The sequence below is a fragment of the Falco punctatus genome, assembly GCF_963210335.1.
Source record: "Falco punctatus genome assembly, chromosome: 3".
Lineage (NCBI taxonomy): Eukaryota > Metazoa > Chordata > Aves > Falconiformes > Falconidae > Falco > Falco punctatus.
In genome coordinates, this window is record NC_137582.1 from 119,328,638 (window position 1) to 119,616,995 (window position 288,358).

General features: G+C 42.0%; 1 protein-coding gene across 1 annotated transcript; it reads right to left on the bottom strand.

The window, feature by feature from the left end:
• Nucleotides 1–1,013: 1,013 nt before the first annotated feature.
• On the bottom strand, nucleotides 1,014–179,473 carry POU3F1 (POU class 3 homeobox 1). The gene is made up of 4 exons (XM_080380702.1): nucleotides 148,671–179,473; nucleotides 133,719–139,802; nucleotides 12,441–12,615; nucleotides 1,014–11,179 (listed from the first exon to the last, which is right to left on the bottom strand). Exon 4 carries the CDS (start codon nucleotides 2,643–2,645, stop codon nucleotides 1,524–1,526), a length of 1,122 nt encoding a protein of 373 aa, XP_080236828.1. The 5' UTR covers nucleotides 2,646–11,179; nucleotides 12,441–12,615; nucleotides 133,719–139,802; nucleotides 148,671–179,473; the 3' UTR covers nucleotides 1,014–1,523.
• Between the last annotated feature and the right edge of the window lie 108,885 nt (nucleotides 179,474–288,358).

The window sequence follows — 288,358 nt, forward strand, 5'->3', positions numbered from 1 at the left end:
AGCTACATTTTAAGAGACATTGCAAATGAGATAATTTGTAACATTGTCTATTGCAAACATATTGTTGCTTAGGCAAGTTATACACCCCCCAAAAGGCACAGATCCCAACAAAAATCAAACCTCAGCGAGGACTAAAATTTTCATGTCTAAATTTTCAAGTGCAAGTCACATTTGATACGTTAAAAAATTGTATATAAATATATATATATAAAATTAATTCTCTAGGCATTCCTGTGCAGGATGCAGCGGGATCACCAGAAAAATCCCCTTTTCAGCCTGACCAAGAGTCAGGGAAGGAAAGCGGTGAGCGCCAAGATGCTCCAGAACACGGGTAAGTTATCTGCCAGAGAAAAAGAAAGAATCTGGGGCTTTACTACCAGATTTCGCCCAAGCCTTGCAGCAGTGCAGGGGCTCTGCACAGGCCACGTTTCCAAAGTTTTCCCAACGCACGGCAGGAGGCGAGGGACCCGCTCGGTCGGACGCAATCCTGACACGCGACTTTTCTCGACGTTTTGCTGAAAGAGAAGAGGTTTAGCGTGGAGATGCGCGCGGGTGCTCCCAGCAATAAAGACCGCAGCCCCTAAGTCTGCAGCCTTTCTTGGCCAAACGGCCAAGGATCGGGGCATGGAAGCGGGAAAGGGTAAAACCTGGTGCCACCTGACGGCCCGGGAGGTGGGCTGGGGGATGCGGGCCTCCCCGCGGCCGCGCTGCCCAGCGCACAGCGCGAACTGCGGACGGACGGCTGCGTTCAGAGCCGCTTCTGCTGGCGCTGCGGGCGGCAAAAAGTTCGGTTCGGAGCCGCGGAAGAACGCGGCGGCACCAGCACGGAGCCGCGCCGGGCCGCCCCCCCGGGCGCAGGGGCTGCGCAGCGCGGCGGCTCCGGGGAGCGCGGCCCGGGGCGGGGGGAGCACCGGCGGCCCCCGCCTGCCCCCGGGGACGGAGCGCGGCGGCGGGGGGCGCGGGGGGCCCGGGGAGGGAGCGCGCCCGGGCCCGCAAAGACGACACGAGACCGGTTCCTGGGTAAATGGTTTATGTAAGTAATAAAATATTTACTATAACATAAATAGAAACGTACCCTCGCAGTCTACATTGGTTTTGCAATAAAGATACAAACAAAAACCGAAACCCAAGGGGATGGACCGGACCGAACCCACCAGCGGGGGGGGTGGGGTGGGTGGGGGTGGGGGGAGAGCTCCGCGCACGGTTAGAAAATAAATAGAAACGGGCCGGGAAGCGGCGCCGCAGCGTCCCCCGGACGGGCCCGGGCCGGGCGGAGCGGGGCCGGGGGTCGCCGCCGCCCCGGCGGCCACGCGAGGAAGGGAATAAATTAGAATCGCAAACCTTTGGCTACTGCTGCTGCGGCCGCGGCGGCCCCGGCGCGCGGGGGGCCCGCGGCGGGCGAATAAATAGCGCGGGGCGCGGAGCGGCGCGGCCGGGCCAGTCTGAGGAATAAATTAAAGCGCGTCCCCCGCGCCCGCGCCCGCTGCGCCGCCGTCAGGGCCGCGGGCGGCGGGGCCCGGCAGTCACTGCACGGCGCCGGGCAGCGCGTGGTGCAGCGGCGACGTGTCCGCCTGTGCGTAAACGTCCTCCATGGGCGGGTGCGGGACCCCGGCCGGCGTCATGCGCTTCTCCTTCTGCCGCCGGTTGCAGAACCAGACCCGCACCACCTCCTTCTCCAGCTGCAGGGAGTCCGCCAGGGAGGTGATCTCGTGCGCCGAGGGCTTGGGGCACTTGAGGAAGTGGTTCTCCAGGGCGCCCTTGACGCCCACCTCGATGGAGGTGCGCTTCTTGCGCTTCCGGCCCTGCGCCGCGATCTTGTCCAGGTTGGTGGGGCTGCCCGTGCTGGAGTCCGTCTCCTCCAGCCACTTGTTGAGCAGCGGCTTCAGCTTGCACATGTTCTTGAAGCTCAGCTGCAGCGCCTCGAACCGGCAGATGGTCGTCTGCGAGAAGACGTTCCCGTAGAGGGTGCCCAGAGCCAGCCCCACGTCGGCCTGCGTGAAGCCCAGCTTGATCCGCCGCTGCTTGAACTGCTTGGCGAACTGCTCCAGGTCGTCGGAGCTGGGCGCGTCCTCGTCCGACGGCTCGGGCGGCCCCAGCGGCGGCGGCGAGGCCGCCAGCTCGTGGGCAGCGGCCTCCTCGGCGCCCAGCGGGTCGCGCAGCCCGTGGTGCAGCGCGGGCGCCGGCGGGCCCAGCATCCCGTTGAGGCCGGCGTAGGGCTGCGCGTAGAGCAGCGGCTGCCCCGACGGCGGCGACATGGGCGGCAGGTGGTGCGCGCCGCCCTGCGCCCAGCCGCCCGCCGCGCCGCCCGCCGCCGGCTGGTGCACCAGGTGCGGGCGGTGGTGGAAGGCGGCGGCGGCGGCCGACAGCTCCTCGCGGGGCCCCGGCGGGCCGCCCTTGGCGTGCTCGGCGGGCGGGAGGTGCGCGCCGCCGCCGCCCCCGCCGCTGCCCCAGTCCGTGCCGGCGCTGGGCAGCCACTGGTGGTGCGCCAGCCCGACGGCGTGCCCGGCGGCGGGGGCCAGCCCCTGCAGGTACTCGTGGTGCATCATCTTCTGCACCTCGCGGTACGTGGTGCCCTGGTGCAGCCGGTCCCCGTCGGGGTGCATCAGCGCGGCGCTGCGCGGCAGGTACTGCGCGGTGGCGGCCATGGCCGTCTGCGCCGCTCCGCGCCGCGCCGCGCTTTAGAGCCGCGCGCCGGGGCGCCCGGCCGCCGCGCGCCGGCCCCGCCCCGGCGCCCCATTGGCCCGCCCGCCGCCGCCGCCGGCCCGCGCCGCTCCGCCATAGGGCGCCGCCGGCGCGGGGCGCCGCCCCGCGCTTCCCGCCACCATTGGCCGGCGGCTGGCGGCCGCTGCCGGCGGATTGGCCCGCGGAGGCGCTCGGCGGGGGAGCCCGCGTGCGCCCGCCGGCGGGGCGGCCGCCGATTGGCGGAGGGCGGTTCATTCATACCGGGCTGCCAGCGGCCGCGTGGGCCGGCCCCGGGCGCGGGGGCGCGGGGGCGCGGGGGCGCGTGCCTCGGCGCGGCGGGGGCCCCGACGGCAGCGCGGCAGGGCACGGTCCTGGGCAGTGGTGGCACGGAACGGGTCTGCACCGTGCCATTGGCACGGCATGGCATGGTCTGACACGGCGGCATTGGCAGTGGTGGCACGGCACAGTGCCAGTGGCATGCCATGGCGCAGCATGGCACAGCGGCAGCCACAGCGGTGGCATGACATGGTGGCATTGGCAGCGGTGGCATGGCACAGGTCTGCATGGTGCCAGTGGCACGGCATGACATGGTCTGACATGGTGGCATTGGCAGCGGTGGCATGGCACAGGTCTGCATGGTCCCAGTGGCATGGCATGGCATGGCGTGGTGTGGCACAGCCCCACCTGGCACCAGCACGGGGCGGCCCGGCACACTGCAAACCCGGCGGACAGTGCGGGGCCCTGCCCTACGGTCTCTGCGCCGTGCAGACCCGCACGCGGGCACTGGGCTGATCTCCGGTGGCATCTCTGCCCCGTTGCCCAGGGGTAGCCACAGGTCCTTGGCCAACGAACCCTGGGGTAACCAAGAGCTGCTTGGATGCTGAAAGCCCTGATTTACCCTTTCATTAAACTTGGGCCCTGGACCCTGAGAAGTTGGGAGCTCCTTTCTCAACACCCCGTAGGATAAAGCAGGGAGGGCCAAGTGATGAAGATCTGAGCTCGTTTGGGTGTCACGGGAAATGTGGGTCTTGGAAGCAGCCTCAGAGGCAAGTCTCTGAGCCGGTTTGAGGGTTGGCACAGGATAAAGGGTGGAGAAGTTTGTGAGAAAAAAACAATGACAACAAGCAATGGATGTGTCTGGCAGCGCTGGGAGAGGGGCAAGGGACACCTTAATTAACCCAGCTCCAGACTTCATTTGGGGCTTGAGGCCCAAAGTGAATCGGGATGGGCACCAGGAACATTAATCACTTCTGAAAATTAATCTTCGCCTCTGTGCTCCCATCTTACAAATGGAAGCAGAGACAGTGACCTTTGCCAAGGGCTTAGGTGAACAATGAACCATCGGATCAATACGTGTACGAGTGTAACATGTCAATGGCCGTGCACAGATGCCCTGCTCCCTCCCGCTGGAGCGGAGGCGCCTGGGCAGTGTCTCTCCACTGTTAAGGACATTAACTGCTGCCTCCCAAAAGGCTTTCCCTGACAAGATGTGCCATGTCCCTTCCTTCTGCGTTGCAGGCACTTTGCCGTTTCGCTGCACCGAAGCCCTGATTTGGACTTCGGTGACTCCAGCCCTCTGTGCCGGGACTATGGAGCCAGCAGGCAGAAGAGCTGATCTTGGCTTCTGGGCTTGGGGGGGACCGAGCGGGGCTGCTGCAACGCCCCACACCCATGGGCTTGCAGCACGATGCGCTGCCCAGCGTGTACGCTGCTCACTGCCCACCTTGTGCCGGTGTGACGCTGGCCCTGCAGGCTGTGGTGAGTTGAGTCCCAGTGCTGCGGGGTGGCAGGGCCACCAAGGTGCCCGCTCGGTGGTCACCCCTGGACCCCTCTCCTGGCTGGCCCAGCCCCCGGCGCTGCTGGCTGTGCAGGATCAGCCCAGGCTGGCAAGGGCTGTCTCCTCCAGCGGGCTGGCAACACCCAGCCCAGCGGGAGCTGCTCCTGCCCTTTGCCAGCCAAGGGCCAAAGCGGCGGCTGCAGGATCCATGCCTGCCCGTGGCGGGGGCTCGGGCGTCGTGTCAGGGGCCTGGGGAGCTGCTGGCCCTTATTTTGCTGAATCACAGAATGAACAGCTACAGGAGTGATGTGCCTTGCTGCTGGCAGGCTCAGTTTTACACTGTCCTTGCCAAAACCGACAGGTTTGGGATTGAACACGTGCATTTTTGGCTGTGGAATGATGTGTGAACCCAGTCTCTGTTTTCAGGTATATACCGCTAGGAAGAGCCTGGACTTTGCAGGAGACATGGGTTTCATAGATCATGGAGCATATTTCATTAGGAGAATAATGGTCTTTTTTTTTCCTGAGGAATCCTTTGCAAACACTGCATACGTTTGTAATGAATATAACCCTTTCAGATGATTCAGTGACATGCTGTAAAATATCATACTTGGTTAAGCAATTTCTGTATATTTTTTTCTGACCTAGACTCATATTCATGTCAACTCTCCATGATGCAGTGCCATAATATTCAAATTTTTGGTAGCCAATTGCTTTTGATATTTATATCCATTTTTAAGGGAATCACAATGAATAAATGTGCCCAGCTTTAACTTTATGCAAAATAAGCTGTGTGTAAATCAGTAAATCATTAGTAGAAATGAATCATTTCCAAAGGCTGAGGACTGGATTGCATTTCAAACTTTCATCTATACGTATTTCAGAAGTCACTGAAGGAGGAAACACATTGTGTGTGATAACTTAGCTCCCCATCACAGACTGCACAGCAGTATTGGTTTATGCTTGATCAAATGATCTTTTCAAACCAAGGCATTGCGCACAGATTGTGCTCTGGGGTTGTTTTACTTTATAAAAGTTGAATTTAAAGACGAAACAGCAAAGAACAGAGGAATATGAGAAATTCTCATTTAACACCTTCCTCAGCGACTCCAACTCCAGAAGTGAGAGCAAAGTGGCAAAATTAACACTTTTGTAAAACAATGAGAAGGAGGTAAAAGCAGAGGAGAGTGCTGACCCTAAGTGAAGTGGATGGGAAGGGTTAAGATCTGTCCATACAAGCGCTAATTTCAAGAGCTGGACGTGCATATTTGTGCTGCTGTTGCTGCTGAGGTGAGCGACAGAGGTGTGCTGACCTTGTTCGAAAGACCCTGTCAATACTTCAGTGTTGGAAGTAACTTTCCTTTTTAAAAAATACTTCAATTGCAGGTATTATTTTTACATAGCTTTTCCAGTGCCATATCATCCAGCAAGTCCCTGTAGGAGAGCACCCAGGTTTCCTAGCAAAAGCTGGTTCCTTTGTTATGCCTAACCAGGAATATTGGCATGCAGTCCATTCCCTCTTCAAGGAATAAACAACCCCATGGGCAATGTTCGATATGATTCATTCTCTGTGTGACTGTGACGGCATCAAAACCTGCCTAATGCAGCTGGATCTGAGGCTGGTGGGAGGACTGAAATAACAAGGCAATCTCCGCACGTAGGGAAACAGAGCTGGAACCACTGCGCATGGCGAGGGGGATGCTGGCTATGCAGCGCGTGCTGCGCTCCCCTGGCTGGGTCCCGGTACCAGGGACTTGCTGTTGCCTGGGGACAAGCTGTGCTAAGGGGCAGTGTCATGTCAGGACATCACAGCTGGAAGCCTGTCTCACAGCTGGAGGAATCCTCCCCCTCAGTTTTCACTGGTCCCGCTCCGCTCTCCTCCCAGTTTAGGTTCAGCTCCTATGTGCAATGCCAAAAGCATCTGCAACACCTGACGCTGTGGTGCCATCAGGTGTAGTAGGAGAATCCATGCCCAGGAGCAGGAGGGGCTTGGGGGTGGGGGGAATCCCTCCAGCCTCCAGTTTTATCGGGGCTGAACAGCACCAGCTTTCTCTTCTGCACTGGTCCTGACTGGAAGGCTGTTCCAGAGTTAAGTTATGCTGCAGAAAGATGTATCTGCTAACACCCTGTGAGGTGAGCACGTAGTGTCATGTCCTCACTTACAGGACAAATCCCACCTGAGCCAGGGAACTCAGACACATTGCAGGGGCTTTACCCTGGCCTGGGGTTAGGACTGTTGTCTCTTCTAAGGCAAAACGACGAAGGTGTTGCTGCTTCTACCTCCAGGTCAACAAGGCTCCCACACAGAAGACAGAAAATCAGTTTGAGGTGAGCTGGATTCTGTGAGCTTTGGGTCCAGGAGATACAGCAAGTGCAAAGCAACAGGGTTGTGGGAGAGGGTCTTACCCTTACAGCTGTGCATGCTGGAAGCCACCTGTTTGGGAAAACGTGGTTGTGGTTGCCTTGACAATCTTCAGTCAAGACAGAAGGTCCTTTTCGGCTGCAGTCCCTCTTTGAACAGGATTAGGCTCAGTTCTTCAGGGGTCACCCAGTTCCAAGCAGCTGTGGGTGCTCTTGGGGAGCTGCTCTTCCCCCTGCAGCGTTTGCATGATAAGCGACCTTATCGCCCGAGGGCCACTGCAGGGAAGCAGCCACTGTGCCACGGTCCTCTGGCCATGCTGGAACTGTGCCTCGAACCTGAGTCTCCTGCAGCTCAGCACGGGGTGAAGCCACCTGGGCCTCATCTCAGACACCAGCTGAAACAACTCAATCGGACATCGGCCCGGTGGGTTTGCACCATTTCCGTGGCAAGGAGAGCTACCAGCATTAGCCGTCAGCTGAGGGGTGTCTGAAAGCCAGGTCTGAACTCTGCAAGTGTGACACTCCCCTAAGGAGAGGCAGCATTTCCCAAAAGTTTTGGCATTTTGTCTAAATATCCTTCATCTAGGACTAGAGCACAGATAATAAATTTTTACTTTTTGGATGGCTATGTCTTTTGGCAAAATGCTCTTTTTGTTTTGCTTATCTAAACTTGCAGAATTCTTAATGTAGTGACAATTAACAAGTTAGTGGCTGGGACAACAGTGATTTTAACCATAACCGTAGAGAGGAAGAGAGAGTGAATCGTGGAGAACAGTTAATACAGATGTACGAGGTGTGCTCACTATGATTAGCTTTAGTCATATACAGTCCTGTAATTATTTGAAAATTGTCCAGAAATGTGTTCTCACAGGGCCAAAATGAATGCAAAAAATGCTGTTGCAATCTTTTATTGAATCAATGAAATTTAGATTAGGCAGTCACTAAATTCCTATTTACACAACAGACCTTAATGGCTCCAAAGGAAGCACTCAAATGTATTCGACAAATAATCCCTATTTATGAAAGCCCCATAATATGCATTTACATAATCCCCACTTTAAAAAGCTGTATCAGCTCTAAAGTTCTTCAGCTCAGAGATATGCACCAGGGGATTAAAAGTACCAAACAAAACAAAGGGAAGTAAAATGTACACATGCACACATCCCCAGACACACACCGCAATCTTTAAGATTAACACGCAGAGAAGGAGGTAGGGATGCCACACTGGCTTTCCTCACCCCCCCCTCCACCTCCAGCAGTGTTTGTGCATGCGCACAGATGTGAACACACGCACGTGCACAACTCTACAAGTGGCGCAGCATCATTTTGAGCACGTGCACGGTACCGCAGTGCCCCTGTGCATCGAGTCCCTCCCAGCTTTCCTAGCCCTTTTTCCCAAATACAATATTGGTTAAGCATGTATGCCCGCTACCATAATGATGTTTTGGGACATACGCAGCAGCTTTAGAAAGCAGCTGACTTGGCATGAAGTCAGTGGGTCACGCGTTTTATTCCTACTCGAGATGATTGGACTCTTGCTAATATCCCCATGTGATGGATGCGGCATTTTGCTGTCGGAGGTGCTGTCCTTGAGATAAGAAGTATGACAGAGTATAGATCTGCACCAAGCATGTTAATGTTGCTGAAGGGTTTGAATTAAAAAAAAGCTGTTCTTTACTGTGGAAAACAAGCTGTCCCTGAAAAACTGATTCTCCAGAAGAAATGCAAATGTTGGATACTGATTCGTTACCTTCTTTATTTTTACCCTGTTTAGCAATTGTCTGTTGTTTAGGAACAAAATGCTATGACTCTCACCTGGTGAAGCACCAATTTCACAATTCTGATGGCTGGGTAAAGTATGTACTGGCTTCGGTCAAACTAAGAAAAGGAAAATACGGCAGAATTAATTTCCAGCTTCGGAGAAATGTCTTCACTCCCTGGACATTCTTAACCATGTGTGTGTCTTTTGTTTAAAACTCTTTCATTAACATTTATAATATAGATGAGAATGTGAAAGCACTGAGATGTTGGTATTTACCTTCAGGGAATGACAGCATTCAAGGGATGTTGAGTTCTGTCTGCAAAAGCTCAGCCTTTCCGGCAGCCCCTGGGTTGCCAGCAGCTCCCGAGGTGCTGCAGGCACCAAGCACCAAGCCACAGCGGGGACACTGGCCAGAGCGCAGCTCATGCCCAAGCCACCTTCCCACCGGGTGGGATTTTTCTGGTTTGCCAGGGTAGGGCAGGGGCCGGCGTCCCCTTGGTTTCTCTCTCACAGGGGCTGGGGCAGCTGCCTGCAGTGCTGCCAGGCACCCCTGCATCCCTGCACCCCTGCATCCCTGCACCCCTGCATCCCTGCCTGCCTCCCCCGTGGAGGTCGGCTCTCCTCTGCCTGGGAACTCTCCAGCCTAACGGCCAGCGAAACTCTCGGCCTTAAAGCCACACTCGTTCCCTGAGTGAGGCTGGGGGCAACAGAAGGGCTTAGCAGCGGACTGCACTGGGTGCCTGAGGCACCGAGCATTTCTTCCCAAAATAATACAAGAGAGCGGTAATTTTGCTCTGTGCGTTCCGAGCTCTGTTCCACGTAATAATGAAGCTTTTGAGTTAAGGTTTCCATTTAATGAGGCTCTTTGCAGTTTACATAAAACAACCACATGAATAAATACTCATTTTGGAAAAGATAAGACCTGAGGATGAGTTTGGCAGGGGTTCAGCAAGAAAGATTATGCATACAGCAGATAAAGGTGTCTACGGTTGTGCTGTCACTTGATCTTGTCAATCTAATATCAACTCGAACATGGAGGAGAAGCAGCCGTTACTTTTCCGGAGCGCAGTAACAGGCTCTCAGGAATCATCACACCTGGAGCTGATCAAATGCAGGAGCTCTCATGTGCTTGTCCCCCAAAGCCAGCCAGCGGTGATTACAGTCAGCACAGCAACCTGTGAAGTCTGATTGCGGAGGAAGGGGAATCGCGCAGAGTTATGGTTCATTTTTTCAGTTCCGAATGGATTTGGTGTAGGACATGTGTGTTCTTTCACTCTCCCCACTCCACATTGATTACTCTAACGATGCACTGTTCCAGAGCTGGTCTTTCAGTATTCACAAGTCACACTTCCCAGGTTGGCTACCCAAAAATGGGATGTTTTGAAAAATGTGCAGATGTAGAAGAATGGGGAGGCAGACGTTTTCTTTGTGGCAAGGTCGAAGTGTGAGGGTTGGGAGATGAAGGGATGAATCCCTGTAATTTTGTTGTTACTACAAATTATGCCTTGTTTAAACTTTCCACCTCAGGCTTTGATCTGTTATACTGGTGCTAATCCATATATTCATGCTTTGCTAGCCTGGATTTGAAGTGATATAGTCCAGCTCATTGTCAAGACCAAGAATCCTCCCTATCTTCTGCCTGCACTGCCACTCTGTCATAGGTGTTTTCACTTTTTGTGACTCGTCATCGGCTCTGTTGTTTTAACTGAGGCAGAGGACAAGAGTTCAGAAGGAAGGAAAACATCCCTTTCTAATGAAATTAACTTATTAGGTGAACACCTGCTTCTGGAGAACAGCAGTCAGGCATCAGCCTTCAGACTACTCATGCCTGCTCCTCCCTGCCTGCCCCCTGGCCCACCGAGCCCCCTGCCCACTGGGCTGGTGGTGGGACCAGGGACCTGGCAGCACGGGCTGAGACAGCAGCAGAAAGAGGTGATGCTGCGGGTGGCTCTTCACTGGTCTCAGTCTCTCTGGAGAGAGTGAAGCGCTGAGCCCCTGGAGTAGAGGGTCATGCCTGGGACATCGTGTCACTAAGCGTGGGCCATTTCGTAAGGATGATGCTAATAACACATTTCATTTCTCCACTCCTCTTTTTGAGCCAAGCACAATGATGAAAATATCATATCTGGTCAGTTCCAAGACTTCTCTTTGACCAGCCCATCCAGTGACTTCTTGTGTGTTTCTTCCCATCAGTCTCTCTCTTTCTGTCCTCCCTTTGGCTGTTTCCTTACTCATTTAAATTATTCTATTAACCTCTACTTCCTTCAGCCCTGTAGAGAGCCCTTATGAGATTACCGGGACATCCACACCATAGAAACAACATAACGCAGCTTGGTGTGTAAGGTCTTATCTGGCAGGCAACAGTTTCTTGTGCAAACAAATAGCATTGAACTGAGCGGGAAGAGCAGGTGCTGTAAGGGACAAACCTTTCCAGCCCCGCTGCTGGACCAGTTTGCACTGTTACTGTTGGGATAGGAGGAGCTGAGGATGAGGAGCCTGTTCCGTGCTTTGGCAGGATGTTCAATCTGTGAGTCATAGCTCTGCTGGAGCCGTACCAGCCCCTTGGCCAGACAAGCTTTGCCTTCATTAACTCTTTCCTGCAGGAGAAGCAGAAGCCAATTAATTACAACTTAGACTTTATTCCATTAAACTCCTCTAAGCTCCAGGGAAAGAGCCTTAAGACTCTACTCTGATCCTGTTGCCACTGACGCCAGTAAAAAGCTCTCCACAGACTTGGATGGGAGGAGGCATTAATTCCATGTCTGCTTTCAGCCTGGAGCATGGCCACACTCAGTGCCACTGCCAGGACGGCTGTGCCTCCGAACGCAGTCCCTCGTCCCCGTCAGCACCTGCTTGTTGTCTGCAGAGAGTGATTTCTGCCAGTCTGACCAAGTGGCCATACATTGTAGTCACCATCAAAACCTCGCTCCCGTATCTTAAACATTTGTTCTGGTGCTCCCTATAAAGAAAAACCCTGAGCCTTTCACCTTCCAAGCTGAACAGACTTTAATTAATTGGCTTTTCAAAGAGTGACCATCACATCTGAAACGACAGACTTCAGATCATTCCCAACGCTTGCAGTTTTGCTTCTAGAAATCTTCACAAGCAGGGACTAAGTCACAGCTCCAGAAGGCTGGTTTTAAGCGAGCAAATCGTAGCAAATTGTTCCTCAATCTCCTTTTCATAAACTATTTGTGTTTCAGAGAAGTCAGAGGACTGAATGCAGGTTGTCTGTGTCATACTGGACTGCACAGTTGATAAGGCAGGAGTGGACCCAGCATTGCTACAAGAACAGGTTAAATGCCATCACCTGGTGCGACACCACAAACATGTCTTTGCATGGGGTCTGATGCCATCGTGCCACAGAGCCTTCAATGTATAGGCAGCTGGTTTTTCATTCATGGGCAGATTGCTTAGGTATTTGGTGCAGAATAGGTACAAGGTGATAAAAGAAGTGTATTATTTATACAGCATATGAAAATGCAACTGGTCTTCTGGTTATGGGACAGCATAATTCAAAGTCAAACTTCTCTTTGTTCCTTTCGTGTTGCAAGTAGCTCACTGGCGAGGGCCCAGCACTTCTCAGACTGGTTACAGGACTGTCTCATCTGAGCTCTGATCTGGGCCATGGCTTGTATTTCTTGTATTTTGTTCAGCTGCACTGTGGGCCAATAAACTCCCACTGCAGTCAACAGGCCCTTGGGATCCAGTCTTCCTCTGGAGTCACGGTGCAATGATGTGTCACTTCTTCGCTCATACTACTCTTTTGAGCAGTTCTCTTCCTGGTCCCACTGATTTCAGTCAACATTTCCTAGAACCTCATCAACACAATTCTTAGCAGCAGCGCAGGGGACTTACTTTACTCTTTGCTGTGGTCCACAGAGGTAGTAATGCTCTGGTGGTCCGCAGGGGTGGTCATGTCAGGGAAATGCTCGGATGCAGGTCTGTCCGCCGATGCGTGCATCCCTCCTTCCTGAGGAAAGGGCAGTCGAGGGGGAGAGCCCGCGAGCCTCCGGCAGGCACTGCTTCAATCCTTCAAGGTGGAGACAAAAATAGAGAAGAGTTCTTGGTAAGAGGTTGGGTAAAGAAGCTAGAATACTTAGCAGAGTATGGAAGTGAAGAAAAAATAGGTTCATCAGACATCACACTTCACCTTCATTTCTTTTTCTGTCAATCTGTTTTCTATTGTGTAGTAAATTCTCTTTCAGGGCGCTGTGGTTTGGCAATTCAGAATTGTTTAAATCCCCTAGATGAACACTATGTCACAGGGGGGTTGTTTAATATCCAGGGTCCGATTTTCAACGGCTGCAGTGCCTCACCTCAGCTTCAGCTGTTTCTGCACAGCTATAAGCCCACAGAAAAAATTTTAAGCTGCACCGCCTGCTGCTCCTGGTCTGTGTTCAGTTTGTGCTTTTGCCATTTGTAGGTGCTAGCAGAACAGAGACCGTCCTTGCACAGGCATTTTTGTGTGCAGATTTCTACGTGAACAAAGAGAAATGGCACTTTGCAAACATGTCTCTGGGGAGCACATTCTTAAAAAAATGGAATTGATACCTGTGTAACCTCAAGTGGCCTAGGCACTTTTCTTCCTCCCCTCTTTGATTCAGTGTCACAGCATATCACACCCCTTTGTCTACAACTGCCCATTCAGAAATGCTGTGTTTCTTCAGTTCAGTGCTTAGAAACAGCTGCTCTGTGCTTCAGAATGAAGAATGTGTGTGAAGTTTGTCTGTTTTTTCTAGATGTCTGTGTCACTTCATATGTATACACAGCAGAGAAAACACAAACTTATTTAAGCTGGGCAAAATACAAGGTTGAGATTCATTGAAAGTAATCAAGAAAAATACATGAAAATTTATAGAAGTGAAGGAAATCTGAATGCTGAACAGCATTTTCCCTCTGTCCTCATTTAACCAATGTGATCATAAGCTATTATTTTAAACTCTTAATGCATCAGAAAGGCAGAAAGACTATTTTTTAGGTGGCAACATAAAAGCAACAGCAACCTGACAAGCTTACAGATGGTCAGCAAACCCAATGCCTTTTGGATTGTTCTGGACTTTCACTTAATTGAAAGTAAAATATGCAGCTGTACCGCGGGTGGTTTTCTCCCTTTCTCTGTGGGAGGGGGCAGCTCCTGCCTTGAGTTCCCAGGCTGGTGCTGCCCAGGCTCCCCTGTTCTCACTCGGGGGGGACTCACACCCACCCAGCTTGGTGCAGCGAGGCTAGGCTATGTCACAGTGCAAATGTCTGTGGGCATTGCTGGGCGTCTGCATCATCCTGAAAGTCCTGCAAGGCTGAGAGGCTGTGGTTGAGCGCGGTGCCAGGGGGACCCCAGTGAGGGAGAGCAGCCAGGCTCCTGCCTGCCAGAGAAGAGCCTGTGGCTGGGATATGGGGCAGGAGCCTCCTTGTGCCCACCTCCCACCTGTATGTTAGTGGGACCAAGTCTGCCCAAACTGGTGGGAAAGGAATGCAGGGGAAAGAGTTCTGGAGGTAAAAAAAGGGCAAAATCGTAATTTTGGGGTGCTGCCCACACTCCCCCAGTTACAAAGCTTTCAAGCTTTGTGGGTGGCCACACGGCCGCACATTTTACCTCCTTGTCCATCGGTGATCACTCGGGAAGGCTTGGCACTATCTGCAACGCATGTGTGCGCACATGCAAGGAGCCAATTAAAGCACCAGGGCCGGCGTTCCCTCCCGACTCCCCCATGGGTGCGTGCGGCTCGAACAGCTTAATGAGATGGGACAGCCAGAAATGCATCACTAGGCAACGTGGCACTGCTGGCCAGTCTGGCCCCACCGCAGAGGACTGGCCAGCCAGCAAGGGGGGCTGCACGCCGCGGCTGCACCAGGGGCTGGACCCCAGCAGTGGAAAGGAGAGAGCGCTGAGCTGTTGGGAAGGAATCAAGAGAGGAGAGCCTCATCTATGGAACGTACTAAACTGAGAGGGATGGGCAGGAGCCTGGAGTGAGCACTGCCAGCACAGGGAGGGGTGATCCTGCCTGAAGCCTTGTACCCCTCCCTGGAGACTGCATGGCTCCTAACAGGAGCCAAGCACACGGGAAAGGTCCTTATTAAGGACCCTTATGGATGCTCTTCTATACCCTTGATTGTATAAGGATCCTGCAAGCAAAATTATGACGACTGTTAGGAGTATCTGCTTTCAGTTAAAGGAATCAGCTCCTCTGCTTCTCAAGGCTGAGGCATTTGTCATACACCCCCCCCCCATCCTTTGGCTGTTTAACCCCATGCACTGGCTCCTGGTGCCAGCAACGCAGCCTGCCCAGGGGGAGTGACTCTCCACTTGCTTTTCAGACACTTGTGTATCACAAGAATCGTGGGTTCAGGGGCTCTGCCTGTCCCAGAGAGCACCCTGAGCACCCTTCCTGCAAGCCTGCAGAACGTGTGCTTTCCAGTTGTTAACAGCTGCACACCCACTGCCAGCTACACGCACAGAACAACTGGCAGGTTTTAGGCATCTGTTCCAGTTTTTACCTCGGTGAAGCAAGGCTAACAAAATGGTAACACTTAGAACTATCAGCTGCCTCAGACAAAACACAGCTGTTTGCTCCTATGTCAGCACCGTGGGTGGGTGAAGCATTGATGACATTTGTAGGACCAGGCAGTGAAACAAACTTTTACTAGACTGTGTTCTTTTCACATGTGATTTTTTTTCAAATTCCTATCCTGGGACCTTACCTAAAGCCATATAGAAACAAGGCAGAAGAGCATTAGAAATTGCACCAGTTTGAAAGCTTGCATCCTCCTCTGCTTGCCCTGCTTCAGAGCTACCACCTCTCTCTGCCACATTAGGTAGTATTTTCATTAGATACCCAACCTCTGGTTCTGATTAAATAACTTGTATAATTAGATTGAGACATCTGCTTATCCCTGGGGGAAGAAATCCTTTTCAGCACTGGACTAAGTCTGATTTGGTTAATTACCTTAGCAGTACTGTATTAATACATAGTTTCTCGATGGCAAGAAGCTGTTGTATTAGGTTTATTCCTCCTGGCTTTCATAATACTACAGTAAGACAGTTTAGGGATTAGGAATCAGGCATTGAGCCCAGTATTTCCCTCCTCTCTTCACTCATCTCAACACTCCCCTTGTTTTGCTGATTAACATACTCCCAGTTTTGCTTGCCTGTTGTATACTGTTTCCAGGTTCTTTGACATGTAAAGATAATACATTCCCAGTGCCTGCTACAGAACAAGGCATCCTGGTATACTTTGGAGTAATTAAAGTTCTCGGGGTTCCTTAGAGATGCGAATCTGTTTCAACAAACTACCATTACCGTTGGCACTGCTGGTTCTTCCATTCAGCCCCAGGAGCGCAGCAGTCCACCTGGAGAGCGGCCAAGTGGAGTGGACACCAGAGCAGGGCAGCACAGAGGGGCATGCAGGGCCGCATGCACTGCCCGCAAGTCTGAACTTCTGCCAACCTCTGCCCACACGTGTGCTGCAGAGCTCCCCGCAGCTGCAATGAAGGCTGGTGCTGTCCTGCGGACAAGCTCAACCAAAAGCTAACAAACCTGACCAGAAGCAAACAAACTTACATACACTGAAAAGAAGCAACTGAGATTTGAACAGGCTGGTCTGGGGGCCAAACGCCACTTCTGGCGATGGCAAGAGCTGAATCAGGAGCAAAGGAAACATTATGTAATACAGCATTTTTCTATCAACAGATGGAAATACCTAGTAAGATTTAAATTATCTGTTTGATAACCAAGCTGTTACAGAACTAGAGATTCAAGCTTCCCATGGAAACTTCAATTCTCCAAACCATGTATTTACTATTTATATGACTTGCCAGCCTATCTAAAGGCTTGTCCTTTTCAGAATGCTGTACAGGCAGCCAGAAGGCACTTTCACAAAGAATTGTTTGGACGCTTCTCAAAGCAAAAATATATTCAGTGCAGAACTTCATTGTTACATTAAATCTGTGAGTTTTAGAAAAAGGTGATGGGAGTGGAAATCATGGGGGAGGAGAAGCATAGGAACGTTAACATCAAATGCTTATAGGAGGTCAGAGCAAAGATACCCTGTCCAGCAACACAGGTGTAGGGCAGACTGTCAGAACAGCACAAGGCTTGCAGCAATGCCTCTCCAGAATATTGTCCCAGAGTCTGACAGTTTGCAGAGATTTCCCATGACAGAAGCGAGGTTTGATATTCAATAGCTGTTAGGGTTGGGTTTTTTTCCTTCCATGATTTTGTCCAGTTTATTTTTTTAAATTTATGTAAACCTTCAGCATCCACAACATTCTTCAGCAAAGATTTCTGCAGATTAGTGACACATTGTGCAAAGAACCACCTTCTTCTGTTTGAAGAACCAGAGCCAGTGAGCAAGTCACCTCTGGGTGACTTCTTCATGCTCATCACGATTTCAGTGACTGCTATCATTTTGTCCTGCAGTCACCTCTTTCCATGCTGAGGAATCAGTCTGTGGAGCTGTGCCTCCTATGGAGGCTGTTTGATACCCTTGATCAGCCTCATTGCACACTTCTGAATATTTTCCAGGTATATAGATGCTTCAACAACTAGAATGGAAAGAGAACAAAATAATTTCACCTGATTTCTATGGCCTGTGTTCCTGAGAATACTGGGCCACCCAAAGCATCTGTTAGGAGAGAGGCGCCTCCCAGGAGCTGAGACTGCTGTGAGGTGAATGTGTTCAGTTTAGAAAGATTTAAAAGCAGCACAACTTTGGAACAGTTTGGCTGTTGTTAACATCTAAAGTAGCCTTTTACTGGGCAAATGGTGTAAATAAGCTTTCTCACATTTCTTCTGAGGAAAATAAAAAAAACCAACAAAACACCCACAACAGAGGGGAGGGGGCTGTCACAGCACCAGCAAAACTCACCGGCTGCTACAAGGCTTTTACTATCCCACCCCAGATTAACTCCAACAGCAGTTCCCACACCTTGCCCCGGCACAGTCACCAATCCCCCACGAGGTTTCAACAGTTCATCTACTGCCCGTGCTGTTTCCTCATCCTCTTCAGGCCGGTCCACCCTGCTTCTTGCCTCTGCTGCATCCTTCTCCTTGTCTTTCCTACATCCAGAGCACTCTCTCTTCTGCTTCTTCCAGGTCTCTTCCTCCCATGCTCCTCTTCCATCCCCCTCAGCTATTTAACTACTCAGCAGAACGAGCCACAGCTGCACCTCATCCACATCAGCCAAGCCCCGACCCTGAAGCCAGACCACGGCTGTACATTGTCAATGTTAATTAACCTGCCTTCATTCCTCTACAGGGGGCAACCACTGCAAGGGCGGCAGAGGCAGGGGTGTTTCTCACAGCACCCCTCAGCACAGGTGAAGGCTAAGGGCTGGCTTCCTGGCAGGCCACTTCAGAAACATTTTCCCTCCATGCTTTTTCTAGGTTGGAACGTGAGTAAAGGTTGGATTTTGTCCTGGGTACTTTTCTTTCCCTGTAACTTTCACACAAGCATGAAATATAACGGGATATGTTTCAAGCAAGACAATGGATTACCTTGTACCGATGTGCAGGCCCAAGGTGTCTATTATTTATAGACCTCATTTTCTTGTAGAGAATTTGCATAGATGGACTCCTGGTGGCTGACAGGCCTGGAGCTGGGAGGCTCGCGAGCCAGCACTGGTACTGGTGAGCAGTGGGATTCAGCAGCCAGGTATCACTTTGGGTTATGTTGCATCGCCATCACCACCCCTGCGCTGCTGGACCGGACCAGCCTGGCCACAGACTGTGGCAGTGAGGCTGGAAACAGGGGGCAGGGGAGAATTTTGCCAGAAAAGTGAGACCGCTCAGCTCCGGAGGGGATATGTCATTATTCCTCACATCACTTTGGCACTATGACTGCTTAGCAGGTACAGGGGGAACCTCCAGATGTGGCTGTGCAGTGCAGCCCCAGCGCGTTTGGGGGGATTCAGGCTTCCGTCAGAGCTCCCACGCGTGTGTTGTCACTAGGTGTAACCTTCAGCCTGAGAGAAAGCAAAACCACTTTGGCAAAAGCTGAACAAACACTCCTACACCCGGCTTGAAACAGAGATGCTGCCCGGTGGCAGCTGGGCGGGTTGCTCCAATTGTCATCAGAGGAGCTGAAGTATTGATCTGCCAGGAGCCTGAGTGCGTGTTTAAGGGAGACTCGTCATTCCCTTGCTGGAGCCGTCTCAAAAGTGGTCTTCTAAGGATGAGACTTAGCAGGAGAAGGGTGCATGTGCTCCCGGGCTTCAGCTTAGCCCTAAAGACCCACTCCAGGAGCCACTGCTCTTTGAGTAAAGGGGAAGTGCAACATATAGCTGTTCCTTGGAAGAAGGTGTCACAGAAGCCACGTGTCGCTGGTGGCTGGTGAGACGGGGTCAGCAGCTCACCGGCAGAGAGCTCCTGCAAGGAGCAACACCGAATTAAGGCACCAGTGGGAGGGAAGCGCCTGGCTTGCATGAGCAGTGCTGCTCGCTGGTGTCTCTCCTGACACGGGTTACGGCTGTGGTGGTGGGACCCGTGGCTCCTCCAGGCCACCCGGGAGGTCCCCCCCACTCCCCTCAGGCCCCGGGGCCGCTGGTGACACGTGAGCAAGAAGGGCCTAAGCAAAGTTAGATCCAAGTGCGCAAAGCTGGATCAAGTTTCATAAAACCAGCTTTACGTAGTTAATCCTCTGATTGATTTTAAAGCCTCGCAGAAAGACTATTAAGAGATTTGCTTTGGCAGCGCTTCCCAGTGCCGGCGCGCCGCCGCCACCGCCGCTCACCTGACATTTGTGCAGCCACGGCCTGAGCCCCTTCCCAGGGCAGAGCAGCCCTTACACCCTCCACTTCAGTTGTATCAACTTTCTCTTTGCTGAAATTCCATCAGGAGGATTAACGCTCATACACAAGCAAAAGTGCCAACCCTGGTGTCAGGTCTCTGGGCACCGGCTGCGGCTGGGGACCCCACAGGGACCCCCAGTCCGGTGTGGGGTGCCCCTCCTTGCGTGCCCCCCGGTGCCGGCTGCAGCCCCTGCTGCCTCCCCAGTGGCACGCTCCTCTGTCGCTTCGTGTCTGGGTTTAGCTTTTTCTTTCCTGGGCAGGGTGGTGGGTCGGCTGTGTGGCTGGGCTGGCAGGTGGCTGTGACCCCCCCAAGGATGCCGGGGCCTGTGAGGAGCATTTTCCAGCAGGCACTGACCCGCAGGAGGGGTGGGCACCTCTCCCCCCAGCCCCTGCCGGGCATGCTAAACCGCTCTGGGGGAGGGGAGCCAAGGCAGCTCTTGGTATCAGCACGCTGGCACCGTGGGCCTCCGTCTTCATGCTTTGCCCTACACATTCCCGTAAAGCAGATGAATTAGAGCAACAACAGTCACAAAAACAACCCCGCTGAGGGACTGCCCTGCCTGCCTAACCTTCCCAGAAGTGCCGCCCACGGACATCTGCTCCAGGTACCACTGTCCTCCCTCACACCAGTCTGCTGAGACTTTTGCGTCCCCAGCAATGGGGCAAAAAGAGGGTCTCTCATCACAGCCCTCAGGAACTGCAGCCCAATATGCTTTCTTTTCTTCCATTATAATTTTCCTGTCTATCCTTGAATCTCACTGTAAGCAGTTCCCTTCCCCCGTCTCACCGAGCAGATGCTGACTTACTCCTGGTGCTCGGTCTGGCAGAAGGCCTGCACCACATCCCCAGTTGTTCCCTGTCTCACTTCTCCAACATCCCCAGCTCTGCTTGGATGGGATGCAATGTGCTGAGTGTGCAGACCTGAAACGCTTGCTCTTGCCTTTGACTGCTCATGTGCCTGCCTGTTTTCTCCAGCACCTGCCTCCTCATGTCCAGATTCAAACTCCAGATAATGTAACCCTGCTAGCCTCCTGGGCAGGGTTGTGTATGCTGGGAGAAATGCTGGCCTTGAAAATTGGGTGTGAGTCTGTGGGATTCTTCAGATACTTTCTGCTGCTGGGATTGTCTGGAAGAGGTTGAAGTCTGACCCTCAGTTCCAAGGATCTCAAGTTCACGCCAGAAACTATGCCCAGGTAGCTGCCTGGCAGGCCACTGTCCTAGACTATGGCAAACCATGTCACGAGCCGTGGTGTTTCCTCCAGCTGGTTCTCTTCTTTGTTGCAGCAGGTAGCAGCTTTTCAAGGAGGTGGTTCTAAGCAGCAGCTCGGATCTATGCTCCACTCTTCAGACTGTCCAGGGCACAGGCACCCTGCTGAGCTGAGCCCCCCCCCTAGGCGAGAAGAGCTGCTCAGCAGAGACCACAGACTGGTGCAGGCCATGGATGCTGCTGAGTGGGATCTGGACATGCTCAGCTGTGGTGGACTAATCCTGAGGCACACAGAAAAAGCAGACACCAGCCTCCTCCCTGGTGCTGGCAGACGGCTGCTCCGTGGCTCTGGCCCCAGGATGGCATCTGAGACCAGGCTGTAAGTGGTGCTGTTGTTCAGGGAGATGCAGCCTCCTGGATTTCCTCCCTTGGTTACGCTACAGCTGCAGATATGGAAGTCTTGGACTGCACCCAGTCTATGTTGCGCGTGACGTAAAATGCACTCCTGAGCCTTACTGCACAGCCTGCTGTACTGGAGACAAATGCTAGGTGCTGCGCAGAGCCATAATTCCAGCAGAGCAGGGCGCATGGCAGGTTGCTTACGTGATAAGAAACTTTCAGTCATTCAGATGCTGTTGCCAGCTCCACTCAGCTCTGTGGCACACCGTGGGGCAGCAGCTTCCCTGCAGCGTGTGCGCAAGATGAGTCTGGTGATGCTCAGTCCAGGTCTCAGGGCACGCATGTGCACAAGCAAGAGACCCACCACAGACTGCTGGCCGAGCCAACCGAAAAAGAGGTTTATTACAGCAGCTTGAAAGAGGATGAAAAACTCAGGGGGGGGGCTCTAAATGTGCCAGAGGCCTTCAAATGGAAAGATCCCAAACCAACAAGACTTGGTTTTAAAGCACCAGACTCCTTGCCTGGCTCTGATGCTGCTGCCAGTGCCTGCTACAGGGCTGAGAAGCGTTACAGTTCTGGTGCCTTCTGTTGGTGGGGCATACAGAGCAGCCCACATACCAAAAAGGAGAGCATAGGATGGCAACAAAGCTCTGGCAGGATTCCCAGCACTGGGAACAGTCCAGCATGAGTTTTGGAAGGTTTGCAGTGAGCACATGAAGCAACTTTGCTGCTTGTCAGGATGACCAGGAAAGGGAGAAGAAACGGCAAACCATTCAACCTGGTGTCAGCTCCACACAACACAGTGGAGTAAACAGTGTGAAACACTTGGAAATAAGGTCTGACAACTGCTGTGTAGCAGGGGCTTATTAAAAGTAGGTTGTGCCAAGGAAGTCCAAAAGAATTCTTCACTCAAGACACTGATTTTGCAGACAATAGAATCCACTGCTATTCCAATAAAGCACTTGATATAATCCTGCATAATGAACTTTTAAAGAAAACAGGTCTTTAAAAGCAAAAAAGCAAAAAAGTCTCCATAGGGCAGAGCAGGGGTGGAGGCTGGCAAGCAGGCAGGGCTCTGGGCTTGCAGCAAGGATCCCCTGATGGGCATGGGCATCAAGGGGGTGCCTGCCCCTCGGAGCTGCCTCTGCCATGCCAGGAGTGGGGTGCAGGCTGACTCCACAGAGGATCTAGTTTCCAGACCTGTTTCTTTTGGGGAACAGCGATGGACAGCAGGGTTCTGTGAGCTCTAACTTCAAAAGATCTGCAGCCATGCCAGGATGAGGATCTGCTGGGGCCGTGCAAGCTGCCTTGTTCCTGTTTTTTAAAATGGTATGAGAATTTTGAAGCTGCAAGACAGGAATGTGGGCAGAGACCTGACGGTTCCATGTTGTTCAGCTGAGCAAAGCTCTGGTAATAACTCACAACCCTCCGAGGGAGGGAGGGGGGGGCCGGTTCTGTTTTTGCTTAACCAGGGTCTCCTGCCATTACAACATTATAATATCAAAGAATTTTGTGCTCAGAGCTAGATACAACAGCAAAAGCAGCCCCAAAAGGACCAGACCTGAGGATCTCAGTGGGGTTTGCTGCAGGACGCTAGGATTTAAGGCATAGTCTGGAGAAACAAGGACTCAGTGGACAGGATGAGTCTCTAATTATCTTGCAGTTAATGTGAATTAGCAGCAGGACGAGGAGAGGGAGAGACAGGAGACACCAGCATGAGAAGCACTGACCTGCAGTTAGGGAAGGAAAAGTTTAGGCTAGATGCAAAAAAACCCCCAAACCTCCAAACCCCCAAAACTCCAAAAAATGACTGGCATAAACCAGACTTCTACAGGGAGAGGCTAAAAACTTAGTCGCAGGAAATACAAAGCAATGAGATGTGGTGTTAGCAGGAAGTTGCACCAAATGACTGCAGCAAAGGAGCCTGGCTCGGACCCTTTGGCAGGACTGAGTGGCCTTTCCCAGCCTTGCCTGCCGGTCAGTCTTCTGCTAGTGGTTCCCAAATGGCCCTGGTACCTCATACTTCTGCCTGGAAAATGAGTGGACATCAGTAATTTAACAGAGGCATCATTTTCAGCACGAACCGTTTGGACATTTAACATACTAATATTTCAAAAAGAACAGAGATGTGTTATTTAGAAAACACTCTAAAGGGGTAATGAAGGCTATTTCTAACTATCTCTTTTCCAGGAAAAATGTATTTGCAGCAAGTACCAGGTGCTGTTGTATTTTAATATAAGTTAAGTGACTCCTGTTCCTACTCCGGTACTGAATATGCAATTACTCTCAATAAATCATGCTCAATTCCACATCCCCTCAATCATATTAAAGCACCTCTCCATGAACACATCCCGTTAGACTTGCACTCAACTGATCGTGTTCCCTCAGACTTCCACTCAGCCGATCCCAAACAGCAAGGCTTCAGCTGCGTTGTTCTTCACTGTTCACAGAATTTTCCAGTTTCTATTCCCAAACCCCTTCACTGCAAACGGAAGGTGGTTCCTGGATAGGAAGGACTTGTCCAAAAGAGGTTTTCCAGAGGAGCGCTTCTCTGCCTCCAGCATTTCTCTTTTCATCCGTTTCCTTCATGTGCAAGGTGCCGTGTCTGCCCCGAGCGCCAGGCTCTGCTCGGGGGGAAGCCACGCGAGGGACGGTGATGGTCCATGCACGGACCAGCAGGGAGAACAGGCCCCTTCACCGGGTCTTCTCTGAAGATCCTGCCTGGCCCCTTGGCTCTGCCCGAGCCCTTCCAGGGGGATCCCCCCTTGCTGCAGATCCCTCACCCAACGCCGATGCCTTTGGGCTGTGCAGACCCCCAGCGCTGGAGCAGGATTGCTGCATGGCTTCCAGCACCCCAGCTGTGTGCAGCACCCCAGGGCGCTATCCTGAACATCTCGGTTCTCTTCAAGTGCCACCATGGCCCACGGTCTAAGTACTGGCTGGCGCTAGGTGGGAATGCTGGAAATGGGCATTTTCATGCAGAGCCTTCTGAGGGAAAAGAATGGTTGCAATGTTTCTTTTTCAGATTATCATTCTGAGGGCTCAGAATTTTTCCAAAAATATACTGACACAACCAAAGGAATATCAGTTCTTTGGCGTATGAATAGATTGTACAGTAATTTTAGTGTTTCATATTTAGACATTCTGACAACAGAAATGCAATCATGTAGAAAACCAATTCATATGACCTAAAACCCAAATAACAAGAAATGTGTTGAAATAGAAATGTTAATACAGATCCTTCTATGCAATTAGAATTAACCTCGCTAATACTTTGAATATTGTCCAATGATTTGTCTGGCATATCTCTCATGAGACTGAATAACTTCAAACAGTTGAGAATTAGAGCTTGGCTGCACTTGTTATGGATGGAGCCAGACAGCAAAAACAAGTAAACCAAATGGTAACGTAAGCTTCAATGAAAATATAATTCTACTCTGTTAGTTGACTAATGATTTTGGCTGAAAAGTTGCATTTACCAAACTGCCCCTTTGTATTGTAATGAGTCAAATCCAATTTCCTATCATCAAACTTGTAGATGGCAGCCAAGAAAATTATGTTTAATTGAGTTGAACTATAACAGTGAATTTGTACATTTGCAGAATGTGGATTGTCTCACTGTCCAGGTTTCTGACTTAGTTTGAGGTTTTACTTCTGCATATCAGGAATTAAGCAACAGGCACGTCTAGCAAACAGGTTCTTTTGAAGGAAACCAAGCAAAAACAGTTAAAGGAATTTGGACCTGGCCTAAGATCTCTGTGAGGCTGGAGCCTCTTGCCCCTGACAGGATCAGGGAAGCAGTGCTTCCACATCTATTTAACAGTGAGAATGTATCAGTTTGTTCAAAAATATGGAAGTCATAATAATCCCCAGGTTACACTTACAGTTGTGTTAGAACTTAGTATTAAACACTGTCTCCCATGGGAGATGAACTGGTGGTTTCAGCCACAGCAGCCTAACAAAAGTTCCCACTAATGATAAACACCTTATCTTTCCACCTGACCTTGTACTCGGCTATTTCCTAAAAGAACTGTCTAAGGTCAGGAGAAGAATTCCTGCTTTGGATTCGCAACTCGACCTTTGAGTTTCAGGAGTGGGCCTGTCCACAGCTGAGGAGAGCTTTCGGCTTTCTTCCCACCAAGAACTTGTTTATTGTAGCCTCAGATGAATCTTTCCTGTAACTGTGGTTAACCTCTTCCTATGGTTAGGCTCCTTATGATTCACCTATGCTAAGTATTTTGCAATTAAACTCCCCCATAGAGCAAAACAAGCCTTTATTATAGCTGCAGAAGGCCTCTCTGTCTGGCTGAACCGGGTCTTCTACTTTTGTTCCCATGACTTTTTCATAACAGGTTTGTGAGTTCTCATCCTTGGGTTGCATACTGCTGTGACCATGAGCTTTCATGGGATGGTTTTAAAATACAGACAGGAAAAGTGGCGGTGCTGGTGGTGGTGGGGTCTTTCAGTCTACTTCTTGTAGACCTCTGTTCTTTGAGGCTCATCTTTTGTTCTTTGGTGGAAAACATTTTTATGAGATAGGTGAATTGCATATTCCCCTCTAGCAAAATGAGCCCCCAAAAGAGAGAAAGGTCTGCATCTTGGGACATTCCTAAAATCACAAAAATAAGCAACTGGCAAAAAAAGGGTGTTTATCACAGTGAAAGAAATCTGCGCCAGGTAAACAGCTCCAAAAGCAAATGCACAAAAACAAGGTCGAAAAATTTATATCACAATGAAAGATGCTTTTGAGTGAAAAACAGTATTGGCAATATCTAATTATTGGTGAAATCTATTAGGAAAACCTTTTATGACCTGAAAGACTACTCACAGTTCAGTAACAATCCTTCAGGATTTCTTTATGAGGGTTTAAGAGCTTTTCAATAAATTCAGGGGAAGAAAAGAAAGGTTTAGTTCCAAGTCTGAGCCAAAGTTTGCTGTGTAGTTAAAAAAAGTAAATGAACTTGTGGATTTGACTCCTCTGTTTCCTTCTCACACAGTGTCTTCTACACTTGAACAACAGAGCACAGAGCCTGAACACGAAGGCTTAATGTTTTATTAATGGTGTCCAATTCATTTCCTGTTTTCATGCTGATAACCTACTGAGGGAGAGGAAGGGAATTCAGGTGGCAAGACCTCAGATCCATTTTTCTTATACCCATGAACAGTTCACAAGTGGGTATTTCACTAGGAAAATCTCTCTATTGCATGTATTACTGCAGTCTTTGGGAAGCTGAACTGGAATGGCTGGCTTCACAGCTGCTGGCATACACCTCTGAGAGCCTCAGTGTTTTCAAGGCAAGTTCTCTTCAAGGTGATAGCTTTTAGTTTTTTATTCAATCAATGCTCAGTAGCTATTTTCACTATTGTTCTTTCTACAGGACAAGCTTCATAATACACCAAATTATCACCCTGGCAGAAATCTCCTAGTCGAACAAAATTCGCATTAGCAATACCATTCAATGTTTGTAGAAATGCCGATTTATTCCCAGTTAAAGACAAACCAATGCAGTGTTCAGCCCAGTAGCGATTCCCAGAGATTTTATTTTTGACTGAAATAATGTTATCAGTCCTTCAAAATGGACCATTTTTTTAAAGCCTAATGCTTTCTTCAGATTTCCCATAGGTTTATTTTTAAAAAGCATAATTTCCTCTGTGTCTGTAATATTTACCATGAGTGAGCACGTCCTTTAAAAAAGGCCTTCGTCAATAAAGTGTTGGGAGTGGGTTCTTAGAAAAGGCTGAATTTTAAATATCTGTATTTATGAGCTGGAGAAGAAAAAGAATGTCACCTTACTATGTCAGATTGAAATCCTTTGCAGAAATGGTTTCAGTAGTTTATGGAAATGTTAAAAAGTGTCCCTTTTTATAAATAGGGACTTGGAAACTTGGATAAAAAGTATCCAAGACCTACTTACAATAACAGGATCCTTCCAGGCTCTTCCTTCACCATCTGCGCAGGCTGATCAGATGGGAACTTGCTGAGGAAGGATCAGTCTTGTCCAGTAAGTACTAAGTGCCCAGTTGAGAAAATCATTCCTCATTGCTACTAAGCAGAAGGAGAAAACATCCCCATCTAGACCATAACTGCTTGCCCCATTCCAAGGGAATCTATCTATACTTACAAGACACAGCTGCAGTGGGGTGGCTCTTACTGGGGGGTACTGCCCATGTGGGAGGTAAAATGTATTAGGAAATAAATATAAATGGTATCCTGGCACCTGGGAAGCTTTGGCTTGTTCAGTACCTGCCAAACCTCATCCATCGTCTGTGTTACCGGTGTTTGAAACACAGACAGACCTTGCTGGGCCAGTTGTTGGGAAAGTGGACTGAACCTCTGGTTTGACTCAGTAGCAGTTCTGAAGACCTATTAGTTACTTTCTTCTAAAGACATCAAACAGAAAAGGTGAATAAGCTGAAAACTTGACATCCCACTCAGAGCAGCAAGCTCTCACAGAGAGAAGGGCTACGGCACCTGGGAGGACATCTGGCTGTGGCAGATCCTGTGATTTGATTGTGGTCTGTCCTGTGCTTACAGCAGTGCATGAGAAAGAATTCCCATTTTCCTACCCCTCAAGCTGGTCATGTAACAAAGGGCTGGGTCTCATAAAACACTCCTGCAAATAACAGAATTTGTCAGAGAAAGAAAAAAAAAATGAAATTCCCCCTATGATTCTTGCACTGCCCAGAGATGCCCCAGTCTGCTCCAGTGCTTCACATTCCCTTAAAGCAGCAAACACTTTAACAACCATGGCTTGCCTCTAGCTGCTTCTTCCTATAAAACCTGTTGGCCGCTTTCCCAACAAGAAAAAAGCACTTCTCTTCCCAGCCCGTGTGCAGCTCCGTGTGGCCATGCTCCATGGCAGGGGGTGGGGTTGCACCACTGAGCTCTTGGGGTTTCTTTTAGGACATTCTTCTTTGAAAGATAACCAGAGCTGCGATGAGATCGGTAACCTCCTCTGTGTTGGCAGGCAGACATGCATGCCTGGAGGTGCAAGTGCAAGTGTGTGGTCTTGGGTGTGGGGAAAAAAGGAGAAGGGTGGTGACCTGAATGTTGGAATGGAGTTCAGAGCAGACTTTTTTTTTTTTTTTTTTGTGTGTGGTTTTTTTTTTTTTTTGTTTTGCCTTTTCTTGCGTTGGGAACCCCAAGCACAAAAAAGCTGGAGTTCCCTGCCTCACCGGTGATATTGAAAGTGTATCAGAGATGTGCCACCTTCTGCTTTCTTTCTGAGCCTCTTGGTTACAGCCACACTTTTATGCCTTCCTCTGGCACCAGGAGGACTAGAAATATTATTATTTTTATCAATGAGAATGGGGATTATCAGGTAAGGACAGGCCTGCAGAGCTGGGACGTACAGGAATATCCAAATGCTGCAGTAGCAGTTATAAAATATTAAGCTGGCAACCTCACGCTCCCTAACATGTTTCACATCAACATTGAGCCCGATATAGGCAGACCCATATGTCCTGCTTGAGACTCAGTGCTCAGCTTCTTTGTGTCTCAATTACTTAGCCCTGGACTGCCAGGGCTGGAAGAGAGACAGGACTGAGGTACTCTTAAAATAATTTCTTACAGACAATATTCACTTGATGTGTTGTTGATCTCCAGTGACAGAGATCCCACAGCCCCCCAGCAATCTGCTCTAAGTGACCTATCTCTACCATCAGAAGCATTTCCTTTTTTCCCCCCCTCTAGAGCCCAGTTGAAGCCATTATAAGAAACATATGGGGAGACGGAGTGCTCCCTCCTCTTTGCTGCAACATTTTACGTATACGATAGCTTCTCTGTTTCCCATTTGTCTTCTCTGGAACTGAACAAAACATACTTTTGTCAGTCACCTTTGCGCGTCATGTTTTCTATTTAGTCGTTCTTACTGTTCACTTCCAGACGCACATCAGCTGGAAAAAGTCCCACAGATTCCACTTAAGTCCTTACTGCTGCTCAACGGAGTGCAAGAATTCCTGTCTTCAAATGACACTCATGCTGGTACACCTTAGTACGATATTTGATTGGTTTTTTTGCAAAATCTGAACAGGAGTTTAGATTGTATTTTCAAGCAATGACAGTGAAGTGTGATGCAGTGCTGGCTGGTAAGGGAGCTGCCGCTACTGAAGGTCTGACAAGGCACAAAGATCAGAACTCTGTTCCCATCCCTAGCAGTGAGTAAAATATGTATTCCAAATAACACTTGGGAATCATCACGTGGCCCAGGTGGCGTTTTCTCTTTTAAAAAGTTTTATCTAACAATCACTGCCCTATAGGGGTGTATGGCGTCTTATTTAAATACACTGTAGACTCACAGCTATTGACATATATTCCCAGTATATTTTTTTATCCCTTTGCTTTAACACCAGAAAACTGTGAAGTCCTGTGTGGAGGAAGCTTTTTTCTTTCTTTTCCTTTTTTTTTTTTTTTTTTTTTTTTTTTTTTAACTGTCAATGCAATAATCAGTGCAAGAAGTTTTCTGACTGTGGGAGAAAATGAATCAATTTGAAATCACAGACCTTCCTTTATGGTCATCGGCCACTTTGAATGCTGGTTATTGTGATGTTGGGCTATAAGAGGAGGGATATTTACCAGTGAGAAGTGTATAGCTGCCAAGGCATTGAGGCACCACCAGGCTCTGCAGACAGGTATTGTCACAGGGTGGCACGTTATGTAACCACTCCTTAAATGCAAGTTACTCTACATTCTTGGCAGCAGACCACATGAAATTTCCCTTCAGATGTTGATGGGATTAAAAAAATAATAAATTATATATATGAAAATCACCTTATCATTTACAATGCAAATCTTGGAAGGAAAGTTAGTAAATTAAGTTAGAGATTCGCCTAAATTAAGCTGGCATTCTATTCTGGTGCTTCAAACTCTGAAAACATTGCTGGCTGACAAAACAAGCCCTGGAATGATTAGCAAAAACCCTCCTTCAGAGGCAGCAGATGAGCAATCCCTTTGAACCTTCACAGCACATCATAAACGCTCAGCAGACTTACAGTGTGGCAGTCCCAGTGCTATCAATTATTTACCCTTTTTCTGTTTACCTTCAGGCAGCAAGTAATTATTTTTAAATATTAATTTAGTTGTGTCATGTACAGTTTGTGGTTTAGCCCCGAGATCTGAGATATAGAAAAGCAAACTGCATCTCAAATCACATTTAGCTAGTGACGCATTGATAGTCAGATCCCCACTCCAGCTACTCAGCAGCTATACTCAACTTCTTCCATCATTATAAACAGAACTCTGTTCATTGCAGGAAAGTGAAACCAATTTTCTTAATAGGAAAAGGCACTTTTTTTAAGCCTAAAAGTCCCAGAAATTGGAAAATCTAAATAGGAGAATATTATTTTATTCTAAAAAGTTTCAGGTGTTTTTCAGATGAAAATTTTTTCTTCCACCCTTTTTGTTTCCCTCAGAATTTTTCCCAGAGTGTTTCACTTTCTTCATTCTCAGCTAATTTAGGCTAAAAAGAAGTTGGCTGTTGTTTCTGCAGCCCCGAGAGAAAGAGATCCTAGGAGACAAGAATTGCCTTCCTGCACCGAACACACCACTTCTTAGAACCTGAAAAGAGAGGATGGCTCTTGTCAGCTCACATGAACGTCTTTCCACAGGGGACTTGTTCTTTCTTTTTAAAAGTTTATGCTAGAAAAACTAATACTCATTTTGATGTATCTCAACGAAGATATAGATGTGTGCCCACAGAGAGGCTGATGCAGTACCAAGTTCAGGGCAAACTGGTGGTTTCACCAGTGCCAGCAAGATTGGTACCTTCCTAAGGAAAAACATTTTTGAATTTTGGAATCTTTTGGTGTTAATTTTTTTGCACTTTCAGCTTTTACTTAGCATGAGCTCTTGAAAGAAGCTTTGATTTTAGCTGTTTCTGAGACAGAATCAAGGAGAAACGGAACTCTGACAGTGAAACGTGGGTACCTTCACTGGTATTGCTGGTATTCTGGTGGCACTTGTAGGCCCCAGCCATCTGGTTCCCACCTGCTAGGCTCTGCATAGCTCTATAAACGCCAGGAGCATCTCCTGACAAAGAACACGCAGCCAGAGTTTGAACCGAGATGCTGCACTGGAAAACAAATATGAGAAAACCCAGAGGAAGTATCACAGCTCACAGGGTTGAGCTAAGGTGCAACACCGTCCCAGTGAAGGAACGTTTGTAAAATGACCTAGTAAGTAGCAGTGTTTTGTGAAGAGAAAACCCAAGAATTGCATTTGGTCAAGTCCGTGTCTGCTCCCTCCCTGCAGCCCTGTCCCATTACTGTTGCCGCTACAACCTTGACAATGTCCATTCATGTTTTCAGAGAGAGGGGGGCATGTAATGCATTTCCTTTCAATCTAAGGAAGAAATTGCAACCTCTGATTCACCTCCACCCTGTGCCATCCTCCTTGCCACCCCGCCTCCCTGCCATTGTAAAGACAGTAGCCTAGTTCATATGCATTGTGTGATTGGAGACCCAGTACCACCCATGAACTTGACTTTTTGTAGCCCAAAAGAAATACGCTATCCAACAGAGCAGGTCCTTGGGAAGAGCCAGAATCTTTGCTTTAGCTCTAATCAAAGGATGTTCTTGAACCAAAGCAATCAGAAGCCTCTCTCTTGTATTTCCCATTCTGAACTCCCATTAAACCCTGGAACAGTCAAACACTGGCGTGTGAATTTAACTATTATGCATTATGAAGCCATAAAGCCTCGTTGCTCTGGAATTCTCATGATACATGCTCACCTCTGATTCTAACATGGGAAGAAAAGACAAGGACATCTGAAAGGAGGTCAAGCAAAATGTCCAAAGGAAAGGCAGCATGGAACAGTAGCACAAAAGCAAAGATTTATTACTACCTTACTGTGACAGGGTTGAAAGCATCTATTCTCTTAAAAAAAAGAAAAGGGAGAAGTACAGAAAACTAGTTCCGTTATGAAAAACCTTCTGAGTAGCAGGTACCTGAACTGGACTTTTCCTCCCCATCACTGTTATCAGGGGCCCCACTGAAACAGATGTGTCACAAAAGCGATCACTAAACTTGCAGCAAAATTGGGAAAACAGAATCAGAAATTCAATGCTAGCCATTAAGGCAAATGTGTTTGAAACTGTTAGAAGATCGACCATAGAATTCAGTTCTTCAGACACAAGTGGTATAACAGCGTGGGCTTCTTTTGACCTGTGCTTTATTTTGCCTCTTTGTCTATGCCTCCTCAACAACATGACACAAACTGGAGCAACAGAGTGGGCCTCCTGCCTGTTATCAAAATGAACGAGCTTTAAAAACTTCTGATTCACAGGCAGCGTCAGCGTTAGCAAAAATCTCTAAGCTGAGGAAATAACCTCAATTTTGTTGGCTTGGCCCCCTTTTACCTTGGTAGCAACAGTGACCAAATGCTGCCTGGAGAGATGCCAATTTTCTCTTAATCTTGGTGACCAGATTAGATCACATTGTTTCACTAAGTCATTTTGTCCAAGGTGAATGAGGATAACAGCTGAAGAACCAATTCACGTATTAAGGGTGATGATGGTGACTCCACTCCAGGTGCTGGGCTGGCACACCCTGTTCCTGAAGCAAGGAGGCAGAAAGCCACAGACCCCAAAAGTGAAGCAGTACTTTCAAAAGTGTAAGTATAATACACACTGACAGTATGTAAAGTCTACCCTAGAGGGCCAATAATTTATTTTTTCAGGAAGTCTGTCTCACCTTCTGATACAGATTTTTATGGCCAAGTTATTTCTGAACTGAGCAACGAGTAGGTCAGTCCTATCTTTGGTCTGCTTTTGCTAGGTTGCCTTGTAGATGTTTGATGACAACAGTTTCAAACTGAACATGGGGGCAGGGGAACAGAATGAATCATAAAATGATGGGGAAGAAAGACATGTCAGCTGGGAAAATAAAGGCTTCTCTTTCTTATAAATCCACATTAATTCACTGTATTAATGCTAGTACAGCATAGCCTTTTTTCATGGCCAACTGCTGGTTCCTGTGAACAAAAATAATGACAAGGGCAAGAGTAACTGGAGCTAAACATTAATTTTGGGTCATTGTGAGTTAGAAACAAATCTAAAGTCTAAAACATTATCTGAATCAGCACTGAATCAGACCCGTACCAGAACATAAATCAGAGGTAATTTCAAGGGTAGTAATTCCATAGCCTCACATATTTAAGCATCTATAATAATGTTGCTAGAACTTATTTTTCAAACACATCACACAAGTAAAGCTGATACCCGTGGTATTGTCCATGATCCTATTTTTGGAAGGGAAAAAAAGAGAGGCAAAATGGCTGAGTTGAAAGGTTACTTTTTAAAAAAAAATGAACAGCCCCTCCTCCACTCAAGAAAGAAACCCACAACCAACCAGCAAAAACACAACTCCTGCCAACCCCCTCCCAAAACAGGGAAGAGACGCATACAGATCCAGTTCTGGTAATCCAAACAGATCTTCTTTTAGAATAAACTGATGCACAGTGTGCCATGCATATCATAGAGATCCACATATCCACAAACACCCTGTCTAACCATTAGCCATGACAGAGTGCATGAATGACAGAACAGAAGAGTTATAGCAACTAGACATGTAGGTGACTCATACAGATACAAACTGGCTTTGTCAATTACATTTTTTAATCAAGAGAACAGGCAGTCCTACTGAACATCATACTGTGGCTGTCACAACAGCAGGTTTTTTTTCAGACAGAATTTAAATGAGCAAAAACATAATGCAATGCTCCAGAAAGTATTCTGCCACACAGACTAAACGCAGGAGACACAACGGTGCAGTTAGTTCCTAGTCAAATGCTATCTGTTTGTATCTCCTGGAAAGCAACGTCCAAAAGTGTGAGCCAAACCTTAAAATCTTCTCTGAAGACAGTGGCTGTCTTGTGATGGATGCTTTCGTTTGATCTGAAGAGCAGACAACAGACATCCTCAACCCAGAGTTGCAGATTAGGTAGAATAACTTAAAAGGTAGGACTGAGGGCTTGGCTGTGGCACAACATTCCTTAATAGCATGGAAAACCAGTATAAAGAAGACAATGATGTAGTGTTTGTAGTAGCCCAGGCTGCAATATTATTTTTTAAGTTTCCAGAAGTCTAGTTGCTTTATGCCAGATGTAGAACACTGTTACTGTACAGCTGAAAGATGAAAATGGCACGGATTTCTAAGCCCAAGACAATGGTTTCTTTGATGAGGTAATCTCCATATCAGTCGAAGATGAAAAACATTATTGTGGATCTATTGTTCACACTGCTGTAAGACAGGAATGATACTGAAGGACCACAGACCAGGTCTGGAACCAGTAAGTATGAAATACCATTCCCGTATCACTCCTGAGCGTGACATGCCGTACTACATTGCACTGATGCCATACTACATTGTTTGCACTACGAGTGCAGCAGGCAGACTCTCTAATTTCAGGTAGAAAGCAGCCTGTTACAAGTTCAAGTTCTGTAACTGCTAGAGAAGACCCAAGCATCGCTAACATCTGACTCCAGGCTTCAGCCCGGCTCTTGTTTCTGCTACTTTTCACAGAAGTGGCTCTCACAATTAGCGATGTCACATCACCAAAAAAAAGCAATGTGAAGCAAATGGGAACGTCTGTGAGGGCTTACAAACTTTGTGTGGTAACCTGTTACTCTTCGACACAACTTTCTGCAGGCAATGAAGGAAACGGGTCGAAATTTTTTGTGCCTGGGTGCCCCTCAACTTCTTCATGCTTGAAGAGACCCGCGGCCTTGCAGGGCGCCTGAGGAGAGGAGGGCGGCGCGGGGCGCGGCGCTGTCTGCGGTGCTGAGCGCTCCGGCGGGCGCTGTCCGCGGTGCTGAACGCCCCAGCGGGCGCTGTCCGCGGTGCTGAGCGCTGCCGGGCCGGGGGCCGCGCCGGCTCCGCTCCGACCCCTTCCCGCCCCGCCAGGCCGCCGCGGGAGAGAGCCTCACCGAGCCGTCAGGAGAAGGGGACACCCGCAGCCACTGGCACCTGGGTGACAGGGAGCCCAGCCGCGGGTGAGGTAAATGTCAGCGCAGGCTGTTCGGCTTTCTGCTCAAGATGAATCCTGATTCCCACAGACGGTTTTCAGGGACAATCAGGGCAGCCAAGAAAACAGTGACATGCAGAAATGGCTGATAAAATTGCAATGAAACGTCTGTTGACATTGATTTTGAGCCTGCAGGCAGAGATGAATGATTGAAACACTAGGCTTGTTAAAGCTAGAATGCTTTTGATTTCACTTCTCTGTGCTGAACAAGATTTAGCTGGAGGGAAGTTAACAATCAGTTAATTGACATTGAATTAACCATGAAATGCAGTATAACTACTTTTCTTCTGAAGTACTCTTCAGCAATGCTTTAACAAGGCTTTTAATTATTGATTATTGCTTATAACACACAGTAGATCTCCTTTTATTTGTTTTAAAATCTTGTGTCCTTCAAAGGTGCCAGCTTGAGTACTCTCTGTCATTCACCTATCTGATAATGGAAGCCAAACAAATAATCAAAGAAAAACTGTATCTTCTTCCTCTGGCAAAGCATAATACATCATGTTTTCCACTATCTGGGTCAGGTTAAGAAACAGATACTCTATAAGAACAAGGTTAGGAAATCCACTGTATCCTTTGGCAAAGGTAGGGAAATTGAAGGAGAATTATGGTGCATTTTCAGATAATCCACTGAATTGACTATTGCCTTTGGGACATGTCGTGATTTAACCTCGGCAGGCAGCTCTGCACTACGCAGCTTCTTGCTCACTCCCCCACAGTGTGATGGGGGAAAGAATCAGAAAAGTAAAAGTGTGAAAACTCAAGAGTTGAGATAAAGGAAGTTTAAGATGTAAAGAAAAAGCTGCGTGTGCAAGTAAGGCAAAATAAGGAATTCATTCACTACTTCCCATTGGCAGGCAGATGTTTAACTATTTCCAGGAAAGCAGGCCTCCCTTATGTATAGTGGTTACTTGGGAAAACAAACACTGTAACTCTGAACAGCCCCAACTTCCTCCTCCTTCCCCACAGCTTTTATTGCTGAGCATGATGTCATGTGGTATGGAGTATTTCTTTGATCAGTTGGGGTCAGCTGTCCCAGCTGTATCCCCTCCCAGCTTCTCGCCCACCCCCAGACTACTCACTGGGTGGGGGAGCAGTGCGAGAGGCAAAAAAGGCCTTGCTGTTCAAGCACTGTTTGGCAATAAGTAAAACATCAGTGTGTTATCAACACTGTTTTCATCACAAATGCCAAAGGCAGTGCCATATGAGCTACTGTGAAGAAAATTAACTCTATCCCCACCAAAACCAGTATGGAACAGTAACAGCATCTGAAGAACTGTCATGTGCATGAGTAAAAAAGAAATGCCTGTTTGCTACACATCTGAGAACCAGGAATGGTACTGACAGCAGCAGGCACAATTACCATCAGTGCAGCTGCATATGCTGCATGTCAACTACAACAGGGTTACTGCTCAGCACATGCTGGGGAGATGGCAAAATCTATGTTGCTAACGGCTGTGGAGAGTGTGAGAGTAGAAGATTGCTCAGAGAATTGCGCTGAAAGCATCAGAACAGTGACCAGGGAAGTATCGGTAAAAATCAAATATAAGAGGAGACAGATTTTTGTGTGTTTAGGTTAGAGATTACTATTGTAGCAGTGGACGTTGCTCCTTAAGGTAACTGCTCTCTCACCTGTGAGATGTTCTCATTTCCTTGGAGCAGCACAGGGACTTGGGGAAACCAGCACCTTCTGAGAGATCGCTACACTGTGAGCAACTTTAAGATAGTGGTCCTTCTATCTCTGATGCTCTTGATTTGTCCAAGAAACTGCCTTGGCAATGAAAAATCATCCTAATCAAGTGTTCGTCACTGTAGGAGCATGCTTATCACCACTATCAATACTAGAACTTTTTGTAAAATAAAAATCCCAGAGCTTTCAAGATGATGGCAAGGCAGGGACATGCTGTCTGTAAAGAGGGGACTGCATGCCAGCAGGGCTGAGGCAGATGGGGCATTGTGGGATAAATCGTTACACTAAGCACATGAAGGTGGAGTGTGCACAGAACAGTAGGTAAAAAGCTTGTGGGAATTTCTCTCCCAATTCACTATAAATGGGGCAAAGAAAATTTTTCCAGTGGCTCACAGCACATCTAGGAGATTACACTGCCTAATGACTTCAGCTCTCCAAGGGGCAGTCTGTGACACTGTTCTCCTGTTCTCCACTGCTGCAGCACTTTCCTTCTACCATCATCAATAGCCAGGAAATAAGTTTTAGTTTTGTGGTTTTTTTTTTTTTTTAAAAACAAACCTAAGTTGTAGAGCACAATTTATCAAGCAAGCAACACTGCCTAGAGGGAGTGGAGTGCTGAAAAAGGGAGAGAGACAGTATCACTTAAAGCTTTGAGTTCACACAAAGCATTCCCATTCAGCAGGTGTAGACATCAAAATAAATAGCCCTCTGGCAATCTTCCAGATGGCCTAAATCTCCAGGCATATTCAGCCTGATTACCTTAGATTTTTTTCAGGTTTGCTGTCTCTGCATTTACTTGTTCTACATCCCTTGCCAGCTACAGAAAACAGCTGTGTCTGGCCTAGGGTGTGAACATCTGGTTCTGACTGTCATATCCAGCTGTGAGTCTTCTGCAACACAACTCCATTAGCTACTAGTATAGACAAGTGCAAACTAATGAACGTTGGAAGAAACAATTTTAAACTACTCATTCACGGGAAAGGGGTCTTCTCAGAAACATGTCCAAGTGTACATGAACAGAACAGGGAGAATATCGAGCAGGTACTCTAAACTGCAGAGGCCAGAAACGGTTCTCTACTGAAAGGATAGGGTGACTATTAATCCCTTGTCAAATGACTGTTTAATCTTTAATCTGCTTCAGCCCATATTGCTGGATGTCATCTGGGTGTACACTCTAATTTGCAGTAATTGCTATCAGCAATAATTAGTGGCATGATGCCTTCCTGAATCCTGAGACCAGATTCAGGCACTTTAATACAAAAGCAAGTCTCTAGGAAGCAGGTGAACGGCAAGGAGAGCTGGAGGATCAAGTTCATCTCCCACGGGCACTAGCAAGCCTGGAAAAGTCAGGCAGGCTGGGCAGGTGAGAAGTGCTACAAGTGCCTGTGCTAAGTGGCTGCTGCTGCCTGAGCCATGAGGGACAGCCCCAGGCCCTCTTCTGCAAGAGTTCTGTAGCAAAAGGAGGGGGATTTCACACATGTAGGTGCTAGTGGCATTACATGTGCTCGCTGGAATCATCAGGCTGGGCCAGCCTGTGCTCAGCTTTTCCCCAGTGAGGACAGGTAGGAATTTGGAAGGAAGAAGAGGAAAGAAGAGAGAAAGAATATTAACACTTTACTGCATGCCTTTGGCTCATGAAGGATCAACCAGTTTTACAAATACTCTCCGTCAGCTCACAGGTATATTTTGTGGCACACACAACCCACAGAAGAACTTATAAACTCTCCCCATGACAATATAAAACTGGAGCATTGAGGACTACCTCAGGATTAGACTGCAAGCTCTCAGAAATAAAAGGGAGGAGGCAAATGTTTGCCAAAGCAGCGCTGTAAGGCAGATAGAATGGGACTCCCTTGTGTGTCACATATCAATGCAACTGCTAACCACACAGTAGGACAAAGCCTCCACCAACCTGTGCAACTTCATTACAAGTGCTTAGTTTTATGCTACACCTCTATTTTAGCTACTGATCCTGGTACAATTACCATCATCTGTCTCTGCCAAGGGCATACCCATGGTATTGGTATAACTTGCATATTGTCTCAAAGCCAAATCACTGTGAGCTATACTATTACCTCCTCCACTCTCTCTTCAGATGAGAACACACTGTCATGTACATTATGGTGATGTTCAGCCTCGGTGTTCCCATGCAAGCTGTAGATTTGCAGTATGTTCAGACAGAGCTGGAGGCAGTGCTGCTTTTACCCTGTCCTTCCAGCTGTAGCACTATTTCTCTCCTGAGGAAAAATTACAGGTTCTTCTCAAAGAGGATTAGTTCTTGTCTCCCATGCATTTCTTGGCTAGTCAGCCAGGCTGCTGGTCTCACAGGGAAAGCGTTCCCAGTACACCACTCCTCGATGTTAGGTTTGGCTAGTGGAGCTATAGGTTCCACTGGTTCCTCCATCCCCCATTCTCTGATTTTGAATGCATTTACTTGTCAAGACCAGGGAGTGTAATTAGAGGGAACAGGTCCCAGGATGCCTCTCCCACTTTTGGCAGCTGACAGAAGGTGTGAGCTCAGCACTGCTGAATTCCATACCTCAGTCGCACCCTTTGGAAACTGCAACATATCCATCATACCAACAGATCACAGTGCCAGCCATGGTGACCACCTACAACACTGTGTCACAGAGTTGAAAAAATAGTTGTATTTTATTATCCTTGAAGAAGAATATTCCTCACTGAAAGCACTGGCACATTATTCCTAGCCTATTGCTCCACTTATGCTTTGTGCATTAGTGTCCCCCCACTTATTCTCCCATGTGTTTTCTTTTGGATGAGTGGGTATTAAACCAGGCTTGGACAGCTGGAGGCTTTCCCAGTCTTGATTTGTTAGCTGGCTTTTTTTGTTTCTGAAAGGAGCTCTCAGGCCATACCGAAATGGTCTCCACTAACCATTCTTCTTGGCCCAACAGGTTTCCATTATACTTGTTAATCTCAATGTTACTACTAGAAGTGTTATATACAATATACAAAAAACAATTACAGATGGATCTGAGAGCAGTATACGTTTCACTAGGTTACAATGTCATGAGTTGCTTTTGCTTTCATAGATTTTCTGCCAATTGGGAATTTTCCCCCAAGGAAGTTCCAAAAACCTTCTCAGCCTCTAGGAAACTATTTATTTGGCACAGTTAACTCAGGAGCTCTTAAAATTTTGTCAAACACATCAAACCAAATGGCCCCCAGGCGAAGATCTTGCATAGCAAGTTTCAACCCACACAAACTTCTAGTACTAGCTTGTGAACCCCTGGAAGCACAGTCTTACAAAGGACACTGCGCATAGAGAGGGACCGTCTCAGGCTTTGATTCTCCATTAAAAAAGGAACATGAGAAGTTTCTTTAATTTCACCAGATCTGGTGCACTGGTTGTATGGTACCTGTTTATTCATTTGTTTTGTATTTAACTGTAAGTCTTTGGGGCTAAGACCAGCACTCCAGGTTATAAAGCTCCTTATGAAATAGGGATCCAATCCTGGCTGGAGGCTGCTTTAAATACAGTTAATCATCATAATTAGCCTCAAGGCCTAGCTGTCTGTCCTTTTTCCCCCCCATACTTTACAAAGTGGGAAGCAATCTTTTCGCATGCACCTTTCCAGAACTCTACATTGTGGCATGATAATCACATACACTGTTTTTAACAGCCTCTTGTGGGAAGCTTCGAATAGAGAATGTCCAGTGCCAATGGAAAGAAGGCCAGCTTCCAAAGCATGCTGCTGCAGAAGGGTTTCTTGCACACCTGGCCTCTGCACCATCCCACATCAACACAAATTAGAATATTATGATCAAACTTGGTAAAATGAATTTCTATAGAAGCTACATATCCAAGATGTTCACTTTTATAATTGTGCAAAACAATGAAGCAAATGATGAATTACTCAACACACAAGTGTATCTTTATGTAGAATGGTGCCCTGCACACTTACAGCTCTGATTGTCTTATTTATAATCCAGTGTGAGCTCAGGTAACTCAAAGGACAAGGATCACGCAGAGATGCAGAGCACCATGTCACGGCCTCTCCACTGTTCACTTTTGTCTTTTCTTACTGTACTTAATAAAGCTCAAATGACAAAAGGTGACATACTGTATGTGTTTTATCTCATTATTAATTAAGCATATTTATCTCTTAAATCAGATGTGACTTGCACCACAACATCAGTAATTAAATGAAATATTGATGTGTGATGGTTGTGTGCCGAGGCTGCATGGGTAAATGGAATTGCCATATCTAATTAACATCTTGCAGGAGTAGCCCCATTAGGTTTGTTTGTTAAATTTCCAAATGGTAATACTAACAAAAGTGTAACTACCACTTAACAACCCTAATTAATAGGAACCTCATCAGATTTGATGAATATCTTCACCCTGGGTTTGGGGGCTGTTGACTAGACTTCTATTGTATTATTGTGAAGTTGCAAACTATTTAGAGCTGGTAACTCCACTGCGCTTTACCTTCAAGTGGTGGGGCAAGGCTGCTCATTTGCTCTTTTGAAGAAACATCCAGCATCATCATGAGGTTAAAGATCAGAAAAGCACTCAAAATGACCTTCCCTGTCATTATTTCAGCAAGGGCTCAGACTTCCCTCTTCTCACGGGCAGTACATTGCATGTGTATGAGAGAGTCTGTGCCTGTTTAGAGCCCACGTACCCTCTCTCAAACACGCAAGGTTGGCTGGTGCCCTAGGTCTTTAAGTGTTACCTTCTGCCTTACCGTATACAGCAATTTCTCCTTGGAGAAGACTACAAGGATTTTTTTTTTTTTTTAAATAGTCATTAAATTCCAGTTTCTTATAAGCAGTTCTGTGATACTATCATAATTCTGATTGCTGTTCTACTGTATGCTGAACTGAGAATACAAAATTACTTCATTTGGGATTAGATACAGATTTCAGCCAGGATTTCAGGATGCACTGCAACTGTATCACTCCATGAAAAATATAATTCAATAGTCTGGGTATGTTACATAATTTGAAGTGATTAATGCTCATGTTCATTTAACTACTACAGATGGTATTCTGACCTGTGACCAAGTGAGAAAAAAATAAAGTGCATTACAAAACTGCTCCCCAATTTGTGCTTTAGAAACTGTTTCAAAGCTAGCCATCCTTCCCAAGAGTCAGAGAAAATAATTCTCCATTGACAAGGCTCCTTGTGCTACTTTAAAAGTAAACGACAATACAGGGCATTGTGTCTGACCAACTGTCTCAGGGATGCTGCAATTCCACCTTGAGTATTGGCAAGAAGAAAAGCACTGAACACCAATTTTCTTCCCTTCTTTCTGATTACAGCTGATCTTGGCTGGGTTAAAGATGTTTGTTGTTCTCCACAATGAAATGGTACAAATGGTATTTCTTATTTTACTGTCACCATGTATTTCTGCCCTTCTTACTGCCGTTTCTCCCACAGATATCTGCCTCTCCCATTTTATTTACTTTCCCACTTGTGCACAGAATAAGTTACAATTTGGATTTTAAAATGCTGTAACAATTTGATTAGGAAACAACTAGATAGTTTGACTTAAACATGCTGGTCCAAGAGCACAGAACTGAGCCAGATAGCAACTAATCTGTTCTGACTGCAAAGTGGAAAAGCAAAAATGAAGAAACATACACCTGTATGCAGACAGACTAATCATTTAAAAATTAGCAAATATTACTGGTAATAGAATCAGTCAGCATTTGTCTTAAGCTTTGTATCTTCAAGTAATTTCTAGGATCAGCGGGTGAAGCAACCCTAGAGATGACCATTTGGCTGTGTAAGCAGCTGGTTAAAACATTAATCTCTCCTGGGAGCCCAGGTTCAGTTGGGCCATGGGTCCCCCACGGATAAAGTTGTACAAGGTACAGCTATTCCAAAACCAGCACCACGACAGGACACCTCAACGCTAACCACCAGCCAGCGGCAACAAGCATTGGCCCAGCAGCCTAGAGGTTTTATTTCTGTCACCCTCGCTGTGCTGCACACTTGCTGTCTCCCTCTGGTCACCCTGGCTGGTGACAGGGTGACCTCAGAACACCCTGCTCTTGTGACAACTGACATCAAGAAATACTGATATATCTCAGGAGCAGAGGCAGTCAGCTGGGTTGTTTCTCTCCTTCATACTCAGTTGGAGCAACAAGATGCAACAACACGACCACGTATTTTACCAGCTCTTCAGGCCTTCACAACATGGAGCAACGACTGAGATTTTATTTTGGTAACTACTCTGTAACAACAACTTAGGTTTTGAGCAGAAGCTTTCCCAGGCCCTACAGAGCATCTTAGGGATGCAGGGCACAGTAGTAAGAGACAAGCTAAGCACCTTGGATGCTTAGTGGTTGTTCCCAGCCACTGCTGTACTCAGTTATTCCTGCCATGGCAGCTGCTAATGGCTGCATTTCTTGTTTACTACACCAAAAGAGAAGCCTTGCACAGCATAACACACCTTGCCCTGCATAGAAACCACCTGCGCTACTAAATAAAAAATTCTTAGTAAAAAATCAGAGCTAAGGTCTCAAAGTCACCCTAAACCTGCTGCTGCAGCCACACAAACCCTCGGCACTAGTTCACTCCCCTATCTCCCCCCCCCCTTCCCCCAGTCATCATACATTAGGAGAAAGGTGCCATTGCCTTTATAAGCTGTTTTCCTCTTGCAGGTACCACCTGCCAGGATGACTCAGCAGTAATTAGTCAGTTAATCAAGACCAGGCTGCTTCAGCCCTTAAAAATAGCATGATTGCACAGAAAAGGCTTTTGGGTCCTTTCTAGAGTCTTGTTAGTGAGGAGAGTCTGAAAGGAAATAGAAAGTGCTAGACCTTGTTTCGGCAGATACTGCTCTACATGTAGTAGAGCACCTAGCCAGGGGGGAGAGACTTCTTTTGGTCAGACACAAACGCTACCTGTGCCTGTTTAGCCGGTATAAGCAAGCTTGGAAGTTCTCACCACGCAGATACTAAATGCAAATGTTAACTGTGACAAGTGCAAACATATTGCTCATGTTTTAGCAAAGCAGCAGAACAAGCTCTCACTTTTTTCCTACAGAGCAGAATCATAGCTGCTTATGGGATGAAGCTTTCCAAGCATTTTGGGATGCAACGTTGGCAGCACTTTTTCTGACACACCAAGGGCCAAATGAATTATCCCTTGTGCTAACCAGCTAAGCTGCCTCTCAGATTTACCGATATTCCAAGCAATACCTCAAATGAATTTTGAGAAGCATGTGCAGCAGCTATTTAGCAAACATTAACATCCTTTAAGTGCTTGTCTATGCTGCTTGAGGAACCTGACTCTTGTAATACTGCATTTAGGATTTTTTTTCTTCTTTTCTACTGAGCAATCATATTCTTGACTGAATGGTCACTCTGAATGTATTACAACATTTGAAATCTACCAACAGTTTTGTGATTAGTTCTCCTTGAAGGATGTACTTTCCTTTATTAAGACCCAGACAAATTACAAAACAGAGAGATAAAGGTGCATCCATTTGAAATAACCTGCTACCAGCCAAATCCTAAAACACATAAAATGAAACAACCTTCCCTAAATGTGTATGGAATCATATGGTTTTCCAGTTTCTCATATTTTACCCTTCATACTTTTATTATGAAGAACATTTTATTATGATGTTCTTCATATTTTTTATTATAAAGATGTGAGATATTTGATATTTTAAAGATACATTCTTTATGTTATGTTATGCGTTGATGCTGTTACCCTGCTCATCCAAATCCAAGTCACAATCCTACTCAACCCAAGTAACTTTTCTCCCTGCGTGCAAACAGACAGACATTTTCCACTGAGAGAATCTTCCTCCGAAGAACTCTCATTTTTGATTGATTTTGGCCAGGTGAGGCAGAATTGCCCTTTCCTCTGGGCTGCCAGTGGACGCCTGTCTCTTTGGACCTGCTGTCCTGCACTATCCTTTCCCATGCTTCGTTTCTTATGCCCATGGCCAGATGCTCACACCGACAGCATCGTGCACTGAGAGAAAGGTCCCACACAGGCACACACTTGTATGACTCTTCTGCCCATTGCAGGGATATCTGATGTGGAATACAGATTTTTTGTAAAGCCACTGATTAGATGGTATTACTCTCAGAGAGGGCACGAAAACAACCTAACAAAGAGAAGATACGCTGAGGAACAAGCCTTGTCCTTGAAGGAGGGGAGTTCGTGACAGACAAGCAGAGGAACAGCAGAGACAAAAGAAATTACTTTTAGTAAGATAAGTCACATTTCAGACTACTTTGGGACCTGAGTTATTGCTAGTCAGACAGCTTGCTCCCTGAGGACATCAGCCAGGTGCTCCTTCGGGTCACCCTGTTCCCATGCCCATTGCTCATTCCAGTAATGTTAGGCTCCCACTTCCTTCTCCAAGCCATACGAACTTTGATGGCAGTGGAACCATCCAGATTTCATGCTTTTAAATAGCACATGCTGGATTCAATGAATTTCAAAGACACGCTAAACCCAAATTACTGCTATCCATGGATCTTGAGAAGCTTTTATAAATGGCTGCATTACAGTGTAGTACAAAGCAGTGATTTCCATAATGCTTGTCTAATGTATAGAGCATTTTACATAGAACAGGCCCTGTTTCATCTTGAAATGCTTTTTAATTAATTCAATTCATTAATACTGCTTGTCATGGCTAAACTCTTGAGACTTAACAAAAACTTTACTTCAGCAGTTGTCAACACATTTCATTAAAACATATGTTTTTGAATGCTTTCTGATAACATCACTACTCTTCATATGCAGAGTGCAGTACTTAAACGTATTAAAGAGAGGAGGGTGAGCAAAGCCCTTTACTCCATACTGACAATGCTGCGTTTAGAGATGAGAGACGGGTGGGCCAGCCTGGGTGTCATTCTTCTCGTGACCCCTAAATTTACCAAAGTGAAACTCCTCCACATGTTATGTAGGGCCATCCTGTTCTCCCAGCACCATTCCACAAGGTCCTCACTTCTGTCACATGCATGTAAAGAAGGGAGACACAGAGCTCAGCTAGATCTGCAGTCAGACAGACCTTCCAGGTTTGCTGGACGACTGTATACTGGAAAAGGGTGGGATGGATTCTGTATCTTTTTCTGACAAGGCAAAAACCCTGAAGATTCCTCACAGTTGATATCAGATCACTAAGCAACCTCAAACTAGCAGTGAAATCTGTGCAAGACAAGCAAGGAGGGGGGCTCTACAGGTGACCTAAAGACACAGGCTGCACTCCTTGACCAGATATCAACTGTCCCATGTGGCAGCAAGTGGCACCTGAGAGGACTGTGCCCACTGGCTTGCACTGGAAATGGGAGGGCAGAATTCTTGCTTTGATCCAGACAGCCCAGACACAAGTCCCTCCCCAACTAAAAAATTAGGAACAACTCTTGCCATCTGCAAGGCAGCACCCTGGTTCGTAAGGTTTCTTTGATTTCACAGTGAAGGTGGAGGCTTGATGCTGAAGGCCCAGTTCATCAGTTCTCTGCCACTTCTTGCAGGATGGGTATAACTAACACTACTAAAGCATCATTCAAGAACTTATTCCTTGCCCCACTGTCACCCCAGCTCAGAAGACCCCACAGCCCTGTTGACAGCTCTCGGGTGCACTGCTGCAGCTTTCTGTCTCACCTTCTCACCACACAGATTTGTGTTCCCACTGACGGTTCCTGTAACAGCAGCTGTAGCTCTAAAGCTCTGTTCCTTGCTTTCAGCGCAAGCTCCTGGACCTGGGCTGGGGCAATCTGCATTGTCCATACAGACTGGAGGATGAACAGATTGAAAGCAGTGCTGCAGAGGAGGCCTTGGGATACTGGTAGATGAAAAACCAGACATGAGCTGGCAATGTGTGCTCACAGCCCAGAAAGCCAACCGTATCCTGGGCCGCATCAAAAGCAGCGTGGCCAGCAGGCTAAGGGACGTGATTCTCCCCCTGCGCTCTGGTGGGCCCCCACCTGCAGTGCTGCACCCAGCTCTGGGGTCCCCAGTACTGGACAGACACAGGCTGTTACAGTGGGTCCAGAGGAGGGACGTGAAAACAGTGAGAGGGTTGGAGGACTCTCCCATGAAGAGTCTGAGAGAGCTGGGGTAGTTCAGCCTGGAGAAGAGAAGGCTCCAGGGAGACCTTATTTTAGCCTTTCAATTTATAAAAAGGACTTATAAGAAAGATGGAGAGAGACTTTTTACCCGTAGTGACAGGACAAGGGACAATGCTTTTAAGCTGAAAGAGGGTAGGTTTAGATTGGACACAAGCAATATATTTTTTAAGGTAAGGGCGGTGAGACACTGGAATAGGGTGCCCAGAGAAGTTGTGGATGTTGCATCACTGGAAGTGTTCAGGGCGAGGTTGGATGGGGTTTTGAGAAACCTGGTCTAGTGAAAGATGTTCCTGCCCATGGCAGTGGAGTTTGACTACATGATATGCAAAGGCCCCTTCCAACCCAAACCATTCTATGATCCTATAAACGTCCAGTGAAGAATCTAAGAACATTATTATTCTGGAGCAAATTATTAAGAAAAGATCTTTGATTTCCATAGATGAGTCCTATCTGGACTTTTCTCGTATTAATCTATAACTGCGGGTTGTATTTGGACTGATCCAGGGATGTGTTCATCACCGGGGAAAGAAGTGTTCCCTTCATGATCCTACAAAGCAGCCTGTCTGCTTTCAAGCCTTCCTTCCACCTCGGAATCCATCCTCCTTCCCTTTTATCACCTCTGGGATACACACTGTCACTGCTGCTACTGCAGCACCGGGAGGAAAGTGCTGTTTTCCTCAGTGCAGCCAAAGTCTTCTAATGCTTGTAATGAATTACATAAAAGCAAATTCTCCAAGACAGGGTGACAGCCATATATTAATATTCAAGAGTTCAGAACATTTGACCTTTAAATTGCATACCTGGACAGAATGATGCCTTGTGCTCTGCATGTCATTAACCAGAGCATGGTACTGACCCATGATCATCCAGGAATACTCAGCTCTACATAAGGAACAGAGGAACAGGATCCTGTTGAACACTTATACGTCCTGGATTATAGACAATACCTCTTTCAATCAGATCAAACTGGTGGGGCAGAAAAAGCAAACCTGCCCTGTATCCCCTCCCAGTGTTCCACGCCTGTGTCTGCTCCACATAGAAACATACTGGTCAAGGAACAAGATTGAAAACTGGCCTTCTCTGAATATGTGAATTATAGAAAATACATTTATTTTAAACAATAGGAAAAAAAAAAAGTCTGGATACTGGTGATTTTTTTTTTAAAAGGAAAAATGGTGTCCCAGGAGAGATTTGTTAAATGGCTGAATAGTGTAAAATATTGAAAACACTTTCTGTAACATTTCCACTGATTATTTAGTGTGTCCTGCCTACATCCCAGGCCATGCTGTCAATCTGTATTTTAAGCCACCTTTCTGTCTTGCTGGCTATGGTCTCTAATGTTTTTTAATGTTGTCTCCTGTGTGTGTTTTGTGTAGTGGAATACTTTACAAATCAAAATGTTATTGGGGAATAAGCCCATGATCTCCTGTGTAACATTTCCTGGCTCTACTGCACACACATCTATTGTTCAAGATTGAATTGGTCCCAAGAAGCATCAGAGCATGTGAAAGCCGCTATGAATTTTGCAAAGTTGCTTCAGGGCAGTAAAGCACGTCAGAAGAATAAGGTGCAAAATCTGAAAGTCCAAATTTAGGAATCTCAGTCAATATTAAAGACCAAAAAAATAAGTCAATGCCCTTGGTTATAGCTTATGCACTTTTATCTTGTGACATTCCTAATACAGTTGAAAGCAGCATGCAGATCCAGCACACAAAATAAATCCAATTATTAAATAGGTTTATGTGCAATTAAACTGTTAGTCTTTGCTTAATACTACATGTGATTCACAAGACTGATTTCATTAGCTTTCCTCCCTCCCCCACCCCTAGTTGTTGCATTCCTCTTTTATTCAGCAGTTTTTACCTCTTTTACCATGTGCCTTCTATTCAGTCTTCAGGAAATTAGAGTCTTTTCGAAGGTGTAATGCAATTCTACTTGAGCTAGCTGAGTTGAAATCACTCATAGTCAACTTTTTGCCGCATTTTTTCATACAGATATCAAACCAAAACTGCCAAGAAGCGGCGTATTCCACTGAGAGAAGGAGACTGAGAGAACATGTCTTTATCACAACTAATTTACAAGATTTCCCTCGGAAATTCCAATAGAGCTTTCAATAAATTCCCACACAGGTGCTTCCCCAGAGACTGTTTTAGTCGTTAGGGTCCTCTGGCCAACTGGTGTTTGGCAAACATGCAAAGGGACCAATGTGCCATTGTCCCCAGCGTTAACTACCTTTGTTACAAATGGGCTTCAGCTCACACTGTTGGAAGCAGTAGTATCCTTTTCTACGTATGACTGCTCTTTTCTTGTTTTCTTTTTCCAAAGCTGCAGTGTACTATGAGATTGAATTGAAGGTTTGATTAAGGTGAATTAATTGTATACTTCTTATGATAATTATATATGAAAAACCCTATAGAGAATAGATATACTTCGGTATGTCTGTTTCACTGAAACCATTTTGTGTGAGAAAAATCACCTGTGTCGTCCCAATTTACTTAAGGTCTGTGTGAAACAGTAACAAGAAACCAAAAAGTAACCAAAAATTCTTTATTTAAAATTCCCTGAAATGAACTGAAGTTTCCGTGTTTACTGAGAGACAGAATTCCTCAAGGACACGGTTCAGAGAATTACCCTGATAAAATAGATTTGAATTATAGAGAGAAGCATATGCGCGGGGAAAAAAGAATATTTTATGTGTAACTAAGCACAAGAAATGGTCAAAAATAAAAACCAGTAACAAGAAACTATTTCCAAATTTGTTATGTATGCATACAACATATAGCCTAATGCAAAGTTATATGTTGCAGTTATTTAATATCTTTCTTCAAAGGTTTTGCTAATACATCAACAACTGAACATCTAAAGGGGGAAAAATATTTCTCTTTATAGTTTTAGATAATTGTCCCTGAAAAAACCCAAACCTTTAATTACAACTCAGATGAAGAAAGCTTGATTTGTGTGCTGTGCCCAAATGCTGAGGAGTCGGATGTAAAATATTTGTAATATTTAGGGAACCCTGAGTTTTACATAAAAGTAAACAGCATTGCCTGAAGGCACAATTTCCAGCAACACAATAAAATGTGCAGTGAATTTATGGCGGCCATCCATTAGCTCTTACCAAGGCAACGTCGCCCATATCTGTCGTCCATCATTATAATAGAGGGTTAATGCACCGAATTTACATAAAAAAGTCATATTGTCTGCATGAATTATTTACACTCTCAGCTGTTTTTACAGCTTGGTTTCAAGCTGGATTCTGGGAGAGATTCTGCCAGTAAATTACTCTGTGGAGACCTGACTATATAACTACAAACAGAGCTTGCAATGAAAAGAAAAGAAAATGGGAATGCACAAGTCAGTAGTTGGAACAGGAGCACAGGCTGTGGGCTTTTCTTTCCCAGGCACAGGAGGAAGAGGTAGGGCAGGCAAGAGGTAGAGCAGGAGGCTCACCTGAGAAGTTCTGCACATGCGACCGTGTTAGAATCTTTCTTTCCCACAGCTGCACACATCAATGCAAGCCTGCTGTAGATATACTTAATTGCTGGTCACATATTCATAGATCAGCATACTTAGTCTTTGTGAGTTCATACTCTGGTTAAAAAACCAAAACCAAAACAAAAGCGAAACCAAACAACACCCCCCCACACCAAAAAAAAATATCCATTTACCGTGCACCAACACCAAGCAAGCCACTTGCTGACTGCATTTGAATGCGGTTTTCCCCCCACTTTTCCTTTACATTAACATGTTCAATTTGAAAACATCAGGAAGCAACCCCCCAGCATTTTCTCTGGCATGGACTAAGCACTTTCTGTGTCCACCTTCACACCGGAAAGCCAACGTTCCTGTTGAAACGTACAGCAGAAAATCTTCAGAGATTTCAGTGAAATTTCATAGTTCTGCAGACGGTTGGACCTAACAATTTCAAACCTCTCCTTTTTTCCAGGTATGCTGAGAAGTGGGGTCCATTAACACACCCAAGATCTATGCCTACAGTGATGATATCTAAGTCAAAACTTCAATGTGCGAAAAGAGGTTCTTCTCAGTTTGGTCAGATTTTGGCACATATGCACAACCCTAGGGAAAGGCAAAAGAAAAAACAAACCCCAAACTTAAATCCTCAACAACTCTTTGAAAGCTTGGGAAACGAGTCCCTGGCAGAAGAGGCCGCTCACCGACACACAGTAGTCCCCCAGATGTTTCAGCGGAGTTCCTAAAGATAATTCCACTGAGCTACAGATCTGACTACAGAGCAGCAGGCTCCCTCCTGCTGAAGTTTATGGCAAGGACGATATGTTCTTTCACAACAGTGACAAGAAAACTCAAGGTCACTAGAGAAGCATGGTCATTTGCTATTAATTCTCTCAAGATTTTACCACCAAAACCTTTGTCCCCTACTCCACTGCAAATAGCCCATCTCTCATAAAAAACACCTTGCTAAGCACCCATCTTTTGAGGCACCACAAAGGTTCTGCTGTTTTTAAATTAAACCACTGATTTCCTGTTTTAAAAACAAAATCCAGCACTCCCCCTTCTCTCTCCTGGCAGGTCTGTGCCTTTTCCCGCTGCGGCCAGAGCTGCCAGCTCCCAGCCACTGCTCCAGCTCTTGCCCCAGGCTAAGGGACAGCCAAGGGTTCATTATCCTGCCAATTGCTCCTCAAGGGCAGGCACTGCAGGCGCCCAGGGGATCTGACAGCAGCCTGCGCTGGGAAGGTAGAGGACAGCAATTCTGTGGAGAAGTGTGGGCTGAGAAGCCCGAGAAACGTAAGGGGTCTGCCTGAGGATCCATTTGCATTGTGCAAAGAAACAAGTAAAGAATGTAACAGAGCTATCGCAGGTTTCCTGACCACCCAGTTTAGATGTGTTTTTAAGGGATCTATCCCTGTAGAACATCCCTGTCTCTGGGGCCTGCGGCTGCTTGCTCATGCTTGAGCAATTTTTACAGCAAAGACTTTTTCTTCCCATCCTAGACACCTCATCTCAGCTTTGGGCTGCAGCTTCCTGGCAGGTAACTCTGGACCTTGGACCCAACAGCCTTGGATCCTCTTTGCTTTCCTGCAGTTTGCCCCAGCAGCATGGGGACAGGACTGTGGCTGTTGCATCCTTCATGGACTGTTCCACACATGGAAGGCAGAACTTACTGTACTTTGTATCAAAGCCAACAAAGCTACAAGGACTGCACAGGATTTACTCTGCTGAGCCAAAAAGGGAACAGCAGCAGAACTTTCTTCATTCCCTGAGGTGATACACCCCTCCAGAGCGCACGATGGCCAATACAGCCAATGGCTTCGCAGGTCCTAGCAGACTCCTGCAGTACAAAATGGTCCTTGCCCATCCTCAGTTTGTTGATGCTTGCCTTTCCCTTCTGATTTGCTCCTACATATCTGTCACTTCCACCTTTTATCATATAATTAACTTGACAAGAGTGTACCTGAGACTCAGGTGTGCCTCCCTGATCACAGCAGGCTACCTACTTGGAAAACAAAGGGAACTCATGTTTTTAAGATAATATTTTTCTATTTTACAAAAGGGAGTGGACATAGGTTAAAAAAAAGGAACAGCTGTGCTGCTGCAAGGTATATTTTTGCTAAGATAAGAGGCCCCAGACTTCAGCTTGTGATGAAATGTAGTCATAAAAAGTAGAGGGGCTGCCCCAGGATATGGGAACACTCAGCACGGTCTTGCTACAAGAATGACCTAAAAGACGTGCCTGTTATGTTCATAGAATGACATGTGGAAAATGTCTTGAATAAACTGACATCCAGGAGGGTCTGGACCACCGTTATTTGATGGCAGTCAGTGAAAGTCACTTGAAACTATTAAAGCTACAGGTTCAAGGAGGGTTTATTATTATGAAATCCATTTTCTTCTTAGAAAATGGAATTTCAGGTGTTACTTTAGGATTTATTTGTGCTAGGTTGTTTCTAGTTCATTCTATGGTTGATCAAAACTGGGATTATCCAATCCAGATTTGCTAAGAATTTTCACAAGCTTTACCTGGCTTCTTGCTCTGCTATTCCATAATAATCAAATACCATAGTTACCATAGCAACGGACATTAATTTATGCAAGTGGCATTAACTACAAGTCTTCAATTTCCTCTACAGGGTATCACTCATTCAGCATGAGTCTGACTTCAGATCCTGCTGTTCCAGGTGAGGAACCACCCTCCAAGCTCATGCAAGGTAGAGTCCATGACCCCACTAAGTGAAACCCCTGCACACTCCCAGGTCCCAGCCCTGGCCCCAGAGGAGTATCCCTGCTGTCGTGGCACCCCAGTCCCATAGCTCCAATAGCCTTTTTTCCCCCTGAAGGACATTCAGAGGCAGGCTCTGTCGCCCAGCCATGCTGTGAGAAAGCTCTGTACAACAGCACGTGGCACCACCAAATTACAAATAAACTGGACCAGTATTGGTAATTCTTCCTCCTGATTGTTTACAACCTTTAAATATTTGCAGACCTATGCACCATCCTCAGCTGCAGGTGAGCCAAGCTATACATATTTATCTCACTTAATCTTCCCTCATAAATCAATCTCTCCAGTCAATCTCTCCACTCCCTAATTATTTTTGTTGCTCTTCTCTGAACTCCCTCCAATGTGTCAATCAATATCTTCCTGGTAATGAAGTGCTCTGTAAGGAGCACAGTATTCTAGAGGTAGCTGTTCTGAAGCTGTATACAGTGCAACGATGCAACCAATATGGATTTTCAGTCTTCACAGGAAGGATGATCTAATGGTAAGGATGCAAGCCTAGGGTTTTGGAGACCTGGGCTCATGTTCCTGCTCCAAGAGACTTTTTGTCTGACCTTGGTCAAGTCACTTAATCTGTTTTTTAGTTAAGCATCTATAAACACTGTGTGGTTTGGTACACAGAAGCAGTGAAATATATTGGTATGTGGGACAGGATAAGGATCTGGCTATCTAAACAGGAAACACTAATACTCAACCAAAGAGCAGTTTTCTAGTGTAGTTCATTTGCTGTGGCTACAGAACTATGCCTAGCTGTTCCCTGGTACAGTGCTGTTAAACACCACCTGACAGCAGTGTGCTGGCCACGTGGCTTGCCAGTTCCTGTACCTGTGACTTTTAGCATTTGCTGCATTGTGGCAACATCCTTATTTTACTTTTAGCTAGTCTCATTTATTGCATATTCATTTCAACATCCCAACAGGCTTCAGTTGCATCTTCCAAAAAAATGTCATTTGAAATCCCAGAACTTCTATTTTCTAACAAGTGAGTTGCAGACTTACTTCATAGGGTACAGTGGGATGCAAGATGCCGTGTCTTAATACAGCTTAATACATTGCTGTACCCCAACATCAGGACCACAGTGGGCTCTGGGGGTTAATCTGCTGCCTCAAGGCACCATGTGAGCAATATCACACAAGGGTGTGGAACTACTACATGCAGAAGCCCCTCATTTCCCACATTACACCTTGCACAGTCTACTTCCACAGAACAAGCACAGACATCTGCCTGGTTTGGTCACTCGGGTCTTACAGCAGTACAAAAGCAGCTCTTTGAAATGGTTCATGCTGTTACTTTTCCATAAACCACATAAACATTGTGTACCATGAAGTATATATAGAGATGTGCAATTAATGCACGATTAAGACTTCTCTACCTAAATTATTTCAAGTCTTTACTTTAAGAATCTCATGTTCTTTTCCTTTCTTTTTTAGAGGGGAAGGTTAGGAGTATCAGAATAACTGAAGAAAGCAAAGTAGTCTGAGGACTGCAGTTATGATTCATCAGGCTCCCAGAAATGCATTATAATGTACTATAGGCTGTAAGACTAAAAATTATTCCCCACTGAAATGGTATTCACACAGCTTCTGCTGTACTGAGGCGTACATCGTAATATAATCATAATAACTAAAGTAAGTTTCCCTTGGGGATTATACCTCTGTGTGATTTAATCCTTAAATTTGTTTTGCTTTCATCCCCAGGAGAAGAGAGATTTCAGTTATAAAGTATTCTTCCTAGAAATATCAGACACTGCACATGCATTCATAATCTACACTTACATTTACAAAGCCCAGGCCAGAGGGTAAGCAGAATTGGAAGCATAAGTGTTACCATTTTGTTTGAAGAAATGTGGTTTATTTTTTTTTTTAAAAAGAAGGGCATAGCAGGAGTCCTGCTCATCAAGGAAAGTTCCCCATATAACTCTCCCGTCATGAAACAGAGCAAATTATTTGCTTTCAAGAGAGCACTGTCACTCAGAATGTCTGATAGTAAAGATCAGAGAGAAAGGGGTTTGCGTGATAACAAATAAAGTGTGGAATGGAATGGATACAGTCTAAAAACGTCAAGAGTTTTTGTGTAATTTTGGGTCTTAATTCATATTTTAAAAGGTACTGCAGGCTCTTCAGAGGACACAGATATCTGAGGTCCAGGTGTACATTTTGCAGTCAAATTTTGAGGCAGACTTCCAGAACTATAGAGTTAAAGCCTCTGAAGCCTGAAGTAATTCACAAGAATGAAGCACAAGTTCCTAATTCACTTTGTCTTTGCAGTACTGATGGGTGTAACAGCTGAATGCCTGTAAAAAAAAAAAAAAAAAAAAAAAAAAAGTCTTGCACTAGGCTTCTTGATGATGTAGATACCTTGAAAATGTGTCCTTGGTGATCTTATTTCAACTAATTGACTTCTGCATACCTGGATCACAAAACAAATACCAGAATATGCCAGTAACATGTACTGTCCCACGATTATATAGACAGAAAGCAAACGGATGCTTCCATGTTCTTGCTTGTCCTTCTAATGCATATGAGAGACCAGGAAGGAGAAAGTATTTCTCAGACCCGTGGAACACCATTTTACACCATTTGTGATGGTGGTGCTGACACAAGCTGCATGTCTTCAGTTTTGGATATGCTAGCCATCCCCTTCGTGATCTTCTCTTTCACCTACAGAATAACTCCAGACTTTTGTCTTTAAAATTAAAGCTTTCAACTCTTTGTTCAAGGCAGTACCTACAACCTGGGATACCCAGGTGAGATGGGATGGCATTTCCAGCTCATACCTACACATGCCCATTATTTTCTGGGGTAACTACACCTGAGTTTCTGGGCTTCACAATGATCTATTAGCAACAAAGAGTCCAAAGCAACTTCAGCAGATTCTGACTTAAAGCCTCAGTCATAAAACCTAAAGACTGAACACCAAAAAGCTCTATAGCTGCAGAAGCTGCATAACAAAATCCATACTACAGAAACAGTTTGGAAATAGCAGCTTAAGGTGCATGATGCTCTAATAACAGTTACATCTGGTGAATGATATTCTAGCCCCATATGTAGTAATTGTTATCACAATGTGAAAAGAAAAGCAGCCAGCAGCATATTGATAATGCAAGTCAAACTATGATTTTATTCTACTGTTAAGACTGTTGTTAAACACAGTAGTCCTTTACTGAGTGTTTATACCCAATAATAGTGATTTTGTCATCACATTAATCATTATTCAGTCATCAGCATGCCATGCTTTTCTTCTGCACACAAATTTCTTCACAACACGTTTTCCTTACACTGAAATGGAATGTTTATTCTTCAGCTGGGATAGTGTGTGCTCACCTTTTTAAAAAAATTAATTCACAAGCCAGTTGCATTTGGGATATACAAACCAAAAGGAAAGTATAGCCAAGTGGAGAAAACTTAATTTGCATCACACTAATCTTTATTTATATAGTCATTTTCAAAAAGGTGCTCGGGAAGCACAGACAAATTAGATCACAAATCAAGGTTTGTCTGTCAGCAGCTTTCACCTATAGGAAAGTATAGGAAAAGTTTACATTCTTTTACAGCTTTATCACTTTCTGGAAAAATTACTAAAATAATTTTCTTCCCATGACAGTCTTCAGGGAAACTGCTCCAAATACTAATTTGAGAAATACAATTCTTAATTAGTCACTTTCAGCAGACAGTAAACCACTACGCTCCTTTTTCAAACATCTACTACGGAACAAAAAAATGTAGTCATCTAGTGGAAATAATGAATGCCCTGCCATTTGAGCAATTTAAAAATAGCCTGGGAAAAAAAAAAAAAAAAAAAAAAAGAAAAAGAAAGACAGCAAGACCCAGTTTGAGTCATAAATATACTATTAAAGATGAATTACACACGCAGCTGGTATGCATAGCTACATACAATCATCACTTGCAGCTGATATACAACACATCCAACACGGAATGCAGAGGTAACGTTTAACACACATGAATGACTTGTCTTGGATGATGCTTGTGGAAGGGGTAGCAGCAAGGCTTAGAGGATAAACGTCCCTTGATCTTGAAATGGTCGGTTGCTTACACTACTCCTTCAAAGCCATCGATCGCCAAGATATTCCCAGTTCTACTGGGAACAATGTGGAAGCAAAACCATTCTTGTAATCTCAGAAGTCAGGACATAGAGGGACTGCCCCCTGCCTTTTTCTTCCTTTAATTTTGCTGCATAGCAGCAGGAGCAAGGGCAAGCTCGAGAGCTCTGCAGTTGTTTTTGTCACTCTCAGAAGCACCCCTGACTCTTCAGATTGCATGCCAAAGCTGTGCCAGAAGCTTGTGAAGCTCTGGAAGAAAGAGGTCACAGCAGGAAAATAGGTCCTAGCCAGTTTCTCCAAGGCAGTTAATCAGATTGTGCTCTTAGGAACATCAAACCAAGCATGAGCTTCTACTTCCTCGTTGTGATGAGTTTAGAGTTATGTGAGTTGGAATGGGAGGAGAGCTTTTAACATGAAAATCACCTGGCAGGAAGTCAGAGTTGTGCACAAGGATCCACCGACTTCCCAGACCCACCTTTGGATGCAGTGCATTGCAGGGGAGCCGGACTGGGCGGGCAATCACAAGCTCCTATAGCGCCTCCAGCAGAGCTTAAAAGCTCAGACATACGTTGCTAAAACTTCACGGGACTGACTTCTCCAGGGAGTCAAAGCAAAGGACAAATGCCTTCTCTTTAGAGTATTTTCAACAAGTTTCTTACACAGATAGCTCACTGGCACCTACTGGCTTGATAGTAATGCATTTGTGTAATTGCAGGCACCATCATCTCCTGGTTTTAAGTATGACAGTCTGGGGGCACGCTGCCCAAGGTCTTGGGTCTAGCATCACTGTAAAAAGCTTTACAGCATTGTATTTTCACTTTTCTGTCTGAGCTGTCTTAGAATTCACTGCTCAGAGGATGTCATTTTGTGATACTGTCTCAGGGTACATATGTTTAATAACATAGATATGTCACACCAAGACAGCCTTTGGCAGTCTGCAAAAAATAACCTGAGCTGAGATGATATTATGTCACAGCTGCATAGTACCAGTCAATATGACAAGTAGCCCGAAACCATAGATCTGTTGTGGTAATGCTTTATTGGCCAAATGATAAGTACCTTCCCCAACTCATAGCTGCTGCTTCTTGTGGCCAAGTGACAGTGAAAACCACCCAGCTCATGGCCACGGGCTGCCCCCCTGCCCCAGCTACCAGGAGGACCACTTGGCAAGAGTCCTGCTGTAGCCTGCGGTATTCCTAGGGTACATGTGTGGCTACAGCAAGATTCACGTTAATATCCACCAAGGAAGAACGTCATGTTGCCAGCCACATGCAACCTTACGTTCTAAAGCACCAGAGTAAAACTGTTAATAAGCAAACAGTTACTACACTATTTATTTCAAACTGTTTTTCTTCAGTCAACACCTGTGTAGGAATTTTCAAAAAAACCTGCGCGTGAAACATTTGAGCAAACGTTGTAAATCTTTGCCACCTGAAAGACACCACAGAAATGTTAAAGTTGAGTCAAAGAACCTCGAAGAAGAAAATAAGGAAGCTTTTAAATAAATTGTGATGCAGTCTTATTGTGACTTGAGGAGAAAGTACCCTTAGCACTCCTGGCGTTTCTGGAATTCTTAAAGATCAAATCAATTTTGCCAGCACTGCACCCAGTCTGGTCGGACTTTGTGAGTAGGATTCTGAGGCACAACAAATACTTCAACAGAGAACTAAACCCCAGGTCTGGTTACAGCCATAGCTTTGAGGAAATTACTCTCCCTGTAGCAGGCTACGGGGCTATTCTAAGGTGATGTACAGTATGAAGTTACTACATTGTAGCTGCGTTATTTATTTATAGCACAGCTGTATTGATCCCATAAAGCTTTCTTTAAGTATAGGGTGATTTGAATTAATAGCTTTTACCTTGTGCTAGGGGCCATGCAGACACGCTATAAATCAGACAGTCCCTGCCCCAAAGTGCTCACAAACCAGATTAGAACAAGATGCAGCAGGTGGAGGAGACAAACTGGAGGGGAGGGAGGAGGAGGAAGTGGAAAAGCAAGCAGCATTATGCACATTAAGCAGAACTCTCTGCTCAGCAACAGCTAGGCATTGCCAGCTGGCAGGGATCTGCAGGCATCAAAGATGAGTCTTCAGAGGGCCTTAAAGAAGGTTAAGGAAGTGACTGCTTTAAGGGAGTTTCCCTTATATATGTATAAGAAATAGCCTGCAGGAAAGGCACATGGTGCTTGTGGGTGAAGTAGACTAGTAGCTCTATCTTCCAAAGGGCTGGGCGCTACCACTGGTCTCATGGCTCAACAAAATCGGCCTGTGAAGTATGCCTGATTTTCTTCCATTCACTCAGATACACCTCTCTGTCTCTGAATTTCTACCCAGAACATTTAGAAGATAGTGAAATAGACTTTAAAGGTGCTAATGATGTAATTATAAAAACACACAAAAGACATCTCAGCATTTCAAGATAAATTCAAGCCAAGTGCACTGCCAACGTGCCACACTGTGCTTCCCCTTTGAAATAAATGGCTTTATGCACTTCAAAGAGGGCTTTGTTTCACTTGTTTAGCACGAGATGCAAATACATTGTCAGACAGAGCAGAAGAGAAAACGCATTTTGCACCATGGGGAGCAAAAATACCCAACCACTACTCAAATGAGAATGATCTCAGGTTTGGGAGGCACAGCAGGCAGGGAAGACTCTAGATTTCTTCTACCTAGGTTTTACATTTTTAATTAGAATTATTTTTAAAATCAAATCTTGCAACAACAAGAGCAGTAGAGATTTTCTTAACAGAGCTTCCCTTGGACATGTTAAACCAGAGTAGGAGAACTGAACACAGAAATGGGAGCAGGGCCATGACGCAGTCTTCCATTTCACTGTGTAAGAGCTCAGGTAGTTTTGTTTTTCTAGGAAAAAACACTAACAATTTTTTAACAGCTTATACAACTGACACATGAGGGAGAATCTTCTAACACTCCCTGGGAAAAAGATCGATCACTAGATGCTTTTTTCCCCTCTGAGGTTGTTCCAGGAGAGGTAACATTTGGAGGGAGCCTCTGCCCTGAGCCTGGGATGAGCAGGTCTGGTAACGAGCTGGTTCCTGTGCTGCTGAGGGTGCTGGCACCGTTCAGGCCCCTTACACCCAGCGTCAAGTGGAAATATATCTCCCACCTCCTGGCCCTCTCTTCTTAATGTAGTATACAATCGAGGTGGATCACCTCAAATCCATGCCAGAGAGGAGGTCATTTTATCTGGCAGAAATTAACCATTACCTCAGAGCTCTACAATTACTTCAAGAAGCGTTTCTAAAAAGTAAATCAATCAGCTCGCTTATTAGCAAACTTTCTTGCCCCTCATCGGCTGTTACCTACTGAGCAAAGATGTCAGCCCTGACTACACTCACTTGGCAAATAAGCGTTTGCTTTGATGCTGACTGGAGCTGGGAGACATGCTGTGAAAGACCCTTTAAAGGACGTGATACATCTGAGGCTGCTCTGCCCTGAGCACTCTCACGGTGGGCTGCTGCAAGAGGCCAATGCAAAGGGGCTGGGAGGTAAAAAAACCCAAATTCACCTTCTTACCTCTCCCACTAAGAAATTGTCTTCCTTGAAAAAAAAAATCTTTCTGTTCTGATTGTGATCCTGTTTCAGAAGAGCTCATCTGAGATGGGAATTACAGCAGAATCATACAGTAGTGCGATAATATGGGAATTTCTAGGGAGGTTGCACAGTGGAGACTCTAGAGAAGGAGATATGGCTCTTAAATAGCAGCTGATGAATCTAATGCAGAAGAGAAAGAAAAGGTTTTGCACATCTGAGCAGGATATCCACTGACACAGAGAAAAAAAAGTCAGAGTTTGGCTTTTCCTTTTACTTGCCGGTTCTGCAGGGCATGCAAAAGAGATCCTGAAAGACACCTCATACTTGGAAGAAGTTATGCCATCCTGAAATTGGTTCATTCCTGATCTGGCATCTCTTTCCAACCACCTACTTCTGTCAGGGGTCCCTTTACCATAAGGCAGGTATTTGAAAATGTTATTAACTTTCCTGAGCAAAGCAGAGTAGCTTGCAGATTCCGAAAATTTTAATCTGGGGTTGTCTGAAGAGAGTCTGGAAGGGGGTTGAGGCCTTTCATCTTAAATTTAATAAGGTAGTGGCTAGGGTTGGCACTGCCTAGCCTCTCTGTGCTCTCCAGGCATTTCACTCCACACCTACAATTTACTGGAGTCTTTCCATGGGCTTTGCCTTTCCCAGGCACACAGGTGGTATAACTGAGAGGACAAAGGGAAAGAACTTGGTATTGTTTTGGAAACACTCCCAGTCCAAACACCAGTTTCATTCCCCAGCTGCCCTCCACATGATGTAATGGCCATTGCATAGGCACTACAATTGTGTCCAAAACCTCTCAGGAGCACCACGCCTGGGCTGCGCTCTCCTCACATGCACTCAGCCTCAGGAATGTTTTAACAGCAATAACTTTCCTCCACCTGCTCAAACTTGGCACCCCCCTCTCCTCTATCCCAAAACAGGACAGAGAAGCTCTCATGTGTTTCTTCCCAGACATTATCTGGCTCAGCACAGTGATGACAGAACTGACTAAAGCTTCATTATGAAATATGGAAACATTTCAAACCTTCTGCTCCAACTTTAATTTGTGCATTATAGCTGCTGCAAGTACTCCGTTTGTCATAATGAGTCCTTTATTTATTGGTTCATTCAAAAATAAAATTATGAAAATGGATTTAAAGAGAAAAATATGTTTAATGAGTAGAACTGTCTCTGCAGTCCTCTTCTGTGTGTTGGAAGGAATGGCTGAGATCCTGGCACAAGGTGGGAAGCTCAATAGCTGCACTTCAGTGCAGCTGCCAGAAAGAATGTACTCAAGAACAGAACAGAACCTTAACATTAAACCATATTCCTTCCAGCCAAAAGCTTCCCGTGCATAATCCTGTGTGGCAGGTAAATGCTGCAAGTCAAGTTCCTGAATCCATATCTACTGACTTACAAGACCCCACAGAAACTTGCATTTCCTATTTACAACATCCGTACGCCATGTTCCTAGCCTCAGAGGATAACCCAAAGCAAAACGGGAGCTAAACCCCACTGGGATGAAGCATCACTCGGCCGATGATCTGGATGAAACACAGCTTTTCCTCCTTGTTTCTTTTTATAAATTTTTAAGTCACTGTAATGGATGCTGAAAGGTGCATCAGGTGCCAGCCTGCCAACTCTGGATCTAAAATCGCCTCTCTGCCCACAGGGGAACAGGCAGCATGGACACACCGTGTGGTCACGTCCGTCTGTCCCAGGGGACAGGAACAAGCATGGTCTCCCTGGTCCTCACCCCTGCCAGGCTCCGTGGAGGCTGCCAGAAGCCAGCTGTGGTTGTGAGTGACGAAGCTGGTCATGAGCTCCCCTGAACAGCGGCAGCTTGGGCAATGCTGTTTTGACGGCCTCTGAAACCCCTTACCTGAAAACAGAATACACCTCGACTGAACAACCGAAAAATTCTTTGGCCGGAAAGAGGTGTCTGGATGACATGCCTGCATCAGCTGCTCTGACAGAGCTTTCATATCCATGTCATATTGCCTTACAAGCTAAAGGCCCTAATTTTGTGCCCATTCCTTCCATGACTTGTTAATAATTGCTTTCTTGAGAGGAAAACCAAGAATGGAAAACTCTGCCTTTTCTTTCTTCATTTTCTTATCTTCTGTTGTACTCAACAGAATTCTCAACCTTGGCTTCTGTGAACTATTTCTCAAAATTCATCCACTTACTTGCAATTCTAGACACTTTTGGTCTTGCAAATGTTCTGTAACACATTCAATCATCTTAAAGGAGTCTGGCTGAGACCTCCACATTTATAAAGTAGCAGTAGATGTGAAATTGGCATCAGAATGGTGAAAGGTTAACACTAGTGCTCACTTCCCCAAAGCCATGCCAGAAGGGTTTATAGAGATGACTAAAGCCTCCCTCATTCTCTGTATCGGTTGACCCGCCAGCTGAGCCCTAGTCCAGCAAGTCTGTGGTTTCTGCAAACAGGAGGGAACACAGACAGGGAGACTGCAGGACGCTCAGGCTCCCAACCCGAGCCTCCACTGCAGGAGACTGAGCCTAGCTACAAATTTGTCAACTGGATACTTACTTATAGCAAAAGGTAATTTATGAATATTTTTGGCTCCCTCATCTGCCTTGAATAAATAACATCGTGGCTTGTGTCACTGGGAATAAAAGGGAAAGTTCCTACTGTATATTCTGAAAGATAGCATGACCTTGAGGACAATTTATTTCAAGGGGAAAAGCGCAGTAAGACTTCTCACGGAGTGCTCAGAGAAGCAGACCCTGCTCATTCCCCAAATGTATTCAGAACGGAGGCAAACACTTCTCACTACAATTCAAGGCTGCCTGAGTTTTCACCTGTAGATACGCAGATAAACTTATATCATCGGCTTCCAGGTTTCTGTGGGCTGGTATGTCAGCAACAGCTACAGTGATTTAGTGCAACAGCTCCAAATGGATTAAATCACAGAGTCATTTGAATTTTACCCAGGCTTGTCACACAAATCTCAGAAACCACTGTCTTGCATAAAAACTTCCTCTTGATACTCCTGAGAAGTCATGACATGAACCAAAAATTAGGTCGAAAATGAGAAACAAAGATGTCTAGCATGGAAAAACAGAGGCAGCACAAACAGCACATTTGACTGAAAAATCTTAATTGCATTATGGTAGCAACCTCCTGTATTTTATTAAGTATATTTTACCCATTTTTGATACGTTATCATCACCTTATAGTTATTTTTTAAAAGTGAAGTCAGGTTTCATTTGATTCCCACTCAAATAGAATATTCATCCAATATTCCACTCTTCAAAGGAATATTACTGTATATTAAGCTCTGGAACATTTTAGCAAGTACAATACCACTAGAATGCTCCCTGTGTGCACAACCAAATACCTTTTTTATTTAAAAACTCCTTGAAGAGTGGCACAGCAAAAAGAAATTTGCTACTGACTTCACTGAAGCTAGATTTCACTTTCTATCTGGAGTGATAAAAATGATCTGTGATTCCCAAAAGTTTACTATATCTTGCATTTATTTCAGTGTTGCCTGGGTAAGGGTATTCAAATCAACTCAGTAAAAGGACAGTTGTCATTTCTTTAAAAATCTACTAAAATGATTCCTAACGAAGATGCATCTGATGCATGCACTTTTCTTCATCCCTTGTTTGTAGGGTTTAGAGAGAGAGACACACATCTACCTACAAACTGGTAAGTATCTCTAATGATGTTATGACACATAACATAGGACAGAATTATATTTACTCTCTGGTCCACAAGTAAAGTTGCCATTTGGATTACAGGAGCCATGTGACATCATTCCTGATCCCCTGTTCTCTATAAGTTACTGTGCATCAAAGGCTTTCAGGTTCAAATGCTTCCTGAAAAAGTATTTTAGCTTCACTTTTGCAGGTACTGAACAAGGAATAAAGACTTTTTAATGTAAAAATTCCTACTAAAAAAAAAGATTGCAAACATAACGTCAATATAAATCAAACACATCTAAGAAAGCCTTTTTTTTTTCCACACGCATCTGTGACTTTTTCCCCAATGTATTTGATCAACTTTCCATTTTTTTTTCTGATAAATTTAAAGGGGTTTTTTTTGTTTGTTTGTTTTGGGTTTTTTTGCTAAGCTAATTCTACAATTCACTCACTTTTGTATTCATACCAGGTCAGTGCCATAGTAGTTATGTTTGAGAAACAGATGCGAGTGTTCTAGGTTTCATTTCCTTTGACTTTCCTAGCAGGAACAACCAGATGAGAAAGCTGCTCCCAGCAGCCCCACGCCTCTGTCCTTCACAAGGAACTCAGCAGCGTGCTTCTGATGCCAGGATTCTCACAAGCACAGCAGAGGTAATGACCACCTCTCCCTGACCTTCTGTAGCAACTGGAAAGAGAGCAGAAACTAGCAGAACATAAACCAACAGCTATATAACTTTAGCCATACTACAAATCTATTCCTTATGTGAGTGCTCTCCACACACAGCCCTCTTCAGCCTGGATACCACCGCACGCAGTTTAGCTGATGTGCCTTAGCAGGAGACATGGGCTGAAGCTCGGCGAAGTACAATTTGTCATAGGCTGTTACAACCACTCCACCACACGCACACAGTCTAGGTCTGTTCACGTACCATCGTATTCTAGGCTTTTCTTCTGAGTCCTATCATGCATCCCAAAAGGACTAAGAAGAGTTAACAACAGCTCACAGAACAGCTTAGCCAGTCTCAGAACAAAGAATTAAAGCCACTAAATGCAGTTGCTTTTATTCCAGTGAGGTGAGCTGGGGAGAAGATACTCAGGTGCAGAGAGCTCGACTTAATTTCACAGTGAAGGCAAGTCCTCAAAGAAATGATGTACAGGTGCAGGCGTTTCTCTAATGTCACACTTTTCAGGAAGCTATTCAAAGGCTCTTTGCACTTAGACTGACTTTCAAAGATTAGCAGCACACAAGATATCAAATATTTGAATATTGAATATTGAATATAGTGCACGTACACTGGAAAAAACATGTAATCTCTTTTCTTTGGTTTTTGAGGCAGATATGACTGTACCTGAAGGAGATCCTGATCTGTCTACCTAACAATCACAAATACCTTATAAAATATGTCTGAAATTAATCCATTGTGAAGGCAAGAAGGCAAAACATAAATATCCTCATTAACTCATACATACATACACAAAACTTTACATAACATACGGAGCAGTTGGAAAGATGCCTGCAGACCTAATTGCATTTCTGTGTGAAGAGCATTTACACTCTCTCATCTCTGCTTTCCTCATTCATTTTAGTAATTACATGGAGAGAAGCAGCTAACATGCTTGTAATTAAAACCAGCAGTAAAGGATTTTTAGGTGTTTTGATACAAGAGAATTGACATGGAAAGCAAGCAGAGCTAGCAGGAGGGCATTACTACAGTCATATAAAACAACTCAGCCCCAGGAAAAGTCTGTGCCAGAGTGCCAACGTGGTGCTCCTGAGTGCAGTGTGTGGGTGCAGGCAATGGCAATAAAAGTCCAGATCATGCAAACTCTCCACATTCAGTGTTTGCTAAAAGATACTCTCATCACAAGACCTAGAGCTGCTTTTGGCTTCTGGAGACCTCTTGTTTCTGTCCACTAAATTCACAGACCGGAAAACAGCCGCTCCGCACAATCCACATTGCTTCATTTTCTATCCCTTTCATTTGGCATTTTATTGGCAAAGGCTGTAACAGTTACTTCAGTTTGGTGGGTGGAGTTGCGATGAAAACTCCAGGTCTTCTCATTTTGATGATGAATATTCATGACTCAAGCAATCTGTACCAGGCAGACTTTGTTGCCCTTTCTTTCCCTTCCCTACTACCCAAGTAGTTAGTGACTGTGCAGAATGTTCTATTTAATATGCAAATAATATTCTCTTTCATTCCAAAATGAAAACTGGACAATGTCTGGGCTTAATCTGGAAGGTCCTTGTATTGAACTGAAGTATGGCATGCTTGCGGCCCAATTATCAAGAAGTCACACAAAGAGCTAGATGGACGGCAGAAAGTGAGAACAGTAGTTGAGGTGTCAGATCTTTCCCTGGGAGCTTCTGCCTCAACATGGTCCAGAAACTATCTTTGAAAAATGTACTTTCTGGGGCAATCTACAAAAAAATCCCAAGATTTTTTCTCTAGGCTTTTTTTATGGTCATCTGAGCATCTTTGCAGCTTCCTGCCAACTAAACAGGCAGGGACAGACTTAAATCACATTAACACTTGGTGTTCTTTTAGCAAGAACAGAAGCATTCATTCCAGAAGAGACACACTTGACCAATACAAGCTTCAGTGATATTATGCAGATAGTAAGAGAAATATTATCCTGTGGTAAGTCACAACTGCAGGATGAACCCCATGACAGGTGAGGAATTCTTGAGTATTTTTTTAAAGTCTGCAAAATAATCTGTGAAACACCCAGTGTACACAAAGAACTGAATAGACAGAATTCCCCACTTTGTGTTCAGAGTTGCCATCATGAAGGGCAAGGGACCAACATTTCTCTAGTACACAACACCATTTCGTAGGGTGGATTTTAGAGTCCAAATATATTCTACTTGTAAAGGAAGAAGCATTCCACAGCACAACATCTCAAAGAAATGTGGGTGGCAGTTTGCATCCTATGAGACAATGCAATGTACTTGCCTGTTGGTCCTGCGAAGTTAAACCTCTCATATTCTTGCAGAGGAACTCCACACACCTCCTGATAGCTGTACAAAACTCTGAGATGTGGATCAGAGACTACATGCCAGGACAGAGTAACCAACAGGCTTTTCTTTCTATTGAAAGTGATCTTTGATAACCAGTTCTGTGGTTCTGTTGTGGCCTTGCAAAAAGTTTGAGTAAATGCCACAGCAGACTTACATAATTAAAATAGCTAATGACCTTTTTGCCTGTTTTTAAACATGAGCTCTCAGAAACAGGATTTCTGTGGATACAGAGCTGCATCATCCTGCTGAAGTAAAGATTTCACTTCACATAGTGAACCAGCTGACCTCCAAATCATAGCATAAAGTCCCGGTGGCTTCACCATGCCACTGATGAGAACATTCTCAAGTGAGTGTGCACCATACCCATCACTGAGCATGTTGGCAATGGGCAGCATGGACTGGAGCTCATACCTCAGAAAGAATGCATTGAACACACATTCTATGCAGCTACACAGGTGGCAACATTTAAGTGTAGCAAATATCTTCTAGCTGGTGAAGCAGCTCTTACATGGCCTCTGGTGGATTCAGTAAAAGATCAGAACAAAAATTTCCCATGTTCTTTAAGTCATTCCACCACTTTAGATTTATATCATAGCAGATGGCCAACAATCACTGAACTGCTTTTGCCATAGGCTTCCTCACAATGGTCCAGAGCTGCCAAAAGGGTCACAAATTAACATCTTGCAACAAGAACAATGACCTAGCCCTTCTCCGAGTTCCTTGCCCAACTCCCTGATCCATTTCTCCCTCAGGTCCTTACTTTCTTAGCTCTTCTTTGTCTGCTTTCTTAGCTCTTCTTGCAAAACTAATGCTGATAGGAACTGAGGAAAATATTTTGTGGCCAGGACCACAGCAAGCATGAGGAGAACAGGATCTGAGGATCTTGTGAGTCATGTGAGACCTTTTTTTGCAGACTACACTGTATGAGGCCCAGTGCCCACTCCCAGCTTTTTTCTTGCCAGTTCTTCAAGGTCAGAATAAATACTCCAACCAGCACTTGTTATCTGGATACACAGCAGGGCACTGCTGAGGTGCACCAGAGGTACTCAACAATTATTCCTTAGAGACCAGCTAAAGAGGTGTATTAGAAGGTCTGGCCAGGTGAGTGGAACAAATTGAAAGCAGGATAAGAATATGGGAATTCCCACAGCTGCAGTAGGCATAGAAAACCTATAGAAAGGCTTATAAACACCAGGGACAGATAACAAAAGGTAACATGCTTTAGCAAATGTGGCCTCAGTGACCACTTCCCTTCATCAGATTTGTGGCTTGTTTACCTCCAGTTCTTTCACTAAAATATATAATTGGCAGTTCAATTAAAAAGACAAGAAAAGTATATGCTATGGCAAAGCCTCAGGGTACTCTAGCCTGTGCACTAACAAGGTCAGGGAGCATATTTATTGTACTATTCAATAGAAAAAAACAGAGGGAAAACAACCCTACACCACATACAGCACATCAGACAAGGCACGGTGCCTCCTGACACACTCTTGTTCAGATGCACACACCCCAGCAGCAGCAGGTCACTGCAGACCTGTTTGTTCACCTACCTGCAAATTCACCGTTTGGAAAGAAGGGTGCACTGGGACACTTAAAGAGCAGTTCCAGCTTTTTAACTAACACTTTTCTGAAAGAACCTTGGAAACATTCACCAAAGAAAGGATTTTTATTCTTTGTTACCCTTTCTAGTGCTCTGCCCAGCACAGGGCAGCTGTCTGGTGGCAGGACTGGGAGAACAAACAGCCCTCTCACAAGCATGGCCTTCCAGCCCCAGGCCCACAGAAAATGGAGAGGCCAGCAGCTGCCGTGTTGTCCTGCTTCAGGAGCTTCACTCATCCTGTGCCCAGCCTGCACACCAAGCCATCGCTGCGGAGCTGTGAGAGAGGCAGGAAATATCAGCAACTGTGCTCTGTCCTCGCAGGCTCTGGGCTTCAACCCACATACGCCACCATCCAGGGATGTGTGAGAATATGTGAGAGCAAATCCAGGGGAGACAACGCATGCTGTGCTGTGCTCAGAATGCAGCTGCTGCGTACAGCCGAGCTGCCCAGCCCTGGAGCGGGACCGTACCAGCTATCATCCCAACAGAGTGGCTCCCCTTCGTCCCTGTCTCCCTTTGCGGCTGCTGCCCTGCTTGCCCTTAAATAAAACTGCCGGTGGGGACAAACTCGCCTGCGGTTCTCTGGAGTTGCTGGCAGAGTTTGAATCCTGGCCTCCAAGGAAGAAAGGTCAGATCACAGCTCAATACCACCTTGCCACTGAGACGAACGAGTGCATTTTTTCTGTTGCAGAATCCTGCTGCGCAGAAGTACTGTGCCAGTTTCCTTGGCCAACACAGAAGTCAGGCTGGTACAAGCTTATTTTGGCCTCTTGCCACTGCAGAGTGCGAAACAGTGACTGAAACAAGCAGCATGAAAGTCAAGTGTGGGAAACATGGGTCAGAGAAAAATCCTTGTTTGCATCACAGGCTGGTAGATGGACCCTAAGAAAACACATAAACCTTGAAATTAAATATTTTATTTGAAAGAAAGACTGTGCCTTGGGGCTGCAAGAGTAGCTGACCCTCCCAGGCACATGAGCCCTACCAACTCAGTCGACACAAAAGAGTGGTGCGGTTGTCATGTATGTGAAATGATGTTCTTTGTGCTGAGAAAGCTGAAGACACTGGGGAGAGGAGGACTTGTGATTTTATAATTTAGTCAATAAATACCCAGTAAAGAACTCCTGAGTTCGGTTTGAAAGAGACCACTACAGTGATGGAAAGGTGCTTCTTGGGCTCTCTTTGCCAAACAAATTTTAAATCAGAAATTCGGATTGTTGTTTATTTTTCTCCAACAGTGGAGGAAGAATTTTTTCATTCATTCTCAGTCTCTCTTCAGCCATGCTGTAGTTGTCTGTCTACACTGCTGAATTTTCCTTTCTTAAGAATTGTCCACTCAAGACTAGTACTGACCAGATAGGACAAAATTATTTATCCACTATTTACTTGACTATAAAGATCAGTTTTGCAAGAAGATCAAGTCTGTAGTTTTGAGGTGTATTTCTTTTCTGCAGATATCTGAGCCAAGATCTGCAAAAGAGGTTTTCCTATATTCCAATTGTGAATGCATGAGTAAGAGAATTCATTCGTGTCTTGTCACCAACTTCTGAGCTGAGGATTTGGCAAAGAACTGGCATTTGAGCTTCATATTGTGCTGCTGACTTGCATTCCTCTGTCCAGTCATTGAACAGGCGTAGTCTACAAAAGTTATATAATTAATTAATACAAAGTAAATTTCAAAAGTTTACATAAAAAAATTACTATGAAGCATTCACAACTGGTTTTATGATACAGAAATATCAAGTGAGAATCTCATGAATGAATCTAAATAATGAGGGCGTTGGAAATCTAATGTATTGTGTTTGCCTGGCAAGGTTTTGCTAGTGGGGGTGCTACAGGGGTGGATCCTGTGAGCAGCTGCTAGAAGCTTCCCTCCCCCATGTCTAATGAAGCCAGAGCTGGCCAAGGCTGAGCCCATCAGTGACGGTGGTAGCACCTCTGTGATAACATGTTTCAGAAGGAGGAAAAGACCTGTGCAAGCCAGAGAGAGGGATGAGAATATGTGAGAGCAAAAACTCTGCAGGAGGAGGCAGGGGGTGCTCCAGGCACCCGAGCAGAGGTGCCCTGACAGCCCGTGGGAAGGGCATGGCAAGGCAGGCTGTGCCCCCAGCCCGCCAAGCCCATGGGGGAGCAGATCCCCACCCGTAGCCCCAGGAGGGCCCCACACTGGGGCAGGGGTGCCTGCAGAAGGCTGTGACCCGTGGGCAGCCCATGCTGGGGCAGCTCCTGGCAGGGCCTGTGGCCCCGTGGGGAGAGGAGTCTGGGCTGGGGCAGAGCTGCGGACAGGGATGGGGACCCCGCGGGGACCCCCTGGGGCCGGCTGGGCCTGGGAGGCACCTGTGGGAGGGCCCCACGCTGGGGCAGGGGCAGAGTGTGAGGGGGAAGGAGCGGCGGGGACAGCGTGTGAGGGGCTGATGGCAGCCCCCATCCCCTGTGCCCTGCGCTGCTGCAGGGAGGAGGGAGAGGAATCAGGACTGAGCCCAGCAAGAAGGGAGGGGTGGTGGGAAGGTGTTTTTAAGATTTACTTTTTATCTCTCATTACCCAACTCTGTTTTGATTGGTAATAAACTATACTGATTTCCTCACTTGGAGTCTGATTTGCCCGTGACGGTAACTGCTGAGTGATCTCCCTGTCCTCGCCTCGACCCACGAGCCTGTCGATACATTCTGTCTCCCCGGCCCAACTGAGGTGGGGAGTGGTAGAGTGGCATGGTGGGCAGCTGGTGTCCAGCCATGGTCAGCCCACCACAAATACTTACTTGACAATATTTAAAATAAAGAGAAGAAAAGAGTGAGACAGAGAGAAAATATGGCAAAAAGGTGCATAGCTGTGATTACTTGTTTTGGTGCAGTGAAAACAAGTGCCCCACGGCTCCTGACTCGAGCTGTACATACACCGCTGCAGGCTGGCGTCTGCTCGGTGCGCACGCACTCGTACACGTAGAGGCAAGCTTCAGCGTTTCTCAGTGCTCGTTAGTTTCCCCGTCTCAGCAGCCAGATCTCAGCAGATTCCCTGATAGCACCATGGAAAACGCCAGCACCAAGGCAGCGGGCCTCATCGGTCCCCTGCACCCACCCTCCCGTGCAGGCCTGCTCCCCTTGGCCCCGACCATGCCTCAGGGGAACCGGCTGTGTCCCTGCCTCTGCCTCTGTTGCTGCTGCTGCCGCTACCTTTGCTGCTGCCGCTGCCCGCTGCCACCTCACCAGGCCAGGGTGGGAGGCCTGGGACAGAGCCGCCCGCTACAGTGGTGGGCAGGGCTGGCTGAAGGCATCATGGCAGCTGTGGCTGCCTCAGGAGCAGGAGCTTGACCACGGGTGAGAAGGAAACTTCCCTCGGTGGGGGACGAGCCCCTCAGGGTGGGCAGGAGGCACACTGGCCTAAGCCTGAGCAGCAAGTGGGTCGGCACCAGCCCTTAACAGGGAACTCCTCTGTAAACTGCACTAAGTCTTTACAGCTGAAACAGCCATAAGGGCTCTGGGGACAAGGGCCGCGCACCCCTGGGAGCTGCGCCTGGCCTGTGGGTCTCTGACCCCATTCTGGGCAGCCGGAGCTTCACACACTCTGGCTCCTGCCGTGGCAGCGGAGCGAACGGACCCCAGGCTTCCCACTGCTCACCAGGCCTAGAAACATCAGCTCTGTTATGACGACGTAGTTGCTGTTGAAAGAGAAATAATGTAAGAGTAGAGGACAGAGAAGAGCTCTGCCCAAGGCAGCATGAAAATAAGCAATAGCAGGTCTCTGATGAGTTTCTCCAGTGTGCCCTGCCCCTCTCAGGAGACACATCAAAGGGAGATGGGGAAGTCAGTCCGCGGCAGCGAGCCTGCTGGAGCCCGCTTGCTCAGCACAGGCAAAATTAATTAAGAGGGAGGGAGAAAAAGAGCCAATACGAGTCTGATTCTGTCAGGGAGCACAGCTCTGACAAACAGCAAATGCTGGTTCAGGAGTTTTCCATCTCTTTCACACCTGCCAAAGAGGGGAAGAGAAGCACAATTCAGATTTGAAACACACTGGATTGGCATACCTCTAACACATTGCATGACACCGCATCTACCGCTGCTTCCTGGAAGCCTACAAAAACTAAAGGTAGCTCAAGAGAAACTCAGCCCCTGCAGTACAAGGTTTAGGGAAAACACATCAATGTGCTGGTTATTGCTGTTACAGAAAACAAAGCAAAGGTGAGGCCTCGCACACAACAGGAGAAGCCACAAATAGGGACCTCTCACCCTGCTATCAGTGAGCATCTCAGAACAAACCAATCATAACCAACAAGCACTTCACAAGAAATTAATTCAGTCTTATTTGACATAATAAACACTAAGACTTATTAATAACTGCTTTTCTATGCACTGAACACTACAGGGTTGGAAACATGAGACCCACACTAGCAGGGGGAAATAAAATGTCAAATGGAAAACTCCTAAAATGCAGGATTTCCAGACATTCAGGTGCTGCAGTAGGGAGTCCCTGGGAATGCTCATAAATTAATTAGATTAAAGATGTAAAGCCATCACTCCAGGGGTATCATTGCTCCACTATATTTTCTTGCTTGTAATTCAGAAAGGAGATGAAGCATCTGAATCCAGTTGATGACTAACTGTTTCTAAATAAAAGATTAATATGTCAAGGTTCCATAAATAGAAAGGAGATCATGACACTATAAATAAGCTTTAATATTTGTTTTTGTTATAAAGTTTATCTGGCTGAGCTCCTGCCTTTTTCAGAATATTCCTATTAATATTATACATCCGAGAGCATTAAAAACTTCCACTGGAAAAGGGACTTGCTTTATGTCCCACAGAATTCCTGAACCACTGTTTGTGGTGTACTCTCTGCAGCCCTGCGGCACGGTTCCACTGAGCCAATTGCCTGTGAACATTTAGCAAACAGCCACCGTGCTGCATCTGTTCTGAGCAGTTTTTTGGACTACACAACAGGTGTGCTAAACTATGTGTGTTCTCGTCTTTTTTTTTTTTCTTTTTTTCCCCCGCTCATGGGTATTATGACCATCATCCTCAAATCTATACAATACAGTTAGTCTGAAGAGCTTCCGCGATACCTTCTGAACTCATGGCCAAAGATGAGTGAGAACGATCTCCCAACAGTTGGCAGTCCTTGACTACCAGGCACAAAAAGGCATTGCCCAAGAAACTAGTCCACTAGTGCTCTGCTTTCTAGGGGCAGACAAATGACTATCAGGCTACATCTGTCCAGCAGTTAATCAAAGGAATGTCTGTTTCATCTGGAGTGTAAAAGGTGCTTTGTTCAAGTCAAATAGAATCATATATCAGCAACATATATTAATAACTGATAACACATAAATATCCAGTGCATTTAATACTATCAAACTAATTAGGTGTTGGTTTGCCAGGAATAAAGGTGAGGTTTAAAAACCCAAGATGACATGATTACCACTGAGTAAGATATTCTTGCTCGTCCTGAACACAGGCTAAAAGCATAGGTGACTGAGAGAAGTCACCGGGCTCGAAGCCAGACTTATTTCATGCACTAAATTTGCAATGAAAATTCTAATGAAGCCATCTTGACATGCTAAAACAGTACTACTCTGGCCAGAGGTCTCCAGCTTACTCTGAGGTAGATCTGGAAGCATTAACTTGCTGAAGGGTCCCTCAGTGCATGGAGCACATGTTAATGCTAGAGCTAGTGTTGCAAAAAACGTCCAGTCTGCCATGGAAATTTGGCAGTCTAGATAAAAAATAATAATAATAAAAATCACTTCCACCCTTACTATAATTGTTCTGAGGAAAGTCTTATTAAACACATGTACCTGCTTTACTCAGGCAGAGAAGAAGTTCTATGAGCTTGAAACATTACATGTAGTAACCTTTCATTCTGTGTGAGAGCTGGTGTTAAATAGGGTCAGAACTACACTTGCTCTGGGGAGAAGAAAGGCTCACTTTGAAGACAGGCTGGTTACCCTGTTTTTCTTCCTACACCACAGCTTTCAGATTGCAGCTAGAACTTGAAGGGAGTTGTTCCCACAAGCTCTCCAGCCCAACGTCTCCACCCGAGAGACTTGAGTAAATAGCAGAAGCTCTGGATATGAATCAGATGGAAAAGATTCAGCCCTCTCTGCTAGGCCTGAGTTCAAAGGCATCCATGGCTGAACAGCTAAATCAAGATCACTATCTGCATGTGAGGGCAGAATGGAGCATTCAGGAATAATGAACTGCTCACCCTTACGTGCTCATTTCTAGATGCAGTGTAGCAGGTTGTAAGTGGAATCCAGCTGAAGAAGTCCATGTACCATTGTACATAACACTGAGAGAAGGGGGGACATCTGATTGTTTTAGGAGACCTTCTTTCCTCTGTTTCCTTTCTGTTCTTCTTCAACTGCCTCCAGCTGAAATCTTGGACCTGAGCTCTCAGTATCTGTGCTCAGCCTCACTGCCAGAGGAGGACCACAGATGCCGCAAGAATGTGTCACAGGGCAGAGAGCTCAGCCTACAGCACTCAGGCCCATGACAGACCTCCTCCTCCTTGTATTTGCAAAGACCCAGCACTGTCTGTCATCACAAACAGTGTGCATGATCCATTCCCCACATGCACACGTCAGACCTGGGTTTTGTAACATGACATTGTGCCCCAACACACAGGTTACATCTACACAGCTATTGGCACCTGAGCAGGTACAGTCAAGTAAATTTCATACCCATGCTGCAACCTCATCTCACTGAGTTAGACCTACAGACATTAAGTCGTGCCGTGATGAGCTTATGTATAGATGAGCAGAAGTCAGGGACAAAGAGGATGCACAAGGGGAAGGGGATGTATCTGCAGACAACAAAGCCACTCAGTGTCAGTGCTTGGCTGAGAACACAGGTGCCTCTGAAGACCTAGTGCTCACTGACAAATCTGTTCACCTGTGCCATTTCGGCATGTCACAGCATCCATGTCTGTGTTCCCCTGTGTATGCAGGCACAGCCCTAACTCCTCACCAGCATGGGTACCCCACTTGTTAGCTGACGCTGGAATACAGCCGGAGCCCACAGCTAGGGTGTGCCTGTACCTCCCTCTGTGAAGCTGCCTAGTTTATTATCTATAGAACAGCACACCTAGGAAGATGAGCCAAATAAGTATTAGATATAATCAGATACTTCAGGTGCCACCCATGTGCACACCTTCCCTACAAGCTGTGGAGTGAACCTGCTAACAATTCTATTAATAACGAGCAGTATAAGTAGGTGAACTGGATGAACTTGTGTGAAAGCAAAACCCCAGAGGTAGATCAGTTGCTCTGTTCAAAGCAAACAGATAACTATCCCAGGCTGCAGGCAACTCTCCCCCTCCCCCTTTCCCACCTCCTCCTTTGGGACATCTCCAGGCATGTCCAGGGTGGTGCAGCCTGCAAACAGACATTTAATCAGTGATTTATACATTTAAAGAAAAGAATCACAAAGCCACCAATGACCCTGGGAAACGCTGGGTGCCAGAATGTCCTCTGAGGACTCTGTATTCATCTTCACTGTGCATGGCACTGTTAACGTACGAAAATAAAATCATTTGTTCCTCAGGGACTTGTGTCCCCCTGCTTCTCATCTGTTATCTGAAGTCCCAGACTACCTGCAGTATCACAGCCAGCTGACTGCAATATCACTCAGAAGGGACTGACCGCAACTGAGAGAGCAGCAGGGGTGGTGAGCAATGCCTAACACACACGTAGCCTACTTGTGGGCAAAGCTAGTCATTGACCACAAGAGACAAATACTGGATCACACTGCAGTGTCCACTGCTCCCTTGGGCCCTTTTGCTTCTGATGCAAAGCCGGAGTTTTGTGTCAGTGCAGTGAAGAGCAAGGGACAGACTTTGGAGTGTTTGTCGGTTGGTGACTGTGCCATTTACAGGCAGCTCTTGTTGAGATCAAACCATGCACAACCACGTGCAAGCTGGCAGTCAGACTAATGGCAGATGGGAGGCTCTCAAGCAGACATTTTTGTGCCCTTGACATGAATTAAAATCTGCTGCCTTGGGGGTTTTGATTGTCAAGGGGCCACAGGCTTAGCATTAGTGTGATGAGTAGTGCACAAGAGATGGCCCCAGGACCACAAGGACCAATTTCAGGTCAGGCCCACAGCAAGATTTCAGGTAGCTTGAGCTATTGGTATGCTTCGGAAATGTATGTGCTTTGCCTGCCTCTCCTCCCTTCTTCAGATCTAAGGACGTGACTCAAAGGCACAGGCAGGGCTGCCTGAACAAAATGTGACATAACCTCTAGTACTGCTAGGAACATTTATGATGAGGTACCTGATCTGAAATTCACTTGTACAAAGACCCTGCAAAGAGCCTCTTATACAGGAACAAATTCAAGTGTTTGAAAGCTAGTAGAAACAAGAGGGGGGGGGGGGGGTAGTTTGTTCTCTGTTATTTAGAAGGCCTTTCTGTGCAGCTTTTTTGCTCAGTTGCATAAATCCTGCACAAAGTGCAAAGTTCTATAATACCCTATTGAAAGGGCCACTGCATTGACAAGAACTGGTCAAACATAATACTGGGAACATGTCAGAACATGAGAAAAGGTTTCAGAGCCAGCTGACATATTTACTCCTCATTCAACATAAACAAGGTTTCCCATTCCTCTTCCCCCTCATCTAGTGTTGATTAAAGTCTCCTTACAGTTTGTTTCTGAAGTCCTCTTGAAATGCTGATGCTACACCAGAGTCTCTCACAGAGATTCTTATGTCAAGCATGCTAAAAAATGGACAAATACTATACATGATGTATATAAAATAATTTAATAACATAGCTCTATTAATAAATGTCAGTGACAGTAACCTCTTCAAAATTACAAGAATATTTTTCTTTCCAAGCAGAAGAAAAAAACTGCTGCAGTACTGTATGCTGAGGCTGGGGCACTGAAATGAAAAGGATAAAAGATGCATCATCAGAGATACTGCTCTATTGAAAGGTGTTTTCATTCTCCAAATGGAGCTTTGTATTAAAATTCCAGATTCACCTGGTAATAAATTATGTTGTTTAAAGACAAATATTACACCTTTTGCACACTTTGGAAGGAAAGGAAGTAAGGCTGGACAGGCAGACCCCTACTGAGTGCTGCTCTGGCTCTGTGCCATTCGCTGACTTACAGCTGATAATTATCTTTGATTTAATGTCACTTTATGTTCTCCCTCCCTGCCCACACCCCACCCCTGCCAAACACCTTGGTTATTCTCCTCCTGTACTGACATATACTAAGAAAAGGGGGGTCTTGGAAGAAAAGACAAAAAGGCATATACCTCTTCAGTACGTTATGGAGAAAATGCCAATTTTATTTATTCCTTAGAAATGTTAAACAATCTGCCAGCTAAGAAAACTATAATTAAAGCTTTAAACTTCAGAGAAGAGTATGAAACATGGTTAAAATGACTATCCCTAGATATAAATGAATTTAGGCAGTTTTTTTTAATCTGCAGAGCAGTGGCACTGAGCATTCCTAAAGATATGTTCTGGAATCAAGAAAAAATTTTAAAAAGGGTTTTCTTAATTTTCAGTGTAAGGAACATCATTCATCTCATTGCCTGGAAAAAGTACTGAATAGAACTAAGCTTCCGGATAAAGGAAAAGGAATGAGGAAGGCAAAGGGTTTTCCTATTATCTTCTCAGAATGTGGAGTACTAGGACAGACCCCCACCCCCATTTTAGCTTTTTCTCCCCTTCTTCTCTGGAGTTCAGGTCTCTCCTTTTTGCCTTCTCCTATGTTTCCTCTAATGGGGGGTGTGTTTATAAGTTAATTTTCCTTATGCTGAAAATCAAGAAAAGCCTCAATTCTGCTTCCCATCTGACTCACAGAACAAACTGAAAGCAACCACCAGGGCACTGACTGTTGTAACTTGGCATCTGGTGGTGGCTCCCAGCCCCCAAACTCCCGTCTCTCTTCACGCGTGTGATAGCCTTCTTTTGGCAGACTAACTTTTGCCCTCATTGTTATTATTATTTTTTTTTTTTTTTACTTTTTGGCTTGTATTTCAGAAAATGCTTGTGTCTCATCCCAAACAGTCCAATTAGCTGTTTTGTGGGCTGTACAATAACTTTGAGATGTTACATACTTGTACTTGCAGAAGCTTCTCTGGAGGAAAAACAACCCCATCTACTTTACTGAATTTTTAGTATGCAGGTGTATTCTGGCCAAAAGGATCCCACAGCAAATTCAGTTGGGGTCTCAGAGGGAGTTTTTTATTTTGTATAGTTCTCTATGTGAAATAAGATAGTGTCCATTTCAGATTAACATCCGTATGGCAGTCTTTTTGATTCTGGAGTTTTATGCTGGTCATTATGGGTAAAAATTTCAACAGTTTTTTAAAAAAACCAGCAGCCTACAGCCTGTTTCAAGAGGATTTTCAGTCAACAGCAAGGATTTTTGCAAGCAGCTGTGCAAGGTAAAAGTGCAATTCCCATTGCTGTTCAGTGTGATTCAGGTCCTCTGCCACTTAGCTGGCTTCCCAGGTTCTATGCCAAAGTTACAGATAAGAAGTAATGAAAAATCTTAAAACAACGCAATAAATATTATTATTGTTGTTTAGTACATACATATCAGGGTAACCAGAGACAAGAGAGCAAAATTCATAGAAATGTAGCCTAAAAATAAGCTCCTTTGCTTTGGGAACTCTCAGAGAACACCAAGAAAATTAATGTAAAACCCGGGCTGTGTTTCCTCTCTGAAAAAGGGACAGATTAAGGCACCATTCAGAGTATTTATATACTATTGAGTGCATTAGGAAAGGAAAGCAGGAGAGACCACCGTAAAGCCACGTAGAGGGGTCCCTTAATACTACAGTAGAGCAAACTGTAACTTGGTTTCCCTCTTGGTATGCAAACCTCCTCCTCCTCCTCCTTCCTTTCCCAGTCTCCTACCCTTAACTAAGTTTCTTAGTTTCACCTGGGGAAATGTTTGTGTTACTGCAGCGAAGATGCTGAGCTCTTGCACTGTGAGGTGACACTCAATCAAGTTGACCAACCTCAGTCTTCACATACCTCGCTTATGGTACAGTTGGCAACAGCACTCACAGCGCTTTCTCCACCTCTACCAAGCTCTTCAAAATAGTGTTTCTTCTCAGTACAGGACTTAGCATTCCCCTCATATTGGGAAATGACAGCTTCTGGCTCCATTATCAGTGTTTTCCTGATCTCACCATCACACCACAACTATGTCTTCTTATGCCAAAGCCCACACGGTGCCATGGTGCTGTCCTATGGCCCATTTCTCTCTCACGCTATTCCAAAAAATGTCCAAAGGAGATTTTTTTTGTGCATCTGTGCGCCAATAGAAGTGGAAGGCACTCCTGATTCTTCCTTTGCATGAGGATATGTATTCACTGATGGCATCTTTTATAAACACATCATGTATTCCACCTAAAGGTGCTGTGTGCTCTGAAAGAGCCAAATATATTAGCATTCTTCAACCATAACTTTTGAAGTCGGCATTTGACTATTTTTGCATTTCTTCCAGGTTGTAGTTAGACAACTCCTAATTCTATGGGGAAAGCAAAGACTATAAAATGCCAGAGCTCCACTCTGCTGAAATAACATTAGCGAAATATCAAGTCCTTTATGATGTCATGAGGGATTCCTTAATGTGACTATAGCCTCCTAATGACATCATAAAAAACAACTGCAACATCAGAAAACAGCCAAGGGTCATCAATCAGCCCATCCTCTCTCCTACTCACCAGGGGCAGCAGCCCAACTTGCTCCTATCTGCTTTTTACGAGCAGTGCTGTCCGCTGAATAGCACACAGAGAAGAGACTAATAATCATACAAATATCAGGGAGAGCGGTCAATCATCACCTGAAATGTTCAGTACACCTGAGGGAAATTCGGGTGCTGCAGCCTGAAGAGTCTGCAAGTTTAGCATGTAGAGGAGACAACATCACTCCCTTAGAGGTGACCTGGTGTTCTCCGGGCAACAGGCAACACCAGGTAGCAGTTCAGACATTTTTAAAATGTGAGGAGAATGGGACTAAAAAATGAATTCTTTGGTTGCTCTCTTCATCCTCTAGCCGTAAGCAAAAGCTTCTTCCGTGTTGCCCAGATACCCATCTGCATGTCCTGTGTTACGAAGACCGCACTGAAAGAAGGCTTTGCATCCTCGGGTTGAAATGGGTGGTAGTCCCAACGAGATGCAGCGACTGCCAAATCCTCTGGCAAGAACGGCAACCACCTCCTCCACATTTGAAAATGCAATGCCTCAGAGTTAAAACCTGATTATACTCTCTTAGGAATACTTGGAAGTTGTCCAGGGTTGGGGATGCTTTGAGGAGTTTCCCAGACTCTCAGAAATAAAGTGACAGATACTGTGTGGTCTCTAGATGTTTCACCATCACTCTTGGAAGGTGCTTAAAAGGGAGCTTCTGCCAGCATGGGGCTGACCAAAGAAAAGGGTTTTTTTTGCCAGATGAGAAGGGAAAGGATCTGATTCCTCACCTTGTTCGTCACAATTTTACAAATGTTTATGCGGTCTGCTTTCGAGTGGGCAGATGTAGCCATGGTACTTTACAGTGGGCTCTAGAGAATCCTACTTGGGCTTCTTCAGGCCTCACTACTGTTAAGAAATTGTAACTTTTACAGGCACAGATCCTAAGAGGTAAGAAGAGGGACGCACTGTGCTAAGCAGTGAACAAACAGATCAACAGAGAGCACTACCTGAGTAGATATAAGAATTTCTATAGCTGGGAAAAGGGGTAAAATAGCCCAGAAGAACAGATAAGCAGCCATATAATATTGCCATCATTTAAGTAAGGGAGAAAATTCAGTGCAACATAAATAAATAGGAAGGGCAGGAAATGACCACCTAGAAAAAGTGTAAGAAGTGCACAAGTGGAATGAAACAGGTGCAGCGACCTATAGGGAAGGAGGAAGAGGAATGATGCAAAACCAACCAGCACAAAGTAGTAATAGTTCAATGTGCTGAAGATCTTCGAGATGACGACAAGTCCTACCTTTGCTTATGGCCTTGGAGCCCCTGACCTAGCTCTGCTCTCAAGTTTTCCAACAGGACCAAGGAGGCAGGAGAGGAAATAGCCCTCTGTACGTGCACATGCAACCTGGATAGATGACATCTTCCCAGCTTCATCTAGCAGGGATCAATGGTAGAGTCCTGCACACACAAGTTTCCCTCTCCTATACAGACTCCTGAGCCTTGTTCTCCACTACGAAGCAGAATTGCAACTCCCCAAAACAGTCCTGTTGACGTCCTCTATGTTTTACTCATGAGGGGAAAGTATGACTTTCAGCTGGATTACTGCCCTGTGCTCCTAGACAGGTTAAGAAAAAATGGTCAGGAAGTTTCTCATACTCTCAAAATCTTAAGTCTACTCAGATGACAACTGCACTCCATAGGAGTATTCCTGACCTGTTAACAAGGATTACCCATTACCGTAGCACGCACTGTATTGCAGATTTCTCTCCTGTAATCTCCTAGGCGATCTATGAGATAGAAACAGATTATAAGACACTAGAACATGGCTGATTTAATTCCCTTTCCAGCATTGCTGAAGATTCCAATGATTCAAAAAGAGTTTGGCATCACAATCCCCAAATTCGTTAACAACTACTGTGTTAAATTTTAAACTCAGCTACCTCAGCCCCTTAGCTCAGCCCCTTGGGCAACATTTTAGGGAATTATTTCCTGCCCTGTTTAGGACCACATCAATGATTTTTAACACCTCTCTCTGAAGCAACTGTGGCTGAATTATTTTAACAACATTTGTAAATTAGCAATACTTTAGTATTAGAATTATCTTCATGTGAGAGAGAAAGCAGTAATCTCGTAAAAGCAGCAAAATTCCTTCCTGCATCATATGGGGCACAAAAGACATTATACAAACTCCCTTGGTTAAAAGCAGTATGCCATTTCACATTCAATGCAATCATGACTATATCACATAGTACTTTGTCACTTCCATTCCCAAATCATCAGAATAATTAAAAAAAATTCTGCATGCTTATTTTAGCCAAAACTATATAGTACAAACCAACATCAGCTCAGAGGGCACTCTGCTGCTCAGAGCAGACTTGAACTACTCTGCGTCTGCTCTAAGGGTGTTCTGCAGTGCTGCTATAAAACTTCTTGCAAGGAGAATGATTCTGTGGTGGGCTGATGCAGGCTAACACATGCATGTGAAGAGACTGTTTCAGAATGTGCATTGATCTGCCTGATCTGTACCACTGTGATGCAAACTGAACTGACCTTTTTGATTCTAAAGTATAAGGTAGTGAAAAAATAACTGCTTTTTGTACAGTCTAACCCCTCCATAGTCCAGATTCTCTGTCCATTTGGCCTTGCTTTTTATTTTCTAATATTCAGCAGCTGCTCATACTGATACAAAGAAGCAACTTTTTTCTTTTCTGAAATATGTAGCTGCTATTTCAAGGAAAAGCCACAGAGCAGAACTGGTTTCAGAATGGAAAACCAAAATGATATGCAACTATGTGAAACAGTTAACCACCTTGGCAGTAATAGTAACAGAGAACACCAGACTCAGAAGGCATGAAAACTTTTCTCTGTCAGTCCCTACATTTGAAGCTATTGGGAAGAGGAATTTATTAGGGCTCTAAAATTAACTGAAACTGGAGATTGTCTCTTGGTTTAACAGCAAGAGTGCACTTGAGCCGTTTCTGACTCTGAACCCGTTTAAGGGCATGCAGGGTAGAACCATCACCAACTTTGTGTTTCATCTGCTCCTCTAAGCAGCTGCAGGAAGAAGCCTGTTTTCATAGCTGATTTCTGATCTGAAGGCTGTGTTTTGACTTAACTTCAGGGTTTCAGTGTCTCAAACCAGCCTACGGAGAAGCACACTGCACCCTTCTCCCCTCCTTTCTACATCCTTCAGTAGCTGCAGACATGATCTTAGGGACAAATAACAAGGCAACAGCACAAAGACTGGTCAGTCTGGGGGCCAAGCCAAATCAATAGAAATGAAAGTCATTGCATTAGCTGGTGAGGGAGCAGCAATGCCCCCCCCCGCCTTTTTCTAGGGCTTAGAAGTCTCAGTTGCTCTGAGAGGTTTGCATCACCCTTCTTGCTCCTTGTAGTGTTCAGCTGGATACCAACTGATGAGTCCCTGTTCATGCCAGTTCCCTGCCTTTGATGCGTGCTGGGTCAGTCATTTCTGTTTACTCATTAGCTAATAGATATTAGACACCCCCCCAACACCCCCCTTTTATTTGTTTAGTTCACAACACGAGGTAAGAACAATCTGTGTATCTTTTAAACACTGTTGAGAAGGTTGGAAGGAGCAAGCCTCTGACAGGGGTGTGCAGAATGGGACCGTGACAATGGCAGAGGCTTGGCTGATGCATGTTCACACCCTCACCAACGCAGCGATTCCTGAAAACAGCAGTTCAAGTCCAAATCATGCTTACACTACCCATCTGAGGGCAGCTGCTGTGACTTGCAGCCATAGTCTGCTCAGGATGTCCCATGTGGCATTTTCTGCAGCAGGCAGTAGACCATGCTCTCTGTGTCCCCTTTTTCATCCAAGCCAATTCTCTGTTCAGAAGGTCCCTAGCATGTGCCTTGGGAGAAAGTGGTCTCAATGCAGCCAGCTGAAGGAGGGCCAACTGCTGATTAGCCAAGCCCAAGGGACTGGCTGATCCCTGACCATAAATCTTGTCACTTCATTTCCTTATGCCTTGCCATTAGCATCCTCTTAGTTTCAGTCTTGTAGGACCAATGCAACCGCCAACCCAAAAAGCCTGATGAGGTCAAATACTTTCAGTATTGCTGCTGCATGAACGCTCTTCCTCAGGGTTTCTTTCAGTTTCTCTTTCTTTTGTTCCAAACAGCAGTCCTATACTGAACATTGCTCCCAGACACCTCATTAATTTAAGGACACCAGAGCTCAAGCAGATCATTTACAAGTCAGCATGAAGTACAGAGAAAAGGAGGCGGCAGTGCTGCTGGCATTTTGGATAAACAAGACATTCGATAATTTTAATCTCAGTGTAACTCTGCTACTTCCAGATTATATAATCCCACTCTTGAAAGAGGGTTATTTGAGCAGACTGTCACATTAAATGAACGCATTTGCCGCATATGTTAATTGCAGTAGAAAGCTGTTAAGCAAATAAGCTTGTTGCACCAAAATGTTATTCTTTTAGCAGGTCTGTTCCTTCCATGGATCTCCAATTCACAAGCCGTGCTCTTTCAGAATGCACATTTCAGTTTAAAGCAAAGAAATGTGTTCACTGAACTGATCAATTTTTTTATCACATTGACTTTTGGTTAAATTTTAAGGCATGCTGTGCCACAGAAGTAAATTCTTTTAAACAGGTTTATTTCTATAGCGAGATTTCAATGTAGAGATTTGAAACTATATGTGGAGAAGGACTGACAAAAAATTCATTTTCTTGACAGATATTAGCATTAATAAATCCTGCAGCATACTGCCTGACACACCCACTCTAATACTATCCATTTACTAAGTTCTTTTTATCACTTATGTCAGGTAAAAAGCACCTGTGTCACAATCTAAGCACTGATCATATTTATTATTAGTGTTTCTTATGTAATAAAATTCCCTTAGCTGCATGTTATTCTTAAAAAAAAAAATTGGGTTTTTGGTCACGTATTTCTGATTCAGTGAAAAGAGGAGTATATATTATATACAGGGAGGGAATACTGGTATCACGGTGCTTCTAAATTCACACGTTTTATTTTCTTTAGGCAAGTGAAGGAGACTGAAATGAAGAAGCCTATGCAAATCAGAATACACGCAATCGTTTGACAATCACTGTGTCTGCATCTTTCTTTTGAGAAATTTAGTAACAGCTGGTTCATTCCACATGCAAGTAGGAGCATCAGTGGTGGAAATGGTGAGCAGACTGGAAATGGACTGGTTCTGAAGTGGTCATCAGCCTCTCTTCCTTCACAGAGGTAGAAAATATCAGCTTTTCACGTACAAACCTAATTAACAATTCAAGTCATACATTTCCAAGCCAAGAGCCATTCTGGGGCAGCTAATGGCAGTTTTCAAGGGGAAAAGGAAGATCCCCTAATAAACTCTGATTTTTGAAAAGACAAATCTGATGTTCAGAAGCCTGAATTTGCATGTTCAAACTCGTGCCCAAATTTTTAAAATAAATACGAAATGTGGCCAAATGCATGTCCCTGGGATTCTTCACGGGATCAGAAAAAAATTCTGAGGTGTATGTATGTGCACCATGCATCCAGACACATAAGAAATGACATGGCATTCTTACCTGCAACGTGTGCCAAACCATTCTCAATCCATATTCACCAAAGTTTTGCTCCACCTGTCACCCCAGCAAAACTCCCTGAGTTCTGTTTTTGGCAAACATGTATCCATGTCATTTCACTTGCTTATCAGGACCTCAGTCACACTTGTGCAGTGCTGCCAACCGTATCCTGAAGGCACAAGGGTGCTTGAGGTATCCTGCCAATTAGAATTTACAGGGCAAAAAAATAATCTACTGATGATGTGTAAAATCTCAAATTTAATTTAGTCTCTCAGAGAGTAGCCAGGAAGACCATTCTGAGAACAGTAACCGCTCCGCTAATATCAGCAGACCTGACTCTCAGGGTGAAGATGAGCTAAGTGAGGCTAGGTCAAATTCACATAATTACTTTTCAGAGCGGAAACACATTTCAAAAAGCATATGCAAGCAGTTTTAATTTCTCCTTTTTTACCATTTCCATGTATTATCAAATGTACGTTTGCACTTCATATAAAAGTCAAGATAAACTGAATATAAAGAAACTACCTAAAGCAATCTCCTTTGACAAGCAACCAGCAGGAAAATTCTTCCTTAAAGTGCCTTTAAATGAACGACATCGAGAAAATAAAGAACATTATGATCTGCAAAAGCTGTGTGCTTGCAAGCCATATACTGCTTGAGCACAGCATTCATAAAAGTAAAGCATAAAAAAAACCCAAGCAGCTTTAGGGAGTGCTGGAGCCAAGATAGAGGGAATAAAAATGGACTAAACTTGCAGGTGAGGAAAAGAGAGGCTCAGGAAGGTATACGAGTTTCAGACATTCAGCAAAGTCTCTCAGCAGGACAGCACCATGTAGGCAACCTATATGATACCAGCCAAAGCACGAAATAAACTGAGACTCAGTTCTGTCAAGTGAGTTTCTCTGTAGCTGATCTTATCTTAGCTAAAAGTCTTCCTTTTACATAGAACTTGGCAAACGAGATGGCTAATCCTACTGCCATACCATGAGAAAGACTGGGAGATCGTTATCCATGATGAGCACTATCTACCTCAGGCTACAGAGCTTCATCTAAGTTCATCTTCTCACAGCTCCTGTCTGCTCTTTGCACCAAAACCATGGGTCAGTTATGCTTCCCTTGGCATCTTGCAATATAACCTAAGCAACCTGGTGAAACTTCAGAGTTGGTCCTGCTTTGGGGTGGGGGGTGTGTGGGTTTAAACCAAATGTATCTAGAAGTTCCTTCCAAGCTGAATTAACCTGTTTTTCCATGATTCCAAGGTGGTTGAACACAGATGTTCCCGAAAAAGGAAGGGACCGATTTGTGATGTTAGGATGCTCCTTGCTCAAGGGGCAGTTTCCTCATGAACCAAGCCAGTTGTCAACTCATATCCAAAGGAGATTTGATCATTAATATAATGTAATAATTTAACTGATACAATTACACGTGCAACTAGCATGATCTCTTCAGAATCTCTACTGTTCCAATAGTACACGGTTTTCTCCATACAGTCCCACAGCCACGGTCACATTCAGCATCGAGTGACTGCAGGGTTTAATTGCAAAACCCCCTTACTCTGCCTCAAGCAATACACTTAGAAATGTGCTAAAGCCTTGTCCTGCCCTGCCAACCACAGATAGCACTGGCAAGGTACCATCTCCACACGTAACACCACTGTCTGCTTCTCAGCCAAAGAGACATGAACTCTTACATGCATGCAGGAAGCTGAGGGAGACAAGTGAAGCAAGTTTCCTTGTAAACTGGTTGGAAGACCCCTGTTTCAGAACAAATGCTATCTGTATTTGACCTTGGAACACCAAACCAGATTGTGGGGCATGCTAGCTCAGTTCGGAAAGGATTTGCTGTACTCAGGGATGCCTGGGTACTAAGCTTCGTTATTTATTAGGTTTGGTAATATTTGTCAAGATGTCACCCTGTCTACCCTTCTCTCAGTCTTGCTTCAGCTGTGTTGATCATTGTTTCAAATGAATAATTTACAAATGAAAAATGCCAGGCAAGCTCCATGAAATAGTTTTCAGGAAGTTTTCCAAAACTTTCCACCTCCACCTTATCCTGTACTTTTAACTCCATATTGAACTCACTTTCAAATGCCTGCTGGGACTCTTCTCAATACCGTGTAGTAAACCCTACCATTTCGCAGAACAGTTCCCAGGAAATTGTTTTTTTGAGGTGATTCTTACACTATTTTTATTCCATATGTAGAACTGAAGTTACTGATATCTGGGTCTGTTGCTTTTGTCTTAACACAGCCCACTGACTCGGATCTTAGCTGGATGGTCCTTGAATTTTTGCTCATGTAAAAGACCCCACGTAAATGCATGTAGTTAGTACAGCAGACTATACAAAGTGCTGAGTTGAACTCATGTCTTGGGTACTACTTACATTAGAGCATTGTAGTAGCACATCTACTTGCAATAGAAGCAGTTGTGTAGAACCAAGCACCTGGTGCCGAGGACATTACAATAACATTATACAAATTTCAGGGTCATTTTGTCTGTTTGTTTTTTAGACTTTGGATGGGCTCTAGTGTGATTCCCCCATGGGCCAGATACCATTTGCAGCTGTAGCTCATCATGAACACTCCGGGAGTGCATCTTCCACTTCAGTGTTATCTGAAAGGAATCCAGGTCATGCACAGCAAGACCACCTCAAGATGACAGCAACTGTAGGCAGCGAGGACATCTCAGTTGGAAGCTCACCACTGATCCCAGCTAAAACACTAATGTTGATGCAGCATTAGAGACCAACAGCTTTTGTACCTAAATAAATTGCAAACATGGGTTTGCACACTTCTAGGGCTTGTCCTTTCACAGCACTTCAAAATCTGAAGCATCCAAAAAGGCTTCCATAGCTACAAACAGCTGAATGCCAGTGGTATGGCGCAGTGTCTCACTGTGGTCATTAAGGTGAGTAGCTTGCTACCTGAAGCTTTCTCATTGCAATATTTCCATCTTCCTGCTCAGATAATGTATTCATTACAGGTTGGAAAGGACTCATTACAACTTCATAAACAGAAGGAAACTAGGAAGAACCTTCACGCAAATCAATACGCTAAAATCCCACTGACAATACTGCTGCTTACAAGAGTTCACATGACACAGAGACATCTGAAAAAGCTAAAAGGACAATGAACAAGGGGTAATGCATATCCAGAAGGGAAAAAAACCCCACAATGCTAAAATGTGGAAGAGTATCTGAATATGAAATCCTGGTGAGAAATAATTTTTTATTTATAGAAATAATATGTTACAAAATCTTCCGTATTCTTCAGAGCTTGTTTCCAGAGCAGCATGTGAGGCTGAGGATCATTAAAAGTTTCTGCTGGCAGTGGGGCATCTCCTGCTGAGGCGCAAAATACAAATTGGTCTGTGACAGTAGGAGAGGCAGCAGGAGGTGAAACACACACTGCCTGGGTGTTAGAAATTCACGAGTCCTGCAGTTCTCGTCTGTTCTTGAGTTGTACCATCTTTTTAGGGTTTTTTTCCCCTCCGACTTCTCATTAGGTTAAGCTGTTGTTGGTGTTCAGAATCAAAGAAGGAAAACTGAATGATAAGAACACAAAATATTTTATGTTCTTGTGCATATGCAGGACTGCAGAGGGTGCACGCACCAGGTGAGCAGAACTAAGGTTGGACACAAGTTTCCTGAGATCTGACTTGCACCAGCCCTGCCAGCCTCTTCTGCTCTACCGATGAGCAAAAAGCACAGTCCTCCACTACACCAGAGAGCAGAGAAACCCAGCTATATGTGGTTAGACAAGATTGAAGGTCTACAAGTATATGTTAGTCAAATACGTATTTTGGGGATTTTTTCTCTCTGCTGCCACAAAAGGTTATTGCTGACAGCTGTATACAAGAAATTACAGCATGTGCAGCAATCTTAAGGACACCACATGAAATTGCATTACAGCTGTGATAGCAAACAAAGCAACTATTTTTTGGAGGGATGAAGCCTATTACACGGGACTTCAAGTCACATGAAAAAGTATTGGCAGTCTTAGATTTTCCTATTGCTTGAACTGGTAAAAATCTAGCCAAACTAAAGGAACCAAGATGACAACTGCAGTGATGCTGGAAGTCTGCTGTGAGAGGGAAAGTCGCATACCCTTGTAACGCCATTTCATACGCCCTAAACCCTCAGTTCGGCTTCTATGGTAGGTGAAAAAACAGGACACGTAAGAAGTTCTGGTTACCTCGCTTTTTGTTAAGTCAGGTCCTCGTGTATCTTGTTGACAGAACTGAATGACATGATCAAGAGGTGACACTCCCTACACCTCCACTGGGAATGTCTTATTCTTTAGAAAACTTCCATTAGAAAGATCAATATGTATTGTGGGTCAAGAGACAGATTCTACTCAGAAGAGCTGCGGGTTTTTCCAGCTCACATAAAGATTCTCTGTACGCTGTTGAGTAAGTCACTTGATCTCCAGGTGTCTCAGTTTCCCGTCCCTTGCTCACTTTGTCAAAACATGGCACCCACTTGACTTTGCCTCAAGGCACTACTGTAATAGAAAATAAATGTAATAACAATTAGGAGCGCTTGGACATGCAAAGCTAACTGTGGCCTGTCTCTGGCTGTCATGAATATGAACTTTGCAGATTTGTCCACAGAAACTAAGTTGTGTAAAACTGTGATAACCACCACACACTTTTATTGAAGACACAGCCACACAGCAGCAACTCCATTGCTTTTCCAGACTTGTAATTCTTGTCCCAGCTTTGCAAGGTGATTTCTTTTCATGCACTTTGTTTTATACATTAAAACAATGGCAAACGCTATAGTATAAAAGCTAATGGGAACATCTCTGTCAACATATTGGTGTATGTCAAACAAAAATCTCTGAATTCATGCCAAATATAGAGTCAAATGTTTTAGTGGAGATATGAATAATCTGTGCATACAAGTAAAAGCTAATGACATTTGCCTTTTATTGGTGTCAGTAATCAGTATTCTCTATATGCAGATGGCAAAACCCTGATAAGCCTTTATTTGATTATTATTGAATCTAGATCGGATATGGGCATCTTATTCAAAGGAGTATATAAAATTGTTGATACTGTCTGCCTTTTTCTCCCTATAAACATTTGTCAATTCACTCGCCATCTGCTGTTCTGTGTATACACAAGCCCAAGCTAATGTTAGCTGAGGTTGCAATATAGCTATGTTAAATAATTTTATCTGATTTGTTGGATGATGGTATTTCTAATGGAAAACAACATGGTAATTTCAGAATGTTACTGATTAGATGAAAATGATATTGCATCAAAGTTACTTCCTTAATTTATTCTGAAAAAAACAAGAAGGATTTCTCTATTAAGATGCTTAATTAAAATCTCTCTCTCTCCATACAAAATCTATACTTCAGGTCCTGCATGTCATGTCTGAAAAGAACAAAGGCTGATTAGCATCTTTTACACTCTGCCTTTCTTTTTGTCACTTACACATTCATTGCTGCAATTCCAGCCAGGTTTAGAAGGTCTGAGAGAAAAGGTGCTGTTGTACAGGCTGGCTGAGCACAGGCAGAACAGGAGAATGGAGCTGAACTTTTGAGGTTTATAAAGAAACTGGAGGGAGTGGTCGGAGCCCAGATGGGACGGGGTGTGGGGTGTGATGGGGAACAGTTCCTCCTTCAAGGGAATCGGTGAGAAACACGTCACATAAATAATGTCAGAGGAACTGCTCTGTCACTCTTCCAGAGTTTCAGGGTTCCCTCCCAAACTGAACAATAAAACAGGAAAACAGGCAATCTGAGCCCCAGCAATATGTCACACACACACACACTTAAACGTATGCACTCTCACAAACAGGCTGGTAAAAACCACGAGAGGAAAAAAAAAATAATATTCCATCTCTTCCTCAGTGAAGCAGTGAATTACATGTTGCTGAGTTGTATAAAAAAAAAAAAAAAAAAAGCGCCCTCCTAGGCTTTAGCACCTCTTTCTTTAATATATTACCTACAGACAACTCTGAAATCTCTGAATATGAGACCTTTCCATCTGTCCTGTTCCTGAAAAATGAAGTTTGCACCAGCTCAAATATCTGCCTCATTAGATGTGGCGCATCATTTAGCTGCAAACCAAGATGATGTTGGTTTAAAGTAAGAAAGGCATATACTATACAATTCTTAAAATATTCTTTTATATCTAAGCCTAAACATGAGAAGGAAGTCCTAGCAATGCTACATACTGTTATTTGCATGAATGGAAAGTAGTGAGCTAATTAATTAGTTGCAAACTGGGCAGAACATCTAGTGCAAACCTGACATTCACTCTTATAGAAAGTCTGATTCTGTCCTTGCTTACACTTGTCTGCAGTGGGAAAACTTTCCTGTAATCCATGGCATTTGCAGTGCTGTGCAGTGAGACCCATGATCAGCTTCTCTTTACTGCTACACCTCAGTAGATTCCAAGATACAATTGGTGGCTGGGTTTAGGAGCAGTGCACATGAAACCCACTCCTTCATAGCAATCCCTAGCAAATCTTCTGACAAGATGCCTCTTACTGGCCCCAGGGCGTCCTGAACATATTTGAGTACCACAGTCTCCCTTATCTGAGAAGCATGACTGCCAATCTCCAGCAGAGAATGTAGATGAATTTGGGGAATATTTTGGTATGTGGAGCAGAACTAGAAAAATGTGTATTTTGCTTGTCTGCCTGGGGTCAGCTGGCCTTCTCTCAAACCTGCTTCCAGCATTCCTGGCATGTCACACCAGAGCTGGGAGCACAGATTTTTCTCTTGAGTGTTGCAGGTGAACACTAAGAAATTACTTTCCTCTGCTGCCCCCATCAGAAACAGATTGGGGGTGGGGTGGAGAATAACAACGAAGTGGTGCCCCTCTTGCAGTGCACATTTTCTTTGGCTTTACTAGTCTAAATGTGCTCCGGAGTCAGCCGTCCTCAGAGGCAGGGCTCAACTCAGGCACGGTGCTGGATGCTGTTCTGACAGGTGCTTAGCCAGGCAGGGAAGACCCAAGACAGGAGAGGCAAGGAGTGGGATTAGCTTTTGCTAATTTGTGTCAGCATCACTTTGACCCAGAACAGCAATCAGCAGCCAAGCTATTCATAAATCCAGCCAAGCTCCATTTAGTAACTTTCTAAAGGCGCAGAAAATATCCTTGGTGTCCAGCTCTGTGTGTAACACACTGTCCCAAGCATCCATCAATCCACTTTATTAAGCAACAGCATCAGGCCATAGACATCAATTCTCTTTTTAGATCGAACTCACATGTATAAATGAGACGGTTCATTTAAGGTGTTACTTCTTGTTCTTCTCACTTAGCACTTGGGAGATGTGTGAAGAACAGCTGAGCAGGCTACAGAGCTGGTCCTAGGATTTGCAGGGGGCAGAAACCTCCCCACCACAGAGGAAACAAGTGCGTGGGGCTGCCTGAGGACAGGCAGGTGAGAAGAGTCAGCACAGAGCAAATAAGCTGCGAAGCAGGGAGGGCACAGGGTTTAGGTACAGACAATCGGACGGATGAGAACTAAACAGATGTCCAGAGGAATGGCAGAAGACAGGAGATGCTTTTCTGATGAACACTCCCTATGGACTGCCTGTTTTGAGACAAAAATCATAACCAGGGAAGTCCACATACACCTGAACGTGTAGGACCCAGTGTCAGCCCCAGGAATTGTGTTCTCCAAAGTCCTCTATCCTCAAAACATCTGCAAATAAACGATTAAAAACCACCTGGAAAAGTCAAACAGTCTGCAGTATGGTGTGCATTTGCTCACGTCCCATGTATTTCTTTCCGTTATAGATAGAATAAAATTTTCCCACACTACAAAACCCCATTGCCAAGTGCTGCTGTCACCACCGCTACAGGCAGGCTGAAGAGTTCCCCATCTCACAGACTACAGATCCAGTAGGAAACACACTGATGAGAAAAGAAACCAGTAAGAGACCATCAAGCCAAACTATACAACCTGCTCCTGATGGCTTATTGCCCCACGCAATACAATTGCCTACAGATACAGACTTCACAGGGGTCTGTATCACACTGTTCTGTGATTTTTCACTGTGGTGTGCATTTTGCCACAGTCCGTACACTTCCTGGAGAGAGGAATTTTTTTCAGAAGCACTGGAAAAAGCAACTTACTATTCCAGAGTTTTCCTAAACAGTTTGGGGTTTTGGGTTAGAGGATTCCCACCACCCCCCCTCCAGTTTTGGTCTTAAGCCCTTATTAACCCTCACAGCTCTGACAGGCTCGGCCTTCTCAGGAGTGATTTGCAACCAGCTGTGAATTAGGTTAGGCAAGGTAATTTTCTGAAACAAGCTAGAAATCATTGCTTATTTGGACACAGAGGACAATGTTAGCTTTGCCAAATCATCAGGGAGGCACGCATTTGCTCGAGGGTCCTTCTGAGTGTGTAAAGTGATTATTAATGAACAGCTGCCTACCTTTGGCAGATGTCATTTTACGTCTTCTCCCCTAACCTGATCATCAGCTCCTCCATCTTGCCCTTGCTCCTCAGTTTCTCTTTCATGTAATATTTGTGTGGCTCAGCCAGCAGTTTACTATTGATAGCCCAGTTAAAGTTATGTGCGTTACTTCCAGAAAGGTATCAGTCTTCACTGAATCCTAATTCCTAAAGTAATTCTATTCCATGTTAAAAATCAGGTGCCAAAACTTGCAGACCTTATCATTTCACCCAAGATGAGAGAACGTACGAAAAGATGGGGAGTTGCTCACTTATGTAAGCGTAACAACATTACAACACATGCCCAGTTTCCTGCACCTACAAAGAAGTGTTACAGTCTTGTGGGTAAATTTACTTCCATTTCCCTTCTGCTGGGGAGATGCTTCAGCTACCTTTCTTGAACACAGGCTACTATGCATTCCAACATTGTATTTATTCCTGTGCTATCACCTGGATGTCACATCTACAGCTGCTCTTGGAGCAACCACTGCCATCCATGAAGTCTCTCCTGCTCTTCTGCACGAAAAAGTTTTTCTACATCCTGAAGCACCCGCTGTGTTTCTAGGCCACACAGCAAAGATATGGAACAAAATACCTACAGGACTGTTAGGTTGGCTGTGAGGAGATATTAGCGAACTAGAATTTAATCTAAGCATCTAGAGCTGTCCATCATCCAGCTGTTCTTCTGGATTTACTTCAGTTGGACAAACTGCTCCTTTCAAAGAAAGAGGCTCCATTACCACCAAAACATGGCAAGATCTACTTCTTGTTAGGTGTTGAGGTTGGTGTTTGCAGATGATGTTCTGATGCAAGTGACTATTCCTAGAAATCCAGTGGCTCAAAACCAAGTGCAGCTGCCCGTTTCTTACCTTTGTAATGAAGAGAGTTGTGGACTGGGACATTGGTACTACTCATGGAGCTAAAGAAAGAAGATAAGAAACAGGAATCCACAACGCAGCTCTTCTGTGGGTGAATATACAGCTTAGGGTTTGGGGGTTTTTTTCTTTCTTTTTTTTTTTTCTGTTTGCTTTTGGTGGTTTTTTTACAGCAACTGTAATTTCAGGAATTAAATAATTGCATTTAAAACTGGACTAACATCTATGTAACTTGTAATTATATTCATACTTAATTACATGATAAAATAACTTCACAACACATTCAGCCATGCACTACTTTCATAAGAATAATCCATTTAATTTCTAATACAGGTACACAGGCCCTATAAATATATAAGTGTAGTAAAATAATAAAATCCCCAGCAACTGCACTGTGGTCATTCACAAAAAAACCACAAAGAGCTCCTAAACATTTCTAGAGACACGTTTCACTCCATGGAATTAACCACTTTGAGAGGCTGCACTGAAGATCGCACTTCTAATTCTGACATACGCTGACTCTGGTGGGGATTATAGAAATGTTAGCGTAGTCTTTGCAGTCTACTAACGTACAAACTGCCTTCTTTAAAGCCGTGATGGATACAGCACATGATGTATCACTCCTGTTCTCTGAAACTTAGATACCCTGAAAAGAATAAAACTGTGACAGCAACACAGTGTCAGCACACAGACAGGCTAGACCTTGCTGGTGTTCATGACCTTATCAGTGAAACACCACTACCAATTCACGCAGGATACAAAGGAAGGGGAAGGAGAGAAGCCGTCAGAGAACGCACGACTATCACCAGGCTGTTGGCACTTCTCTTCCCTTTTTACTTCTTTAAGACTCTGGCATCTTTACAAGGAGCCTGACTCCCAGAACTTGCGCACGTCTAATTTGAAATCAGGAAAGTGTGTTCAACAGACACAGCAGAGAGACAAGCTGCTGAATATTTTTTCTTTCATCACTGACGGATTCCCTGCTGGTTGTAATCAAGATCCATAAACTTGCAACTTAAGTCAGTCTGAATGCCGTGATCCCAGCCTCTTTTATTGCTGCTACATTCAACCATACGTACACATCCACTTGTGCTCTGATCTACTGTGCAGTTTAGATTTAGGTGAGTTTCACTTGGCTAACTTTTCAGGTTCAATGATGTGATGATACAAGGCAGGAGCTCTAACCCAAGAGACACAGAAAAACAAAAACCGGACAAAGCTCTACACAGAACAGGGCTTTGAAGAATGATCCTGAATTAGTCCCTGGGGAATGATCTGAAACAGTTCATAGATCTTTTTTGTCTCTTAACTTGCATGATGAAACTTCCAGTTTGTATTTGAGCAAAGTACAACAGTCGAAACCTTCCTCTGAAAAACAGGTACTCCAAAATTCAAGAAATGTACACAGCAATGTAAATGTAATTCTGTTTCTTAAAAAAGCAAAGTGAAAACAAAAAGAGTAAATGTTTTAAATCTGAAATAAATACAACACCAAGTTTATCTAACTGTACAGTCCCTTATAGACAATAATTTATCTAATATTGCTGCACTACATTTTTTCCACATACGCATGTAAAGATCAGAACATCTCCTGTGATAAGCCATTGCTCAATTAACTGGTCGCTGTTTCTCAGTGGGGAGTAAAAACACTCCAGCTATGAAGCTTAAAGTAAAACCATTTATTAACAGTAAAGAAACAATTTGTAAAGGCATCTTAAAGAATGCAAATCTTCATTAGAAACTGCTGAATGGAAACACACAAATAGAAAGGTGGGAGTAGGTGAAGTTTTCCTGCACAGAGAAGGAAAATAGGTACAAACTCAGCTTTCCTTCCACCTTCACAGCAGTAACAGTATATTGAAGAGACAGACTTCAGATTTTTTTCCCCTTTCATCACTAAGAAGGGTACCCTGCTGGGTGTAATCAAGATCCATAAACTCAGGGCTTCAGTCGGTATGAGCGCTGACATCCCAGGACTGGCCTGGCTTAGTGACACCGGCTTCAGACCTATGCTTGGCACCCCATGCCAAGGCACTGCGTGTCAGCCTGGCCTATTGATTCACATTTCTACTTTCATTTTTAATTTCATTAACTTCACACCAGCATAAAGCAGTGAAGCATTCAGCTAAATTTAAGCCTTTTATGTTACATTTCAGTAAATACAGAGTGGATGACTGAAAGCTGTGAGGCCAAGGTGTTGCACAAAGAAGTAGTGAGAAAAATACTCTTAAACCTCACAGCTTTCACTTCTCTTTATCCTCGTCTCTCACAGGCACTATCAGAAATTAAGCCTGTCTGACAGAACTCCCTAGCATCTGTAAAACTTTTCTTTATTATAAGCAATCAAGCTGAAATTTTCATGTTATCTGGCAATATTTTACCTGCATAGTTGCATTCTCTGAGAATTCAAGTTCCCTTCTTTATTTGCTACATACACATCACTGTGACAATTCCTCTTCTATATATTGATGGTTTTCTTTTACACATTTGTTGTTCATACGTTATATACATCAAAATGTCATTAAATGCCAGGGAAGGAGCAACAAGATGGTTATATGCACTTACTCTGTGTGATTAATACTGAATGTAATCTTGCTCATAATACACTTCTGTATAATTTTACCTGTAAGTTATTACAAATGGTCTGAATATTTTCACTTCAAATCACCCTGAAGATGTTATAGTGTTTGCTTACTTCTAACGTAAGTCTTATCTGTCACCATTTGTCAGTGGTGTCTAGGCCAGAAAACATCCAGCCATCCAAAGAGAATCCCCTTAAAACAGTAAATGCTTAGAATTTGAAACGGGGGTATTCAGGATGCTAACTTCAAGATCTCCAAGTGTGAGACTCTCTCTGAAATCAATACCAATTTCTTGGTGTCGAAGCATCAGACATGACTACGGAACAAGTAACACCTACGGAAAGAGCGCTGTATGCGAGCAATTCCCAACGTGTCCAGCTGCACGTGTTTTCATCACAAAGTGCCCACTGCCCTTACCGCAAGGAGCTCCTTTCCACCACGCTCTGGCTGCAGAGAGCTCTTCCAGATGCCACACCGGCTCATCTCCACGGCACCTACATACCAACTCGGTTGCTCTTGATTGTTTTTAAATGCACAGAGTAAGCTTGTTGAGGAAGGCGTCATGTTTTCTTTGTTTATAGCAAAAATTTAGCATAATCTGGCTTCTGAGGGAATTAAAGGAAATAAAACTTTGCCTGATTTAGTTTGCAAGTTACAGTGCTTTTCACAATACAATACTCTAAGCAGTGCTTTTGGGAAATACTTGTAAGTTTTCATTTTTCTGCTTTTGTATTTCTGGCTGGCTGCAGTCTGCAACACATCCCCTCTTCAGATGTAGTAAGGCTAGGGACTTCTGCTGGCTTTGTGCGGATTTATGTTTCAATACTCTGTGGTTTATTTGTTCATTTGGAAAACACCGAACAACCAAAAAAATTAAGAACACTTAAAAATAATATTAATTTTAAAAAGCTTACAATGTAGAAATTAATTCCATCTTGCTATTTGACTGCAAATGACACCAAGGATTACAGTTATGACATGAACTTTCTATGCCCACATAAGTCTTTCTCAGTGTTCGAATCATTTATGTGAATTTGTAGTTTGTGAAGTTGTGCTTAAAACAAAAAAAAAACAAACAACCAAAACCCAGAAGATCCACCAGTGGGACCTCTTCAGCTAGCACAGCCTGATCCTTCCCCTATTCTCTAAGATCATAACTCTTAGGCTTTTGATTCCCTTAGTCTTGAAACTATAAAAATCTTATTTCTATAAGCTCTTTTATTGTTACCCTCATAGTCAGTAGTGTCATTTTCATTCATATCATTCTGTAGGGAAGTAAGAGGAAATGAACCAGACGGAACAGAGCTATAAATAAGATTCAGCTACCCTGTTCCAAGTGCAGATTCAACAGCATTCCTTTAAAACCACAAAAATACAGCTTGGGAATTATGGGAAGGTTTCATCTTACTGGAGTTCTGAGATGAGCTTTCATGCGGTGGCCACCCTTTATTATTGACTTATGTGAATAAAAGATGCATTTGCTGAAAACTAGCTCTGTGGGTACAAACAACAGAGCAGGCTCACACTGCACGTACACATTAGCTCATGCTTATGGAGAAAAAGAACTTCAAGAATCATAGAATTGTTAAATACAAAGGATTCCACTTAGAATTACTTCTTAATCTAAAGAGTCTTTAGGCTGAAGAGGAAAATCTCACAGCAAATGGATTACCATCAGTTTCTTACTGGCTCGCTGTGCAATACCACGGATTGTTTGCTGTACAGCAAGATAATGATGTACAATACCCGTTACCTTTTTTGTGTGGAATTCTGAAAAAAACACAACTGTGCAAAGTCCACGGGCCATTTTGCTGGGCTGACAAAGCACTGCAAAGCCCGGCTTTATGTAAATCCTTGGGAACAAAATAAGTCTCCTGGTGCTCTGCCAGAGACACAGGGGCAGCAGCTTTTATCCTTCTCTCCAGCAGCCTGACACAGGAGAGCCCCTGTCACCCCAACTCAGCTGCTGGGGCTGTGGCGGTGAGGGGCTTATGCCCCAGCCTGACTAAGCCACTAGAGGAAACCGAGCAGCAGCAGGTTTTGGGAGAGGGAGCAGGAGAACCATGGGGAAAATCATGCAAGGAAACGCTGTGAGAGCTGCACGTCCAAGGAGGAAGCCAAGGAGCAGCGTCAGCGCTTTCATGACTGAGCACATGGTCTTTGGGAAGGTCCATCGATAAAATCGCACTTGACAAATGCTGGCAGCTGGCAAGCTTGGTAAGTTTTTATATATATATATAAATAAACCTATTGCTACACAAGGGTATGGATGACAGTTAGTTTTCCACAGGTTACTCTGAAACCTAGCAGCTCACCTTCATTTGCTAATGGTTGTGGAGCTCTCTTAATTTTATATTCACCATGCTATATAAAGGAGCAAGATAGCAATTAACACAAAAATACAGATAAACGTGACTAGAGAGGTGATACAGACAAAAGCTGGAAAAAGACAGTTGAAAATCTTCTCCAAAAATAGAAAATTTGTCAAAAAGAATCCTTTTGTTTCTGCCTACATACATACTTAGACACAAGAAGACAAGCACGGCCGTCTTGTGCCCAGCTGCAAGGCCACGCAGCCCGTGTCCTGCCCCGGCTGCTGGCCCCCACAGATACACGCCACAGCATCAAGGCATTCGTGGCACATGCGTCCTGTCTTAACTTTTGGCCATCAATATTATAGAGATTTTCAGAGGCAGCTTATAAAACACGCCAATACCTGTGAAAGCACCTGTATTTCATGAGTGTGTTTCAATCCCTTTTTGATCCTGTTCACAATTCTTCTATCTCTGATATCCAATTAATATACCATTAATAAAAAAACCCCAAACAAACCACTTATGGATGAAAACATAATTAGGCACCTCCAGTTCTAATATCCCAAGAAACAACGCAGAACACTTCACTAGTCACAACATCACACATGAGTTTTGAGAGTCTCTACATTGTATCTCCCCTCTTTTGTAATTCTTACTCTGTCACCATCCTGTACCAAGGCAGCCTGTATCTCTGACCATCCATGCCAGATCTCTCTGAAGCTTTTCTGGTTTTCTTCAAACTCTTTTTGAGATTGAATACAGTATTCAGGATGGGGGTACCACATGTTGATTTTTCCAGTGGCATAACTATTTTTTCTGTTTTCTCCCTGATACCTAATGTTTTATATCCCTTTAAAATGTTACTACTGTGTATGTGTAGTTAATGTGCGTGTAAAACCTCCAGCTATAACACTCTGGGGAAGATACAGAGCTAAGCATTTCGTGTATCGACTGCACCACCTAAGCGCAAAACCATCGCCTCACAGGCAGCCACGGCCACCGGAGGAAGGTAGGTAAATTATGTGCATCGTTGTTCTGAATGGCAAACAAACAGGTTCCTGCACTCCGAAAATCCTGTTGGAGAACTCTGCTCTCCAGAGCAGTACTGAACTTCTTGGCCACAAGCACATACACTGTGGCCGAAAGGCCACTGAACCACAGATCATTCACACCCAGCCTGTCAGAACCCTGGCACTGCAGGAGAGCCTTCAAAAACAGACGCGGGCTTAGTTCAGACAGCGTCTTCTTCCTTGGGGATCCCACTTGTGCCTTCAATCCTGCCTGACTCCCACACAGAAAGTAAGTTTCATGTGCAGATGCTTTGTTTTGCAGAAACGATCTGTGTCAGTGAGCATCAATCGAGAGGGACCCTTAGCAAAGCAAACCATTTTTAATAGTAAGACAGGAAACTACTAGCCAAATCCTCAAAACAAACTTCTGTATGGAAATCCTAAATGCAACATTAAGCCAGTTAATTTTTGATGAAATATCCATCTCCCTTCCATCTATTTCACAGTGACTAGATGATACCGAATGGAAAAAGAAGCAACCACAAAAAATTAAAGCTTGTGCAAAACCACCGTAAAAATGTTCAGAAAGCTGCACAGAAAAGTACATTTTGATTGCTGTCAGTCTCAAAGCTCTTAAAGATGTGGATGTCTGTATAGCTTGCGAGTGAATATTCCCTTAGAAATTTCTAAGTTTCATTGTGTTTCCAGCAGTGTGGCTCATTCTTTTTCTGTGTCTCCTTGCAGAATTTGATATTTTTAGCTGATGTCTCCGTAAAACAGAATTTATGAAGTATATGCAGAGTCTGTCCTGACAGTCCTATTCACATTTGTGAGGTGACGAGTTGGAGCCAAGTGCTGTGAAGACTCTGTGACTTGGTAATTAATGCAACCCGTGGATTTGCTAAAGTATAACTGATGCTATATTTTACTACTCTCTTCTAGCCATTCATCCTTCGAATTAGGGTAACCGGATAGATCTTTAAGTTATAAGGAATAGGTGGTGCTGAAATAAAGCATTAATGAAAATGAGAATTTAATGACCTAGAGAGAAACCTGACAGTACAGCTAAAACCACAGGGGAGCAACAATAAGTATCTCACCTGTAATTAAAGTGCTGATAAGCCCAGGTATATCTGCTCATTAATATTCAACAGTAAAAACAGCAGATGAAGAGGCAAACATAACAATACTGGTTCCATCCTCTCTCTAGACACACGTCTCATTTCCCATGTGGGACAGAGGCATCTCAGACCTAGGCCAAGCCAAGCGCTACGCTGCAAACTGACACATCCAAGCCGAAGTAGCCGTGCTTTGTGGAAGGTTAAGGGGGGGGGGAATTTTCTGCTTTTGCTAATTTATTCTATGCTGTGAAGTTGGTATCTAAGGATGAGTCTTTTGTCATATCATGCGTCACTGACAGACACTCCAGACATGAATAATACTAAAAAACCAAAAACTGCTCGTTGCCCAAGGCATGTGCTCGTTTGTTGCCAGTTTATGTTTCATGCATAATGGCTCTGTTAGCTCCAACAACCTAAAAATAAAGCAAGGAAACACACTCTGCAGATACCTTTGGGACCCTTGTAACACTCCAGGCATGGAGAACCTTTCTGAGACCCATCACTGGCAATACTCTGTGACCTGCTAAGGCACACATTCCCCCACTGCAGAGAGTGGTGCTGAGCCTTGGGGATGAGTGGAGGGTGGTTTCTACATTGTAAAGTTAGATTATACCAGGTGTCTGAGGCTGCAGTAGCCTTTGTATTAACAATAACCTTCCAGGGGTCACACTTGTGTATGTGTCTAGCTGTGGATGCAGAAGGCCAGCTTGAGGCGTTGGTCCCTCAGAACAGCATTGCTGACACTTTGTCCCAGTGTTGTGGCACTGCCAGCCTGCTCTGGTGCCACACTGCAACAGCTCCCAGCCTCTGCAGGCTTGGGCATATTTGCTTCACTTGAGTGAACCTCCTCACCTTGCCTGACCGCATGGCCCTGGCTAAAGCAAACAGAGAGCATGGTCTGAGCTGTGCTGTACTTGCTGTGAAGGAGAAGTGTGGCAGGTCTTCCCAGAAACGGGGGAGGAGACCTTGCAACCACTCACAAAGTATGTGAGCTGACCACATGGCTCAACACATCCAGAAAGCTCACACAAATGTCACACCCCTTTTCCCAAAAACATGCTTAGTCTTGAAAGAGAAACACAACTTGACTCCAACTCGGACAGGTGAGCCAAGACTTACAGCTCCTTAGACATCTGCCTCAGTCCACCTTTTCAAATAGAACCTGTCTTCTGGCGTTTATGGATCCAGCTATCACCTGACCCTTCCCTCTACAACACTGGTAGAGGAGATGATTAGTTAATGGTAGTGGCAGGTCTAACTATCTCAAAGAGATAATCATGCTGTTACTTGAACCCTAAGCCTATATACTTTTTCTATGCAACAATCAAGTATTAATTCAAGAAACTAGCATGACTAACTGCCTGGGGCAAAGTGCAATGATGTTCCTATTACCATGTTTTATGCAAGAAAGATTAGGAGAAAGGAATTTGAAGAATATGACGCTGCATATTCATCCATTTCTGACTGCTGAATGAATGTTTATCTAACTTTAAAACTTCCCCAATTCTGGCAAAACATACAAGCAGTATGCAAAACATTAATGAGAGAGGAAGCCCAATTAGAGTGAATAGACAGAATAAGATGGGGCAGAGCCAAGAGCCTTGCTCACACTCGGTACAATACACGTGGTAGCAGCCTACTTGGCAACGTCCCCCCGCGCACACCTTCAGCGTGTGATGCAGAGCACCAAACCCACCTTCCAGCAAGCGGCGGGGAGCACCCAGCAGCGGGTACAGGGAGATGCCGTACACTGCTCCAGGCTCTACCTGCGGATGTTGAAATTAAGCCCACCACTTCCCACAAAGACCTGGAGAGCACTCCACTGAGAAATGCTAGGGATATTTAGCAAAAAATGTGTCATCTTGTGTGGTATAAACAACTTTCTGGTTGTTTTATTTTTGACAGTAAAACCATTAGAGATGATGCTATGACTGGAAATCTAGACACCATTTAGTGTTCAAGGATTCTGAATTTTAGTACTTCTCCTATTGCCTCCTTTATGGGAACTATTAACTGTAATTTAAGCCCAAAATGTTAAAAGCAGTATACAGATTTAAGGATTCTTTCGCACCAATTAGAAATAATTTCTAGTGCACTTCAATGAATAAGCTTTTACCTTTTGTTACAGTGGAAAATCACTTATCCACTGTAGCACAGGACATCTGCATATATTTGTTTCTTATTATCTTTAATGGTATTGGCAAGCAGAGAGTTAACACATTTCTGCTAAATATATCTGCAGTTGTTGGAATACCAGCTTCTAAGAAAATTACAAGTTTAAGTATTCAGTTAAACCAAAGTTACAATTTAATTAACATACTAGTAGAATATTCAAAGATTATGTCACCTCATCATTCACACTGCACTTGGAGGCATAAAGGAAGATCCTCTGACTTGACTCCCAACCAGCCTAGAAGTATTGTGATTGCAATCTCTAACATGCTGGAAAATGCTAACATATGAAAGGCCAATCCGTGCTTTTAAAAGAGGTTTGTTTCTACTGCTTTTAAGTTCTGTTTTCACTCCTTTCCTGAATGTGTAACTGGTGGTGCATACATGGAATATATAAGCACTGATAAAAAAAGGCTTAATTATTTAATTCCAAAATGTTAACTGCCTATAAAGGAATAACCGAGAACAATGTCAGATATTCACTATCACACTATTTCATTGGTGGTCTTTGTCAAACAGTAAGTTTAACATAAAATGATATTTTATATGATATTAAACGATTAAATGATATTTTTTCCCCTGTGATTTCTCTACACTGTTGCCCCGAATTGTCTAATCAAGTCCCTTTGCGCGGGCTATGCCTTTCTAGCTCTCTGCAGGCCACAAGATCATGACCTTATGAAAATGGTTTCTCTTTTTTTCTGCCACTGTGAATCATATTCTTAGGTTAGTGGAGAAGAAATTCCATTTTTGGAAAAACGAATTCAACTATCAGAACAGAACAGAAAAAGCAATTTGCCTATCATTAGCTTGTAGATACACAATGTAAAGATCTTTTTCTGCATTAAATGGCAAACAAACAAAAAGCTAAATGTATGTTACCAGACAATTCTGCATATCATCTCATGTGGCAAGTGGCCACTGACGAAAGACAGCAGTAGTTTTGGATGTCGGCATCTAGAAGTTATCTACTAACACAGAAGACTAAATTGTTGAGAAATTCATCAAAGCACAAACAGCTCAAGTTGAAAAAGACCTTGAAAAATCATCTGGTTCAACCCTTCATGGGAGAGGAAGGCTAGATGAGATTATTTAGCACCCTGTTCAATTGCACCTTGAAAACCTCCAGTGATGGGGATTCCACCACATTCCTGGGGAGGTTGTTCCAGGGATTAATTGTTCTCACTGTAAAAAATGTATTTGTTATATCAAGATGAAACCTCTCAGAGTGCTACTTGTACCCATTACCACTTGTCCTCTCCATGTGGCTCCTTGTGAAGAGAAAGCCTCTATCCTCTCTGTAGCTGCTGTTTAAGTACTGGGATACCGTGATGAGGTCCTCTGAAGTCTTCTCTTCTATAGGTTGATAGGTTGAAAAGGTCTGACTCTCAAACTTTCCTCACAGGGCAAATTTTCTAGCCCTCTGCTCACTGTGAACTCTCCGTGGACCCTCTCCCATCTGTCCTTGTCTTTTTTGAATTGTGGGCACCAGAACTGGATGCAGTATTCGACGTGCAGCATAACAAGAGCTGAGTAGAGTGGAATGATTCCATCCCGCTTTCTGCTACTAACGGCCCTGAGGATGCAGCCCGGCATCTGATTTGCCTTCATTGCTGACTCCTGTCCACCAGGACACCCATGTCCCTTCCAGTGAGGCTGCTGGCCACGCAGACCTCAGCCTCCACTGGGCTCTTTGTTATTCCATCCCAGGAATTCCATCCCAACTTTGCACTTGTCTTTGTGAAACTTCCTAACTGTTCCTGCCAGCCCACTATGGAGAGATCAGGAGAAACATTTAGACCAAAGTTCTGCAATGACCAAAACTATGCATTTTTGAATCCTAGTGTCTTTCCTCCTCCTTCTCCCTCTTCTTAAACACTAGTAGCAATCTGAAGCAAAAACCAATCGCAAAAGCTATTTACAATTTGTGCAATCCTCAAGTTGTCTGCTGTTTTAAGCCACAAAATAAAGTTTTACATCCAACAATTCTCTAGCAAAAAACACCCGAGGCTCTCCATTAATGTTAATACAGCAATATTAAGAGGATTCACCCCAAAAGCCCTGACTATATTCTAAAGGGAAAACTGGTATTATCGAGCACTGTTTTTATCTTGATTAGCTTTTTCTTTACTAGCTCAACCCTCTTCTTTTTTTTTCAGCTCCACTTCAGTGACCATACATAATCACAGAAATTTATTTTACATTCAGCCTTCCTATAGCTCCCTGGTCCCTTTGGGCTGTTTCTAGTACCTCCCTACTTGCTGTTCCAGAATATATTATGAAAGCAATTTTGGCCAACTGCTCCCACAAGAGTGGGCCCTTGTCAATGCAATGTGTTGATCTAGCTGAACGAAGGAAAGGGACTCTATTTGTGTTTCCCTCATGCCTGATGCACGATGCCACCTCAAAGAAATTGCTTTCAAGTGCTTTATTTTGACTGTGGTAACACAGCTTCTATTTTGGGGAGGTTTCTTTGCCTTACAAAGTTAGAAATATTTCCTTTGGAAGATTAAAAAGTGAAGTCTGAAAGAATTAAATAGATCACAACTGGCTCTCAAACCATCTGGTAAGGGCTCTTCTACCTCAGATCTTACTTGCTGCGGTATCATCGGTTAATATGCAGAGTGTGGTTTCAGCTCATCCTCTCGTACACGCGATATATGCACACAGTTAGACAGTTGCACCAGGCATTAGAATGCACGTCCCTACAAATAACACAACACTTGTGCAGCACTTCAAGTCACTTAGGCTTATCCATGCATAAAGAACGCACTGACTGAATTTAGTTTGTTCTCTGTTGCACACAGGTTACCACACTGGTGACCAATTCAGTACTAGTACAGTTATTTTGTAAATAATTTTATACTGCATCCCACATTTAAGTGATTGATGAACTGTGATTTTGCAGTAGAAACCCAGAAATCACCTTAAAAAAAAGCCTTAAAACAAACATCTGGTATGACTGGGAAAAGGGCTGAAATATGCAGAAATTCACTGATGCCAAGTCAAGAGACTTAAGAACTGTGACACCACTTAATTAAATGTTAAGCTGAGTGGTAGTAATTTGTTTGGGGTTTTTTTTTCTTTCTTTTTGTTTCACAGGGCATCATTATTTTATTGCAGAAATGGTTTCCTTTTAGCCACCACCATTGTGTGCAGTAGGTTAGCCTCAAACTGGTTGACAAAATATTTCATAATTTATAAGGGGTTTCGGGTGTTTTTTTCCCACACGTTTATGGGGCTTTTATGCCACTACTTCCACCTTCCAGAAGCCAGGTACCTTCCTCATATTCCTCAGGGTGCCATAAAAACAAACTACACAGAAGGCAGGCTCCTAGCAAAAGCTGGATTGTAAAACATAATGTAGACAGGTTGGAAACACGCAGCTTGTAGTTATACCTATAGCAATAACTTACAACAGATATTGCAGAATACACAGAAATCAGTGATAATAATTGAGAGATTATCTTTATATGGGAAATTGTTACACGCATCTTTCTTTGTCCCCCAAACTGTTTCGAGCTGAAAATGCACTTAATAAGAAACATGGGATGTAGGATTAGAGTGTGTTACAACATGGTGACTGGATGTAGAATCCTCACAGCTGTGTTTCTCACATTCATTTTTAAAAATTTTGTGCTTGTTTTCATTCTTGCTTTACTTTCTCCAGTCCTGCATGCCAAACAATGATAAATCTCACCATTTCTGGGCTAAATGGATAATAGAGATGCACAGGAGTCATGAGCGTACTTCCAAACGTGCACTGTGCTGTCATCCCTTCGCGCTCTCATCCCTGCTAACGGCCGGGGCACGCCTGCAGCACAGGACTTGGTAAGAGCGTTGCCTCTGGCGTGTTCAACAGCAGTTGGTAGTGCCAAGGGAAGACGATTCTAGCAGGACAGGCAAGCCTGGCTCACTTCTCCGTTACAAATAAACGGTGAAATTGCACGGCAAGTTTTGCATTACTTTTACCAGACTGTCTTTGAGAGGACCGCTGAAATCAAGAAGGGCTATTGTCAGGATATTACAGGCGAGGTTCTGAATCAAGGGGGTTCTGGTTTGGTTAACGCACAAAAGGAGGCACCAGGGATTTCCTGTTAACAAGGAACAGAACCGCAGCGCTCAGAACGCCGCGCTAGTACTGCAAACATTGTCTCAGGCTTCCCACATGCTTTCATTTCCCCTCCCTTTGGCGTTTGGAAGCAAGAGAGAAGAAAGGCTCACAGATCGGTCTTCAGATGCCAGCAAAAGAATTGTGGGGCAGAGACATAAATACTTGCTCTGGGATAACTCCTCGGAGCTCCATGTTTCTTTCAATAACAACAAGGGAATTTTTCCTTATTGATTGCTTTTTGCAATCGAGCTTACCAAATAGAACTTCCCTCAAATGATTCTTCCAAATAATCTGATAGAAAACTAACCTTGTTATATTTATTGACAGAACATTGAAATAAATATTATAGGTCTAGAGGGGATGTTTCATTTCATTGATTTTTTTTTTTTAAGGAAATAACAAACGTACTTTATTCCCCTTGGCATATTATGCTGGGAATAATCTGAAAAAATGCTTACCTTGTTCAAAATGCATCTCAAAAACAACTTCTTGCAGTCCCCAAAGAGCAGGAACCCTTTTGAATAAACCTGATCTTGAGCAAACAAGCAATTTGCAATTTTAATTGTTTGCAGAATTCTCCTTCTGTGCTTGTTCAGGAAATTAAAAGAAACCAGTTCATGCTTTTATCTGCAGCACTGAGAAGACATGAAATTTGGGGGAATCTAATTTGTTTCTTAGGGAATGGGTAGGGCTTAGAATCAGCTATTGGTAGCTCAGTACATTTCACTGAATTTTTCAGTATCCTTCACTACTTGCTCCTAGTAAACTGCTTCTTCTGAGGCTTGTAGTCAAAACACCAGCCTAGCCAGCATCCTTACCGCTCATAACTCTGCTCTGGAACCTTAAAGCACATCATAGAATCATGGAATTGTTTAGGTTGCAAAAGACCTTTAATACCATCAAGTCCAACTGTTAACCCAGCACTGCCACATCCACCAGTGAACCATGTCCCCAGGTGCCACATCTTCACATCTTTTAAATACTTCCAGGGATGACAGTTAATATTATGCACGTTCAAGGACATAAACATAAGATCATTTATTTGGCAGAGAGTGGGATGAACGATAAGTAAATAAAGGAGTTTTGGGGCCAAGGAGTAGAAGGGTACAATGGAAAAGTGCTGAGGGCCCTTGAATGTAGGGGAAGAAACTATTTGAAAAATCATGCATCATATGCATAGATCTGAAGAAAAATATAGGAAGCTGAGAAGAGTTTTGCTCAGTTTTGCAAATATGGCACTTGGTATGAAAAAGCTTTTCATAAATAAGGCAACACTCAGATGCTTAAATGAGATTGTCTCTCTTCAACAGTGTGAATTGAAGAGCCATGACACACAAATAGCCGAATGACCTCTTTTGCAAGATTTATAGGCAACACACCAGTATTCAGTCAAATAACCTCCTAGGGCAGGTTCTCTGACTTCCTAAAGACAACAATTTGAAATAATATGAGATGATAAATGCAAATGTATTACAGTGCAATGCCACAAAGCTCCCCAAAACACTGTCACTTTCATTACCCAAACAGCCTGCTGTTACCTATGTGACTATGAGGACTTAAAAAGACACTAATTATTTTAGAGGTTTTAAAACCTGAAACTAGACCTCAGAACAGAAACAAGCAGAAAAAACCCAACCCAAACAACCACAGGATACCACAGCTGAGGTCTATACCACATGTGAAAGCACGCTACAGAAAGGCTACAAGCTGCATCTCAATTTTATTTACCTTGAGGGTCCCTCACCGAGTCAAAAGCATTGCTAAAATTGTGAGGAAGCTTTCTGTGATTAGAGACCAATGCCTAGTTTGACCAGAGACAGAATATGATTATACTGCTCCCACAGGACCAAGCATGAACCTCATCTGTACATGGCTTCCAGCTAAAGAGCGCTGCTACCGAAAGTAACTTATTCCTTGCCAGGGGTTATATCCCATGTCCTTTCTGTGGACATTATGCGTAGAGACTTTGTAGGCTACTGAAAAAAGAGACGTGTGAAGCCTTCTGGATAGGTTCTTTTCGTGAAGAACTACAGGATTCTTTTCAGCTCCGTTCACTGTTAGAGCTTTACTTACTTACTGAGCAGACAGACTCAGGATTCCTGCATAAAGAATTGTTTTGTACAAGTTTTGTAGCAAAAATTATTTCTTCCCAGTATACTGTGTTTTGACTAACCTCGGAGAGTATTCATGAATTCACATTGTCTATGACTGTGTTATATGTAGATATGTAGATTAAGCCACTACTTCTGATGCAGTTTTTCCTACTGTCATTGTACAGCTATTCAAAAGAATAAACACTTTACAAAGAAAGGAAAAGAAAAAGTACCTTTTGCTGGCATAGCTGGTGGCCAGTTGGTGCCTATGGCTCCTGGTTACCCACTATCTGTCCCTCACTGGAAATGCATACAGTTTTCCCAAACATTGGTGAAGGCTCTTTCAACGGTCCCAGTGACAACATTTGGAAACACACACACGCGTAGTTTTTTCTGCTGGCTGTCCTGTGTCTGTTTGCTCAGCGTGTGTGTACACATACACGGACAGGGGAATGCCCTGTATTTCTCGGACATTTCCATTTAAGACAGCAGAGTCTCTTTGCGCTGTGTTATTTGTACTTCAGAACATGGAGGGTTAGTACAGGAAGAAATGGAGAACAATGTGGTCACTGTTCCTGAACCCCTTTTCTGCTCCTGAAGCAAAGGACTGCAGTCCTTCTCACGAGCAGCACGCACACTTGCATCATACATGGACTTGAGCATGTGTTAACTATCAGTGTGTAACAGTCCAGAGTATCCTTTGTAAAAAAAGAAATCCTTCAGGATCTATGCATGACCTTTTAATATCTATGTTTACTGGAAAATATAGAATAGAATAGTTCCAGTTGGAAAGGACCTACAACATCACCTACTCCAACCGTTACACAGTCTGACAACAAACCTAGAAGCAAGAGCAAGGTGGTGTAACTGACACCCACTCCGGGCTTGCGCACTGCCACCTCGTGGTAATTCACACCCACGTTCCAGATTACATGAGCCCCAAACACTGAACACCCTCTTCAAACAACAGGAAAAGGCAAACATATTTCGTGGCATCGTCTCCTAGAAACATCAATAAGCCTAAACAAGCGTGTAAGTTACACAAACCCTAGTGGCACTGTCTGCTTTAAGGGAGCTGCTCTGGTTGCATCATGCAGTGGCTGCCTCAAAAGACCAGCTCACTGATTTCAGGCCTTTCCGTGCACAGACAGCATCTGTTACATTGAGGGTCTATAAATTCCTACAGCGCCATTCATGTCAGAGTCATTAAGAGGGCTGCATACTGAAAGGTAGATCATAATTTAAAATGCCATTTTATATAAAGCTAAATTGAAGTAAGGCAATCAAACGACTTTTCTGAACTCCCAGATGGGTAGAAATGGAAATAGGAACCACTGGAGCCGACTATGGCAACATTTACACTAGACCAAACCCGTGTTAGTTACAGTGAGTTTGAAATCTTCACACTGGAATAAGGACAAGACACTTGTAAGGCAAGAAAAGAGCAGGATTATATCCTTTATAATCCTTTAGGAGGCTGAAACCCCAAGCCTTGCCACATCTCCCTGCACGTGCCGGAGTGGTTCTGAGGTAGTGCTAACACCCTGCTGACATGCCCGTCGGTGCAAGCACTGTCACTACAGCAGCACTTGGGCTAGTCCAGTGGCTAGCCCGTGCAGCTGTGCTGTGCTGGCAGCGATACTGCAGGCAGGTGTGGTACAGGGGCATCTTCAGCATTTGTGCTGCATCCATAAGCTGAGGACCGGGGAAATAATGTTTTACCTGCACGACATCTTAGTGGTACCTTGGGGATGAGCTCTTAAAATCTGTGAAAATAGGAAATACAAAGATGAAAACTAATGAAGTAGGCTGGAGAACTGTTCAAAAGGGGTGTGTCCTACTACCAGTGATAGTAGACGTAACAGCAACATCAGGAAATATGTAAGAGTGAGTATATCAAGCCCAACTAACGCTGCATACAGCCCATGACTATGTGCCTAAGAGAGACTAACAGCACACACAAGAGAAAGGCTGCAATAACCAGAAACACTGCTTCCCCTAGACACTTCACAATCTCCCACAACCTGGTGCAATTCCTCTCGTTCAGGAATCATCCATTCATTTCTCAAAACACATGGACTTCGAGTGAATTGCCATAAATCCATGGCCTCCGTTGGAGATACACAGGTCTGCAAGCAGGCAGCGAACTGGATCCGTGTCTTCAACAAAGAGGATTTGCACTTCATGTGTTTAAGACCAACCAACACCCGGGTGACAATATCAATTGATGCATGAATTTACCCAAGTTTTTTTGGTAGTGTCTTGCTCCTCTGTATCTCAAAGGTAATTCACAAGAGTTGTTCAAATGATAAAGATGACAGCTATTTAGTCACTTTTTTATATTTTGAAAAAGCAGCATTGAGGACAAGTCAAATATTTGTAGTTTTGGGGTTTTGTGGATTTCTACTTGCACATGGACTTAATTACACTGCTGCACATTTTGCTTTCTAGAACCTCGAGTAATTGGCAGCACACAGCCACCCTTGCCAATGTAATACCTTATGCTAGGCCACCATACTGTGAGACCACAGAGTTGATAACCTACCAGGAGTTGACAGACTACACTGAAAATTGGAGGGGAAAAAAAAAAAAGACAGAAAGAAAGAGGGGAAGGGAGACAGAGAAATACATTTTTAAAGATAACCTGGAGGCAAATATAATATTTATACTTATTTATCCTCACAGCACAATCGTAAGCCCCAAAACATGTCTAATGAGGTGGAATTGCAAAATGGCCATGAGTCCTACTTACTTGGTTTCTCAGTGGTCTCTCAGCAGTCACATGGATCTGTATTTTTCAACTATGTGACTGCTGCAGGCAAAACTCCTATAAGTAATAGTGAGAGTCACAGCAAGTCCCTAACTCCCAGTGGTATTCATCCACAAAAATGCCAACCTAGGAAAAATGAGAAGACACAACAAAAAGTTGCAGGGGCAATTAAGCATTGCAGACAACTGTACTTAATGCTTGGTTCACTTTTGCAGGGCACCCTCTGCTCAAATGAACTTTGATTCACAGCTTTCCTCAACTCTTTGAATGGCCTTAACTTTTCAAGCTTTCATAAAGAATAAGAAATATGAAGGAAATCAAAACATGTCAGAGAGTTCTTCAATGTCATCACAGAGGAATGAGCCCCAGCCTGGTCAATCTTGTGTCTTCCACCTGTCATTTGGCAGATTCCAGCTTTATTTCAAGTCCAGTTAGAACATATCAGATACTTCATACAAATTCTGAATTTTTCTACTGATGTAATCTAATCTGCACATTCAAACAGCTGCTGAGTTAGAAGTGTTAGAGGTTCTAAGATGACCAGGGTAACCACCATAGTTTCCAAAAGATCATCCCGGATTCCTAATGTGCTGAAAACATTTCCTTTTGTCTGAATGTCCTGATTCATAGGACAGTTTGGGTTGGAAGGGATCTTTAAAGGCCATCTAGTCCAACCCCCCTGCAGTGAGCAGAGACATCTTCAACTACATCAGGTTGCTCAGGGCTTGGCCAACCTGACCTTGAATGTTTCCAGGGATGGGGCATCTACCACCTCTCTGGGTAACATGTGCCAGTGTTTCACCACCCTCACTATAAAAAATTTCTTCCTTACACCTAGTCTGAATCTCCTCTCTTTTAGTTTAAAACCATTATCCTTTGTTCTATTGCTACAGGTCCTACTAAAATGTTTGTCCCCATCTTTCTTATAGGCCCCTTTAAGTACTGAAAGGCTGCAGTAAGGTCTCCCTGGAGCCTTCTCTTCTCCAAGCTGAACAACCCTAAGCACTTCTTCACAGGAGAGGTGTTCCATTCCTTTTACCATTTTTGTTGTTTGTTTCTTAAAGAGAAATTTTTGAGATGTCAGATTTGCAGTACTTTAGAACCAAAAAAATTCCCCCCCAAAACAAATAAAAAAAATTTTAAAAAATCAAGCTACCTATAAGGCATCTCTGGCATTATAAAAGTATGAGGGTCTGAGCTGAGCCCCCTAAAAACCACTTACATACTTGGACAACAAAGCTTTTGCTGTGCCTTCTGGAGAAAGCAGAGAAAATTGCAGTTGCATTTGGAGGTATTGATGGACATGTCCAACTACGTCGACACAGGCACCAGAACCGGGGAAGTTTGGCACAAAGATTAGTTCTGTAGATCAGATTAGCTCTGTAGCGATTACTTCGATGACCTCCTAACAGCTAAAAAATTCTAAAAATTCTCACCTACTGTTAAATGAGCTTTCAGATGTGTTTTAACTTGGCCATGCAGCTACTCCATGCATAGGCACCACCCAGATGATCAAGTGAGGGGTACATACGTGTATTCACAAAATAAAATGTAGAATGAGGAAGCAGTCAGAAAAAAAGGGAAAGCAACTTTCAGGATGCTGTAATTTTGCTGTAGTAATGTCACTTACAATCCACCAAAACCACACATTGCAGGCTGAAATTAGAAGCGTACAGGAAAAATTTAGACCCACAGGTAGAGAAGTTACTGACAGTTTTAGTTGTTACTGTCTGAGCATCTTCAGAAGTGACTATCAAGTCTGATCCTGCCATGACACCTGAGACGTCCCAAGAGGCAAGAGTGCCGACAAACCGTCGGAGCCGTGCGCACCCGCGGTTCCAACTGAAGGACCACAGGTGCTAAGCACCGCCACACGCAGAAGAAGCCATTCTGCCCCCGCGCTGAAGGGTTTACAGGACTTATTTTTCTTACTGCATCGCAATCTTTGTGCAGGTGCAGATACAGAAACCCCAGAAATTAATACCTACCAAAAGCTGTCGAAGGCAGCGTGAATTTTCTTTTTAAACTATTATATGAATGACTCATTCATATTTACTTGGAACAGACAGCCTGAGATGATAGAACTAGATCCCCAAGAGGTATCACGTCATAATGCTGTGCACTGAAAAGACGCATTCTAATCTCCATTCATATTTGGTGTCACAATTAGATTTAGTAATCCTAAGATTAATATGTTTTAAACTTTCTCTGACATTGCAGATTTCTCTGTTTCCCATCCAATGTATCAGCATTTTTTTAAAAGACAGTAAGAATAAACTCTATCCTTTCTTTTTGGAAAGCAACAAGAAAATTCTCCTCCTCTTTGAACGTTATTTTTTAGACATTTATGTATCTGAACAATAAAGATAAGAGAGAACTTACATTATTCTGATACAGAGCTGGTTTGGTGTTGGCTTGAATTCCTGCGAGGTACCGGATGACCTGCTGTGTAATGTAACAGCCTGAAACTGGGTACCAGTTTATAATGTTTATAATTAAAAAAATACTTAACTGTTTCATGGGATATGACAAATCAGCCACGTACATTTATTTGTGATCTCCTGTAGAAGTTAGAGAACTACAACTCTGGAGCCAATAACTCAGCTTAATCTGCTTGATTCATTCACTGTGTCTTTCACTTCTAAGACAGAATTTCAAATCTAGCCCAGACCAAACTGACAGAAAATCTTTGTGATCTGAGTCACAGGAAAGGTCACAGTTAAAGAATTTCCTCAGCTTTAGTCTGATTTGAACCCCAGCAGCCCGTAACATGGAATAAGTAACAGCATCCCAACATCCAGAGCCATGAAATCTCCCGGCGCCCTTGATCTTCCCACACGTTACTGACTGGGATGCTAAAAATCTAACGAAGAAAACACGTGCATCTCTGCTACAGATGTGAGGCTGCCTCTGCTGCCGGCCCCGTGACAAGGGGCTGGTTCGGTGGGGTTAGCCGTTTCTCGTCTGCTGTCCCCGGTGCGCTCCCGAGGCCCCCGTGTACTTAACTGGTGACATTACCACCTGTGTCTGGGGAGCTGACCTTTTCAAGCCAGAATGGCTGGCAGCTGTGACACAGGTTACATCTCTTCAGTGCAAAGTCTGTGACAGTCACTTGACCCTCCTTAGCAGTGAGCGAACGCATTGTCTGCGGGCAGAAAGGGGAAAATGAAGCCTCTCGGCTTTATGGATTCCTCAGCCTATATGCACTGAGCCATTTATCTTCGCCTGCGCGCCCCACGTACAGTCATATTTATGTACCTGTGGGGGCTGTAAGGAGCTTATTTATTATTTGTTTTCATTTAATGATCTCTGTCATTCTCCCCTAGGAATACCCATACGCACTATGCAAATCATATTAAGCCCCTGGCAATAGTGAGAATGCCTTGAGCAGTAATATCTGGTACATTAGCTCTTTGAATGTAGGCAACTTGGTTACTGAACTAAGTCCTCCCCTGCACTTCCCCCCCACCCCCAGCCACCTTCATTTGCTGACAGTGTCATTCTCCTCCCTGACTTACAGTCTTTTCTAGGAACTAGTTAGGGCTTGCTCCAGGCTCCCCTTCCCCCTGACTGCAGCGCTGGGGCCAGTGGTTTCCAAACGGTGGTCCGTGACCCCCATCTCTACAGAGAGCTCGCAATGTCACCCCAGGAGAAGAAAAGCAAATCAAACCCTCTTCTAGCAACTATCTTTAATATAGGCAATGACTTTGACTGGACGATATGGGTGTCGCACGATCAAATAACTGAGGTAAGATGGTGAAAGAAGTGATCAACAAATCATAGTTAACCCCTGTGATAAAAGAACATCCATAATATGGAGAGAAGGTGTGAGAACTGACAAGCATTCCTCCTCTCTAATCACAGTGTTGCAGAAACTTAGGGACAGTGGATTGACCCTGAGACTTAGAGATGTCCGTTTCTTCGTACTGACTTCTCCTATAACCTTTGCTGATTCACTCAGCCTCTCTAAATCACATTTTCGTATCTGTGATACAGGAGTAAAAATCAGGGAGGTCTGAATTGCAAGCAAAACCACAGTCATAGTAAGAATCACTGCTTTTGTTCAGGGAAAAATTTGGCGTTTCTCCCAATCCCTTGTCAGAAGCTTTGTAGTGTGCAGAGTGTGACAGCCTTGCTAAAAGTCAGGTCTAAGAAGTCAAACTGCACTGTAAAATGCATTATTTTGAAAATACATACTACATTCCAACTTATCCTTCATTACCCTTATCCCTGTCTCCTTTTAGCTTTCTGCATTGCTGCTTTGCTATTCTAGTCCACATGATCTGCACTTTGATTAATTAATTTATTCTGATTATTTAACTCCTTTTTCATTTTTCCATATTCTTCTTCCTTGATTTTTCTTCCCTTATCTCCCTGTCAGTCTTTTCTTTGTATCTCTTTCTGTTTCTGCTTTCAAGTAATGGTTTTTCTTTTCATCTCTTCTTCTTCCATTTATTATCTTCATATATGGAAAAATATACACTAATACCTCCAGGGAAAACAATCCACAATGCAGACAGTGAGAGAGAGAGTAGATCCAAAAAAGCTGCAGTGCTGAAAGAGATCTAGCAGAGACAGCAAACTGAAGATTAGATATGGTTTTGCAAGAAGATACGGCTACAGAAAAGGCTAATGAAATCTTGTCAACATATGCAGAGGCATCACCTTGTGTTACAGACTAGACAGATTTAAATCCAAACTTACAGGGATTTCTTGCTAGCTCATATGGAATACTGCATTAGGTTGTTTGTAATATGTTGCCTTAGCAATACACCTGTCTACCAGGTATTTATATAGACTCTATCACTAATATTCACTACAGAACCAACAACAACCTAAAGGGAATTCAAAGAGGATCAACAGATAAACAAAAAGCTGAAAGCACAACTGCAAAAAATGATGGAAAATGTTGAATAGTGCTCTTAGCTTGGGCAGGAAGGGGTTAAGGAGCTTGCAAAAAAAGTGACAAATATAGAGCATATCTGATGATCAAGGAGAGAGAAATGCATTTTCACACTATGCACAAAGAGATAAAGTGAAAACAGGATAACCTAGGTTAAATTTAATGAAAAACTTGAGGCTGTGGAAGTCTCTCAGGTAAGAGGCTTGTAAGAGCCATCACCTGGGATTTTAATTACAAGATAGAGATGTTATTTGCTTTTAATTGTCCCCAGCCATGTGCTGAGATGCTATACTTCAACAAACATTTGTAGTAGAAACAGTAACCTTTAGTTTAACTTGCACCCAGATATTAGAATCTCTCTCTAAAATATTGAAGTCAACAAGCACCTTGTTTCAGTGACTTTCCCGATTCACAGAAATCAGCCCAGGATAAACCCATGGCAGTTATCTTCCCTTCAGCAGCGGTAATGTTGTTTGAGATGCACGTTGGACCTTGGAGCATAATGAGCTTTATCTGTTACTTGACCATGCTGTAAGTCATTGTTAATAAAAATATACTATAAATAATTAACCATAATTTAAATATTCATATGTTGTTGGGGGCAAGGCCTTTTTTCAGACAGTTGAAGATACATTAGTGAACCATGATATATTTCACCAAGGTTAACTTTATCCTAAAAATGCTACCCCAGTGCATAGCGTAATAAGACATCAGAACGGCCATCAGACAGTTTGCTAATATATAACTACAATATCCTTACTTGTTAAAATACAATTTTAGAAATGGTAGATTCATATGAGCAAGCTTTAAAAAATATTGGAAGCATTAATTTCATTTGACTAATGCTGATATTATGCATATATATTTTTTTTTTTTAAAAAAGCATTGTTTCTTCTCTAGGAAAGTGATTTTTCTTCCACAGCATTGGAAATGTCACCTCAAATTGTCACTTTAAGGTAGAATTGCTCCTGAGCCAAATGATACTGTATATAACCGCAAACATTGTCTCCCCCAGGTGACTTCAGGAGCTATGGTTTCCTTTTCTGTAAGTGTTCAAGCTATGTCGCTTTGCCTGCGGAGCTGAAGAGAAAGGCAACGCTGAGGGCATGCTCTCCTACCCATATGCACACGTAACTTGATATTAACATGATCCATACCCACACAGTGATAAAACTAAAAAAAAAAAAGTCTTAGTCTAAATATAGCAGTGATGCTGGAAAAAGCTCTACGAATCTCCCTCTGCATGTAGTCTAAGAGACTCCTCTCCCCGGGTGAGTGTGCAATGCTGACGATGAACCGGATTCAGTGGTGCTATTAACCCCCTACTATTAAAATGCAATACAAAAACTCTCCTAAGTGCTTCAGAAAACCCCACGAGCTAACAGTTTTGTTTGTTTTTTTTTTTTAAATCTAAAATACAGAATGCAAAATTTTATAAATGTGAAAAGTCAATGTTCCGATAGCATTGTTAGTTCATTTGCATTTCTCATCTGTAATACTGGCTACTCAAGCTTTTCTCGTTAAATGAACAGTCTGCTTCGTTTCAGTTTGTGTTAAATTTATTTACTAAAGTATACAAGACAGAGAGTAGTTAGAGAAAGGAGGCATGGTTAGCCAGGCCACCCTGCAGTACCACTGAATACTTGGCTTTTGCAAAAAAAAAAAAAAAAAACAACAAACAAAACCCAAATAAACAGAAAACCTAACTCAGTTACTGAAAGAAATCATTTAACTTACTGAAAAAAAATAATTTCTTCATAATATAGAGGATGAGCAGTACTAAGTGCCATCAGGTTTCCAACAAGGAAATTGATCATAAATGCCATCTCTAATTGATTTGGCATGAGTGGTCCAGTGCAGTTCAGCAGCACTGCTCCAGCTCTTGGTATTTGATGGTCATGTGTTCATGTCCTAGTCCCGTGCATAAGGACTTAGGACCAAATTAAAAAGTTTGCAGTTCTCACTTCCTTTCAGGAGGGACTTTACTCACCTCTTTACAGCACATCCTTTTTGCTTTAAGAAGAAGTTAATGTTAATGTTAATGCTGTTAATGCAGGTGTGGCTGCCCAGAATCCAAGAAGAGGTAAAATGTGAGTTGACATAGTTTATCCATCAGATGTTTTCAAAACAAAGGATTTGTGCTACACTTTTCAAAAGAGCTCATGTCAGAAAGTTTTGGGTTTGCTTCTACCTGGCAGTTTTGTCTGTGGTAAGACTCCAAGTGCTACAACCTTCTGCACAGAACACAACACATTGTTCTTGCAGTCCATTTGCAAGTGTGTGACTGACCAACAGCATTCAAAGCATCCTTCAGGAACTGGGTCTTTTTTTCCCATTATCCTGCAAGTAATCCGACAGAAGTGCTCATACAGAGCAGGCAGAAGGGAAAGCTCACTGCAGAACAGCTGTCTCCGCTCATGTGTACCTGGGTTCGTCCCAAGAATTTGGCATTGCTTCATTCAAACACTGACTAGGGACATCAGCTCCTATTCAGGAATGGAGACAAATCTTTTCCCCCTTTCATTCGTGTTCATATGTTTCTGTTGATATTTGCTCTGAATTAATCCACAGCTGGTCAACAACTTAACAAAGGAAAAACACACCCAACAGCAGGCTTTGCACTTCCTTCCAAATCCTTATTCTCTTTCTCATCAAATGTAATAAGTGTATATGCATTACATATTTAGAGTGAACAATTAGGCTACAGTTTGCACAAAGGAAAAAAGAGATAGAAATTCCAGATTTCAGCAGAAATCCTGAGTTTGCGACACTAGTGGCAAAGTACTGTCTGTCTCCAACAGCCCACCCATATAACGGGAATAATTAAACTACCAACTCACAAAACTGAGTTTGCAAAGTGTTTTAAGATCCCTGAATGACCACACTAGGTTAAAAAAAAAAAAAAAAAAAAAAAAAGCAGCATACTACTGCACAGTGAAAAATCACACCCCTGTGATAGAGGAACGTCATTTTTTTATTACAACCAAAAGCAAGAAAGGAGGATTACAACACTTCTCTTGAACGTTACAAGATATTTGTTACCAGAGTTTATGCTGGAAGGTCACAGCTATCCCCTGCTTTGCACTGAACTAGTTTTTAAGAAATAGGTGGGTTCGAGAATCGCTTTTTAGAATTGGGTAAGGAGTATTTCCAAGAGTCATCTCCTGAACCTGTGACACACCCTGTAAGTCACCTTCCTGGTATTCAACACCTCCATTAAGTCTGCCCTGTTGTAATTACCGGGCAGCCACTGCCTCAGGATAAATCTAATAGACTTTTTGGCAGTGTCAGATTAAAACTTACCTATCAACTCACTGCAGTGCTTTAGCTCTCCTTAAATCTGTACTTGGGAGAGAATTTATGGCCAGGAATTGCATTTTGCAAAATGATTAAAGTTACCAAACATCCATAAAAAGTTGCAGTTGTAGATATCATTTTTTTGAGAGTCTGCTTAATTTATGAGAGGTGGAAGGTTTATTGTCATTTAAAGTCCAGAGTGATGCAGCAATTTAGCATTCTGCTGAAGCTGTACACAGCTGCTGTCTCATTTATGATTTTTACATGTTTTTAAATTGCCATGTTTGTATCTGGGGTTGTCTGCATACTGGGAAGGGGGAGGGAGAAGCAGGCTCTCCTTACTGTCCCCTACCCTACCGTTAAAATGCGGAGCAGGTTACGTTCCTTCTAACAAGATTGTGAACTTTGCAGTTAGCTCCAGCACGGACTGCAAAGCCAGTGTCCCTCTCTCCTCTCCGCCTCCACCCAGCTCCCCGAGCTCTGCAGTACAATAAAATTACAATCAGATGTAGGCACCTCTGCTGCCTGCCCAGCACTGGAGGTCCTACAGGCGGCAAGGACAACAACCTGCCACAGGAACACGAATGGGAAGCGCTGTAGTCGTGTCCCAGCAAAGTAGGGTCCTTTCGCCCTGGAGGAAGGTTAACTTTGTCTTCCTAACAGAAGACAACCCCTAATGCTGCCCTGCATCAGTGCTCTTCCCCACACTAAAGGCAGTAGAAGAAAGGAAGGTTTCCATCCTCACCTTATGGGCATTGCCCATCATTTCCCAGGTAACAAACCAAGTGCTTCTCTGGATGTTAAGTCCACACTATGATGCCAGGTTCTCTGTGCAGGGGGAACCACAAGCTTCCCAAGATGACAACCGCTGTCTCTTTAAGAGCTACAGTATAGCATCAGAAGCCTTACGCAACTCTATAATTCTTTTAGTCATCCTGACAATCTTCCTCATGGCTCAAGACTTCTTCCCCTTAGATCCCTTCCTGCTTTCTTCTTCTGGACCTTGCATCGCTTACCTCTCAGTCCCCTTCCACCCAAGCATACACACTGTGAAGACTGTCAGAGGGAAGCGCTCCAAGAGGCTTATCACAGGATCAAAGAACGGCTGAGGTTGGAAGAGACCTCTGGAGGTCATCTGGTCCAGACAGCTTTTGAACATCCCCAAGAGTGGAGACTCCACGACCTCCCTGGGCACTCGGTGCCAGTGCCTGGCCGTTGTCACAGCAAAAGAAGTAGGCTCTCCCCAGTGATGCCCATTGAGAGGACAAGAGGCAACCTTGTCCTCTCAATGGGCATCACTGGGGAGAGCCTAGCCCAGTCTTCCTCACATCCTCCCTTCAGATCCTTACACATGGATAAGATGCCCCTCAGTATCTGCAGCGTAACAAAGGCTCCACGATGTCATCAGGGCAAAAGCTAACACTCGTGCTGTTCATTTGCACCTACTGCTTGGTGTGCACGGGCAGCCCCGTGTAGCACCAGGTGATGGAGCCGCATCTTTCCGTGTTTGGAGCCACGTGCCTCAAAAGCTAAGAAGCTCTTTGTACTGCTTACGGTTCAAGCCGCATGCAGGGTCGGTTCCTTCCCCACTGTGAGGCAAATTCACCCTGACCCTTCAATAAAATTTGACAGAGACCTGAAGAGTTTTGATTAAACAGCAATTAAAGCTACCAACACCGTGTTAAAGAAAAACAACAATGGAAATTGAGTCAGCATAAATGCTGGGCATGGGGAATTTGCAAATGCCCACTTGGAAAGTGTTTATTTATTAGCTGTTGCTTTTGAAGACCTACTCCCATTTGCACACTGAGCCAATTTTAGACATGAGATTGGACATAAGACATTTTGGTCACCGTCCACATCCTTCCAGCTGCTCTCCACACAGTTTGCAGCTTGCTAACAACTGAGGTTCTGACAAGCATCAGCCCTGCCATGTGCTCATCAAAACTGAACCTCTGAGATTTCCAAGGTCAAACTGGTGCAATGCACTGATCTCCAAGCGGAGAGGTGTGTAATGGGGTATAGGGATGCCTCACCTATCTGCCTATCCTGCTATTATCAATAATTCCTTTATTTTATTTTGTGTTAGTTCCTTTTTCCTATTTTCATTTTACCAAGCTAGACTTGTTTTTATAACTGAAAACTAATTAAAGACATTCTGATTTATCTCTGTAAGAAATCCAGTCTCTCCCCCTTGAGCATTATGATTTTCCAGCTTAATTGAATTCTACATTGTGTTTATGATGTAATTTTAAAAATCCCTAAAAACAAACTTGAAAGGCTCTTTTCATTACTTCTGAATTTCTTTTGCAATAGACAGTGTTTCATCTATGGAGAAGGCTGGAGTTCCTGTCAATTGTAATAAAATCCAAATGCTTCTTAATAACTGGAGTGAAGTCAAAAGGAGCCACAACAATGAGGAATTAGAGATTAGCAGCAGTAATCATGGACTAATTGAAACAATAACCTATTAACTGGTGTCTTGGCGGTCCTTGCAGACACAGGAAGCTATATGTAACTGAAGCTGGCATTACTAAGCATGTAGATGTGTCCTTCTTAATGAAATCTTTGTATTGCCAGGAAGAGACCTCACACTTTCCCTTTCCGCAAGAATATAAAACAGCAATCACTGACATTTAGTTAAGTTTCACAATCAGGACCACATTTCATGCTAAAGAACTACAAATTTGCTATTTTTTAATACACTTTAGCTCTGCAGCTTTGTCATTAGCAGTCACAGAGATGTAAACTCTTGCTCTGTAAGCAAATTATTGTGTTGTCTAACTTTGTTTCCAGAATCGGTAGATACCATATCATTAAGATATGGCATGTTTAAGTAATTAAATCAATATTAATAGAGTGAACATTAACATGTCAGCTTCAGCAAAGCAGCTAAAGGGAGTGTTTGGAACGGTCACCCCTTTCCAGGATGCCCACCAGTACCAGCCCCTTCCAGACCGTAGCACAGGGCAGTTTGCTGCGGGAGGGAAGCAGCTGCCACCGTGGAGTGTCCACTGCAATGCAGGGAATGTTCCTGTCCCTCCACTGAAACCCAGCACCTGCCCTTTTTCCACTCCCCAAGAAAGGAGAAGGCAGATGGCTGATGAACAGATGACGTGGCCAGTTCCCTTAGCCACAGCAACAGCCCACAGCCAAATCCTTCCCTGCAGAACTCTACCCACCCGTGCGAAATGCGGCGCTCGTTTGCTAATTCAGCTGGTACTGGTGAAGCCAGACCTGGCAGAATTTAATCCTGCAAAAATAAACAATGCTGGGAAACCAAAAGGGGGGGAAATCGTTAACATTTACTTCCAGAATTCTAGAAAGGGAGCCGGCATCAGCACAAGCTGTCCTGCAGAATATCTGTGCCAGAGCTGACAGCCTAGCAGCCTCAAATCTGTAGACCAGAGCAGTATATGATGTAAATGTTGTCCATCATAAAAATCAATGGTTCTTTTGCTAAGTGGTCAATATTTATTTAGCTTTAGTATTGTTTAATTCAATGCATCAATTAAAGATAGTGTAATGTCTGATTTGGTCCCAAGCTGCTGTTTCTGTTTGTCGTTACCTCATCTGTTTGATATCACTCATGTCTTTAAGTCTCTGCTCTTTTGTCCCCTTGCATAACTCAAGGACAGGAGTAATTGACGTGAAACTTTTAAAAATTAATTTCACCGCATATGCCACTAACAGAGAGTGCAAGTCCTCAGAATCATTTATAACTTCATGGTGATTGGCCCTGACAAAACAATACCTTAAAAACTCACAAAAGTAAATTATGGTCCAGGCAAATGGCTGGATGCGAGCTGGGCCCAAGGCTTGGAGCGCAGCCAGGCAAAAACAAAGTAATGCGCTTTTGATATTAATAACAGAGATGATATTGATCCGTAAGCCAGTGTCACTTCTGTGCTCAGGCAAGGAGATTGCTTCAGGCATTTAGTCCACTGAAAGCCATTTTCCATATAGGCCATTTAATTCTGGGAGTCTTTAATTATATGAAATGGAACCCAGTTAAAGGGCCAGATACCTATTTACTCATCTTAGATATGGGCTGTGATTCAGGAAGCTGTCAAAAAGGTATATAACTCAATTCTTAGATTTCAAAATGCAGCCATCTTTTTGTATGTTTATTTTATCTGTGTATTTCTTTGGCTCAGAGCCTGCTGGGAATTTGTAGGTACATGGACTCAAATTATACGATGATATTTTTCAAAAGACCTGAAGCTAATCTTCCTTTTTTTAAAAAAAAATATCTTCCTTTTTTTTTTTTTTTAATTCATGACAAAAGCAGCAACTCGGATAAGAGAGTCAACTTGTCTTACTAAAACATAGGTTGCACTAGAAAAGAGACAGTGTGGATCCACAGCTGGAAAATACCCTCCGTCACACATGCGTTTGCACACATCTGGAAATGTACTTGTTAACACTGAAACAAAAGTGTAAGATTTGCATAAATAATTTACTTGCCTTAAACCTGCTAGAAGAGGTTGTCCCTTAATTATCTTTTTTCCCCAGTGAGGGATACTAAGGAGTGGCAGGGATTGCTCGTATTCTTCTTAAGTCCTTATCTGCTCGGAGGACAGAATTTTCTAGGGCTCAGGGAAGGGGCAGTGGAGCACGTATGGGACCACACGAAGGGGAAACCAGGGTAACCAATGCTGACAAAGGTCTGCAGCGAAACTATACTTTTATTTGACTTCTACCTCTACATGTGATCCTAATCAAAGTTCCCTCTTTCTAAGGCTGGAGTACCTTGGTTTCTGTAGCATGAACTCATTACCAACAGACTGAAGTAACTGGTTTAGTACATCATTGTATGTCTTACACATAAGCTACCTGAGGTGTTCAGATTCTGTGCTTGTCTTCAAGGTAATTTTGGAAGTTAATGTTGTTCTCACTCTACTGTCCAGGGGGCAGGAGTACAGCTTTCCATGGTGATTTCCACCCTCATTTTTCATTCCTCGTGTCCCTCTTCGGAGAATTCTCCTACGACATGCTCCCTTGCAGCTCTGGCAGGACATCACTCTGACAGCATGTATGCACCAGTATCTAAACAGACAGCAGTGCAGGGACTAGGTGCTGCTTCTACAACATGAAAGGTATGTTTGTAACACAGCAGATACAGTTTGAAGGCACCTCTCCACATAAAGCAGCAGGATGAAGAAAAAACCAATAATCTCCCAGAGCCCTAGAAGGCAGCACGTGTGCCACCAGCACAGAGGACACAGAAGCTCGTTGTATTTCACCAGCCTCCAGAGAGGTTGGCTGCCCCAGAGGCAATTCTCAAAATGGATGGAAATGTCAGCTTTGCCCTAACAAGAGACTCCCCAGAACTTACAAGAGGCAGGTAAAGGGAGATGGTAATTTAGGAAAAGGGTTTTTATTGGCCACTCTGTCATCTCTGAATAAAAGGGATGGCACCGACACTAGAAAAGCCACGCTAGACCAGTCTAAGGATCCACATGGATAAATATTTAGTTTCCAACAGAGATCCACCATATTCACAAAGATGATTTTCCCAAGATGAGACACTTACACTCCAGGCGTGCTAACTCCTTCAGTTTCCCTGGATGCATGAGGCTGGCATGCCTTATTGGTCATAGCAGGGGACTGCACTCCCATCAACAGATAGGTATGTAAGAGTAAAAAAAAATAAATAAAAAAAAATTCACTTAGTAAAGACAATCGACGTTATTTCAACAGACCCAGTGCTTTTCAAAAAGATTTTATTTACACCTTTGCTGGCAGTGTCTAACATGTCTACTGCAAACATTTCCCTGAGAACCAGTAGGCAACACAGCATAGTAGAGCATATCTGCTCAGAGCCTCTACCAACTGCTTACTTCACTGGGCTTTGCCATTAGATTTTCTCCTCATTATAAAGTGGAAAACTGGCCCATGTTTTATTCTGCTCTCAATTTCCGTATTCCATCCCACCATTGAAACGCACCTGTACAAAGCCCAAATCTCTGTGCATTAAGCAAGGATTTAATTCTGCAGAAATAAGCAAGTGAAGTGTCTCAGATGAACCCAAGTACGGGGTGCAAAACTTCTGCCCATCAGCCAACCTCTTCTGTTCCAGCTACACCTTGCCCTTTTGTCACAACCAAATTTTAGCTTTAATTATCAATATCATTTACCTCAGAAGACTGAAGACTTGTGCTCCTATGAACAGACAGTTAAGCCCATCTCTAAACAGATGCTGATCTCCAAGCTCAAAAGAGGCAGCAATTTACATATTAAGTATACGACAGCGTTCCACAGAGGCAGGGGCAAGACAGAAAGGGAAGCAGGCAGCCAGCAGTGCTGACTCAGCATACTCCATCTGGAGATCCTGAATCAATACAAGGAAGTTAAAAGAGATCATGTGCTCAATGCCAAAGTGCAGCCAAGTTGACATGCTGTTAAATAATCCGTCAACTTCTGTAAAACACAACTTCTGCCTGGTTATGAGGAACAAGTTTGGGGTTTATTATGGTTTTCAAATCCATCCTAAAGGCAGTTGTAGCATTTTGCTGGTCCTATGCACAAAAATACGTAATATTGCAAAAGACACAGTCTTCACCATTCTTGTGTTTCCTGATGCCAACGTTTACGCCTGAGGATGTCAATAAACGGGGCACTTTATCCTCATCATTTTAGAGTCAGGGGTTTTTTTTAATCATGCATCACAAACCAGCTTAAAAGAGTAGGTGAAAAACTAATCTAAAACGTATGACGTTCATAGAGGTTTCAGATGCTGCATCAGCAGCAAAACATGAGAGTAGATGTAAACCACATCCAAGGTGACAAGCTGAGCTCTTAAAACTTGACAGACCCCTCTGATAGTGGGAAAAATAGTTTAATAAAAAATTATATTTCTGCTGACTTTCAGTGGATGACAATACTTTTGTTTAACAAGAAGAGAAAAAGAAAACACGCGCACACCCCCCACCCCCCATTGTGCTACTTTACACATCAGCTCCTCACTAAAAGGACAGAGTAAACCTAGAGAAGTACAACAAAGCGACAAAGATGTTCAAGTGGTATGGAATAACACCTCCCGTCTTTATGAGATAAAATAGATTAGGATGCTTAACTTGCAAAAATGAGAAACTGAGGACAATGATAGGAGCCTGTAAATCAGTTTGGGGAAAATGAGTGATTATTTACCATTACCCTAACACAAAAGCAAGTTGTCTTCCCCCCTACATGTCCAAAAGGTTAAGGAGAGCATTTGTGACAAAGAAAGAAGCATTTTTTTCCTGCAGCTTATAACTACTTTGTAAAGCTCATTGCCGCATGCTGTCATGGAGGCAGTAATTATAAAGAGCTACTAAGAAGGGATCGGACAAACTCACACTATTTTCCACATACAACGTCATGCCAGGGAATCCCCCGAACCAGAGCGTCTAAGAGGGAAAAGACCACTTTACAATTAAAATCATACCCCCATTTGGATTGGAAAGGATCTTTAGAGGTCACCTGGTCCCACTGCTCCTCAAAGCAGAGCCGATTTCAAAGACAGGTTGTTTTGCTCAGGGCTCACAGCAGGACAGCCTTGCCCAGCCTTGTCCTGCCTCTCACGCGCTTCCCCGGCATCTGCTCATTGCCGATGTCAGAAGTAAGATACCGGCTTAGCCGGAGCGTGCACCAGTCACACGTGGCAGAACCGACGGCCCCTGAATCCCAGCGCTCTACTAACCAGCGAGCAAGAGGAACGTGCGGTGGCCTCTAACAATTCAATACTGCTCATAACACGTCTTGAGGACAAAAAGATGAAAACTTTCTTGGTAATAATTCCAAGGCCCTCTCTGAATGTCATCATTTCAAAGACTTTCACACTTCTTATTGACACTTTGTGGTCTCAAAATGTCAAAAGATTACCAAAACTACTCACTTTAGACTGTAGAACTCATTAGCCTCACGAGTTCAAACTTCTTTTATGTCTCAAATGAGAAGAATTTAAGAAAAATCAGTATTATTGCTAGTCTCTGTATCACAAGAATACATTTCTTTCTGTTGCAAGCAGCTGCTGTAGCTCACACAGCTGACCCAGGAAGACTATGTTGCGCATAATATTTCTCCCGTGACTTTCAAGAGTTTGTCTGTTCTGATTCCAAGTGGAAAGCTTTTAGCTCCTCCATCAGTGTTGAGGGTAAGCCCAGCTCCTGAAGCTGGGGAAAATAAGGGTCCACCAGCTGACACATTAAAAGACTTAAAATTAAAATCTTGCCGTGTGGTGGTGGAATGTTATTCTCATTCTGTGTATACCTGGGGTCAGAGAGAAGACGACAGGAGCAAACAAGATCACCAAGAAATGACTAATTGCTTTGCTGGTAAATTCAGATGTTAGAGAGGCTGCAAGAAAGGGAGTTTGCTGATCTGTCTGGAGGGCACCCCTGCTGCATTTCTCAGATGGATATATTGGTACAAAATGAGCAAAACACCAAAAGACAAAATGTGCCTGAAAACACTGAAGAACAAAACCACTGTGTTGCAAATGCTACCAGCCAAGCATCCACAAATATACTGTCTGCAGTCAACATTCACTCAATTTAATAAGAGTAGTTGGGAAGGAGAAAGGTAAAAAGGATTTGGGGCTATGCCAGCATACATTTTTCCTCTGTAAATGTCATGTTTCTCTCCTAATTTCTGTAAATAAACAAGACTGGCCATCTGCCTAGTTTGGGTGAAGTGTTTGCCTGCCCTCTCACATTCTCTTCTGTTTTTTGACTGGAAACCTCCCAAACGAAAGAGTTAACTCACTCTCTATATTAAATATTTACATAAAAATGTTCAGGAAGGTGTGTGTAAATTATAAATAATGTAAGGCAGGACTGGTCTTGGTTAGAGCTAAGAGACCCAAATTGTATCATCATAATACATTATTCACATATAATGCATCTATTCTCCTCCATTAGTGTTACTAGAAAAAGCCCCTGAGTGCTTAACTTGAATTTGGAAGAGTGTAATAAATGTGAGATAAACAAATAGCAGTGGGGATGCATCTGTAGTTAAACAAGTGTAAATTAGAGCTTAGCCTAATTCCTCCAAACTACACGTAGGACTAACACGATGCTCTCCAGAAACAGGAGATCTGTTACAAACAGCAAAAAAAGAGACACAATAAATCCAAATTATTTGATATAGTTCCCCCCTACCCTTCCCCCATCAAAAAAAACCAAAAAAAGGTTTCCATGGAGAACAGCATTCTGCTACATATTCCCCAGCAAAGTTACACTTAAATAACCTTCATGTTGTGACAGAAAATAACAAATGTCAAAATACAAATTTAAAATCACACTTGCTCCTAATGCCCAGTATGTGTGCGCCTTACAGTGACACAAGAACAGAAATATGTTTTGAGTCCTTTTCTATGCAGGCCTAAGCTACACAGCTCATACTATATAAATGCATTTTAAAGTAAGTTGTTTACAAAAATGCTGTTAGTTCTCCTTTTTAATATAAACCACAAATATATGTATGAAAAGGTGAACGTACTGTGAGTGGGCTACAGTGCACAGGTATTTCCTCAGGACTGTATCTGCTCATGCCTAGTTTATAGCCATTTATCTTTGTATTCCTGTGTCCTGCAAGCTTTAATAGATGCCTTCTACCTCATTCCTACTCCCACTCTTGAGATGGACAGAAATTCTACTCTTCTTTCCTCCAGTGGGCTCTGTCCCTGCAGTTTCGAGTGTTTTGAGATCCTCAAAATTACCTGATAATTCTGACATCCTCCAACCTTGTGTGGTGTCAAGTGGGAGGCACACACAGGTGAGCGTGTGCCCACTGAAAAGGTCTGAGGTGCCACGTTCCCAGCAGAGAGGCACCCAGCATCTCTGGTCACCGCACTAAGTCTCAGTTAAAGAGAAGTCCCACCTGCATCAATCAGGGGAACAGATGTTCTCTGTTACAAATGATTTCTCGATGCAAATGATTTCAACACAGACGTCTTCCCATTTTTTATGTATTCTCCCACAATGTCCATCTCCTTCATTGAACTGCCCACAGAAGACCATAAAGCCAATGACGGACATCATTCAAAGTGTCCTCTATTTACACCCCATAGTTCCTTTAAATAGGTCTTCTACAAATCATGTCCGTATCTTTTTGTTGGAGTGGGCTGGGAGGAAGGAAGAGGATTCTGATAATATAAATCTGATCTGTGAAATATCTCCTTTGTTAGTGCAATTTAATCTACGACTAGTCTCAAACCATGCAACTTTTAATTTTTTTACAATTTAAATAGTCTACTCTGATGCAATCCTCTTATTCCAGTTTGTGGGGTTTTGTTGGTTTGTTTTGTTAATCTTTTGAACAGAACCAATGAGATGGAAATTTCCATTCTCTAAGCAGCACTCCGAACAGTGGGAATGGGTTTGGGAGTGAGACTGGAAGTGGGCAAAACCCAGAACACAGAGAGCAGGGGGATGAGAGGCTGAAGCAGCTGATGACGAATTGTTGCGTTTCCCCCTGCTGCTACTTGCAGCTTCAATAAACAGAGCGGGAATCGCATCATCACAACCCACCCAAAACTCTTAACCTTGGTCTTGACAAACATAAAGCCAAAACGCAGAATAAAACCCCCAAAACTGCAATGCAAAATCATATCTTGGAAAAACAAAGTGTGTTTAAAAGTTATTGGAAGAGAGCATTACTGCAGGAAAAACTCGGTGAAGAAGCACAGAGGTTAAGGAGTGACGTGTTCAGCAGCCCTATAAACGAGTAAATCTGCTGCTGAGCTGGGGGGTGCTGGGCACAACCACAGCCCTCCAGCACGCAAAGCCTTTAAATAGGCTCCCTGCTGCCAGGTGGCCAAATCCGGGCAAGGAGGGAACTGGAGCCTGAAACACGACGAATACTGGTCAAACACTGGACCCCTTGTGTTGGTCTATGGACCGGCCGGCAGCGGTGAGGGAAGCAGTCCCAGACACAGAAGAAAAGGCAAGAACAAATGGCAAGGTGCTCGCAGCAGCCTAAGGCGGAGAGGGAAAGCAGGCGGCAAACCCTTGGCAGAGGGATGCACCTCTGCAGACATGATTCCAGCCTCCTGCAGGCTCAGAAACACCATCCCTGTTCCTGTCCCATGTTTTCTCTTCAACTAAAGAGCTTCTTTTCCCCAGGCCCAGAAAAATATCATCAGCTGCTGATTACCGAGAGCTCGAGAAGTGATTTATTAATTTCCCACTTGCTTCCAGCTTTGGGACATGACTGTACTCAACAGCAGCCACCCAACTCCTTGGGCTAGTTCTGCCAGGTGTTTCCCAGTGCCTCAAGCCTCTGTTTCTTTTTCACACGGTTTTATATTTCTGCAACATACAGAACTGTTTCAGTAGTTCTTGGGGCAATTTTTTACTTTTTTCTGGTATATTCCTAGAAGTGAAATAAATGCCCCTTTCCCCTCAACAACACAAATATTTCTGCCTGTTCTGTTCCCACAATGTCCATCTCATTCATTGAGCTGCCCACAGAAGACTATGAAGCCAATGATGGACATCATTCAAGGTGTCCTCTACTTACACCCCACAGTTCCTTTAAATATGTCTTCTACAAATTATGTCTGTATCTTTTTGCTGGAGTAGGCTGGGAGGTAGGAAAAGGGTTCTGATAGATAAGCAATATTTTCCTCTGATAGACTAACTAATATTTTCTCTTTGCAATCACTGCTGGTCTAATAGCAGGGAGGCTGGCTGGTGGCACACACATTTGTTGCAAATGGTGACTCAAACATCTAACCTGAAAACTCAGTATGCATAGTACAGGTGAAAAACAAATGATCTGTCACCAAGCCTGAACAGCCACAGTGCTAGAGGGGGAAAACAAATAAATGTTGCTGGAGGCAAGCTTCTTGATTTGGCATAGGCCAAAGACCTGGGAAAAAACCCCACTTTTTGTAAGTGTGGCACAAAGAAAGTGGTGAGCAAACATTACTGCAGCAACATTACCCAGTGACTAGAAAAGGCTACGTTGGTGTCAGAAACAGAGATCTTGTTTCTGCCATTAGCCCACTATGGAATCTCAGGTGTCCTTTGTACTACTGTGTCCTTGGCTGTGAAGGAAGAAAGATCCCTAGGCCTGGGAAGTGTTTGGAAATCTTCAGGTGGAAAGTGTTCCTGTAAGCACACAGAACATTCTCATTACTAATTGTCAGTACACATAAGTGCAAGTGCAATGTGATATGTTCAGTCCAACAGGTCCTAGAACCCCACACTGGGCTGCACAGACACAAAGTTAATCTTTAGGCTTTAGTGCCTCTCAGAAAGGCTTCATAAACTGTACTCACTGAGATGAGAAATTCAGCCACTATGTGAATAGTGTTACTACTGTTCTGCAGGTTTGTTTTTTTTTTAAAACTATTTATTCCTGGTAACGATCAGTGTTTAAGTTCAAGAAGCAAGCGCCTTCTCCAAACTGCAACTCAAATACAGTTTGAATGACTTTTGTTTGGCAGGGAATTTTACTGTGAGGATGAGACGACAGTGGCACAGTCCTTTTGCTTCCTTCCTGCAGAGCTCAGAGACCTTTGCTAAAATAATCAAATTTATTATTAGCGCAAGTAGAACAGGGGTAAACTAGTTGTCTGCTTAGTGGTGTGTCTTGAACAAGTAACATTTCCAGCACAAGGGAATTTTCACCATCTGAACAGTGAGTTGGGGAAACACATTTAATAAAGAATCTTTGGTGGGAATATTTAATAGCATTTATAAATTGCATTGTAAGCAATTAATAGGTCTTGTGCCAACAAACTGTACAGCAATGAATGTGCAGTTGACCAAACAAGAATTTCCCAGGACTTTGGAAGAGTAGAAAATTCAATAAATAGGAAAAGCTACATGAGGAACACTCTGAATGCGTACTTTTGAGTATAAGAGGAGATTAAACCTGCACTCTTCCAACAGGGAAGGCTAGATAAACTGCTCTGGACATTTCAGGTAAGCTAAAGACAATTAAATCAGTTTCGTAATGGTTGATGGGAAGTCCCCCCAAACTGTTTCAAACTGTGAGCTGATGCCAAGAAGTTCCCAGGCTCTGATACAGTGACTGTACCTGAAATCTGTGAATGCTTCTACTGCAGATGTCCAGGGCACCAGAAGGCGAGTTACAGCTACACAACAGGAGACAATAAAAACACATATATACATCTATGCCTCTAGGTGAGACAGCACAGGTCACAATCTGCAGTTAGGTCCCATGGCAGGATTGTCTGGTTAACACGAATGTCCAGAGAACTCAGAATCAAGTGCAGCTTGAAGGTCATGAGTCTTGGGAACAGGATGAGTAAGACAACCACCACAGCATGCAACCAAAGAGGGCAGAAAGGAATTGCAGACGGGAATCATGAACAACCCAGCCGTAGGAACGCTGCTCTCCAAACTGGAAGCCAGAGAAGCTTCTAGCCACAAACCGCAGCAAGAGCTGACTGCACAGGCCTCTGAGAAGTGATGGCTGCAAGTGCAGACCCCAGGACAAAGGCCACAAAACTCATAAGGGTGCCAAGACAAAGACTCCAACAAAACTTTAAGAGGTTGCCAAGCAATTCTGACTCGCAGTAGAATAAAGAAATGTCAAAGAGAATGATTGCCATCTGCATCCAGAAACGGGGATGAAGATTTAACTTTATGTATACTTGGAGTCCTCCCCTTATCCCTGAAACAGAGAAGGGCACGCTTTCTGCTGTAACATACAAACGTGGCAGGGGTGCAAAGTATCAGCCAGGATTCCGGCAACAGACCCTGCAGCATTCCTTAGGAATCAAAGGTGAAGACCCAGCTGGGTGGCTCCCACCAGGAGGAACTGGCTTCCCAGTAGCTGCAGTGGTGTTGCCACCTTCAAAAAAAGTAAGAAAAATAAGACTTACGAAGCCCAAGCTGTCAACTGGTAAAGTAAACCAGAGATCAAGAGAGATTCATGGCTGAAGGCAGCTCTTACATGCACCCTGACTCTGTTCAGTGTCTAGCAGCATGAGTCCCAAGGATGGAAAACAGAAGGTACGCGATGTGGAATGTCTTGCAGGTATGACAGTAGAGGTAAGGGGGGCCCCATGCTCAGGCATGCAGCATCTTCTCCATGCCTTTCTCAAAAATCTGTCAGATGCCACATCAAATGGCGTTATAGGTCACAGAAAATCCTCAGAGCCAATAAACATCTCTAGAATTCCTCGACAGAGTTTAAAAATGCTGATGCACCTGAACAAAACCCCAATAAAAAAGAAAAAAATGCTAATAAAGCTTCCCAAACAGCTACTGCAGAACTATATGACTGACTCAGGCTCACCCTTGGGTTTTTTTGGTGTTACTGACTATTTTGCTAGTACTTTTAAGCTGTCGGTTCCTCCGATGGAGTCAGACATGCATACCTTGGTAAGATGTCCAGCACAATGGGACCCAAATTTCAAGTGGGCAGTGTGCATATTGATTAAAATATTAGATCACAGATTTATGATACCCTAGAATACACCCCAAACAAATTCTGCAGGAAAACACCCAGAAGCACTAGAGAAAGTGGACTTCAAGTAGAAAAAAAAAGTGTTTTCTCCTAGTAAGATATTTACCCTCCTCCATTCATTAACATCCAATTACTTCCTGGGCCCTTTCCTCAGTGCTGAGGGTTTCTTTTCAACAAAACAAAACAGTATTACAAAACAACACAACAAAGAACTCTAACCCCAAACAATGTCCTCAGTGTAATTAATTAATATAGAGACAGATTCACAGGAAAGCTGAAAGCACGGGAACAGCAACAGAGTAACCCCCGTAGAAGCTGCTGGGACCTGCAAGAGCTGCTGTAAGCTGAGAATTGCAACCTTAGAACAGATTATTTTGCGTGAAGGTGGTAATGACTATCACACAGATGTATTTGGCACTACAAAGATCTGGCAGATCCGCTGTCATGGCTTTTCCTACTATTTCAGAGGATTTCCTCGGCATTCATATGCTGACTGAAAAGCGCATATGAAATTAATGCACATACGTATGACTGTGTGTGTGTGTAGCTATAGAAACATTACCAAAACCTCATTTACTAATCTAGTTTAAATAGCCAGTTAACAAATTAAGCAGTACTTTCTCTATCAGCATGTTTTCTAAATATGTAATTCTGTGTTCTTTTCTTCAACCTTTATCATGAGATCTCAATCTCTCTCTTACTAAGAATGTCATAAACAAATAACTGGAATTACTTATAAACAACTTGATTTAATAAGACATGAAGATGCCTATAAAACCACTCAAGTTCTATTATCACACTAAAATCTGCTAAATTATTCACCAAAGATAATTACATTAAGTGAATTTATAAAGTTGCATAAAATAAAAAGGAAAGGAAGAACCAGACAGATCTGAGGACCTCGTCTTTTAATAGAATTTCTTCTGAAAAAGACTAGGTTCATCTCATTAAAATGTTTAGTTTTGTTTATGTTCTTTAACTTGCAACATTCATCATTAGCAAATATGCTTTTCTGGCCTCTTTCCATAAACAATTCACTAGAAATAGAACTGTCTGTTTTAAGCCCAAATGCTCCCTTTCAATATTTGCATCCCAGTCTCCCACTGGGGCAGCACACAACATTCAGACCCTGAATGCTGACTAAAAATAAACGGTAGAATAACTAACTTGCTTCCCTAGCATTTGAAAAGTGCTGTGTAAAGAAATATGTGTGAAATATGTGATTTGCACAATTACTGCACCACAAGCAGATGAGGGTGTTAATTGATGGTACCAAGAAAAAACATCTTTTTCCAAAATTTCAAGAAGAGTAATATTACTTGTGGGTATATTTGTACGCTTATTTAATGTGATAGTGACCCTTTAAGTAAACTTGTCACAGAAGATTTATTTTCCCCCCCTATTGTCTAAGAGTATAGCGTGAGGAGTACAAAAGGTCCACTGCCCAGGATACAAACCCTAGAGGCTTAGGCTAACAAAGCGGCTGACAAGGAGAGACTGGGTGACAAAATGAATGAAGTGCTCACAAGACCCTTTTGTTACAGAGAGCAAAAACATAAAAATAAAAAATATTTGATTCAAAGAAATTAGGAATAACATTAGCATCAAAAATACTAAAACTGCAGCATTGAAGCACTGTGAAAGGTAGTGGATATCAACTATTTAATTATTTCCAAATACTTTATCACATATCTAGATGTAATAACTCAATTTTATGCCACTTTCATGAAAATCTATTTCATTATTTTCTTAACTTTTCCCAGTTTTTCCATCATTCTGTTCCATTTAATGAATACACGGATTTTGAATATTAGGTGAATAGTCCTTGCAACTGAACACAAAAGGGAAATGATGCAGATAGCATTACGGTCCCGCTTCCTCTCCCTGCATTAGGTTGGAAATGATATGCAGGAGGGATTATGCTTTGTTTAAAGCTGAGCCTCTGCCTCTAAAAGAATACATTATACAAATCTTCTAATATTGTTGAAATTCCCCAAAACTTGATTGTGTCAGACATAATGTGGCAATGAGGTTCTTATCCCTACCTTATGCCGAATAAATATCTAATATCAGAGAGTATAACCTTGGAAAAGTATACACCGGGGAGCATCCCTCACGTCAATAATTCATCGTGCTGTTGATGGGAAGGTACATTCAGCTAGCCCCTAACATTATACGGAATACATTAAAGCCCACGCAGCCACAGCGCTGAGGAGAGGCGGTGGGGGAAGGGGAGAGCACGAGAGGGGACCGGCTTCCTTCCAGGCCCATTAAAAAAACCCACCCAAACATCACCTCGGAATTATTCAAAGTAGCACTCTGCCTACAAAAGGGAAAACAAACAAGACCCCCTCCCCAACAAGTCCACCGTCGGAATTATTTGAGGGGGAGAGCACGTGTAACACACGTCTTTACACATGCACGTGCTGCAGGGATTTGTTTTACGTGGCCCAACCGCAAGACGCGCGGGGACAGCTTCCCCGAGTCCGCGCAGCTGGAATTACCCTGCCAAGAGACTGGAGTAATGCACTGATGAACAAGGCCCCCAGGAGCCCCCGTATTAATTCCACTGATGTTAATCCAAAAATCAATACCTTCAGATTTGGTGATGTTTCTATAAGCAAAAATACAGGTGCCACTCAAATGTGCTCAAAATAAATAAGATCATTTTCTGACAGTATATATCTGCTTTAAAGATGACCGTAATTTTTATTACAGACAAAATGAGAATAGATCTTAATACAGTTTGGGGTCTTTTGCATTCCTATTTGCTCTTTAACTGTTAGGATTTTAATGATTTAGGAACCAGAAGAATAACTAAGAAACCTAACAGTCATTATCTCAAATAATGAGACTTTTAAATGCAAAATCAATGTTTGTTATAATGAAAATAGATTCCTCAGCTCCTGCAGGGTGATATGTAAAATTCTTTTTTGCCATTAAATAGAATGTGATTGCTTACTTTCACCAACATGATGAACATTTTTATTCAGGAGTCAAAATAAAACGTAAGAATTTATTTACTGTTATTAAGCACATATATTTAACCACAAGCTCCCACGACATGACTGAAGCTGAGGAAACCAGGAATAATTTTCTGCGAACTTTTAGAAGCTTGAGGAAGAAATGCAAAATTCCCAAGTAAGGAAAAAGTTCACTCTGGGAAAAAATTGACTGGTTGCATTCCAGCTTCTGTTCAGATGGTTGATCAAACTCTTCATTTGTTACAGCAAATGAACCAAACTCAAAAGCTAATCAAAAAATACCTTAAGCAAACTTAATGAAGTAAAATAAACCACTTCTGCCATAACAACATATCAAAAATGTTATCAATGCTGAAGCACATTATTATTAGGATTAAGATTATGATTATTATTAGAGTTAATACACACGTTTATGGTCATTTTCTATCTCCAAACATGAGGAGACGCATTCATATTAATACTTCAGGGCCATATTCTAGCAAGAGTCCAGATGATCTAAAAGAATGTATAGAAACTCATTTACAGAACAATTCTAGAATTTCATTTGGAAATAGTCTCTACTTCCCGGTATTAGATGTGGCTTCGTTTTTCATGCAATGCCTAAAAGGTGTAAAATCACAACACGGAAAAGAAGAAAAGGAAGAAAAGAAGAAAAGGAGAAGAAAAGCTGCTGATGGCCTTTCTTTGAGTAACAGGTGAAGAACAAGTTCTCACGAGCAGAGAACTGCAGCTGTGCAGTTTTTGGTTTTTGGTTTTGGGTTTCTTTGGTTTTTTTTTTTTTTTTTTTTTTTTTGTTTGGTTTTCGGTTTTTTTGGGTTTTTTTACAGATCTGCACAGGAGTCTGCAAACCCTAACCAGCCAGAGGTCCAGGGCCTGTGAGGGCTTCATTAGCTCAATGTGCATTAATTATTTTGGTACTGCTATATCAAATAATACGCTTTTCTGAACAGCTGCAATCTCCAAAGGATGCCTTTTGCAGAAATGACTGTGAAGAAGCCTATCAGTCAGACATCTAGGAATTTCTAGGAGGAATTTCTCGTAGCCATACAAATGTTAAGGAAAAATGTCTGTCTTGAGTGGGTGCCCCGGCAGGTCTCGGGGGCCTTGAAAGCATTGACAGTAAATACCGAGCACACGGGGCTACCGGGAGCGGGGTGCTCTGGGCCATGGCCAGCCAGCCTTTGGCACTGGCTACTTCTCTGTTCATCACCGTGACCTGCTCAGGAGGCACACTGTGTCGGAAACGGTTACACTCCTACCTTTGGAAGTTTAAACCGAAGAAACTTTGGAGGATAACTGGGGTGAAAACACAGCAAACCCTACTTTTCAGTAACAATAAACGTGAAGAAAACATGCATGTTTATTCCAGAGTGCTGGGTGAGCATACGTCCACACACCGCAGAGTGCTTCTGGACTGGTGAATACTTCTGGGGCAATAATTAAACAGTTTGGCCTTGGTTCCGAGCCAGTCACTTCACAGTGAAGACTCAACAACTAGAATTATACAACTGTTTCCACAATGACACTTTTTTTCCCTTCTTACTAATGTTCATTTTTCACCATCATTGAAGAAACGGAACTCTGAGCAGATCACTTGTTAATGAAAAACAAATTGTGGAAATCAGCATGAGTTCCCTGAGCAAGAAACTCTCCCTGGGAACTATTTTGTGCTTGTTCAGTAGAACACAGCAATAGTTTTATGACAGATAATAATTTCAGTCACAGCTAAACTTTTCAGGTCAAACTTGATGGTTCATTCTCAAGGTTGATTAAAAAATATTAGAAAAACAGTTTCAAGGTAAATTTACTTATGCATGATTTTGAGTAAATTATGATCTGCTCATGGGTATGATGCAGACAGAAGTAAAGCCTTCATTCTTTGAGTAAATTACTCACTGTGATGTATTTTTTCATTTACAAAATTACTGTGGTTGACACTAAACAGAGAACAGTTATTTTTGCCTACAATGGCAGAATTCAGATCATTAAAATCATATATAACTAACCAAGAAAGGCAGATTATATATGAACTACCCTTAATTTACACATTCTTTGTAACGTAACATACAGGGCCTCACATTATGGAATCTGTACGCATTTGCACAAGGTGTTCATTGTGGTGCAGGCTGATACCTGCCTTTCTGAAACAGTTTTCAGAATTGAAAAGTATTTTAGTTGCAGCATACCATCTGCCTTAATTGTTAAATGAAGAATATTAAATAGATAAATGTCTCTATGCCATATAACAGACTGGTTAACAAATGACACATACAGAAGAATCAACCGCATTCAAGTGTTCACAAAAGCTTGGGGTCCTCCAGAAAGTGCCGCAGGCTTCTGGAGTATTTCAGAAGACTTACAGCAACTTTCCTCAACGGCTTCCTAAGTAGCTAAAATACCTTCAGCAAAACTATTTCTTAGAAAGACGAACGATATTAAACTGTCAGGATGGGGCTACTTTCAATGAAGGGGTTTTCCCAATACGATGCATCTTGGTTGTTGCAATCACACCCTTCAGCAAGAAACGGGACGAACCACGAGGTCTAACCAGGAGCTGTATTTGCAATAGAGTTTCTGGTACCCGACTACTGCACTTCAGAGGTAGCACTGAGGCAGCTTTCAAGGGGGCTTGGAACAAACATATATAGGCAAACCTGAGCCTTCCTTGCAACCTCTGCTGTAGTGAAACAGCTTTTTGTCTCTTCTTTCTTTCACCTTTCTCTTTAGCATTCAGGAGTTTGAAAATCCCTAATGCATCTTTTTCGACACGCAGGTGTATCCGCTATCAGCCCGCTGAAGGCTCAATCAGCATACATAAACTCTGCCCCTAAGCAGACTGCGCTGGTTTATACAGAGATTAGGATTGCTTTGAATTACACATGCAATCAGGACATTTCATAGAGCAAATTGTGGTCATTTTGACAACTATACAGCAAGCTTAATTTCAGGCCCAAGTATATATGATATTCAGAGATACAATGAGGTAATTTAACATTTAAAAAGGGGAGTATGTAGTATAAATTAGTAGAAAAATCATGACACTTACAAACTTGCTCTGAAGATGTATTGTTCCTTTTTTTTTTCAGGGAAAAAACCCCACCAGTTTCTATTAAGAATAAATTAACCACTAAAGAAGAATTCCATTGATGGCCAATTCATACTGGAAATCTATTTTAAGCTTGGGAAAGAGGGAAGGGAAGAGGGAGGGAGAGAAAAATGCAAATACATGCAGGATGTGGGCAGAAAGCCTGCACTTCCAGCGCACAGTCAGCAGCGCAGCAGCAAGCTATCCCTCTCGGAGGGGATCAGCCATTCCTGGAACAGCCAGTTTTTCAGAAAAAGCAGTCAGTCATCACTGTAAATATATACATGTGTATATTTCCATATATATATATATATCATACATCCCTACAGTTTAAGAAACCTGTTCTACTTTTTGAGGTGTGGGAGTCACAGGGGATCTCACATGGAGGGCTTGCTTCTGCCCTCTCCATCAGACCACAAAAGCTGCAGGGAGGAACATAATACTGACCAGATGTCTCTAGAGATCTAGATCTTACTTATGCCTTTTATTCCAAAACATTACAACAGTATGCTATTACATAGCAGGCTGTGTAATAATAATGGGAAAAAAAAATATATTTGACATGCATTTGAACCCTGATGTCTTAGAAACAACTTTCTCCCCTCTGTAAACTTTGAAGAAGTACCTACGTGACTTTCTTTATATGCTTTCATGAGTATCTCTATATGCTTTACCAGCTTCTGAAGAATAAAAACAGCTCTTCGGTCAGGGTCTCCATAAAGCGCTTGAAGTAAGTGTGTGTGTGTGCGTGCACACTCAGGTACTGAACCAGGTATTCTGAAGGCAAATGGCTAAAACCCGAATTTACACAAATTTCTTAGCTGACACAGGCAAAATTCCACCTGTAATAATGCTGGCTTGGAAGATTTGTTTTTGTCATTTTTCCCCTGCAGCTGAGTGAAGATCTGTTGTAGCTCAAACCTGTACTAAACAAGGGACATTCTTAGGCTTGCGTAAGAACTCGATTGAACGGTCACAGCAGTTTATCCTTCACGAATCTGCACAGTCCTCCTTTAGCCCCAGGTCACACACACCACAGCAGCTCTTTTTGGTCAAAAGATAATTTCTACAGAAGCAAAGCTACGTGCTATCAGCTGGTGCACCCTCGATGCGATTTTTGCCTTTAAAAAGCTGGAAGCCCTCTGAATAGTTGATTAGTACTGTAAATACCGTACCAGTAAGACATCAAATGCCCCGAGAAGAATACGTAAGATAGGAAATATTGATTATTAGGACTTACCACAGCCTTAGCAAAGATAATGCTGCTCTCAATTACACAACTCTCATATTAGAAGTGTCAATGCTTTTTCATTAATTCCTGCTACATTCTATCATCAGTTACGCAACTTCCTTTCAATTAAAGATTTGTGTTAAAAGGCATAAAAACTCAACTTGTTTTAGAAAACTTGTTATTTGGAATTGTGGAAGTTTTTTTTTTTTACATTTTGACTGATAGCTACATCGTCGTCTCAGTCTGATTTGTCACTCATGATTTTATACTCCTGCCCAAAAGGGTTAAAAGCCCTCCCTTTCCAAGCGTTTAGCATCTGACCTTTACATGGCTAATTTTACTACCCTGACAGAATTTTTAGATTTCTGTATTCCTTAAAATGCACCATGATAGTAGCTGGAATCTTCTAATTTCTTCAAACTGTGTCCTCCCAATTATTTATTTAAGAGCTGTGTAGATAAGCTCTCCATTCTCACCTAGATCAGTGATAAGAGAGGAAATGGCCTTTTTAGAGTGTCTCTGCTTTTTAAAGCAGATAGAAATAATAGGGTTGACAAAGGAAAAAGGAAAATTGAGCATTATGAGGGTAATAACTTAGAAAGTGTCAGATTCAGAATAATTGAATTCAATGACATTTAATGCTATGGAAAACAATAGCAGCAGCCCAACCACCCATCTGATTCATGTCTAGTTCATGTTTAACAAAACAAGGCTAAGGGTCATGCAGTCATGAGTCCCATAAATAACCTGTTAATGGGATTTCCAAACAAGCTGTCCTCAAAATGGTTTTTCGTCTCAGAGAAAGAATATTAAAATGCAAATGGATTCGGGCTGTGTCCTCATAAACAACCATGTTCATTTAACCTCTGACCTCAACGTTTAACTGCCCATTCCAGCAATTTGTATGGTATTAGCCACAGCATGCCACTCTAAAGTGTTAACTTTGAGAAGCGAGGACTAAATGAACGGGTTACTATCTGTGATGCTCAGTTAATCATGTCAAAATGACTTTACAGGCATAAAACTATTCTTCTAAAACTTCCTTTTAGTTAGTTGACACTTTTCCTAAGGGAAGAAATTACAAACAAGCCAAAAAAAAAAAAAAGATGTGCAAGTGCCAAGAAAGGTATTTTGACACTTTATTGCCTGTTTTTTTATTGCTATGGGCCAGTCCAACCAAAGGGCGACCAGTGGGCTTCAGTGAGGCTGGCGTAGGGTGGCCCCTTTGCTTGCCTGCTCCCCTTGGCTACCAGCCAGGACCGCTCCTGTCAAACACCTCCTATCATTGCTCACAGTTCTACCCTGCTAAATCCAGATGTTCTTGCTCCTTTTCCACATCAGGATATTCCCTGCAGCACTTTTGGTCACATCTTTAAAAGAATGTGGCTCTTTTTCCTGACAATGTTGAAAAAGCTCACCTGCCTGACGTTAACAATATATAAATCAGTCTTTGTCCAAATTCAGCTGCTACTCCTCATGGGTCTCAAGGGAAGCCCTTCAAAAGGCCTATTGGGACCTTGTCCCACTATGGACAATGTCAAATTCAACCAGCAAAAAGCAAATTATCTGGTAGTTTTTCCCATTTGTAAGCATGAAATACTCACCGTAAATACCCAGTCAAACCAAATTAAAGTATGAAGGCTGCTCTTAACAACTTGGTTTTAAAGGAAGGAAGTTAAATTACTCTTTTTTGCAAGCACAGGACTTCTGAGAAATGGGACAGTAAGAGCCCCCGTGCAGCGAACTCTGCTACAGAAGGGAAAGGAGAAGCTGGGGGGTCCGAGCACCCTCACCTGCCAGGGGGTCCGTATTTTTCCATCGCAGAAATACTGCTCCAAAATATTCATAGCACTTCAGAGTTTATTAAATATTTGTAACTTCTAGAGAAAACTGCCACAATGGAGACTGTTCCTCAAAGTTGTTTCAAAGTTTGCTGCTCAACTCAGTGAGGGGGAGGAAACAACCTGAACTAAGTGTTTAGAAAATAATCATTATTCTCATGGTCTCTAACATTGGAACATGCCTGTATTCTCTGTGGATTATTTAAATGGGCTGATTTTTCATGTCAGTTTTGGATTTAGACTTCTTCTCAGGAAGTAAATTCCTTCCCGTAACCGGCTCTTTGGGGGCACAGTTTCAGGTACCCCCTCATTTGCAGGTAACTGATTTGTCTCAGTTTTCTCACACTGGCAGTAAAGTCTCTGCACATGCAGTATCCAGAGTTTCACTGCTCTGAAATGCGTCCACTTCCTTGTCCAAGAAAACTCCAGGTGATGACTTCCCTCCTAGAAGAGGCAGTAACAGGTCTTAATTCTGTCTTTGCTGACAACATGGAGCACCAGGACATAGTTTCATGGCTCATTCAAAAATTAACAAAGCTTTACCTTCTCCAGGAAAAGCACATGTGCAGTCACCGAGCAAGGAATGCAGTGGTATTTACAGACTGAAAGAGAAAAATAATACTGCAAGCTGGAACAAATGTTTCATTTTGAACAGTTTAACTCTTTTCTTTTCCTTCTTTACCCAGAATGGTAAGCAACGGTTTCAGAAAACCCCCTTCACCTCTATAAACACACATACACCTGATCTGTGCAGCTATTCCCCAAATGCAAGAGAGAAATTGCCACTTTCTTTATATACCATTTTCTTTAGCCAGTTCTCCTATTCTCTTCTAGACCTTACTACAAAAATGACTGTTTTGCCACAGTCAGTAATGCAGAAATCTGGCATTAGAGAATTGCATCAAAAATACCAGACTTTATCTATTTTATGTTGAATGAATCTATTTTGACTCGAGATTACAATTTTTTTTCAGTACACACTAAACTCTAATACAGTGACTGCACACTAACCGAAAGATTCTCAAACTCTGTTCAACTCCAGATACAAAGTGGCCACTGTACTCCAGTTTGGGGGAAAAAAAAAAAAGGAAAAAAATAAGTTGGATTCCTCCTCTTGTCTGTTTTTCTGTCATGTTATGGACAACAAAGTCTGTGCTGAGCAGGCTACAATTAAAAAAATGTACATTATACTGCTCTCATCCAGAAGAGTAAAAATAAATTGTTGTTTGAATCTAGTATTTATCCTCTAATACATTATTTTATATTTTTTGAAAGCTGTCGGTTGTCACAGGGAAGCACTTTCAGCAACAACCACAGCAGTTCAGTTCTCGGCTGACTCAGATGTCACAAACTGGTTTTCTGCTGTGCCTGTGCAGCCACCAGGAGGTTCTGGGACTTTACTCTGAAGTTAATTTCACAGATAGCTAGAAATGGATTAGGATGACAGATTCAAGGATGACACAACTGTCCAAATCTTAGCAGAATTAGGTAAGATAAAGGACACAGCAATCATCAGAGACAGCAGACACATTTCATGTAAGGAGAGACTAAACTGACAAGCCTTTTCGGTTTGGAAAGGAGGCAGCAGAGGAGAAATATGGTATTATCACAGTTATATAAACCCACGAATGTCCGATTCAAAGTCAGTAGATAAAGATTATTCATTTTTTTCTTCTAAAACAAGACGCAAGAGGCATAAGTAAACATATTCAAAACCTCAAATGGTTAAAAGGTATTTCTATTACTCAGGTTCCTTTCTGATAAGGCACTAAACAAGTTCCTTGCAATTTTGTTGGTCAAACCACCTCACCCCTTTCTGGGTACAGCCATTCTTTCTCTCCGCTCTAGATCTCTGGTCTCTTGCACGCTCATTCCCCCTTCTCTCTCTCCTTTCTCTATTTGTGAAACTTTATTAATGGCCTTACAGGCTCCCACTGCATTACCTGGTTTTGAACCTAACCCTTCATCTGCCTTTTTGCTCCGTACCTCATCTCTTATTAACTTGCAGTTTTCTTTTTCCATATTAAACTCTGAAGGAAAAAAGGAGAGAAAGGTGGGGGAGAAAGAAAAATTGTAAAAACAATACAAGAAGTTATCTCCTTATACATACCTTGGAGAAGCACTATAGTGCATTATAAGTCCTACTCTCAGAGCACATTTTAGAGAGATTATTTTAAAAAACCAGAGCTTTTACTATGATCGATCATTTTTCACTATTAAGATGATTCCTCTCATTCTACAGGAAAATAATACTGAATTCATTGTTCTGCCAAAACAGCTTTGGTTAAATAATTTAAATATCCCCCCAAAAAACATTCTTAGGAAATATCCTCACAAAAGGTTTCCATCTGTATTTGAGTTTATTTGTACTTTTATTTAGTGTTTTCAATATGTCTGAATTACAGAAAAGCAACGTGATAGAAAAGGCAAAGGCAATAATAAATTACTGTCTTGGCAAAACAACAACAAATATTTAAAGTATTAAGTCATGCCATTCTTAAGAGGAACATTTTTTATATCAAGGAGAATGGAAAAATAAGAAATTTATTTAAATGTCAAAACAGGATGCATCCAGGTGCTTTCCTTTATCTTTGTTATTGGTACCAATTAGATTCACTTTCACTTGCAGATATAAAGGGGTAATTAGTCTTTGATTACTGAGTTTATAGTTTGAAGAACAGACTTTTATTTTACACTGCTCATTGACAGAGGAAGATCACAATACATTTTCGCAAGAAACCCAAAACACTATTTCTAAAGAAAAATGTCCAGCCTTACTGATATGTCAAGCCATTCTGTCTCAAAAGGAAACCCCCATATTTTCTTCGTCTTCAGGTTTTTGATGTTTTATAATATTTCCTGCCAAGTGTTTAAGGAAATGGAAAAAGGTATATTCTGTAATTGTGCTTTGTGGTTTTTATTTCCTAAACTGCATGATGAATTTATTTTCTGTTGAGTTGGGTGTAATAGGATTAGGATGTAAGATATTTGTGCCATTATCATAAACATCTTAGAAGCAGACTTGATGGCACATGGATAAGTTAGAGCAGGATCCATATCCCAAAAATGTGGATAAATCCCCAGAGCCTAAATCTAAAATTAATTTTAACTGGGTTTGTTTTAGGGGAAAAAAATAATTACAAGATTTAGCACAATGTTTCTCTGCTTCTAAGACTCTGAAGCACTTGATCTTTGACAAAATTGACAAATTTAAGTTTTCTCTCAGGAAACCTTTTTCAGTCATCTTAACTGGCCGATCTACCTACTTTCATAAATTCCCATTCCTCCTCCTACCTGCACGAGAAAGTTACCTTGCAGGTACGACTCAGTCAGCACATTCCCTCTTTCATCTACCAGACATCATTGTGCACAGCTCCCCTGTAAGTTTGCACTGGAGTGTGAACTCTGGAAATACCACAGCTGCTGCTGAAACAGCCACTTGCTGTTTCACGATGAAACACGATGCAGATAGACTGCTTCAGCACAGAAAATAAACCCTGTCCCCATCTATTTCTCAGCCATACAGAAAAAGATCTCGGCATGTTCTCTTCCTGCCATCTCAATGTGCAGCTTTCAGCATACACGACCTTCACTAAACGTCATACACGCCGAAAAAAAAAAAGAGATATGAGAGGAAAGAAAGGAGGAAGTGAGAAAACATTCTACATCCTTGCTTTTGCTTCCGTTCCCAGATTCTTCAAATATAAAATCTGCACACTAAGGTCTGAAGGCAATACGCAGGCTAAGATGGCAGCACTAGCAACTGGTTTCTCAGTTGCAGGAATGGCCAGGTGAACTGCACCGAGTCTTGTGTGTAAAAGGAGGTTTTTCCTGCGTATCATTGACAGTACTTAAGCTGTACCTCATGGATTCACTTCTGTTGTATTTTTTCTATGCTAAAAACTTAAATGTATTTTTAAATTCAACACCGACGTCACGCATCTTAAAGGTAAAACCAAACTGCAGAACAGGCAGTACATGGGAAAGCCACGCAAATACTATCATGTCTAAGAACAACATTGCAATGCTCATATCTTAAACGTGGTAGAAGGTAGGTTTGCCCCATTATTTCACTGATACACATTTGGGGAAAAAAAAAAGTTTTCAGAAAAATCTAACATTGGCCTTTACAGAGGCCTTGGACTGCTCTGTGACACAGCACATATTAGAGATGTATGTTTAGCTACTGCACCATTGGCTCATAGAAGACTATTCCTTAAAAGTTAATTCTAAGCTCAGAAAAGTTGGAGCTGGAAACTTCTTTTCCATAACAGGCTGAAGTCAGAGTCATTAATGCTGCGATCGGTCTAATCCAGAGCATTTGTCGCTGCTAATTATTACGGACAAGCCTCTTTATTGAACCACATCCTTTTATCGACATTAGGATGCATGAGCCGAGGCTGTTGTTTTAAACGCACTCATTAACCACACAAATCAGCCCTGTTGACAGAGCGCTTTTGAATTAAGCTTCAGACTGTAGTCATTGGACAAGGAGCAATTTATAATGCCATTAGCAACACTTGCGAAGGTTACAGGCATCAAAAATTGTTCAGACGTAATTATTCTTAATGGATACAAGGAATAAACTGACGCAGGACAGCTTTTTCATTAGCTTTCAATCAAGGCTGATGGCTTTGAGAAATGTACAGTAAGTGCATTTTGGGGAGAAATAATGATGTTGCAGCACCTTTCATTGGAAAATGCTCTCAGTTCAGAACTTAACTTTTAATAACCTTAATTTGATATAATTTAAAAATCTGATTTGTTTTGAAGATCTTGCAATGAATTGTTTTGGCTGCTGTTTAACCCTTTATCAAGTATTCATCCCAAACATGCTAAAAAATAAAAATTTTCAGATACTTTGCATTGTCATGGAAAGCATTAGACTTTTGATTTCCTACACCCCTAGTAACCAGTACAGATTTTTAAAGTGAACTCAGAGCACTTAGAGAATGAAGGGAATTCCACAAAGTTTACCTGCCCCCCCCCCCCCAAATACCAGCACATACACAATATTCTCCATAAAATTCAGTTGCAGATTCACAGACCGGTGATCTAGCGGCTTTATTCACCTATGAAGCATTAAATACTGAAACTAAATACTCACTCCTCTTCCAGGGACATGAGGGCAGACACAAGGGCACATCCTGCTCCAGCGTTCATCCACTAGCATCTGCTCTTCACCCCTGTTAGCCAGGCTTCTGAGCTATGCGGACTTTTGGCCAGATGCAGTATCCAGTATGCCCTTACTAGATACATGGTAAATTTGCATGTGAGATGATGCCATTTATAGAATTCAGTATCACTGCAAGTTTGGCAAAGAACACAGTAACAGTGCCATTTCTCTCTGAGAAGCAATCCAGCAAGACCAAATGATCATTTCACTCCTTTTTCTGGTACAGCCAGGTACCAGCTTTTGATTCAAATATTTATAATCGTTGCATCTAATGAATCAGCTTGGTGCTTTATAGGTTAGGAATAACATTCAAACCCCAAGGGCTGTAAAACAAGCACAGGGGCTGCAATGGAGTGTGCTTCTGTATTGGGACATCTTATCACCATTGTTACAGCTGACTTCTTATCACTCAGCCGCTTTAGGTCTCTGGATACTAACAAGATGAAAGACAGAGTCAGGAGGGTAATAAGCTCTGCTTCAACCAAGAGATGCTACTGCACTGGACAAAGTGCAAAGAAGTCTTGAAAGCAGTCCCAGACAGTAAATCAGAGAATAAGTACAGGTGGTGTCTATGCTGTCTTGTTGTTTAGGGAATTCTGTGAAGACACAGCAAATAAAAGCAAGAATATTCATCAAGATATGATTTTTTTTACTTCAGCTGCTACTTCTGAAGACAGAACATAAGGAAGAGTGAAGAAGTCCCATTTCTTGAACACATACGCTACTTCCTAGAGTCCAATGAGACGAGTTATATCACATGCCATGTCCTGCTATTAACCCAGCCATCTCATTTAGCTGTATACCATTATTGCATATTTCAAGTTGAAAAGATCCAGACATACTAATTAGTAATGTCACAGAAGTCTACGCCAATATTCTGTAAAGAAATTAATTTTCCAATTTTATCAGTGAAAGAGTCAGTGAGATTTACCCAATTAGATTAGTAGAAAGTTAAGATAATAGTGTCTGACTTCATTTAACTTTCCAAACCTAGAAACTGCTAGTTAGGTCTAACATTTGGATGGCAAGACCACATATGCACAAGTATATACAAAATACATAGAAATATTCATCCTTATTCCTTTAAAGTACAGGTTAAATGGTGAAACAAAAGGAAAATAATAACATAGGTTTTAATTGGAATTTTCTACAGTTAAAATCACATTACCTTATTTCTGAAAAGCAAAAACCTTCACAAATCAGAAGGTATCCTGTTCTTTAGCACTACATGCGCTTTTAGCTCATGTTTCCATATTGTTACAGTAGAAGAATTATCTTCATTATTCTTTCCTTACACTTAGGCAGTTCAAAGGAAAGAGATAATGAAGAAAGTTAGTCTTAAACCACGACAGAAGGCAAGGATGTGGTTTACTGTCCTTAGTCATTCTGTGCTTGTCAGATTACAGGGCAGGATAGAAATACAGCAGCAGCTTTGCTTCGAGTGGTCTAACTGTAACAGTAGCACCACTTTGCAGGTGTGTAATTCAAACAGAACAGAGTAAAAAGGTGCTTTGAAAATACACCGTGCAAAGAGCTGCTCAGTGTACAGAAAGTCTGACACAAAGCTAATGAGAGGAAATAACCTGATCCCAGCAACAAACAAAGCAGGGATGTCAGATTTGCTTTGCACAAAAGTGAGAGATCAATGGGGACTTCCTATACAGGTAAACTGCAGCAGCAGTTGTACCAAATTTTATCATGTGATTTGTGATATTTTCTGCTTTGTTTAATCATAAACACTGGGACCACATTATTACAGAGTAAAAGTCCTTAAAGGATACAGTTTCTAACATGCACACATGAAAACAATGAAAATAGGTGTGAATATGGGCAGTTCATAAACCAGAAAGTAAACAAGATATCTAAATTTGTTTTATTTTTTAAAATATTTTAAAAATCGTAAGATTTCTTGGGAATAGGTATCTACCACATGACATTAAAGCCAATTTTGGTCCAAAAAATCAGATTACTCTTGCAACGCTGTGCACCAGTAGTGACAGCTACCAAAACAGACTAAAATACAGAAACTGTATCTGTCTGTATCAGTTATAAAGTACTAACTTACTAAAGGATAACAATACAGGAAAATTATTCAGGGGAAGCACTGCCTTCTACCTCAGTGCTTCTTACTGTTGTTTTACTCATATCTTCATAATTTTTAGTCTGTGGCTCACTCACGTTAGGAAACAATCAGCATCATAACAGTATTGTAACAAATCAGCTTTTCTGACCAGAGGAAATACATGGATATGAGACATCAAATCTCAAATCACAAGCAAAATTTTGGCATGGTAGGCTCTCCAGGACTGGTCAGATGCTCTTTAATGTGAGTTCCTACTAAAGCTTGTCGTAGTTACTGTTCACTGTCCTTTGGCAGTGTGATTAATTCTGACACAGATGTGCACTGGAAGGCAGAAGAGGTGACACTCCTGTTCAGGGATCTAAGGAGCGAAGAAGAGGAAAAAAGCAGAACACAGAACCACGTTTCAGAAGAATAAATTGCTCAGAATCTAATAAAATGTGTTTCACTCAGTTTACAGAGGTCGTGTGTGTGATGGCCTCAGCCCCCCAACCCTGGGTTCAGAGCACCCCGAGGGGACAAGTCCTTCCCTCCCGCTTTGATCCTCCCCTTTCCCATGCTGGGCCACCCTGGATGGTATGATCCCACACTTAACCTACTTATTCCCAAATTCCCATTTTCTTATCCCTAGACTGCAAGATCTAAGACTGTTTATGCTTAACGCAGTGAACTTCTTTTCTGATGCCACACACATGCTCTCACTGATTATCTCCCTAACCATTCTTTCTGTAAAGACAGATGAATTTTAAGAGCAACACTGAGATTAGATTAAAAACTTACTGCATATATTGTTAAAGATCAGCAATGACCTTACTTCAATTCTCTATTTTTAGAACAAACCATTTTGCTTTTTAATGACTGACCTTGAAATTAATCCTCAAGGGCACTATGGGACTTTGTGTCCGTCGCCTTAGTTCAGCTATCGGGCTCCACGTTCCAATCACAGTCACAAATACTGTAATTCTGACCCAGAGCAACATGGTTTTGGCAGCCATCCCTCCACTAAGAAATCATTTAAGTAAAATGACATCTTTAATGGCATTAAATCAAGGTAGAGGGAGCTAAATTCTCCAATTTTAAAATATATACACATGTATACCAACACACATATATTATGAAAAGGAATTTTGGATAAATGAAGCATTGGTTCTGCCATCCTCGCTCTGCATCTAGACTGCAGATGGATTACAGTTTGGAATGAACCGGAAAATGCACAGACTTCAAAACAAGCAAAAAAATAAACCACATGCCCACAAAACCACAGCAAAGAGCATGACAACTTTGGTCAAACATCAAGCTTCTGCTCTGCTTATGTATCATGCAAACTTATTTCTAACTATGCTCAGTAAGAACATTAGAAAGCTAAAGACTGCACCCTGATAGCAAAGATTCATTCTTTTGCCTCTCACTGTCACATTACTGTCTCCTCTCAAAAAACCAAAGCCACACCACCAAGCAAGTATGAAATGTTATCTCAATTGGTTGTACTTTACTGATTCTTGTCAGCTGCATAACTGCTGCAGTGGGGAAATCAGGCCCATAGCAAAGACTGTATCTGGATTGGATTTGCCTCATCACTTCATCTTTGCTGTCAAGGAGTTAAAGCTGTTAACTCCAACAGTAATTTAATACTTCCTAATGATCTGGAAATACAGATTTGTAAGAAATTTAATTTAAGATGAACATTTTCAACCAATGCTTTTGCAAACTGAAGTCTTGAGAAAACTGGCATTTGGCAATCTAATGTTAAATAACAAAATTATGCTGAGTGTGCAGATGGGCCTCTGAAGTAACCAGAGTTTAGAACTTCATTCCGATTTCTCTGTGGATTACTTGTTGCTCACTTTATCCAGGAATAATATAGCCCCTCCTTTCTCAGATTTATGATCTCACTCACCTTTGAACCCTCAATTTTTGTCCAAGAATTGAAAGAAAAAGATAGCAAGTATTTTAACATGTAACTATTGCTACACATACCCTATACACCCCCCATACCCTTATCAGATAAAATAAAGAGGAATTCCCTCCATGCACACACTATTGCTACATTAAATTTTCATTAAGCCATAAATTTGCCTCTGCACCAATGCACACATGAGCTGGACCTTTTTACAAAAAAACTTTTACAGAATCCACAGCTTGAGTCATCTTGCAAGATACCATGGAAATTGCACTCCATGGTTCAGAATGGGACCCCAGGGTGGTGCATTCTAAGCTGTACCATCGTATTGATACCTGCTTAATTACAGTCTGTGTGATCGCTTAACAATATCCACTATTACATGCCAGATAAAAGCAAACTATCTATTATATAAATCTGAACATTTAACTGGTTACTTGGAAAGAAACGTCATGGATGTTTATTCAACACCACAGTCAGTTGCTAACAGCAAAAGGGGAAAGACAGCTTTCTAAGTAGTAGCAGCAGCTCGCTGAATTTCTACTCAATTGCTGAAACCTGGCAGGGGGTGGGGGGAGTGGGTTGGCATGGAGTAGGACACACGACACAATGACTACTTGCTAATTAACTACCTGGTCTTCATAATTACTTCAACACATTACAGCCTTTCTGAAAATATGAGTTCATTTTTTCAGCAAATTGAAATTTAAGCTCAGGAGATCATGGGCTGCATTCCTCTGTCATAGTAGCATGAGTGAGGAGGGGCTGGTGTTTTGCTTTGGGATGGGTTTTTTTGCTTTTTTCCTTCATTTTTCCTTTTTTTTTTTTTTTAATGTGCAGTATTTTTTTTTATGTGCAGTAGGAATGCAGTAGTCAAAATTCCTTAATCTATAGCTCAGATCTCTAGTTACATTTTCAGAAGATTCAACTAAAATAAAACAGCTTTTGATTAACAATAGAATAATTTTCAATTATGATTCAGAAATTAACATTTACATGTATCTCCTGCAGTGGATTAGTCCTACTTCCTGAAAGCACATATCTGCTCTCATTTCAGAACTGTGAAAAGTTCTTTAGCAACTGGCATGCAAACCTACAGTTTTTTGGGGGGAGGGAAAGGAGTGGATGGTGGTATAAAATAACTTTTTTTTTAGCTGTCTTTGCATTTCAGGGGGTGGGTTACCCCAAAACTGGGGTAGAATTGATAGATAAAGCCTGTAGATCAGCTGCCAGGTGAAATCCTATTGATACCAGTGGTCAATCTCTGTTCTAAAACTCTCAACATTTTAAAGCACAAGCGACATTAAAGTACTTTAGAAAATGAGAAGGTCAATACAGAAGTGATCAGAAAGGCTTATGAAAGAGCTCTACCCAGTACTGTAGTGGTAACATTCAGTCCACCTGGGCTGCTCTACAGGGATGAGTATAGCTGGAGAGACATCTCAGTTGGGAAGAACACAAGTATCTTCCCACTCTTCTCGTAATTAAGGTGTCATAGGTCATGTTTCTTATATAAACAAATGAACTAAGATATGAGATTTAAGCCATTAACAGTAAATTTGACCAACACTGTAGACACTTCAAGAGAGCTCAGCAGAGGACCACTAGTGTTGGAAGCAGACAGAAAGAGGCAATACTGGTTACTTCAGCATTAGAACAAAGTGTATCTTTTGGCCTCCATGAAACAAAGGGCTGGGAGAACAGACGTAGAAGACCTTAGAATTCTGAGTCAGAAAGGGTTCAGCAGAAGGGGAGTCCTTTGAGATTCTGATTTTAGGATGCAGTAAGTCCAGGGACCTTTAAAACATCAAGGATTACTTAAATATACTGAAATTCCCTAGCAATATAAAGAACATGCTCATACACAAGCTAAGAGGCTATATAGAAAGGGTGTAATCTATAACATTAGGGAGAATTTAGATGACAAAGGCAGAATTTTCAACATCAGCTGTAATCTTACCACCCAGCCTCTGTCAAAGCAGCACTGAAGAGAACAGTACCAGCCAGTAAGCTGATTTTGCCGGGTAGGTTGCACAGTTACAACTTAAGAATATCCCTCATCTCTCCACTCTAGTCAACAAAAGTGCACTGCGCTTTCCAGTATTAGCAAAATGGTAGATCAAGGTGTATGGAAGTTAGCCATTCTCACCCCAGAGAGCAAGGTAAGAGCCCTCTACAACTCCACAGCACCTAAACATCTCCTCCTGGTTACTTATTTCACCTTTGCCAGACTCCTTTGCATTAAGGATATTTTACTGTCATCAATTTTCACAAAAGGGCCTGCAGTACATGCAGACTTTGTGACTCACTTGTGACAGCAGATGATGTACAGCATCTTTACATTTGTGGAATCTGGTGTTTCTGAATCCCAGTCATAGAATTGTTTGGGTTGGAAAAGCCCTTTAAGGTCATCAAGTCTAACTGTTGACCCTGTATCTAGTGCCTATATAGGCTATAGTGACTTGTGGCTAGTGGCTATAAGCATTGATCCTGGCAGACACAGCAGCAACGTCTGGGTTCGCCTTAAAGACAAACAGAAAACAAAGGCCCTGAAGAAAGAGGTGGTACAAAAGAAGATGGGATCAGCTAATGATGAAGGAAATGAAAACAGGAACCAAGCAAGCAGACATCCAGGTTTGGGACAGTTGTGCTTGCATGGTATATTAGTAACTCATTGAAAACACGTACCTTCACACATGCATAATGTATTCAGCCAGTCTGTCAAAAATCCCAAAGCCAACAGACTAGGGTTGGTTGCATTTTCCTTATGTATGGAGACAGAACTTTTGTCCTAAAATTTCACAGAAAAACTGCAGTTATGCTTGGGAAAGTAAAAACCAAAAAAAAAGCATAGACCCATCTCACGTCAGAGAAAAAGCTGCTGGATGGCATGCTTTCCCTGAGACCAGAGTGAGAACGTGATTCTGTCCCCCACACAAAGCAAGCTATTCTTGTTATTGCAACAAAACAGCTACAGACTGCATCACGGATTGCTAACAACTGCTGTAACCTCACCTATCAGCCTTGGCTAAAGAGCAGTGACGTAGTGATATCAGGAAGCAGGCTGATGGTCTCAGGTAGGAAAGCAAGGAAAGTTTTTGAACTGATCCTGGGAGAGAAGGGTAATTAAAGCTTTGTATAAATGCCTAACCTTACAGAACATCATAGACCTCATTCCTAATGTTAAGTCTGTCTCACCTGGATCATCTCACCTGTCAGTACAGAACACACATTGCTTTTCCTCCGTTCTCACCATTTCCATGAAGTATCTCCAAAATCTTTCATTCACCTAACACGATTTAACATACAGACATTTGAGGACTATGGTGCAGCAGCCAACACTATAAAAAAACCTAAAGTGCATGGTACAGCATATAATAACACACCCAAACAAGCCTACCTGAAGACACACAGCCTGGCTGTTTACCTCTCCACCTAGAAGACTGTACAAATTTTCAATGAGTGGAAGGAACGTTTAACTAACCCTGTTCTCATAGACATTAAAAGCTTATTATGCAGCCCAACTCATGCATATGCTTGCATGAGTTAGATACGTCCCTTTTATGAGGATGCAAACATACATTCAACAATTATTTCTTGACAAGAGTATCCCCTGCTCCTCTCAGTCCAGCATGGAACTAATGAAAGCTTTCCTTTGCTTTCCAGATTAAGAACAATGCACTTATACCTAACTCATAACTTCGGTGTTACTCCATGTGGGCTTTCTCCCAACCTAGACGATGTCACATCCCTCTGTAAGGCACAAACACAATACTCCTGACAGGCACTCGCAATCTTGCTGTGGTCTCAAAAGACCGGTCTTTTTCTCTTATGCTGTTAAAATGTTTGTGACAATAGGGATTCTGTACTGGTGCTCTCCAGTGACTCACAGTTTCAATTACTCCCAGAGATGACACACCTGACATACCCGTGTTTGCATTCAGCAGCATACCTGGAGTTCACCTGCTGCAAGCGAGCACGGGATTCCTTCCTGAGCCTATTGTCACGCAGGCACCACTAAACAGCCCCCCATTATGATAACAGATTGCATTGATTAAAATCATTAATGATGATTCTATTATTGGCTTATTATTCAAAATTCCTTCTGTGTAAGCTCAAGAGATTATTAAGACTAGTATCTGTTCTCTTTCATCATGTCAACCTAGCCAAGAATACTACCCAACTAGAATGGTTCTGTCTGGCTTAGTATCCTCAGGGTAACTTTCAGGTATTGAGTGAGGCAAGATTTGCCTCGAACGGGAGCAGCTCCCCTAATATCAGCAGGAGCACTGAAGAAGACAAGCCTGGCTGGCTAGTCTGCTACAGACTTGAAGGCTGCAGGAGAGGAAAGAAATCCTTGCCCTTGAGGATATCAGAGGTCCTGGGTTGCAGTCTTCAACACATCGTTAGCCCCTCAGCCTTCTGAAGACAACCACGAGTCACTGGCTGGGAGACTCCTCCAGTCTGCAGTATTTGTTGCCAACAACCAGAACTGAGGAATGTATTTTTTTCTAGAAACCTTAAGTGACAGTTCACAGATATAGAAAGAGTACTGAATAAAATCTACAGAATTAAGGACTACATCTATCAGCTTAAGCAGGTCCCTGCAACGATGTACCCACATAAACCTGGCTCTCAGCTGTGTAATCAACAATGGCTTTGTGTTGGGGTTTTTTTTGTTTTTTAAGTACTTTCCAAAGATTGATTCACAACTTTCTAAAATCCGTTTTTATACTGATTAAAATGGTCAAGTCTAGAGGACTCATCTTTTTACCACCACACGTTCATCTTAGCAAGCCTGTTCTCTTATACCTACCCTCTTTTCCATCCTCACCAACCCACTCAGCTGCCTGAACAACTGGCTACTGCTGCTCATCTCTCTTTTGCATATTAATTAAAGACAAGCATTGAACATGTCGCAACAGGATTACTATGAATCACTGTGCTGGTTGAGTTCATCTAGTAAAATTGAAGATGACCTTCAGTGGAATAGCCAAATAGCGAGGTCTTAATTTAGGGAGTTCTTTCCAGGTTTATGCTATGAGTTTTAAAATATTTCTTGTTTTAATAAAATAAACTCTGAAGTCCAGTTACAATAACGACATCATGTCTGATTCTAATGCTATCCTCAGCTCCAAACAATGGATGGGACAGAGGTCCTGCTCCAGTCTATTAGAAGAATTTGATGACCATTAAAAGGCAAACAGAGGTTTGTATCACTCAGTTGTTCAGTGTCATTGTTCCAGTCTTCACAGCGGAGAAGCAGCACATTTCTTTTAAGTAAAATATTGCTGGGAACTCACTGCTTCAGCAATTACCTCTGAAACACATTGTTTTCTCAAAGCCATTAACATGTCAGATCATGGCAGTGCTTGACATCCAAACACGCCTTGGAGGGCTGCAATTCAATTTAAGGATCACCTCCTCTGAACAGGCCAACCTGCAAATTTCACAAAATCAGAGAGAAATTCTCAGGGCACACTTTGATCATGCTGCTTCCTAAATTAAAAACAAAACTGTAAGTGTTAAACATCTTTAACAAGACATTAAACCTCAGCCATAATCCAGGAAGGGTCCCTTAATGAGTAATGACATACGTTGTGAAGGCAGTTATCTCCTAATGTTCAACACTGAAACAGTACGATGGAATGGCACAGTGTTCAAAAGGGATGTATCATCACTAATGAGAGGATAATTTGAAGCTGCTCTTCTGAGAACCCCAGAGGAGACTTCCCATTGCTGCAGGATGGCGAAGGATGCAATGCTCCATCTTATCACACACTTTAAAGAGGAATGGGAACTGACAACACAGAACAAAAGCCGAGATAGAGACAGAAAACAGGCTAGGTCATTTGGACAGTCCCTAAAAGGGCTACCTGCCTTTGCTCCCCAAAGCCTTGGTGCAAATTAATCCTCTCCCTTTACTCCTTCTTCCAGCCAAGCACGGACTGTGTAGCAGACGTAGTAGCATGGGGTCGGTACAGAGAACGCTCCAAACGCTGCAAAGGAAAATGAGCTCGGGGAGGGGTCTGAGAAGTGACGAGTGAGGGCCATGATCAAAAGCAGAAAAGGAACCCAATCCCTCTTTTATTAAAAAAATAGAAAACTCGTCAAAATTAGATTTTTAAGTTCTTCCCCCATGTCTTAGCACCGTCTCCTTCTAACATGCAGTTAGTCGTTGCGTTGGGAAGACTACAGTCCCTGCAGGGAACCCCAGGGCAAACGGGAGCGCTTCACAGGTAACACACAGACCCGAACGGTGATGACAGGAGGACAGAGGCCACGCACGAGTTGAGGAAAACGGGAGGGGATGGGGAAGCCTCGTGGACACCCCCGGTTTTGTTGGCAATGTTTTTTGTAGTGCTAGGGACAGGGGGAGCTTATGAAGTCCCAGCTGTGGAGTTTGCCTTCCCGTTCTCCCTCAGAGATGGCCCCAGCAGGGAAGCACCGTCAGGTGTGACTTGGCCATGAGAGCCTCTCCCAGCTCCAAGGCAAAGTGCTGCAGACTCTGGCAGGTTGTTTGTTCCATGCTCCTTTTCTTTCCGTAAACTGTGGCTGAACAGGAGCAATGACTTTTCCAGGTGATACAAATATTCAAGGCTAATGACTGTACAGTGCCTTATAGATTATGTTTTTATCTTTGCCACCCCCACCCTTTCCTCCTCCCTCAGGAGATAAAGATGTCTATTTATTCTTGACTGTTTGATGTAGTGGGAAATTGCACTTCCAAGGTTTGAGCATACAAACTCTTTTCAAACACCAAAAAGAATCTGCTCAGATTTATTATTTTTTTTAGTGGTTTGTTGTTTGGGTTTGTTGGGGTTTTTTTCATGAACAACAAAACCAAAAATACCTCAAACAAAAAAACCTCCATGAAGCAAAGTAAGCACTAGAAATGCTGCAACACCACTTGGGTCTGACCTAAAACCACAAAGTTGAAGTAATCAGTTAAGGCCATGCACGTGCACAGCGTTGTAGGAGAATCGAAAATGGGAACTGGAGCTATTGCATAGAATATCCTAACCTGTACTCATTTAAAATAAAACCTTCCTTAAATATCTTCCAGCTCTTCCTATTAAGTTTGAACGCCAATTTAAATATCAAGCTACGGGATTTAGTTTAGAGTAACAGCTTTCCTCATTTACTGATGTAGGTAACCCGATAACTGAAGGACTGTGCATCAGGAACCGAGCCATGGGTTAAACAACTAAAGGCCATCAAAAAAACCCCAAACCCTAACACTCCAAAGCTCTGGGAGCATAAACAGAGCAATTCATGGTGGATAAAGGTGGAGAGCATGCAAAGAAGGTGAGAATGCAGTAAGAGAAGGCTTGTTGTTTTTTTTTTTTAAAGAAAAATAATGCAAAATATTTGGAGTTCTTCCTGTCAATTTAAAGAATTGTCTTTGGAATAGGAAAAGAGAGTAGGCAACCCCGCAGAAGCTCATCTCATCTCTGCTCCACATCATTACCTTCAAAAGAAAGAAATTTAAATAATGTTCAGGTTGTGACAAAGATGCGTTGCTCTGAAAAGGAAAACAAACAGTCCCAGAAACAAAGGGCAAAACGCTTAACTTCACACTGCCTGACTTGTCAGTGGGATACAACTCCAACGTCGCAAGCACAAAGGCAGAGCAAAAGGGAAGGAGTTTATTTCAGGCATTTGTCTTGCAGAGAAAAATGAGCAGTTTGTGAAGAAAGAAAATAATGATGAAATAAAAAAAGAATTTCTTAAATATTTACTGGGTTTACTGAACAGGTGTCATAAAGCTTGGTTCTGGTTCACACATAATTTACCAATTGTAAATGACAGGATTTGCCATGTGGAATTTAGAGAGACAGAGTCACTCTTTATGAGCAGAATGAACAGGGGGAAAGACAATGGACCTGATAGTGCTGCACACAATTTCTTTATGTGAAAAGCTGTTAGTTAAAGTCCACAGAACCAATTAATCCCCACACTATTCTATTACTAGCGTTTTTACAGAATTCTGATGAGTTTACTTCCTGACCAAAGGGACCAGCACTCACTAAAGCAGCACACTGCTGGCATCTCTTTAGTCACTAGGTCCTTGCTCTGCAAGACAGTTTTGCAGACAGCCGAGAGACGTGTCAAAATGGACTTTCTGCTCTCACTGTCTGATTTAAGGCAGAGGAGCCAGCTGTGCTCCTCTAACAGCGGAGGGACACACGGCTGGGAAGGAACAGGAGAATCAGCTGAAGACAACAGACACTCAAGTCAAAACCGGCCTACAATTATCGGTACTCATGCAAAGCTGTCATTCCCCGTCCAGCACTTTTTTTACTTTGGTTTGGGTTTTTTTTATTATTTTGATTTGGTTTTGGTTTTTTGTTTTTGTGTTGTTGGTTGTGGGTTTTTTTTGTTGTTGTTATTTGTTTCTTTTGTTTTTTAAGGCTTCAGAGACTTAAAAGGAAAGCTGCTGGAGATCACTTGTAAGTGCTTCTTGCATAAGTGAAAAAAAACCCAATTCCATGACAGAGTAGCATTTAATAATCATCAATATGAAATGTGTAACTCAGCCCCCCTCCCTTGACCCTTCCCCTCATGTAAAGACATATGCAAATTAAGTGATTAACAATCAATTTGAGATGTTGCCATTTGCTGAAGCAGGCATTACTGGTTTCTACCTGATTGTTCCTGCATCTAAATCAAGCGAACTGCTTCCAGAGACAATGATGACTTGACACTACATCGCAAAAGTTATGACAGGCATCAGAGCTTGGGTGAACCTGTACTGTATTTACTAAATGACATTTATCACTTCCGCAGCACCTCTGAGCTCTGTAGAGAGGGTCTTCTAGCTGAAGACCCAACTAGCCTCACAGCCTGTCCCTGACAGTGGTCAATGGCTTACGCCTAAGGAAGAGCCTAAGAACAGCCATACATGCAGTGATTCTTTTCCCAATTTTTTTCCCACCATCAAATATGTAGTAGCCTGGGGGTTTCTTGAGTCCAAGTCACGTGGAGTGACGTGAGAAGTTCTACAGCTTGCTCTTTCTTTAATTTTTGGACATGGTACATAATAGCTTCATCCGATGCTTTCCAGATTTACTGAAAGGAACAGTGTGCGTTGTTTTCAGCCTCTCTCTGTCACTCTACCATGTTTCCTCCAATGACTTTTCCTAGCTCACTCTGCTGTTCCTCACACAGAAACAGTGTAAGGCCCCTGTCTAATGTTGGCATCACTCGCTGATTCATTTCTAGTTCTATTACGTCCTTTTCAGACAAGGGCTCTAGAACTGTATAATATTTACTGTGCGGGAGGCCACAGACTCACACACTGTTAGAGAAACCCTTTTCCACTTTGCTGTCTGTTTCTTTCCCAGCAGTTTCAAGCATTCGGATTTTTTTTTTGGCTACTGTCAAGTGCCGATTTGATATTTTCAGAGATGCATCTACGATAGCTTCAACGTCTCATTCCTCGGCAATAACAAGCAGCTCAGAGCACAACATTTTTTAAGCAGTTACGACTGGTTTTTCTCTTAAATGCATCACTTTGAATTTATTTATAATGAATCGCATTTGCCTACTCAGTCTCATAAGGCACATTTACGGTTCTTCATGCTTATTTCACTTCTCTTTACCTGAATAACTTGGTAGATCAAAAGAAATGTTTTTCAAGAGTGGTTCAGAGGAATCTGGTTGCTAAAGGCAGAACCTCCACCATCCTTTCAGTCACTTTTCCTGACTTTTCCAGTCTTCCTTAACCTCCTATTTGCCACCAAAAAAGGAAAAAAAAAAAAAAAAAGCTGAAAAGGCTTAATCTAACATCAGCATAGAGATGAACGTGTAAACCTTCAGTGCCCTTCAGGTAATACCCATTTCAGCAAGCTTTTTACTAGAATACCAGCTGCTTTTTCCTCAAAGACTGGCAACAACCCCGCGGTCAGCTGTAATGCAATGCTATCTCTGAATCCTCTCTGATGCAGGACTACCAAACTCACTAGCATTTCTCATGTGCAGATTCCAAACCACCAGATAACAGCCAAGAATCACTACATTTCCATATCCAAACAGCAGTGTTCTTGTATGATAAAAGTAAATGCAGTCATATGGAAAGCCAGGGGCAACGTTTGGAAGAGAATCCAGATAAGCAAATTTCCAGCCCCACCTCCTGCTTTCTCCAAAATGGCCAAGAAGGGTAAATCTTACACTCTGTGCCCAAGCCTAGTGCACCACCTCTACCATCCCTCTCAAAACACACCAGCCATGTCAGCATGATACTGCACACAACAGGAATTACAGATTCACTGCAAGGCTTAATTGATGAAGAAAGTATCAAAAAAGCAACTATGAAGAACTCCCATTTCTATCATGTATGGAATGACAGAAAGCATGTCAGATTATCCTCGTGTGACAGCTCAGAAAGGCTTATTCTTTAATTAAAAGAACCTCATTTATTTGTGGTCTTCTAAACCTCTGCATGCAACAAGGACGGGGGTTTTTTTGGGTGGGTTTTTTTGTTTGTTTGTTTGGGTTTTTTTAATATCTTTTGACAGAGCTCTCTAAAATTGAACTGGAAGCAAATCTGTGAGATGATCTCCAGTTTAAAATTTTAAGTAAAACATGATTTTGACACAAACTTGTGAGAACATTAACTATCATGATGAAGAATCCTCCAGGTGTTCCAAAATTGCAGGGAAATACAGAAGTGAATGAAGCTAAGACAGTTTAAATGAAAGGAATCTTTGTTCCCTTCTTCCATTGCAGAATAAAGCCCCATCTCACTTTTCTTACTTTAGTCTGGCATGGTGTAAAAACCTAACTCCCTATTTTTCGTGCATCATCATTTAAATAACTTATTGTGAATTGCTCATTAAAACTACAACAGGGCAAACCCCCAGAACTAAGCTCCACCAGAGCCAGAGGTCCCCATCTCCCTCCATAGGACTAATGTGCATTGAAGCTTCCTAGAGTTACATCAGTTTCACCAGTATTTTTCTGAAACAACATGAGGAGGCCCAGATGAAAAATAAATACAACTGAGTTAAAAACCATGGTACCTAGGATTTGGGATGAATATGTGAAATTCAAACTCCAAACTCAAATTATTGACCGAAAGGTCTCCACCTCTGTTTCGTTGGTGTGTTGGTTTGGTTGATGGTGGTTTGTATTTTTTTTTCCTCTGGTCGCCTGATTCCCCAGTTTCCTAGATGACTGCCCTACTTTAAGCAGGGGAGAGTAACCTCTTTTTTCCCTGTGTGGTGTACAGCATTCACCCCCTCCCAAGTGGAGAAACAGCAGGGGGGCTTAAACACTCCCAGGGGCAGAAAAAAGGACAAGAAAACCATCTTTGTTCCAGGCAGACAGTACGAGGTCACGTTACTATGGCAGCAAGAACCATTTCCCTTCATTCTAGCTCGGAGTTCAACTTTGCCCATAGTTTATTCCCTGGGAAGCCTAATCCAGAGTTCAGGTTTGTGTATGTGGGGTTAGAGGTCAACAGCAATATGACAATGGGCTAGTCAAAAGAAAAGAAAGCTATGATATAGCAGAATCAAAGAGTCGGTTCACCAATCACCGGGGGCTGGCTCAGACGGAGAGGTTAGAATTCATCCCCTCACTTTAGCCAAAAGTTCCTGATTTAGCTATTTTGTGCTCAGCATACAGAAAGCCAGAATGGTGAACAATAAAGATGACACTGGAGCAAACAGGAATAGATGAGAAGACAGTCCTGACAAAAATCATGTGCCCAGTGCTGCGCTGTACTTACTAGCATTACTACTGTTAACATGTACAGGCATCTTAGATTGATGCAGTTATTATTCCTGCATCATTCCTTACAATTGCGAGTAACATACTAATAGGATAACACTCCGCACAGAGGCTGCAAAAAGAGAAGGATGAGATTCTGCATAAAGATGTATGCATGCACCTGTGCGTATGTAAATTCTCCAATAAAAAGGGACAACTGTAGGCTCTAAAATGTTTTTTAAAAAGTAAGGTAAAACCTGCACATGAGTTAACACACTAATTTCATCAACCTTAAAAGAAAATAATTACGATTGTTTTTCTTTCACTCAGTATGCCCAGGTACTCAGTTTCCATTTAGTTTAGTCCATATTCTTTTCCCACACAACTTCTATTTTGCTTTAGAAATTGTAAGTTGTCTCATGTCCTCAAGAAGAGGATTTAGAAAAATGAGTCCATAATTAATGTATCCTTAGGCAAATAACTGAGAAAAGGAGAAAAGCTGAGCTCAAGGGACACCAACAGGTGGTTATGCTGTATTTGTTCCTGTAACCACAGTCCTATGCTACTTGCTGGATTGGAATTCCTTTAAGAAAATCTCCTTCCATAAAACTCAGTATTTTAGGGTTTCTTTATGGATTTTTTTCCATTTAGATAAGAAAAATAACTATTTTGTTCTGAAAAGCAGAATCTTTCTCAGAGAAAAAACAAAGCGTGCTGCTCCTCTTCAATTGAAAAATGATTGTAGTAAAAGTTACAGTATTTGTGCGTGGAATTTTCCTGAGGATCTTCCATGAAAAACAAACGCCGTTTGAACAGCTTTGATCAACATAAGGGCCAGGCAGCTGGATTCTAGCTCTCAGGTCTCCATGTAGTTCTACACCTCACATCAGCTTCACCGCACATTCATGTAGTACAAGGAGAATACAGCACAAAAAAGGGGGATGTGAGAATAAGCCCCAAAAGGCTGTTGGTTCAGTCCCTGGGATGAATTATTCTTTAACCTGTCAAGCATTGTTCCATTGTCAGAATGAAAGCACAGTCAGAGGGAGCTGTCTGCTGCTGGAGTTTTTTGAGTTGTGGAGTCTCACATCTCCACAAACCCCACGGCCACGGCATATCCTGCACTCCCGTTCCTGCTTCCCACCTCTGGGTGGCAGTTGGGAAATGTGAAGGGAACATGAAAATGGTAGTTACCAGAAACATATTCTGTCCAGAGCTGATAGATAGGTGGGGCCAGTTTACACAGATTGGGGGCTCCATTTCTCCAGGTCCACCCAGAGCTGTGCTTCCATTCCCACCAGCAAGAAGCCAACATGGAACACAACAGTAAGAGGCAGGAAAGGACAGGGTCCAAGTTGGAACTGCATTTGTCACATCACTTAGTTGGAACCTGCATATTATGCTTGTGATAACAAATCTGCCTTCCACAAAGTGAGCCCTTGGGTTGGGGAAGAAAGAAAAGGACGTGGCAGTCCAGGCAAAAGGAAAAAAAGACACACAAGAAAGTAAAGAATTTCACTATTAAAACAGGCAAGAACAAACATCTGTGAGATTAAGGTTACTCAGGTTTCACTGTCTTTGTGTTACATTCCTGAGAAATATTTATGAGGAAATCTGGAATTCCAACAGCATCACGGAATTGCAAATGATTCAGGGAAAGCAACATGTAAGACATCAAAGTGGACAACTGTTTTCTAAATATTCACAGGCATTAGTCCAAACTAAAAGATTTACTCTTCTCTTACACAGGGCTACAAATATTTTCATCATCCAACTAAAAGGTTTGAAATATCTTCTAAATCCAGCAGTATGTCACTGAACACTTCAAATGATGAAGAGAATTCTACTAACGCCCCAGATATGAGAGAACATCGTAACGGCCTATCCTCAACCGCCGGCCTAGGGGCAGTACTCAATTTCTGGACAAGGGGGTATCGCTACTGCATTACACCAAGAAACATTTCCAATTAAGGAGCAAAGTAATGAAAGGCCAATTAAATACAGTAAACAGCTGTTGTTGAAAAGCACTAGATTTATTAAGATAAGACATGCACTGAACTGTCCACTTAGAGTAGAACACTGATTTAAAAGACCACTCCACTCTCACTGGAGCTCAGATATTTAAGTGATACTCAGGCCTTTCACCAGCTCACATTACTTCTTCCACCCCTCCCCCAACATTCTTCCTTTAATATGCAACCATAAGGCTCATATACATGAAAGTATTAATTGCATAGTTTGAATTAAACCATTTAACCTCTGCTGAAATCCAATCAAGAAAAATCAGTCCAGATCGGGCTTTTACACTACACCAACTAAAACAGGACTGGTACCTGAGCCAGACAGCCTAAAGTTATATCAGGCACATCTACACTGTAGTAATTTCTGCAACTGCAGGGTAGACATCTGTAGCCTCTGGAGATTCACTGTCAAGGCCTCGGGAAAAACCTGTCCAATGTTTTTCTCTAACAGATGAATGCAGATCGCAACGAGGGGCTTTCCCAGAGAGAAAGGTGCAAGTGAGTAAACTGACACAGTTCCTGGCAAAGCCTCACATGCACACCTTGTTTCCTGAGCTGTAATCTGAAAACGGATTTGACTTCTCCTATTGGAAAGGGAGCTGGCAGCTGGAGAGTTGACAGACATTATCCCTCTTGCCCTGCACGAAGTAGGATGCTATGGGATGAAGGGATCTTGTAGCCTATCCCACAGGGAGCACCAGTTACAAAGGGAGATGGAAATGTGTCCCTGTTTCATGTCACAGGAATGATATTCCCATTTCGGCACAGTTGTGTTCCTGGAATGGAATAAGGCAGTTCCCTGTCAGTCATCTCTGCACCTCAGTTTGCTGCGAGGGGGGGAGCCTGGAGGGACACAGGTGTATGCTGAGCTTTAGTGACCTAAGTTAGTAGTCGTGTTCACGTGGCATCTTTCTTTCTCTTATTTGGAAAAGAATAGAATAGTTAAGCTTGAAGGGACTTATAACCATCATCTAGGCCAAATAACGTCAGTCAGCAGCAAAGACAAGAGCAAGGGCTCATTTCAGAAGACTAGTCGGGTGAATAAATTGCTCTGTGGAACTGAAGGTGAGAGGAACGGGTGGCTTCAGAGAACAGCAGAGAATTTTCAGCTCTTAAGTGCATAATGAAACTAACTGAACCACTGAGTTTACTTTGAATTTGATTCATTCTAATAAATACTTCCATTCAAATAATAAGAGGCATTGACAAGGCTAGCACAATGAGTAAAATAAGGTCTTTAGGACAGACATATTTGTAAGACTAAAATGCATCTTAAGAAGTCAATTGCCAAGAGATTCTAGGTTACATTTAGGCATCTATGTAGTTATTCAAATATTTTGGCTATAGCCTTTAATTCAAACTTATGAATTGTAAACACTGGAAATCAACATAGGCAAGAGAGAAAAAAAGCATGAAAATGCTTACTGCCAAATGGCAGGATTCCACAAAGCAGTATTTTTTTCTCAGGCTGTAGGGCAGACACCACTTTCCTCAAAGAAGACTGCAAAGAATCATATATATCTGCAAGAGAAAAAATAATTAATTCTCTATTGGAAGCTGCTAAATAATTTCCATTTTCACGTAGAAAAAAATATTGAAACAACTTCTTAAGGATGTTTTATCAATTTCTGTAGTTACTAAAATGTATTACAAAAGGATTAAATTGGCTGAAACACTGCCTAGGTTTTAAGCCTCTCTGGTCAAGCCATAAAACAAAGATAATTGATGTAGGTCTGGGGCCAAATTATCTCCAGAAGGATTGGAATTATTTACTGAACACGCCAGATGCACACAAATCAGCAGGAAGCATTTATTGATTAGCCATCGACAGCACTGTGTCACCCACGTGTGCCATATTATTGATTAGGTTTACTTGGTCAATGTGCATCTCTAAGCTATTGTCTCCTACAAGTCAACAGCACAATGGCTTTTGGGAAGAAGCAGGACTGGAGAATACCAAAGACATAAAAAGTCTCCATGACAAAGGGCCCAGGGCAGCTGGGCTCAATTCCTAGACAGAGAGAAGCAGAGATAATCCACTAATCCTGAATGGAGCGGGATAGAGCATGCCTGCCACCCAAGCTGAGTTCCAGGAAGATTTCTGTACAAATAAAGAAGCACATTTCCCTTTGACATCAGAGGTCACGGGTGTTATTTCGTCTGGCGTTGGCTGGGAGCAGTAGTTCTTTTCATCACGATCACTCTTTTCCACTGCAGGATGAGTCTGCTGTTTTCATAGCGCTGACTGAGAAGGTTATACTTTCAATTTCACTCTAATTTTGAGGGAGAGAGGATTTAGAGGAAACGAAGCAAATTGGTGCTCTAAGAGTCTCCTTTCACCTTTTTGTTGCATTTTCAAGTGAGTTTGCTACACTGCATTTTTAAAAGTAAATTACAGCAAACTGATCCATTCTGAAGGATGGGCAGAGCACACCCTTCGCCTAAAGGTGTGTTCAGTGGCTGAAACGAGAGGAGAACCTGCCTTAGCTGGTGCTACAAGTCCAGCAAAATCTTCAAATACTCTGCTAGCTTTGCTATACTTCATGAAGAAATCCCCTCTGTTCTGGTGGGCACTTCTCTGTCCCATTTCTGTGCTACAGACTTAGTTACACAGTAGTAGTAAGTGTCCACTTCAAAATCTAAACATTTATGTTCTGTGGCAACTGTCTGCAACTCTCAGGTGGCCTGACTCATTGGCCACCTGTAAAAGCTGCATGTCAGGTGTATTCTATTTAATTAACTGGGCCTGAAGCAGGATTGTCAGAAGCAAAGCTTACCAGGGACCTTTAAATGTTTTTACTAGCAGTAAGAACCTTTTTCCTAGGGAAATAGCTTTCCCCTCCCCCCGTTTCCTTAAAAAAAAAAAAAATGGAAAAAAGTGTCATCCATGCTTTCACCACCTGCAGGCTGTCCTGGCAACTGACCAAGAGTCTGAGGGTTGTATTTAATTTACATAAATCTGAGCTGATTACAGTTACTTTCCTCATTAATACACTGAGTACTGATTAATAATCGGTAATACACAGAAGGTACCGATGCATTCATATGGGTCTGAATGCATGCTTGATGCCAAAAACGTTTCTGCAAACAAAACTGCTCCCCAGCGCTCCTTCCCAACACACAAAGGACAACCCATCTACATCATAATGCAGCCTTTGTCCCCAAACCAAGAGAAAGTCCTGATAGTTTCTTTAGTTCCTCCAGGACACATCTTCATTTTAAACCCTGGGAGGAGGGTGGGGAGATGTGAACTGCTTTCGTGGATCCATACAGATGCTTCAGACAAAACTCTTGACACCCCTTTACTGCTACACTCACAGGTCTTACGGCTCTTCTGCACTAACAGCTGGGTCACAATTAGCAAGAAAACATCATCAAGTATAAAAGGAGGAAGCTGTTTTTCTTCCTGCCTATACTGGACAGATGCAAGAAGCTTATTCAACACAGCACATCTCTCACTACAATATGACAATATACATTATCTACTGGCATATTTATTGCTTACATAGATGTGAGTTATTTGCATGGAAAATTGATTTATCTATCAGATAATTAGTAAACTTCAATAACTGCAAAAACCTCTCAGCAATCAGTTGACATTTAATTAACATACAATAACTGTCTTATTAAATCTCCATTAAATACCTGTTGGAGTTAATTAAAACCCATATGTAGGATTCCATGATTCCTGCTAAAACCACATTATAGTTCAACAATAAGAAGCCTGGAACCAAGTTGTTTGCTTATTTCTATCGCACCAAGTTACTCTGCTTTAAGGTAAGAACAGTACTATGATTCTAAATGCTTTAATGATTATGTAAAAACATGATATGTAAAACATGAATGAAAAAACATGAAATGTTAGAAGATTGTCAGGTGGACTCCGCTGCAAACCTTTTTTTCTTACATGTGTGTGAAGTTCACGTGTGGCTTTTACCTCAACTCCTTCAACTCATATTGTGGCCGATGTCAGTTGACTTAAAACCACCAGGCCAAATTCTCCTTGGATCAAGCAAAAATCTCACTGACTTTCCCAGGAATTTTGCACGAGTAATGTCAGAGTATAACCTAAGTAGTAGTTTCAGGGATTTGGCCTGATAACAGTGAAACAGGAATCTGGCCTAAATGTTTCTGAAGAAGTCTGGAATTCAGAAACGTAAAGATGAAAAACTGGAGCGGAAAAGCCAAAGGCAGCTCGGGCCTGAAGGACTGCCTTTGTAAGAAGCTACGCACATGGTCACAGAACAGATAAAACCTGCAAGAAAGGAGGATGTTCAGTTCCACAGCACTTAACATAAGGAACCTGCGACCCGTTTTCTCCCTGTATTTACGGAGAGAAGCACATCCAGTATTGCTCAAGGAAATCCAGTGCTTGTAATTTCTGAGCTGCCACAGGTCTGCCCTTTTCCTGGTCTGAGTTGCTGTCTGCAAGGAGCCCAATGAAGCTCAACGTTACACAGTCTAACACAGCCTGGGGTGACACTGATACACATCGTGGCCTGACCTGCCCCCACACAGGGCGACAAGGATGCAGGTAGTGAGGAAGTCAACTCTCCCTCACTTCTTGCAGCATCTTCAATGAGAAATAACAAATAGAGAAGACTAACTCCACCGGCCATTAGCTATCTGTCCATCCATCCATCCATCCAGTGATGACGCTAGCTTTTTTAAGAGGACTCTTGCACCAGGGACTGCAAACACATGTTTGCCTTTTCATCAAGCCATGCACACGAAACCCTTCCTCAGACCTGTGTCAGGTCCCAGGCACAACACTCTATGTTAAGTCACGTATACACGGGCAAAAACTAACGCCTCCATACTCGACAAAGACAACATTGTCTAGGTCTAAACACGTGCTTTGGCATACAGATATCTAGTATTTTGATTACAGAACAATTAAAAAAAAATAATCAACGATGCCTTCCATATACTTGGGTCCAAACATATTGAATGCAGGGGTAACTCCAGAACCAACAAGTCATTTAGTAGTTAGACTGACTGTTTATTGCTACTGCTGCATGAAAAGATATACAAGCATACTCCATAAAATATATAAAATGACACAATTGATCCCCAGAGTTCACGGTCTACATAAGTAAAACTCCTTGCTGCACAGGAGGAAAGAGGTACTACTTACAAGCAAGCCACAAGCCTCTGGAAGGCTAGAAGACAGCATAATAATGCTGTCTGTATCTAGACTAGATGATCTAGACTAGATCACGTACATCAAAGAGATCAGAGAACTTGTAATTTGGGAACAAGTCTATAATGGCTCTTGCGTAACAACAGATCTTTAAAAATGATGCTACACTTTTACAGAGAGGGACGAATGATGAATAACTCACCATATTCTTTTGTATGTCACTCTAATGAGATTATTTGGAACTAACAATGGTTTGGTCTAAATTTGTCCCCTTACTCACTGAGACTGACTTTGCTGACTTCTGCTAAGATAGGAGCATCTTATTCTGTATGATCAGTTAGACAAAAGATGGGTGATACAGAGAACTTCCAAAACATTAGGCAGAACAAACTATACCTGGGGTTTGCCTCGGCTAAGCCCACTCATATATGCTCATAAAATTAAAAAAAAAAAACCACCCACACAACCAAAACCCCCAATAAACCCCAGAACAAAACAAAACACCAAAATCCCCCTAGCTTTTTCCTCTTGCAAGAGACAAAAATGCAAACATTTAGCCCTACTGTTTCATCTGCAGTACATAAGCAACACCAAGCAAGTATGAGATCCTTTAAAATGGAAATAAAAACTGTGCAATAGCACTCGCATTTGTGCAGGGTGCTGTTCCCTCTGAAGTCAGTCAGTCTAAGTCAAAGTCAGAATAAAGTCAGATCACAGAAAACATCAACAATAAGAATTTGGAAATCTACCTCCTTGTTGTTGACCTAGCCTTATAGTATTCAGGACTTCTCTTCTACATACAGTAATTTTCTGAACACCTAAGCATATGTATAAAAGTGAAATCAAATGACTGCCTCAGACTTGACAGAACTGCTGAACTAAGAACGATGCGCTGTCCTCTATTAAAGGGCATCACCTTGAGAAGATAAAGCTTTGTACATGTTGCTCTAAAAGTTAGTATTCTCTGCTATTGTCTATTACATATATTTACAGAGGTAGTAATAATGATCTTCAAAGAATTATGTTGCCTAACCACATTTTACATGACCTTTACAAACCCCAGAAATCAGTACTCTGTTAGCAGAAATACAGATTTATCCCTATCAAGGTACTAATGTATATCTAAAAAGGGATCCCGTTTTTCAAAATAGCAAAATAGATACTAAAAAGGAAAACAAACCTCTAATCAGACAAAATACTGGTCTAAGAGCGAGGGGCAATACTCACAGTGATCTAGGGACATCCAGGTTATAATGAGAGCACATTTGTGACTTAACTTATTTTAGTCTGAGGTCCCTGAATAATTAACCTGCTTTGTTTCAATTCATTTAAATGTCCATATCCTACTGCTTATGAAATTGGAATGTGTTCTACAAAATAAACAGCCACATTGCTTCCTGAGCAGTACAGATACTACTATGAAAAATGTTATTCATGAAAATTCTTAGGATTAAAGTATTTTGCTCAAAACAAAAATTAACATCGCTTTGTTAAAAAAAAAGAATTTTAAGAGCAAGTATTTTATCCCAAATACAAATGAATACAATTTGATGGTTTTATACCGACATTGTATCCGATTTACTGTTTATAAAAATCTCAAATAAACCAGATTAAGTTACTTCATAAAATGATCTCTATTTAGAAATTGAATAAGTGGTTCAAAATTAATAAATTATTCTACAACATAAAATCGCAATTATAAAAAGATTTGAGTGCAGCTAATAATACTGTAATTCACGATCACTGTTAATGTGTGACTGAAAAGGTACTATGCTTATGTAAACAGAAACTAGTTAAAGGGTACATGTTTACACAATCAACTTTTCCAGTTGCATCATGAAGGATACTGAAAATCTCTAGCATTTCACTTGGTGTTACTATCCTATTATATTTTAAGCCGTGCCTTTCTAGTTCTCCTATTTTTCTTCTTGGCTGCACCTCTGCAACACAAACCTGTTTCCCTAACTATTAAGAAATATTACTATTGCTGGAAATTCATCTGTCATTTTACAGATCTTTCTCAAAGGAAGAAATAACAGGTTGTCTCAGTGAAAGAAAATAACACAGAAACAAAAATAGTATGCTCTTTGCTCCCACAGGGACAAACCAAGTAATATTTACCTCTGACATGATAAACAAAAGATCAGAAAGGATTAGAACTAATGGCTCTGTAAATAGTATATTCTTAAGAGAGGAATCCTGCTAAAATCACAAGAAAATTGTATCCACTTTCAGCTGCCAATTTTTGAGGAACGTCCTGATTTTTTAACTCTCTATTTAAACTATCTATATAACAGCAACTCTGCCATCACCATCATTGTCTTTTTACATTATTGCCAGGATTTCTCCTGAAGAATTATTAACAGTTTCTCATGCAGAAGCAACTAAGGCAGATTCCGCAGAGGTCATTTTCAATGACAGCTACATTTTTGAGAGTAAAGTAAAAGCATATCCAGCAAAAGAGCTCACCTTCCGAGAAGAACACACAAGTATCCTTACTTAGCACGCAAGTCAAGGAGACCTTGGATAGAGAAGACTAAATAGCCATCTCTCAGTATTAATTTCTCTCCAGCTGTGGGTCAAAGGCAGGATAAGAATATGTAAAGCACAGCAGAGGCAAGTCAATACTCTGCAGATGTCTTGGAATGCTTGAGAATCAGAGACACATGCCTGTTGGATATACCTTGTGCACCTAAGCACGTTATTTTCTGATAAGGAGTACATAGAGTAGGCTGTGCCAAGCTACTTTCTGTTTACAAACAACAGCTCATCATTTGCAGATCGGTAACCATCAATGCAATTTTACCCTGCTGTTCTCTATTGCTATTACGTTCATCAGTAACTTGCCTAGTTGATGCCGTTACTGTGCTTACAAGACCATTCTGGCTAATAACAGTGAGGTGCCCTAGATCCTCATCTCTGTCCCATCTACTTAGAGCAGGAAGACTACTGACCCCTGATGCTGCCACAGGCTCTGGAGCACACAATCAGCAACCAGCCTAGTACTGTGCAAATCACTGCAAACACGCTGAAAATCCCTACGGCTGCACTGGAAGGACCATGATCTTAAAGATGAAAACACTTGGCAGAAACAAGGAGTGTACAACAGTATTTGCACGCAGGCTATATCTCTGTACCAGTGGCTCATAATTTGTAATACTGGCAATGATTTATATAATTAGCAATAAATTGGCTAAATAAAGATATATCCAGAGAATGAAGTATCCCGAAAACTGTTACACACTTGGGGACAGAAAAGAAGTAACTTGCAGGGACGAAACTAAAGAGCTTAGACAAGTGGACAGGGATAAAACTATTTTTGTTCTGCTGGTTCAAAAATCAATGAAGCTGTGAAGAGAAATGACATATCTGTGTCTCCACCTCCATTAAAAACTTACCTGTCACTATTATTATTTAGTTTCACATTGCAGAATGTTGAAGAGTTACAGTGAGATCTTCTACAAAGCGTTTGCTTGGACTCCTCCTGCCGCCCCTGCCAGGCATTTCAGGCGTAAGTATTTTTATTATGTTAGGCTTTCCTATTTTTTAGCTTCTTATTTAACATACGCACTGCAGCAATGTATTATAGCCCATTTTCTCAGCTGAAAAATTACAGATGAATTTCACCGCTTTGTAAGAAACCTGCTCAAATCTCACGAAGGAACTGATCAGCCCGCAGTACTAGCGCCCCTAATCAAAAAGGAGTCTAGAAACACCAAGAAATCCTTCTTTGTAACTAACAGAGCCCTCACAGGAAGCTTTGCAGAGTCTGGTGATGTGCTCTGCCTGATGGCAACACTATTCTGTGACAACCATTTTCATGACTGAGGTGAACTGGGACACAGCTGCTGGGAGTGCTCACAGCACAGCTCTGGGAACGCACATACGGGGCTTTCATGGTGTCACCATCCCAGCACGATCTCACTCTGCTGGTCTAACGTCACTGAACTGCAACACAAACTCCACTTGCTAAGGTCCTATGATGCACTGGAATGGAAGAGAAGCTTCCTTTCCTGATTTTCATTCATTGCACGTATTTTAAAATTAAATGGAAGAAACAACAACTGAACACAAAACCAGGGCATATTCTTACTTCTAGCACATGTATGTCCTTTCACAAACTTGTTTAAAAACAAGCAGCTAACAAAATTCAGGACAGAAAATGTTTGTCCTTACATTACAATAATCCTAAATTAACCTTACAGCACAGCAAAAAAAACCAGCCTGAAGTCCATCTAACCAAGACTGGCTTGGCTAAAAAGGTGAGCATCAGGGAGGTCAAGGCGAGAATGTACTTTAAGCACCTGCAGATACTCAACGATAATTGGAAAAATGTTCTGAAATTCTGTCTTATTTAACTGAAGATAAACTCACAGCACCAAATTTTGGAGTATTTCATTCTCAGAAAAATCTCTCGGGTAGTATTCTCCATGAAGTACACTTTTGCGTTAACTGCACTGATGCTACATAGGCCACCACCCCCGCCCCCACCCCAAACTGAAAACTCACTGTGGTATGTCTACACCCCGTTCTACATGATTAGTCCTATCAGGTAGAGTGTATTTCACTTTTCTCTAGTTAGTGTATTATTTTTAAAAATGTAAGTTGAGAAGAGTCTTAGTTTCCTTCTTTCCTGCAATGCCAGATGATTAAAAAACAGACATACTCAAAACCAAACAAAAAAATATGCAGTTCTATAAAACCTTACAATACAGCTTTGCATTCATCACAGATGGACACAAGTTCTTCTCACAGCACTTGCAATATAATTAGAATTTAACACTAAAGAAGAAAATTCCCCAAATAAAGGATGCAAGATTATAATCTAAATACAATGTTGTTAGTTGAAAGAAATGAATGTAGAGTATTGAATGTTCAAAATTGTGTTGAATTAGATAAGCAAATCCCATGTAGACTTTGTTAATGATTCATAATCAGCTAATAAGCTCATCTCTAGTAGAATAATGATCCATGGACCTGTTAGCTCATTTATCACTATGTTTTACAACACCGGCAAAGAAACTAATTAAATCCCAGCATCATTACACAGAATTCCTTTTAATAGAGATACAATGATGCACTAGAGGCTACAGATTACACTGCAAATTGTACCAAGAGATTCTGGACAGCGAGTTTTAATTAACATGTTAGCAAGAAGCTGCTCACTTAAATAATAACTAACTAGGAAACATCTGCACACTCAGAAACATTGGAGGAAGAAAAAAGTAAGGAAAGGAGCATTAGGTGAGGTACCGACATTGTAGACATTTTCTATTCACCGCAAAAAGCTGTTGCTGTTCACTCACTACCTTCCTTATCCAACACAAATGAGGAGACAACTCTGGCTCCAGACTGCTGTTGAAGATGCTGGTAGGAGCATGAATATCAGATTAAAAATGAATAAATAAAAATTTTAAAAATATCTGTGCAGCACTACCACTAGGCCAGTGCAGCTTGGAGCATATCCCAGGATATGGCAAGGGTTCATCAGGCGGAGTACAATAGTTTTGCTCATTGTGGGAGAGCAGACAGAATGCCCAGAACTGTTCCCTGTTATGTAAGCAAGAGAAAAAGAGTACTTTTTCTAAGAAATAAAGGAAGAATTTAGAGATGAAGAAAGAGTGAAATGTCTGAATAGTCCACCGATACTGGTATTCAAAGGAAAGATGACTCCATAGTGGGAAAACAACAGAATGCAACCGCTGGTGTTCCCTCTCATCTGAACATCCCAACCTAGAGTAAGAAGCACACAAACTCTGCAGTGAATTGGAGACAAGAAACGGTGTTTGCAAGTACCTTTCAAATGCACGTGTAAAGGAATGTGCAGCCCCAAAATGGTGAGTAGCTGCTACAATTATGGAGAAAGTAATCAAAAAGGCAAAACTCTCCAGCAAAATACTTCAGGCTTCACTGGGTTTACCTCTTTTGTTTCTGAGAATAGGGATTAATCAAAGAAGCACAAAGACACATCTGAAAATGTTTACCAGGTCAGGCAAGCCAGACAATATTGCAATACATTTGTAACACGGGACAATGACTCACTGAAAATACAGCTCTCCAGAAGAAATAATGATCAGAGAACAGGCAACCAAGATGGATTGGAGAGAACATCCTTTGTATCATATTGACTACATCTGTCACTCGAGAGGATACAGGTGGGGTGTGCTAGCGTGCCAGCAGTGCAGGGAACCCACATTCTTTCTTTAAAAATACTAAAAAACTACCAGTTTAACAGAGGGTTATGAGCTCCGTCACAGCCTGTGGTCCCACACATCTTAGGGGTGGGTCTGATGATGTGAAGTCATGAAGCTTCTATTGCCCTTGTTTCTCCAGCTCTAAAAGCCACATTCCTGTTTCGGGGCTACCGATCAGTGTCCTCTGTCTGTTCTGCTTTCTCACACAGTGTTTGCCACCTAAAGTGACTGCAGTTCCCTTGACAGCATCATCCCCTTTCAGCTCACATATTTATTCTCACCCTCAGATCAAGACTTATTAGATCAAGATGAACAGACTATCAGTCTCCTCCTTCTTTCCTAAGCGTAAAGGAGAGGGATCCTGTCGAAGCTCAGCTTGCGCTCTTCCACTCTGTAAACACTGTTGTGGCTTTACATTTCAGTCTGCTTCCAACACATCTCCAAAATTCTACCACATCAGCCAAAGCAATTTTAAGCCACAGGCAAAAATAACACATTCATACATAACTGAGCATAAATTCAACTCTATAAAAATAGTTGTTCTCACTTCAAAATAGGAATAAATTCTTTTTAATTTAACCATAAAACATTCTTCATAGCTAGCAAAAGCAGAATGCTCGGGCAACTGCAAAATCCATGTGGATTTCACCTGCTGCATAGAATAACCTAAGCATTATTATTCAGAAAATCTTTGAAATAAATTTAGTGAAATCCCTAAAAGAACAATAATAATCTGTTATGAAATAATCCCAGCTGGTTCCACAGAAAGCGATACGCTGCTCAAATTGAGCAGGATCTACATAATTCTTTACTTTCTATGACCTAGAATTTGTCTAAGTAAAAATACTATGAAGATAATATGCTAACAGTGGAAGATATAATCAGTTTCTCCAGAATAAATCTAGACATTTAGTGAAATTAAACCAAATGCTCCCTTTCACTGAAAATAGTAATTAACTAAAATTAAAAACATCAGTAAATGTAGGCTTAGACTTGGTCTCGTGCTCTGCCACAAAAGCCACAGTAATCAGGATCATGTTGCCAAGTTCTATGCTCAGGGCAGTATTTCTTCTCCTCCCTTGTTTTGCATGTCACTTCCACACTTTTTTTTTTTTTTTTTTTTTTTTTACAGAAACCTTGGAATAATGCTAGGTGCTATGGCACAAACCCGGAATGTTTCTAGCTTGTTGTAAACCTGAGCCCAGCAGAGCTTGGGGGTCTCCCACAGCGGTGTGGCTGCAGCAGTACTGGGAGAACTGCTAGAACCTGCCACAGCTGTCGCACGCGCCCCGCCAGCGGGGTGCTGGGGTGCGCATCCGCCTCATCCCTGCACGCACCCACACCACAGCAGCAGCTCTGCAAGTGTCCCTACGGGCAACATGACCTCTTCTGTTTGTGTCCATTGGTCAACAAAATGCCTAATTTTTTGATTCCCCTACATGCTTATGCTCATGATTTTTTCAAACCTGCTCCACAGGTTGTTTTTTTATTTTAAGGACTTTTTCAGTCAAAAATTTTCTGGATTTTGCTGAGATTTCAGAAGTGCTATAGAGTTCCTTATTTGAGTGCCAACACAGAACCTGCTGTGTTGATAAACCACAAAGTTTATCAACTTTGAGTCACCTGTGGCCAATTTCAGCTTGAAATGTTAAGCCTCTCTTGTTTCCTCCCTCTCAATGAAGCTCCCTTTTACCAGGCACTAGAGTAATAAAACATCTTGACTTCACTTAAATGTAATATGATTTTTACAAAATATATTTCAGCATTTTAAAATAGATTCTTAAAAACACTCTTTTCCCCCCTCTTAAAAATAGTTACATAAAATTAAATCAGAAATTACAGTAATTTACATAAAGGCCCTGGGTAAGGGCTTTTTATTTCTTTATTCTTTATTATTACTCAATAAGCAAATTTCTATTTATTTTTATTATTTATTATTACTCAATAAGAATATGATATATATTTTCTCCCTCAATTTTAACGAGTTAAAGGGTACTAGATTTTTGTGTGTGAGGAAGCGAGCAAAAATCACCTTTACTGTAGAGACCAACTCAAATATTACAAACTTATCCAAATGTTACGTAACTTCTATACTATTTTCATTGCCAGTTCTTTAGGGTTTTGCATCAATAAATGCTTTTGGCTTAATTACTTCTGGTTTCAGTTAAGCAAAAAGAAGCAAAGAAATTTCTCTATCTCAAGAAATTGCACAAAGTTGAGGAACTTTCCAAAAACTGAAAAACACCAAGAAAGCTGGCTTTCTGCTTTGGAGGTGCATGTAATGCAGTTAAGAGAGGATCAAATCTGCTAGTTCTAAAGCCATAAACATAGGCCAGATTTTGAAGACTAAGTAACTATAGTTGCAAGTACCTACAGGGATGTTTCCAGCACTGCTGCGTGGGTCCCGGCCTGGCGGTTCAAGTACGTCGTGCCTGAATTAACCACAGGTTGCCATTAAAATAGATTGTGCTCCTCTCCTCGGACTCAGAACCTGGGTTTTCCTCACCATGCATCAAACTGCACAATGATATCATCAACTGGACTATCTCACTGTTCTCACGGAAAAATAACCCCAGGATCAAACCCAGAAAGGAGCTAGAAACCTTTGGTTACATCTGCCAGACAGCAAACTGGGAAGCTTATTTGGCAGCAGCATGGACTGAGACTGGATTACAGGCTGCGCGCCAGCTCCCGGACCGCAACGGCGATAGGGGAAAAAGCATATAGGTACACATGCTGGGTAAAGTGTCCCATTCCTTCTGGAAACCTACTTAAGATAGAATATCTTACCTTCAGGAGGTATTTGTTTCCTAACCACAAGTAGCCCAGATCTCTACCTCAGACCACATGCCTAATTTTCAAACATCCAGACCAGAGAAGAAGAAACCCCATTCCAGTTATCTCAAATCTGGACTATTGTGACCAAGGGAAACACTATTTTTTTCCAGTTAATATTTGCTATTTTATAAATGAGCACAGTTTAATAACATCAAAAAAATAAAGAGCTTGGCTATGTCACTTTTTCTTTTGGCAGCTGAATTAATGGGAAACAAAAAGTAAACTGGGAAGATCTGGTTTTGAGTTGGGTCTGTTCTAAAGCTAGTTCTCAAAGGACTTTTACAGGAATTTATTATTTAAGATACAAGTAAGGTAGCATTCAAAGAAAGTGTCCATCAGAGCAATTGGTCATTCCAGCAGGATCACAAACTTCTCACCAATTTCTCTGAGATTTTTATTGTCTGATGAAATTAATTTTAATTAAAGACTCGAAGGAACTTGAAGTTGGTGTTCACATTATCGCATGGTAAAATGTAGCGATGCTGTAAACATCCATTAGCCATTACAGTTCTCATTAGTCCCTGAAAACAACTCATTAGTGTCCTTAGATATGACAGACAAGTACAGTAAATGAGATAAATCTATCAATATATTCATTGTGTGCAAAATCAGGGCTTCCACCTTCATATTCCACACAGTGACAATCAGAAAGTTAAACGTACCTTCTGCAAGAAATAAACATAAGATGCAGAGCATCCAGCCAGAGCGTGGAAAGATGCTACGTGAGAAACTAACAAAGACATCAGACATTTCATTTATACATAGGGCAGGTTCATCTGAAGTTCAGGTTGCTACGAACTGTCACAGTTGTTTAGCCAAGGCTAAATTTTATAAAACATATTGATTTAATTTAAACTGCTGTAATTTACAGTTATTTCAGAACTGAGGGCTGTCAGTTTGTGGAATTCGTTGCAGGCTTCTGGTTACTTATATAAAAACCTCAGCAGATTGATCAGGAGCTGGATGCACACATCCAGGCAGGATAAGGCCCATCACAGCGCACCAGCCCCAACGCTGCATGCTGCCACAGATGTCACTATTAGACCAAGCACCGCTTTCTAACGTGAGACACTGAAGCTCTAACCCCTACCATCACATTCAGAGTATAGGCACCTACTTTTCCATATTAATATCTTTACTTACCAGCTATTTTTCACTCTTTTTTCACCCAGGCTTCTCTGGACCTACGCTAGCTTCATGAACGCTTTCGACAAAAGCCTGCAATTAGATCCTTTTCTTGTACATCTGCTCTCTACCACCGAATTCTGTACCTTTTTAACATTACACATTCACCATTTCATAGCCACCTCAGAGATCTCAGTTGAGAGCAACAGCTTTGCACATCATTGTGGGAAAACTCTACCAAGTCTTCTGCTGAAGTGCAGCACAATCAGAGAAGCAAAACAGTTGTTGGGATCCATCCAGAATAGACAGAAACCAACAGCACTAATATTAATGCCTGTGTTTGAATCAATAGTATGTCCTCACCCAGAACACTGGTTTCATTTTTGTTTGCTTGATCTCAGAAACATCACAGCAGGAATGGACAGAATTCAAAGACAGGTCACAAAATTGGTGCCAGACCAGCAGGCATGGGTCTGCTTAGCTCAAAAGGAAGATGATTTCATGCAGTTAAACAAAACAACAAACTGCACAGGGAGTAAAGCAAGAGTTCCTACTTACTACATCTGGGAATACAAGAACATGATAAATAAATCTGAACAGCAGCTAGTACCTTTAATGTAACCTTTAAAAAAAAGGAGGGGTTGGGGAATGAATGAAATCGCACATAAAATTCAGTAGGGCATAACACAAGAGACATTGCTATAGGTAAAAGAAACATCTGCAAATGAAGGGCTGGTAGCACTGGTGGTGACTCAGACATAATTTAGAGACCACAGCCATGCCAGACTGAAGGATCCTTCTAGAAATTTGACATAGAGGAGAATAAAGCTTCTGAAACTATTCTACTTGTTCAGTGTAGGAAAGCGTATGGCAATTCCACAGGTGTAAGAAACATATGCTGTAGCCCTGTCTGTACGGATAAAGCCAGTGACCTCCACAGATCTGGTGCATCAGACTGGTACCGATTCTGCAGTCACCGATAGCCCAGGTAAGACTTTTCCTCCATGACTGCAAGAAAGCCACATGATGGGTGTTCCTGTGTACGTGTTAGCTTTTCCTCCGCGTTCAAATGGGAAAGCATCAATTGGATTTTTGCCATTCTTTGTACAGTGAAATCTATGGGTTCTATTTTAAATCTATAATATGGTTTGTAAGACATTTTAGAAGTACCGTGCCTGTGGTTTAGAATGGTCTTATTTAACGTGGGTGCACGCAATTTCTACACCTTGCCCACCACTAAGGCAGGGGCTCTAGCAACCGTCACCTTAGCGGAGTAAGAGGTAAGTCCTGATGTAAAAGCAAAGATGCAGTCATTCCAAATCACTTTATTGCTATGTACTCCAGCAGTAATAGAACAAAAAGTGTTCAAGGAATACTGTGACCTTACTGCCCCCTATTCTGAAGCTTAGAAAATTACAGCTTCCCCTGAACACATCCCGAATGGTTCAGCAAGGACGGGAAAGAATACCCCTGAAAAGGAAACACCAGTGGAGATGGGGTTTCTCTTAGTTCCATCAAACTGTCATTCCTATGTGCTACCTATACCCCCTGATACAGAGGCCTGTGGCCACTTTATGCAGAAAGCACCGTGAGGAACGAGCTTGTTCTTAACCTGAACTAGTCTTTGTAACTCTTTGGAAAAATAGGTTAGCCACATCCAAACAGACCCGAGACTCACAGGGTGTGTCACTCAAACATGTTGTATCATACTGGGGTATTTTTCTCTTTTTGACACGTAGTATACGTTATATAGTCTTTCATTCAACAAGGACCTCAGGAAAACATCCAAAGATTATACATTTTCCCGTATTGGCTTTCTCCCTGCCTTTTTATCTGCTAGTACATCAGTGGCATCTGCTAATTCTTTTTTCCTGCCACTCTTGGCCCACTCACCATCACCCACCCGCGTGGCCAAAAGGTAACAGGTTAATACATGCTTTGGCAAAGGCATAATCCAAGTAGTTTAATTGAGACTATATAGGACTCTCTTTTGAACTACTAAGTCATCTACGCATCTAAAGAATTCAGGGTGCTCAGCAATTTATCCAGCAAGAATGGGATTCAAGGTCTCAAGGTCCAAATTGTGTAACAGAGGTGGAAATTCACACACACAGCCACACACTCAGGCTATTTCAACCTATTTCCATTTCCCTGTCAGCTTATTGGACTCTATCTGGGAACAGATTACTTTGTTCTATTTGTTACTACAGGAAACAATATCTAGGTTTATTACGTTCAAACTCAGATGTCGGTAACAGAGCTAGCAGAGGAGGATGATCTTAGTTTTATTAAATATGTCCTTTTGGGGTTGGTGGATTTTTTGGGCCACCATTTCAGTAAACAACTGGCGAGGGGGAAAAACCACGTAGCAAATCAGTCCTGTCCCAACATAAAGCACTCGAGTGTAGCATGCACTTCTGGATCTGTCCTCAGCCTTGAAACAGTGGATGGGAAATAAATGAACAGCCCCAAAACACACGCCAGCATTTATTCAGCACCTGCTCAGAGCCCGGCTGCGTGAGTACCAGGGCTAGGAGGCTAGCTGTAAGAACCAACAGGTAAATTTATTGTGATTAATAAGAAAGATCTTGGCATTACAGGGTTAGTTCTTTGTAAATGTATTTGGTAAGCACATGCCCTTTCAGGTATTTCAGACTCCAGCACGACAATTCTTCATCCCTGGTTTCCTTTCTGTTCCCGTCCACGTTGCACTGAGTGGAATCACATCAATATTGTTGATTCTATGGGAAGTTAACCAACACAGCAGTCACATTTACCTCCATAGATTATGGTGGAAGAAACTTATTTTAGACTTATATTGAATTATCTCTTATTTTTAAAATGAAAAGAATCAGCTTTTGAGTAAAATGTGATCTTTCTTCACAAAAAACTAAGACAATTTTTTTAATACAGAAACCAGTTCTCCTCACACCTTCCTCTTTCATAAAAAAGAATCTTAAATTTATAATACAACTCATGTCAGAAACAATCCTAGTGCACAATCCTAATTCACAATTAAGTGAATTAATGCCAAGTTGATTAGACTGCTTGTAAGAATGCATAATTTGGGGGATGAACAATGACAGCTTCATTATTTTCCTTTTTAACTAGTAAACATGTTTACCCTTCCCTCTAGAAGTCTTTCTTGTTTTCTGGTTTAGAGTTTTTCCTCTTAATGCAAATAACCCTCCCCTTCCCTGCTCCCAGTCTCACGTATTTTGCTTACTTTCCTTACATGAGAAAATTCATATGCCAGTTATCCCATAAGCAAGAACTTCCCAAATAAAGTAAAGCACTAACAAATTACTTTTCTTATATCAAAACACATTAGGCAGACCTCACAGCCTTTTTCTTGGATTTTGAAGAGGATTCTGGAAGAACAATGAACCTTAGATTTTGAGCAAAGGTAATTTCGGAAGGTGGAATCACAGCTTAAGAAACTCTCCAGAGAATTTTCTTGATGCAAAGCTAAGACGACTTTGTGATAATTTCTTAGGAACTGGCCTCATTCCAAGTTGGATTTTAAAGACAGATTATAAAGCAAACACCATCCCCCACAAGTATTAAGAAAGAAGAAAATAACAGAATGGGGGCTGCAGAAATGGTCTCCATTGTGGGACCAAAACCCGTCAATCACGCAGGTTGACAGGCATCAGAGATTGACAGACAGGCCCTCTCTCTTGACTTCAGTTATCTGGGGGAATGGGAAAAGTGTCTGCAAGAACATGTTAAATTGCCAAAGTCATTACCAGTCACCAATTACCAAAGAAAAGATAACAAGGTGTATTTTAGAAAAATCGATGCAACAACATGCATTTCAATAAAGCGAGTTTTTCAGAACTTCAGAAAACAAAATGAACTATTTAGGGAATACATGATGGTTTTTTCATGGAATACCAAGCACTTTACTATGCCAGCAGGCTTTGGAGATTCATCGCTATTTTCTCTATATTTTGCATTGGGGCCAGAGGTCAACCAACAAATATTTCCCTTTGTCTCTTCTTTGGCTTAACCTAAAGCAAGCACACAAGCTCTGTATCCCAACGATCTAATCTTGGTTCTGCGCTTGGCAAACGACCGTCCAAAAGCCATTTTGGTTCCCAAGTGCATTCATTCTAGCCGCAGGAGTAAATTCTCCTATATGTTAATAAATTACAAAGAAAGACCAAAGGATCTTGATACTTACTGCCAGGTTTGATTTTTTTCATTCACCCAGGCTGAAAAGGCCCCTTACGAATTGCATTGGACCCACTGCAAGATCTCCAGCCAGGCTGCCAAAGCTTGGAATACCGCCTTTCCCTCACCTCACTATTCAGTTTTTCTGTAGTCATGACCTAAGTCAAGTGAAATGAAATTTCTTCTGACAGAAAAATTAGGAAGGCTGCAACCAAGGCTCTCAGAAAAAGTCTTTTCTGCGATGGAAGGAGGTAGCCCCCTTGTTTCCGTCACCTTCCTTCTGCCAGCATAATCAAGAGAAAAGCAAGACACCCCTTTCCAACATAAATAAAAGTGTTCGCTTATGGTGAATTAAAGTGCACTTTCCTTCAGATTTTTCCAAGCTCTCCTAACAGTAATTAAATATCATTGCAAATATATTGAACACATAAAATGAATTAATTTTTTCTAGATTTCTGCCCACTCATTGTTTGTTGAATTATTCCAAGTGCTTTCCTACTTTTAATTTAGCTGGCATTAGGGGGTTCACTTTCAGGAGATGCTTCCACTTTCAACTGCAATAAAAGAAGGTTTTCTATTACTACTGTTCCAGCTACAAACTGCAAAAATATCATTATGGTCTGCAGTGGATGCACAGACAGCACGGAATTCAAAACGGTCTTCTCAGGCATCACATCTCTCTCCTGCTGTGTCCAACACCACACGACATATCCCATACCAGTTTCTGCAGCTTAGGTGATGGCCCATAGAGGGAAGTATGGAAACTCCAGGCTGCTTGCATACATCTTGGATACCTCCTCAGGCTTGCAGTAGCTTCTATTAATTTTTATGGCCATGTAATTTTTGTGGCTTTTTTTTTTTTTTTTTTTTTTTGGGGGGGGGGGGGGAAGAAAGAAAAAAGAAAAAAGGACACTAGTCCAGTTTGATGATCCCACATGCATCTTACACTCTAACTCCTACAGCGCTCTCAAATGATTCTTTTGGACAACATACAGTAAGGAACTTAACACTTCACCTCCTCCAGAGTCACTGGCAGCCATGTACATCACATGCCAGGCCACATCTCTGTGTTTCCACAGAATCACAGAATTACAGAACTGCAAAAATAGTTTGGTTGGAAGGGAAGTGACCTCTGGAGGTCATCTAGTCCCACTGCTTGCTCAAAGCCGGTCTAATCAGATCAGCCTGCTCAGGGACCTCTCTAGTTGAGTCTTTTGAACACCTCCAAGGGTGAAAATTTACCCAGAATTTAAAAAAAAAAAAAAAAAAAAGCAGCAAAAAAAGTGTCTTTTTACTGCATCTAAGTGGAGTGTCCCATATTTCAACTTGTGTCTGTTGCCTCTGATCCTATTGCTGTGCACCCTTGAGAAGAGTCTGTCTCTGCTTTGTTGTATCCTCTGGTCAGGTAGTTGTAAAGAACACTAAGGTTTTCCCTTAGATTTCTTCTCTTAGAATAATTTTGTAAATTCTTTCAATAAAAGACTAAGTACAGCAACGAAGTTGTTAGCTCTTGACTCACTAGTAATAAACATACTCAGAACAGTTGTACAGCGAAGGGGAAAAAATCCAAGACAACTGAAAATGGCTTGCAAAAACCCTTTCAGAATCATTCAACTCAGGAGATAAACATGACTTGACTAGCTCAATTATTTAGCTGAATTACAGATGAGGGACCATAAATGCTCCCATATTTCCAAGAGTAACCTTGTACAGGTGCGCATTCAAAAGAACACAAGCATTAGTCCTCCTGAGCACCAGAAAAATGCCTGTATAGAGAGCACCTAAACCCTGCTTAAGCTCTGTTGTGTTGACTTAACCTTGTGCTGGTCATCCCTAGCAGCAAGATGTCCCCAGAGTTTGAACCTTGAGTTAACCAGCTCCTTTTAACATGTATGACTCTGCTCTTCAAAAGGGAAGCCATCTCTGACACACAGCATTAAAGCTGAACAAATACTAAAATCAACACCTGTTTCATCACAGGAAGAAGAATAAGACACTAATTCTGAAAATCCTTTCTACTGATCTTTTTCCTAACTTGCAAGACTCCTTTATTTTTAGAGAAATTTAGGTGGAATTGAGACCGATTTCCAGCAGCATGTCTGCACAAGGACTTTGAGGGAAGATCTGCATACATCTCCTCTGTTGTATATGGGAACAGGTCTGTATTCTAAAGAGGCAAGTATTATTGTGGCAGGTAAAAAGTTTTTTTTTTTTAAATAAAAAGATTGCACAATGTGTGCAGAGCCGAGTTTTCAGAACGCCCAGTTCTGACCACAATTAAGCTGTTAATCCGAACACAATCAACAACAGCATCACTACAGAAATTCCATCCACCACACAGTTTTATAGATTTAATATAAATTTTAAAACAAAACCCAAGGAATAAATCCAAAAGAGCGGAAAGATCTTTTAATCATAAATGACTGCTAATTTGCAAACTGCTATTAAAGAAGCAATTGGAAATATTTATTTTATAAAACAAGTAATTGTTATCAGTTCAATAATATGAACAGCTTTGTCACATTTCAGCAGAAATTGAGACTGACCTCTTCTACTAATGGAAGTTTGCAGCATGTTTTTGTTAAGACTTCAGAGACTAATTTTAAATATTCAAAATACCTTATGAAAATCTGGGAAAAAAACAACCCACCCCAAAACTTCTGTTAATTTCAAAACTCTAGCAAACTTTCAGCTTGGATGCTCAACATGACTGCCGTTCTTGCACTCCAGAAGGAATCCGCTGAACAACAGTGCTTCAGTTCACTGCTCACCTCTGGACAAAACAAAGGGTGAAAAACAGTTCTGTGTAGTCCAACAGGACAGAATACAAAGTTTACTCCGCTAATAGTCCCTGTATGGAGAAAATACGCTCCTTCGGGAACCCGGAGCCCTAGTCAACATACTAAACCTGGTCCAGAGAAGTGCCTTTTTTCTTTATTCTCTCATAGCTTCCGTATCTGCAAAAAGCTGCAATGGCCTTTTCTTGCACTGCTCTTCTAAGAGGAAGAAGATGAAGCAAAGCAGATCATGTACTGGATGTTACATTTTAGAGCAAAACCAAAAAAAGCAATTTGTGCTGCCACATTCAGAAATGGGAAAGGGGGACTGAGTCTCTGCTTTCTCAGCAGCAGCTTCTGAGAATCAGAGGCCAAAGAGTTTCACTGCCAGACAGGCTGATGCCCTCTGATGCAACCTCAGCAGCTGCAGTGACAGCAGCAGGAGCTCCTTGTAGGAGAAAAAAAAAGGCTGTATTCCAGAAGATTCCTTTTGCTCACAGGAGCAGACTTGTGTGACTTGCTCAATCAGTAGGAAGTAGGACCATCAGTCTGCTTGGTGCACTGCTGTTCCAAGTCCAGTACCTGAGGTCCAATGGGTCCCACTCATTGAATTACTTGGGAACAACAGCTGGTCCATTCTCCATGTGACTAATTACAGATGAACAAACATACTCCTGGAGAACTGCCTAGTGTATCATGACTAATAAGAACAGAAACCAAGGAGTAGAGGATGTAGGAAGTAATTTCCACGGTCTACTATTTTAGGATGGAATTTTCTTTGCTTAGGGGGTATATACTCTTACCGCCATACACCAGAGAGAAAAAGACAACCCAAATTTACCCTCAATTTTCAAATGAAAGTTCACAAAGACAAAACCAACAGAATTAGGGAAACCAGTCAGTAAAGAGCATTCAAGAATAGGGGTCAAAACAAAAATTATTAAACAAAAAAAATTCTACCAAAATTACTTTAACAATAAATATGCATTCATATTAAGATGTCATTTGCAGTCTTAAATCTGATTCTTCAGCATGCATATATTATGATTAGAATGTCCCTTATAGCTTAACAACATATAATATTGTCATCTTTTTTCCCCTACAAGTCTAAGAAATATGCAATTTCAGTCATTCAGTAACAGCTTATCTGGCTGCAGATTCACCATGCCACAAATTAACAGATGACAATGTAGTTCATCTGTAGTTTCTGCTTGATATGGTTACCTAAACCCTCCGCTGACACCAAGCATCGCTTGCAAGATGCCATCCCATTTAAGTGAGATGCAGAAAGCTGAGTGACTCACTACAAACCTGAAAACAAGACACAAGCTTCTGACTACGTGTCTGTTAATCATTAATTATTTCACTTTCCATAAGTAAGAAGTGTGACCATAATTCTGCTTTTGAACAACCCGACATTAAAGATAAAATTCACATCCTTAGGAAAGTAGCAGCTTTTGCAACCAGCACTTTAACTAAAAAAAGGATTATTTCCCACCTACCACACCCCCAATTTATACACTCAGATATAAAGAAAAGACACCCACCCTCAACCATCCACCAGCTGGTGATCATCTCTATACAAAAAAGAAAACCAAAAAAAAAAAAAAAACCAAAAACAAAAACTCCCACACCACACCTAGAAGGAAGAGAAACTAAATGACTATTAGAAAGTCTTTTGGAGCTCCAGCAGTAATCCACATAAAAGTGTTAATTCTTGCTTGTAACACACACAGGAGAAGTAAGGCTGGCACAACTGATGCAAACATGTCCTGTGTTGTATTTCCTAACAGTCAGATCCTATCAAGACTGTGGTAATGTCAAGCAAACACGTTGACAGTAATGTGACACTCTGAAAAGCTAATACATTTTCTGGAATAATAATAATACTAATATTAATACTAATAATCATCATCATAATGTTAGGAGAATCATTCTGTTCTTAAAACATACACAAATAGGCAACATCCCAAAAGCAAATGTTTTACATTTCACTGTGACTAGTGCTGCTCTCACCACTGAAGAGGTCACTGCATATATATGTATTACACATTATTCTTTTAGTTCGTATTAGGAGTGTGATTTTGAAGGAAGTCACTCAATCAGCCCTTTTCGCTGTACTTCAGTTTGTCCTGCAGAGTTGTGTCACAGCACGCTGGCCGAGTTCCTTTGCATGAAACTAAACCAGAAGATGCACCTCAACCCATTACGGACACCAAGCCATTGGAATCAGACTAGAGTAGTAAAAACAAAAACCCTCTGAAAATCACAAAGTTTGATCTGGACTCCAGGGGCAAGTGGACCAAATCCAGCACCATGTATAAATCTGCACTTACTGGGATCCACTAGGTTCTAATGCAGACACATACCAAAATCCCTCGACAGAATCCGTATATTCGAGTGGCACTGCTAATGTATGCATGGACACAGTAGTTCTGTTTTGTATGTGGGGCTGTTCTCTCTGGTTTCGCATTGATTTAATCTAATTGAATCAATTCTATTTTCCAACAGTTTACATCAGGGTAAAGTCAGTCTAAAGCAGACATACTTTAGTTTAAATATCCAGTAGCTCCTAGTTTTAAAGGAAGAAGTGTTTAGCAGCATATTTCAGACTTGTAGCATGACCTTTGCTAACAATTCAAAGACTTACTCGGAAGATCTCAATTTACACTCACAATCGTCTGCAGTCTCCACACCCAGGCAGGCTGACATTTGACTTGTGCACCTCTACCTTCCCGCGGAGTCCTCACACCATATAATGTGATCAAAACTACTTTCCATACAATTACAAAACATAACAGTCCACAGCAAAATATGTAAAACCTCCACAGCAGCTCAAAGCTAATTAATTTCTATTACTAGCGAAAGAAGAACCACTTAACATGTCTTTTCTTATTTAAATTACCATTGACAGCACCTGCTTTTTTTATTCTTGGGAAATCCTGCTACAATACTAGTTAAATTATGTAAGACTGTAGAATTGAAGATAAAGCAATTACCATTACAAAAACAATTCCAGGTTACAATTTATGGTGAAAAGAAAAGAGTTATGATGCTCTGTTAAATCATTCAGTGATGCATTACATACTTAGTTAATCCCTCTAGTTGTGAAAATTTAGGGCTAAATGGTGTCATTGTGTTCAGTAATTAGTAATTTTGTTTCATTTAGCGGATACTTCATATTGTCAAGGAATAACACAACTTAATGAAAAGTTAACATGCAAGCCCATATGGCAACTGTGGCACAGAAATGACCATTTTGAGTCATTGAGGAGGCAAGAGAAATGCCCAGCAACATCCAAAGTAAACTTGGTTATTGAAGCAGAAGGCACGTCCTGGTACCCAGACCTTCTGACCTCTCTGACAACAGAAAGTGTATTTAGAACCTCCTGCAAGTTCTCTTCTTACAGCAAATCCAGATACCTCTGTCAAAAACAGGCCAGGACTTGCACCTGCTAACCCACCTATAGTTAAAAAAAAAAGACTGCCCATCTGTAAATATACCCGGAATGTGGAGCACGGTTCTACGGAAAACCACTGGAGTGTCTGAACAGGCTTTGCTTTCAGGCTTTGAAGAGAAAGGACTTTCCAGATACGTATGAAAGAAAGAATGCACAATTCCATAAAGCTTTCATTTCCTTTCGCAGCAATGTCAGAGGAGAACTCTTCCTGGAATTTTAAATTATTTTTCTTCCTGCCACAGGCTTTTCCACCTTCAGAAAATAAAGGCTTGACTTCAGTGCCAGGTGGACCAAGACTGAACATCAAATTGAGGCATAAGACCATGGACATCCATGTCCATTTAAGATGATCATAAACAATAATCTTCAGCCCTCTCCCTGGGTGAAGAGCATTCATTACATGGAAAAGTTAATCCGGTTTTCAGAGAGAGCCTCTGGCTGAGGAGCCTCACACTGCTGGCCAGGGCTGCTCTTGCTGGCAGAGAACGCTCCTCCTCCATTTAAAAGGTGCACGTCTTTGGTATTTTGTATTAAAAATGCATACCAAGAATTTAACAAAAATTATAAACCAGGAAAATAGAAAAGTTGTGATTGCAGCTGCTTAAACTGCAGCATTACATTGTCTGGAAGAAAGAAGCAAGGGAATGATCTTTTCTGGACTGGGTACCTTTGTCCCCTGAACTGTTTGCTGCCAGTGTTCCCCTGAAAACGCATTAGGAACCAAAGATGCTTTGTTTAAAGATTTGGTGCAAAGGAAAAAAATTCCTAAGCCAAAAACATTTGAAATCCTCAGCCATAGTAATTTTAGAAATTAGGGTTTTTTACATGCACATGACTGTTTAGATGCTCACACAACTTACATTTAAAGGGTTCAATAAAGAACATGAATGACTTTATAGCAGGAAATTGCTAAACATAGGCAAGAAAATAAGATTTTGGTTAAACAACAGATGGCAACTCCAGATAGCCAGAAATATCTGCAAACCTCACACAAAGGCAGCTTTTCCTTCATTCTAGTTCAATTTCTGTTTAATAGGAACAGACAGCAGAATACATAAAGCACCTTCTCTATTCTTTACCAGAAGTAACCAACAACTTGGGTCTGAACAGCCACATACACAACAATTAGAGAGAGACAAGGCAGCTCCCTGGGAGAGACTTCTCTTAGGTTAGCCGTAACAGAAAGAAGTCACTTGTGCAGTACCTACTGCCAGGATCCCATGTGAAAAAATAAGCAGCTCCATTTTTAGCCCTTCAGAACATAAGCTCTTCTATTGTCCACAGCAGTATTAGTCTCTATGTGAAGCTGCTTACCTCATAAACTTACTCAATTTTATATCACCTTTATTTAGATATACACAGTTCTGTATCTATCAAGACAATCTCCTCTGCAACATGCTTCTCAAATTTGTGGCAAAGGAAAATACCCTTTACCTGTATTAAAGATTTAGATGCTAAGAAACAAACTTTATAAAATTTTTTAGTTTCAACTGGTTACGTTCTACTGGCCTGGATCTCCTCCCAGTTCAGGCTCACGCCCAAGAGGAGCGGACTGGCCCAGCCTTGCCCAGGCACTGCTGTCACTACTCACCTGGCACCCCAGAAGTTTCAAGAAGGAGAGGCAAGGTGTTGTGAAATTGCTTGGAGGGGGGAATTACAGTTCTCATATTATAACATACGCCAGGGGAGGCTGCCAGGGCCAGCAGGCACCTTATGGCAAACCCACAGGGTGAGCGCGGCTCCTGCCATGCCAAGGACACTGCTCTGCCCTAGCGAGGTGCCCTGGCACCCCAGGGAGGTTCTGGTTCCTGAACACTTGCCTTCCTCATGGAAATCCATGGCAAGGAAAGCAATGGCCATCCTCGTGTCCTGCCCCGAATGCGAGCCGCTAAGGAGCTCGGCAGGACTTGCAAGAGGCATCTCCAGAACCAGGCTCTGTTCCCTCTGTAGGATGTCGCAGTGTATCTATTAACAAGGCTATAGGAAGCAGCTCTATATTAATCTTCTTCTGTCAAAAAAAAGAGAAGGCCAACAAGCAACCTGCGGAGTAGTCAATAGATTTGCCTGTCTTAATTCATTTCAGAAGGTTTAAGTCAACTTTCCCCAATAGTAATTAATAAGAAGCTTGTCCGCTGTTCTCAATGGCAGCTGTGCTCTTTGAATCTTTGTAGATATAGAACAAGTATTTGCTAAGTGGCACTTCTTCTAGGAAATGATCCAGTTATCTCACAGTGAGGACACAGCCTGCAGTCACAGAATCACACTGAACTTTAAAAAAAACAAACACACAAAAAAACCCCAGAAAAACCCAACACAAAACCTCATGCAGTACAAAACTGCATAAATAGGCAATTTTCACTCTTTTTTTCTGAAATTGGTGAAATCTGAAAACACCCCATCTGATAGGTTCAGAGGGAGCTACTTGTAAGAGAGTTTATTTTTGAAAAAAGTAGTTATTTTGGGGAAATGTAACCCAAAACAAACTTTCAGGGAAAAATCCCAAATAATGACATCCTCAAGAAACAGGCAATGATAATAATCTGTAGATTGCAAGGCAATTGGGAAATATGAATTAATTTGGGAAGAGCAGCATGTTTTTACTTTTTAAAAAAGCAAACAAAGCCACCAACCCCCTCTCACATTTATTTATTTTTATAACCGCTCACATCTGAAGGGGACTAATACAATCATCTGAAACTGGTTAGTGCATAGCAAAGATGTTTCTTCAGTAGCCAGTCCTCCAGCTGCAATCCCTTTGTAAATGTTAACTGCCTGCTACAAGTAGTAAGGAAGTGCAGGGAGCTGTATGAGGTTGTATACACATAAAGGTGGGGCAGGGGAGTGAAAAAAAAGAGTTATGTTCTTTTGACGGCCAGCTATAGGTACAAGTGAAAGGTATCCTTTCTCTTCAGAACCTCCCTGAATTCATTTGATTTAGAAAAACTTTACTCCCAGAAGAGGAGAAGCAGATCACGGTCACTTCCATTAATATGCTGTGCTGTTGAGCCTCAGAGCTAGACAATACACAAGGATCGTGGAAACCAAAAAAAAAAAAAAAAAAAGCAAAGCAACACACTTGAAATAGTACCATCAAAACTCCCATTCACTACTCACAACGCAGTAGATGAGTTCAGGGTGTTTGCAAGAGTACGTGGCTCTTCTGTCCAGCCTCCCCACAAGAATAAAAATGTACTTATGATGCCTTCTGAATTCCTCTTTGTCCCTGCTCACACCAACTTCATAAATTTGAAAAAAACTGGTGTGGACAAGCGAGTGCCAGCCACAGCTTCCTTCAAATGTGTCCTGCCAATGCACTTGGAACATTCTTCCTATGAGACAAGAATTCACAGGTTAATCCTTCTCTCTGAATACCTTTCTTAAACCCTCAGTGTTATTTTAACACAGCTTTTATGATATGAAGGAATACGCTATAGAACAATAGACTTTCAGGATCTATTCTCCAAAGTTTTATGAATATCTGTGCTAAGAAACAATGATATTTCCGTAATTTTCACTATGAGCCAGAAAGCACTTTGATTCTATTCCCAGGTCTCAAAGTAAGATTCCCTTAGTAATTTTGATAGAACAGGCCAAAGCAGAGGGAAATTTGAATTATTTTTGAACATTCTCAAATTTCCATAGCAATGCTCTAAACTTCACCTGTGCACCTGCCACTTTGAGAATAAATAGGTATCTTCATATTTGTGACTTCTATCAACAGAAATATTAGCGCTGCTCTAGATAAAAAGGGCAGATTCAGAAACAGGACCCCGCATGCATATCCTGTGCCTCTCTCCTCCCAACTCAGTGTACGTATCACACCAACTCTGACTGAACACCCTTGGCCTACTGCTTACCTATCAACATCAAACTGACCATAGACCTATGCCCGCTGACACATCCTCTTACAAACAGAGCTCACCGCGCCTGGCCAAGTACAGGTCGCAATAAGGTAAGGGGCCAGGAAAATAAACAACTGAAGCATAACAGTTGATAGGATAAAATATTGGGTATATTAAGTAAAATCATGCTGATTTACTAAATCCTCACTAATTCACTGCACTTGCTCCCAGAGAGATGAGTGGACACAAGGCGACACCTCTATCCAGGAGCAAGGCTTTACTGGCTCCACAACAATCAGAACTGCACTTCACTGTAGGCTGAAAGAACCATTTTCAAATTCACTCTTTAAGTCCAGTTTTAAGCTTTGCCAAGGTAATCAAAACGCAGAGAAGCACACAACAAGGCAGAACATCTTTCCCTTCTATCAAGGGGGACGGCATTAGAGTGAGCATACTGCACTGCCTGAACATGCATCGGCCATCTAGGACGTCTTAGAGCAGGAGAGATGGGGCAGAGGAAATATAGTAAATGAAGCATTATGCTTAATTTAAAGACTAAATGCTGAAGTTCCTGTTTTGATCACTTTGTAATTGGTCAGACCCTAACACAACAACCCAACTTTAAGCTAGGTTTCAAGGGAAATGAGGAAGTTGCTATTTCCTAACAAGAGAATGAAACTATAAACCCACTGTGCTGATATGACTTTTACTTGAAAATACACAAACATGTCAGATGATGGGATGTGATGAATTCTAAATACTTCTCCAAGGATGTTTAGTAAAGCACAAACCTGCTGCTGTACTGAATCCTTCTGCAGCATCCTATGAAATACAAGAGGCATCTTCTCCCAACAAGGTGACTAAGCAAATTGACAGTAAAAATAAGGATATGCTGCTTTATTTGGTTTTACATTAGTCTGTTTATTACCATTTCAGAATTAGTTTTATCCTTATTATTTCTTTCTGAGTTCCAGACACAAACTAGAGTACAATCCATTATATACTTTCTAGGTTGTATGGCTGAATCATTCCAAACTGATTTATCCAGAAAGGTCATATATTTTGAACTCTATATGGCACTACTACCATTGTTTCCAAATCCAGTTACTAATGCAGTCAAAATATTTCTAATCATAAAGATTGTTTCTGTTCTGGCCTTTTGAGTTCTACATGATGCTCTTTAATGCAAAAAATAGCGAAGAGTTAGCTCATAGGCTTGGGAGTCCAGACCAAAGTACCATGCACCAACAAACACTCTCACATCCTCAGAAAACTAACTTTAGCTAACATGAATAATATTCCCTGTTACTGATTTACAACTAATTATATTGAAAAACGTCACTTCTTATTTCTTGCTATTTTTTCCATTGCGCTATTGCAGTAAAGACCCAGTCCAGGCCGCGGCAAACACTGTGCGCTCCGCAAACCCAGATGGGAAGTGCAGAAGGAAGATAAATGGAAAACAAACAAAAACAACAACACACCAAACAACCATAACGCCCCAAAAAACAACACAGAAGATAACCAACAGATTAATTCACCAAGATTATTCTCACAGGGCAAAGGAAGTTAATGTTGGAATTTCAGATTTAATCCATTCCTGAGCAGGAAGAGCAATCACTTTGGCCTTAACCTCAGCTTTGAAAACACTGTTTTGCATACATGCTGTTTCAACATTTCTGGGTTGCAATTCAGCACCAAATAATCAATATTCAAGCCTGTTCCCCTTGCAGCCTCCCTGACACACCAGACCGAATTCCACCTTCTACAGGAACGCTGACACCATTTGAAACTGAAGAACAAATTTTGCATATCTCCATGCGTTAAAGAACATTTTTGTGCAATACAGAATGATATGTTATGAGTTTTTGGAAGTTGCTGGTATATAGACACCTACAGATCTGCTTCCATTCTTTCGACAGTGTCTCCCAGACAGGGGTAGGGGAGCATCACAGTAAATGCTACACACACGTGAAAATTCAGACAGTGGTAAAATTTACTATGTAAAGAAACATTTGCGTGATTAGAGTAATAGTCTCTGTATTATATTTTTTTAGCAGACTTTTTGACAGGATTTTCTCAACCTTTGGTGCAGCAGAGCTGTCCTGATCAGAAATCCAAAGATTTTCTGCCATTTTACAGCTTTTCTGGTACGATGATTGGTGTACCATCTTTTTACAGCTGGCATGCACTGGAGGCAATCTGAAAATGTAATTCCATGAGAAATTAATTTACCTTCATTCGGATAAGCTCTTTGCCATCTAGAACACTACTGTAATGCCAGAACCTCAACTGGGAGTTTATTAGCAAAATTTCTGTGTAACAGGAAGATACTTGAAAATATATTTAGACAGGTGAAAGAGAGACAGAATTTATCATATCTGCTTTTTTCAATAAAAACTTCTCAAACATACACAGGAAATAAACCATAAGGGAGTAAAATTTATTCTATTTTACTGCAAAATCCTATTTCAGTATTTACAGGTCTTTGTTTGGTGACATTAGTGTCTTTCCCAGATAAAAGTGATTACAAACTGGATGCCCCAATTAAGGAACACAAAATTCAAGGTTTACAAGAAGAATACAGACAAAGAAGTGCAGTGGCAATTATATTTTCTGTGTTCATTGAGCACATAAATTGCTTAGAAAAAAAACCCCAAACAACCAACAAGACAAGGCCTGTGCTGTGGCTTTCTCCAGGGATGTGTCCAGGCTGCATTTTTTTCCCCATCCACTTGGGGTTTTCCTGGTAACACTGAAGGTATCAGTGACCGTTTCCCGAACCATGTGACAAATCTAAACAGATTCTTTTAGAGTAAAACACAAACTGTGTGCTCAGCTACTGAAACACTAAAATAATCAAGCCAAAGAAACATCAAGATAAACAAAACAAAAAAACCAACCTAGAATCCGAAGGAGGGAAGGTATGAGCCTAGCAGAGACAAAGCTGTTCTCATGCCTGTCAGATATCTCAGTGGGGGGCAGCCTTTGTACATCTTCAGCTGAAAGGGCATTTTAAGGCCTTCAAGAATTCATAGCAGATCAAAAATGGAAGGCATTCCACACCAAGGTGTGGTGCATCACACTGACAACAGAAAAACGATATCGAAGGATATAACAACCTCCACTTCTCAGCCCTGTGAGGTTCACCATTCTTTAAATATGGCCTTTCTTATCGTGGTGTTTGACTTCTCCAACGAAAGAGATTGCCCCATCTTTACATTTTTGAATCATAGAATTGTTTAGGTTGGAAAGGACCTTTAAGATCATCGAGTCCAACTGTTAAGGGAATACTGCCAAGCCCACCACTAAACCTTGTCCCCAAGCTCCACTTCTACACATCTTTTGAATACCTCCAGGGCGCTTTACTTTTGAGCTTATAGCCCTCATTGGAAAACCTTTAGGCTGAGTTCATGGAAACTTATTCCCGATATAAGGTATTTAAACACCAGGAATCCACCAAAAAAGGCCATGTTTACAAATTCTACATATATGTCTTCAGTGTACTGAAGTATTTGTTCCAAATAATTCCTCAGATTTTTATTTTTTTTTTTCATTTTTTAGCAGGAAGACTAATCAGACTAAACAAACTAATAGGATTTGCTCCCTGGCAAGTCGTACTATTTTTGCAAACCAGATATACCAGCATTTAAACACACATTTCGATAACAGAAACACATTTGCTGTATGTAACCGTTTATTCTCCTTTTCTGTACGTCCAGCCTCTTCTTAAACTAATGCAACCCAAATCCCACCTGCAAGTCTTGGGATTTTGTTTTGCAGGTTGTTGAGGAGATTCTCCATGTGACATTGCTTCCTCCCGTTTGAGTGCTTGTGCAGACAGAAATCATCAGACTGGCTTCCAAAACACCTGGGATTCTGCCGGAACAGCCCTGAGCTGCAGGGACAGTCAGAAGGCTACAGTCTTAACAACAAGATGCATCGCCACCCTCGCCTCCTGCGGGTGGTGTTCCACACTAAGTGGTCCACAGTGGGGCAGGTCACAGAGTAAAATGCTGTCTAGCATGAACCATTAACTAAGCCAATTTTCCCTTTCATGCTAACAAGTACTTTGGAACTCACTGCATGGCCTATCTGAAAATAAAATGCTGTATCTGGGGACATTTTAAGAAAGATTAAGCAACTTCAGATAAAAATATGTCAACTTCCGCTCAGAACAAGAAAAAAAATATGCGTAGCTACCTTAGAGCAATTGCTTTCTTTTCCCAACACTCAGGACACCTGTAACAACACTGAAATATTTTGTTGCAGGAATATCTCACATAACGTGCCTGTAGCGATGCTCCAGATCCCAAATCTGTGCTTGCAGCCTCCCCAGTTCTCAGTTTCCCACATAGCAGGAGAAAGATGTATAAGAAAGAGAAAGCCATTCTGACACAAAATCCCTGGAAAAGTTACTTTGGAAAATCCATACAACACAAGCACTATGCAGGAAATCAAGCCAGCCTGTACTTAGGCTGTGCTGAGGTACATAACCCTGCTGGAGGACCCAGATATCTTGTGCACCAGGTAGGTGTCTGCAGCTAAACCTGCCCCAGAAGGTCTCCTCCCAGCCTGAGCTGACTCTGGCTCCCACTCAGCCAACTGAAAAGCTCCTGGCAGTCTTTAAAATCTCCACAGGTCTCAGGACTATCTGTTTTCAACCATCCTGGAACGACACCCAGCCTTCTTGTGGAGGACAAACAGCTGAGCGTGGTCAGGTCAGAATGTGTTGGCAATGACCAGATCTTCTTGTCACTACATAACTGTGACAACATCAGTGACTAATACTGCGGTGTCTACAGGATATTCAACTTCGTATTCACCATTTTCTAAAACCACAAGAATTCCCACATGTCATTACCGTTCAGTAGAAAGCTACTGCAACCCTTAGCACAGGGTCTCCGAGTACCCTACCCTACCCTTAGTCCGTCCGCAGGAGCTCCTGCACGTGCGGCGTTGCCCCATGGTTCCCCTGGGCGGTACTGAAATAGTTAAGGTCACAACAGCGGTGCTATGTAAAGGAGAAATTTCCCTGTCCTTGCCTAAGTGAATGGCTGGGATTAAACTGACAGCCCACCTCAGTGATGGTGGAATAATTGGTTGTTCAGCTCTGTCCTTGTCAGAGCTCTGACAGTTCTGCAGATGTCCTGCTCAGCTCTCCAAAGGTTAGCCTCAGCTGGAGCTGGTGTTCATTAATCATTCCTTCCTGACAGGGCTCAGAGCAGCCCACATCTGCCACTCCGTCCCCCTCAATCCCTGTTGAACCCAGCCTGTGTGTAATCACTGCTGGTTTTCTTAAGAGGATACTTGATAAGGGAATGCGCATTTAACTACGCGACACGTGGTGTTCCCTTCTCTCTTGGCAATTCCTTCAGCAAAGGGACGGGAATATGCATTTGGTGTCTCTGTCCAAGACAGCCCGGTACAAAAGCAGCGAACTGGAGACTGGATGTGCAAGAAGCGTATGGTATCACAGTCTCTTTACAGTGTCTATAACACCCTCATAACAACAATTTTCAGTCTAGTATCATATCACACTGAAGATGGAAGGATGTGGTACCATAATTACCTTGCATGGCTACATGACAGCTGCAAACTTCACCTGATTTGGAGGGAGTGGAGGAAAAAAAACCAAAAAAACCAACATCATGCAACAATCTCACTGAGCAGCCAGGGAAAGAGCAGCTTCAATGCATTCTTCTGATCCGGTAATTTTTTCCAACCACTGGATCTCTCTGGACTATAAGAGTCACTTTGCTGTCTGCTTGAGTACAGAGTGACTGAAAGATCCTGTTGCCAGCATTGCTTTTAACCCAGGTGAACCCAATAATTTCCTGGAGTTCACACACATGACTAATTTTTTTGGATTATTCTGACTCCTTTGATCAGAACCTGTAAGATTCATCCATGTTTAGTAGGCAGTTTAGAAAAAAATCAAAGAAAAAGAACCACCAAGATAATTCCCAGCAATTTCAAGTATACATATACAACTATATCATATATGCATAGGTACATACATATAAATGCCCTATGACCGTTGCCATAAGACCTCCAACATGAACAATTTGTCAGCACAGGACTTCTCTGTTTGTACCACAAAGAAATGAAAGCTGTAAAGCACACAGCCTTAACACATCAGCCTCTAAAGTTTGTTAGCCAAGTATTGCACAGGTGGTTAAAAAAGGAAAATACGAGGCTGGATTGCTGGTTCTGCACAGCTCACACCCTCCCAAGCCCAGGAAAACCCAAGTGGATTCTGAAACAGAAAGTAAGGAAGGCAAAGAAATTCCTCTCAGAAAACCAGAAAAAGGAAAGAACATAAGTCATAGCTACCCTACCTGAGAGGTTCCATAGTTTTTTTTCCAGTTTCACTGCTCACTAATGTGTGCCCCAAAATAACCTATACATCCTACAATTAGGCAAAACCACAAGTATACTACTTCTGAATCCTGATTAAATTAGCATCAGCACACAGACTGCCAGTGTATTTCAGTTGCCAAGAGTGTAAGAAATGAAATTATTATCCGCTTCACAGTCTTCTTACAAGATTGCCCACTGACTTTTCTTAGGGTGCTGCTGTTCATATGTGAGCATTGCAGGAATCATCATTTCAAATAATTGATTAACTGTCTAGTCCACAAAGTTTAAAAAGGAACAAACAAGGACATTAAGTGATTAGCATTCTTCCTTTTAATTTGCAAATCCTGTCTTCACAGCTAAAAAGCCAAATGCCTCAGGCTCCATCCCAGGCACACGGATCCCAACAAGCTTGACAGTAGAAAGAAGGTGCTACAGACACACATGACTGACATGCTGGATTAAAGCAATCAGCACATTGACCATTAATCACAACTGAAGGCTTTACAGTGCACTTACAGAATGGCAGTGGGCCTGTTCCAAAAGGCAGCATCAGCTATGCTGGATTTCAAAGTGTTGAGCCAGCCCACTCATGTGACTTGGTCAACAGAAGCAGTTACAGCTGTGGATCTTAACTAAATCAAAAATTTACATTAAAAAAATATCTAAGCAATGGACTGCCTTTTGAGTTTCACAACACTGACTTTGCTAGGGAAACTTAAGTATCAAACCTGGTCTAAATGAGATACTTATAACCAGAGCCCCCACCATGTATAGCTGTCCTCCCAGGGACATCAGAGACTTTCACTGCTCAGCCGACAACGATGCTCTGTGGTGCTGCTTCCAATAGGTATAGCACATCTAACATCATCAGAAGAGCAGGAGAAGGTATAACCACTTGCAAACCATTTTGAATCTCTGCAGGATACAAAGAGCTTACCAGCCACAAAAAGACATGCTTGTCGCCACGCAGGCACACTAGTAAGTTGCAGTTTGAGTTACGATGCTCAGGCTCCCTTCTTGTCCCCAACAGCTCACCTGTCCCAGTGAATCCCAAGCTCTCCCTGCCTGTCTCAGCTACGTTGGGCACCGCCACCACTGCCTCACGTGGGGCACCAGTTGTCACCACAAACTAGCAGGCTGCAACAAGGCTTTACTGTGGGTCACATTCTGCTGTCCGTAAGTCCAGCTGCTGCCATTACAGGTTATCCTCCACCATCCATGTTGCTTCTCCAGCTTCCAGAGGCCACACCACACTCCTCGTCTCTGCTTCCTCCAGGGCTCTCCCTCAAGGACCTCTCTCTCTCTCTCTCCCCCACACTCCTCAGAGCTATTTAACTATTTTGTGGGAACCAGCCACAGCTGTACATCAGCCAACCCACCACCCCAAGGCAGGCCACAGCTGTATATTATCAATGTTAATTAACCCACTGTCTACATTCCTCTACATATGCTCCATTGCTGGATGGCACATTAACGTTACAAAAACTGTTAGCAGTTCCATCAACCACATCAACAGCCCCACTGCTGGGGACTGCACAAGGACACATAAAAAAAGCTTATAGTATAAGGGACTAAAATAGATGTAGAGCGACCCTGAAACAGATGAAGACCAATCCCATTGCTTTATGAATTATTTTCTCATTACTATTATCCCTATGCATTGTGGTAGTGCCCAGTTAATGAGTCACTCAAACACAAAACAAGAAGTTGGGCTTGAGAAAAATTTGGGTACCACAGGAACAGATCCAGTAGAGTCTTGCTACGATTGCCATACATAACCACTAAGCAACGGATTCAAAATCTTTGCTATGCATCACATGTATGTAGAACTAAAGGATCTCCTCCTAACAAAGAATGTACATGCTATCTCTCTGATTTTCCTTGATCCTACTGGGAGCCACATAAAATGATTAAGGCATGTTTTTGAATCATTAAGAATTGCATTGCCATCACAATTTAACAAGGATCCTGAATTACTTGAGCTGCATTAGGTTCTCTAGTATTCCAGCACAAAATATTGTTATTTTTGTATTCTCAATAGCAACAACGCAAAGTGAGAAACACTATTTCTTGTTTTGAAATTTAGCTGTGCCCCTGCACTTACACTCCCCCACCTCGCCACACACTTCACTTATCACTAAAATAGACTTGCAGCACTGATATAACCGAAGAACACTTTTAGATAGAGTACAGACAAGTAGAAAGATCTGTAAGTTCAATTACTTTTATTATTGTGCTCCCTCTGCTGGTTCTAGAAAAATCACTGTTGGAAAAATATTTGCAGAAAGACGCTGGTGTCTGTGCTGACCAACACACAAAAGCTGGACACTGAAAATGCCCTGGTATCTTGGCTTAAGTAAGATTCAGAGGAAGAGCCTTCTGGGTTTTTCCAAAGACTGCAAAAGACAATCCTGAGAGCAAGGCGCTACTTATTGCCCAGGAAAGCAGCACAAACAGTTGGGGAACCAACGCTCTCCTGCACAGGCACAGAAAGCTTGCTCCACTGAGCACAGGGTATTACAACAGCCCAGCACACAGGAGGCAGGCTCCTCTGCCACTTGTAATCTCTGTATCGATGCAGTTGTATGAATAAAGACTCCAGAACACGTTAAGTGAAGAAAAGGGAAAGCTGATATGGTGTCCCTTTAATCTTTAGTTCTATGGCCTTTGGAAAAGCAGCACTATGAAAAAGCAGACAGCAGCATCACCAGCAGTACAATTAAAGTCACTGTGATGCAAGTAAAATACTGAGATTCTCTCATATGTTCCGTACCTACATCTCCTCCTTTACCCAGTCCTTCTGACTCCTGAAAATAAAAATAAAACAAAATGCACAAGTATGGCAGTTCTTTAGGTCGTAAGAAGAGCTACTTGCCTCCAGACGCTGGCAAGACCTGACACGTTTAGACTTACACTATGCTTTCACAAAATTAACAGCACAATGAAAGACTCGTTTCAGTGTAAAATGATATATTTGGATAATCAGAATGAGCAAGCTTGCCATGCTCAAACAGGCTGTCTCCTTGCTCATAAATACAATCAAAGTTTAAAAGTCCATTTAGAGAAAGCAGACAACAGCAATATAATAAACTTAGCTCTTTTATGTGGGGTTGTGGGTTTTTTTCCTCACTTCTCTAGTAAAATATGCCCTCCTTTTTCCTCCACATCCACTTAGCTAGAGATAGGCATCAAAGTATTCACGCAGAGCTGTCACTTATTTTGGTGATCATATATACTACCCTCAAATGTCCCAAAGCATCAGCTGAGAGAATTCAAGCCATACTTGTTCAAGCAAACTGCAACACGCAAATCCAGTTTCTCAAATACACTGAGATTGCAGAGCAACAAGCATCATGCACATTTCATGTTGAAAGGTATCTCTAGTCAGCGGGTTTAATATTGTATTGTCCCCTAAGCTTCCTCTATAGGGAAATTCAAAACTCAACTGGACAAGGACCACCAGCAGCCTGATCAATGTTGGGCCATTTCAGAGGAGTGGGTTGGATCACCTAACCTTCAGAGATCCCTTCCCACCTATATTATTCTGTGATTTTATGTTTTATTGAAAGTTCAGCGTGGGTTGAGATAATAAGGTTGTGAATTTTCAGCACACTTTTACTGTTCCTATAGTAATGTTTTGGTGTTGGTTTTTTTTTTTTTTTTCAATTGCAATTCATTATTGATATGGTGACTAAAAGCTGAGAAGATTGGGGATTGTTTACCAATATATATTGCTAAAGACTGCAGATCTGCTTCTTGTGTTGAATGGCAGAATTTTGTTCTTCACAGACCAGTCCTCTGTTTTGCAAATTTTATGGAAGACAGTATGGGCTTTATAGCTTCCAATATGGAAACCTGTTACCGATTTTCTATGGAAATAAACTTGATCTGACATGCAAAGATGGGTTAGACATAACCCAAATTACAATTTTTTGGATGGCTCACTAACATCTTGTTTATGCAAAAATATCATACGCTAAATGACTTGGGAACCATGACAACACTGGCTGTCTAGAGCTCACACAAGCTCAGTCAAGCCATAATCAAGGATTTTCTTACATGATTGTCCATTATCTCCTTCTCCGTCAGAGACGCACATTATAGGAGTAAAAAGATCAGAGTGGAATCACCAGCATTAATTACATGCTAGACTAGATCTGTCTTCCTTAGGGAGCTGTCAAAAAGAATTTGGAGTACCTCAAGGACATTCAGAGGAGTCCAGTACTGAATTTGCACAGGCTGTAAACAAATACAAGAAGTATTTGCACAACTCAGTGTTACTGAAATATTAAATTCTTCAAATTTCATGAAAGAGAAAGTCTATTCAGGTCTGTGAGCAAGCTGCATTCCACAATGACTACTGTGTCCTTCTAATAACAAGAAGGTACCTAAAACCATAGCACAAGTGGTATGTGAGTTCACCACGAAGAACAAAGTTTTGGACTAGATCATTCCTGGGTATATTTATTGGACTAAAGTCTTGTTAATAGCAGTGCAGCCATTTGAAGTCTGTGTTGAAGAGAAGTAAAACTTTTTTTTCTTTGTAAGTTTGTTTGAAACAGCACAACTATCTTCAATCATATTCTTCAGGTAAACTTCCTGAAACAATTCTGGAAGTTCTAACCAAGTTCAGGAAGAAAGAGGTCTCCAACTACCTCTTTTTACGGTGTCCACAGGAAAAAATACTTTTTTTTTTTTTTTGTGGTTTGTTTTGTGGGGTGGTGTTTTTTTTTTTAAAAACCAACAAGAGTAGTATGGACTTGATTAGTAACTTGGAATCCTGAGATGGTCTGAAGTTCAGTAATACAACATCACAGCTTTTGAGGTAGAAACCGTGAAAGATGCTGACACTAAAGAAGATAAGCATGTAACAAATCATGAATTAGTTAAATGCCTTTTTTTTTCAGAAGTTACCAATATCTAATCCTGCTGTCGTATTTTGTTCAAAAAACACTTATCCTACACCAAGAAAACAAACAAAAAGAGGTTGAGCTCCTTAGAACCAGAATAGAACCTCGTTAACTAAAATACACAGATACAGCTCAGAGTATCCAGATGGAAACAACGGTAAGCTTAGCAAACATGCTGTGGAGCATGAGGACACCAGACAGGGCAATGAAGACCCAAGGAGACAAACGCATTCATACTAAGAAAAGCATCTAAGAAATATTTAGCAAGTGCTGAAATTGTTAAGAGCTGCTCAACAGACAAACCTCCAGCTGCTCAGTATTTAATAAGAATGTACAAGAAGGCTCAAACAATGTAAGTGGAAAAAAAACCAAAACAACAAAATAAAACAAAAGAACAAACTACACCATGTGACTTATACAGCCAATAAAAGCTATGCAAGAGCAAATAAATAAATATGAACAACAAACAAATGCAAAGAATTTGTGAACTGCTCATGGATTTTTCATGAGACAAAAGAGAAATTAGTCAGAGAAATGATTTGCTCTGAATTATTCACTCAGCTGTAATTATGGTCATTGGCAGGCAGAGAAACCGGCAACTTAAGACTGATAATTTCTGAGCTTTTCAGCAAATCCTTCATCAGAAGACCATGATATCAAGAAAAAAAAAAAAAAAAAAGCGCAGCCTTTTTGCACGTGTGAAGCCATACCTTGCTTCGTTCACACCACAGCCACTGCTCTGGAGAGCAACTCTAGGTCAGGATTTCATCCTTGCCGAGATCGTGGCCTCAGGTACCACATCACCTGCCCGCTCCCTTTCTTTGCGGTCTCTGCTCTGCTCTCCCAAGGAAGCAAATATTTCAACAGGGGGTTGCTTTCTTTCACTTGCAGTATAATACAAGGATGACAATACTGTATTATTAAAATAATAAAAACTTTAAAAAAAAAATCCAAGTAAAAAACCCAACAAAAGCCCTGCGGTTTCCTCCTCTGTTTTAGCTTTCTAATCATTTTAGTTGTCCCATTCTCTGGGTATGTCTGATACAGGGAGCAACACAAGGGACACAAGGCCACATTTTCTCTCTTGAAATAAAAAGGCAACATGCCTCTAGATGACAGTGGGTCACAAACAAGCCCTCACCATGTCTTCCAAGAAACTAAGACTTAGAACCCTGAGGATAGAGGCTGGTGGCACACAAGCCTTGCATTTGCCTTTTTCTGGCCACACCGGAGAACATATACAGTAACAATTTCAATTGCTACATTATCTATAAATTGCTGCACAGAAAGAGCATATTGTGGCACAAGGAATTCTGTACCACGAGTACCACACAGTGTCCCAACAGCCACAAGCTCTCCCCTGCATATGTGCATGGCTACTAAGCTTCTGCCGCCCCAAAGTCACCATGTTCAAGTACAATTAATTTTTTAACGGCTGCTGTACTGATTGTAAAAAGCTGGGAGAGATGAACAAAACCTCCAGGTTTGCATCTAATGTTACTGACTCACTGCAATAACAAATGAGTTATAAACTTCCTCACTTCAGATACTTTAACTATTAAATGGAGTAAAAATAAAGTGAGAATAAAATAAAAAAAATTACATACACTTTCTTTTTACTGTGAACATTGTTTTACATATGATATCCTAGAAACTTCACTGAAGGCATCAGAAACATGTAGGAGTTTTATTTTCAACTTTACAAAATACTAGATACTTTATGAGAAGAGAATTTATTTATGAAAATCAAGTAATTCAGCATAATGATTATTCAGAGTGATTCACTGTCTATGTGAAAAGCTTTAAACCTCTAGAAGATTCCAAGCAGCACTCTAGCGTGCCTTTCCTCCACATGTGAAAGTCCCAACTCAGCTGAAATGGGGGCTCCGGTGGGTGCGTTCCAGCACTCCTGAAACACCACATCAGCATTCCGGGCAGAAATCCTTCTACTCTGCAACAGGGTAGATACACACCAAAAATCCTGGTCTCTCCCATTCAAGGAGAAACATTTCCAGTCTTTATCTGCTCATATGAAAAGTGGTCTTAGAGTCAAACTTCATGAAAACAAGCGATTACATCAATTCCTTTCCCATCCTATGCATCCTCTGGATTAAATTACTCAAATTTACAATCCTGCTTCCAGAGGTTTTTCCAGTTTTGCCTATTCTTTTCAGTCCTCACACACTGAAAACTTTTTCCTCATCTACCTAATCAAAACAACCAAAAAATTAAAAGGTTGTCCACTTTTAAAGTTTCCTCTGAGGGTATAAGGAGACTTCTGGCAGGGGGTTGGAACCGGGTGGTCTTTAAGGTCCCCTCCAACCCACACCATTCTACAATTCTATGATTTTTAGTCATCTTCTCATGACTAATATGCTACTGCCATTACAGCAGCTCCAGGCAAACATGCCTCAGTTTCTGTCTTCCCATAACTTTGAAACACAAACCTCAACACGCTAGGATGCCCCAGCTCTCCGACTGCAGAAAATTTTGAATTGGCTGTTAATAAGCCATTTAAGAACCCTGAACTAGGTTGCCACAGGCTTTTTAGAAAACAACAGGAACAAAAAAAGAAACAGTTTAGGTTTGGCTGCTGACTGAGGAGATAAATCTATTATTACCAACTGTTCAGATGCCAAAACAGTGGATTGGCACTGCTAAGATGACCACTGCAAACCACACTTAATTTGAACTCACTGCACAAAAATGCAAGTGATGTGATGGGAGGCGCTCCGTAACCCTGCCAGATTGGGAGCTCTGGGAAACTAAACTCTTCTTCAAGCAACTGATTTTGTGCTTGATGCTTTTAATAATAATAAGTGAAAGTTCAACTGGAAGCAATTTAAAAGTTTTCCTGTTTTGTGACAGTTTTATGCTATTCTATTCCACAAGGTTTTAGCCATGAACATCTACTGCATCTGACAGTTATGCAGCATAACACCAGATGACGGGCCCTTCCTCTGCCCCTCCAAGAAAATGGAAAACAAATATTTCAAACTTAAGCAACTAATTTCAAAGGCTATAAAAGAAATAGTTTTATGGGCTCTGAAAACGAGTTGGTATATAGTTACAATTTATGATTATATTTGAGCTCAAACGTGTAATTCACTCGTTCATAATTCAAAACTGGTATTTTAATACACTGTGCTCCCTTTCCTTTCAACGCCTTGTTCAAATTTGTCAGAAGTTTAATCTTTTGCTATTACGTGGACGTGTCTTCACTAAACCCAATTAGCTTGCACAGCGTGTCCACAGGCTCTACACACTGAACTGTACATGCAAGTGGCCACTGAGCACTGACCATGCTGGCACAAATTTCAATTCATATCACAATTTCATGCTGATTACACCATAGAATACATTACTTTCCCACAGAATATCAATTGCATAACAACTTTTTCCTAGGACATGGATAGCAAAACCAGCAGAGTAGGTGTTCTCAGGGCACAGGCAGCAGACAACACCGGAGCTGTAGGATTACTGCTTCTGCATGTTTTTCCCCTAACATGGGTAACTGGGTTTGGTGTTTGTTTTTAACTATTTATCAAATGAAAAATACACCTCACTGCTAGAGTTCAGTTCTCCAAAGAGAAAGTCTAAAACAAACAGTGAAAGCAAAGCAAAATACAGAGAAAAGATTCATTAGGTCCCCATTAAATTCTATTCAAACATGCCTACAAATTAAGAAAGATCAGCAGATTGATAAATGGGATGGCTATAACCTTCAGTGATGCATCTCATCCAATTTAAGTGAAAACACCTTCACTTCTTCTGGGATAACAGATTGCATCCCACACCTCACCCAAACAAACATCACCTCGTACCACTGATTCCTACCAGCTCTCTCCTACCGATGGTACCTCATCTGCCAGGAAACTCCCTGACTGCATTAGCATCTTTAGACAAATCCTTCCCATGAGGGGCCTAGCTTTGGCTAAAATCTCGGGTGCACGGATGACAAGTTTGCTGTAAGACAGGCAAAGACAATCCCCACAACGGCACAGCCAGCCTCACACGCTGCGCTGCCTTCCCAGCACCCTCGTGCTCACACGGGCTGTTAGAACGGCCACAGCCAGCGGTAATTGCTGTTGACATTGTTCGGAGCCTTGCCTCGCTGCCAGAGACAAATCTTTCATTCATGAAGAAGTGCTTGTTAGGCCAGCACTAGACTCCAAACCCACTTAATTAAACTGGGGGGGAGGGGGGGAAGGGAAGAAAAAAAAAGTTGCTTAGCTCCGGTGGGAAATTTGCACACAAAGGCCCGGTGTCTGTGCCCTTCCTCCACTATTGTGTCTCTCAAACAGTTTTACAATATAACAGCATCTCTCTCCCCCATCCCTTTCCTTCCAGCCACTGCGAAGGCTGCAGTGACCCTCATTAACAGCCCAGTTTGTTACGGAATGTTTTCCCCATGATTCACTCACAGGGCTTTTCTCCTCGGCAATCAAGAGCTTGAAAGTGCTGCGTGAGGGCTCTCCAAGGGCCGATGGCTTCGAGAATTTCAAAAGTAAAGAGTGTAAACAGGTACATGGAAAAAGCCTCTTCTGAGCAGTTATGTAAACATCCCCCATGCAATTCACAAAGCTCAGTGCTGAAGCTGTCAAGTCTGACTCTTTTCTTTAATTCTATTCACGCGCCCCTTCCCGCACGTACCTCCCGCCGGGCACTTGGGCAGATACTCGGGGAAGCAGGGGCAAAATACACAGCACAGCGCCACAGACAGCAGTTAGCGTGCTTAAAAACGAAACAAAACCTTAACACCCTTCCCCAAACACAGCTTACGTTTTAGAAGTACCAGACACACCATACTACCCACGCAGAATTCCAGATGGCACAAACTACTTCGTGAAGAGGGAGTCAGAAAACTGAGTACCAGCTGAACTTGTATTTGGCTTTAGCATAATCCGGCAGTTTTTGGTCTTGGCTTGCAAATTTACATGATTGATTATTTTTTTTTTTAAACCCATGTAATTGTAAACCTTTTGGGGTGGTGGCCACAGGTCTGAATCCTACACAAAATAAATTGTCAGTATTGATAATGGATAACAACAGCATTTCAGAGAAAAGTATCACTAACTGCAAATGTTGTTTTTCCTCTGCACATAATATTCCTTTCCGTATGAATAATAACAATCTGTTCTATACTCACAAATCACAATAATTTTTCTGTTATATGGTAAATAATGTTTGGAGTAAAATTACCTAATTCCATATGACAGCTACATTCAGCTGTTTCTATATAATTCTCTACCATAATTGTATATTTACATAAAGTAAAATGTTTATGTCTTTACATGAAAAGCCAATAAATAGAAACAATACAGTCCTATTTTTTGAGATTCCATAGAGTCAATATGAAATCACAACAGTAAAATGTTGAGAAAGTTAATTAAGATGGTAAAGCTAGGAGTCAAAGAAAAATATCAAACTGTCCCATGATTTACATCAGCATCACACCAGATGTATTTATCTTATTGTTTCTATCCTTACAAAATCCTTAATCCTTTCTCAGGAAAACAAGATAAGTACCTTTTTGTCATCCCACTTGAGTTGTCATTAAATAAAATAGGAAAGTGATATGAGCGCAAACACCTTCGATATCAAATATTCTGCAGCTGTATCTGTCAACCCATAATTGACAAGACACTGAACTGAAATCTGCTCTGTCTTACACCTGTGGTTTCTCCTTGGCACAGAAGAGTTTGGTCCCTACCCATGTTATCCACCCTTAAAATTTCAAAATACAGATCTTTCCATCCCCTGTGTCACAGTTATAAAGCTCTTCTTTCTCAACCAACATCCGAAAATGCACCACCACAGAAGGAGCTCTTTCTGTGCAGTGGTGTTCTTCTGACACTTGAAAAAGTGTCCACAAAAAAGAAAGTACCATACTGGAAAATTATCAGGGAATTGTAGCCATTATTGTCTTCTGCATTTGTATAAATATAAAGGGGGCTGATCAGACTACCAGAGGTTCTCAGCAATTCAAGTATACATCTCCCAGAGGATGTTTATTCTTATAGCATAAAAGCATGGAACTTCTATTTATTCATGCTTTTTTAAAAATATTGTTTAATATTTTTAAAAGTCAACAAATCTGAAATACATATTTTATGGTTACAGAAGATCTGAAATAAGTACAACTATTAACTGTACACCCCTGAAATTATTCTTCCTTTTAAAAAAAATTTAAATTAAACCAATTATGGGATTACTTATAGATAACAATGTAACAAGTACTTTTTATGGCTTTGACCTATATCCCCTTGCCATTGTTTTATGTCTTACTGTAGAAAACCCTACAGTTATTCAGGTGAAGGAAACCAGTAATTCTCAAAAATAAATGTAGGAAATTACTTCTTTTATTGTAATGATTCAGTTAAAGGAATTGGTTGTTCTACTCTTTTTTTTTTTTTTATGTAAACCTTTCCAGCTTTACATCTGAACTGTTTAATTGATGAACATCACAATATAATTTTCATCAAGTTAATTTTCAACTTCCCTAAAACTAACCAGAAGACACAGACAACTTGTTCCGAAACCCAAAGTAATCCAAATCTAAGAGATCAGAAATTACTTTTTGTGATGAATATTTGAGATTACTCTTCTGTGACCTGTGAAAATCAAGTAAGCTTCAAACAACGGAACACTGGAAGTAATTTCTCAACTCGTTTCCTGTACTCCAGGCTACCAAAATTTGCTTTCTACATATGGTGCCATCACTCAAAGTGAAAATTCATTTTTGTTAGAAACAAATCCACAAATGCAATAATATTTTTTGGATATCGAGATCTCAACAGAAAAATACATGTATTTGCAAGCCAACACTAGGGTTTGCATATTGCTCCTACACTTTAACACAAGAACACCAGGATCATCCAAAGCCGCTTGAAGTCTACCAAGTCCCCACTTTTAAGTGACATTTCGATAGACTTTTGACCAGGTCCCAAGGCAGTATGTAGGTGAGCTATTTACTACATTCTGATCAATGAAAAGACTATTAGTCACACTACTAATTGATTATAACAGCTCCGCCCACAGGGATTTGCAATGTTTGTCACTGGAGATTTCCAGAAGTTTAGAGTAACTGAAAAGTACGCTTTCATTGGATACCTAGCAAAATGCACTGGATGTTTCACACTTAGTGAATGAATATTTAAATGTTGATAATACTAGGGTTTAGATATTCAATATTGTATGATGTTAAGAGAAAATGGATGTAAATATGCTTTATGTGACTCCCCTGCAGAACTGAACCATCAAAAATGGAGTAATGTTCTTAGTCTTCCTTGATTCTTAAATAAAACAATTATTTTGCTGTACAATCCCTCTCCTGCATGTTCTTTTATCCTTGCCTGAGCTAGGCTATATCACTGTTTTGATTTGTTTTCATTATTGGCAGCTTTTAGCAATTGAATAGAATTAAGATTATGAGTTTATACCATGCCTTTTGTAATTTATGTACATTGAGCAGAAGCTGAAAACATTAATTTGTCAATCAGTCCTGCTCTATATCTAGTCTCACTTGAGCAGACCAAGTACACACACAGACACAAAAGATCACTATATATTTCTCAGATGTAAGACGAGCCTGTAAACATTCAGGTATGCTAGGATTTACTGAGACCATTAGCTGTAATTCTGAAGCCTGTTGCACATATGACAGTATATTACAAAAATCAAAGAGGTTTCAGTATAAAAACCTTTCAAACTAGATAACAACATGAAAATTTACTTCATACTCTTAAGACCAATTTTCAATTCACAGATCAACTCAAGAGTTAAAACTACACACTGTAAAATACTACAACGTAAAACTGGAAAACTCTGAGGCATGTCAGTATGCATCTGACCCTGGAAGGAGTTTTGTACAATCTCAGAGTGTGCAAATGACGACTCACAACATCACATGAGGACTGGGCAGAAAAAGGTAGAACACACAGAAATGGCAAACTGAGAGCCAACGTCAACCTTTCTGTCTTCAGAGAACTGTGGCCTGGACAACAGCAGGTCTAACCCAAGTACTGAAACCATCTTTTTTCCCAAAACATGAACAGAATTTTGAAAATTTTTTTCCCTTCCTCACTTGCCTTGCTACGAAACGTGGATAGAGTTGTATACCCCGACGAGCAAATCCTTCACGTAGAAGAAAGAGGAGGGCAGAAAAGAAAAAGCTGTTTTGACAAGAACATTTTTTGTGGTAAAAAATATTTTTGCTGTCTGTGAAAACTCAATATTAAATTAAATTATATTAAGTTATACAATTTATATATAAATATATATATAAAAATATATAAATTATAAATATTAAATTAAAAAATATAAAATACTTCTATTTTATAAAGAGTTTCTGTGAACGTCTGTCTGTTCTAAGGGAGGAAAAGCACTACAGAAGTCAGAGAAAGACAAACAGCCCCAAATCCTTTCTTGACAATATCCTTCAACTATCTGAGGAACAATTAGAAAAAGCAAGTCTGAAAATCCACCCACCCCACAAGGCGCAGAACCAAACCCATGAATGAATGTTTTGTTCAAGATATTACCTTACCTTTTGTTGACTTGGCTCTGCCTTCTGGAAATGCATACCTCAAGCGAGATGGAAGAACATACCAAATAGGAAACATTTTCTCTCACTTTTCAGTTTGCCTAGAAGCAGAGAAACTGTATCTGTCCTTTGACCACAACAGAACAAGCGTTACACGCCAATGGTTTGGGGTTTTTTTGTTGGTTTTTTTTTGTTTTTGTTGTTTGGTTTTTTTTACACCAGAAGCATAAGCTGTGGATAAAGCTCCATTCTCTTTGTAGAGTTCTATATTTTCTATTGATGTTCATCTGATAACACACTTGTTTTCAGTTAAGCTGGGCATAAGCGTATTTTTATTTTATTCATTTGATAGTTATTGATGGAGCTGGATGCCTGCCGTCACTGACGGAACAATCCCCCACCAACACACTCAGTGCAACTTCTTCCACAGCTCTTTCAGGAAAACGCAGCTATTTTGGTTCTTCTTAGAAGACATCTTCCCCTTCTTCCCCTTGTATTCCCTTGCTTCCTCCAGAGACCGCCAACGGGGGAGGACAGTTGCACGCATTGGAGACGAAAGAGACCTGGGAAGCAAGTCTAAAATGCTAGAGTAGAAATGGATTTATCTTTCTGCCAGGGTACAATTTGTTAAATGAAAAGCATCCAGGGGAATAAAGCGCCTCTTCCACTGCATCACATTTCGACAAAGTGAGACCCATAACACTGAGCAAAGGGCACTCGCGCCACAGGAGTCAAGGCCTGCACCTCCCACAGCACCATCAAAACTCACCGGCTGCAACAAGGCTTTTACCATCCCACGCCAGGTTAACTCCAACAGCAGTTCCCACACCTTGTCCCAGCACGGCCACCAATCCCCCACGAGGTTTCAACAGTTCATCTACTGCCCGTGCTGTTTCTTCACCCTCTCCGGGCCAGCCCACCCTGCCTCTTGCCTCTGCTGTGTCCCGATTCTTCCTTCTCCAGGCTCCTCTTCCAGCCGGCCTCTCCTCACCCAGGCCCCCTGCTCCTCCTGAGACCTCTCCTTCATTTGGGGCACTCTCTCTCCTCCCTCTCCTTCTTCCAGGTCTCTCCTCACCCAGTGCTCCCCTTCCCTCCCCCTCAGCTATTTAGCTACTCAGCGGAACCAGCCACAGCTGCACCTCATCCACATCAGCCACCCCCAAGCCAGCCCACAGCTGTATGTTATCAATGTTAATTAACCTGCCTTCATTCCTCTACAATTCCTCTACATGCCCCCCACGCTCCAGCTGGGACAGGCCCCACCTGTGCCGGCTGAATGACCCCGGAAGGCTGAGCCATGGCGGGCGCTGTTCGGGTCCGTACCCCAGCGGAGGAGCTGGGGCTTGCCCAGCGGATGGCACAGGCAGTCCCGCGTGCCATGGAGCCTGTGCTGTCCCCTGGGTGGCAACACTGTCAGGATGCCAGATTGAACCAGGGTTATTAACTCCTCGAGGTAGAAACCTTGTCTGTACGTAGGCCTTTCACCTGCCACACACACGCCACTGAGACTCCAAAGATACACGCAAGAAACGCTGTTAAAGGATGCTAGTAAACACCGGCAGAGACCAACAAAACTCAAGCTTAGGTACCGCTGTTACAACAGTTTAAAATAACACATGATTAATTCTCTCACTGTGATTTGCTTCCTGTGCAGTTTGGGAACCTCACGTTGCTAATTACAGCATTTCCATGTAAAAATGGCTTCTTACCTACCCACAGTACATAGAATTCCCACAAACCAAGTAAGATACATTGTTGTATCTTTAAAGTGGTGGCTGGTGGCGATTTCGTAAACAAATACTGTTGGCTTTAAAAAACAAAACAAAACCCAACCATCACATTACTAATAAAAAGATTTTGCCAATGGCCCTTAACAATATGATAATTTATTTAAAACAGATACAGTCCTGAAAGTGACCCACTTAAAATTATTAAAAAGATATGGTGTTTATTCTTGCTGTCCATAAAATAGGCAACAGCATATGAATATGCAAACCGATCAGATGTAATTAACACAATTGGCTCCTACTGAAATACAATCTTCTGTGTTTAAGGGAGTTGGATGCAAAAACTAATGAGGTCAAGTTAATATGCTTGTGAAGAAAGCATCAGCTGTCAATGCAACTGACAAGAATGCCAGTACAAATCCCCTTTTCTGAGAAAATAATTTAAATTTTCCTCAGTAAACTAGGAAATCTCGAGAGCATGGAGTCAACCAGCACTGATAAATGTGGGACAATTAACGAGGAAGAAATAAAGGCTTGTGTCCGTTTATAGTAACAATAAACATGACATTTAATTAACTAGAAGGTTTTCAACAAGTGTTATGGGCAATTAGTGACCATCACAGCACTAGCCTCATCAATTCTGTCCAAGATGCACCATTCCAGCAGATTACCTGCAGATATCTTGGTCCACTGACCTTAAGGAAAAGGTAAAATGTAACTAAATGTATTATGACATCAACAATTAAACTAAGCAGGTTTGAACTCTTAGCACAAAAATCAATACCCACAAAACTGTTGAATGCTCAAACATTTACATTTTTTCTTTTCTAGTGGGTAAAATCCCTCCAGCCATCTCAAAATACTCTCCTTACTTTTCAACCCTCCCCTCCTTATACATAACAATAAGACAGGAATTTCTAAAATTGCAGGCAAAAAAAGGTGAAAATCAAACTTTTATTTTAAAAGAAGACTTTGATTCATACATTGTCATGCCAGTTTCAGTGACAAATTCATCTTTGAGACATTTCATCAACTCATTTAATTATGAAACAGTTGTAAAATTTCAGTTAGGGGTGTTGTAGACATTAATTCTGTGTTTGCATTTATTACACAGGTGGTATAGTATATAATGGAACAGTGTTGTTATGTCTGTAGTCTTATATGTAAGTAATACACTACAGGTAGAGAAGTATTTCAAGTATTCCTAGAGCCACCAGCAAATATCTGAGTTCTTATCAAGATGGTAACAATTCTTGAAACCAAAAAAGGGCAAAATATCCTATCTTTAAAAAGGGCGAAAAGGAGCCAAAAATTTATATACCAGTGCTGTAATTCTTGTTGAAAACGTCCAGAAGGAAACTGCAAAATAATATAGCCTTTATACACTTGGAAGAAAATGAAAGTTATTAGCAACAAACATGAATTTGTCACACATCACAGACACACTCCATTTAATTCAGCCTAACTTCCTTCCAGGGTAAATTCCTTAAAGGAATTAAAAAGCCTTAAGGACAGAAGAGAAAGACAGGAGTCCCATGCTTTGGTATGAGCAAGCCTTTTGGCACTGCTTCACATAACATGCACACTGCAAACCAGGTTGGAAATCACAATTGTAGCAGTTCCCAGTAGCTCACTGCCAGGGAATCCACAGAAGCCTGTTAGGAATTTGCAATTTTCAGTATTTTCAAAAGTAGCCTAGGTAGAGGAGTAGGTTATAACTTAAGTAATTTTCAAATCACTTCAAACAGTAAGGGCTGCAAGCACTTTGGTGATCAGTACTGTAACTCGTATTTATCTTAAACTGTGGAAATGGATTTAAAGAAACACACACAATTCAAGAAAAATAAATGCAAGAAGTAATTCCTGGGCAAATATCATCAACTGCGCTAAAACCAGAATGGGAATTTGGGTAGAAAAGGAACCTTGAGGATGAAACAGATCACAAGCTAATTCGTAAGTGACATGCTGCTAAACAGTCACCATTCAAAACTATTAATTAAAGAAAATCATACTAACAGCATACATAGGAATATTGTTTATATGATAGAAACAGCATCTCCCTGCTCAACCCTGGTGAAATATTAGATGGAGAATAAATCCAGGTTTTGGTGCTACACTTCAGAGGTATGCTGTGGGACTGACTGTTCAGGAAAGAACAAGACAAGTGCTCAGGTGGGGTGTAAACAAAGAAAGAAATCTTTGATATCAAAGGCTACAGACATAACGACACTGTTCCATTATGCAAAGAACACGCAACATGCAGTTGCTGTGCCCATATCGAGTGGCCAGGAGAACACCGTGGAGGTGAACGATGTGCCGTTCTGCCTGCTGACCCTTAGAACGAAGTCCTGATACTCTTCACGTTACTAGATGCTCGAGCGTTACATGATCTCCGAAGAAATCTTCCTCCCTCCCTCTCCCAAAAATGTGATATACTACGTTACACAACATGGAAAAATGCCCCAATCTGAAACAAAAGTAGCCACAGTCTTTAAATACTAAATAAATGCTTTGGCATTACTTTGATTCCCTGCCTCTCCCCCCCCCCCCCCCCCCCCCCCCCCCCCAAAATACAGACAGAAATGAGGATTTTAATAGTGGGCATACTATGAGATATTATTTTGCTTGTGAAGGTACCACTGTTAGTCTTGTAACCTCCCATGCACTCCTGAGGTGCAGATTTACATGATTGTTAGTAGCTTAAATGTAAGTTTAAACTGTAGTCCAAACCCAGCAAACAACCCCTCAAGAGTCTGAAGCAAAGCCGAAAGCAAAGTTTGAATCCCAGTTCCTGCTAGGTGGAATAAGGCATAGCAACCCAATTGCAGGAGAGGATAATCAAGGTTTTTTATGAAAAAAAAAACTCTGTGAGAAGAGTGATTAAGTACTGGAAAAGGTCACCAAGGACACTGACCATCAGTGCTGTTTTTAAAACCACGTTGGTCAGGGATAGTTTAAGACATAATGGGGAATTGGTGAGATATTTTAAGATAGTTTAAGACAGGGGAATGGGTGAGACATCCTCTAGCAATTTGAATGTTGGTTGGATTCTTTCAACTGCTGATGCACACGAAGAATGGGAGGCAGCTCTCCACCACCCCTACGCTGTGAAGTGTGGAGAAAAATACCATCTCCGCTCCTCCTCGGAGCTCAAACATGGGCAGAGAAGGAAACCCCAGGGGGGTTCTTCAGCACTGCTGGCAGACTGTGCAAACACCCTTGTAGCGTACTCTTCACATACACCAGGTTCCACAGCCATGCCACCCCTACGCCTCTGCCATTCGCCCCTAACAACATCTGCCTTTAAGACTTTGGTAAGTCGAGGCCAGAGAAATCCCCTTTCACCCCGATTCTCGTGGTGTAACAGTGACACCCAGTGACGAGTTTTACACTAAACTCCTGAGAGCACCCAGAAAAACATCCATCCCTCCCCTGTTCGGAGGCAGAATTTCTGAGTTTGCCTTTGCTCCCTGCGGAAGCCTGGGCAGCTCGCTCACTGCTCGGCACAAAAGTTGGCATCGTTGGGAGCCGAAGAGCAAACCCCCTCCGCATCGCTGGGAGCTAAAGAGCAAACCCCCTCCTCAGTCACATCCCTTCGTGCTGCCAAAGCTGCGGCTGCCCAGCAAGAAGGAGTCTGAACGCAGAGCACTTTTATTGCTGTCTCAAGAACAGTTATCCTTCAGTAATTTGAACAAAGCTTGGTAAGTCGGGAGCAATTTATTTAGAGCTCAAGTAAATACAGGCCCACAGTCCACGCAACTCAAACGGGTAGTAAGCAGGTACTACATGTAGAAGCATTTGGACCTAAATCCAAATTTGGTACTTCTTTTACTCACCTCAGCACTATGCCACAGTCTCACGGGTACTTCCTCGTGATAACTGGATGTGCCTCCTTGGCTATCACAACCACAAAACCAATTCTATGATAGCAACCTTTTCTGAGCTTAAACATCTCGTTTAAACATTTTAACCTGTGGAATAATCCTCAGGCTGTCAACAAACATATAACTTTAGCACATGTTAACACACAGATGGACTATCATCATCTCATTTCTTGCTTAGTTTGAATCCCAGCAATTAGAAATGAAATTAGAGGCTATTCTTATTGAGATAGTGGTTCAGTTTCATTCTTAGATATTCGGCTCAAACCTTGGCAAAGGTGGCCATGACATACATCATGACCACATATTTAATCAGTGCACATAGTTATAGTCTGAACATTCATGCTCCTTTATGCCAGTTTCATTAATTATAGAAGAGTGGACCAAGACCCAAACCAACAATGTGTTGCAGAGAACTGGTGATGTGAAGGGAGGAAGGGGGGAAAAAAAAATCCAAACCAAACCAACCAACACCAAACACCCTGTCTCAAAAAGTACATAAAAAGTACATCTCTTTCTTAAATTACAAATAAGTGTTCTTGTAAAAATATTCTTATTTCTGAGTTTGAGACATATAATTTGCAACACAAATATCTGCTCAACTGTATTATCGTAAAAAATAAAGTAAATGCATGGGAAGCAGAAAGGCTTAAAGCAATGTAGAAAGAAATCCATATAAATCACTGTGTTATTATGGACTTTTAAAATATATTGAAGAAATATTCAGGTTGACAGAAGTGGCTGATGCACAACATTGTTTTATAATGTCATGATTCTTACTAGTGTTTATAAACATATTTGTAGGGCGTGGGCAAGGCTGAGATGCTTTTCCTCCTAAGAGTCTGCTTTGAAGAAATCACATGTTGCCTCCTCAACGTCACAACAGGTTCAGGTACGGAAATCAGAAGATGCTGTGCAGTGGGTTGACCCCAGCTGGCAGGTAAGTTCCTAACACCATCATTCACTCACTTCCCCCACCCCAGGCAAGATGGAGGAAAGTCATGGAGATGGGTCATTTCCTCAAAAATGGGCCAGGGGGTTGACAAAGCAGTGTCACTAAGGCAAGAGCTGCAAGGCCTCTGGCACTGGATGAACATGACCAGGCAGAGAAACTGCAGGCACACTTGCAGTGGACTCAGAAATGTAACAGAACCGAACCCTGCCTGCAGCCCGAAGCACTGCCCTCCACACGCTGGCAGTGCAACAAGCGGCACGTAAACATGTCCATGGTGGACGAAGGAAGGAGTCACAAGATGAATCAGGCAAAATTATTTGGCTCCAGAAAGCATGATTTGCATGAATAAAAAGATTACTTCATGCTTTGGAAATTAAAGGCTTTCTTAATTATAATGCAAAACCTAATTATAGTTACTGGAGATGTTTGCTATTTACTTACAATAAGCACCTCGATGCAGCGTAATCAAAATAACTGCAAGCTCACTGGCATCACATAAGGACATGTGTGAGTCAGGACCTTGCCAAGTCTGTGACCCCCGCAGAAGAGCAGCTGTGCTCGGTCACACATGCAGGCTGCCCTCCCCACCCCAGAAACGCTGAACTTACACAGGGCTTCCACTCCTACAACGGGAAGGATGCTTCTTTACTGACGATCCTGAATTCTGAGCAACACAGAAACCGTTCGCTGACTCACTGGCCAAACAGTATTTCAAGACTGGACCCAGTGCCAGAGCGGCGGGGGCAGCTGGAAGCCCCCCCTCCGTTGGGAGCTTGCAACCAAGGCACCCACAGTGGGTGGGCACAGCACCACCTGACACGGCCAAGTGCAGGGACCCCGACAGCACAGCGGTACTGCCAGCACTAAAGGTTTGGTGCCAAAACACTCAGGACCTGAGAGGAGAGGAACTCAGGGTAGGCACTAGCTGCTCACGCCTCAAGGACTGAAGCAGCAATGACATTTCTGTTTAGGTGCTCTGATGATTTTACTGGCCTCATTAAGTACAAGGCTTTCACAATTAGTTGGCCCACACAAGCCGAGAATGTGCATCAAGTTTAATTCTTTAATCACGGTTATAACAATTACTCATTTGAGATTCTGAGAGGAAAGTAAAATGAAGGAGCAGACCATCCTTTTGCCTAGACTACAAGGATTCCTAATCTGTTGGAAGCCCATTCTGAATTCTCCCTCCCTCTTTTCTCTTTGTGTATTAAATAAAATCATAAATCCCTACAGACATATGCACTGGAGTTGCAATAAAGTTCCCTTCCACAAGATCAAGAATTTTAATAAAAGACATAAATTCTGTTTCAGCCTTGAATCACAGTGGCAGCTTCTCAGTGCCCAGATCACTGCATGGTTAAAATGGAAAACGGAAAATATTCTACTGCAAACCTGTCTAGGCTTCACATTCGGTATCAGGCTGTTGCTTCATTTTGAAGGTAGGTTTATTTTCTTCCCCAACAATTTTCAACAACTTAGAAAGTCTGCTAAAGTAAAACGCGTAGCACTTTCGGAAGGGAGTTACAGTGCCATTTTTAAAAGCACAAGCAGCACGCCACAGGAATGCACAGGTAAGAGTCTACCTCGGGCCAACCTGTACAAGTTTGCATTACATATTGAAAACAGTAATGCAGGAGCTTTTAATGTGTAATCAGAGTTTGTTTTTTTCCCAAGATGTTATCTTTATACACCTGCTTCTCCCTGCCATGAATATTACAAAATAAACCACTAATCTGTACTTGCAAAATAATGCTTTCCCAGAGTTTCACCACATTATTATGAAAGCCAGTTCACATTTGAAGAATAATAAAAGCAACTCTTGAGTATACAAATCCCATTTTTTTAATTCCAATTGAACAATAGCGTAATTATATGATGTACCATCAACTTACAAATCCAAAAGACTGGTTAAGGTTTCACAGAATTTATATACAGAATTTGCCTCAGCTAGAAAGCATAGTATTAGCAGAACTCACTCTCTCATTAGGGGGTGGAGAAAGCTGAAATATGATCTTTCAGAATTATCAAAATTTTGAAAGTTGTGTCAAAATAAATCCACAACTATGTTTTTCATATTTTAAACTCATAAATGATCTCATGGAATCATGTGCTTCTCTCTATTGTCTGCCATTGTGTGCCCTGTCAACTGTAAAAAAGTAAGAACACATATTACATTATTAAGATATAGCTATGTTAAGAACACAATGTTGTTTAATAAAATTATTCAGTTGTATGTAATTTTAGTGGTTCATCCATTTAGAATTCAGTGCAGCTAAATAAATTACAATACCTGTTAAATCAGTACGTCACATACAACCTCACATTATTTTCTCACTAAAGAAAAAGGATCTCGTAGTATTAAAGACATCCTAAAAGTGGCTTTTTCCTCTCAGAGCTGTTATTAATAGTATCCTATGATTTCTTCACAGGAAGCAATTTCAATGCAAAACTGAGCTTCAATTCATCAATATGGAATGTGGCATCTATTTCACTATACAAATTCAACAACATCAAAATCAGTGGCAGCAAAACCCTCAGTTAACTAGCAATGAAGACAGAGGGGCCTGTTGTCAGATCCTGATAATTAATAAAATAATATTCATTAGGACATCTTTATCAAGAATGTAACATTTCCTAATATTGCTTGGGTCTGTAATGAAATCCATTGGGAGCAACAACAGAAAAAGCTGACCAAAAGCTGCGCTCCTGAACTCCTGCAGATTGCACCATGAAGTGCAGCTGGCTTTCCAAAGGCAGCCTCAGCACTCACCGTTTGTTATTCTACACGGGGGGCAACTGCCCCAAAGTGATCAACCTGCCCCACGGTTTCTATAGTGCAATTCAAAATGGTGCTGCTCACTCAACTTATTTGCCATCTTTAAGAGAATAGATGCGCTGAGGATCAAATGGCAATCTGAAAGCCACAGAATCGTGCAATTAAACCTGGAGCTTGTTGAGCCACTCGGGTCCTTTAATACACGAGCTATTTTGAAAATTCCTTTATACCCTGCACTTAGTAAACAGAGAGAAACTAACTCTGAGGGTAATTAGAACCACTGTAATCCATAATTAAAAGCACCGGCACAAACAACTCATCATTCATTTTGCATTTTTCTTTGACAGTATACCTAATTCCTTTCGTTGGGTGGGTGGGGTGGGAACTTTTCAATGGGATTACCACCTCCACTTTGCTTTGAGCAAGGTTGTGGGGGGTCTGGCTGAGCCCCACAGCAGCCCTCAGTGCTGTGCTCGTACTGGTAGCTCGGAAGGTGGGGATACCGCAACAGCGGTTCGGCTGCGGCTCAGCATTGCCTGCACAGCACCGGGGCTGTCTCTAACCATCCTCACCCACCAGCAGGCTGGGGAAGGGGGGTGGGGGCAGGATCTCGGGAAGGGACATAGCCAGGGCGGCTGACCCAAAGTGACTGATGGGATATTTCATACCATGTAACATCTGCTCAAATATAAAAGCTAAAAGAGAGGAGGAAGGGGGGGGGCATTCATCAGTGATGATGTTTATCTTCTGGAGCAACCACTACCTCGACTGCAGCCCTGCTTCCCGGGAAGGGCCCGAACGTCTCCTGCTGATGGGAAGCAGAGAAAATCATCTTTTGTTTTCCTTGGCTTCCATGTGCATGACTTTTACTATTGCTTCATTAAGTTACCTTTACCTTACCCCAAAAGCTTTTTCCCCATCTTATTCTCTCCCCACACTGTTAGGCTGAGGAGGGGAGTGACAGAGCGGCTTGGTGGGCACGTGGCCTCCAGCCAAGGTCAACCCACCACAAAGGTACGTGGCTGTAACGCATTGTTCAGCATCATACACGCACAGCTTTCGAACTAAAGTTCTTATTTAGCAGCTTATGTTCCATTTTAAATGAGACACAAATTCCCTGACAGAGACAGAACACTGTGCAAGTATATGCAGTGTATGCCCTAAGCCAGAGTCTAGCTTACAGACATACAACCATGTAGTTAAAACAAATAAATATATGACTTAAAGTCATAAACATACAAATTCTGAAGACCCAGTCACAATCAGGCAAGCTACACCAAGAACAGACCATTCCAAAAGATTTAACTTGGTACCAGAGGTGTGAAAGGCAAAACTGTACATTGTACATTCTCTAAATGGTTAATAATCATGTCATTTACACATCTACAATGGACTAGGATAGCAAAACCAGTACACACCCAGGGACATATACAGCAGGCGTGACTATTTCTGCTAAAAGCTAATTACGGCTGTCACAGGCAAAGTGTGGAAAGACGATCACAAGTACTTAGAGAAACTGACGATAAGCAGGCCACAAGGAATGGTGCCTTGGCTTTTTCTGTCCTGGTGGATGGAGTTACTTTCAAGCACCTCCAGTCTCTGCTGGCTCCTTTATCTCTTTAAAAATTACAGCTGACAACTGTTTGATCATCCATGAGCAACCAGAACTTTTCTGGTGTGAGTAGGCACTCCTATCCAAGTCCACCTTGTCCCCAAAACACTTGCGTTGTTAAGCAGGTGAAGGAGCTATTAGTAGTGTGGAGTAATCCTTCAGAAAGTTGAACTGACATCCATATGAGAAAAATGAGAAAGAACAAAATCTAGCAAGTTGAAGAGAAAAACATAAAATGAGAGGCTAGAACACATGAGGACCAATGTAGTCAATGCATAAAAGCTAAGATATCCTTTTTCAAACATGTCAGAAGACAAAACCCTTTAGAGATTCATGGAAACACTGAGAAAACACAAGGCCACAGCAGAACAAAATAAATTATTTTGACTGCATTTTCACTGTAGAGGAGTTTCACAGCTTTTCACCTTGGAGTTCATCTTCACAGAGACATGCCATAGGATCTCTTCTTAAGCTGAAGCACAATTACATTACAGGAAAAAAACCCTGAAGAGTAGCAGATCTCCAGCACCAAATGTTACTGGCCCAAAACGAAATGGAAGTACGGAATAGATGTATGTTGTGTGTAATCCCCCACTTCCAAAGAACTAGAAGATGGAAAAGGCTACACTTGGTATTTTTAAAGCTCTGTGAGGTGATGCAAGTGATCCCAGATTATGGTGTCTGACATTAACCAGGCGATCTATTACTAAGCAAGCAGTAAAATTCCTTTCCATAGCACATTAAGCACACCAGAAACATGAATGGACTCAAGGACAGAACTCACAGCATATTAAAGGTTGCTGAAGACAAAGAAGGTATTTCTGTCTTAGAAAGTCTCCAGCTCTGGAGTCTAGGTAGAGACTACCCAGCAAATATCACTGTGCACTTGCCCTGTTTCCATACTCTTTCCTAACATCAATGTCAGAAGGCAGGGTACTAAGGTAAGGAATCCTTAGGTCTGATCCATATTGCCATTCCCACGTTAGGCACAGTGCAAAACCACTTAATACACACTCATATGATAGACTGGGGACGGAATATGGACCATGTCCTATTAAAAAAAAAGTGCCCCAAACTAGCATCGTTCTTTGAGGATGCTAAAAGCACGCAGACAAGAGAAATCCAGCCAATTTTCTAAACACATTTTAAAAATACCTCAAATCACAGCTTTTTCCAGAAATTACCCAGGTGTCTCAGCAGAGAGTGGTCACTAACAGGTTGTAAAGGATTTGAATTAGCACTTAGTAGCATTCAAGTTATTCATAATCTGCAAAAGAGCAAAATGTGAAGTTAACTGTTTGTGGTGATTCAGCAGTTGCCTAACGAAAGTGGCAAAAAATAAAATCACATAAAAATAAAAGCTAACTGAAGAATTGCAGGGTAATACTTCATAAATAAGTGATAAAAAGGTGACAAATCAGTGCAAAGTGTAACGTACTGCAAAAAGTTACTTAAGTTTACATGTTTTATACATGCTGACAAGCTCCAAAGTGGCTATTATCACTCAAGAAAAGGATCTGGGAGTTAGCTGCAGATTGTTTTATGAAAAAAGCATGTCTGTTGGCTTAGCAGCAGTCTAGAAGGCAAGTAGGTTAGGAATTGTTACGAAAGAAATTAAGAATATTAAAAAAAAATCCCAAAACTATGTCGCTTTTTAGGAGTTCTTATCAATGAATCTAAAAATGTACATAGTAGAACTGGGAAAGGCACAAAGGTCAGTGGAAAATCATGACAAAATACATTAATACCTTCCAAAATGGACTGTAAGCCTGCAGGTATCAGTCAGAGAACAGCTATTGACTTCCCTAGCACAAAATCCAAAGAGTACGACATCTTTGAGTATCGGGAGGCAGATTCAATAAGAGCACTACATATTCTTTGTACGAGGCACAGCTGTACCACGGGACTCACTGACAGAAGATTCTACACTGAAAAATCATCTGGACAAATTCATGGGAAAAAAAATAACCTTTCATCTGCCCTCACACTCTTCCCTAGGCTTCCACCACTGGCCTCTGTTGGAGCCAGGATCTTGAGCTAAATGGAGCTTTAGTCTTTATATTCTACACCCAAAAAAATCAGCCACAGCTGAGTATGTAGATTCCTGCCACCAGAAAGACTTATGACCACTTTTTCTTTTCCTTTGAAGACTGGCTGCATACACATGATCTCTCCCACAAGGACCTGCAAGCGCCTGCGCACGACTCTTGTAGAAAGGTGTGATAAACGAGTCTCAACAGGAAGAAATCAGTCCTATGGAACCGCCTTTGCCTCTCTAATATGTGCTTTCACCACACATGCAGAATATCAACAACCGCCATGTGGCACCACCTTCTCTGCCCCGATACTCCAGCCAGACCAGCATGCTGTAAACGTCGACCAGGCATCACCGACCAGGCTGCCTTCCAGAACCAGTCCATGCAGCCGATGTACGAAGCTCTGATTCATATTCATATAGGAACTCACATCTCCATAGAGGAACTGGGGCTTAGCATCTATACACATTTTTGAGATATCTCCAGCCTTAATAAATTCAGCTTGCTACAGTTCAGAAAATTTCAAATAGCTATAAAAAGCCAGTGGCTGCAGGAAGGAGGAATCTGAGACAGTGCTGCTTCAGCCAAGCCTTATTTTGAGACACACAGTCTAAGATGAGACTGGCTTTGCAGCCAACCAGGTGACAATCTGGGATTGGGTTCACAATTGATATGCATTAACACCTCCTATGTTAACACCTGTACATCAAGGTATTTATGATGTGCCTCAGTGTGCTGGCATGCCTTGGGAGACAATGAGACAGAAACATGGAAAGACTGGGGTATGGCAACGAGTAACGTTTAGACATCTTGCCAAACAGCGGAATCCAGAGCACTGCTGAATTCTGCAAATAATAGGGTAGACAAACTGGTATGCCAGAATGGAATCAAAAAATATCTATATAATGCATAAAGAATCACTCAAGTTAACCAGCTGAAAACAATAGGGAGTGAGGCTTCTCTCTGCGCCTCAGAGAATTAGATGCCTACCTCCAGCTGCAACCTCTAAGCCATAAATATCCCTGGAATCAGTCAGCATTCTTTAACCAGTCTTGAAGCATCTGAGCAGCAACAGGAGTATCAAAGTTCCCTATTCTTGTATTACAGTATGTCAGAATTTTGCTTTCCAAACTGGAGCTTTAATATTTGCACCCATCTCAGAAAGAGGGGAATAAAAAGAAAGTTGTTCCTTCTTTAGCCTGGTAAAAGTTCTATTTCTCCCTCTCATTTACTGAAGTCCACAATGCCAAAAGTTCATTGTCAATTTTTGTATTTCATTCAGACACTAATTCCACATCAGAGTGCTTGCAGTGTTTCAACTCTGCAAGTTTTGGGAAGTTTTTGTTTGTTTGTGGGTTTTGTATTTTTAATTATTAACGACTCTTCATCAGTATAAGAAGCCATGTAAGAGACTAGAGTGACATTTCTATTGGCAACATACACAAGAAACCCTTGCAATTTATTTCTTTTCGGTTGATTCTTGAGAAGGTATGCCCTTGACAGATGGCTTCTCTATTCAGATATACCAGGGCAGGTCCATAATTCTTTGGCATCAGTAACACAAAGCACAGACTCCCCTTGTAATTTACTTTGTAGAGTCAGAGGAATGGTTTTCAAGATGCTGCAGTTACTTTCCACGAACAAAATGCGTTCAAAGTCACAGAAGCATTTGTCACTGCTCTTTGTCAGATAGCGCTGTTTCTTCTGCTGAGGGGACAATCTTCCTTGTACTTACATTGTTTAATGCACCCAGAGGGTTCACAATACTTTCTGTCACAATAACACAGTCTCTTCTCAACCCCCAACAGGACAGTCCGTTTCCAGAATCCATTTTCCAATTGTTAGCAGGTTATTTGCAAAGCTAGTTATCCTCTCCTCTCCCTTTCAAAAAGTTTATCAGGTTTAAGCAAGACACTCCAGCAGGTCACCCATCTATCAAAAACATCTACCTCTATCTTTCATAAAAAGGTTTTTCAGCATGAAAACTGAAGAGCTTCAGCTTTTGCTGATCCAAAGACCTTATGCCTGTTTACTTGAGATTTACACAGAATCATCCCATGCCCTTTGACATTACCAGTACAGGACTCGTGCAACAAAGGACACTGCTACCCTTTAATGACATGTATGATGTTGATAAAATTATTTCCCATAATGCCCCATGAATGAGCTGGGCTAATCTCTAGTAAAGGCTAACTGTATAAATATTGTCTGGTATGGCAGAGAAAAGACTGGACGTAACATACAAGATATCTGTGTCGCACCTCTGAGTATCCAACTGCACTTCCCAAGAGCGTAAGATCCACAGACTCTGTAACAAGGTATCGCCTTTGCCATAAAATGTCTCATCAACAACAGGAATGTGTGAATGTATGATGCTGTTTGCAGGGCACAATTTTTGCAGTTGCAAGAAATAGTTATTAATGGCAGTATCTTTGTTAACTGACAGCATGCACACTGCAGCATGCCCGTTTGTAATGCAAGGAACTGCAGAAACCGCTCATGTTAAAAAGATCTCTCAATTCATAATGATACATCACTTGGATTTTAAAATAACTTTTTGCTGTTTAACCTCTTACATCCAGACTAAGTAGGAAATCAAACTGCGATGCAAACTTCTTTGGGTATCGTCATTTCTTCCTCCCTGTCACCATTTTCACACCTACCGAAAATCTGCAGAAGCGTGACTGCTCCTGCTTTTTGTCATAGGAAAAAGATTCATGGTTGGAGTAAAATGTAATGGTGTCCACTGTAGGTTACTCTCTTCCCTGCAACTGAGAAGCTTAACTAACTTTTATTCAGGATGACATATCAATTGTTCTACCATAACAGCAGCATTATATAACTATATATTATTCACTATTTACATTGAGTTACATGTAAGGTGTTCTCTCACAGCGATGGATTTTGTTCAAGAGTGACTTTCTCTATACATAACGCGGTCCTGACACACAAGCTTTTGCTTGGAAATAGGGGTATTGGCTTTGGAACTCAGTTTTCTATTCCACAATTCCTATTTTTGTTTTACCAAAAACTAGGATGCTTTACAAAACTTGTACTTGAGAACTGAGCACTAGTATTTTATAGGTCGCAAATAATTCAGATATGGATAACAGAGGACCCTGGGGTTAATGAATCTTAGCAGTAATTCCGGCTGAGGCAGTATTTGCACTGTCTTATTACACCCTCATCTTCACAGTAGCTTAAAAAAAATAATATGTATTTTTGGCATTATTTTTTCTGGTTGCTGTATACTCATCTGAGACATCATGATTTCATTTAATTTTACTATTTACTATAGCATTTCCCTCAAAAAAAATTCAAATTTGATCTACAGACAATAACTTAGAAGGAAGGTAAACCTGGCTAAATAAAACTGATATATTCTCACGGTGTCATTGATGAATTAAAATCAGCAATTCCTCTTCCCATTTTGTGACAATGACATGATATTATCTAGGTTAATCTGTTGATGAATATGGCATTCCAAAATGAACAAGAGCAATCCTTTTTCCTTCATATGTAAAGATCAACAAAATCATGCAGCTTAAGTACCAAAAAACCCTCCCTTTCTCATGCAGCACCGTTCTGGGAATTTCCATATGCAGAAATCATTACATTCAGCTATAACCTAATAAGTTTCAGCAACTTTAAGACAGAAAAGCTTCACACAGTTGTATAATGTACTAAACGTGTTACATAACAAGTAACAGAGATTACCACTTACACGTATCTGAATTTCCCTGAAAAACATTTAACAATTACATTAAAAGAACACTTGATTTCGTACATAAGTGCTTTTCCTTATGGCTCAGAGAAGACAGCATTACCAGGGCAATCCTTAAACCTTTGTGCTTTTATAACACGTACTAGTTACAACCTGCCTGTGAGAATCTGTTTCAAGTGGGGTTCTTGGTTTGCTTGGTTGGAAAGGTAATGCAAAATAAATGCACATTACTGATAATGGAGGAAGACAAAAATGTATTTGTCTGGGTTTGTAACTCCTAAATTCTCCTAGCCTTGGTGAAATGAACAAAAGCAATAGAGACTTTGCCTATGCCTTGATTTAACGGGGTTGCAAAAACACTTTCAAGAACGCAAGCTTCATTTTTGTGCCTCAAGGCAGAAAAAAATACTGTTATGACATTCCTAACAGGTATTTGCCTATCATGTTATAAAGAACTGCAAGAAATGCCTGAACTGAAATCTGCTGAAAGCTTGGAAAGTCATCAGAGACGGTATCACTTCATGTTTCTCACACTTGTCTCCAGGCACTTGCTATTTTCTTTTGTCACAAACCAGGCATGCAGTTAAACTGACCATGGGCTGGTTCAGCGTGGATGGGTGACTGACGTCTGAGGGCTTCCCACGTGTAGGGCTGGATGGGAGCTGCCCACGGGCGCTGAGGGAGCTGGTGGCAGTGCTCACCAAGCCGCCTGCCATCATTTCTCAGCACTCCTAACTAAGCAGGGTGGTCCCAGGCACCTGGAGATTAGGAAGGGAGACTCCCACCTACAAGATGGGCTGGAAGAAGGATCTGGGAACTACAGGCCTGGCAGCCTGACCTTGGTGCCAGAGGTGGTTATGGAGCAGGTCATCCTGAGCACCATCACACGTCACATACAGGAGAACCAGGTGATCAGGCCCAGTCAGCACGGATTTATGGAATGCAGGTCCTGCTTGACGAACCTGATCTCCTTCTAGGACAAGTTGACCTGCTTAGTGGATGAGGAAAAGGCTGTGGGTGTTGGAATTCAGTAAAACCTCTGACACAGTCTCCCACAGCATTCTCCTGGAGAAACTGGGTGCTCATGGCTTGGATGGGTGCACCCTTCGCTGGGTAAAATATTGGCTGGACAGCTGAGCCCAAAGAGTGATGGTGAATGGAGTTACATCCAGTTGGTGCTGGTCACCAGTGGTGTTCCCCAGGGCTCGGTATTGCAGCCAGCCCTCTTTCATATCTTTATCAATGATAATCTGGCTGTCAGTTAGATGGTTTCCTCAAAGAGAGTTAAGGTGCCATAAAACCTTTACATTTCAAATCTCAGTACTGGACAGATAATAGTGAGTCAGATACCAAAAACCTGAAACACCTCTGATGTATTTGAAAAAAAGCTGAGATCTGCTGACTCCACATGAATGTCCTCTACCTTCTCCACTGTACATAATGCGCCTGCTGCCAGTTACCATTCTAACAAACTAACGTTTCTCTGAAGAACAGTAAAAATAAATAAAGCCCACAGTTCAGGCAACTGCCTTGGTGCGGGCATAAGCAAATGAAACTATAACGACACGACAGGCTTTATGTCTGCCTTGGCCGACATTCCACGGTTCCTCTGCTGAGACCTTGTGGCTGTCAAGTGCTCCTGATCATGCCTCAGTGATCCTCAACCCCTTCAGCTCAGTGGGTGAAACACCCAAACTGCAGTCAGTAGATGTCTGGCATACAGTCAGCAGAACGAGGCAGCACCACAGCGTTAGCAACAACCACCAAATAACGTCAGCACAGAAGGCAGCAAGTGCAACGCTGGCCAGTAGTACATTACGTGCACAAACAAAAACCAGTAGGACCCTATGAAGACATGTTTGACTTTTTTTGCTATGGGCAGAAATGCTCAAGTTCTCATAACTAAGGAGCATTCCTAACATTGACTGTAGCAAGAGCCCATAATACTTGGGTTCTTCAGGGAAAAAAAAAACAACACACACACACCAGTGTTTATCCCCAGTTGCATTATCAAAGTTGCAAATTAACCAAGACTCTTTGAACTCACAGAACATCAGGCTTTTTGAGGATTCAGAAATGTTACTCTCTTTTGAAGAAAGCAAACAAGCTCTTGCAATCTACATGATTTTCAGAGCAAATAAACAGTCCATCAGACAAAAGCCAATTAACGTCATTATCTTCAACCTCCATTTAAAGTTCCCAGTTTTCCCTGTATTTCCCCTGCTATGCTTCTAGCCTTGTCCATCAGCAAGCACAGCTGCACATCCAGGAAAGAAAATGCCCCTAAAGTGCAGATTTGGATGGCCCAGATCACCCCCCCATAAATCAGTTTGCTGATTCACAGGGTCACGCTGTAAGGAGGGGTCCGCCTGCTGCTGCAGCTCGCCCGGAACACCCTGATGCTTTGGGTTCTTCTGTTCCGCAACCCAAAATCTCCTATCAAGTCCTTCATGTTTTGACTGTACGCAGTAGATGACTTCTAAAGTTTGCTTAAAACAACTACCACATTTTCAAAAAGTTGAAAGTTCTGCATGAACTCAACACTGGCAATCACAAAGCACACAAGTTGTACGGTAGCTGCCAAACCACGCTCAGTTTTCTAAGTCTATGGAACACACTAAAACCTTCGCACATCACACAACATGACTTTTTTAGTGTCTTAAGTCCACTTTTCTGAAGTTAAGCTATCAGTTGTCTCAATCATCCCATTTCCTAAATTAATAACTGCGCAGGCAGCCACTATATTCTCCCTCATATGACTACGGCTTTCTTTTTGCTACTCTCCCCTTGTACTGCAATTCTGCCTTTCATCTATATTCTTTAAATTCCTCTGGCCTTCTCCCAGGGAATATGCAGGGGAAAAAACCCTGTCGGAACTGGAGTTCTGCCAAATCTAATTTACTGACACTTAAAGGAATTCCAACTGTCCTCAAATCAGACTGAAAAGAATCTCTAATGAAGGCTTATTTTTAATTTTTAAGTAGAGGACTTTAATGAATTTCCTGGTTTATTGGGGGAGTGATGCAGATCTAGGTTTTCACATATTCCTTCATGAATATTTCTCACTACATACTGGATGTCATTATTCTACTGAGAATCAATTAGCCCAAGTGTTGTTATGACAGTTACAGAAAAATTGTATTTTTAGCTACGATTTATACTGTTCTGTCTCTTCCCAAGCAATCTTCACAGAAATGCTGAAAACTTCAAACCTAATCGGGTAGTGAAAGAAAATCTCTTTGAATGAGAAAGAAATATATGCAATTTGGAGGGGTTTCTAGAAGAAAACATAAGCTTTTTACTCCTAGATGTACCTTGTTACTTTAGAGGAGTCCAGTTGAATGTGTAAGCAAGCAAAAAGCAGCAAAAAGAGGATTTAATTTGATTCAGTTGCAGACATTTCACAAGGAAGTGACCAAAAAGCAATGTTCTCTTTGACCACTTAATACAATACATGCTGAACAATCATTTTCACTGTAGCTGTAGCGTCACAAATTCACCACATCTGAGGCACTTCCATTAGCAAACACACCCCACCCCCCAATGCCCCGTCCTTTTGCAACTGCCATCAGTATTAGAAGAAACATAGCAACATAAGAGATGGCTTACAGGACAAAAAATTATGCTATTTACAATAGGACCACACTACTTAAGTCCTAGGGCTATGAATGGGTGTCAAGAAAACAAAAATTTGAGAGGTCTATCCTGTATCATATGCTGGACTTGACTAACATCAGGTCTACCAGTTCCCATGACCAGCAGCAGTATGTGAGAGTGAGGTTTGCGTCATTCTCAGTCTTTACCCCTTACACAACTCTGCTCTATCCACTACTGACAGGTGCAGCTAAGAAGGTGTTCTAGAAAATGGGTTTCCTAAACCCATTTGAGCCTGTTGCTCAGTTCCTCAGCTCCTTTCTACACTCTCACATAGAACAATCTGGTCAGAGAAAGAGGGGAAATTAGTGCTTCAGATGAAGACTCTACATAAAAAAAAAAAAAAAGATGAAATACCAATTGGTCTTCATATTAAAGGCAGTCCCATAAAAGAGGACGTCCTGCCTCTTGCTGCATTCCTTTTTTCTGAGTTTAGTTAGATTGACTGGCTATGATTGACCTAGAACCTTCATTTAACTTTAGTACTCAAAATTCACAGCAAAGATATGCTGCAAAGATAACCTGGACTGAAAGATACTCAGACTTGCTCTCCCATCAGGGGATATGACAACTTCCATCCTCGCAGCAACGAAAGAGTTATATCTAAAAATTAAGCAGCTGCAGCCCTGTCACTATTCAGTGAACAAAACCAAAATGCACCAGTTCAGCTAGCACAATGGCCATGAAATTACTGTGCAGTTATTAAAAAAAAAAAAAAAAGCCAAAAAAGTGTCTGTTTTCTCTCTCTAATGCACAGTGACAGCCAAACACAAACATATTTTCAAGGGTATTATTGTGAGTGCTGCAAGGAAAACCTATTTGTCCAGACAGATCCAATCATCTAACATTAAACATGGTGTTAGCCTCACCCACAGCAGCAATTAACAGGTTTACGGTGTTTATCAGTTATCAGTCTGTTACCATACAGGCCAAGAGAGCTTCGGCACAAAGGCCCTGGAACATGGTACTGAATACATTCATTCACCTGTTTCCTCTGCTATGGGCTTGCTTTAAACTCTGAGGGTAATACAGAATTCCAGATTTTTATAGGAGAGTTCTGTCGGAATTAGAAATAACAGTGTGTTCTCCTTACCTCTTACATGTGGTCCTCAATACCACAACCCCCAACCTCTCAGCTGCTGAAGGATTTCGTCTCTGGAAGTCAGGAACGTGTTAGCTCCGCTTTGCTAGTACAGCAGCCATGGGATGTACATGTGACCTTCCCAGGTCGGTCCCCTCCCGACACCGAATCTTGTATCTTGCCTCTGCCCTTCCTCACTTACCTTTTCAAATGGAAGTACAGACAGCGAAGCTGGAGCACAGTTTCCAGACGTCCTTGTTTGACTGGTGCAAACCTCTGCTAAGGAACAGCAAAACAGGCAGGCACCCTTTCAATGCAAGAAAAAAATTAAATAAGTTAAAAAAAAATAAATGTTTCAAGACTGCTTGATATTTCAGCCGCAGAACCGCTGGTCCCAGGACATAATTAAGGAGGACATCTGAAACCAGAATGTGAAGTAGCAAGGAGTAAATCTAACACCAGAACTACACTGGGCTGCCAGCGAAACTATGGTTCTTCAGTAGAAAAGCCAAAAAAAGATCAAGATCGCCAAATCCTGGAATTATAATCCTTTTCTGAGTGATTGTACCAAGTTATCTACACAGCACTTACTTTCTGGGAAGCATATGCTCCCTTACATTTGAATGAAATTTGGAGCCTGAGGGACAAGGACATACCAACGAGCCCTAGACAACAAAACCCGAGTGCCAAAGCATAGAGAGAGACACTCCAATATAAGCTTTTGCAAACCCAGTAACAAACCAAAAAAATTTAAAGCTTTTCCCTCCAATTTTTTCCCCCATAATATCTTATTTTCTTACTGCGTTGTCACCATAAATAACAATTATAACAGTAGAACAAAAAGCTGTCCATTGTTAAAAAGAGGAAGAAGCTTTGCTATTTTTAACTCTTACTTCCTAAGAGAGATGACAGCAACTGGTAGCCTTATGTTTTGTATTTCAGCCCAGACATGATGGCCAGATTTCCTTCCCAGGAAGAAATTTCACAAAGCAAAAAATTCTGCCTTGTGGATCATATCAGTGGCTTTTGTAAAGCCATTTGTTGTGACATATGGCTGCATGCATGACATGCCAAGCCCTGCCCCATGCTATTACTTACTGCTGCAGCACAGTGCCAAAAGCAGCAGCATGAGAAAATGCAGGGCAGAATTTATGCCTGGAGACACAAGCAGGCCCTGGAACACCCACAGTAATCAATCTCAGGCTGAACTGGAGAAAAGGGTTCTGTCACAGCACACTGCTTGCTGCAAACAGAGAAGACGGCAAATAATCTACAAAGGAAAAGCATAAATGGATTTGAAAATACTCAGGAAAAAACCCTTTCCATATAAGACAGCAATGCCTTTGGTAACCAAACGCATGGGAAGATTTCCATTTCCAATAATTTTCTGGAAAGTCATAATTTTATTAAAATGAGATCACATTAAAAGTGGTACAAATCAAACCTTCATCACCATGAGCATACAGAATCCACCAGCTCTGTGTCACTAGTGTTACTAATGCTATTACACAATAAAAAGGAAAACGTCTTTGTTGAAAAGCAATTCAAAACGTCCCCTAGAAATATTGCAAAACCAAAAATACAGTTTAATTTCAAGGCTGGTCTTTTAACAAATACCATGTCCCAATTTTTTGAGTCCTATTTGTAGAAGAAATAGTAAGAATATTTAACTAGATGTTACAATAACCCTGGAAATACATCCCCAAAGGCTTTAAGATTCTCGTGCCTAGTTTTACTTTTGTTAAACAGTATCATTTCTGTCAGGTAGTACAATCCCATTCAGGGAAATAATTTATGGGAGGACAGATAATCTGGAAAGTGGTGAGGACTTCTTACTATGGCAATGTCTCTCTACAAGTGGCAAAAATATGGAAAACTCCAGGAAAACCACAGTTTGGGCCAGAAAACATTAAAAAAAAAAAAAAAAAGATGCACTGAAAATATCTGTCCAGAACACTGACGATCAGAACATTGAGTTGAATAGTATACGACCACATAGCTTGAGCTGTAATGCGCAGCCGTAACAGTACATAATTTTGTGGCACTAGTGTCCTTTAGCATATGGGCTAAACATCAGCAGACAACAAAGACAGAGGATAGAAGGAAGGTCATTATCCTTTCCTTGTGGTTTCCCAAAGAGCTTGTATATGTTAAATCCTCACAGACTCCTAGATCATACAGCAAAACAGTAACACAACACCCCAACACTTAAGACTTTTCAATAGTACAGCTTTTCAGCAGGTCTTATATCACAGATCTACTAAACTTTTGGCCTCAGCCACCTTATACTTAGCACTATAATGAATCATATAATGAATAAACTAAAATTCCAGATTTCACTTCTGTTCCAGTGTGTTGGCAATACAGCTGAAGTGTAAAATGTTGCCTGTAGAGTTGGCCACACACAATGAGAGAAGAATGGTCATTTTCTACAGAATAATAGTTACCTCTCTGAAAAATGTTTTCATTTAAGACAGAAATCTAGTTAGGACCTTAGTATTTCCTATGATTTAACCCTACACTTCAGGCTGCTTGTTACTGCCTCAAACTCCAAGAGACAAGAACCAATCTCTCTGTCACCAACATGATCCTTTCTGTTTTTAAGTGATGATGGACCACAATAAAAGTCACTTTTCAAAAGCGGTAAGAGTGAACCTGAGGAGTTTTAACATTTCAAAGAGACACTTCAGAATAAAACTGCAGCAGATACAAACACTAATTAATTTACTGATTATAGCTTGAACTACTCAAGGCGACACAGGAGCCCATGGCCTATTCCTCTTCATGAGGCAACGTTTGCTATTCATATTTCCTGATAGATAGATAGCACTTACAACATTTTTTATTTAAATGTTCTGAAGACCTACTGCCTGTAGTTAAGAGATGAATGTCAAGAACTCACGACAAGATTACAAAGATTAGGAAGACATGAGCCTTCCTAACTTTAAACCAGCCTTTTAAACCAATGTTTTTACTTTTGTATCACATCCTACTTTTGAGACTAAAAGCACAAAACCTCGAGCCTCTCCCCTGATTTGAAACTGCTGCTTAACCAACAGACTTCAGCAAAAACTCTTCCTTCAAGTGAGCTGTCAGGTGTTTTTAAAAGCCACAAGCAAACACTGAAACTGCCTCTACAGAACAGCTCTGCTTGTAGTGCCCAGTTCAATGGGAGGAAAGACAGCAAAGCTTCTGAGACTAACAGCAGTTGACAGACCTTAAACTGCTATCTGCTGCTAAATGTAACAGAACAAAGGACTACCAGTCAGTAAAACTACTGAATGTTTTAGTCAGTAGTAGGCATGGTCATCTTTGTAGAAATACCGAGTGCTGTATAGAAAATGCCATTCCACAGACAGAAATGCCAAGTTTCAACAAGTGTAAATGCAAAGAAAAGGAAAAGTACAAAACCACCCTTGACTCTCTAATTGATCAAAACATTTAAAATAAGCAAAACCACTACTAGTTGCTGAAAAAAAGAAAGAAAGTAATAAAAATTGGCTATATTCCGCCTCTTTCTCAAGAGCACACATACTCTGGGTCTTCTTAGCATTTCTCTAGTTTACTGCTCCTTCTGTCAGTTGAAACAATATCTAAGAATATTTTTTAAATTGCACTGTGATTACTAGTACCGGGCTTAGCTGGCAAAGGCCTGTCTGTTAACTGCAGACGGTATTTATCCACAGATCAGGTATGACAACACCAACTGTACAAGCTTCACTTACACTATTCTAGTAAGTGTGCCTGAAAACAAAATAACCCAACGTGACAGAGCAAGTGAAACAAAGACTGACCGTCTATGTATTTCCAGGGTCTCAAGAATGCTTTAATAGCTTCACCTAGTATACATATATCAGCTGTTAACCACATCCAGTAAACTTCTAAAAGTAACGCCAGAATTTGTACCAAGCTTGTTTCCATCATTTCAGATTTAAAATATATTCAGAACCCGTGACTGTCATGGTTTCAGTTGGGATAGTTACTTTTCTTCAGCCAGAAGGCTGGGGGGGCACGGGAAATTGGGAGGGGACACAGCCAGGACAGGTGACCCAAGCCAGCCAAAGGCTGTTCCGTACCATATGACATCATGGTGAGTATATAAACTGGGGGAAGGAGGAGGAAAGGGGGGGTATTTGGCATTATGGCGTTTGTTTTCCTGAGTAACTGTCACACGTGATGGAGCCCTGCTGCCCTGGGGATGGCCCAACACCTGCCCATGGGGAGTGGGGAATGAATTCCTTGCTTGGCTTGGCTTGTGTGCACGGCTTTTGCTTTACCTGTTAAATTGTTCTTATCTCAACCTTTGAGTTTTACATTCCTTTCCAATCCTCCTTCCCATCCCCCTGGGTGAGGGGAAATGAGCGAGCGGCTGCGTGGGGCTGGGTTACCGACCGGGGTTAAACCACGACAACGACAAACAAAAGGTATCTGCATCATTTATGATGCATCTATAGGTGCCTGTGTGTTGAGAGGTTGTTGAGAGTTGTTAATGAACAACCTCACTAAAACAATAACCAGGTTTATAATTATATAGATGAAAATGCATCTTCCTAACTTTGCTAACACAGCTGCGCTGGCAAGACTGAGAAAAGACAGGAGAGAGAAAGCACTAAGTTACAAACTGATTCTCTAAAATTATCAAGGCCAGTTATTTAACTTTAATCAAACCTTACCATGTGTAATAAAACAACCCACAGTCTACGTTATATCATTCTCTAGGGGGGGGGGGGTGGGAAGGAGGAAAAGAAACAACCAAACAACCATCTATAAATAAATGTTCCTAAGAAACTTTGCCAAATCCTAGTTCTCAGAGAGGCTTAAAAAGTTGTTTTTTCTGTTGAAAGTTCACAGAATTGGTATAATTTGTTATGTTCCTTTAAGTCTTTGTTGTCTAAATAGGAGTTACAATATAAAGCTAATATGAATAACTGAATCACAGGGAAAACACCCTCCAACCATGAAAAATAAATATTCAACATTCTCACCTTATCTTATATTCTTTGTAGTTCTGTTTCTCCACCGCATATTAAGTGGGCCCTGTCACATGAAACTAATGCTGTGTTAGCTCTGAAGGGGAGGGGGGAAAAAATTGTCACTGAACTGGAAGGCACCAGCTGCAGAACTGAAGTAATCTTTGATAGGATAATTCCAGGCCCACAAACTGAATTCTCTTCAGATTCTGACCAAAAAAAAGGGATAAGTGACTAACTTTCCACAGATTATTGTGCAGTTCAAGTACCATTTACCGACAGTTTGGGTACCCACCATCAGTAACGATTTTGAGCAAACTGACATTAAAAATGCATCAAAATACAGCAGAGCAGCACCTAATGTCTTCCAGAATTTTGTCAGAGTTCGTGACAGAGATGCATTTTGTCCCTCGGCCTTTAAATACAAATTGCATTGTCTCTATCAGGTACAGAAACCACTAACATCTCAGAAAAGACTGGATACTCAAAATGAAAAACGGCACTGAAGGGCAGGGGGAAAAGGGAAAACAGAATTTCTACTGGAGAAAAACATACAATAACAGCATGACAAAAAAAACCCAAAAACACTGCAGGAAGAATATGTGCCATTACCTCATACAGGAGAGAGAGCTCAAACTAAACAATGAAAAGAAAGATTGTCTTTAACATCTGTATAAAAGCACTGTCCTTCCCTGAAGTAGTCTCTAATTCACATTTAAGTAGAAAGATGATTTGACATTACAATATTAATAACAGCTATTTTAACAGCCAATGGAAAAGAATCACAGCAACTTCATTACTTGCAATTGCAATGGGACACACAGATCTTGGCATGGGAATGTCTTGGTGATTGCTAGGCAGTGTCTGGAATAACAACATTCACAGGCACCTGACATGGTTTTTAAAAGAATTAAATCTTAAACAGTATCAACACACTACAGCAACGCAGAAACAGAAACGCTTCTAGAATTGTAAAGAAATCATTAAGGTGTTCGTTAATCACCTCATGAACAGGGAGCTGAAATTCCTTGGAAACAGAAATGACAATTATATGGAAAAGACAAAGTTACCATTGCCTACTGCACTAAGCATTGAAGGACAATGAAGAAAGGAAATGTAAGAGAATATGAAGTATTGCAAAAGCAAGGAAAACACCCACTACTAGTAGTTGATCTAAAAACCTGGAGTCCAGAATTAGGCAGTATTCTGGCAAAGAGTTCAACTTTTTTGGTAAGACGTGATGAGAAAGGCAACATGAAAAAGGACCAACCCATACGCCAAATCATCAAATACCAGAGGAATATCAACATGAATATAATATTTGCAAAAAGGTGAGAAGAAACATAATAAGCATCTCCAGGTAAGAGGCGAGCGCAACCAAAGAATGGAGAAAGACATCTTGAAATGAATTATCATTTGCAAAACTTCCAGCATAAGATCAATTTGAAGACAACAACTAAGCAGACAGAATATATACTCACAGCTCACCTAATCTGCCCAGTGGATTCTAGGCTGCAAGGTGCAATTTCTAAAAATTATTTTTCTCCTGTCAAATATTCCAATCATGTGTAATGTGAAAGCAGTCTACATTTAAACTGATAAATCAGGAGAGGCTGTCGGGTTTTTAAAGTGCAGGAAGTTTGCATAATGATTCAATCTTATCACCGACACCAAGTGTATCCTACACAGACACCTGAAAAGAATTACATGAAACTCAGAGCAATTGTGATGGTCACTGGATCCCCGAGTGTGAACGGCTACTGCAGACTTCAGGAAGTGTCTGTCACAACTCATGTATTTTGATGTCCATTACGAAACCCTCCTGGGGTTAAATAATACACAGATACAAGACAGTTTCACCTCCATTGGAAGGGTTTTAAAAATGAAATTAGACATGCTTTTGAGGCAAAATCTTTTGTAGCTAGCTGCCCGGTTCTGCACATATTCGTATAGAATCTGTGGCCAAAGGAACCTCCTCTAAACCATTTCCCATCACCTCCTCTGATCTGTCAACTTCAATTGGGCTTTTCTTGTACCACTACTTGTCCTATACTGAGAGGATAACAAACAAACAACTCAACTTATCCTCCTAGATTTATAACTGCAATCTAAAAAGTCTGAACTGTTGCAACATACAGTATTCACTACTGCATATTCTAGACTACTGTACCTACTGCCATCATTTGTCTCTTCTCTACTAGCATCAGTGATACCGAAACATTAAAAGAGTCACTTTTGTCACTCTAAGGCCACCCCCTCTAGTAATGCAGAAACATCCGTTAGCATACTTACCAATCAGTCAGACAAAAATGTTAAGTTTTAATACATAGAATCATTGAAGCTATAATTTATTTTTAACTTCCATTTTTAAATTAACTTTGCAGTTTGAAGAAGTGAAATAAACTGAATTCTTCTAAATGGAATGGTCCAACAGTTTTCTTTCCACTGGGGGCACTTTTAGGAAGAAAAATGTATTTGAAAAATCAGATCAACCGAAAAGCATCTTGCTAGTTTGACACATAAAGCAGTCAGAAAAAAACAAAAAGTCCATGAGACCATACAGCCACTATGCAAAGGCCTTGCTAGAAAGATCTTTAAGAAGAGCTAAATGCAAATACAGTAGATCAGAAAGAGAAATACTCAAAAGGCAACTCAAGCTCTCAGAGCAAATTGTCCTTATTTGTCTGCAGTTTGTGAGGACTTGTCGACAACCTGCAGCAAACGGCATATTAAGCGTCATCTAGGAGAAAGAGCCAAAACGTACCCATCACAGGTTTCAAGACAGATACTTTCATTCCCCGGTTTATATAATGTGATTTCCTCCACCCTTAGTGTTTATCTGCCATTCCCCAAACAGAAATGGCTCTTGACTGGGAGGGACAGCACTGCTACAAACTAGAACATTTGCGCCACATCCTTTAATTGATGAAATAGTCTCAGGTTTTCATTTGAGTTATAAAGAGAATTGGAGTCTTAGTATTGGATTCTTATTACATTGGTTTTTCTAATTTACATTTGTATAACAACTATGGCAAAAATCATTCTGTCCCCCTGTAAGTGGAGAGAAAAAGCAATCCCTTGTTTTCTCAAAGGCAATCTGTCGTTGCTCTTACCTAGATTGTTAGCAATGCCATCTCAGGCTTGCACCACTCACTTTGCCTTTTTTCTTTCTTTCCTTCCCCCCACCCCCTTTTTTTCCCCTTTAAAAAAAAAAAAAAAAAAAAAAAAAAAACCAAAAAAACAAAAACGAACAAACAAACAAAAACGGAGAAAGGGGCTTTATATTCAGAACAACTTGTCCACAACCTGTGCTGGCTTCGATGAAGTTCCCAGACAAGCTCTATGGTAAACACTGATTTGACAGATTCTAAAGGCTCTGTGTTACCATGGATAGTTTTCCATACGTTTCTAGGGAAGTTTTTAAACCATCAGCTAATGCCTTACAGGGGGAAGTACTCTACATTTTGCATCTCTCTAATTCATCCACTCAACGTAGTTGTTGACAAAGATATTACAAATGAGCTCTGAGAGTAGAGGATGACTAATTATCTCTTAAATGCATCTTCTTACAAACCAAACCTATATAAATGAGCAACAAAGCATCACAACTGATGGCACAAAGGAATAGGCAATTGCTGTCAAATCATATCTACTTGTAGCACTCAGTAGCCAAAAATAGTAATATTCCAGTTCTCTGTTATTTTGTCTAGCAAAAAATGGTGTAGGCAATGGAAGAAGTGATGAGGATCTCCTCCATAACGGTCAATATTATGGCTATTTCTTTCAGATGATTTCTTATTCATGGAATGCTAGTAAATGAGTAGACATAAAATAACACAAAATAAACAGCTAGGGTTTGAACATAACAACTGTTACATATAAATAGGCTTCCCACACATTTCTCCCCCCACTACCCCCCTCACAAATGAAAAGAATTCCTAGATTAAAACAAACCCCATTCAGTCACTTCTAACTCTTACCCAAAATGTTTCCTAAGGACTCAAGCACCTCAAGACAAGTCAGATGATGGAAAAACAAAACCACAAATACTCACTAGAATTAAGAAAAGCAATCTTGTTTGAGCTGTGTTCTACTCTTCACGGTACTTCTATTCCACTAGTATATTAGCAGTTAAGTTGTGATTAACAATTAGACAAGCATTTGAATTTCTTTAAGCAGGTGAATACCAATAAAATGAGAAGTCTGCATTCCTAAACAGGGAGCAAACAACATCAAACAATCCCTTTCTTACCATAGTTGAAGTCACACAAGCCAAGTTTAAAACTTAGACCAAAAATTGTTCAGGAAGTTATTTAAATAGACAAACAAGCCTAAGAAAAATGCTGTTTACTTATGGATGTTACATGTGTTCCACGCACATGTGGATTTAGAATGTTTCAGTAGTTGTTTATGCAGCGGCAGAATGATTACTGTCTGTGTTAAGCATTAAAGGATCAAACCGGCAACGAGCTGCTAGAAAAAATCCATCTCTTACACACTCAGTACATACCAAAGTGAGTCTTTCAGTAACATATCATCTGCTGTAAAAATAAACCCATGAAACATAGTCAGGCGTTTAAGTGGTTCAAAGCTGGAACAACAACAAATGCAGATTTAAACAGACACAGAAGAGCAAGAGCAGGAAGGTCCAGCCTCACTGACAGACCCCGCTCAGTGAGCTGTGGGTGCCCCATCCCTGGCCGTGTTCAAGGCCAGGTTGGACGGGGCTTTTGGTGACCTGGTCTAGTGGAAAGTGTCCCTCCCATGGCAGGGGCTTGGAACGGGATGATCTTCCCCACCCAAACCATTCTACGATTGTATGAAGTATTGAACCGCTCAGACTTTTCCACTGCTGCACTTCCCCCAAGCTCTCCTTGCAACTGTGTCTTCTCAGATCTCCCTTTACGCTGCTTGCCCTCCTTGGGGCAAGGGAACCAAAGTGTATAGGGTGCACCAAGTTCTAAGGCCTTTCCTATTCCAACCATCTTTGCAAAAATGTAGAACCTACTAACAGTCTCTTCCAAAGCAAATATCATATCAAAGCCTGATAATGAAATGCAAACGTCTTCACACCGCATCAACAATCCACAGCAATCCACGTAACAATCAAAAAGCAACAAATCAATACATACGTACTTTTATGATTTTGCCTCTTTCACTGTACAGATAGTTCAGCCTATGGTGTGACAGATAAACTTTCTATGCTTTTATACATTTTTGGCACACATTAATAAGAGACCTCCTTCTCAGCAGTATTTCTGAAGTAAGGAAAAGATTTTTCTGTTCACAGAAAATAAAAAATTTCATTGTGCAATTATCTGGTTTGTTGAACAGTTCAAATATTAATAGCAAGGATTAAGAAAAAGGAAGAAATGATATTTCAAAACTTGAGCAGCTTGGCAAATTGAAGCACCAGAAGCCAAAAAACAGATGATGGGTTTATAAGGAACATACTTCCATGAGTGATACGATAGCTCTGCTATGGCACTGGTCAACAGCTTTCTGTTACTGTTTATCCCAGTATCAAGATATCAACATTTATGGTCCAGCAACAAGAACAAAATTTTAAATGGATAGATTCGAAGAACCGATTTGCAGCCAAATGTAAACACAGAAGAAATGGACCCACAAAATTACTTTGATGAAATGACTTGTACTGAAGTACCAGTATTAATTTGAATGCTGTGTACTAGAAAACTGCATTAAACCAGTAAAAAAGGATGGTTAAGCCTTACTAAGAAGAACAAAGCTGCCTTAGGGAATGCCTATGTTTAGATTAACCAGCAGGATTTAGGTTTGCTTATGGCCATTGACTGTCGGGGCATCAAAAGCATCTTGATGGATCAGGCGTGCATTATATACAGAGATTGAATTCTTCCTACTTTAAAAAAAGGGGAACCAACATATTCAGGACCAACTCACATCCTATTCACTTCATGTATGCTGGACTTGGACTGGAATAAGTAACACGGATGAAGCAGTGGTAAATATTAAAATTAGCAAAGCAGAGGAAAAAGCATTAGCAGCAGTACAGAAAACAGAAGGGAAGCAAAGGTGACTAATCCTGAAGGAAAATGGGTTTCTATGTTGGATGCAGTCATTACAACAGGGGTGTAAGTGACATAAATGATAAAGGGACACATGCAAAGGGAGAGGTACAACGGGAAATCATGAGATAGTAGGTCATGCTGAACAAATCTGATTAACTTCTGTGAAAAAGTCGCAATAAGAACTGATGGGACAGACTAACAGACATAATGCATTTGGACTTCAAGATGGCTTATAATACTTCACAGCAGAAAAAGCTAGGGTAAAAGGTCAATAAATGCAGTGCAGATAAACATGGAAATTCTAAACTGAATTCAAAACAAGGTCAGTAAACAGCAGCAGATAGGTAAAGAACAGATAGAACACTGACGGCGTGGAGATGGCTCAGTGTTTGACCCTCTCTTACTTAGACAAGGTACCAAAGAAACAAAGGGACTTCTGCAGAAATTAAAGCTGTCACCACAAAATATTGAATTGGAAGAAGGTTTGGTAATGCAGGTGATATGCTCAGAGTCTCATCAACCCTGCTTAAAACTCAAAACTAGATGATCTGTAAAACACACTCTTCCAGTACTGAACTTCTGGCTAAAACCGGAATAAACACCACAATGAGACACACACGAGAGCCACTACACTGAACCAAGAGACAACTGCAAAATGTTGCTGTAACTTGAGAGAAAGGGGTAATTTTCTACCTCTAGACAAGTGCTGTCAACATGTGTTTCTGATTTTGTAACTTACTAATTTTAAGCTTCATCAACTGGAATTTTCTCCTTAAACCATTTTAGAAACGATTTAACTGGGATGTTTGCAAGGGAAGCCAATCTTTGATCACAAGGAGGGCTGTGTTTGCCTGAAAATGCTATTGCATGAAGAGAAATTCATTAAGTACTCTCAAGTTTACAGTTACAATGAACTGCTTTTCATTCTAAGCAGCACAGTGTCTTTCACTCCCTCTACTTCCCTAACAGTTTGCGTTACTGCACCAACTATTGTCTTCCTTTTAGATTGCAAGGTCTCTGAGACAGGCACTGCCTCCTCCTTAAACAAAGCAAAAAAACCCAAACAACAAAAAGCTTATTTATACAGCACTCAGCACAGTGGGATCCCGACCACAGACTTCAAATTGAAGATGTAAATGAACAGCCTTTAGGAAGCTCTGTAGACTTACTAACATATTTCACACACCTTTGGATATGATGGATCTGCCATACAATCAACAACAAACACAAGGTAAATTTTTGAGGGTAAGATCAGGCAGAGTTTAAGCATGTGTACACCATGGAATGATGGATTTTGAAGATGAGCGAGGATACTGAAGTTGGTAGAAGACAGGCAAGTAACCAACCACTCTACTAGCCTGGAATTGGTAAAAGAACGCTCCCATTATTAGCACACAAAAGGATTTTCTTCATGATGTTTTAAACGTAGACCTTAAGATTTGATTCATATATTCAATTGAAAACTTCAACAGATTGCATTGAAATGGCAAACAGCAGCATACTTGTAGACAAAACCTTCAAATGCCTAATTAGTTTGCTTAGTTATTCTTTCCTAATGTTCCGACACATTAACACAGCCCCTTCCTCACATTTTTCAGCACTTGACATTCCTCATTTTCAAAGTGCTCTTGTAACTGCAGAAGTGCCAGACATTTGCCCCAAGCTTAATTCAAACTGTATTGTGCATTATTCTACTTGTGAGTATGGATCTTTCTAAAATTAAAAAAGCCACCTTTTCTCAATAGCGGTGTTCAATACTATTTACTTACAGAGTCTGCCTCTCTGCTAAACCTGTTTCTCAGCACTGTCTTGTTAACAGTACTAGATTGTTACAAAGTAGCCTACGGATGAGAACTAAACAGCTAAAGGCAGAAAATAAAAGAAGTTCCTCGTTTTACCTCAAAATTCTTTCCCTGTACTATCACTCTTCTCCCTTCATCTTGATTACCATCTTGTACAAATAATTTTTATCTACCCAAAATTATCGATGGGACAAGGATTTCTACTGCTGTATTTTCCTCAGTCTCACCCACCAAAACAAGAAAAGATTTTTGCCTCTAAAACTAGTTCTGCTTCCAATGTCTCATATTCATTAGCACATAGCTATATTTTGATCACAAAGACTGTGAAGACCAGTGTGCTTATTGAAAACAAAACAGAATAAAAACAAAACTAGCAGCAACCATTGCCTTGGGCCTCATCACTCCTAAACATTGTGGAGAGTTTGAAGGTCCTCGAGACGATTGTTTCCATAACCTAAACTGAAGGCTTTGCTGCTATGAGTCCTCCTCTCTAAACACAACCTGCGCTGAAATTGGTACATTGTAGGAAATTAACATTACAGAAGCCACAAATCTGACATCAGATACGCAAGGGGAGATCAAACGGGACTCCTACGCAACACCACACACAGCGTTCAACTGGGAGGAAATATTCCCCCGAGCACCCCAGTGTCTGTGAGCACACGCTGACCCGCCTGCCCTCCCAGAGCTGGTGGTCCTGCCTCACAGCCCTGACCGGCTGGCCAGCAGCCCCGTCCTAACCCCTTATCATACACACATCAGCAAGTAACCATATTCCTTGCGTCAAATCTCATCTCACCTTTCCCTGAAAAGTGATTGGCATCACTGGTGTTCATTGCTACTAGGTCGCAATTAACAATCAAGAGGGACTGCCCTCCGCCTCTTTAGTGACAAGAAGGGGGGGCGGGCATCAAGTGACAATAGCAGGTTAGAAGTTCAAAGTGGAGGGAGGAAAAGGGGGTATAAGTCTGCAGAAAGCACTTCGTGACACTCTGGAACTCTCCAGAGAATGCCATGGATGCTTAAAGGTGTTAGCAGCTCACAGCATAAGGGACAAAAAGAGAAACCCATTGAGGACTTCGAAGTAGAAGAAGGGCAGGAAGGGCAGGAAAGGAAACGGTACGCTCCACGGAACGGGCAAACACAGGGACATTTTAGCAAAACAGGAACTCTGGAACAACACTCACAATCCTGACATGAGATGTTTTAGGCTTAACGGAATGTGCCCCGATGCCCTGACTGCACTCACCAGTGTACCAGCTCCAGGGACATGCAACTCCTGGGCTGCACCTAAGGGTGCTGCACCTAAGGGTGCTGCAGAGATCCCAGCTGGGCTAATGCAGAGTCTCTGGTCTCAAACTGTTGCCTCTCTGCTCCCTCCTCAGTACAATTACCTCCATAGTTAGCATAAAAATCTCTTTATGAGGTTTCATAAAGCTATTACCAATACTTTTGAGTAAAGCGGTTTTGATTTCCACAGACTAAAAGAAACTTGGACACACAAAAATTATACACTTTGCTGAAAGTGACAGTGTAACTTACTATCCCAGTTAGTATTAGAAGCAGAAACAAAGGTATGGGAAAAAATTAGGAATACTCACAGTTGTAAATTGTTTGCAATTGAATTGTTGCAAAAACAACTACAACATGCTGATGTTTAAATAGCTGTTTCTTTTGGATGATACTTTTTCCCTTCTCCAAAGTCTGTTTGTCACCAGAACAGGAATAAGATTCATCTTTTCCACAGAAGGTAGAATCAAGCATTTCCACCTCCTTTTCTCTTTTTGAAATGTGTTAGACACTGAACTGCACTCAGGTCTGAAATCCACAACTGTATTGAAAAGGTGCTAAAAGTTTCCTTCTAATCAGGCGCGCAATACAGAATCAAGAACGTGCTCTTATGTAGCAATGTTCCTTCACCGTTTACATGTTTTACATCCAATTCAGAACACAAACCTGAACTTTTCTTTTGAAAAGATTTTCAAGCCAAGGAAAAAGGAAACAATATAAAATTTAAAATGTTATTTCAAACTTAGCCTTTACTCCAGAAAAGAGAGCTCCAGTTGTACCAGAGCCAGCCAATAGCTTGACAGTCTCATGGGGACAGCAATCAATGCCCAGGTTACCAGCTGCTTGCCTGGTATAGGTTACATGTAAATAGATAGTCATAACACAGTAACCACGAGCCTGCGAAAATCCAGCCCTAGAACTAATTCTTTATAACAATTCTGTAAACTCCTTTGTTCATAATATAATACAATACAAGATCGGGGGTGTTGTGAAATTGCTTGGAGGGGGGAATTACAGATCTAATATTATAACAACCCTTTAGGGAAAAATACTTTAACACAACAAGGGGGAACAAAGGCTAATAAAAGACCATGCAGCTTTATCAGGGAGGTCACTGTGCACTTGGAGCCAGTCTGAGCAGCTGCCACTACTGTCTTCTTCTGCAGGTCCAGCAGAACTGGGAAGCAGGCAAGAGGAAGCTGGAAGTAGGAGACTGACTCAGACGTTCTGCCAGCCACGGTACAAAGGTGATAACTAACAACTAATCTTTCTTTGGAGACTGAAATAAGCTGTGGAGATCACTTCTTAACACTGTTGACCCTCCGAGTCAAATAAAACACATGAACAGTCCTCAGTCTGAAAAAGGCAAAAAGGAGAAATAAACCATTTACCATAACCAATCCAATTTCTCTCATGTAAGACTCAGGAAAAAATTCCCTGTGGGTTAAACTCAACCACCCAGACCTCTTGGATAGAATGCTTAGGACATTCTTTTTCTTGTCCTTGTACACATAAGCTACAGGAATTTAATTTTGCTGTTTCCATCACCTAAGACTGTTCAAGTATGTGAAGCCTGTTGCTTCCAGCATGCTAGGGACTAGGCAGCATCCTCAGATGATCACTGTTTCACAACCACTTGTCAGACTAAATAAATAAGCAGCTTTAAACCAGACAGTCATGTAGAAATCACCCAGCCTGTCATCGTGTGTGCACTCTGAACATCCCCACTGTGTGAAACTAGCTAACAGAAAGAACCATGTAAGTTGCAGAAAGAGCTGTACACAACACAGTTGCATATCAATAAAGCCAGCCTTCTCAAGCCCTCCTCCTATAACCCTAAGCCCTGCTGTCTCTGCAAATTTTTAGTTCTAGCCTCAGCCTCTCTAGACTGTCAAACAATTTTCAAAGTCAAACCCACCCCCAAAACACATCCAACGTCTGCAAGAAACAACATGTACATTTTGCAGTAAGATTTCAGCAGTTTCAGTCCTACTAAGACTCAGCACTCAACAACTTAGTGCCTGATGCTCGGAGCTGCTGTGAATTAGTAGTACACGTTAACCCCTCAACAGCTTGTCCTTCATCGTGTTTAGTTGAAGGCAGAGGTCCAAAGAAAAGATACGGCAGCCATACAACATTCCTCGACTTACAGTCTTCTAAAAGTATGGATCATGTATCATTTATTTATGTAAGGCCCGAATTACTTACTGCCAAGATCTTCCAGATAGCACAAATTGATGAATAGGCTTACCTTCAGGCTAGCCTGATTAGCAAAATTGAAACATTTATATTAGATCCGTCTCTTGCCTATATGTAAGTGATCTGTAAACTTTCCAGAGCTTTCCACAGCCAGACAAGAATTTTTTGGCTTTCTATAGCAACTTTCAAATATCTTTAAGTCCAGAGACAAGAATAAAAACCTTAAAAGAATTCAGCCACCTGACCTGGAGAATAGAGAGGTCACCGCAGGTAGGAATGAGACGAGAGGTACAAGTAGCATAATAAATTCAGCTATCCTCGTAGGCAATATTAGATCTGACAGAGCCCTCACAGAAACTTGCACTATAGCTAAAAGGCAAAGTCAGATCAAGATGCCAGCACAGCAACTACAAGCACATGTACACAGTGACCCACATTACCACTATTAACTCTCCCTTTTTACTTTAAAATGGAACCGATGAGCTAACTGCCACCTTTTCATCAAAATGAAGGATGTTTAATATTTTTAGCCAAGCAAAAAGGGCATGAGCCACAGCTGTATATCAAACCATACTCACAGCAACGGAAAAAAGGGAAGCACTGTTTGTTCCTGCAGAAAAAGAGTTTCATCTCACTGTAGTGCATCCAATGAGATGTACAGAGCACATTCATTTTAAGGCTCCCCGTTATACTACCATCGCTGTCAAGTACAAGTACCTACCCTATCATGCTACATTAGAAGGCTGTATGCTTGCTTTTATGTCACATGAACTAAAAATCGAATGATACTTAGATTAATACGGGCCTCCACAAGGATGGCATGTCAATTTGTAAAGCCTTGAATACTTTACACAGTAAGGCCTTAGCTGGAATACCAAAAATTAAGCTTTGGGCACTGTATTTAACCAACACATGTATAAACTGAATGCAGGCAATAGGAAAGGAACAAGAACAGGCAGGTATGTAGGTAGAACACGGGACCTGGGAGGAAAAATGGGGGTGGGGGGGGTGGGGAAAGGAACGCAAAATCTAGAGAAGATAGAGGGGGAAAAAACATGATAGCAAGTATTCAAATCTGTAAAAGGGTAGTACATAAAAGGGAAATAAGCTCTTCCCTATAAACACAGGGGGAATATGAACAAGGCAAAAGATAAACATCTCAAATCATAGCAAGGGAAATAAACTTCAAGGCTATGGAAAACTTTCAAAGGCTCTGACTAGGGAAGCATGGGATCAGACTGTCTGTGGAAGTTGTAAAATCTTTGTCTTTTTAACTCTTTAGTGCTTTCAGCACCCAGAATTACAGGTAGCCAGAACTGATAAGAATTCTAGTCCATTACAGGTAAATCAAAAATCGTATCATTCAGCAGAAAAAAAGTACTGAATGACATTTGGAACTCAGTTAAATAATTTTCATCCACAATTTCAATGAACATTCAGTATTATATTAATGTATTTAGTAGTTCTGGGGTTTAGTGGGGGCTTTGTTTTGTTTGTTTGGGGTTTTTTAATTGCAAATTACCAAGCTAAGACAATGGGAACTCAAGTTTTACAAAGAAGATGGTAAAAGGGCTCTGCACTATTGTCATGCTAAAAAGAGGGACACAAAGTCCTCCTGATCATGCTAGACTAGGGCAAACTTCAGCAGGGCCTGCAAGTAACCAGCTTCCCATGTGCAAAATGGGATATACAGTGAGAGCTGCTGTTAAAAAGATGCTATCTGAGCATTAGGAAAGACTATTAGAGAGAGAAAAACGCGATCATTGTTTGAATCTACACTGCTGTTGGTAACACTGAATTGTTCTGTAGATCCCATCAGTGAGAAAGTAGTTACAAAGGGAAAAAAAAACACTGCAATTGTCAGCAATAGCAAGCTTTACATATTTGCTCCCCCAAAACTACAACCTTCTGAAGAGGTTAAAAAATGAAAGAGAGTTGAAACAAATGGCTGTGCTGGGAGTAAGCATGGCCTTCGCTTAAACAGGCCTATAAATCATGAGCCTGACACAGGATCGGAATGATTGCTGGCAGGGCTAGCACTGCTCCAGGCAAACTCCACAAGGACATCGGAGTATCTGTAAGGAAACAGCACCCAACCGACTGTTAACCCTGTGCTCTCTTCCCAAGGAAGTTTCCACTTGCAAGGTAGAGCAGAAGCTGCCTGAACAGCCATCCCGTTCTATACCGAGTTCAACCAAAACTTATGGCAACATCCCAGTAAACTTCAGAGGACACCAAGTCACCAGGACTTTCATTTTAATTAAGGCACAAACTTTCACTACTGTTAGAAAACATTCTTTTCTTCATTTAAATTTTCTCGCAGATTTTTTTTTTTTTCAATTCAGGAGATGTGATAGGATTTTCCTTTTCTTCTCTTTCCCTTAAAAAGGGCAAAAAGGCAAGAGTGAAAGACAGATAAACCAAAACAAAAAGAGAGGAGGTGAACTTTTTGGCTTTCATTGAAAAACAGAGCACTTTGCATATCGTTATTTTCCTTGAAAAATTTCACTTTTAACAACTCTGTTTTAACCAAAATATTTTTATCGGCCATTTGAAGCTCATCATCTCAGCTAATCTCTTAAAACCATCACAAGAGTGCAAACCATAAGTCTATTACTTTTCCACTTTCCCGTTAATATTCCTGCTAGCTTCCTTGTGCCAGTACCAGGTACTGCCTCATGGAAAATACATAAATAGTCCAGGGGCCAAAGATCAGAAACTGGGGCTCTTCTAGTTTGGGCTAGACCCCCAGACACTTCTACAACCCATGATTTTGACATTCCTTGCTGCTTCAACAGGAGTCAGAATATGCCTTAACTCTGAATTCAGGGAACACATCAGGAGTCGGAGCCCTCTCAGACTAACCTTGAATTCCATTCTGCCCGTTTTGGGGTCCCGCTAGGACACCAGACAAAAGGTTTATTACCACACTACGTCTCGCACCCAGAGAATTCTACCATACAGCCCAATACCTGATATCCACAGATGCGCAGATTTTCAGATATACGGCAACCTAAGGACGTACTGGCAGGAAGGTGCTCCCTGCTCAGCAACCGAATGGTCCATTGAAGTGCCTGGCTCATTCAGCATAAAGAATTAATTGCCTACCCTGGGTGACCTGGAGCATCTTCCTGGGTCCCAGTGCCTATTTTTTAGATAGTGTAACACATAGAATAGACAAGCCCAATAATTTGGTTTTGTCCAGTCCACTCCTTCTTCTGAGTGGCATTCTTTTACTTTTGAGTAACCTAAAATTTTATTGTGAGTGTTCCTGCTGTACAATTCTTCTAAAAAAAAAAAAATCACCACAAGAAGCTTATACCAGCACGGTCTACAATAATTGGAGATGAATGTTGGAAAGCACAAATACATATAACCAAAATATCTAATTTAAATTAAAAAAAAAAAAAAAAAGGTTTGAGGTGTCTCAACGTAATCAAGGGGGTCCTTCCCGTTAGCGTTATGGAAGCACTCATTCTTACCAGTGGTGTGACTCAAGAAAGAGATGATTGTGCCTCTCTGATGCAGTTGTCCATTTCAGCAGTGCATTAGTTATTTACCTTCAAGCTTGATCCAAGCAACTCCTTACTGACCTTTCTTCATCCTGACACTTCTCACCCTCCTCTTCCCACTTCTTTTCTAGGACACTGATGACAGTATTTCCCTACTGTCATAAACTTGGTCTCTTTGTAAGCTCATAGATCTTACCATCAATACAGACAATCAAGTCAGTGTTCTTTGGAGGGTTCTCCCACTGTAACTCGAATTTGAGCCTTGCTTCTCAAACCCAGGCGGCTTAGATCCCAGGCGTCACAGGTACAAGGGCTTAGCAGTGAAACCCTGCATGTTATGTGATACACTGCTGTACTATCATATACAGGTTGCATGTGACAATGGAGGGTACAGAATCAATCTTATTTTTTCCACATAGTTAATTCAGTCTGCAAATAAAATAAAAAAAATCTTCATATCTCTGTGTGTGCAAAAAAAAAAAAAAAAACACAACAAAAAAACTTTTCATGAACATCTTTGAATCTTCTCTTCTCCTCTAATGATTCTGCACTACTAAAAGGCCTGAATTTATAATACTATACTCTTTCATCACCAGAGCCTTAGTCTTGCCCTTGGTTACTTCCCTGTTTGCTGCAAAGATGGCCAAGGAACGCCTCCAGAGCAAAGCAGCTTCTGCCCTACCAGGCTCTGACAGCTGCGTACATCGTCTGGCTCTGTTCTCCCTGAAAGCTGTTACTGTCAGTTCTGCAGTAAGTCTCCACCAGCCAAAGGACCAAATATGCCAATTACAATCCTGAGCTGCGGTGAACTAGCTTGCAGCAATGTAAGAAAAAGAACGGACATATTTTAGAAAAGCAAACACATTAGCCTTTCACCCTAGAACTCATGAATAACTTTAATATAAAGTGGATTTTTGAGTGGTCGCCATTGCTTAAGTCATAATTGGTAAATTCTTTGGTAGTTCCTCCTCTTCTGTTTTTGGTAGAAAAAACAAGTATATATTTTCAAAGTTTTCCTTTCTATTCTGCCTCAAGTTTCTCCTCTACTGTAAATTCTTGGGCACACAGTTAGGGTTTACCAGAGATCAGCACTGCCAACACTAGCTCAGCACTAAAATTTCCTGCAACACTAAAAGACGTTTTTTACCTGGTGACATAGTAAATTATTTTTTCAAATAAGAAGTAGCATTGCCAAGGATCTACATATTTATTTTGACAGTTATTACTGTTCCTAACACTTTTTTTAGCTCAACATGTTTCCATCAGACCTGTGATGGCTTTCACAGGTAACGTGGCACTGTTCATGCTGTCCCCCAACCATGTGGGACAAATGACTGGAAAGTAACTGCTGTTTCACTGCAGTAAGGGACTACCTGATTTCAAAACTCAGCACTGACAGTATAAAAGGGTAATGGTTAAAATTAATACAGTTGTGCTCAAGTACAGTATTATCCTCTACCATCTCCAGTCCCTATGCTCATGTATTTTGGAAGCGTCTGGGATAATGCCAAGCTCTACCTAGGAAGACGGGCAACAGTCCAACTTTATAGCTCTGGGGACAAGAACACAGTGCTGGGACCACCCCTTGCATGACATTGCCAGCTCCTTGCCATCAACACAAACAGAGGAGGAGAAGCACTTTTCGGTGCACGTAATGGCAACAGCTGGTTCTCTACGCTGATGGATGCTTGCAGTCACGGAGTCACTCTGCTGCTCGGGCATCACGTACTGCTCAAACAACTGTTTGCCTGCCTCTTCTAACAGAAAAGCAGTGAATCACAAAGAAACGTGCACCAAAATGTTCCAGTTTCTGCACCTATGCACCTACACAAGTGCATTTAACCGTTGCATTTGATGATTTCAAAGGTCCTTTCCAACCTAAATGATTCCAGGAGACATGTTTCAGTTTTTACTCCAATGTAGAGCTTATTAAAGCACAGTATCCTAAAGATTGGCTCCCTCTAGTGCAAATTGCCAATAATACTGGAACTTAAAACATCATCATTCAATTGTTTTCCTCAAATTAGGCATTCCCAGACACCAGACCTCTTGTCTGATATTTCAGTAATTAATAATCTTGCACTGAATACAACATCTGTGATCTGCTTTAGTGGTTAATGTAATAAATACAGATTAAGTTCAATTAAACAATTTCTACTTCTTAGTAGGGATTTGATTTCTAGAGTACACTTCCAACTAGAAAGTGCAGGTTATTTTGATAGGAATACACCTACATGTAACTGTAACAGCTGCCTACAGTTAGGAAGCCACAAATATGATGCTTTTAAGTAACAAAATTTGTATTCTCGGTATTGTTTTGATCCTGTCCAAGCACTGGTAGCTCTGCACACTGGAGAACACTTATAGAAAATGGCAGTTTCTGATAAGCACCTATGTCAGTACAGTAGTCGACAGCTAGAGTGAGTAGTCTGCTAGAGATCTGAGTATAGCTACTGGATTTTACATTCAACAAATTTCAACAAAGACTTCAACAAGAATCACTTCTGTCTTGCAGAGAGATAGATGGGCTTCACCCAGGCAGCTCCTCTAGAACACTCAAGCGGAGTTCAGAACAAAAACCTGATTTTCTCAAGGTACTGCAAGGCCAAATATCCATCTCTTCCTCTCCCAAAGGCCTGACTCCATCCCCTTCCCCTGCTTACATCGCCTGCTACAAATGGCTTTGGTTTACAAATACCAAAGGTAAAGAAGAACGAAAATAAAAAGGAAGGCCTTGTGCCTGTAACCCGAAGTCATATGGAAACCCACTTTGTTTAAAAATAAATAAATAAAGCTCACAACCTACCAGATAAGCAGGCAAATTTGAGAGTGTATTTCCTAGTTTCTACGACGCAGGAAGAGTTTCTCCTTCGTGCCTTGGAATGCTATATAAGAAAGTTTGCTTTAGGTATTAATACTGATGACTTCTTTTTCCCCTACCTTCTCTCCTCCCTTGCCACCCCCCACCCCCTCCTTCTAACTACTCAGCTGCTATAACACGGGAAAGCGGTGTAAAGCCAGGACTGTGCCAATGATGGTACAGCCTAAGTGATAATCAGGACACCTTAAGAATGAGGGACAGAAATCGTCTTGATATGACAGTCTAGTACTTAATCGTGGGTCATGAGGACAAGCGTCAGGAAGAGAATGGAAGGAAATCTTTCCATTCTGAGTCAGAAATTAAGAAAACACTTCCCTGGGAGTGTCGCCTTTAAATCCTCTTTAATGCTAGACACAGAGATGGTTTAACCACCCTGTTCCAAGGCAAAACAAGTCTTAGCATAAGTCCAATAGCCTTGAAAGTTAGACAAGACATCAGTGCAGCTAAGTAGGATCCTTTACTGTTAAGCATCATCTCCAAGGTCCAAGGTCCATCATATTGCTTTATTTTTTGGTTATCCAGATGCTAACTGTTAAGTAGCTTATATTGCAACAATCCTAAACAGGGTGCTAAGCTTTTTATTCCTTTTTTTTTTTTTTTTTAACTCAAAAAGTAACAAAATACTTTTCAGTTATGCAGGGTGAGTCAACCTGGTAGTTGTTAAAATAGAATTTTGATGTTGAATAAATATTTTCTGGTGGCTAACATTAGTAAAAGCCCCTCCGGCAGTACACAAGGGAAGCATGGAGAGTTCCTGAATTTCATCCGCGGAAGTAATTTGGTGAATTTGTAACAGATAATGCAAAGTGTTCTGTCTCTCAGAGAGCCACAGACCTATACAGTTGCAACGAAAGATGGAATTACACTGTATCCTGCTGGGGTAAAGACTCTTCCTTTATTGTGCATAGGAGGAACATGTTGAGGTGTAGTCAGACCATGTAACTTTAGACACCTAACTTTGTACCCCTGATTCTCTTAAAACTCAGAAGAGCTCCAGAAGACCACACAGTAGCATCGATCAGTCTGGAGGTTTTATTTATTAGGGCTCCTAGCCCATTTTTGTATGGACCACAAGTCTGTCCATAACTGATAAGTCTTGGTCTCCATTTGCAGTCAAAATGCCAACTTTGAAAGGAACTGGTACAAAAGTTCTTGCTGCATTCAGGGTATGCCAAGAAACCATGAATATCAAGTTATGACAACAGAAGGGTGGTGGCATTACTGCTGAATAAAGAGAGGACTTGTGCCTAATAACTACAGCAGATACCACTTTCCTTCTGACTTTTCAGACCAACAAAAATGTTTAAGAAAACCAAAGCAGCACCTTAAGAAACAGAATAGAAGCACTTGGGGAATACTTGATGCCATCTTGCCCTGGTCAGAACTGACTCCACTTTACTATTTGCATTTACACGGAACACAAAAAATGGCAGAATTACACAGTTTAATTTGGAAAAAAAAAATATCTGAGCTACACCAGGAGTCATATCCATGACTGGACCTCTGAATATAATACCATACATATGCAACTTTGCCTTTCTTATTCATTTTTCACAAGCAGCAGTGAGTCCTTCATGCAGCTATGTAATGAGAAATTTCAACACACTAGCCTGAAGGCTACTGTAAGCTGCTCTCTGTGTCAAAGGTTCAAGTTTCTACTTTATTAGCCAGTTCCAAATGAATTTTAAAGAAAAAATAAATAAATAACCCCCCCTCCCCCAAACATCTACCAGGACAGACTAGAAGCTGACACAACTTGCTCTGAATCTCAGCGATGTCTTGCTGTAGTGAACTGACACATCAGCATTTTTGCACGATGTGTTTGTTAACCTCCAGGAGCTCTGTACAACGACAGGGAAGGGGAAATGCTCTTTGGAGTCCTTCCTGACGAAGTAGTTGAGAAACATGCGGATAGTGCTAGTACGTTTTGTAAAGGCTTAAAATCCTCCACTAAACTTTCATTTTTATATTTGACAATACAGGCAGATAGCTTTTGCCTTATGATACTTGTCACACAAATTGCTAACACGTAGTAATAAAACAGTCTATGCTTCCTTACAAGACAAAAGATGCTCCAGCTAGGTATCACGGGCACACCTGTAAAACCGTACACATCCGAGGCCACAGGCACGTATGTAATCCAGTGGAGGCAATGTGCAGAAGCAGACATGTGGAAATGCACGAACAGCAAACATCACATGCATTCCTACTCCCAAATACCCAGAACACACTCTTGCACCCTCAGTTATCAGACTGGCTAAAGAACTGAACCTGGCAGTAAGTAAGCCAGGACCAGTGTCTCCAGCAGGTATTGACAAACAGCATCTCTGCCAAGCTTGTAAGTCTGCAAAGGTGTCACTCCCTTCTGCTGCTGCTAGCAGAGCCTGGCTCTTTCACACCTAAGCAGAAATGGAATCTCACTAAGAGGCCACAATGCCTAGAGGTACCTTAAATGAGCTTAAACTTCTCCAGTTACGGCTGGAATTTAACTGAGAACTCACATGATGCCTTCGCTGTTTGAGGAGGTATGTAACCATATATTCTAAAAAATGTATGGGGTATAATGAAACATGATTATTTTGATACAATCCACAACATGAAACCCATTCCGTGACTTTAGAATCGGTAATAGTAATAGTTTTGGAAATGAAAACCAGTAATTCCTACTGTGGTAGATGCTGGTCCAGGGACTATTTTTAGTGGCAGGAGCACACACAGATAACCTGAAAAGAATGTATGTTTTCAAGGCTTCCTTTTCCCAGCTGCTAAATCACACTTCAGACAACTTTACATTAAAAGAATACATATGGTTAAATATTTTCCTTATATTTATTTATCATAGACGAAATTACCAGGGAGAACACAGGAATCTTACAGGATTGCAAATGGCAGAGACCAAAACCTCACAATACATTCCTCAAGAGGCAGCCGCTCAACAAAAACCAAAAAATAAAACCAAAACACAAAACCTGGTGAATATCTGCAGCTGGATGCCTGGTATTCAGCAAGTTCAATAATGCATATTGATGAAGTATTGTGTGTCTGTGAGGAACGATGAGGTCTCAGTAGTGGGGGGAAATGCCAAGAAAGTAACTTGTACCAATTTTCATGGGAATCGGACCCTACAGTGATGGAGGTACCGTGACAGACCACCACAGTGGTGGCATGGCACAGTGGATGTGGCAGTTAGAGTTCTTGCTGAAGAGAAAGGATCTTGATGCTTTGAGGTGGAACATTTTTTCTATTTGTCTGTTTTTGCTACAGTTTCTTTGCCAGCACATTCCATTTACTTACAGCCTAGCAAAACAATTTTTCTGTGCTGATTGCCTACACAGAAAGCTTGTTTTAAGAACTGTGTTTTGGGAGGTTTTATTCTTTGTAATTCACCTATGTCATGTTTAGTGCTTTACAGCTTCAAAACCAGGCTGGGTTTATGACTGGAGAAACGGCGATGCCACAGGAAACAGAAAAATAGCGAGAGCTGCCAGCGTGGCTTTCCAGCAGATACTGTTTGCCCTAACACTGGGTCACCAGCGGGAATCCCTGGAAGACGAAAAAAGGAAGACAGATTCAAAAAGAAGCAAAAAAGTTCCAAATGTGGGACTTAGCATGAAGGGAAGACGGGAAAATCCAAGTGGGGGAAGGAATCCTTCCAAAATGTTAAATAACAAAATCAAGCAGTAAAAACAGCATCAAAATACAGTTAAAGATAGATTTATAGTCCCGTACTTGACCTTACACTACAAAACGTGCATTCAATGGGCATAAGATTACCTATGCTATTCTCTTTTTAGTGTTAGCTCTAATAAATAACATTTAGCGGACCAAGAAACTCCTAGCGCAAAACAACATGCTGCACTTTCAAAATATAAAGAGCAAGAATAATAGTTCCTTGCCTCTCTTCAATACAGCACTACCGCTTTCATTAAAATATCCAGTAACAAATTCTGACTGGCTGCTTAGGTTCTGGACTAGTTACTGCAGGTGCAGATGGGGATTTAATTGCAGTGGTCTCGGGGTACTGGCCTGGGGAGGGCCAGCCTATGGATGCAAGCACAGTCTTTTTAGCTTTACCAATTATTCAGCCAAGACGATACCAACTGTATTAAAATTCTCAGCTATTCCCAAAGGCTTTCTACAAGCCCCCAAATATTAGCACAAACATCATGACGTTCCTCAGCTTAAAGCACGTCTTGAAATTATACTCTGCATTGCTTCCTCAGATGTGAATCATCACACCCTGTTGGACTTCAGTTACACACTCTGTCTGATTTTTCCCTTCGCTTTTAATAGAAGTGCGACATCAGGAACTCTGCCAAGGGAGCCCACAAACATACAGACCAGTGCTAGCTTAGACTTTCAGAGCTTAATTAATAATTTCTATCTTTCTGTGTTTGAACATTCAACAAGCTGATTTGTTAACCATCAAAAGCAGAAAGAATCATGGAATCATTTGGGTTGAGAATCCCAACCCAATCATTGGGAAAAGACCTTTAAGGCCATCAAGTCCAGTTGTTAACCCAGCACTGGCAAGTCCATCACTAAACCATGTCCCTAGGCACAGCACCTACGTGTTTTGTAAACACCTTCACGGATGGTGACTCCACCACTTCCCTGGGCAGCCTGTGCCAGTGCCTGACCACCCTTTCGGCGAAGGAATGTTTCCCAACACCCGATCTAATCCAATCTAACCCTCCCCTGGTGCAACTGGAGGCCGTTTCCTCTTGTCCTATGGCTTGTTACTTGGAGAAGAGACTGACCCCCCCACCTACACCCCCCAGTCAGGCAGTTGTAGAGAGCGAGAAGGTCCCCCCTGAGCCCCCTCCTCTCCAGGCCGACCCCCCCCCCAGCTCCCCCAGCCCCCCCCAGCCCCCTGCCCGGCTCTGGACACGCTCCAGCCCCTCTGCCTCCCTCTGCCCGTGCGGGGCCCAGCGCTGAGCCCAAGGGCGCGGGGCGGCTGCAGCAGCGCTGAGCAGGGGGGGACGGGCGCTGCCCTGGTCCTGCTGGCCACACCGCTTCAGACACAAGCCAGGATGCTGTTGGCCTTCTTGGCCACCTGGGCACCCTGCTGGCTCATGCCCAGCCGGCCGTTGGCCAGCACCCCCAGATCCTTTCCCAATGGGCAGCTTCCCAGCCGCCCTGCCCCCAGCCTGTGGTGCTGTGTGGGGCTGGTGTGACCCACACGCAGGACTTGGCGCTGAGCCTTGTTGAGTCTCATACAAGTAACTTCAGAATGCACAGCAGGGCTGCCCCAGAAGGCACACGCGTAATTACCAGGGATGCAGACAGTTTGCATCCTGGTCCAAAGGCTTAGCAGCCTCATCCTTTTCACCTGCAAGTCAGGCTCTAAAAGCAAAATACTCTTTCAACCTACTGACCTTGGAGCCTCTCCAAGTAGCCTGACTGGTTCAGTACCAGGCAAGGCATAATTTCTCCCTCTGCCTCTGGGATAATCAGAGCGAGCTCCGAGAGACAGACAATAAAGGCTGCGAATGCAAGTATAGATGCCACATAAGCAGCACTGTGGGAGTTTTGAACATAAACTGCATGATGTTTACAGGGTTCCCTGGCTCATACTTTCAATTTTGAGGGTCCACAAGTAGAAGATCCTTGTCTGCTTAAATACTTCCCAGCCTGATGCTCTTCTACCTGAGGTTCCACAGACTGCATACCGCTACATCTACATAACCTCTGAAAGGTAACTAAGCAAAACGAAGGTTTTGGCAATTATTTTAAATTCGCTACATAACCTGGCACCTCAGAAATTTTAAAGGAAAGGCCAATTTTCAAAAGCTGCAGGCCGTTCAGAGGAAGGGGAAGCATTCAGTCCAGACATAACTGTGCATCAACCCATCTGACATCATGAAAGGCATTAAGACAGTCGCAGCAAAAAGGATCCCTTTGCTCAAAGTTATCACTATTCATCAGCACTAACAGAGGCCAACCCTGTCCACAACCTGTGACACAAGCTGCCACTGGCTCTTTATGACTAACGAATAAATACCGCTACCCCAGATTTCCTTGTCCTCCTAGCTCTTTGTCGTTGGTTTGTGACCCTTCGATGTGGCAGTAATTACACCTGCGCCATGCTGCCTCTTTCTGCACGCAAGGCTGGCACAACCTTTTTCCTCTGCTAACAGATGGTCCGTGTGTCAGGTGATGTTGCTTCAACACTGCAACCACCAGGCCCAGGCAAAAGCAACTGAAGGCTGCTGAGCAGTGGTGGGAGCATGAGCCCAGCCTCCTGGGGGCACCTAGAAGAGAACTGACAGGGTCCTACGGTCGATATTTATCAAACTGGAAAAACCAGCAACATTTGACTGTTACACTAGCACTATAAATGCAAAGGCTTCTGTCCCCCAAGCAACCTCTTTCCAAGCAACTTGCAAGTATTATTGACCAAATACCATCTCTAGATAATAAGCAGGCATCTACTACTCAATTAGCAAGTTCATTGTTTCGGTGAGGCTCATTATGTTCCTTTAATACAGTCTAAAGAAAGAACCAAAGGGAATAATTTCAATTCTGAAATGGTAAGACTGCTTATAAATAAACAATTGATGCTAGAACACGAACCTTGACAGTTAGATAGGACCACGGGATGACAGTTAGCCTTTATGGGAAAGACGATGGAAAACCTACTTGAATCAGAAAATCAAGAAAAAAGGAAGCGGCATATTTGAAAAACTAACACTCTTCCCTAACCATCCACGAACCTCTGTGAGGACCTCCACTATCTCTTCTTCCACCAGGAGTTTGGAGGTTAACTATATTTTTGCCCTATTCTGACTTCCATCTCAGAGCAGTAAGAATGCTGTAAAGGGACCACAGAACAATGGAATATAGAGTCTTTAAGCAGGAAACTGAACTAGTCAGAGCCTCTAAAATGTGTAATAATACAACATTTTAAATAGTGGTTGGAAACAACCGCCTCAATTACTCCATCCTCAAAATATTACATGACAGCAGTGGTTAGGAACAATTTTTTTTCTAAAGAGAAAGTACTGATTATGTTATCTATCCAGTACTATTACATTCTGTTCATAAATGAGTAAGAAAACAGGTGATTTCAGGGAGAACAGATATCCAATGGCAGCTACTATTATAAAGTAAAACTCTGGGCTGGGTTGGTTTTTTTAAAAACCCTAAGCCAAATATCTTAGAACAGTTGCTTCAAGCATCACTGTCAGCAACATCACCCGAGAGTAACAGGCATCACTTTATCCTTGCTTCTAAAAGATAAAATACAGATACTGCACGATACAGTAAAGAGCACCAAAAGAGACCAACAGATGACACAAATCAGTAACATGAACAAGGAGGTAAAGACCATCAGCAATTTAGTAAACTGTCAGCAGCTTTACTTCTCCTCTTCAGTAAAAACCAGGCTACCTAGCAAGCGCAGTCTGTGTGCTGGATTTACCACTGCTGACTTACCAGCGGCACAACCTGACAAGTGGGGCTTCCTTCCAAGGGCCACAGCAGTAAACCTCTCAGAAAAAGGGATCCTGCACTGCAGCCAAGAAGTAAGGAACAAATATGTCTGCTATTTTAGATGTTTAATCTGCTTTGAGCTCTTTCCTAGGTGCATCGGGGCTACCAAATAAAAAAATGACAACTGGGCTGGCAGAAATTTTCTTGAGGTCTGAGCTACCAATTCAAGTTTATTTAGGCAGGTATTCTGACATGCTTTCTGCTCCAGCTTATCTCTACATGTAACAACAACGTGCAGAAAGGAATACAGGAGGTAAAGACACCTGAATCTTCAAAGTAATAAACAGATGAGGTGCTCCAAGACTTCCTTTAAGAAGTAGCGTTATAACCCAGCACAGAAAACACTGAAAGGTGAGATTTTGACTGCAGTCCCATGACTTTAAACATGTGGTGTTTCCCAGTTCTATTGTGTCAATATTTATATGAAGTAAGCAAACAAAATTATGTAAGTAGTGAGAGTTTTTCTCCTCCCTTCCTAACAGTACAGAACAGTACCTATATGTAAAGAAATGTACTGCTTGCATTGAAAGTGCCAAATGTATCCCTCATCCCTATAAGATTATAGATCTTTCCCATTAATACCTAGATTGCAATTAAAATATCAGCACTTTTGCAGATAACCATAAAATATGCCAGTAATACCATTTTATGTTGGACATAATGGGGTCTCCAGCACAGATCACGAATGCTGAAATACAAAATGGTCTGAGCCACACGCTTAATCATTTGGTAAGGGGGGGGAAAAAAAAAAAAAAAAAAAAGAGAGTTACATGAGCAAAAGAAGAAGAACCAACAGATTCAAGTTAAGGATGCCTTGGAAATAAACTGTTAATCAACTACCTTATGAGTAGGTATGCAAACAAATTCAGAGTTTAATTAAACCTTCCTTTCTCTTTCCATTACAGACTTGTAAAATTCTTCCAACCTTAGTACGATGCAATTAATAAACTTAAAGGCAACATAAAATAAATCCTAATTAAAGATGCCATTCTTAAGTCAATTCACAAATATAAGTGCAGACCACTTAACTAAATTACCAAAAAAAAACCATAAAAAGAAATGTCACTGTCCAAACATTGTCCAAGCATCTGAGCATGACTAACTAGCAGAGCGAAGACAGAACAGAGATTGTGCTTGCAGTCAATGGCATGCTGATAAGCAGATTCAGACAAATGCCTTCCTGAACTGACAGTGGTGCAGCAACAAGAAACAGAAACAGAGCGCAATCTCAACTGCAATTCTTATTCAACCTGATGAGAAACAGAGCTTGTGCTTTAGGTTATACATAAATTTCATTTTCCTTCTCTTTGGTATACACTTCTGCAATCCGGCGGCTCATCCTTAGTCGTGGCTTCTCTCTATCCCAGCTCTGCTTTGCTGCCTCTTCCCTTCCCTCCAGCAGCTGGCCATCAGTGATGCCCTGCCTCCTAAATGTGCAACATCAGTCAGGCAGATGTGCATTTCTTCTTTGCCCTCGCTGTACATTCTGCTTTGGGCATACATTGTGCTGCACGCATCCTGGAAGCACCTTGCACCTTCGGTACTGCACTAGCTCCATTCGTGCCTGCCCCTGTGCAACATCTCTTTGCTTGGATTGTTTCCCTACCAGTGACCATTCCGGGCTAAACTTTCCCAGCAGTCCCCTAGGAGTTATGTGAGTACAGGGATCTTAGTAGCCACTCTACTAGAAGCATCTTTGCTTCTACAAAGGAGTGATCTGCACATCCGATCACAGCCTATATACCATGCTGTGAGCTTACCACTGGAACTCATACTTTGTCACCTCTAGTTTGCAGTAACATTATTTCTTTTATTCACTATTCTTTTAATGTAGTGAAAGGATGTATCTTAGCAAAAGAAAAAAAAAACTGTAGAATTTTTTCTTGGATTGTTTTTGAAGCCAGAAGATTCTATTTCAAGGGACTACTGCCACTGGAGGTCACTATCTCCTGGAGCAAGAAAAGCATATGGTCCAAAACACACCTCCAACTCCAAACAAACCCGTTTGTAAGAACATAAAATACTCCCAGGAACTGTAGCCCATAGAAAGGTATAGTATACAGCAGCACATGTAACAGGAGCTACTGTACAGCCAAAGAACAGGCTGCTCAGCATAGCTAATATTGGCTTCGGAGCATTTAGACGTAGCTGCATTTTGTACAGACCCTGTGCAAGGTGCCAGTAGGGAAATCATGTCCACCCTTAAGTGTGCCCTGCTGAGTCTCCGTATGCCTAGGTAAGTGTAATGTGAAAAGACAAACACCTTAAATACAGCTACTTACTTACCAGTAGGGCTTGAGTTGGTGTAACCTACACCGTTTATGCTTCCCGGCTACTTCAAGTTCCAGAAAAAAATCAACTAAAACGTGACTATACATACACCTAAAAAGTGTGTGCAGGAGCCTCATGAGACAAGTTTAAGGGGTCAGAAGTCTATGCCATCCTGAATGACTTTATACTTTTAATTTATTTTTTTGTGTGTGTGTCTAAAAATCTGGAAGGAAAAAATCTAACATATGAATGCCTCTCACAAATATTGTCCATTCTATGTCAGATTTCTTCTTGCCTTTACAAAAGGGAGGTATGGAAAATCTAGGTGCAACTGCCTTCTCAGGAAGCCAAAAACCACCGTCAAAAGAGAAAGTACATTGGGCTAAACATTCTCTTCTGTGCTTTACCTAAGGATGCATTACTGTACAGTACCACAGCCAGGATACCAGGCTACATGTATTTTCTTTTATAAAGAAGCTTAGTGTGTCTGTAATCATAACTACTCACATATAACTACGTTCTCATTGAGACAAAACAGAAGACAACACTAAGAACGGGATTCCTGTTTTACAAACTTCATGAAGTAATGTACACAAGTTGAGGCAAGAATTCTTAATATGTGTATTATTAAGACTAAAAGTGCAATTACTTTCAACTTTCAGCAGACCGGCAAAGAAAGCACCCACTTGAACAATAAGAACTGTATAGAACATGACTGAAAGAAAATTGCAGATGAGTCTCCATGGTTTCAATACCAAACTGTGAATACTAACAAGAATTCAGAATATAGAATAGTAAGGAAAAACAAAGGAAGTCTTACCTCTAATAAAATAAAAAGGTCATTTAGGGAAACAAGTTACAAATGCCAAAAAGTGCCAAACCCAGCTAGGGAACTGTAACACACCATGCCCCAACTCCCTTGCAGTAGGGATAATTTTTTATAACGTACATCTCTAAGTAGCACTGTTAGATACAGGACATTTATTTTAGGTTTCCAGTAACAGTTCTGTCAGACACTGCAAAATCTCCCTCTCCATATTATCTTCAAACATATCTGAGTGAAAGGGCAAACAGAAATTTGAAAGAGATGATTGCTTCCTTTGTGGGGGATACGGTTACCCACTGAGACGGGAACATATATGAATTCCGATTTGCAATCATTTCCACTATTTATGAGGTCACTGGACTTGCTCCTGCTGAGCTCAATTTAGCAAGAGCTTTGGCTAGATCAGTGCAGAGAATATTACAATCACATTGACTTGGTGATGTCCAAACTACCAAAGATACGTAACTCAAAACTGCAAATAGGCTGAAAGCTATACACATTTCAGTGGATAGCCAGATTAAAAAAGCTAAGATGTAAATACAAATTAAATAAATGCCTTTAAGGCATTATCAATCATGAGTTGAAAATAAAAGGATGCATCTCATGCACTAAGGCAGGCATACTGAAGTCCACAAGAACTTCAGAAGGTCATGAAAGGCCTCAGTTTAAAACACACAAACAAGAACAATTAAAAAAACAGCAACAAAACCCCCACCTCTCATTTTCATCACAGAAAGAAGGCACACTTCCACCACCCCCACCCCTATCTTCTGAATGCACTGCGCACCACCTCACTGCATGACTTGCACAGGACTTTGTGTTTCTATCTTGAGTTTCCCTAAGAGGATTGTTCAGCGATCCCAGAAATCAGGAGAAAGCCAACAGCTACAAATACAGAATCTATCTGTTCCGTAAGATTCTTTCTCTTCAGTTTATGCATATCTAAACAAAGCTAACAAGAAACACCTACATTTTTCATCCCCTTCCTTATAATGTATCTTTGGTTTTGCACCCTATAGATCAAACAAGGATTTGAAGCAGGAAATATCACGTTTATTTAACATTCACAAGAATTTTCACGTATAGAATCTGAAGAGAATTGTCTCTTCAGCTAATGATGGAAATTAGAACAGACTGCAAATGTACTGCTGGAAGACACTATGGCAAACACATGCACGCTGACTTACCCATACGCACTCTCGAAGGGGACACCAACAGTTGAGCTCCAGAAAACCCTAAAAAAAAATCCACTGAGAGGAGAAAAAGTAGGAAGCAAAATTCAGCATAGAAGCAAAGCAGCACACTAAGAAAACAATAATCTAAATCAGGTCTTCATAATGCTGAGCTTGAAACTGGCAGTTACAGATAGAGAGACCTTTGAGTTGTCAACGGCAGTTCTCCAAAATCACCGGGTCAATGTGCAGCAGAAGCCCAGAAAACACCAACAAAGTGCAGGCTGTCATCAGGGAAGGTGCTAAGACCCAGACAGAGGACAGCATTTTGCTGCTTTTTAAAAAACTGCATGACCTGCACTTTGTGTGCTGGACTCCACATCTGTAGGAGAAGGTAGCACGGTTGGCAGACGTACAGAGAAGGACAAGTGAAGAGATTACGGAAGGGAATGGCTGCCTTACGGAGGGAGAACAAAAAGCCTGGCAACTCTTCAATGTAAAGAAGAGATGAACTGAGAAATCGGAAGACTGTACCATTGCAAACTCGTGTCAGCAGTGGAGTCAGTGAGTACAGAATAGCTGTTTACCCAGTCCTGCATTACTGGAACTGCAGAGCATCCACAGAAAGAGCTGGCAGATGGGCCACGCATCTTCTAACTAGAATCTCCTTTTACCACTGCTAGAGACAAAAAGGTTCTAGACTGAACACTTGTCTAAACCCACACAGACACTTTCTCCCTCCCCAATCACTTCATGTTTTGGTGCCAATTCTTTCAATTACTGTTTCCTCAAGAATTCAGGAGTGAGGAGTTGTTTGCAAAATTTTAAGGTTCAAATGTTTGGCAATCACAATTATGTGTTATTGATGACATCAATAGAAGAAAACTGTATATAGCACAGAGTTTGAAATTTAAATTGCAGAATGTATGTTGCCTCCTATTACAAGTTTTGATGAGTCTAATTGGGGTTGAGAAGCAGAAGCAGTATCATTCACAAGAGCAACACAAGCACACTTTGAACTCTGCTTTCTGCCACACTTGAAACCAAACGGAACGCTATTTCCTCTATGTTTCTGAAATCAACTACATATCAAGCTTCAGCCAACAGACTACAATTAAAATAATTTCCTGGAAAGTGGAAGCCTTAGCTCTAGATCCTCTCAAGAGAGAATAATCACCTGTCAATCTGCATAGCGTTATCTTACAGCCCTAATGAGTACACTCGTCACTGAACTAACAGGAGAAATAAGGTGCAGGACCACAACTACTATCTAAAAACCTCTATCACAAAGCTTGGGTATCTAATTCCAGGTGTACTGGTGCACTAAGCACTTCTTTAGCCTTTTTCTGGATCTTGCCCCATATTTCAGAAGTAATTTACAATATAAATCAAGACTAAGATGACACCTTTTAACCAGCACAACATTCACATTTGCAAATGGACTTCAGCAAACCTATAATCAGATTTGCATGCACAATCTTGCATACTATCAACACTAAAAAAGGTACAGAGCACATCAAACCACTTCAGCTATTCAAAATTTTATGCTTAACATGACTCATAAATATAAGCTTTCTACTTATTTTAGTTGTCCTAATTCATAAAGAGCAGTAAGATAAAAATTAGAAATGGTAGTCAATGATTTCACTGGAAGATCATTCCACTGTTTAAAGTGTGAAGGCAACATGATACAAACACACAAGCCCAATGGACCCGAGAAAGAATGTCCAAATACACAACAGGATAACCTCTGGAAACGGAATCTTCAATGTCTAATGACCAAGCCATGTTCTTAAAGTTTATTCCAATCTTCTCCATGCAAGTTCACTAAATCATCTTCAAAATAACTACTTATTTTGTAGCAAAACTCGCTGAAGTGCTGCAATGAGGATCAGCAATAGGACTTCTGGGAGCTTGGTTGTTTCGGGTTTGGGGTTTCCCTCCCACCTCCTTCTACTTACATGGTCCTGTGCGCAACCTGTAACTCCTACAGCTTCAAGAGCTGCATCTGCTGGACTTCCCCTTCCCAACTGCAACAGCTCTACATTCAGGAGAACTGCTCCAAACAGGAGGGCATCACACAACTGGTGGCTGGTGCTGAACAAGGTACCTAACAAGATGCTCTTTCTCCAGCGGGGGCAGAGGGGTATAACCCCTTCTTTTACTTGACAACCAGTTTTCCCAGAGGATGGGAACTCAACTGGCTTTGAAAGATCTAGTTTTCCATTACATTTAACTCAGCTTGGCCAGGACATTGAAAATTACTGGGCAAACGGTCTCCATACAGACGTCAGGGCAACGTTCTCTAGAAGCACTTGAAAACTTCTGAAAATCTTGCTCATTGCCTACCCCACAGCAGGCTGCAAGTCTGTGGTGACAGTTTTGGTCAGGAAGATCTCACAACCTGGAAGAATTGGACATTATTTTTCCTCAAAGATTTCTTTTTCCTACATAACTTTGTTGTTCAATGATTGTTACATTGAAGATAATACACTTCAATTTCTGCCAACAGTTTTTAGGACTTCAAAACACAAATGGGCCTCATGATCTGAGCTGTTTGGTTTAAAAAATATAGGAAAACTTTGCTTAGAAGTTTTGGAGACTTTTGGAGTCATCTAGCCCAATTTTCTGTTACAAGCACAGGTGGCTAAGGTGTGATCAGGTTGCTCAGGACTTTTCCTGGTCACCACCTGAAAAAAAATCTCCACAGATGGCAACTCAGCATCCTCTCTGAGCAGCCTGTCATTGTTCCTCCCACACCTTCTCTGTTTGCTTTGGTTTTATTTATCAGTGTGAACTACAGAACCCAAATAGCTTTGAGAATTCCAAACTGTGCAAAAACACAGCCTCAAAAGGATTCTTTTTTGCTCTAGAACAAGCTTTACACTCACAGGCTGCAACAAAACACATTTTTCTATGTGTCTGTCTTCTTGGAAATGAAGGCAGCTCACCCACAGTGTGTTTTACCTCTGGAATGGATGAAGGAGGAAGGCTTTGCATCTCCCACCGGTCCTTCATTTCATGTGGCTTACAGTGCACTTACACAGGTCATTCTCAGCAGTCAAGCTTGGCGTTACAAAGGGAAGGAACAGACCATCTACTGGGTGCAAAAAGTCATGAGAGTACTCCTTGTTCTATTTTGTACAGCATAAAATAATTACAATAAAATTCTACAGAAGGATTTACCTGATTGTATCCAGTCCCCTGCTTTAACACAGAACTGCTTTTTTGGTCTTCATACATTGCTGTCTTGTACAGTTTTCAGAACCTGTAGCATACCTATATAATACCTGTAGCAAACCTCGAGGTATTGCAACCTTATGGAAGCAGCAATCAATCTGTACAAACAAGATACTGATTCCTTTTCAAGATTTTAGCAATCCAATCTATTTTGCTAAAAAGCCCTAAGGACAAAGGATGCATTCCAATTAAACTGCACAGGGCAGCTAGGAACAGAGCAGCTCTGTGACTGAGGCACCTTCTCTGACCAGTATTTGCCACTAAACCTTATTTTTATGCAGCATTAGCAATGCAGAGAGTGCCTGAACCCCAGGGACCACAGAACAGAACCGTGTGCTTGTAGATGGTATTCTAAAAATCTCTCTGAAATGTTTTTGCATAAACTAACGGACAAAATAGGTTGTGATGCTATAACAGAACCACGACTTCCACTAATAACTGTAGAGAAACATCGAGGGCAGAACATACATTAAAAAAAAAAATCATTAAAAGAAATGTACACTGACATATTATTTGCATAGTTTTAAACCTGAATAATAGCTAGTGTATAAATATGCTCATTAGGAAAGTTAATGCTGCAGGCATCAAGATGTGGGGTCTTTTCTCTTGAAACACATTACTCCATTTTTCTGTAAAACATATTGCCACCTCCCATAAACCAATAATTTAAAGAAATTTCAATACACTAAAAAGAAATATCCAAACCACACCCACAAAAACCACCAAGCGTGATTTTTTTTTCTAATTCCTCTGAATACATGGAACACAAAGGAATATCAAGTTTGATCTCTCAGAATGTAAAAGTTTACATTTCCAGACACTTTATATTGTTTTAAAAATCAAACAGGAGAACAGGTTTCTTTGGTAAACTGGAACTAAAAGCACAAAAGGAATACCAGATCTTCCTTTAACTGATGCTATATGTAAATTAATAGAATACATATGCTTCCTTCTGGTAAAATCACCTTTATGGGGAATTAAAATTTGCTAATTTTAACAGGACAATATAACAATTGGATTGGGTTGGAAGATCTGTGTTGTAAATTCCTCTTTTGTCATGTTTAGGAAACTTCCTTAGCTCTTCATATCCCAGGCTTTGGTAGAAACCTGTCCATCAAAACAGTAACGGAAATGGAATCAAAATGTTTCATCTAGTGATGCTGGCTCATTCTTTTTTTTAAGTGTAATCTTTGGTTTCATTACACTTAAGTATTTTTTATTGGTGTTTGCACAGAAAAGCAGCAATGTGCATTTTAAAAGACCTGTGAAGAGTGCTACAGCCAAAGTTGAGAATAATGTACCTTTTCTTTCTGGAAAACCAGCCTATAGGAGAAAACCCCCTCCAGTAATTTAGTTTAGCCCTACGTATAAAACAACCCAAGTCAAGGTGCCTGCGCTGTTATTATTTTTTCTGATGTTTTTGACACCAAAGTGCTGAGCTTTATGGCATTCACAGTTTCAATAGCAGTGAGTTCCCACTTGGTATAGTCGTAATACTCCTTAATATTTTCATTTTGATGTAATTTGCAGCCCCAGCTTTTTAAATATCCGCTCTGTAATAATGTTTAATTTCAGGGGTCACTCCGCCAAGGAGTATATTAAAGCTTATAAAACTCATTTCCAAAGCTCAAATATCAAGCTGTGATCAGGTTAGGAGGGCAGCATCTGTGAATATTTCATCTTTTATCATGCTGATAATAAGGAGATGACAGAGGCACATTATTACAATGAGAGAATTGCTCATTTCAGCCCTGGCTGCTGGAAGCTAGGGTCCGCACTGCGCGTTACTCAATAAAATCAATTCTTATATGAAAAGCAAGTTTACTGAGCCACCACTGTGTCTTATTTGATTGTAATGAATAATATATGGACCCAAGAGCTTGTGCATCCGGTAGGGAAAGGAAAGGAAAAAGAAAAGGTTCAAGTTTGGAGGGGCACTTGAGTATAGACAATAATTTATCAAAACTGTATTTTATTGTTTAGAAGTAATGTTATAAGACCACTGTTTGTTAGGTCCACTAACACAAAGCTGGGATGTTACCTATACTGGCAGAACAATTTCCAGTCATCTATTTACACTCCACAGGTAATGGCCAACTGGCCTGACTGTTTAAGTATTACAACAGTTCCTGCTGCAGTCTCTTGTATTTTCACTCGTTTGGCCACGTTTCACACAAATCTCTACCTAAAGAAGAAACATTTGAGAAAAAACTACTTAACACCTTTTGTAAAAGAGTGAAAACATCCCTCTATTAAAAAGTAGTAGCATCATACCTATTTTGAGAGGCACGCAAGAAAAAAGGCTGAAATCCTCTTGGCTCTTCTATTATACACTACTACTATTGTTGCTTAAAAATATTTATGCCATTTGAAAACTGCTTACTAAGAACAGAGATACTGCATGTGTTTTGTGCAAATTTGGTAATTTTAACCATTGGTACTGTCGTATCTCCCCTGAACCCATTTTATTCCAGCTTCAGTTGTTTCCTAATTTAAGACATCAAATTGAAACAGCTTCATATCATTTAAGGTACGAACATCTTAAAAAAAAAAAACACCAACAAAGAAGTTTTAAAAAAATCATCAAATCCCAGGCAGTCTTGTGCATCTCCACGTATAAAAGTTTATATACATTCTTCATAATCTGAAATATACATTTTCTGTCATTATGGGAATTTCCTGTTAGTTATTCCTTCAAAATAAAATGTTACAAAGAAAAAATATCTTACAGGAATTTTTTTTAATTACACATTTGAATTTTCACACCACGTAAGCAGCTAAACTGTAAACTGAATCACCAGGATACGCATCAAGACATTGCAGAAATGCATAACTACGTAATTGCACCATAGTTTTATTTTGAGAAATGTATAAAAATATTCTGTTTTTCAGCACTATTGTAACATAATACCAAACCAGCCTTCTACATTGCTGGGTGTCATAAGCGCAGTATATAATGCAAGGTTTACAAAAGTAGAATGTAGTTTGTCTGGAAGCTTTTCTCTTAGTACCATCTCTAGTCAAAATGTTCACACACTTCTTATTTACTCACCCCATCCCTAGCTGTTTTAAATAAGACAAACAGCTCCTGGGTTCCCATTTTCCACACCTTGCAAACAGGCTTACCCCTGCCCCCGTTACACATTAAACCCCGTGTCATGAAGTGCAAGTTACAAACTGGAACTAAGAGGGAAGGATTTTTCAGGCAAATTCTGGTTTTCAGGAAATGTTGAAATGGCTTATGATACTGATCTCTTTCTTTTTTTTTTTTTTCTTTTGTCCCTTTTTTTAAAGCCTCTCAGTACTAAACTTTCACATTCCCACTAAAGGTGAGAATTATTGTCAACTGCAGCTTTAAATGAACACCTTATAGGCAAATGAGTCTCAGCATAATAAATTATTTATTATTAGCAACAGCATTAAACAAGGCCATTTCTTTTCTGAACTTCTGGGAACAAATGGCCCTCATCACAAAGATAATATGACTTTAAATTGTCATTATCACCATGCTGTGATAATGACCTATCATTTTGGCACTAGTAACTCCGAGTTGTATCTGTTCCAATCCCTTGCTGTAAAACATATTTAACTCATTTATATCTAAGTATTTAATCTAAGTATTTATTCTGTTTGTCTTCATTTCTTTCTCTGCTTACACACAATCAAGTTCAGTAGGGTTTATTTAATTATTACTATTTTTATTGTAAATTTTTAAAACATCCCACCCATTCTTTTAGGGGTGCAGCTGAGAAACTGACACAATATTCCCACAATTATAGAGAGAGAATTAAGGAAATGATTGAATTTGACCATCAGGACTGAATATCAGGAAGCCTCCCAAAGCTTACACACATACACTCCGATTCAATAAATGCAGACTAATGCTCACAGAATCACACAAAAAAACCCAAACAAACAACAACAACAAAATACCAAACAAGCAAAAACATAGGTTGGATGTCCAGGAACTCCAGGACATCATCTATTCAAAACTGCTTGTGCAGAGCTCCCTTCGGAGGGAAACCCCATTGCTCACGAGTTTTCCAGAAGAGTTTTGGGAAGAGCCATTGATGCAGATGCCACAGGTGCTCTGGGCAACCTGGCAGAGCATTTAGCCACCACCTCTGTTAAATTGTTTTCCTTATGTAAAAATCAGAGTTTCTCCTTGTTGCAACTTGGGACCCTCCCCATTTGTCCTTTCACTGAGTCCCCAAGAAGAGCTGGGCTGAGAAGACGTGTTAGACGGTGCTCCCTCAGCCTCTCCTTCCTTACACGTCGTTTCATTTTAGAGGGGGACAATCCCACTCTGGAGCACCTGTTATTGTCTTCCTATTACAAACTGGCTCTAGAGGGCATTTGTACTAAAGTTTCTGAAAGTTTGCTTAAATTTCTTAATATATTATACTGTTGCATTCTGTGCAACAGACTTCGTTTTCGGAGCTACACTGAGCCTCCAGGCAAATCCACACTGCATTACTGTAGTTAATTTACGTGTGTACAATAAATAACTGTACAATATTTAATAAAAAACAATAAAACTCACTAAAATTATTTGATCTCTTAATTATGGAGGAGTTCTTAAACTGATCTGTACAATGGAAAATCTTCCCTAACAGACAATCTTGCAGTAAGCAGGAGAAAATAATTACATATCAATTCTTGTAGTTTGCCTCAAAATGCGGTTTGTATCCTCCAACTAAACCATCAGAAATACAGATCCAATCCAAAGATGTAATAAAAATACAATAGGTATGCAGATTTCAGTGAGCATTGTCAACAGAGAAATGAAAAGCTTTTCCTATAGAAAAAGTTATTTAAAATCACAAAACATTCATTCATGCAGAAAAATAGTAGCAGTAATAATAATAATAGTAATTAAGGAGGGGGGGAGAGTACCTCAATTTCTGTAATATAAAAATCTAATTATTCCAATAACCACTAGCTGCTTAGTGCATGTCCCAGTTGAAAAAAGGATTAGAAGGAACCAGGAAACATTTTTTCTTGTAAGTGAGAGATCCAAGCCCGTACTGATTTTTCTAAGAGAAGCCAGAGAGAAAACTACGTGTCAAATGTATCAGAAGGAGTTAAAACAGGTCTCTCACACCTTCAGCAATAACACTTAAAATTGCAACCACTAATTTGAACTTCCCTGACTCTATGCGGCTATTGATAGCGCTAATGTATGAAGATAAAAGAATAGAACTCAGCCATGATACACTATCAAGGGAGCAAAACTCCCCCTTCCAAGTTAAACCTGCACAAAGAACAGGACTGAAAACAGTGTCCCCTAGGAGACAAGGCTTTTTGATTTTAGTATTGAAACAGAGGCATTGTTCAAAGAGATCTGTGTGTGAAATAATTATCTTGAAAATAAACACCAAGGTACAACTTAAAACCAAAAAAACCCCAAAAACAAAACAAAACAAAAAAAAACAAAAAACAACTCCCCCCATACTGCACTGGCGCCCGCCCCTGAAGCGTAGGTTTTAGAGTTGATGTTCTGGGAATTCTTGTTTGCTGTAAAATACGACAATTTCCTAGGGGGTTCCCCCCCAACACTAAAATTCTTTACAAATACATAATTTGATGCTATAATTATGCATACATAATCTCAAGTCTATTTTATTACAAAGGCCATGTTATATCAATTAACTCCTAAGATTGAGTAACTTTTCAGCACCAGGAAGGGAGGGTCATTTTTACTCAAATAAACATTGTAAAGGTGGTATTTTCTTCCTACCCTCAAAACTTCTCTCAAAGCACAGGTCCTCTGAGCAAGACATGAAAATAATTTCTGACCATTTTACTCCTGCTCTTTAAATTCCCCCTAAAGCAATGTAATCACATTGGCCCCCATTTATGATTAAAATGAAAAAATGTAAAAAAATACAAGGTAGCTTCACATTGATTCAACTTCAATAACTTGGCCTACAGAATAGCTTAATTAGCCATTTGAAATTATCTTTGTACTTTTACCTTTTGTTACAGCACAGAATTAGATTCACTATTAATGCACAAAGCAGCACTTACTAGTAAGTATATAACCTTAAATACTTGATTAAAAAGTGCTATTTCCATTTACAGAAGGTATTACTGTAGTCAGTGGCTTTTAAGGGGCTTGTTAATGGCTTACTCTCTTAATTCATCATCAAAATTCACATATTACTAGTAGATGTGTTTTATGAACTTAAGTCAAGAAATATGCTTATTCAGCTGTAACTGCCCACTTGCAAGTGATATTTCCTCCTTAAAAGAAATTTATGATATTCAGTGGTTGTAACGGTCTCATTAATGGAATAATAACTATGTGATTGTTATCAGCACACCTTGGATGATGGGATGTCCATTACACTCACGACAAAGCAGAAGTTGCAGCCATGCCAATGGTTCACCCAACTTACTATGGGGTGTTACAGAATGTGAATTCTTAATTAAAGCAAAACCCCTGAAAAAGCCTACATGCAGGTACTCGGTTCCATTTAGGATGCAACAAATAGAATCTAGTTTACGGGAAGTGGGTGGGGGAGCTTCCAACTGGTAGGAAAATCTCATTCTTTAACTATTATACAAATTAGTCTTCACAGTATGAAATGCTATTAACTTTCCCAAGACACATAAATAGCTCACGTTGTATGCCGCATAGCCACACCTGACTCCGCAAACTAAAGGACCCCAGCTTGTCACAGAGACCACAGCCCAGCCCTGGAGATAAGGACTTCTCAGAATCTTAAAGATGTCCACGAAGGATAAGAAGAGATCAGCAGAGATACCTGGTCAACCAAGAATCCGGCAGCATCCTGGCCCCTCCAATGTACCTTCCAAACCCTCCCGTTGCCTGTCACAGATAAGTGACCACAGCAAGATCGACTCCAGGGGTATCGGTGACAATGGCGAAGCACAGAAAAGGTGTGGGTTCAGGTATGTGACACAAGAGGTGCAGGGACAAGATTGGCTGCTGCTAGAGAGCGCCGAAAATTAGCCATCACCATGAAGGGGAACAGCAACTGTTAAAAACTTGTTTAGTGGTGTAGCGAATTTGTTGTAATTTTGCATTCTTACTCATTTACTAAGTTTCAGACTACAGCTTACACTCCTTACAGAGTAACAGTTTTCTCTCTACTGTACTTTCCTGTTCAGTAAATATTACCTAAGACAGTGTTATACAGTACACTGCAGAGAAAAGAGATTGGAATGATAGAGAGATATTCTTTACCACTCCAACACAAACCTGCCAGGCAAGGAGAATTCATTCTGCACACATTACAGACATGTAGTATTTAAAGGGGTGGGGAGAGGTAAAGGAAGGAAAAAAAAAACACAGAACAAACCAACAAAACATTACAATGCTCATCTTTTTACTTGGATGCATTATCTGCATTTCCCCTAATATATGCAACTCCTGCAGAATAGCTAGGTGTCATTATTCATTACAATTTTCTATTACACTGTGATAAATGACACCCCCAGGGGTAGAGCTGCTCAGCGAATGCTTATTACAGTCATTTAAGTAGGAGCTGATTTACCTTAAATAGGTTGTTTCATATAGCTGTATGCCACAGCAATAGAGGCCTGCCACTGCTATTTTTTTAGTGTTGGAATAACTAGAGTTTAATTGAATTATAACCGTTCCGCATATGTATTGCACTGTATCCCGTTTATTATATCTTGCAAAACAAGACAGTACTAATTCCACATGCTGTAGAGCTAGAATCCTTTTATTCTCTTTAAAGATCTGACTTTTCTTTTTAGCTTCAAGTTTAACAAGGATTGTTGTTTTTTTTTAAACAAACAAACAAAAAAAAAACATCAGCCTCTGCAGACAATTTTACAGAAGGCAATCCACAAGTTGTACTAGTCAGTTCCCCGCGTACCAAAAGCAGGCTTCCTCCACCTAGGGATTTCAAGATACCTTTAATCTGGTACCCAGCCGATACGCAGATGCACAGTACTGCCTGGGTAACGTAAGAGCTCAGGCAAGAATCTGACAGGAGCAGACTAAAGTCCTCTTAGGGGCTTTGGCCTTGTCTTTCCTACTGCCAGAAAAAAAAACCCGCAAATTAAGAGCACATACAAGGACATTTTGCTTCAGTTCATATCAATATAACAGATATTGAAGCCTATCAATAGTACGAATGCGATCACAGTTCAAAACCCACAAGTCTAACCCAAAAGAAGATACTCTATTGAGCACATGAAAATATGGCACCTCACTGAAAAGTGAATGAAAGGTAAGAATAAAGAAATGTACAAAAGACAATAAATCCTGCTACTGAACAAAGAAATCATGTAGTTAGTACTGTCCACCTTTCTTCACTATGTTCCTAAATTCTTTTCCAAAAAATTTTTAAAAATCGTCAAGTTGAAACACTTCATCAATAGCCACAGATTTAACATCAGGGTAATTGTAATTCTCAAGGCTCTTTTTCCACCCCAGGTAGCAGAGCTTGTCTCAGATTTAACACTTTTAATTTTTTGTTGTTGTTGTTGCCTTCCTAGTATTGTTATCACTATTCAGGAAATACAGAGAAGCATTTGCACTACATGTGACCTACACAGTTCTGACAATGCAAGATTTTCATTAATGCACTTCTCACAATATTGAGAACAAATCTCACACAGCTGGATTTTGATTGTATAACCGCAATAATACGTTTTTAAGCACATTACAGGAGGTTTAGCATTTCATTACGCATTACTAGTAACCCAACAATATTTTCCAGTTTATTTTGATTAAAAGTGAAAAGCCAGAAAGTGAAAACCCAGAGCAACTAACCTGTTAAATATAGAATTCCATGCTAAAGCAGTACAGACTATCGGAAGTTAAAGATCTTATGCCCAAATAAAATTCAGATGAGACAAACAGGTGGGGAAATAGCCTTATATATCATCATTTTCACTGGTGAGAAAAACCTGTCTGTCTTCAGATTTTGGCATTCAAATGTAAGTGCCATTATGGCTCAGGTCCAGGGCTAATATAACTGTTCCACCGTAGCAGAAGCCCCTATGCTACTGAATGCTGTGGCAAAAAAAAAAAATAATCATATAATCACACTGGACATAATAATGAAGCAAGTACACAAGTTTTTAATCTGATCCTGTAAATCCCAAATGATAATGATAAGTGGGAATAGTATGGAATGGAAAAGGTGAAGCAAGCCTCAACTTTCTAAGAAGACTTCTGAAGTACTTGCTGGCAGCATCGCTTTGCATAAGCCACCTACTCTCAGCACAGAACAAAATATCAACATAAATGAGGATGCTAAAATTGTATCACCCATGTACGTGCACTGTAACAGTAAAAATGTTGATAAATAAGCAGTTTTAAAGAGAGGAGTAAATTTACTTGATGAGAACAGAAAACAGTCGCCCTTGTACACTCCTGCCGTTGACATGGCTCTTTAAATGATCAGCATCAATTTAGAGACCCAGTTATAGTGTGAGCTTACACCAACTTTGTCCAGCAATTTAAAGTAGTATTTTAAATGAAAAACAGTAACGAATTAAACTGTAGCTTTCTGAAGTAAATGAGTAAGCCTACAGCCAAAAAATATTCTGATGAGAATACATAAAGCAATTAAACTTCAACTACTTTTTAAAACAAATTCTTTTAGATGCTAATGGCCATTGTTTTCTCACTTAGTAAGTCAAATTTTGTGTCACAAAAGGTTAGATGATTGCAAAGACTTAATTGAACGTCTAAAAGAAAGGGAAATGTTTCTTTAAAAAGCTAAGATGGACCTCTTACCACATTCCTACAGCAAAATGTCCTGTAACAATAGAGCTGTGATTTGCTGAAATTATAATGCTATTATGGTGGAATTAGGGCTTCAATATTTTTAGCAGCTTAAATAGGCCTTCCATTTTTAAAGGACATCTGATAATAGATAATTACATTTCATCTTAAAGAAACTGAGTTGTTTTCTTAAGGAAAAATACTTTTATTTTTTCCATAGAGGTTAAAGCATAGCCATCATTAGTAACAGCAATAGGCTTTAGGTGCCTACTTCAGCTTGGGGGATATATATTAGCATATAAATAGCCGTTGGTGGCTGCTTGATTCTACCTATTTTATGTTTCAGTGTAGCATCAGAATGCACTTAGCAAGAAACCTGGGGGTGTGGGGGGTGAGGGAGAACTTCGCTAATATGGTAGTTTTATAGAGGGGGCATTTTTTGCTATTTAAGAAAAAAAATCCCCTCTTATTTTATTGGGTTTTCTTTATGTTTACTGTATAATTTCAATAGTCTAATTAATGAATCCTGAAGGACACTGTGTTAGAGGAAGGTGCATTGGATTAAGGAGCAGCTCTTTTCTGAGAATATGGGAATAAGTAGCACATTTTCTGTAAGATAAACACAGTTGTTTATTTATTTTATATTTACATGAAATGTGTCTAAAATAATTTCTACCTTTTTTATTGATGGAAAGCACTGGAAAAGCAAGGGGCCATTATTACCCTGCCAACACTACTTTCATGCAATACATTTCCTCATGGGAGGCAGACCGGGAAGGAAAGCCACAAGCATTCCCTGTCCTATGTTTCAGACTGACCTTCAAGATTTACTGCTTTAAAATGTTAATCATCATGAGTGACATTTCTCGTGTCACTAAGTGGATTGTAACAGCAGAGGGAGAAACAGTCTTTTTAAGAACTTTCCTCGCAGCCAAAGGGGTGAGTGAAGACGGAGCAGAGGTGAGGAGATGGCTCCTCCAGGAGAGCCGTAAGGGCAGACACACTTCAGTCAGCGCATTCTTATGAGGGAGGTGGGGAGGACTTGCAGCACAACACGCCTGCCCAGTTGCATATGGAGACCCTCTATGGAAGCACAGCATGCAACTGGTCCAGTGGCATCTCTCCGCCTCCCACTGATCAAGGTTCTGGATGCAGGAGAGCACCAGGCAGGATGATATGAGCGATCTGCAGTCAGAAGTGCAGCTGCACCCAGCTCAGAACCGCCACCCCACTCCTCAGCCAGCACCCCAAGTGTCCCCAACAGCAATGTGTACCTGCATCTGGAGATGCAACAGACCCGTTCTGGCAATTTCAGGGGAATTAAAAGCATTATCCATGAAACATCATGAGGATACATCAGCTTTAGCAGGCAACAAGCTAAAAATAAGATAGCCATCGTTCAAAAATAACTGACTTCTGATACTACACAGTCTAAGCTCTGAACTTTTCAGGCTCACTAGGGAACCGTATGTGATTTGCAAACGCAATAAAGGACAGAGGAAAGCCATACCATTCTGCAGAGGCACGCGCTGGCAGCAGCACCTAAAACACTACGAGAGGCTGCCTTCGGGTGACTGGATCCCACCATTCATACCCGTGTGTGCTGAAAACAGGAGCTACATGTACACACGTCGCATGCTACAGATGCGTGCTCATCTCTAACGAATCACATCTCTCATGTTCTGAAAGGTTTGTTATAACCAGAAAGCAGCCAATACTGCAGGCAAGGCTTTCATGATCGCCACTGTCGAACGTTCTGCCTGCCCATACTAAGCCCTTCTAACCAAAGTTAATATCTCGCTTTCCTCATTTTGGTCTTAGGCAAAGTCTCCATCAATTCAACA

What these genes read in the sequence shown, in the direction of transcription:
- POU3F1 (XM_080380702.1), bottom strand. Translation starts at nt 2,645, where the DNA reads ATGGCCGCCACCGCGCAGTACCTGCCGCGCAGCGCCGCGCTGATGCAC.